This window comes from Actinia tenebrosa, unplaced genomic scaffold (genome assembly GCF_029948245.1).
Source record: "Actinia tenebrosa isolate PJP-AT-01 unplaced genomic scaffold, QUT_ActTen_1.0 PGA_scaffold0__85_contigs__length_37466705, whole genome shotgun sequence".
NCBI lineage: Eukaryota > Metazoa > Cnidaria > Anthozoa > Actiniaria > Actiniidae > Actinia > Actinia tenebrosa.
The window spans coordinates 6,244,819-6,495,726 of NW_028292569.1; the positions used below are offsets into that span (position 1 = coordinate 6,244,819).

A 250,908-nucleotide genomic window follows, 5' to 3' on the forward strand; every position below is an offset into this window, starting at 1 on the left:
AAAGATATTGAGCCCTACCTAACGAAGCAAACAGTCTTCCATGTAAGGAAGAACCATATAAAACCAAAATACTCAAAAATGTTTTATTCCAGCTATCAAGGTTACTTTGACGAATGTGTCTTTAAAGACATAATGCAAAATGAATTATACATGTATTTTCAAAAAAAATCACCTCAAAAAGCGCACCTCAAATTGTTGCAAAAAGCGCCCGTGAACTTGCCAGATTTTTACTAGAATTTAAAAAATTATATATAGTTACTTATGATTGTGAGATGACTTAAGAAATATATCTTATGCATTACTACTCTTAAAACACTCCTTCTGGTGAGATGACTTATCAAACGAGTTTACAGGCTCGTGTCGACTTTTAAAACTCGCTACGCCTCTCTTTTTACATCTGTAAACTGCCATATGATTTCATGACGCACTGTTATTCGAACTTGAAACCCTACTTCCGCGTCTCGAAGATATATTGAACCACTTCCGCTTTCGACTTGCGAACACTCGATGACTTGCGAACACTCAAAAGTCAAATGATATAAGTTACACAAATTTAGTTTTGACCCCCAAAACGCGCCATACCAATAAAACCACGCATTTTACAATCTTGAGTTGTTAAAGTTTTTTCTTTATATTCCAATGAGAAGTATTGTATTTTCACGAATTTCTATAGGTGTCTGTGATGTCATAGACTCAACACTAAACATCGCTCCATACATTTCTTTGTAAATAACTTCATGTTTTACTTTAATTTTATTAAGTCCAAAGGTCCGTTTAGGGACTTTAAAAACTTTAACCAGTGATTATTAGACTTTTAAAGGTTATTCCTGTCAATGAGTTTCAGCTTAATTAAAATTCGGACGATTTTCGTGCTAGTCCCCCTTTAAGGAGTTAGCCTCATCAATATATATTAGCATTATTGCCTTGCAGACTAGACCGCGGCTGTTGTGCGTACAAAAAGATTAGCATAAACAGACAGAATGAATTATTTGTTTTTATGAACTGGAGCTTTGGAAGAGGTCTGCTTCGATGACTCAAACTTAAGTCAAACTTCAACCGATCAGAAGCAAGCAACGAAGCTTCGATTTCTTAGAAAAACTTAGATGCTATCAACGTGACAACCGTGGGAATGAGTGACTGTGCTTGGCTGAGGTCAATATAACACTGATTTTGCTCTCTCCTGATTGGCTAAGGTCTTTTTTATCTTGCGGTTAGTGTGTCTGCAAAGCAAAAGACCTCTAAATAATGTCATCTCAACTTTGCCAGCTGGGGTCAGAAACTATCAACTGTTTTTCTACCGTCGGCTACCTACTTATATTTATTATCATTATGAAGAAGATTGTTTGTCGAACCATGTTTTCTATTACGCATGTTTTCAGACTTAATCATATCCTTTTTGTAATCACTACCAAATCCTGCAATCTGATTGGTTCAAAAGAGTGCGATTAATTCCCAAATCGCATCCTTAGGAGCTCTTAATCGCATCCTAAAAAATATATTTTTTAAACAAAAAATAAAACAAAATAAAACAAAAAATCAACAAAAAAGTTTTTTTTAGATGTTTTTTTTGTTTGTTTGTTTGCATTTAGTTCTTCTACTACATTAAATTGATTTTTCTGCACTCTTTATTGTGTCTTTTTCTTGTTTATGATTACACTACGCGGTCGTGCGATTTTGTAATCGTGCGTTTGATTTCAGACCAAATTGCACTCCACTCAGTTCAATTACCATCATTAAATAAATTACTTATTAATAATACATCGTCACGCGGAAGCCTTAAAAGTATAATATGGACAGTAGAGAGTTTAAGATTCTCGTTTACGGCAAACGTGAAACGTCAGTTGACCATTAAAAAAATTCTTTAAAATTAGTGAAAAGGAATCGCAAAAATCTCCAAGTAGTAGATATACGAAAGAGTACTTGTCTTTGTCGAGAAGGTTTGCAAAAGGTAAAGTGAAATGTAGGGAAACGATGAAAACGTGGTCACGTTTGCCGTTTGCGGGAAGGAAAAGCGGAAATCTTAATCTGCCTAGTGTAGTTTGAAAACCGTCAGAGATATTGATATTTACAGTCGGTATTAATTTCGACATTTTTTTTGGAGATGGGCATTGATTGATCGATGTCACTGGCTTATAAATATTAGCTCAATTTTGAAAGGTTAAATATTTTCCTTCTTTATGTGAATTAGGAAGCTTTATTTTCAGGAGTTTTTAGGTTTTAGTCTACTTGGTAATTGGCTACGGTTTCCGCCCAATTACCTTGAGGTCTGGGCATCCAGAAGTATATACTACCATCATCATCATCATCATCATCATCACCATCATCATCATCACCATCATCATCATCATCACCATCATCATCATCATCACCATCATCACCATCATCATCATCATCATCATCGTCATAATACCTATTTACAAGTTTAAAAATATATTTACATGTTGAGGTTGATTCAGATAAGGAATTATGTATATATATACATGAAAATTAAAATAATTATTTAAAAGTAAAACAAATGTCACTATATATATTGATAATAATAATGATAATAATAATGATAATGAAAATAATAATAATATTAATAATAATAATAATATGTATGTACGATCTAACCGTGTGGACGCGCGTTTCATCGACCACAATAACAAGAAAGTACTCATGGTGGAAATGAGCTGCCCGTGGGTTAACAACCGAGAAAAGAAAGACAAAGAGAAGACGAAGAAGTATGGAGCACTTAGACTTGAGCTCACAAAACAACACCCAGGATACACGATCTTGCAAGTGAACCTCATTTTGGACGCTCTTGGAGGATGGTCTAAAGAGATGGAGCCTGAGATGAAGAATATGTTTGGAGCAAGATACAAAGATGTATTACTTAGAATGCAGAAAGCGGTATTAAGCTGCACAGTGAACATTGCAAGAACATTTAAATTAATCACATCTTAAGACATTTCAAACATTCCAAGTATTTAAACGGCATCTTAAGAACATTAATAATTGGTTTTAAGTGATTGTATATATTATTAATCCTGTCATGCTGGTAGGTTACGAAATTACGCCCTATCTAGCTTACCTAATTAGCATTCAAACGTGTTTACTGCTGATAATAATAATATTAATAATAATAATGATGATGATGATAATGATGGTGATAGTGATGATGATGATGATGGTGATAGTGATGATGAGGATGATGATGATGATGATGATTGATTACGTTTATTACAGAGTTGGCAACAGCCACCAACACTTGTACTTGGGGATTCTATATGTGCGCTAGTAACTCCGTGTGCATATCAAGTAGAGGCAGATGTGACGGTATAACCCAGTGTACTAATCGAGAAGATGAAAGTAACTGCCCGACAAGTAAGTAATGAGATAATAAATAATACTAACATGATATCCATAGATAAGCTTAGACATTTGTATACATTTTATAGAGGTTTTTATGATAAAATGCGTTGGATAGAAAGAACTTGCAGAAATCTATGGCTCAAACTACGTCAGGAACTTGCACTTTTTCATTAGATAAAATGCTCAAAGAAGCACAAACAAATCATTTATCAAAACGTTTATCGCTGACCACTATCTCGGTTTCAGCGGTAAAGTTGTCGTTTGTGCCAAGCCTCCCCAACTGACCATGCAGTGGCATGGGTGGGAAGAGGATCGTGGGCGCAACGAATTTACCACGGCCGGAATTCGAGCCTATAATACAGTTCAGTGGCGCAGCTCAACGGGGTCGAACTAAAAGCAATGAACCAACTCAGCTCTTGTGGCGACTGGAAATCGAATGCTGGACTACATAAGTGAAGCAAGATTTTTTAACCACAATTGTGAATTTTTGCGCCATCCTCAATCCTGTAAACTATGATAAAATTATTAACGTACCATAAGTAATATATTATCAATCGCTTCAACTACTCTTTTTAAGGTTGTTCAGGCTTGTATTCTGGATACTTCAGGTGCAATAATAACAACTGTATAACTAGGAGTTCCTTATACAACGGCAACCTCACTTTTCTAAATAATGATAAAATCATAATCGTATCATAAAGTATTAGGTTATTAACAGTTTACTCTTTTTAAGGGTGTAATGGAAATAGCTTCAGGTGCAGCAATAATAACTGCATATCGAGGAGTTACCTATGCAATGGTTACAATAACTGCCGTGACGGGTCCGATGAATCCACCGCTCTTTGCGGCGGCGCAGGTAAATGATATGTTATAACTACTAATCTAATAATAATAAATAGAGGATATTACATGGGCGCGCGGAGATACGACATTTATCTTCGAGTGTTGAAAAGATCTCTCACAAGTGAGCGCAGCGAACGAGTGAGAGATTTTCAACACGAGAAGATAAATTTCGTATCTCCAAGCGGCCATGTAATATTCTGTTTATTATATAATTATCAATGAAGTATGTTTTGGCTTTTTCAGGCAATTCTTTCCTTGTATTTTTGAATAGCCATCGCAATGGTGTTATTTTCACACGTGAAAATAACATGTTATTTTCACGTGTGAAGATATCAATTTTTCGAAATAGAGAAAAATAGATATTTCATTGGTAATTATATAATAATTATTATTAATAAATAATGATAATAATAATAACAATAATAATAATAATAATAATACTAACAACAGTGATAATGATAAAAGATAAAATAAAGACAATAGTAATCACATTACTTTATATTTACATAACATTAAACAACATGTACATTACACTACACCACATTACACCACACCACACCACACCACACCACACCACATTACACCACACTACATCCCATCATCATATTACACCACACCACATCCCATCATATTACAACCCACACAACATCCCATTATCAATATTACAAACCGACGACCACATCTCATCATCATATTACACCACACCACAATCTCCATCAGCATATTACACATACCCACCATCATCCCATCATCATATTACACACATACCACATCCATACAATCATATTACACACATCCATCATATTACATACACCCACCACATCCCATCATCATTTTACACCACACCAGCATCCATCATCAATATTACAACACACCACATTCTCCATCATCATATTACACCACACACACATTACACATCTCATAGTACCACTACACGCACATTACACACACACTACACCACGCCACATCCAGCATCATAATTAACACCACACCACATCTCCAATCATCATATTACAACACACCAACATCCCATCATCATATTACCACCACAACCACATCTCATCATCAATATTACACACACACCACATTACACTATTACACACAATTACACCACACCACATCCCATCATCACATTACACCACACCACATTAAACCACACCATATTACACCACACCACATCACATCATATTACATCACACTACACCACATCACATCGTATTACACCACGTCACATTACACCACATCACATCATATTACATCACACCACACCACATTACACCACACCACACCACACCACACCACACCACACCACACCACACCACACCACACCACACCACACCACACCACACCACACCACACTACACTACATTGATATATGGTGGTGATGAAATAATGACAATGATAATAATTATAATAAATGATAGCACATTGTCTATCGTACTTACATACAGCATTCCAAGTGAGGCTGGTGGGAGGAAGGTCGTTAAACGAAGGACGCGTGGAAGTTTACTATCCCCCGACACGTACATGGGGTACAGTCTGTGATGACGATTGGGATTTAAACGATGCCATCGTCGTTTGTCGTCAGCTTGGATTACCCCGCGCTACACAGGCTATATCTAGGGCAAGGTTTGGTCAAGGAACAGGCCCTATTCTGCTCGACGATGTACAATGTAGAGGCTCAGAGTTAACATTGCCAAGATGTTCATCTGGAGGGTAGAAAAACCATAATTGTGGTCATAGTGAAGATGCTGGTGTAGTGTGTGGCGGTATGTACTAAGCGTACTTTAAAAAATACAATTGCCTTTCTTATTGTATTTTACTTTCATACCAATGCTCATGTTATGTTTTTCTTTCTATTATAGCAAGTCTACCTTTACCAACAAGTAAGTAATAGTCTAAATGTGTACTGACCGCTTGTACCAACTCCTGAGTTAGGATCACTACAGGGTCGGATCCGTAGGAAATTTAGAAGAGGGTGACTGTTCCTAACGATATACTGAGAAATATGAGCAAAAAGGGGTAACAAGTCACCCTTTTTACCACCCCTGGATATGCCCATGGACCGTGGTACCATGGTTTTTCATTGTCAACCACGGTCATACATATTTTGACTGTACATGGTCTAACCATAGTGGCTGACCATGATCAATGATAATGATGACCATGGTATACAGTCAATATTGAAGGAACATGAAACATGCATCCGAATCATTTTCCAAATATTTCTTAGTCCCCAATAGTTTGATCCCGACATGTGATGAATGTCGTTGAGGAGTGTATATTACTTTCTGACATTCATGTTGATACTCATGTTATGATTTTCTTTTTTTATAGGACGTCCGACAGGTAATTCATACTGATTCACCGAATACTTTAACATTTTGACCAATTTTGACCTCTCTTGATCATTACGTGTCATCCATTATTCATCATCCTCATGTTTCATAATGTATTATCATCATGTATCATCAGCATGTATCATCATCATGTATCATCATTATGTATCATCATCATGTATCATCATGTATCACCATCAAGTGTCTTCATCGTGTATCATCATTTATCATCATCATCATGTATCATCATCATGTATCATCATGTATCCTCATCATGTATCATCATCATGTATCATCATCATGTATCATCATGTATCATCATGTATCATCATCATGTATCATCATCATGTATCATCATCATGCATCATCATCATGTATTATCATCATGTATCATCAGCATGTATCATCATCATGTATTATCATGTATCATCATAATGTATTATCATCCTCATGTATCATCATCATGTATCATCATCATGTATCATCATCATGTATCATCATGTATCATCATGTATCATCATCATGTATCATCATCATCATCATCATCACCCATCATGTATCACCATCATGTATCATCATCATGTATCATCATCATGCATCATCATAATGTATTATCATCATGTATCATCAGCATGTATCATCATCATGTATTATCATGTATCATCATTATGTATCATCATCATAATGTATTATCATCATCATGTATCATCATCATTTATCAACATGTATTATCATCATCATGTATCATCATCATGTATCATCATAATGTATCATCATGTATCATCATGTATCATCATCATGTATCATCATCATGTATCATCATCATGTATCATCATTACCATGACCACCATTATGTATCATCAGTATCATCATCATCATCATCATCATTACTTATTACACACGTGTGATAAAGCCGTGAATAAAAACCATATCGTATCACTTCACGATAAACTGGAAACAGCAAATTTTGTATGTATCATCATCAACATTTCTATCATAAGTGTAATCATTGTAACTTCATCATTACATCAAAATATGGTATTGTAATTCATTTTTAACATTTGGATAATATTAATTTATAGTGAATACAGGACTAAACTCCTGCTCCTGGGGAAACTTCTATTGCTCAATATACGGTTCAGCTTCACGGTGTGTGTCAAGTCAATGGAGATGTGATGGCAAAAGTGACTGCTCTAACGGAGAAGACGAACGACGCTGTCCGACATGTATAAAGCCTTATCCTTTTACATAGTTAATTAATAGAGAGGAATGGTTATGAAACCTATTGTTATAGGTCTTTGTTCACATTTTTCAAGCGTGACCGTGCACAATCCTTTGTATTACCATTGTTTTACCATTGTTGACAATGGCTGAGTGAACAGACAAAAATCTTTCTTTTGGCTGCTAGTTCAAAATACTTAAAGATTTGTAAGAGATATTTGAATATTCCTTACAGTAATCCCATAGACAAAGTTTATGTTTACTTATTTTGCAATTTCGGATGAGCATAAATCAAACATTGTGCACGGTCAAGACCGGTTCAACATCAAAAGCGAACAAAGACCTATAACAATAGATTTCATAACCATTCCCCTCTATTAACTATGTCCAAGACAATATGAACTAAGAGAAGGAATCCCCCCTATATAGCCTTGTAACCATCATGTGCACAGTTTGATGCTATTTTTAGCTTTGAGATATTTTGAGCGAAGAACCTGATTGGTTGATTTCTTGAGGCCGGGTAGGCGGCTTCTAGTCTTGCTGTAAACAAAAGCCTGTGTTATTTTTGTCGCTTTTCGTGTCCTAAAACGAGGCATTAAAGGAAGCATGATTATCGCGCGGGTATGGTAACGAGTTAAAAATAGCATCAATGATTCTAAAAATAGCATCAAAGTGTGCACATGATGGGGCACGGGGATTCCTTCTTTTAGTTCATATTCTCTTGATAAAACCTTATCCTTTTATTATTATCGTTTAGTTATCAAACTCTTATCATCATCATCATCATCATCATCATCATTATCATCATCACACTTTTTTCAAAAAGCCATAGTGATGGAAAACTCTAAACAAATTTCAGGGAGAATTCATCCAAGTGCCCCTTTAAGTTTGATTCCTTTGTTCTTATGTTGTGGTTGGTTAAATGTCTTAAAGTGACAAGTGCTCCTTTACATTGATTTTTCAGTACGTCCCGACCGCACGGGTAATTTCAGGTGCAACAACTACAAGTGCATTACAAGGAGTTATGTTTGCGATGGTGATAATGACTGTGGTGACTATTCTGATGAATCGAATTACCTATGCGGATCACGAAGTAAGTAGTGAAGTCATACTGTATATCAATCACAGGAAAGAGTGCTTCATCCGATTTCCAAACACAGAGAATGATTCAACTTCATCATTTAAAGTGCCTATAACCCTTCTGACAATATTTACAGCATTGATTCTACTTGGGGTAAGATGTGGCTTTTTGAAGTTATGAAGGTTTTTCCATGCCATATGAGGAGTAATCATTGAATATACAAAACATTACTGGCACAGATAAATTGAATTTGAAATACGTCATTGTTTTGCCCATTGCTCTTATAGAAATTATTGCAAGTTATTTTTCACATAGAAGCACAGGGAGCCCGACTTGGTGATGCTAAATCGGTAAAACGATCACGTTCCATATGTTGATGACATTACCTAATAATCGTAACTCAATACACCCATATACAAACGGTCACTACGTAATAGAACACCAGTGTTTGTAACGCGTAACTTAATACCGTGATAAATTCAAATTCAAATACGTAACGCACGCGTTAAGAAGAGAGAAAGGAGAGAAGGGCTGAAACAAGCGAGGTTTATTCGTAGTATGTGCGCCTTAAGTTCTATATTCTTAAGGTGAATTTGATTAACCATATTAACTGACGGTTGAATATTACTGACGTAAGGAGCATCACGCGGTCGCGTTGTTGTTGGTATAGTACAAACAGAGTCAAGTACGGAACAGCCGTTAAAGAAGTAACGCTCGTAGGCTATTCAAACCGTTTGACCTTTGGAATGAAAACGTCTGCACTACAACAGCGAACGAAGACAACGAAGGAACACGGACACAAGATAAGTAAACAAGTATATAACGTTAATTTAATTCAAATAATCGAAAGGGGAAAAAACATATAGAAATCCAACCATATTCGGTGTCCTAGTGCCCTTGGTTTTACCGATTTAGCATCACCAAGCCGGGCTCCCTGTGATAGAAGCCGGTGTTTCGAATTACAAGGAACAACAAATAACCATAAATGCCTCCTCATACGTCAACGCATTAGCATATGGCATGGAAAAACCTTCATAACTTCAAGAAGCTGCACTCAAACTATGATTTTTTTCAGGTTATTCGACATTTTACCCTATGTAGAATCAATACTGTAAATATTGTCAGAAGGGTGATAGGTACTTTAAATGATGAAGTTGATATTTGATTTTTATACGCTCCTAACGTCGAACCTTGTTTTCGTTATGTCTTTTCAAAACTAACGATTACGGGGCTATCGACCCACAACATTAACGTTTTTTTAAATAGGTCAAATAACACTTGATTTCTAATGTTTCTATATATAGCAAATACTGGTGCATTGCGATGTCACAGATGCAGTGCATCATCAGGTAGCTGCTCCACTACTATGACCTGCTCATATTTGTTTGGCCGAGGGGTCTGTTACAAGAAGACCTATGACACTGGTTATGGAGACTCGAAAAGGCGCGTTACAGATGCTGGATGCCGATCAAGTTGTACTTCTTCTTATAGAGCGAGTGCTTGTAGAAACCAAGTAAGTAAATGGTTCGGAGATGAGCTTTTGGAAGCATTATTAGCCTTTTGCTCATTGTGCATGAATTCAGGGGTTCCAGACCCCCCTGTACAACTCGTTGTTTTCCCTTTTTTAACATACGATATATTACAGATAATCTTTACTATTTTCTATTGAAAGTCATGACTCTTATGTAGGTTTATAAATTGAAAGCCATAACACGTTGTTGCGTTATAATAGGTTACTACTAGCATATTCAAAATTGACGTCACTTATTGAGTGTAAATTTTGCCGCCCCCTTCCTCAAAAAAAATTCTGAATCCGCCATTACAATCTATCTATCTAATCTGTTCGTCACCTAAAAACCTAAAAAGATACCAAGCTCCGACCGGTCACATTATTTGCCCTAACGAGGTCGAGGAAAAGCCTGGGTCGAGTTGGCATCGCAGTGCATTTTGGGCCTGTTTTAGGGAACGAAACAGACGCCATCTTGGAAATATGTCTCCTAAAACAAAGGCATAGGTAGTTACGTTTTGCTTCAAACGCTTGGAAACTATTCCTGGACTCGAGATTTTTCATACCAATTAAAGTTGCTGTAAAATCAGGGACGGCGGAACCGGGGGACCGCGTGACGAAATTTTTTTGGGGGGCCTGGACCCCCACAAAACATTGGTTCACATGAAATATAAATGCATAGATTCGATTTTTATTACTGTTATTAAGTTATTGTTGTGATTTTTTGCAGTGCCCCCCAAAGATTTTCAGCTTCCGCCACCCCTGAAAATGCATCTTTAAACTATCTGCAACTTTTATAAACAGCTTTATTTGTTAAATCCAGCTTTATTTGTTAAATCCAGCTTTATTTGTTAAATCCAGCTTTATTTGTTAAATCCAACGTTACATCTTATGAAAGAAAAATACTTATTTAAAACACTTTATCGTTACTGTTTTAAAGAGAAACTGTCAGATGACATGCTGCAGTACTTCCTTGTGCAACAGAGTATCAACTGGGGGAACTAGCTCTCGTAAGTTGTTAATCGTCAGTCTGTCAGTCAGTCAGTCAGTCAGTCAGTCAGTCAGTCAGTCAAATGGTCAGTCAGTCAGTCAGTCAAATGGTCAGTTAGTCAGTCAGTCAGTCAGTCTGTCAGTCAAATGGTCAGTCACTCACTCAGTCAGTCAGTCAGTCAGTCTGTCAGTCAGTCCGTTTGTCAGTCAATCAGTCCGTCATTCAGTCAGTCAGTCCGTTAGTCTGTCAGTCCGTCAGTCCGTCAGTCCGTTAGTCCGTCAGTCAGTCCGTCAGTTAGTCAGTCCGTTAGTCCGTCAGTCCGTTAGTCCGTCAGTCCGTCAGTGAGTCAGTCCGTCAGACAGTCAGTCAGTCCGTCGGTCAGTCCGTCAGTCAGTCAGTCAGTCCGTCAGTCAGTCCGTAGGTCAGTCAGTCAGTCAGCCCGTTAGTCCGTTAGTCCGTCAGTCCGTCAGTCAGTCCGTCGGTCAGATACAGTAACGGTACCGTATTACGCGTCAGTGAATTTTTCACGGTTCAAAATTTGCTCTAACCTTTTTGAATATCCAAATATTTCAACCTATCCCAAGTGTCACACGTGTGAGTCAGGGTTATCGTACAAAGACTGCGAAAAGAGTTCTACTTTAACAAGTTGCAGTTCAACCACATCGTCTTGTTACAAAATGGACTACAAGACGTCCTCGTCATATGGCAACCAGTAGTATAGGGAATGGGGGTTCCAGCGCAATCTCAACACGGGCAAGACCCGTGTCAAAAATCCACCTACGGAAACAACCCACTCCAAGTGTGGTTGGGGGCAACAGCGCAAATATGTTAGTCTATATATGGAGTGCGAAGAATGTAAGAGAACTTTTAAGAAAGAAGCGGATTTGAAAAAGCATTTGAAAATGAAGACGAAGTGTATGAGCAGTTATGATTGTGGATGTGGTAAGAAGTTTGAGACTAAGGTTAAATTGTTTTGGCATTGTCAGGACTGTGAGTACGACTACGACGACTTAAAAAGTGCTTGGTATTAGGTATAAAATATTTCCTATTATATAGATGGAATCCCAAAGCAACTTCAGCACGGTGTCAATACCCGGTAACGGTGAGATTGACGTTAGACAGTTTTGGCGTCAGTCAGAAAGGAAGGTTAAAAGGACTCTCCGAAAAGGTATAGAAGAATTAGGAGCCCTGAAAGCGAGCATAATGGTAGAAGTAAGTTTGTCAAAAGACGAGGTAATGACGACAGCAATGTTGCGATCAAAGTCGTTAGTGATATTAGAATCCACGAATCTGGATAGGTCACTCAGTGAAGCCTTAGAAGCAATAATGGAGTCGCTGTCTAACTACACGAAAGAAGGATCGGGTTGGACAGTAGAGGAGGTTGAAGGAATAGAGATAAGTATAGCCAGGTACGTACCCATACGAGGGGGGAGTTACGTACCGCTACCAACGTGGGTAGAAAGGAAGAAGGCTATTGTAAACGTGAAGAATGAAGACAATCGATGCTTTATGTGGGCAATCAGGTCTGCACTGTATCCAGCAGAGAAGGATCCCTGTAGGACAAGTAAGTATCCCACAGATGATTTAGAGTGGGATGGTGTGGAATTTCCCATGCAGTTGATAGACATCCCCATATTTGAGGAAATAAACGATCTAGCAATTAACGTTTACGGAGTCAGAGAGCAGACGATAGTACCGTTAGTTCTGTCAAAAAGTAAAGGAGAGCGCGTACATTTATTCTACCACGGCGGACACTACTCATGGGTTAAACACATTAGCAGACTATTCTACAGACATACTAAGCACAAAGGCAAAAAGTACTTCTGTGACTGCTGCTTGCTGTCATTTACATCCTTAAATGCCCTAAAGAAACACGATGAGATCTGCCGCGGAGTCGAAGAAGTGGCGCAACGGATCCAGATACCCACCAACAAAGAGCTTTCATACGCAGACCATCAAAAGCAGATGCAAGTGCCTTACGTGATATATGCAGACTTCGAAGCGTTGATAACTAAGGAAGAGCAGAAACGTGGCGCCACGAATAAGGTAGGATTACACGAGATCTGCTCCTTTGGTTACATAGTAGTCAGATCAGATGGTAAAGCAAACCCTCCTGTGATTTACCGAGGCAAGAACGCAGCTAATGAGTTTCTAGAAGCATTGCGAGAAGAGGAGGGGGAGATTAGAGAACAATTAAGACGTCCAAAGAAGATGGAATTTACCAAAGAGAACCAGGAGGCTTTTAACAAGGCAAAAAAATGCCACATTTGCCAACATACGCTTCTTCAGTTTGGAAGACGAGCCAAGAAAGCGTGGGATGAAGATGGAAAGTATCTAGGAGAAGCTCATTTTAAATGCGGGAAGTATGCTAAGAAAGGTGAGAAGCCGGGAAAGCCTTCCACGCACTGCATTCACTGCCACAAAGCATTTGTTGAGGATTTCTATGTGGATAAGGTTAGGGATCACTGCCACATCACGGGTAAATACAGAGGAGCGGCTCATTGGAAATGCAATATAAACTTCGAAGTAAATCCAGACATGGAGATTCCGGTGTTCTTTCACAACCTCCGCGGTTACGACTCCCATTTGCTACTACAAGGAACAGACGGCTCCGACGTCAAATGCATACCCAACAACAAAGAGCGCTACATGTCCGTAACTGTGGGTAAGCTAAAGTTCTTAGATTCGCAGCAGTTTATGGCGGACTCCTTAGCAAACCTCGTAAAGTATAACACCAACTTTCCCATTTCCAGTCAATACGGCGCGGAAAGGAAAGGAGTCTACCCATACGAATACATGGACTCCTGGGATCGATTCAAAGAACCCCTACCACCCAAAGATCGCTTCTACAGCACCCTAAACGAGTCCGGCATAAAGGATGAGGAGTACCAGCATGCGTTAGACGTGTGGGAAAAGTACTCCTGTGAGAACATGGGTGACTACCACGACATCTACCTAAGGTCTGACGTAGTGCTGCTTGCAGATGTTTTCCAAAGCTTCAGAAAGATGGCTATGGAATATTACGGATTGGATCCCGCTAATTTCTACACGGCTCCTGGGCTCAGCTGGAGTGCTTTGTTAAAGAAAACAAATGCGCAGTTGGATCTCCTAACGGAGTACGACATGTATCGGTTTATGGAAGACGGTATTCGTGGCGGCGTATGCGGACCCAGCCGACGTTACGCCCGCGCAAACAACCCCTTTAGTAGAGCACGACCCAGAGAAACCAACCACATACATTTACTACCTGGATGCGAATAACCTTTATGGTTGGGCAATGTCACAGTACCTACCTGTGAGAGACTTCGAATGGGATCCAGTGAAGCCGATAGACTTCTACATGCAGGTAGGAAAGGAGGAAGACAAGGGTTACGTCTTAGAAGTGGATCTGGAGTACCCAGAGCGCCTGCACGACGAACACAATGAGTTCCCCTTAGCACCAGAAGCGATAGAGATACCATTTAAGCAGCTAAGTCCGCTGCAGAGGGAAATGTGCCCTGGTTACAAACCGTACAGGAAACTAACTATGAACCTGATGGATAAGAAGAAGTATGTGGTACATTACCGCAACCTGCAGTTCTACGTGCGACACGGAATGCGCGTAGAGAAGATCCACAGAGTCCTAAAATTCACGCAGGAACCCTGGATGCGTCCCTACATTGACTTTAACACGCAAAAGCGTACCGCAGCGAAAAATGACTTCGAGAAAAACCTCTTCAAACTGATGAACAACAGCGTGTTCGGAAAGACAATGGAGAACATCCGCAAGCGCGTAAGCGTAAAAATAGTCAGCACCAAAGAGGAAGCAGAAGCATACGTGTCACAGCCAGGCTTCGTTAGATACGTAGAAATGCTGAACTTCTACGTGATTCACATGAAAAAGGCAAACCTCTTACTAAACAAGCCCGTTTACACAGGCTTTACGGTGCTGGATCTATCGAAGCTGCTTATGTACGAGTTCTACTACGATAAGCTTAAGCCAAAGTACGGAGACCGCTGTCGCCTCCTGTACACAGACACCGACTCCCTAATTCTAGAAGTGCAAACGGAAGACGTTTACAAAGACTGCCTCCCCGACATAGACGAGTACGACACCAGCGGTTACCCGAAGGAGCACTTCCTTTACTCTGCGAAGAATAAGAAGGTAATTGGGAAGATGAAAGACGAAATGTTAGGAAAACCCATAGTAGAGTACGTGGGTCTGAAACCAAAGATGTACAGCGTGCTAAAGTTAGACGGCGTAGAAAAGAAAGCTAAAGGTGTAAAAAAGTATGTGGTTAAGAAGGACATTACGCACGAGTCCTACCTCAACGTATTACGAACACGCAAGGAACAGCGGCATAAGATGAACAGCCTGCGCAGCTATGGTCATCAGATACATAACGTCACGCAGGAGAAGGTGTCACTGTCTGCATTTGACGGTAAGCGATGGATGTGTGATGACGGAGTGCATACGATAGCATTCGGACATCACACGATAAGCAGTTCTTCCATGACGAACCCACGTGTGGGGCCATCGTGAAGATAATACAAGATGGGCTGACCCTTCTTAGCTATCGCACTTCGGATCTGATAAGTTTCCAAAGACCAATTAGGATCCGTAGCTCTTTTGGATCCTCCTTCTAATTCACCCGGCTCATAGAGATATCGAACCGTGGCATTACCTAATTTCTTTTCATGGGGGAAGACCGCCCTCGAACTTCTGATGAAGGACTTGTGTTCCACGTGTTTCTTTTTTATGGCATCCTTGGGCTTCATTCCCGTAGCCCTGGCCGCCTCGTTGTTCAAAGCCGCGACGACCTGGGGGAGCCTCTGAGTCCATTCCCTATTGCGTTTGGATGGATCTTCCAGCTCTTTCCAATACTGGTATCCAAAGAGACGCTCAGCCAAGGTCTTATTGAATCTTTCGACGATGCTCTGACCCCTGTGGTACTCGGCTTCGGCTCTCCTAATCTTAGTGTCGTGGTCTTTCAGGGTCTTGGTAACCACGCCCATAAACTCCGTCCCCGCATCCACTTGCAGCAGCTTAGGCCATTTCAAGACGCGCTTATAAATCCTACCTAGGGCTTCTGCGACTTCCCCAGAATCCTTGCTGGTTATGGGTTCGGCGTCCTTGTATCTGCTTGCGATATCGACTACGGTCAAAGCGTACCTATAGGTCTTCTTTCTCACCTTATCGTGCGGCAAGAAAAGCAAATCCGCCTGATGAACTTCATTGGGGGTATTTACGGTGAAGCTGGGCCTGGGAATGTACTTAGGCACGGGAAGATAAACCTGCCAGAGGGTTTGTTTTTTCAACCAGTTCTTAGCCGTTTCGTCTGATACCCTGGCCGCGGTCGCGAGTTTCTTGATAGCTGACGCTCCTCTCCAATAGCCTTCAGGCCCATAGTAAATCCTTTTAAGTTTGTCCTCTACGCGGCCCATTATATGAATAGAATCGCGCTTCGCTTGATTCAAGCGAAGGATAAAACAAGATTGATCTTACGTCCGTTAAAATCCACCGTCTTTCCGTCTACTTTAATGGCGATGTTTATGCTTTCTACCAAATGAGATAAGTCATAGCTCAAAGAAATGGGAGTGTATTCTACTGGGTCAAATGGATTACCTTGGGGCAGAAACTTGGACATAAGAGAAGACTTTTCTCCATTGTTGTAACTATGAACCAAGTCGCAATAGACTTCGTAAGAGGATGCGACTTTCCATTTCACATCATATGTACTACCGCTATTTATCGTGGTACTAGTAAGGCCCAGGAGTTCTACCAATGAACTGTCCTTTAGATTGGCGCTCCCATTATTTTTCTTGAATGTCATTTCATGGGGCAATCCTGTGGTAAGAGTATATCCATGCTTTGCTAGCTCCTTAGCCAGTGTTATGGGGGTGTAATGGGAATCTGGTATTTTTGGTTTGGTGCCGGAAGTTCCGACGACAAAGCCATTAATTAAATTATACCAAGAATTGTACAAAGAGCAACTAACCAACCGAACCCTTTCCGCGCGGATGGGAGGATTCAGATAAGTAGTAAAGTTATTCTTGTCGCTTTCCAAAAAGACGATCATTATATTAGATACGCCAAAGCCACGCCTCCGGCCAGCCCTGCGACTCCTACAAAAACCAATTCATTGTCTTTTTGTTTCTTAGAAGGCTGGTAGTAATTCTTGAACTGAGGCTTTTTCATTCTAAAGTCGGGGTGTGCTTGCGCATAAAGTTTAAAGGCGTAGTCTGTGTTTTCGAAGTTCTTATCCGCCTGCATTTTGTCTTGGTAGTTCTTATCCAACCAATCCCTGTAGGCTTGTCTTTTTTTATTCCAAGCCGCCACGTCCCGCTGATATTTCTCCAGCGCTAAGTCGTGCCTTTTTCTTTCGGCGGCACCGCTTTTGTCGCCTCTAACTAATCTATCTAAATATTGACCACCATAATTAGCTCCAGTGAATGCTAAAGCTGCAATGACTCCACCTGCGACTAAGCTAACCATTATACATTAGGTAGGTACTTTTCCTTCCGTAGGTAATCCTTTACCATGATAGCCCCGCCAACGGCAGCGGTCATCTTAGCAAAGTTAGCGAAGCTCTTGCTTGGGTCTTCAGTAAAGTCTTCTTTGAGCACTTTCTTACCTACCCAACCAATACCCGCAACAATGGAAGTAATAATAGCCGCTTCTTCAACAGTTTTCAACAACGCGGTCGACATTATATTACAAAGCGAGAAGGAAAATCTAGGTCGCCGCGGGTGATAAATTTACTCCATTTCAGGGATTTTGCTTTTTCTAACCTCCACAGGTGCGTGATATGTTGGGGCCTCCCACTTTACTTCTGGCTTCATATTCCACCATTGTAAGTAAAGGCTGCCTGCTGCTATAGCAACTCCTAACGCGCCAATGACGTACCCAGGATTAATGGAGGATTTCTTTTCGTCCTCCACCTTTTCCACCTTCTTTGCTTTGTTCTTCTTATTCATCTCCGCGAGCTTCTTTCCCGCGGCAACTCTGCCTGCAGATTTAGGCTTGGTAATCTTGGTATCTTCTACGGGAGCCTTTTCTGGTTGTTCTTCGGTGTCACTCATCTTATATTAAGGGGCTTGAAGGACTTGACAAGTAACTTGATGACGACTTGACAATGACTTGGCAATGACTTGACAACGACTTGACTAAGTACTTGAGAATGACTTAAGGACGACTTGACTAAGTACTTGAGAATGACTTAAGGACGACTTGACTAAGTACTTGAGGCGACTTGATTAAGTACTTGAGAATGACTTAAGGACGACTTGACTAAGTACTTGAGGTGACTTGACAACGACTTGACTAAGTACTTGAGGCGGCTTGATCATCAGCAAGTGCTACCTGGAAGACCTTTTCGACTTCTCTGTCCTTCTTGAAGTCCTTCCAAGATGTTCCTAAGGAACCTAGTACCTCCTTCAAGTCGACATGCTGAGCTACGTGAAGTGCCGCAGAGGCGACTGCCATTAACTTACCGCACTTCAAAGACAACCACCCGCAGGTTATCTTAAGTTCTTGGGATATGACATAGTCATCTCTTATGTCCTTCTGTAGTTGCTCCACGTCGTCTATGGGCAGTGCAAGTCCAAGCAATTTAGTCGCAAGTCGGATAGCGGAGTCTGCTACGGCGTCCGTGGTCTTACTTGCAAGGGCGGCCTCGTACCTCTTATGGAACTTCTTAACCTCCTCTTCCGACAGCTTATTAACCTGCTCATGGGTAAGTTCCTTGCCTATCATTTCTTTGCACTTCCCCGAAGACACAAGGATGTTGAGTTGTTCCTTGAGGTTACTTTCGTCTAGCTGCGTGGGGACTTCATCTATGAGCTGCTCAATGTCCATATACATTAGGAATCATAGATTCCAACCGTGTAGGGAAACCTCAAAGAGAAGATCATCTTGGAATGTTGGTGCGTTTTTAAATGCCGCATGTATTCGTGCAGCTGTTCCTTGCTCATCTCGCCGCCGTAGTCGCTTAAAATGGTTTCCAGGTCAGACTTGCTCGGAGTATAAAATACTACGAGAGAGCCTATGTTTTCCCTAAAGGGCTTAGAGACGCTGGTAAGCTGCTGGGAAAGCAACCAAACGCTGATATTGTCATGCCTACCGCTAAAGGCGAGCTTCACTAATTCGGAGGTGCGCCTTTTTACGTCGTCCCCACAGGCAATGTCATCCAATATGAGGAGCGTCTGTGTATCCTTAGGGAATTGCTTATGCCAGAACTTCAAATGGCTGGATAACTCGTTAGGGTCTAAGATATCTACGAAGAAGTCGTCATCTTTCGCTCCTATACCCGTCCAGGTGCGGTTATTCACGTAGGTGGGGCATAATAGTACTATGTAGTCGAAGCGGTATCTAAAGGGTCCTAATAGCTGCTCCACGATGAACTGGGTCTTTCCGCAGCCGGTGGGTCCTACTATCAGAGCGTTACAAGGCATGTGATCTGGGTTCATTTATATCTAATGAACCCCATTTATATATAGATGGACCCAGTGGAAGCAGTAAGAAGGATTGCCGCCGACGCAAAAGATAAAAGAGACACCATAGAAATGCAACGGGAGGAGATAGACCGGCTAAAAGAGTGCGTGCAGGAATTGTACGACGAAATGCGTGGTCTGAAGCGCGCGGAACGGTTTGGTGCGCTTTTGACGATGGCGACGTGGGCTAAGGAGTCCATTAAGGACTTCATTCGATATCCCCCATAGATATATGGACTGCATTACGTGCGAACTACCTGCTGACTGCATAATCCCTCCCAAAACACCGATACCCAAACCGTGTAAAAAATACACCTGCCGCCACTGTAATAAGGTATTCTCTGAAGAAGACTTCGTTGGACATTGGTGTCCCGCGGATACTAAAGCACAAAGGACTTTAGACGACGCTCGAGAAGAGTAAGAGGTCGCAAAGAAGATCTTACTAAGCCCCGGCAAGGGGAATTAGCATAGGTCTTTCTTTTTTATTGTTATTTTGTTAAATGCTGTAAAGAGGTCTCAAGTAAGGGCCTATTTTTTATTGTTATTTTGTTAAATCGAAGAATGGTTAACATGATTATCTTTTTGCTGGTTTCAACGATGAGAAAGAATGATACCTAATCTCTCAATGGGGGCTTAACAAAATAACAAGAAATAATAGACCTTATCCTAAAACCCTCTTACAGGGTTTAACAATTTAACAATAAAAAATAAGGTATATATAATGAAGTGCGTGCAATGTGATAGAGCTTTTAGTAGCAAGCAGCGACTGCAATACCATCTTTCCAAGAAAGTCTGTCAGAAGACAATCAGCACTGTTTGCGGTGACTGCGGTAAGGAACTGTCCACAGTACAGGCCCTACGATATCACCGCGAGCATAGAGTCTGCCTTAAAGGTCATTGCCGCCGATGCGATGAACCCCTCTTCGAAGAAAACTGGCATAAATACCGCTGCCGACGTTACCACCTCGAAGAAGTCGTCTGTGAAACCCACGGCGATTTAGCAGAGCGATGTTGCCCCCTTGAAACCAGCCGGGCTTTAGTGCAGCGTAAGAAGGAAATAGACCAAGATTTCGTATGCTTTGACGACTACGAAGGAGTAAAATGGGAGAATAGGGAACACTGGGACGGCATCTGCGATAAATGTGGTTGTCAACGCAGCGGTCAACATATTTGGTGTTGCCTGTACGAAGGTCCCAAGCCTTTAGACCATTACCTTGCAATACGAAAAGAATGGTCTAATATATGATGTTACCTTACGTCGCAGCGTTCGCAGGAGGAGCCTTGATTACGATATCGATCGATTTCATGTCGGAAAAAATGAGGTCCGACGTAGCAGACCAATACCTAGAAGCCCATGAGGACGACTAATCACACAATGGATTAGCCTCCGCCTTTCTTTCAACGTCGAACTTCCATCGACCGTTGACTTTACCATAGCTACGTATGTGAGTGTACTCTTCGCCTTGCAGTACGTACCGTACGCAGTCAGGAGCCCATAAACTGTACTCTTGGCTGCCGTCTAAGAGGACCAACCTTAAACGGTTAATGTCCTCGAAGACAACATAATTTTTTATTTTGTATGCGATGCCAGGTATTAATTCGCGCCAGTGAGTTTGTTCAAGAATCATTATATCTATGAAATATCTTTTGGTGCGTTCGTAGCGTCTCCTGTGACTTGAAAGCCTTAACGCAGCCAGGACAAGGTATGCGAATGCCGTCGACGTAACGGTCGATTTCCCTGCAGATCAGATCGTAATCGTTGCAAACCATCGTAAGATAACCATTCATTTCATATTGCGTCAATACCGCTTTTTGTTTGTCAGACAATGCGCCGTTACCCTTTGGCGTCTTCAGTTCCAGACATAACCCATTGTATTTTTTATGTGCATTAAGAACTAAGATGTCGGGTTGACCTGCCTGGTAGCCCTTTTGCCAGCACGTTATCCTTTTACTGGTGGTATCTTGCAATTCCCCGAGTCCAGGCGCTAATATCAGCGTAGGGTGAAACCGACGCATGTAATCTACGACTTTCTTGTGCAGGTCGAACTCGTTCTCGATCTTGAAGACCAACTTATTTGGACCATCCAACGAGTACTTTCCCGTCTTCCTTAACGTAGGTAGGACATCCTCGAAGACCCAATCTTGAAATGCCTCTGCTGTCGGTAGCTTGGAGCTAAATATTAACTGATACAAACCAGATTCCGTCACGTACAGGGATTGTGGGTGTGAACCAGAAGGGAGGCGATTCACCTCCAACTCGTTAAGTCTCTTCTTATGCTTATCCCGCACGTGGACTTTAATAGCATCTTTGGTGTCTGCGTAACCTAATGCCTTTGCTACCTCCTTTGCTTTAAAGTACAGCTTGTCGCTTTGCACTAGGCATTGCAGTTTAGTTTCGTTGTTTTCGAATACGCGGAGCATATTATACGTAAGGGATATTTTTATCCTCAGTCATCCTAGTACGCAACGCTTTTTAGCTGATTCATCTCCACGCTTAGCTGCGCGTCTGAGACTACGAAAACGTATGCATTTATCTTAGTAGTGTCGCTGGCGTCTTTGGTGCGCTTGATCTCCAACGTAATGCCGTCCTGGGTATTTACCAGCCGCAATCCCTGTCCATGTAGGTCTTCGTCGTTCGTCGTGCGCATGTCGATCCACAGCGCGTACTTATCCTTAAAGAATTTCTTTGGGTCAATTTGGTCGCCAAACTTACGTGCGACTTCCCGGTACATATCCGCGGGCTTTATCCCTTGTGAGTAAACCTTATTAGGCACTCCGTTGATGCTAACACCTACGTTGGTAATGTTAGGATTAAAGAACGCCTCGGAGTCACGCAATCCTGCCGTGTATGTCTTTGCGAACAGCAACATTATCCCTGTAAGGCTGCGCCTGGGAAGGTTAATGCTTTGGTTGATGACCTCTTCGACGTTATTTGTAAAGCTGAACGTCTTGTACATCACGACGTGATCGTAAAGGAAAGCCTTCCCGGAGCTGTATTCCATACCGGCGCTACGTGCTAAGTCTTCGCTGTATACCGTTTCATACTGCAGCTCTAAGTTAGTAACGGAGTATGGGTGGACGGCTGAGGAACTTACGTCCTTTCCCTGTAGGATGTTCGTAGTGTCTGCTAGGGTTACTTCGAACTGCAGCTCGCTTAGCTGCCTTGGGTAGTATGCACCGTGGTTCGTGATAACTTCGAAATCTAATGGAACGACATATTTAGTACCATAAGCCGCCTTTATTTCGTCTTCTCCTGAGGCGCTGTCGGTTGCGCTTCTTACCTTGCGTATGGCTTCGCTGGCGATTCCCTGCTCTATCCTTTGCGCGCGGTCAAATGCAGTCAACCATAAGTCTTTGTACGTGGTATACAGATCGTACCTATTTAAGTCCAAGAGGGATTCCCCTGCGAACTTCACCCGCATCTTTGAGACAATGTTGCGGCCAAGGTCGTTGACAACGTGACGCGCGTCCGCAGTGCTTGGTTGTATTGCTAGGTCAAACCTTAGCGCCAGGGTGCCAGGAACTAAGACTAGGTTATCCGTTAGGCGGGGCACGCCTACGTACAGCGTTTCTCCAGGTCTAGCGCTGCTGGGGGTAAAGGTGACACGGTGAAAGGTGCGTTCTGCTTTCAGTCCGCCAACCTGCTTAGGTAATACGTTGGGGTTTAACTTTGAGCTTATCATATATAATGGAAGTAGAAGGAACGGATTTTGACCCCACCACCGAAGAAGGTCAAGTCGACATTAACGACGAAGAATACGACGCATGGACTAAAGGCGCGGAAACCGACCCCCTAATCTACGACATGGCTCTAGAAAACAAGTATGGTAATAGATGGAAAAGCTTCAAGGCGGCCTTGAATCGCATGTGGCAATCGAAAAACCACGGCAGCCCCGTCCCTGAGTACTTGGAGCTTCAAAACATAGAGCGGCCTGAGGCAGCCGCGCGGGAAACTGTAGAGTGGGCAACGCAAGAGCTAACGCAGCGCTATTCCCACTTCGATGCTGACGACGTAAGGCTCACAGAACGCGGAAACAAAGTCCTCATAAGCGTTCAAGACCTGAGATTTCCTGATAAAGACCGCTGGACAAAACCGCAGCCCCTCTTTGACGAAAATGGCGAAGTTAGGGGTGACGTAGCAAGATTAAAAGGCTTCCAGCGTGCCACTAGAAGCATGTTAGAAAGATTGGAAAACATAAATGAAAGGGTTGCGTTAGAAAAACGCGTCGAGGAACTGCAAGAAACGTTGGAAGAAAGGGAGGCAGAATACATGAGGCAAAACCGACTACTTCTCGATGCTCAAAAGAGAGAAGTTGATGACAAAACCCAAAGAATAATAGAAATTAGAGGACAAAGAGACAATGCCCTACGCGATAGAGACCAAGCCCAAAGGGCTTTCGACCTCGCCTTACAGGAGCTAGACCTGACAAAAGAGGAAGCTAAAAACTTGCATATCACCATAACCGGCTCTTTGGAGGAGCGGCGGCAGTTGGTTGCCGAAATCAACACTAAAGAGGAGCAAATCCGGCAAAGAGATCAGGCCATCGAAGACCTGGAGGGGCAAATAGAGCGGCAGCAGGAAATAATCAACGACCAGACTCGTCCCGAAGAGGAAAGGGAGGCAGCTCAAAGGGAATCAGAAACCCTTCAGGTACGCCTTGCGGAATTACAGGCGCAAAAGGAAAACCTGGAAAAGGAGCTGGGGCTTACCACCAAGGAAAAGGTAAAAAGAGCCCTTTTGAAGTATGGTCTTCCGCTGGCATTCGCGATTGCTATTTCGAGCGTAGTAGGAGTTATCCTATCCGCTCTTAAGGCTACAGGCGCGGGCGTAAAGAAATTAGGCAATGGGCTGACGGACTTAGGGAAAAAGATGGCAGCCGGTCTTCCTGGGCTGCTGGGTTCGGTTGTTTCCTTGGCACTTAAAGCCGGCGGCGAACTGTTGAAGTTCGTGGGCAACAACATCTGGATCTTAGTCGTCGCTATTGGGGTGGTACTCCTGAAGAGGATGAAGGGTTAATCTTATCCTTGTGTATTACTGGGGGCTTATCGTCGTCGGGCATCCGAGGCGTCCTCGACTGGGGATAAGTAAAGATAGTATTCGCACCGCCCTGATAATGCGGAACTAGCGGTATAGCCGTCATAGTGCTAATGGTCTTATGATTATAAACGACATTCGGGCCCCAATAGACCCCGTTTATCGAAAAGTATTGGTTGGTACCCGGCACAGAAATATCGTAACTAACCTGAAGCTTCGCATACTCGCAACTCGCTATCACGTGGAAGCTTATCGGCGCCACCGGTTCGCTGGTTTTCACTAATTCCGCCGAAAAGTGCGTTAAGCGCCTGCTGCCGCTACTTACCCCGTAGGGCTGCAGTGGCCGATCGTTCTCGTCGAGAATTCTAAACCCAACGTTAGGGGTATATCTCGTCGATATGCTAATAGTGCATATGATCAACCCTAGACCTCCAACCTTTACCCACAGCCCGGTGTCAACCCATTTATTATCGTCTGTGTAGGTCTTGTCCTCCAAAAAATGTAGAAACCAATCTTCCTTTGCGTGCGGGTTCATATATTTAAAGACTAATCACCGTAAGAGTGCTAATGGTCTTATGATTGTAAATAGTATCTCTTTGATCCTCTATGCTATTCACACAAACACTCCCGGAGTCATCTACGCGTATTTGCAGCTTTACCTTCCCATGGCAATCGGCGGCCATATGAAAAGTCCAAACCGATAAATTCTCAGCGCTGTTAGTGTTCGGCTCTACGGAGAAATGCGCGGGCTCCCTGTTGTTTGTCTTCGCGCGCATAGGCTGTAGTATGCCATTGTCATCCAGGAGCCTGAAGCCGACGTTGGCATGGCTGCTCGTACCAATGCAAATACTACAAAGGATTAACTTCTTCCCTGAGTAGTTCAAATTCACGGACATACCTGTGACATCAACCCAAGATGCCTGGGTGTATTTTTTCTCGCCTGTGTAAGTCGTATAAACGCAATCTACTCCAGTTACGTAGGGGTTGTTCATCGCCATATATAATAACTCAGACCAATGCTTGCAGCTGCTAAGCCGGCCTTTAGTAAGTTATGGTCGTATTCCTCGGGTATCGTAGGCATAACATGGGCCTTCTTCGATGGTTTCTTAACTACGGGTAGCTTCGCTTCGTGTGACTTTTTTGGCTTCTCTACGAAGTGAGGAATGTTCCTAAGAGTGTCAGAGTTCACGTCGTTCACCCCAAACTTCATATCCTTAGTAGCTCGCTGCAGCTTGTTGTTATAACCCACAACGGAATTGGCGTTAATAACTAAATTACTTGGCATCAACCAACAACCAGGTGACAAAGCGTAATCCAGTCGCACTTTAGACTGCTGCACCGCTAATTGATATCTCTGCACCGACTTGGATATGTTGTTCTCTATTATTGCAGACTCAAATAAAGTTAGGAATTCTTGTTGCGTTTCCTGTGAAGCGCCTTGGGATCCAACAATGGGGTTGCGGGTATTTACCTGCGCTCCCAGGATGCAGTACACGAATGCTTCAATGCTACGGTTAATCCTGGCTAGGTTCCTTAAACCTTTTCCTTTCATTAACACGAACGGATCCCAAGTGCCGGGGTAGTTTGTTTGAATTCTAGTAATTAATGAATTATTACCCTTATCGCCGCCCATATCACCGAACTCTAACTCATTACTTGGGTATTCCTGATGTCCGTAGTCAGCCGGCTTCTCACCATTGACACCCCAAACGTAAACTATACCCAGCCCATGCGTCTTACCCTCCTTATAACGAAAATCTTTTTGCTGTGGTTTGAACTCATTAATTAACCTTTCCAGGGCTGCGGCGTCATATCGGTTATTCATTGGATTAAATGCCTTATCTCCCGGTAGGGGTACGTTAAGCTCCTTCAACAGCCTCCTTACCGTAAAGGCAACGTGAAACTGCATAATTGGAATGTGAAACATGTCCGCGGCAACACCACAACCTTTAGTAGCAGCCCAAATAGCAAAGTTTAGCTGCTGTGGCCAATGCCGCATGTTGGGTCCTGCTAACCATTCCCTGGCCTCTTTACCCGACGTATGCTTCAACATCGTATTCTTATAGATATTTCTTAGTATTACGTTAAATGATTGTTTACCCACTGAAATCTTCAGGTGCGTTACCAGCTTTTCGAAGTTGTTTACACCACCTTCAGCATCGTAAAATGGGTAATCTTCCGTGGTTAACAATAAGTTTCTAGGAAAATTAGGTGCTTTATAAACGGGCTTATGAACGGGTGTTTTTGGGTGTAATTTTTCCAATCCCTCTTCCAAATCCTTATTGCTGTAAACTAAGTCATTATACTCTTTGAAGTAAATCCCGTCAGATCTGCTTTCAAACTTCGAGGTTACTGCTTTGGGATACAATTTCTTAAATGCTTCCCAATTCCAGTGGCTGTTATGTGGTTGCTCCTCTATGTTATTTCCAAAAGCGTCGTACATTAGTATATAATGGATGTTATACCATCAGCACCTAAGTTGTACCCAGATGTTCCCTATACTACACCTAACGAACTAAACGCAGAAAACTTTAGGCTCAATAAAGCAAACTTAATCCTGGCTTACTTGGAAGGGCAGACAAAACACTATGAAAAAGTTAGAAAAAAGTACGTCAGAGCCCGGAGTACGCTACATAAGATTTCGATAACTTCAGGGTCCATATCTGTTGTGTTAACGGGCTCCGGCGTTGCTACTTCGCTTACTGGACCCGGAATAGTCGTTGGCGTTCCTTTGGCTGGCGTTGGGGCAGCCTGTGGTATTATTTCAGCTGTTGCTACGGGCATTATGAAACAGTTGTCAAGCAAAATATCAAAACACGACACGACAATAGCTCTGTCAAGGGCTAAAGTAAATACGATCACTGACCTTGTCTCAAAGGCTTTGCGTGACAGAAAGATAGACGACGTAGAATTCTCGCTTATCTTAGCTGAAGAGGAAAAGTACGAGAAACTAAAGTCGGACATAAGGAATAAAAAAACAGTCGTAAAAGATCTTTCCGAGGAATCTCGCAAAAAGATCTACCAGGAGGCAAAAGAAGAGCTTCAAAGAAAGCTTGCTCAGTAAACATCTGCTTCGAAAAGAGCGTGACGGGATTCTATTTACATATTGAACGTCGGTCTAGAAATTACGCGTAATATAAATTCAGTGAATTATTACGCGTAATATAAATTCATCGTATGAATTACGCGTAATATGTTATTGTCGCCTCGGAATCCATCCTAACAGGGGGTGGCTGGGGTCTATTTCATAAAATATTTCGTAAATTACGTCAGGATAATAAGGAATATCCTTATCCAGCCGACAAAACATCCACTCGGCTCTGCTCATATCAGAAACCTCGGGAATAGACTTACCGGTAATTTCAGACAAAAGATAGGGAATAGCTTTGTAATATTTCCCTAGCTTTAATTTTTTCAGCGTTTTCCGTAGGCTTTGCGGGGTTGGCTCTTCTAAGTGGTTTATAATTCTTTCCATTACTTCGTCGTCTAAATATACCGGCCGTTGACCTTGAATGTGACTCATCCAGTCTCTGAAGTATTTTATTCTTTTGTATGGCGTCTTCTTACGACCTCCGTTGGAATAATATTGTTCCCTGGTAGCACAAGGCACGGCATTACGAATATTCTTACCGCACTCGTAACACTGTGCTGACGTGTCGTCTTCTATTTGCATTTTCTTACCACAACAAATATACTTATTTGGTGGTGGGGTAACAAACTTGGGTTTCAAGCACTTTACACAGAAATCATAAGCAAACTCTTTACATTCTTCGCACTCCATATATAGACTAACATATTTGCGCTGTTGCCCCCAACCACACTAGGAGTGGGGATTGTCCGTAGGTGGATTTTTGACACGGGTCTTGCCCGTGTTGAGATTGCGCTGGAACCCCCATTCCCTATACTACTCAACCTTAGTTATTACAGTAAAGGCTGCATAGCTGGTTCAAGTTCCTGCAGGCAAATGCGATCCATGTATTGCAACAGCGATAGCAGAGCAATGGATACGTGCAATGTTTACTGCTGTACTGGTTCCGGCTGTAATGCAGGCTCAGCTCAGAGGTTCAGCGTTGTGGTACTTATGACATGCGCTATTGCGTTTTTCATTTCTCAAAATGTCCATTTCTTGCCGTGAGATACCCAGCTGTTCTTGATAGTCGTCTTTTGGTTAAGTGGACCAGAGGTTCCCATTACATGTTATACTTTTCATTATCAGTTTTATTAGTTATATTCAAAAAGTTAAGAACGGAAATTAATGTATCGTTTGATAAACGAGCATTTCAGTAGAGTAAACTAACGCGATGACGTCACAAAGTTTGATTTCAAATGACGTCACAAGTAATTTTTAGCATTTTAATAACGTTGATAGCACAGTGTGCTTGTATTTTATCTTCAAAAATTAAGTATTAGCGTGGTACTTATATTGGCTCGGATGGCTACGTAAAATTGATTTGAATCAGTTTTTTTTACAGAAATAAATACGGCGCTTTGTTTATCGTGTATAGAGTATCCATGGTGATTGAATGTAATGTCTTTTAATTGAATAAAAAGTCTTGATTAAACTTATTTTTTGTCATACGAGTACAGTTATAATTAGCATGGTACTCATATTGGTTCGGATGGCTACGTAAAATGGCGGTTTCGTTTATCATCATCACCTATCACCATTATCATCATGCATCATCATCATGTATCATCATCATGTATCACCATTATCATCATGCATCATCATCATGTATCATCAACATCCTTTTGTCATCATTCATCATCATGTATCATCAACATCCTTTTGTCATCATTCATCATCATGTATTATCATCATTGTCATTTGTCATCGACGTCTAATTCATCATCATGTATCATCGCTATCATAATAATAATGATAACAATAATAGGAAAACTTAGAAGCGCCACACTGAGTTTCATCATCATCCCATTCATCATCATCACCATCACGTATCATCATCGTCATCATCACCACCATCGTCATAATGTATTATCATCATCATCATCACCATCATTATGATCATGTATGAACATCATCATCATCATTATCATAATCATTCTAATCATTGCAATTCGTATTACTTTGACATAAGGCCGGACACCGTTCCAGCAAGGTAATTCTACTTTGGACCATAGTCATTTTTGATGATGATGATGGTGATGATGATGATGATGGTGGTGATGATGGTGATGATGATGATGAAGCAGCAGTAAGGGGGACTCGCGGTCGATGTCAAAGATTTACGGGTTTTACAGGCGGTTTAAGGAAGGCGCCGGCAGCGGGAATAAGCCGCGCGATAAGTCCTTACTGCTGCTAGTTGTCGAACCGCAAAGGGAGGTTAAAATATCCTTTACATATAGATGGACACCATCACAAGCATTCGAAATAAAACTGTGCGCCGACTGCGAACTCAGGTGTTGGATCGCCTGGATGCTGACTTTGCCTTCACAACATTTATGGAGGGAGATACGGACGAGACGATGACAGAAGAAAGGGCTGAAAGAATAATTAACTTAATACCCGAAGGTAACTACCGGTTGGAGCTAACGTTCATAAAGTATTTAGACGGCGAGTGGATGATAGAAAAGGGGCGCAATCCTATCAGGGCGTCTGGTAAGAAGGACCTGTTTGTCTTAAACGAAAACACACGCCCGGGAGCATTGGTAGGAATAGACATGTTGTTCTACGAGGTTGCTTACCCGGTTACCGTAGTCATTTACGGTGCGTACGAGATAAAGACGCCAGACGTTAAGAAGTTGAAACCGATGCGACATCCCGGTAACTGCGTAGGGAAGTTAGTAAGAGAGTTCTTTGAAGACTCCTCTCGGGGCGGTAAACTGACTTTAAAGAGAAGAGAAGCCATCAGGAAATGGGGAAAAGATACTAATAGGACCGGAGGGTCGATAGATAACATCAAGAAGTTAGAAACGGCGCTGGAGAGGCGAATCTATGTGAAAGATATCACCGACGGCTTTATTTACTCCGGAACGCACAAATATGGGGGCCGCGGTGCGCCTATAGTCATCTACCAGCACAATGGGCACGCCTGGCGCGAACTGCGGTTCCCAAGAAAGAAGGAAACGAAGGTCTATAAGAATTCTCCATTGGCAGAGTTAATCCATGAGAATTCCATTTGGTTGATGGATTCAGAAGGAAGTCAGTTTATGACGCAAGACGGCACTTTGTATCGACCCGAAATGGAACACCTGCGCATTCAAAGCGCCTGTGAGACCTTAGGGGAAGACTTCTCTGACGAGGTCCTTAGCAGTCGCAGCTTGGACTTCTTAGCCGCAAAGAAAAGAAATGGATGGAAACCTGCCCCAAAAGAGTTCGGAGACATAGCCAAAGCCTGTGTAGAGCATGGTCATGGAGGTCTTTGGAACATGGAATACGACGAAGACGAGTATGTCTCGTTAGATATGAAACATTGTTACCCAGCATCTTTCAAGGGCTTAGGAGATTGTAAGGAATATTACGATAGATACGGGCATCCGGACTCTCAATTCTTTCGTGTGTCCTTAGACGGCAGCTACGACGCGCAGGCTACGGGGTTCGTCAGATTAACGTCTTGGAAGTTGGCTAAAGACTTGCACCCCATAATTTACGCATGGTACGGGAAGCATCTACAAGAGAAAGAATGGATACCAGTGCCATTGTTAAAGTTCTTTGAAGAGCGCGAACTCTTAAAATACACAGCGCATGAAGCCATACTTTGCCATAGCGCCTACACGAAGTGGCTCCCAGAGCACAACCCAACCGCCCGAATTGTCATAGGAAAGTTCACCCAGGGCGCTAAGGAGGGAGAGAAGCACATGCAACGGCGTTTAATAACAGACGAAGGAGAGTTAAGCTTCCTCATAAAACGTGCCCACGATCAAGGAACGATGGTGTCTGTAGAGAAATGGGATTACCTCGTAGAAGGTGAGCAGACTCGTAAATGGAATGCTTTATGTTACTACCAAGACCATCGACCACAGTATTACCATCTGCGTGCCAGCATGCTCGTATATGCGCACATTAACCTTCTCGCAATGCTCCTGCGGTTTGACAAAGAAGATATCCCCCGCGTAGCCACGGATTCCTTATACGTGAAACCGCACGTCTTAGAGAAGATGAAAGAATTCTATACAGAAGACGAACTTGCAGAAAGTGGCCAATGGCGTGTCAAAGATGAAGAAATAAAAGCTTGGAGAGAATGCGTAGAATATCACGGGGGCACCTCCGGTGCCTTGCACACCCAGGGCACCGTAGCGCCGACGGAAGGGCCACTGCCCTCAGTTGCGGACCCAATCTCTTACCAACTCTTCTCTTACCTCTACGGTACGGGAGGCAGCGGTAAGACGACGCGTGTGTTAGAACTCTTTCCTAAGATAAAGGTGCTAATTCCAACGCATCGTTTGGAAAGAGAACTCTGCGAAATGGGCCACGACGCTCAAACGTACCACAGCTTCTTTCGTTGGAATGGCCAAAAGTGGGTACCAGAAGCCATCCACGACATACCTCCGGTGATACTTTGGGATGAGATTTGCACCGTTCCTTTAGAAATCCTCAAAGAATTCGTAGACTTCCTCCGTGGAAAGTGTCAAGTAATATTCGCCGGAGATCCCTGCCAGCCTCCTCCAATAGCCGGAGAAATGCCCCACGAATGGCTAAAGGGGTTCGTAGACCATGCGGAGGAAATCAACACAGATTACCGCAGCAAGGATCAAGTAAGGAACCTGAAAGCGGAATTAAGGGGCCTTAGTGACGCCGAGCAATGCAAGACGCTGCGCAAACGTGTACGAGCGAAGTCCTACGAGGACTTCCTTTACGCATGGCATCCAAAGGATCTGGTGCTGAGCAGCAAACGCGCAGCACAGTCTCGCATACAAAAGGATTTGCTAAATATACACCGAGAGCGCTTCCCTACGCATCCCGTACCTGTTTGCTACAAACCCCACGACACCCGCATGCAAAAAAGAGACGTCTGGGTACCTGGTACCGACATCCAACTGCAAAATGCGGTAACGCATGACAAAGCCTGGGTACCCATAGAAAAGGTGGAAAGAATTACCTCCCATCCAGACTGGCGCTTGGGTTATTGCATGACAGTCCACAGCGCGCAAGGGCTTACCATAAAAGAAACCTTATGGATCATAGACCAGCGGCTGTGTTGGAGCAACCTTATCTACACCGCCGTAAGCGGCGTAGAATATGCCAAACAGTTAAAAAGAGCCTGGGGTCCGCAATTGCGCTACGATAAGACGCCAGAAGACATAGCAAAGGAGAACATTGCTAAGAAACTCCTTCGCTACAAGCGGCACGACGAAGAAAAAAATATGACGTTCGACCTATGCGTGGACGACGTCTATAAGAAAGGGGCAAGGTGTGCCAAATGTAACATACCTCTACTATGGAGGTTTGATCCGAATGACGATCAGCAGTTCTCCGTGGATCGTATCAACAACAAGCGCGGGCATTGCAGAGGTAACGTAAGACTGACATGCCTAGAGTGCAATCGGGCGCGCGGTGCTGCGCTACTTTGAAGGGCAGCTAGCATTACTCTGAGTCTTTGGGAACTATGAGCAGCTCTTCCTTGACGAATCCACGACTTGGGCCATCTAGGTAATACAACACGGGTTGCCCTTCCTTGGTGACGGACTTCGAAATCTCATACGTTTCCAGGGACCAGTTAGGATCCGTGGCTCTCTTACTGCCACCTTCGAGTTCCCCCGGCTGATAGAGGTATCTGACCACTATGTTGCGGGGGAGCTTTTTTTCCTTTAGTCCGACCGCCCTCGAACTTCTGACGTAGGACTTGTGCTCCACGTGTTTCTTTTTTATGGCATCCTTGGGTTTCATTCCCGTAGCCCTGGCCGCCTCGTTGTTCAAAGCCGCGACGACCTGGGGGAGCCTCTGGGTCCATTCCCTGTTGCGTTTGGAGGGATCTTCCAGCTCTTTCCAATACTGGTACCCAAAGAGACGCTCAGCCAGGGTTTTATTGAATCTTTCGACGATGCTCTGACCCCTGTGGTACTCTGCTTTGGCTCTCCTAATCTTAGTGTCGTGGTCTTTCAGGGTCTTAGTAACGACGCCCATGAACTCTGTCCCCGCATCCACTTGCAGCAGCTTAGGCCATTTCAAAACGCGCTTATAAATCCTACCTAGGGCTTCTGCGACTTCCCCAGAATCCTTGCTGGTTATGGGTTCGGCGTCCTTGTATCTGCTTGCGATATCGACTACGGTCAAAGCGTACCTATAGGTCTTTTTTCTCACCTTGTCGTGCGGTAAGAAAAGCAAATCCGCCTGATGAACTTCATTAGGGGTATTTACGGTGAAGCTGGGCCTGGGAATGTATTTGGGCACGGGAAGATAAACCTGCCAGAGGGTTTGTTTTCTTAGCCAGTTCTTAGCCGTTTCTTCTGATACCCTGGCCGCGGTCGCGAGTTTCTTGATGGCCGACGCTCCTTTCCAATAGCCTTCAGGCCCATAGTAAATCCTTTTAAGTTTGTCCTCTACGCGGCCCATTATATGAATTCCAGGACGAGATTGATCTTGCGTCCGTTGAAATCCACCGTCTTTCCGTCCACCTTAATGGTGATGTTTATGCTTTCTACCAAATTGGACAAGTCATAGCTCAAAGAAATGGGGGTGTATTCTACCAGGTCAAATGGATTACCTTTGGGCAGAAACTTGGACATAAGAGAAGACTTTTCTCCATTGTTGTAACTATTGACCAAGTCACAATAGACTTCGTAAGAGGATGCGACTTTCCATTTCACGGGTATGGCTGTGTCGGTAATTGTTTTGCCCGAGGCACATAATAAAGATCCCAATGGGTCAGACTTTCCAAAAGTTACTGAATAGTTTGGCATATTATGTTTGAGGGTCATTTCGTGCGGTAATCCCGTGGTGAGAGTATAACCGCGCTTGGCGAGCTCCTTAGCAAGGGTGATTGGCGTGTAATGTCCATCGGGCAGCATTACGCCTTGATAATTGCCGCCGCCTTTATGCTCAGTGACCAAGGCATCGACTAAATTATACCAAGAACTGTACAAAGAGCAACTAACCAACCGAACTTTATGGGCTTTAATGGGGGGATTCAGATAAGTGGTAAAGTCATTCTTGTCGCTTTCCAAAAAGACAATCATATATTTCAGGAAACACAGTTTCCTTCGTTAGAGCAGATACGCCAAAGCTACGCCCCCTGCCAGTCCTGCGACTCCTACAAAGACCAATTCATTGTCTTTTTGTTTCTTAGAAGGCTGGTAGTAATTCTTGAATTGAGGCTTTCTTAACCCCGTTAATGCCGCGGGGTGTGCTTGCGCATAGAGCTTAAAGGCGTAGTCTGTGTTTTCGAAGTTCTTATCCGCCTGCATCTTGTCTTGGTAGTTCTTGTCCAACCAATCCCTGTAAGCTTGTCTTTTTTCATTCCAAGCCGCCACGTCTCGCTGATATTTCTCCAGCGCTAAGTCGTGCCTCTTCCTTTCGGCGGCTAAATCTCCGCTTTTGTCGCCTCTGACTAATCTATCCAAATACTGACCACCATAATTAGCTCCAGTGAATGCTAAAGCTGCGACGACTCCACCTACGACCACGCTAGCCATATATATTACACCGTAGGGAGGTACTTTTCCTTCCGTAGGTAATCCTTTACCATGATAGCCCCGCCTACGGCAGCGGTCATCTTAGCAAAATTAGCGAAGCTCTTGCTTGGGTCTTCAGTAAAGTCTTCTTTGAGCACTTTCTTACCTACCCAACCAATACCCGCAACAATGGAAGTAATGATAGCTGCTTCTTCAACAGTTTTTAACAACGCGGTCGACATTATATTACAAAGCGAGAAGGTTATTACTCCATTTCAGGGATTTTGCTTTTTCTAACGGGCGGCTCCGTAGGCGTGTAATGCGCTGGCTCCAACTTTACTTTTGGCTTTGCTGCCCGCCATTGTAAGTAAAGGCTACCTGCTGCTATGATGACTCCCAACGCGCCAATGACGTAGCCCGGATTAATAAAGGATTCCTCTTCTTTTTCCTCCACCTTTTCCTCTTTCTTTGCTTTGTTCTTCCTGTTCATCTCTGCGAGCTTCTTCCCCGCCGCGACTCTGCCTGGAGATTTAACCTTGGTAATTTTCTGCTCCTCTTGGGGCTGCTCTACCTTCGACTCTGGTTCACTCATTTATATCTAAGGACTTAAAGGACTTGATAAGTACTTGAGAATGACTTAAGGACGACTTGACTAAGTACTTGAGGCGACCTGGGTAATTCCTGAGGACGACTTGACTAAGTGATCAGGTACCTCAGCAAGTGCCGCCTGGAAGACCTTTTCAACGTCCCTGTCCTTCTTGAAGTCCTTCCAAGACGTCGTAAGTTCCTTCAAGTCGACGTGCTGAGCTACGTGAAGTGCCGCAGAGGCGACTGCCATTAACTTACCGCACTTCAAAGACAACCACCCGCAGGTTATCTTAAGTTCTTGGGATATGACATAGTCCTCGCTTATGTCCTTCCGCAGTTGCTCCACGTCGTCTATGGGCAGCGCAAGTCCAAGCAATTTAGTTGCAAGTCGGATAGCGGAGTCTGCTACGGCGTCCGTGGTCTTACTTGCAAGGGCGGCCTCGTACCTCTTATGGAACTTTTTAACTTCCTCTTCTGGCAACTTGTTAACTTGCTCATGGGTAAGTTCCTTACCTATCATTTCTTTACACTTCCCCGAAGACACAAGGATGTTAAGTTGTTCCTTAAGGTTACTTTCGTCTAACTGTGTGGGGACTTCATCTAAGAGCTGCTCAATATCCATATACATTAGGAGTTAAAGGTCGCAGATCTTTATGGAATACGGAAACCTCAAAGAGAAGATCATCTTGGAATGTTGGTGCGTTTTTAGGTGCCGCATGTATTCGTGTAACTGTTCCTTGGATATCTCACCGCCGTAGTCGCTTAAGATGGTTTCCAGATCAGACTTGCTCGGAGTATAAAATACGACAAGCGATCCTATGTTTTCCCTGAAGGGCTTAGAGACGCTGGTAAGCTGCTGGGAAAGCAACCAAACGCTGATATTGTCGTGTCTGCCGCTAAAGGCGAGCTTCACTAATTCTGAGGTGCGTCTTTTTACGTCGTCCCCGCAGGCGATGTCATCCAATATGAGGAGTGTTTGCGTATTCTTGGGGAATTGTTTGTGCCAGAACTTAAGATGGCTGGATAACTCGTTAGGATCCAGTATGTCCACAAAGAAGTCGTCATCTTTCACTCCTATGCCCGTCCAGGTGCGGTTATTCACGTAGGTGGGGCATAATAGCACGATGTAGTCGAAGCGGTATCTAAAGGGTCCTAATAGCTGCTCCACGACGAACTGGGTCTTTCCGCAGCCGGTGGGTCCTACTATCAGAGCGTTACAAGGCATGTGATCTGGGTTCATTATATCCCTTCTTTCGAAGGGAACTTGTTCCCTGATATATATGGAGCCAGTGGAAGCAGTGCAAAGAATTGTCGCCGACGCAAAAGATAAGAGAGACACCATTGAAATGCAAAGGGAGGAAATTGATCGCCTTAAAGAGCGCGTGCAGGAGTTGTACGATGAAATGTGCGGCCTGAAGCGTGCAGAACGGTTTGGCGCGCTGATAACGATGGCAACGTGGGCTAAGGAGTCCGTTAAGGACTTCATGCGATATCCCCTGTAGAATGTTGACGTTTAGGTTAAATCTTTGTTAAGGATGCCTGGAAACTATTTCAAAGAGTGTCTTAGAATGTTGACAATAAGGTTAAATCTTTGTTAAGTCGCCCATAAGCTATTCCAAAAAATGCCTCAGAATGTTGACAATAAGGTTAAATCTTTGTTAAGTATATGTGGAAACTATTTAAAAAGTGTCTCAGAATGTTGACAATAAGGTTAAATCTTTGTTAAGGATGTTAAATGGAGGCTAAGATATTGTTTAGTATATATGGACTGCTTGTTGTGTAAGAAGGTGTTCAGCACCAAACAAAGACTTCAATACCACGTTCGTCGCGGCGTTTGTACAAAGAAACCCCTTAGCCGCGCTTGTAAGGATTGCGGTAAGGAATTCAGCACCGTTCAAAAGATACAACAACATCAGGATAAACGCATTTGTGGGCTTTGTAAGGACTGTAATAAGGAATTCCACAACCCCTTCGAAATGCAGCAGCATCTGAAAAGGGGCGTCTGTAATCGAACCAGACAGTGTAGTTTCTGTAATAAGATACTTAGTAGTCGTCAACGTTTACAGACGCACCGGAGAACGCATGAAGTGAATTATAGGTTTCTCTCCCGCGCTTACGACTTGGAAGGCGTGGATTGCTACCAATGTGCGGATTTGATGTGTCGCTGCCCGCATAAAGAGGATTACTTAAGGAATCGCATAGATTACCATAAGAAGATAGTCCGTACTTTCCCCTCTTTTGAACGCGCCGAAGGCGTTCCGTGGACTAAAAGGGAGTATTGGAGGCAGGAGTGCGATCGTTGTGGTTGTGTTAGAGAAGAGGAACATATCTTCAACTGTCTTAACAAAGATTTAACCTTATTGTCAACATTCTAAGACACTCTTTGAAATAGTTTCCGGGGTGTCTTAACAAAGATTTAACCTTATTGTCAACATTCTAAGACACTCTTTGAAATAGTTTCCGGGGTGTCTTAACAAAGATTTAACCTTATTGTCAACATTCTGAGACACTCTTTGGAATAGTTTCCGGGGTGTCTTAACAAAGATTTAACCTTATTGTCCACATTCTGAGACACTCTTTGAAATATATGATACGCAATAGCATTTCTTGGGGCCTTTAATAGTAAAGCAGGGTTTGCGCAAAGAGTCTCAAATCCTGATCTTATTTTTCTTGCCGTTTGTTAGGGATCAACATTTAACAAAACAACAATAAAAATAAGGACCCCTTTTAAAGGTATATGCTAGCCTACGCAGCCGCATTTCTGGGAGGATTCCTAATCGCCCTTTCAATATATGGACTGTATTACGTGCGAACCACCTGCCGATTGCATTGCGACACCCAAGCCTAAACCGCGTAAAAAATACACCTGCCTTCATTGTGGCAAGGCATTCCCCGAAGGATCCTTTGTGGGGCATTGGTGCTCCGCGGATCCTAAAGCGCAGCGGACTTTAGCAGACGCGCTAGTAAGCTAATTATGCAGAGGACTCTCGGGCTCATACTTGACTACATCAAATACCCACCTGCCATCCTTTTTACCATGACTCATAACATGGGTAACGTCCTGCCCTTCGATGGCGTACCTTATCCTATCGGGCGCCCAAAGGGTGTATGTTCTTTTTTTATTCTTTAAGACCAAACGCAGGCGGTCGATGTCTTCGAAGACCACGTAATTCTTTATCTCGTAAATCTCCCCCACCACCAAATCCCTCCAGTGTGTTTGTATGAACTTTAACTCGTTAAATTTATCCTTATCCATTATACCTATGGAATATTCTCAAATGCGTTGCCAGAGTCTGCGCGCTATTAAAGCGCTTGCAGCACCACCTACATGGCAGGCGAATTCCTCGTGCATACTCCGCGATCTCCCTGCAAATGACGTCGTAGTCGCTGCTAATCATTACCTTATAGCCGTTTTCTTTGTACCTTCGTAAGAGGCGGCGTTGATCCTCGGATAATACCCCGTTGCCTTTTGGAGTCTTCAGCTCGATGCAGAAGCCACGGTATCGCACGTGTGCATTAAGAATTAACAAGTCGGGCTGCCCGCGTTGATATCCTTTCTGCCAGCACTTTATGCGTTTACTGTCGCCGTCCTGCAGTTCGCCTAGACCAGGGGTCACGAGCATTTGGGGGTAAAACCTGCGGATGTAATCAACCACTTTCTTATGCAGGTCGAATTCATTTTCTATTTTGAATACCAACTTGTTTGGACCGTCGAAGCGCCTTTCGATTTCGTATTTACCTGTTTTTCTTAGCGTAGGGAGAACGTCGCCCAACACCCATTTCCTGAACTCCTTGGCTGCGGACTTTTCAGATCCGAATATTAACTCGTAAAGGCCCATTTCTGTTACGTAAACGGAATGCGGTTGCGCATTAAGGGTGTCGGCCAGATTGACACCCTTTATGTGCCTTAAAGTTACCTTGTTTTCCTCTGAGACGTGTGCTCTAGCTGCGTCCCTAGAGTTAACGTAGCCCAACGCCAAAGCCACCTCCTTTGCTTTGAAGTACAGTTTGTCGCCTTGCACTATGCATTGCAGTTTGGTTTCGTTGTTTTGAAATACGCGAAGCATTGTATACGTAAGGGATATTTTTTATCCTTTCGCTTGGCTCAAGGAACGCGAGCCTAGTAGGCAACGCTCTTTAGCTGATTCATTTCTACGCTCAGTTGCGCGTCAGACACGACGAAGACGTAGCAGTTTATCTTATCGCCGTCGCCCGCACTGGCGTTTTTGGTGCGCTTGATCTCCAATGTTATGCCATCCTGCGTATTTACTAGACGTAAACCCTGACCATGCAGGTCTTCGTCGTTCGTTGTGCGCATATCGATCCATAACGCATATTTATCCTTAAAGAATTCCTCAGGGCTAATTTGGTCGCCAAACTTACGCTTTGCCTCTCTGTACACGTCTGCGGGCTTTATTCCCTGGGAGTAAACCTTGTTTGGAACGCCGTTGATATTCACGCCGACGTTAGTAATGTTGGGGTTGTGAAAGGCTTCGGAGTTGCGCTTGCCGGCTTCGTAGGGTTTGGCAAACACCAGCATTAGCCCCGTGAGACTTCTTCGGGGGAGGTTAATGCTTTGGTTGATAACCTCATCCGTCTTATCCAAGAAGCTAAATGTCTTATACATCACTACGTGGTCGTAAAGGAATGCCTTGCCAGAGCTGTACTCCATGCCAGCGCTACGGGCCAGCTCTTCGCTGTACACGGTCTCATACTGCAGCTCTAAGTTGGTGATAGAATAAGGATCAACAGCCCCGCTAATTGCGCTGTCCATTCCTCCTACGACGTTCGTAGTGTCCGCCAAGGTTACTTCAAACTGTAACTCGGATAACTGCCTGGGGTAGTACACACCATGACTCGTAATTACTTCGAAATCCAAAGGGATAACGTACTTGCTACCATAGGCGGTCTTTACCCTTGTTGCGTCTGCTACTGCGGTTGCTCCACTGGAGTCCGTAGGCGCGGGGTTAGTATCGCTGCGAAGCTTACGAAGAATAACGCTTCCAATTCCCTGCTCTATCTTTTGTGCACGGTCAAAGGCTGTTAGCCACAGATCCTTATACGTGGTGTACAGGTCGTACCTATTCAAATCCAAGAGGGATTCCCCTGCGAACTTGATTCTCATCTTAGAAACGAGGTTCCTACCCACGTTATTGACGGTATAAAGCTTGTCCTTGGTGCTTGGTTGTATTGCTAGGTCAAACCTTAAAGCCAAGGTACCAGGAACCAATACTAGGTTATCCGTTAGGCGGGGTACGCCTACATACAGCGTCTCACCAGGTTTAGCGCTAGAAGGCGTGAATGTAACCCGGTGAAAGGTGCGTTCTGCTTTCAACCCGCCAACCTGCTTAGGTAATGCGTTGGGATTTAACTTTGAGCTTATCATATATAATGGAAGTAGAAGGAACGGATTTTGACCCCCTTACCGAAGAAGGTCAAGTCGACATTAACGACGACGAATTCGACGCATGGACTAAAGGCGCGGATACCGACCCCCTGGTTTACGACGCAGCCCTAGAAAACAAGTATGGTAGCAGATGGGAACGCGCCAAAGCCACCTTAAGAGACATGTGGTCATCTAAAAAGCCTAACGAACCCATTCCTGAGTACTTGGAGCTTCAAAACGTGGAGCAGCCAGAGGCAACCGCGCGGGAGACCGTAGAGTGGGCAAAGCAGGAGCTAGAGCTGCGCTACACCCACCTTGATGCTGACGAGGTAAGGCTCACAGAACGCGGAAACAAAGTCCTAATAAGCGTCCAAGACCTGAGATTTCCCGACAAAGACCGCTGGACGAAACCGCAACCCCTCTTTGATGAGAATGGTGACGTTAGGGGCGACGTCTTAAGATTAAAAGGCTTTCAGCAGGCTACTAGAAGCATGCTAGAAAGGTTGAGAGCCCTAACCGAAAGGGTTGAAATTGAAAAGCGTGCCGAGGAGCTGCAAAGGGAGTTAGAAAAAAGAGACGCAGAGTACGCAAAGCAAGGTCAACTACTCGCTGATGCTGAAAAGAAGTCCGCCCATCAAGATGAAAGAATGAAAGAAATGAGAAACCAGTTGGATAAAACCCTGCGCGAAAGAGATAAAGCACAAAGGGACTTAGAAGAAGCTCAAAGCTCTGGCACCTCAACGGAAGCGCTGCGGGAAACGCTGGAAGAAAGGGAGGAAGAATACATGAAGCAAAACCAGCGGCTCGCCGACGCACATAGGAGGGAGGTCGAATTCAAAGATCAAGAAATAAGGGAGCTGGTAGAACAAAGAACCAAAATTCGTCGTGAAAGAAACCAAACCCAAAGGGCTCTTAACCTCGCCCTGCAAGAGTTGGACTTAACAAGAGACGACGCTAAGGACCTACAAACCACCATAGCTGGCTCTTTGGTGGAAAGGCGGCGGTTAATGGCTGAAATCAATACTAAGGAAGAGCAAATCCGGCAAAGAGATCAGGCCATCGAAGACCTGGAGGGGCAAATAGAGCGGCAGCAAGAAGTAATCGAGGACCAAACTCGTACCGAGGAAGAAAGGGAAGCAGCTCAAAAGGAAGTAGATACGCTCGAGGTACGCCTTGCGGAATTGCGGGCTCAAAAGGAAAACCTGGAAAAAGAGCTGGGGCTTACCACCAAGGAAAAGGTAAAAAGAGCTCTGGTGAAGTATGGTATTCCGCTGGCATTTGCGGTTGCTATTAGCACCGTAGTAGGAGTTATCCTATCCACGCTTAAGGCTACAGGCGCGGGCGTAAGCAAGTTAGGTAAGGGACTAACGGACTTGGGAAAAAAGATGGCAGCCGGTCTTCCTGGGCTGCTGGGTTCGGTTGTTTCCTTGGCACTTAGAACCGGCGGAGAACTGTTGAAGTTCGTGGGGAATAACATTTGGATATTAGTCGTAGCTATTGGGGTGGTACTCCTTAAGAAGATTCAGGGTTAATCTTATCCGGGTACGTTACTGGTGGCTTATCGTCGTCGGGCGCCCGAGGCATCCTCGACTGGGGATAAGTAAAGATAGTATTCGCGCCGCCTTGATAATTCGGAACTAGCGGTATGGCGGTCATAGTAGAAATCGTCTTATGGTTCCAGGCAGCATCGACCAGCTTTCCGGCATCTGAAAAAGCGGCATTTATTCCAACGATACTCCAATTGCCGGAGTTTGTGGCGTCGCTTGGGCGAACTTGAAGTTTCGCATGTTGGCAATTAGCTATCATATGAAAAGTTACCGACGTTAGGTTCTCCGTGCTTCTTGTCGTAGGCTCAAACGAGAAATGAACTGGGTGCCTATTGTTATTTTTCTTTCTGTAGGACAGCAATGGGCGGTCGTTTTCGTCAACGATTCTGAACCCAGCATTGCAGCTATTCCACGCGCTAATGTTGATAGTGCATATGATCATTCCTAAGCCTCCAACCTTCACCCACAGGCCGGTGTCGTACCAGTTATCGCCCGAGTATTCCTTCTCCTCCAAATAATAAAGAAACCAATCTTCCTTCGCGTGTGGGTTGTCCATATATTTAAAGGCTCATTACCGTAAGAGTGCTAATGGTCTTGTGATTATAAACCGTATCTCTCTGATTTTCTATACTATTTATGCAAACGCTCCCGGTGTCATCTACGCGCATTTGCAGCTTTACCTTCCCATGGCAATCGGCGACCATGTGGAAAGTCCAAACCGATAGATTTTCGGCGCTCTGGGGGTTGGGCTCTACGGAGAAATGCGCAGGCTCCCTGTTGTTTGTCTTATTTCTCATAGGCTGCAGTACGCCATTCTCATCCAGGAACCTAAAGCCGACGTTGGCGTGGCTGCTTGTGCCAATGCAAATACTACAAAGGATTAACTTCTTTCCTGAGTAGTTCAAATTCACGGACATGCCCGTGACATCAACCCAAGATGCCTGGGTGTATTTTTTCTCGCCTGCGTAAGTCGTATAGACACAATCTACTCCAGCTACGTAGGGGTTGTTCATCGCCATATATAATAGCTCAAACCAATGCTTGCAGCTGCTAAGCCGGCCTTTAGTAGGTTATGGTCATATTCCTCCTCCTTTTTAGGCGCTCGGTATGCTTCTTTTGTTGGCTGCACTTTCTTAGGTGGTCGCATATGGTGCACTTTTTTAGGCTGTTCAACTAAGTGCCTCCTGATGGTGTCAGAGTTCACGTCATTCACCCCAAACTTCATATCCTTAGTAGCTCGTTGAAGTTTGTTGTTGTATCCTACTACAGAACCAGTATTTATAGATAAATTACTGGCCATTAACCAACAACCCGGGGCTACTGCATAGTCCAACCTCGCCTTAGAATTTTGTATAGCTAGTTGGTAACGCTGTACGCCCTTGCTAATGTCACCCTCCAAGATTGAACTTTCGAATAAGATCAAGGCTTCGGCTCGCGTCTCTTCTGCGGCGCCGGTATTTCCAATTATATTTGATCGGGTATTTACCTGAGCTCCAAGAATGGAATACACGTAAGCTTCTATGCTGCGGTTCAAACGGGCAAGGCCGGCTTTGGTTAACCCTTTACCTTCTGGGGGTATGAAATTAAGATATTGCTTCGTTTGCTCGTCGTTGGTAATCTTAATAATCAGTGGATTGGCCCCTGCATACTTACCGCCCTCGTCTTTGAACAAAGGTCCGTCTCTAACTTCTTTAGTGGTCTTGGCATTTGGTTCGAAGAAGGTGCTACTGTCGTGAGTTTCCTTATGATATCCCGTGTTCCACTGTAGCCGCAACGCATGAACTTCCTTATCACTTAGCACATGTCCACCAATCCCCCAATAAGCCCAAATGTGCCCCAAACCATTGTTAGCACCCACGGTACACCTAAAATCCTTCCCTACAACACCAAACTCCTTACAAAGCCGGTCGTAAGCTGGAACGTCGTATTTGTTATCTCTTGGATAGAACGCAGCATCTCCTGGTAATGCAGTAACGCCCATCTCATGCAGTATTCTTCTAACCGTAAAGTGAAAATGAAACATAAACATTGAATTCTTCATCAAGTTTGCACTTACACCACAGCCGCTAGTGGCACACCAAACCGCAAAGTTTAGTTGCTGCGGCCAATAACGCATGTTAGGACCACTTAACCATTCATGAGATTCCTTAGCGGTGGTATGAACAATGGGAACGTTTTTGAAGATATCTCGCACCTTTAACGGAAAGGAATGGTTGTTAGAGATCCGCATGTTCAACGTTAGGTCCAAGCTTGGATGTTCATTAAACGCAACTGCGGGTATCGGATAAGTACTGGTACCAAGCAATAATTCCTTTGACCAACCGGGTTCAACATGCGTTGGCGCTGGCGTTGGCTTATGCATTGGCGAATGCTTCAGTTGATCGTCTATTTGATTAACCAGCGTAGGCTTCAAATCCTCGTTGCTGTACATCCTGGAGCCGTTGAAGTAAATCCCATCAGGCCTCCTTTCGAACTTACTAGCATCCGCGTGCGGAAACATCTTCCTGAAGGCCCTCCAGTTCCAGTAATCCCGGTTGTCGTGATGTGGCTGCTCCTCTATGTTATTCCCAAAAGCGTCGTACATTAGTATATATAATGGATGTTATACCATCAGCACCTAAGTTGTACCCAGATGTTCCCTATACTACACCTAACGAACTAAACGCCGAAAACTTTCGTCTGAATAAAGCAAACTTAATCCTGTCTTACTTGGAAGGGCAGACAAAACACTATGAAAAAGTTAGAAAAAAGTACGTCAGAGCCCGGAGTACGCTACATAAGATTGCGATAACTTCAGGATCCATATCTGTTGTGTTAACGGGCTCCGGCGTTGCTACTTCGCTTACCGGGCCGGGAATAATCGTTGGAGTTCCTTTGGCCGGCGTTGGGGCAGCCTGTGGTATCGTTTCTGCTGTTGCTACGGGCATTATGAAACAGTTGTCAAGCAAAATATCCAAGCATGACACGACAATAGCTCTGTCAAGGGCTAAAGTAAATACAATTACCGATCTTGTCTCAAAGGCTTTGCGTGACAGAAAGATAGACGACGTAGAATTCTCGCTTATTCTGGCCGAAGAAGACAAATACGAAAAACTAAAGACGGACATAAGGAATAAAAAAACAGTCGTAAAAGATCTTTCCGAGGAATCTCGCAAAAAGATCTACCAAGAAGCGAAAGAAGAGCTTCAAAGAAAGCTTGCTCAGTAAATATCGCGACAGGATTCTATTTACATATCGAACGACAGTCTGGAAATTACGCGTAATATTTATGCTAATTTCTCATCTTATGGCATAAGATCCACTATCTTCTTGGAATCCATCCTAACAGTGGGTGGTTGGAGTCAATTTTGTAAAATATTTCGTAAATTACGTCAGGATAATAAGGAATATCCTTATTCAGCCGACAAAACATCCACTCGGCTCTGCTCATATCAGAAACCTCGGGAATAGACTTACCGGTAATTTCAGACAAAAGGTAGGGAATAGCTTTGTAATATTTCCCTAGCTTTAATTTTTTCAATGTCTTCCGTAGACTTTGTGGGGTTGGCTCTTCTAAATGGTCTATGATTTTCTTCTTTACTTCGTTGTTTAAATATACCGGCCGAAGACCTTGGATATGACTCATCCAGTCCCTAAAGTATTTTATTCTCTTATAAGGTGTTTTCTTACGACCTCCGTTGGCGTAATATTGCTCTCTGGTAGCATTTGGTACGGCATTACGAATATTCTTACCACACTCGTAACACTGCGCTGACGTGTCGTCTTCTATTTGCATTTCCTTACCACAACACCAGAAACCCTTGGGCTTGGGTATGTTAACTTTGGATCTTAGGCAAATTATACAGAAGTCATTGGTGAACTTTTTACATTCATGCATATATAAGACAAATATTCCCAACATAGCAGCAACATACAATGGGACACGGCTTATTCCCGCTGCCGGCGCCTTCCTTAAACCGCCTGTAAAACCCGTAAATCTTTGACATCGACCGCGAGTCCCCCTTACTGCTGCCTGATGATGATGGTGATGATGATGGTGATGGTGATGATGATGGTGGTGGTGATGATGGTGGTGATGATAATGGTGATTATAATGATGATGATGATGATGATGATGATGATGATGGTGTAGATGGTGGTGATGATGATGGTGGTGATGTAAATGGTGATGATGGTGATTATAATGACGATGATGATGGTGATGATGATGATGATGATGGTGGTGATGATAATGGTGATGATGGTGATTATAACGATGATGATGGTGACGATGATAATGATGATGATGATGATGATGATGATGATGAAAGTAAGCAGAGTGATTGATTAAAATAAAATACTCGATACTCAAGTCAGTCAAAAAGATGACATAAAATTATCCTTGGGCTTCCTGTGTAGACAGTCGACCACAAACACGCTCAACCAACAGTCTATGTTTACATTGTGGAATGCTTTCCTCACCAAGGAATGGAGAGAAAAGATTATCTGATTTTTGTGTTACTTTTGGCATCGATATTTGGTAAGTAGTATTTAACATGATTTGAACATTCCCTTAGGAAGCCATCAAACTGTCAATTTGACGTCACAACAGCGAATGAAAAGCGCAAAGCAACAATAACTAGCGACGATTTTTGGACTCAATTGGGACATCTTTACGGTTGATTCTCAAACGAAAATTATACAAAAATACTTAATAAATTGTAGGTAAATATTCAAGCAATATTGTCCATGACCCAGAAAAAAACTATCCAATGATCCTTTAATTTAACAACTAACTTTATACAAGCAAAATGTATTAAAATATGCGTCTATAGCTACTGGTGGCGATACTTTCAACGGAAAAATACATTAATTAAAATGAGCTTTCGGTTTTCGGTTCTTAAAGAGTATATGCTTTATGTATGATAAAACTGATGAAGCTAGTCACAAGTAGTGGTCAGAGTTACGAAACTAAACATTTTCACGTTTGGTGAATAATTTTAGCGAAAATCTGACATGTTAATGAAATCAAATCAAGAATGTTTTTGCTGTCAAACCTAAAACAAACATTGACCATAACTAAGAGAGAAATCGATATAGCGTCGGAAAAAGTTTCGGCAAAGTTTCGGCAGCGTTTTGGGAATTAATGATGACGATTGAATATCAGTCGTTACGACCTGGACTAACTTTTGCACAAACGAACAAACAATTAGAGACCGGAAACAAACAAACGACAAAAAGCGCAAAACAAAGGGAAATATAGATAGACAGACAAAAGAAAGACTGAAAGACAGAACGAATTATCCAATAAATGGATTTTTACACGGTACTGACTGTGATGTTTCCGGAGATAACGAATGCTTTTTAAACTCACAAGAAAAAAATTTTTTTTTCACAACTGTAGGAAACACTGTTGGCCTACGATGTTATTCTTGTACTACCGAGGGAAGTAAATGCTCCTATACCATTGGTTGCCATGGTGAATGTTACAAAGCAAGCGCTGAACGTACGTTTACGTATGTACACAACAAATCCGAAACAAGAGTGGTCACTACAACAGGATGTATCACAAACTGCTCGATAGAAGAACAGAAAAGACAGGCGTGCTATGGGAATGTAAGTCTTACCTCATGATGCAAGATGATTATCATCAGCATCTCCTTCATCATCATCATAATATTCTTCTTCTTCATGTTGTAGTCATCCAGCATGACTTATGTCGGGTGATTTTGAAGAGCAGACATTATAAGTGATTTCCTTTTCATCTCAGTTTAAGGATAATTGCGAGCTCGATTGTTGTTCCACTGATTACTGTAATCGTCTGATGTTAAACGACACCGGATTCTCGGGTACGTATAGTCCTTGCACCATTTACTGTGCCTAGCTGAATAGCATTCCTAGTAAAGAAAGAAATAATACTCAAGGGAATGACACATTCTTTGAAGTGGGAAAACATTGTACCATGGCTGAAAAGCAATCCTAGTAAAGAAAGAAATAATACTCAAGGGAATAACAATGGTCTGAAATGGGAAAACATTGCACCATAGCTGAAAAGCATTTCTGGTATAGAAAGAAATAATACTTAAGGGAGTGACAACGTCGCAAAAGAATTCCCCCAAAAAAATGAGCCTTAAGAAACGATAGCCACCATGTTGGATGACATAACAGAAGCCTCCTATGACAATAAATCTCTTTGGGCACATCCAACATGGCGATATGACGTCACCACAAGATAACCAATAATATTTTGTTGTTTATTTAGGAGGTCAAGGCTACCCAAGCTGCCATAGCTGCTCCTCCACTGACTCATACGAGCATTGTCAGGCTAGGTCATCACTCACCACCTGTAGCTATACCACTGGAACGCCCTATTGCTACAAGATGGACTACAAGTCCTTATCAAGAACAAAGAAGCGTATCTATAAGAAGGGTTGTGTTAGGAGCTTTGAAGGATGTGAATCCTTGCGTACAGCTTATTGTGGAGTGGGAAACAGCGCGGATTGTAATGTTTATTGCTGTTCTGGAAAAGCATGTAATGCTGGCAAAGAAAAAATGGTCAGCGTTTTTATGATTCTGACATGCGTGACTGTAGCAATAGGCTTCAGAAAAATTTTGTAAGTTAAATGGAGTGGTTTTTCCAGAGCATAAAGCATGGTAAGGTATGCCATTTAATTTGTGCCCAGTGACGTCATCTTCAATATCAATATCATCTTCTTTTTATCATCATCTTGTTTTTCCTCTTCTTCTTCTTCTTCTTCTTCTTCTTCTTCTTCTTCTTCTTCTTCTTCTTCTTCTTCAGTTCTCTTTTTTTTTCTTCATCACCTTCTGCTTCTTTATGATTGTTATCATCACCATTATTATCTTCTTCTTCATTATGACCATCTTCTTATTGCCCAGTTTGTGACTGGTTCAAAGGATGTCGCATCGTGGTGTTGTATCATCCGTGTCGTTTCATGCTGTTTTACAGCCGTACGAACTTTTCTGTACTATTTTAAAATAGTCAAGCCTCTACTATCGTGGGCTTCAAGTCCAACTGAAGTATACAGCTTCTACTCTGGAATTCTGAATTCAATATAGCAGACCCCTTTACCTTGGGCGTACCGTTTCAGACCACGTGTCAGTTGTACGAATATTTTTATTCTCAAGCCAATTACAAGTGGTCTGGAATGGGAAAACTACGTCCACGGTAAACCAAAGTCTATTAGATTCCGAGTTTTTATCTCTGAGCCCTCCTAATCTCTCATAGTATACAATAGTTTGTTTTACTTCATATTTTTATTTCATATAAAAATCTTTGTCATTCACTCCACCAAGTCGCTCTTACATTTTGTCCGCTTGGGATCCCTGTGGGCCACCGTACTGTGACGCTCCAACATCTTTTTTTTTTTTTCATCCCAAATATGTCGTGACATTTGGAATGCGAAAATATCCTGTTTAACAAAAACTTGATACTTCATTCCAAAAAGGTTTTGCATTCATAAGAATGTCATCAAGTCATTAATCTGACATTTTGCGATAAAACGTCTTCTCAGTGATTGGCTGATTTCTTTATGGCATGGTTCTGTTAAACATCACAGTATGCTGTTACTAATTACATAAAAGAAGCGTCCAAATGGTTGCTGTTTTATGATTGGCCAATTCTTGACAAGAAACTTGAGCCATGAGCAAACATACATGTTAATTGTTGGTCCTGAATCTGTTGCCGAAGGAACTGTTATGATTCCTGTAAATTTCTAACGATTTTAGACGACAAAAATGCATGCAGAACTCGTGGTTGCCTTCGTTTTTCTTTCACTAATATCAGCAGGTAGGATTTAGCCGATTTTTGGTGTTTTATCTGGGTTATAAATGGCTTTTTTTCTGGTCAAATAAGCGTGGTTTTTAGGCGGTAAATCGTAATTCAGTTTTCTATGAGTTCCAAAGCGTTATGTCATAAGTCCTCGCTTTTAGACGGGTTTAAGCACATCCTAAATTGGTTTCAATCGACCAAGCAATACCATTAAAACCACTAAATAATATTGTGGTTGATTTTGCCTGTTACTTCAAAAGATATATCAGGACGAAGTCCTTAGAGACTACATGACTTATTCAGTTACAGCCTCTAAATAACGCTTGTAAATACAATACAAAACAGACATTCAAGCAGTACTCTTGTGTTATGACCGCTTGCAAACTCATGTGTTTGTGGCTCTGTAGATCTTTATAGTTTCAGTTTTGATATTTATTGGGTTTTACTAACTGAGCAATAAAGAACTTGAGTAACAACCATACTCCAATTCAAGATTCTGATTTCAAGGGAATTTTGACCGATACTTATGTTTTTTTTTTAAATCAAGAACTTAAAATGCTCCTCGAACGGCGTTAGAAATCGAAATTTCTTACTTTTTTTTTTTTTTTTGAAATCGAAGATTATTTCTAAAAATTGAATAAGACGGAATAATAAATTCATTGAATCACATTATTATATTGAAGATGATACGACTATGATTATGATGATGATAGTGGTGGTTTATTGTCTCTATTCTTGTAGGATGTTGTTTTGCAATACCGTTATACGACTGGGCCCGGTTGTACAAAGGGTGGATAGCGTATCCGACGGATAAATCCTTATCCAATGGATAAATTGATGCTGTTATCCAATAAATTTATCAACTGGATAAGATTTATCTATCGGATAGCACTATTCTCTCTTGGTACAACCATGCCCTGTAGTCTTCTTCAGCGGTCGTTGTAAGACTCTTTCCATATTCCCCCACGGAAGAATACGACTAAGAACGGCGGCAAACGAGATTAACACAACCACTGCTCTTGTTGTTTTGTTGCTGCTTGTGTTTTGGTAACATCGTATATTTTTCTCTATCTATGACACTTCCTAGTATCATCCCTGGACTGTTACGTGTGTGGTAGCACTGAATCCTGGTCTATGTGCATGAAGAATAGATTCGTTGAAACATGTAAGCCATGGGAAGACCGTTGTTATAAAGCAGTAAGTATCGCATCGTTCTTTCTCTATCTAAATCTGCCTTACTATCATGCTCGAATTGGGCTAATTTGGGTACAATTATAAATTTTTCATCATGCTGCTCGTGTCGTAAGTCCCTTTTCTGAGAGCAAGCATGGTGCATTCTGGTATATTTTGGGTACAAACACGTTGATCAGCATTCCCCTGGTGTTGTAATTGGTCTTTCTTGAGATCGAGCATGGTGCATTCTGGTATAGTTTGGGTACAAACATGTTGATCAGCATTCCCCTGGTGTTGTAATTGGTCTTTCCTGAGATCGAAAATGGTGCATTCTGGTATAGATTTGGTACGACCGCGTGCGCATCATTGTGCATCATGCTTATCAGATGGCGTTGCTTGTACCCACGCTAGACCCCAATGCACCTGGTTCATCGATCTATAAAAGACCCGCGTTGTGGAGGGAGTGAGTGCTCAATGAACCGAGAGGGAAGTTCGACCCCCAAACAAGATTAAATGGAAAAGTTGATACTAATAGCTAAAACTGGGTATTCTTATCGTTTTTTCTATCAGTCAGTAGACACAACCTACGAGGGCAAAAAACTCACCCGTTTTACACGTGGGTGCACATCAGCCAAGCTCTGCTACGACAAATCTATGCCTGATTGCAGGGCAGGCATAAACAAAGATTACTCTTTACCTTGTAATGTCTTCTGTTGTGCTGGACGGATCTGTAATACTGGAGCTCTTCCTGTAGTCAGCGGTATCGTTATCGTGACATGCGCTCTACTTGGTCTCCTGCTTTTCTAGAAAACGTCAGACGCTGATTGGCTTAAATAATAATGAGATGTGAAGAGTGTTAGGAAATTTTGCACTTTTAACACCACTTCAATGGAGTTACCCGGTGAAACGTTTAGCTTAAACTTAATGCTGTACAAGGACACAAGTGTAAAAAGTTTGCTCGTGGTCTACATTTGGATGCAAACTATATTCTTGGCATTTACAGCAACAATACTTGTAATTACAATCACAATATAATCCGCTCTGATACGTATGTTCCCATCCAGTGTCTAATGGACCCTAGGATGCGAGGCTGACATGATAATATGAAAAGAAATTACACTTTTCCTCGATGGAATTTGTGTCTTTTTCTTTTTTTTTTTTTTTTTTTTTTTTTTTTTTTCTTCTTTTTTTTGTTTGTATTTCCATGTTAGCCTCGTATCCACGATACTTACCAGGTGATCTCGTTTTGACAGCCCATCAAAAACCAGCCAATCATCGCGCAGGAAGAAATCTGATCTGTCGGTCCATCGAAAAAACATGGCGACAACATTCTATCTATTCTTATAACGAATACCTATTGGTCTAATGGTGCGTTATGGTTTCAATTCTTTATGAAATTATCGTGAAATGATAGCTCTTTGTTACAACAATCCTTTGCGCGCGTTCCCTGAGATCACCTGGTTTGAGAAGGGTCCATAGCATTAAAAATACAGCCAATCAGAAGGCAGAAAATCCTTTGTACATTCCTTTATCATTCTATTCTTTTTTTCCATCATGCGCTGAAGTTTTCTATAGTATGGGATGTGTTTTCTCGCACACCATACTATTTTCACTTGTATTTTCTTGTATAAAGCTATTTCGAAAAAAAAAGTTTGATGAAGGTGTTTGTTCCATCTTACCCGTTGCAAACCATGCCCGAACGGGATTATGGGCGAACAATGTAAACAGCGAAAGGCCACAACTGAAATTTTCCTACACTTTATCTGCACGTTTTTCTAGCATAATTTCTTCCGTGCTACGACATATGAATATAATAGCGATTTTAAAGTTAGTATAGCACAGGTAGCCCTTGGTTTCTGTGGTGTCATGTTTTAAGAAAATGTATGGCGATAGTTAAGAACAACTCAATAAAATCGTCAAAATGTGAAATAAAGTAAAGAAATCTTAGCTGTCCTTTGAAAAGTAGTACGGATCTCTTTCGCTCTGTGTACTTAGATTTTGGATTTAGGCCCCGTCCACGCTATGCCGGATAAATTTGAATCCGAATATTTATTTATTCGGTTCCATTTCGAAAATTCGTTTTCGGTGAAGAATTGTTCCGGACTAGTGTGGACGGTAGGCCTAACCGAATAAATAAAAATTCGGATTCAAATTAATCCGGCATAGTGTGGAAGGGGCCTTAATCAGTTTTAACGTTTTCCCCCTCCACTTTCCTCCTCTTCTTTCTTAACAGTGGAGGGAAAAAAATTTAAAACCTTTTAAAATCCAAGATAATTTGTACGATTTTGTTACGTTAGTTTACTTTTTCACGGTTATTATTTTGAAGTCTTCGTATTCTCAGAAAGAATAGTAGATTTCAATATTCGAATAATAAAACCATTTATGAAATCTAGGAGGGTATAAATGTAAGCTTGAGTCGTTTTGACTTGAACAATATGGATTTTAGAGGGTCAAGTGCGACTTCCTCTCTGTAAAACGATTCATTGAGAGAAGTCGCGTACTTAAGATGTCGTGACAGTTGGGATTCGAAAACATCCTGCCTAGAAAACGTGATACCCTTCTTCATACCGAAAATGTCTTAGATTCAAAAACGTCAGTTTAATCTGACATTTCAAGATAAAACCACCTTCCTGATTGGCTGATTTATCAGTGGCATGGTTCTGTTAAACGTCACTTTATGGTGTTACAAAGTACATAAAGAAGCGTCCAACTAGTAACCGTTTAATGATTGGTCAATTTCTGACTAGATGAAACTTGAGCTTTGAGCAAACATTCATTATTGTTAACACTGCATCGGTTGCCGAAGAAACTGTAATGATTCCTGAGAACTTCTAAAGATTTTAGACGCCAAAATGTATACTGAACTCGTTTTTGCCTTCGCTTTTCTTTCACTCATTTCAGCAGGTAAGAATAACGCATTTATAAGGATTAGAAATAGGTTTTTTCACCGTTAAATAAGCTTGTTTTTTTGGGCGGCAAATCGTAGTTAATCGTCCAATAGTTTCAAAACGCTAGGTTAAAAATTCTCGCCTTTAGACAAGTTAAAGCACGTTCTAAAATCGCTTTATTCCATCAGGTTTAACCCACTTAATCTACCAAGGTATTTTTGTGGTTGATTATAATATTTATCTTGAAAAATCTGGACAAGACTCCTTTAAAGTTGCTTTAGTATTTACAAAACGAGCTCAATGCAAGACAATACGAAACATAATTAAAATAGTATTCCCGTGTTTGAATATTTGTAAACGCGTGTAATTGGCCACTCGGACATAATGCTTTACATCTCTCCATGTTTTTCCTACAATGTTTTTTCTGCGATACAAAACTTCTGAAGACAAAAGTAATAAAATCTACGGTATTAACGAATTTGTCTCTGGTCTTCACTGATCAGAGTCTGTCTTGACTTGTCATGGCCGACGATTGCCCTGCGAGCAGATCAAGTTATTCTTCCCCTCCGTAGGGACCCTGAACGACAAGCTAGTAGAGTTGTTTGTTGTTTTTCTCGCCGGGGTTTTTCTCCCTCGATTTAAAGCGAGAAAGGATGGCAGAAAAAGACTTCTTCATAGGCATATTTTGTTATATATATTATTATCATTAATTAAAATGTATGGCAACTGAATTTTTCTATATCATTTTTCTTGTGCCTGCTTCAATAAACTTGGAATAAAGGGCGTAAATATGCGGAACCCTGCAAATACCTGTCCATTTTTGTTTGTTTTCTGTTCTGTTCTGTTCTGTTCTGTTCTGTTCTGTTCTGTTCTGTTCTGTTCTGTTCTGTTCTGTTCTGTTCGTTTTGTTGAGGTATTATTTTCTATTATATGGCCTAAAATGTTATGATATCATGTGATGTTAAAAACGTCTATGTTTATTGTTTATGTCCTTTGGTTATATAGGTTCAGCTTTGCAGTGCTACACTTGTGGAAGTACAGAATCATGGGCGATGTGTATGAGAACCAGATACGTACAGACCTGTGAACCATGGGAAGACCGTTGTTATAAAGCAGTAAGTACCACCTCGGTCTGTCTGTCAGTCAGTCAGTCAGTCGGTCAGTCAGTCGGTCAGTCAGTCAAAAAAAATTTTTAAAATTCTTTATTTGTTTCTTGATTTTTTTGTGAGATTTCAGCATGCAATTACTAGTTATAAATATTAGGATAACCACCATAGGATAAAAGTTGCAAATTCGGCGTAAAAAACGTTTTACGATCCACACGATCCAGTTAATCGCAGTCCAGTCCATTCCAGCTATACGCGGTTCCGGATTTTCCAAAATATATAATCTCTCATAATCCAGTATTTAGAAGCACAAATCAAATTTTAGAAATTGGGCATGTTTTTGTTATACATTAACATCATCCATACCCTTTGAAAAGCTAAAAAAATTCTATGAAAAAAATTTCGATTCAAGATCCAGTCCAATAGGCCCTTTTTGCCTTCGTATGCAAATTGCCCATCTCTGACTATGTGAGAATTCCCTTGAGAATTATTCTTTTATGAGAACATGTCAAACTATTTACATATGAAAGAATCAACTCTCTATCATTACAAAATAAAAAATCTCTAAAAATAAAGAATTTAAAAATAAGTATTTTATTTTAAAGTTTGACAATGGACTAATTTTGACTAGGAATATGGATTAGGAATGAGCACAGACACCCAACAGGATGCTGATTAAGATACTGGACTTTATGTGACTGCTGGACTCAATATTCCCAATACATACTCAGACAGAAGTGCCCTAAGGCCAAAAATGCACCAATTGGGAAAAAATGATGATGATGATGATTGAGCATTGTTTTACTATAGGCATAAATTAGTGATATTTAATATCAAAATATCGACATATATATAGATAGTCAAATATAGTAACACAAATCTCAAAAGTACTAAAGTGACTGACTGGCTGACCAACTGAGCGACAAACTGACAACCAACTGACAAACTGACCCATCGACTGAATGAAGGAATGACTGACTGAATGACTAACTGACAGACAGACAGACTGACAAACCGACTGACTGAATGAATGAATGAATGAATGACTGACTGACTGACTGACTGACAGACTGACGAGCCGACTGACTGACTGACAGACAGACTGACTGACAGACAGACAGACTGATGAACCGACTGACTGACTAAGTGACTGACAACAGACAGACTGACAAACCGACTGACTGACTTACAGACAGACAGATAGAACAACTGACTGACTGACGAACCGACTGACTGAATGACTGACATACTTACTTACACTCAAACATCATTTTGTTTAGTCAGTAGACACTTCTTACGAGAGTCGCCGAGTCACTAAATTCACAAGAGGATGTACATCAGCCAAAATGTGCTATGACAAGACAATCCCTGACTGTGGTGGAGGAGAAGGAAAGAATTACCCATTGGCTTGTGATGTTTATTGCTGTTCTGGGTACATCTGTAATACTGGTTCACTTCCTGTTGTCAGCAGTATTGCTATCGTTACATGTGCTTTACTTGGACTATTATTTTTGTAGAATAGAATTCTGAACTTTTGTCATTGAAATGATGCTACTGAGAAGTGGAGTAAACAACAGGCTTTCCAAACATGAGAAGAGAGAGAGAGCAGTTATAAAATACTGAAGCATTGAGCTCCCCTTTAAACTTTACCTGTTTGGGTTGCCTGTGTTTTTATATCTTTTCTAAACTATATATATTAGAGCTTGTTTTGTTTTGAAACCTTGTTTGGGTTGCCTGTGTGCAAACTGCTCCACTACCACTGCTATAACTAAATATAGCTTTAAAAATAACCCGAATTCAAAAACACTTTTTAGATGAAAATATATTAAGGAAACATTAATTATGCAGGAGATATAACATTAAAAGAACGTGCATAGTGATTGACTTATTTCGGTATTAGATTGAAGTACTTTTATATAATAGTAGAGTGATTTTAATAGGCTAAAATCTCACACAAGTGAAAGGTCTTATAAACCGGATTAATATCTTCCGAAAAAGAATTTCAAAAATGTCATAAAAAGGTATTTTTAAACTCAACTTACGTTTCCCGCCGTCTTGTATTCGACTTGGTGTGACTAAGCTTCCCAAGTGTGCTTTGCGGTCCAAATTCGAACCCAGTGCCCTGCTCAAAAAAAAAAAATCAAAGTTGAAAGCTATATGTTGTCCATGATAAAACGATATGTGTATTTGTTGTTGTTGCTGTTGTTTTATGAGATTTGTTGTGTTAATTATAAAATCTTTGAACATAAGTGAATCATATATTTGCAGCTTGAAACATAACGGTATAATATATAATAATAATAATCTTTCATTTGTTAGTGCAGGCTGATTATTTTAGAACACAAGCCCAAACCAACATCTTTTACTTATTGTAGTCAATGCATCTCTTTTGGAATAATTAAACGAAACATTTATCTATCAATTTTTAATATTTCTCCGATTTTCTTCCCTCCGCAAAAACTAACCGCTAAATTCCCAGGGTTGTGGCTAGATGGGATGCTCGCAGTCTGGACTGCGAGTATCCCATCTAGCCACGTACAACCCTCTCTCAATCACCTGGACTGCGAGTATCCCATCTAGCCATAACCCTTGAGAATTAGCCGCTCTCACTTGTCAGTCGACTTAATGGGTGCGCTCCTAGATCACCCTAGAGGTTGTTTTACGTATCGATAATATTTGAATTAAGATTGAAATTCTCGCAGACGTGATTTATATCGGTGGTAGTTCAGAACCCAGGAGGGCCTCACGTCCACACTTATATTGAAGGCCATGAAGGATACATTAAAAGTAAAATGAAAGAACAATGATATACACGTAAATTATGTGGGAAAATGCCATAAGAAGCTTGACATATATAACTCTATCAATATCTGCAGCTGCAGGATCTTATTAATGGTATAAGCCTGAAGCGAGATGACGTTTTACCCCCGACTCTATACCTTAATAGTTTTTAAAATTCTTTCATATTAAAATTTTTGATTCCTTAGAGAATACAGGAACAATAGTCATAATTAAAGAACAAAAGCAATATGAAAAGGATTATGGTCTAGAGACGGGGGTAAAACGTCATCTCGCTTCAGGCTTATTCAACATGTGCTCATCCTGATTTTATTTATGATCACCACTATTACTTTCATTCGTTGTTTCTCAGTTGCGTTGTTTGCAATAATCTTCTTTTATTTAACATCAGTTTCTCGGCTACGCCTCGTGAATCCACACTACTTTGACAATGTGATGACGCAATTTATCGTCAATAAGAGGACAGACACATAAAAAACTGATGTCTATTTGTTTTTTACAATAACAAAAACGATAAAAACGTCTCATTTTTAGCGATCAAAACCACCAACGGAAAGAGCACGCGCTCGTTGACGTCAGCCTTATCTGTCTGTCCTCTTATTGATGACAAAAATTAAATTAGAAATTTGTAAGTTATTGTAAATTTTTTTTTAATGTGTGTGTGATTTATTTTTGTATTTTCAGACACTTAAACGACATTTCTTCGCCCTGAAGTGAACATGCCTCGCGTTCTCAATACGAGTTCGCCTTTGCTCAGTCTTACCCTGGATTGCGTACAAATGTGTTCTTTTCTTTTCTTTTAAAAGGTCCATGTCATATTATCAACTTTTATCAATTATCAATTTTTATATACACCTACTTGCAAGAACGTTGTCATACAAGAATAGGACATTAGTGATTTAGAGAGAAAGGAATACATTAAAAGACAAAAGAAAAAGTTCAGCTTCAGTGATTTTCTTTTGTTTTTTAATACAATTCCTATCCCACTAAATCACTAATGCTCTATTTTCGTATGACAACGTTCTTGCAAGTAGGTGTATACATAGTTTTATATATAGCAAATTAGTTTATAGTATTGATTATATTCTATTTACTATTTATATATATCCCCTTTGTTGTATAAAATGTAATTTAGCCTAAGGCTGCGATGTTTTTGAAATAAAGCTATCTATCTATCTATCTATCTTGTAAAGTAAGGAATGCACGTACTATGGAGCAATACAAGTTGATTAAGAATCCAGGGATTTTAGTTGAATGGCCGAATATGTTAACACATAACTGAGGCTAAGGCCCCGTCCACACGTATCCGGAAATTTTTGTATCCGCAAATTATTTTTTGCGGATACGAAAATGTTTGCGTCCACACGCATCGTATTCGAATCGTTTTCACCGTCCACACGTATCCGTTTTCGTAAAATTTGCGGATACGGACACAAAAATTTGTGGACGCGTGTGGACGCAACCCGTATCCGTAAAAAAAAATATTTGCGGATACGTGTGGACGGGGCCTAAGGCTGAGCAAAAGAGAACTCGAAACTGGAGTGATTGGGACCATTAATAGAATAGCTATTAAGAGATGTAAGAGATGCTAATATAATTAATTAGATAATTAATCAAAACTTTAATTTCATTCGAAACAAGCATATAAAAATGAACGTAACAGTTTTTGATTCACTTACTGCATCTGAAGGGACAAAGGGAAAATTGCAGGTAAATATATTTTAAATATATTTTGTAAATATATTTTTTCATTTTATTTTATTTTATTTTGTTTTGTTTTGTTTTGTTTTGTTTTGTTTTGTTTTGTTTTGTTTTGTTTTGTTTTATTTTATTTTATTTTAAATGTTGATGAATTTTTAAGGGTCAGGATTTTTTAAAATCTATTTTAGCTTCGGCTCCCGTTTTACCTGTTTTTTTCTTTTTTTTTTTTTTTTTTTTTTTTTTTTTTAATAAATTCTTACGGCTCCGTTGCTTTCTTTCCTTATTCTTTTCTTTTTAACGATGTGTAAAACATCTTTTCCCTGACGATATATAAAGGAGAGAGACCCGAAAGCTCGTGAAGCAAAACGATTATTCTCAATACTGTGTTGACAAAATGAGCTTTTAAAACCACAGAATCCTATCTATTTACAGAAGCCAAAATGAAGAACCTCTTTATCTTGGCCATCGTATTGATGTTGGTTGCTGCGGTACAAGCCAAATATTTAAGCAGCTTCATAGAAATGGAAGACATGGAATGCACAAAGGTAATTAAAAGCTATCAAAAGTATCACTTTTTCCTTCTTAAGTGTCTTTGTATACAAAATGCAGAATTGTAACTACCTTTATCTACATTTAGGTTTTCGTATGATTTGAGATAACATGGGCGGATCCAGGAATTGTTCCTAGAGAGGGGTGCACCCTTTGCTCAAAATCAAACTTCAAAAATGCATTAAATTATATCAGCTCATTGGGGGGGGGGGGGGGGGAGGGAGGGGAGGGATGTTGCATTCCCCTTGCACCCCTCTCCTAAATCCGCCCCTGGATGATCGTATAATCACTTTTATCTTTATCGTACTTTTAAACTTTTAATTGCATTTATTAACTCAGGGATGTCTTAGAAAACTTGTAAGTTGTAAGCTAGGGATCTGTGGTTGTCTGTCATGGAAGGTAAGAGCTTGTTTATATTAATATATTACGGTATCATCATTACTATCATCAATATGTTGATTATTATCATCATCATGTGACATCATCATCATGTCATCATCACCATCATCGTGTATCATCATCACTACCATCATTATCATCATCACCATTATCATCTTCAACATCATCTTCATCATCACCGTATCGTCACCATCATCATCATTATGATCAATTGAAATACTCTTATGCTTGATAGACAATAAACATCATCATCATCGGCGTTATAAACCATAACTATTTCTTATATTAGCATTATTATTACGGTCGTGTGCACATACCATCAACAAAAAATCTAATTCATTGATCCAGCTCCATGCAGTCGATCCATCCATCTTCCCATCGATCCTCCTCCAACCACTAGGACTAAATACCCAAAATACTAGCTATACTCTACATTTCAAATCGACCACGTGATGCAAATGGTGTACCACGTGAACAAGTATATGATACCACGTGACCGAAGTGCAGTCAGGTTTTTATCACGTGGTTTAAAAAACTAGTCCACGTGATACAACATTGGCCTCATGTGGACGATTTGAAATTCACTTGTCAGGGTTAGCATAACAGACGCTACGAAAGCGATAAAAAGCACCACTGCCTCGGTCAACTGTCATTAATAACAGTTACATTAACATTGTACTGCGTATTCGCGGACATGCATCACTTTCTTATCGTATTATAAATTGTATGGAATTTTTTCTTGAATACTCTCTAGACCAGTTGCTTCTTGAAGTGTGTCTTAGACAAAGCCAACAAAATTGCATTCAAAGCTTGCGAAAAGAGCAAAAAACAGTGCAACAAAGACGTAAGTACTTATTAATAAATAAATATGACTATTATTGCATATTATTTAATTTATGGTTATACATTAATACTTATATTTTCGCGTAATACATTTCATTATATAATATATATATATTTTTTAAATTTATTTATTTATTTATTTATCTATTTATTTATTTATTCATTCATTCATTCATTCATTTATTTATTTATCTATTTATTTATTTATTTAGTATTAAGGTTTCAATATTGTTCTAAATTATAGATCTGGTTACTGAATTTATTATTGTTATTACTATTATTATTATTAGTAGTAGTAGTAGTATTATTAGTATTAGTATTACTATTATCATTATTAATTTCTAGTGCAAAAATGAAGGAAATGTAGAGCCAGAGGGAAGTGGAGGTTTGTGAAGACTGCCCAACAATGTGCTGAGCTTTCGTTTATGACTGAATATTGGTAATAAAATGTTCATTACTTAATGAAAGTCCAAATAAATAAAAGAGAATACTGCATGAGAATTACTTTAGTGTGATGGCATGTTGTGCGGGTTACTGCTAGGCTATCGTCATGGCTTACATTAAGTCTACCAAGGCAGACAGACAAGCAGAGACAGACAGAGTCTAGACCGAGTTTTGGTAATTGACAGAGTTTTTGTAATTGATCGAGTGTTGGTGATTGACAGAGCTTTTGTAAATCGACCGAATTTTCGCAATTGGACTATTTTTATAAGCAATGATTGACAAAGAAAACATATGAAACGTGCTTATGTAACGCAATGCACTGATAAGTGTACACATTCAAGCCAGTAACGCAATCGACAAACAAATATTCAATTACAATCGAAATGACGATTTTGAACCATTCCGCGCGCCATGCAATACCCAACATTACATATCTGATCAGATTACAGCTTAAGGTGGCTGACTACTTTGCTAAATAATAAACAGAAAATTGAAAATTGGAACTTTTTCGACCTCAAATTTAATGCTGATTTTCAAAAAAGCAAAGAAAAATGAGACAATCACTCCGGAATGACATGCGTTGGTACAATTTTGGAATCTCTATACAAAAATGTTTTTGCAAAATTTGCGGGTTTTGTCTTGAAGTTCAAAACGTGTATGGTTCTTCAATAAAATTGTGAAGATTATCCAGCTGTTTTTGAGCACGCGCGCATCGTGGGCTTAAATCAAATGTTAAAGAAGTAGTCAGCCACCTTAAGTAGCCGTAAACCGCCGATTTCAAACCACAAGAAACCACACTTACCGGAGTTAAGCCATTAAGAATTCTAAAAGAAAAATATATTAGTTCCGAAAGCCTGGTTCCCTGTGGTCACTCTGCCTAATATGGCGACAGACTAAATTACTGTTTGTCGAACTTGCCTTTTTTGGAGAAAGGCGTAACCGCGTCATATGAAATTTGGCTGTGTGAAGAGCGTTGATCGTTAGACGACAAGAAAAAACGCCATCTGATAGACAAAAGCTGATCGCATCCCGAGGGAAAAAACCTGAAGCATGAAGCAAATGGTGATTGGACTATTTTTTGTTGTTTTGTGCTGTGTTGCCAAAGGTGAGCGTTTCCTCGAAACTATAACATGGGTATTACAGTATTACTGTTTTGGTTCTTAATAGCTTCGTGTGAAAGCTGTTCCCTTACTCTACAGACTCGGCCCCTTAGGTTAATTCAATTCCCATTCAATATTCTGCTGGTGAATCGACTAGTCACACTATATTTCATTGTTTTATCATAAAGTGAAGGCATTAAACCCGTGAAATAAAAAATACTAGTCAACGTGTAATAGTCAAATAGACACAAAAGAAAACAATGGAGTTAAGGTCTACTAAAGTGTGTTAGTCTAATATCTATTTCGCGCGTTTAATGACTTCACTCTAGTTAGTAGAGTACTAACTATGGTTTTACCTTCCAAATGAATTGTTTTGGGAACTGATACGAGGCGTTTATACCCAACATTGTGGTGCCAGAGCTGTATGCATACGGAAACAAGTGAATGTTTTGATTTGCGGTGAAATAAATTGACGAATGACACAGCATCACTAAAATATCTGCAAATGGTCAAGACAAGAGTTATGTTATATAGTCAGTATCGAGACCATTGCATCAGCTGTGTTGTATAAACTGACTGGATAACAGTCGTTACGATCCGAAAACGCGTCTATCACCCTCTAAGATGATGCTTTTACTAATGAATACCCGTTTATGAAGTCCTATGACCATCCCTATATATAATTATTTTTGTGTTTGCGACTCGCGGTTTGCGCTAAATATTCCACCATTATAGACTATCCCATTTAATATGCGCACCCCACCTATCGAGGATCCAAAAATCCTCAGGGGTAAGAAGTGTAATATAATCTTCAGGGGTAATCGAATTTCTTTTGTTAATTCTTCAGGGGTGTACAGAGCTAGCCTCCGTTGCAGACATCCTGCGGGGTTCGGTTCGGTTCGGATCTGTCTGCAACGGAGGCTAGTACAGAGCAAGGTAAATAAATTCTTCAGGATTTTTTTTACTTTTGTAAAATTCTTCAGGGGTAAATAGGAAATAAATATCTTCAGGGTGTTCATGTATATATATAAAAAAATCAATCCTCGATAGGGGGTGCTCATATTAAATGGAATAGCCCATTAATCACTTTACATTCGGCGAATATTTTTAGAGTATGTAATTTTGAGTAGCAACGTTAAAAGATACGTTTTTTACGACTTCGGATCTAACTTTGAAAAACACCCAGTCTATGACTACATGTAGCTACTCCTTTGTAGACCAATAATAAAAGCAATTAACAGTACAGTGAGGTAAGATATGATCTGAAAAACATGATCACACCGTGAAAAGATTTTTAAAAATTACTGAAGTTTCGGACGACTGCCAAAAGAATATATCACCTCGGCTCTAGTGTTATCTTTTATCAGCCAATGTCATTAACGTTGTCCACCGAAAAAAGACATTTACACATTTACTAATTTAGACATTTAGACTGAAAGAAATATCGCGTGTTTCATTATGTATTCTTTGCCTCGTGTGCGTCAGCCTGAACTTTAAATGTAAAATTCAACTCGTGAATCGAAAATCCAGAATGCCCCGACCATTTAGTGAGGATTTAAGATGGAGAATTGTATTTCAGCGTTTGTTTTATGCCAGAACGTTCGAGAAAACACGTGATATATCTTTTAGTCTAAATGTCTAAATGACTAAATATGTAAATGTGTAAATGTTTTTTTTCGGTGGACAACATTAATGACATTGACTGTATGACAGAGAGCAATAAATAAATCAACCTTTCAAATACGCCTTTCAGGCAGTGCTACAAAAACAAACGAACCGTAGCTTGTTTTCTTTTTGCCACTAGAGCAGTGAAAACCATGAAATCCGAAATTGATATCGAAAAAAAGATATAGAGGACATAATATGGGCGCGCGGAGATACGAATTTTATCTTCGAGTGTTCAATTGATATCTCACGAGTGAGCGTTGTTTATTATATAGATATCGATGAAACTTGAATAAAACAAAAGCTCAAAAATTATTTATTTCTTTATTCTTTATTGTCAACAGCGATATCTTCACGTGTGAAAGATATGGTATCTTCCACTGGTGAAAGATATCAGGTTTTCGACACTAGAGAAAACCTGGTATTTCATCGATATCTATATAATAAATGTAGTAAACGATGGCCGAGGAAGAGGAGAACGACGACATAATGAAATAGGAACAAATATTTCAGTGGTTCCTCTCAACACTGATTACCTCAACATGAATAGCTTTGCTATACTGAAAAGGATTAAAAATAAAAAAATAACATTACGTTTCTGACTGACTTGGAGTCACTGAATCGGGGCCTGCCCATTATTACGGTAGTCTCCAGCGCAACCTTCATAAGTTTGGACAGAGGAGACTACCTGTCCATTTGCCTACCGAGAAATTCAAACAAATTATAAGATAGATCATGAAAGCACAGCTTAGTAGCAACGTCTCAGCTGCGCCACTGATTTTCAAGGCTTAGCATATTGAACACTTATTTTGAATTCGTTCGCTTGTAAAACAAAAATAGAGCTGAATATATCGGGATTTCAACTTCTGTTCTGCATATCGCGAAAAGGATAACGAAATAGTATTATGCGCGGCATATTTGCAGAACTGTGTAAATAGCAACGGATTAATTTAGTTGAATTGTGTTCTGAATAATGGGGGATTCTTTCTACAATATTCTGCTTTCTACCCCTCTACTTTACTAGCCATGATAAGTTCATTTTAAGCAAAAAAATCTGAGTGTGGCTATATATAATACTGTACAAGTATAGGATTTTGTATTAACCAATAATGATGTCTAGACATATGTGACAGAATCTTATTTATGATACACAGGTAAGGCTTTCATTTGAATAATTTGGCTATTAATTATAAGTAATATTTCAAAGCTGACAATGAGGACTGGATGGGATTTAAAGTGCAAGCAATTAGTTGCAACTAATTGCGCGGACCTGAAATCCCGTCCAGTCCGATATTGGAGGCTTTGAAATGACTTCTCATTATATATATATATATATATATTATATATATATATATATATATGTATTATATGTATATATATATATATATTAACTAGGAGATAGCCGTTATTAGTGTCGTCACGCGTGACGACACTTCCCTGAACGTTGCGTGACGACACTAATAGCGGCTGCGTAGGCACTAAGCCTCAATATCTCCTATTTTTTTAGTTCAAGCTGACAAATGCTACAGCTGTTCTTCAACTGAAAGCTGGGGAAAATGTAACGGAGCCAAAAAAGAAATGACCTGCTCAAGCGCAAAATGTATGAAACTGAAAGTCAGCACCGAAATCAAAGCATCTGGAGCCAACATCACCAAGACGTACAGCTACATCAAGGGTTGTGGATCGGCTGCCGCTTGTGAGATCAATAATAACCCATTGTGCAAGATTTCGTTGCCTGGTAAGTATTTAATGAGTGTTTCAGCTAGTTCCTTAAATTCTTCCAATAGGCATGAAACTGGAGAATTTGGTTGTGATGTCTTTTTTGTTTGCAAATCTTGCGAAAGAACACGATTCCGTTTTCGTTTCTTTCACTTTTTACACTACAAGTTTTAATTTGGGTTTCTTAGATTGTTTGGATATTATCATCATCATCATCATCATCACCGTCACCATCATCACATATCATCATCATCATTACCATCATCATCATCAGCAGTATAATCATCATTATTATTATTATCATTATTATTATTATTATTATTATTATTATTATTATTATTATTATTATACAGCTTCTCATTAATCCCATATAGGTAACTGTCCAATTATTTTCTTAATTGGACAGGTCTTGTTGATATGGGATTAATGAGGCAGCTATATAATTAATAGGTCATGGGATTTCATGCTCCCCAATCAAGAAATAATTAGACTCGAAAAATTCCTCTGACTGCCAAATTGGACTCAGCCTACGGCCTCATCCAATTTTGTCAGTCCTCGGAATTTTCCTCGTCCAATTATTTCTTAATTGGACAGCATGGAGTCCTATTACATATACTTATTATTATTATTATTATTATTATTATTATTATTATTATTATTATTATCATTATTATTATTATTATTAAATTACACATACACTTGAATGATAGTATATTAATGTTAAAATTGTCTTAGGTGCCACCGTTAGCTGCACCGTCAACTGCTGTGAGGGAGATTTGTGCAATGCTAGTACTTTTCCATTGGTCAGCGGTATCGTGATCCTGACATGCGCACTTGTCTCTTTTCTGAGCATGTTTTGATTCATGAGACACCTTGTGACAAGTTGTAACATGTTTTTTAAGTTCCAATAAAAACACATAAAATGTTTCATTATTATGCTTACGCTTCAGGGCAAGATCAAAAAACGGTCGGGTCCCCGGTAGGGACCCGGTACACATGACAATCACCGGCAATTCACTACTGCCCCCCTCCCCCCACCCCCCCCCCCCCCCCCCCCCCTCCCCCGTCCTAATAGGCTTCTTTATCTACTCGGTACTGGTGTCTATAGCGAGAAACGTTATTGATTTTTTGCATTTATGAACAACATTTTGAATTTGAGAGTACAGTTATGTTTGGTTTTCGAGATTACAGCTATTTCAAAAAGGTTGAATGCTGAATACTGCATACTGAATAGAGCATTCCAAGACCAAAGTGCATTGTGGGACATAGTGACATTGTCTAAAGTAGGATTAATTATTATTATTTATTCTATTTTTAGAGTATTCCATCTGAAACAATATACTAACTACATGTAGAGAGCTAATTGCTGTATATTTACTTTTTATTTCAAATTAACGAGACCCACAATGCCCTTTGGTCCTCGGAATGCACTATTCAGTTTGCACAAGAGAAAATGAACTAAGAGAAGGAATCCCCGTGCCCCATCATGTGCACACTTTGATGCTATTTTTAGAATCACTGATGCTATTTTTAACTCGTTACCATGCCTGCGCGATAATCATGCTTCCCTTTAATGCCTCGTTTTAGGACACGAAAAGCGCCATATTTCGCTACGTCCACGACAAAAACACAGGCTTTTGTTTACTGCAAGACTGGATATCGCTCAAAATATCTCCAAGCTAAAAATAGCATCAAACTGTGCACATGATGGTTACAAGGCTATATAGGTAGGATTCCTTCTCTTAGTTCATTTTCTCTTGGTTTGCAGTATTCAACGTTTTTTGAAATAGCTGTATACTCAAGTCTCAGTCCTGTCACTTGATTCCTTTGAACAACTAAACATTCAAATCCCTTAACTAAACGAAGCCTTAGCTTAGACACTTAAAGAAAGGTTTAAAGGACCGCTTTTTCTATCAGAGATACATATTAATTAATGTTTAGTTCAGATTTTAAAAAAATTCATTCAGCGAAAGTTTATATGAGCGGCTTTGCAACGTGTTCATCCAAATTTCTCGAAATTCGCTTGCTTTTCAATGAAAAATTCAATCTCTTCCAAGAAAAAAGTTGCTTAATAATAGCTATGTTCCATATTTGCGATGTTCTTTAGTGCTAAAAGCTGTTTCAGAGTTAGAAAATCGTATTTTTCGTGACTAGAGAAGAAGCACAACTCACCTTTTAGACCGGCGTCTTGCAAACGTGCTATTTAGAAGCCTGTCAACTGCTGACGTCTTATTGGCCAATAGAAAACGAGAATTTTATTTACTATTGTCAATCATTCAAGCCTAAAAAAAACAAAAAAGCTTCGAGCTTACCCCCTATGGCAGTCTGTCCTTCGAGGTTGGCATTGCTGAGACTGGTGTATCGAGTGTTGTCTTTCTCTCGTCAAAATAAGAATGCTTTTCCCCACAAAAATCTATATTTTTACAGATGACCCTCCCTTCTGAAGCCCCACCCCCTCCCCCTCGAACTAAAAAAAGTAACCCGAAATATATGAAAGGATTTTGGACTTACTTGTTATTTTGAGGGCAATTAACTAGAAAGCATAAGCTACTTTAATCATCTAAATGAACTATTTACTTGGTTAATGTCTAATTAGCTCTCTAAATACAAGTAAATGATCATTTTTCTAGCTTGATTGTAGCTTTTCTTACTGCTAACTAAAGAAAACTACCTAAATTTTCTCTTTAAACTCAGTGAATTTGTATGGGAATCCGAGAACGATGTCCGAACTTTTTGGTGACCGTAACACGTGACCGTGAATTCGCTAGAGGCAAATTTTGTTTTCTATTGGATTTGACGATTCTATCCCCCCACATAAACAAGCAGTGACGTCATAGTGAAATAGAGCAGTTCCGCTTTCAAAGTCCTGAAAAATGATAAATCTGTGAATTTCATTCTGCGCTTATATTGTCGGTACCGCCCAGCAAGACAGAATGACGAAGCTAGCATCTGCATTGTGCTTCATAGCTGTTGTATGCATGGGTCTTCACACAGGTAACGTACAATAGTCCCCTTCACTAATGGTATTTGATGTAAGTGAGTTGCATAAGTATCAACCGTCTCGCACTCTTAGGGCCGATTTAGACGGTACGATCTTAGCCTACAACTATCGTATCCACCAGGGTCTGAATGGGGTTAACTGTTAACTGAGAAACGGCTAAAAAATTAACTGTTAACTGAGAATTCCGTATTTTTTTAGCTGATAACTGAGATCCACGAGATTTTTGATTCATAAATTTGAAAAAATATATTGTTTTTTCAGTATTCAAAAGCTATTTGAGGTCATTCACCATAATGACCATAATATTGCCTTGTGTCAGTAGATGATCTGTTACAATAATATTTATTGTTGATGTAATAGAGTTGAGTTGACCTTTGATCATTTTCCGTCGATTTGCTGGACGCTTTGGTCAGTATAAATAGTGGTATCGTTAAAGTTCTTGTTAGCTATTATAGAAAGGACGAGGAAGCTCCGTTCGAGCGCCACCGAAGTCGAGTACCCATTGACTTTGCTTTACGATTCTTTGTGCCAAAATTAAAACAGCATTTAAGCGAATTTCTTGGCCTCAAGGAGCAGGCAACAAGAACAACGCACGGTCTTGTGAGTTTTCACTTACATTTTGTAAGCTCTACCGGCTTTCAAAAGTGTCAGGAAAGATCGAAAACTACGCCATCAATAGTGATAGCATCAGCAAAAGCTATGTCCATACCAATAACATTTGTCAACGACAATAGTGTGGCAGTCTTAATTAAATACTGGGCAAATTGACAAATATGAATTTGACTCAGATGAAGAGACACGCGCTAAAGACGATGAGCTGACTGTTAAACCAGCATGCGTAACCCGTTCAGGCAGGGCTTTACGAGCATTCTTACGAATGGTTAATGATCATGTCCAGAAGGTAAAAAGGTACAGTGAAATGTTAAAATTGACAATAAACGTATAACAAAAGACTCATCTATATTTTCTTAAAATGTAAGGTTCAGTCTTTCCACAATTAAAGCCATACTTAGGATTTTTATTGGCTCTAGCCATTTGTTTATGCACCAGTCATTTGACATCTCCCGAAACCCCCCCCCCCCCCCCCCCCCGAGGCATACCCGGGGACTTTACTTTTTCCCTCAGTGAAAGGTAATGAAAGCCCCGCCCCACGGGGAAGAAAATAAAAGTGAAGTCCCCGCCTCATCTTTTGAGCAGTTTATTTTAATGTCAACTGGATATTTCATATCTTTTCAAGCAGAAATGTGTTCGCCCACAAAGAAATAGATTTAAGTGATCAATATTTATTCCATGTGGTACCAGCTTATTTGCTTCCCTTTTTGTCTGTCTTTTTCTTTTTCCGAACGATGGCTTAGAAAAACATAATTATTAGATGCGATGAAAACCTTCGGTTGGTCTTCACGAATTTGCAACGTCCCCTGTGATTGGTTAGGTTTAGGGGCGTGGTTGGGGAAAGGTCATTGCTTTCTATTGTTCTACACATGTGTGCCCTCCAATAGGATCACATCTTGCAAATTCGTGAAGGACAACCCAAAATCTTACCGTCTTCGTCTCATCCATTATGACTACGTAAACTCACACGAGGAGCTCACTCTGTCCCAGTCCCCAAAACGGAAGAATGCGGTCCCCGGTCAGTCCCTGGGATGCAGCCGAAGCTGTGAATTGAAGCGCTTTCCCTGACCACCAGGGAACCAAATACATGTGAAAATGCGGTATGTAGATGGTATATCCCAAACTTTGCGTAGAGGCCTTCAAGACCATGGTATTCGCACTGTTTTCAGATCCGAAACAACTCGCTGCTGAAACAACTAATAAGACCCAGCTCCACCTTAATACATCAATAGGGATTGCAGTATTAACTTACCGGAAGTGATTGGAGACAAATTAATAAGTCTTCCTTTTACAAACATATTTCGCATGTGAATTTGAGGTAAAAAGTACTTTAAAATAGACTTCACCAGTTGTTTTTTATTTATTAAACATAAGAATTAATCATTAATGTTTGACTTAACTGAGAATCGAAAAATTTAACTGATAACTGAGAAAATTGATAAAATTTAGCTGTTAACTGATACTGCGGGGACCCCCCCCCCCCCCCCCCCCCCATTCAAACCCTGCAACACGCTCGCGTCTGTCGTAGGGGAGTTGTACGATGGCGCGAGCGTGTTGTATTCGATAGTTGTAGGCGAAAATCGTACCGTCTAAACCGGCCTTTAGGTCATCTAATACTGTAAAGGTTTATTTGTTATAAGTAAGCATAAATTATAAACGTATGGATCACGTGCTTTCGCAATCAGTGGTCCAGTTTTGTGGAATAATCTCCCTCATGATATGAGATCATTTGATAGCATTAATATTTTTAAGAAGACTAAAAACATATTTATTTAAAGAAACATATTTATAGTTATTGGAATTTTCTTTTATTTAGTATATATTTTAATTGTAGATTCTAGATTTCTTAGTTGACTTAGTTGTTAATACTTTTTTTTTTTTTTTTTTTTTTTTTTTTTTGTAGATTATTTTTGATAATGTTGTAAAGCACTTTGGAATTCTAATGTAAAGGGCTCAATAAAGTTATTATTTCTGTTCCCTGCGCCATCTTGAAAGGTAGTCGTGCCTTTACATCGAAGCTAGACGAACGGTGAGCTTGCTTGCTTTATCACATGTCTTTGTCATTGCACGCTCACCGTTCGTCTCGCTTCAATGAAAAGGCACGGCTACCTTTCAAGATGGCGCGAGGTACTTCGTAATGTTCCTCATACTTCGTGAGTTCTTTGATAGACCCTTGCACGTTTTTTAACTTTTTACATGGATTAGTTACCAAAAATCCATCGATAATGCTTGGGAAAACCTCAAAATTAGTAAAAAAAAAAATTTCGAGGAACGAAGAGAATGGAACCTTTTGCACAAGAACGCTTAAAGATGGCAGAAATCTGAGCCAGACAATGTTTTGTTTTCTTCAAAAACAAACACTTCAAAACTGAATTGCAAAGTTTAGAATTTTATGATGTCACCTTTGGTTCTCTACAACATATAACATGTCATTTTAGTAAGTTTTTATGATCGGCAGCTCAAGGATTTCGGTGCTATCAATGCGACAGTAGCATAGCATTGGTCAATTGTACCAAGGTCAAGAAAGTGGTGACATGTGACAGCAATGTTCAAGAATGCTGTACTATTGCTGAAGGAGGCACAGTGAGTATATACTTTGATTATTCTTGTATCTGGTGGGTGGGTGGGTGGATGGATGGGAATGGACGGATGGATGGATGGATGGATGGATGGGTGGGTGGGTGGATGGATGGATGGATCGATGGGTGGGTGGGTGGGTGGATGGATGGATTGGAATTGGAATTGGAAAGATGGATATATACTGCTGGTTTTATGGATATATACTGCGGTCATGTTGGATGATATAACAAAAGAGACTAATGAAGAATCTTTTGTTTGATTCATCCAACATGGCGGCTATGAAAACCATCAATTGATTTTTTTGAAAACTTAGAGGCATAAAAAACTCTTATTTCTATTTTTTAGTTCAGCTTTGGCTTTAAGTACAAATACTTTGGAAAAGGCTGTAAAGGAAGAAATCACAAGATACCTGATAAAGTCTTTTTATACAGCTTTAGCACACAATGTTGTGGGCAATCACTTTGTAACACTAGTCAAATCAGCCAAGCAAGCTTTGTTCTCGTTTTCTGCCTGATTCTGGTCTCAAAGATGATTGTAATCTAGTTCTAAATGTCCATGCTTTTGAAAGATCAATGGATGGATCGGTAGTAGTAATAGGAAAGGCAGATTATTATTATTATTATTTGAAATACTTTGATTTAGAAAATTAGGCATATTTTTCTACTTATGTTATTGATCAGGTGAACAAACCTACATGACAGGCTAACACTGCCCGCTATTTCAGTGAATATAGATTTTTATATTACAATAACTTACAAATTTCTCGCACGCTGATTGGATTTTTTATCATCAATAAGAGGACAGACAGATAAAGCTGACGTCAACGAGCGCGCGCTCTTTCCGTTGGTTGTTTTGATCAATAAAAATGAGAAGTTTTTATCTGCTACGCCTTGTGGATCCACACTACTTTGACAATGTGATGACACAATTTATCGTCAATAAAAGGACAGATACATAAAAAACTGATGTCTGTTTGTTAACTGGAGTGAGAAAGACCTATATTTCTGACTACTAAACCTGAGGAGAACGAAACATCTAGTAATGGCAGAAGAACAAACTCATCTGTCTGTCAAGCCCATCACAGAATTCATGTACCCGAAATATATAAAAGGATTTTGGGCTTAGTTGTTATTTAATTCACCTTTTCGGCGCTAGCCGTCACGGGGTATAAATTGTCTTAGATTGTGTTACCTTCACCAAATTAAAAGTTCGGACATTGTTCTCGAATGTCCGTACAAATGTACTGACTCTAAATGAACTATTTACTTGGTTAATGTTGAATTAGTTCTCTAAATACAAGTAAATTATCATTTTTTCTAGCTTGACCAAAATGTGCCAATAGTTGTATCAATAACGTGTAATGTACTTTCATCAACACCACAAGTAACATCATTAGCGCGGATCAACTTTCAATAACGATATTTGAATATACGTGTACATTCGTAGGCATCAATGTACAATCAATAGCGCGTTTGTACATTCATATGCGCGGATTGTATTTTCTTGTGCGCGAAATTCAACTTCAATAACACCAAATGACAAACAATTGCATTTATGGACAATCATTTACCCAAAAGTGAAAATTCATTAGTGCTATTAGCATAATCATTGACAATCTATAATGCGTTTGGACAATCATGAGGGTCAATGTTATATTCTATAGCGTGGTTCGACAAACATTTGCATGATTCGAATGAACAATAAAAGAAATAAAACAATCATTAGCGATTTTTTATCTATTTTAGCCATTTATACATCGTGGCAAATACGTTTGCATATAACTGAATCACTGACCACATTTAGCGATAGTGATAGTTGCCACATTTCTCTGGAGCCCTTCCATTAGCAACTGCGTTCTATAGTGACCTAGAGCAATCCCTTGTCGTCTTGCCTCAGCCCGATCGTTCGTATGTTGTTGGATCTCTGGACGGCTGAGGTCGGCTTTGATTGCTGCTTTAAGTGAGCTAACTGCTACTCTCCTACGCAGCCGCTATTATGGAGGCAGTTACCTGAGTTTTTTTATACGTTTAAAATGATAAACAAAAATCGCTAATGATTGTTTTATTTCTCTTATTGTTCATTCGAATCATGCAAATGTTTGTCGAACCACGCTATAGAATATAACATTGACCCTCATGATTGTCCAAACGCATTATAGATTGTCAATGATTATGCTAATAGCACTAATGAATTTTCACTTTTGGGTAAATGATTGTCCATAAATGCAATTGTTTGTCATTTGGTGTTATTGAAGTTGAATTTCGCGCACAAGAAAATACAATCCGCGCATATGAATGTACAAACGCGCTATTGATTGTCCATTGATGCCTATGAATGTACACGCATATTCAAATATCGTTATTGAAAGTTGATCCGCGCTAATGATGTTACTTGTGGTGTTGATGAAAGTACATTACACGTTATTGATACAACTATTGGCACAAATGAATGTACATTTTCTCTTAATGAACAGCAAAAGGTGTACTTGCATTTAGAGAACTAAAGTAAACATACCAAGTAAATAGTTCATTTACATTACAGTCAGTACATTTGTACGAAAATCCGAGAACGATTTTCGAACTTCTTGGTGACCGTAACACAATCCAACACAATTTATACCACGTAACGGCTTACGCCGAAAAGGTGAATTAGCCGAGTAGTGGACTGAAACCGAGCTGAAGAAAGTAACACGCGATCCGAATAAATTCCGCTTTCAAAGTCCTGAAAGTTGATAAATCTGTGAATTTCATTCTGCGATTATATTGTCGGTACAGGGTACACCCCAGCAAGACAGAATGACGAAGCTGGTATCTGCATTGTGTTTCATAGCTGTTGTATGCATGGGTCTTCACACAGGTAACATACAATAGTCCCCTTTCAGTTCCCTGCGCCATCTTGAAAGGTAGCCGTTCGTCTCGTTTCAATAGGGACCTTAAGCTGCAGGGCGGCAACGCGGGCGACAACGTCGGCTAAATTGAAGCGCTTCAACCTTCTATTGTATTATTATTTCGTGTTTACCTAGTATTTTACTCAATAAGCATCCCCATCCCATCGTTGACGAATCGCGCCTGCATTATTATTTCGTGTTTACCTAGTATTTTACGTTGAGTTTACCAGAGATCCATCTATAAATGCGAGGAAAAACACCTCAAAATTAAAGAAGATATAGCCATGCAAAGTCACGAAATTTTACAGACGATTGTTGCCATTTTCCAACAAATTACCCCCTATTATAATTATAATAAACGTTAAACTTGAGCGTTGACGAATCGCGCCTGTATTATTATTTCGTGTTTACCTAGTATTTTACTCAATAAGCATCCCCGTAAAGAGTAAAATGACGTCTTTTGGGATCCCTTCACTTAAAACGAAAATCAGCAAAGATAAGCATTTGGCGTAGCCGTTCTCTTTAGTACATAAAAATAGGACATTTCGCGTCTTACTTTCAGCATAAGACGGCAATGATGCACAGTATTTCGTACATTCCGAGTATCTATTGAATAGCGCAATTAGTGCTATTGTATGTTCTCCGTCGTCGTCGCCGTCCTGCAGCTTAAGGTCCCTAATGAAAAGGCACGGCTACGTTTCAAGATTGCGCAGGGTACATTGTAATATTCCTCACACTTCGTGAGCTCTTTGATTTTTTTTACTTTTTTCATGGACGAGTTTACCAGAGATCCATCTATAACTGCGAGGAAAAACACCTCAAAATTAAAGAAGATATAGCCATGCAAAGTCACGAAATTTTACAGACGATTGTTGCCATTTTCAAACAAATTACCCCCTATTATAATTATAATAAACGTTAAACTTGAGCGTTGACGAATCGCGCCTCCTTTAACCGACATAAACAAGCATTATAACCCCTTAACTTGAACATGTAAATTTATAAACAACGCATGATTGAGTAGAGTGCTCGCACTAAAGCGAATGCATTTAACCCGTGAAATAAAAAATACTAGTCAATGCGTAATAGTCAATTAGACACAAAAGAAGACAATGGAATTAGGGTCTACTAATGTGTATTAGTCTAACATCTGTTTCACGGGTTTGATGACTTCACTCTAAACCCGTGAAACAAATACTAATTTGTAATACTAAATAGTGATAATCAAACAATAGGAAACAAAGGATTCTGTATGAATTACTACTAATTAGTAGAGTAAATATTATTATTATAGTTACTCACTATTTAGCAGTAAATAGCACTGATTAAACAAAAGAAAAAAATATAATTAGCATAAAAGAACACTATTTAGTGATATTTATCATATAATTATCCATAAAATACCTATATTTCTCCTTTTCGAAAAACTGATATTTTCACATGTTATTTTCACATGTGAAAATATCGTTACCATGTGTGTTTAAGCTATTAGTTAATAAATAAAAACTTTTTATAATAATAAAAAGCTTGGTTAAGTTGATTTTATGGATAATCATATAATAAACAGAATATTACATGGGCGCTTGGAGATACGAAATTTATCTTCTCGTGTTGAAAATCTCGCTACGCTCACTCGTGAGAGATCTTTTCAACACTCGAAGATAAATTTCGTATCTCCGCGTGCCCATGTAATATCCTTTATTTATGTTGCAGAAATCTTAGATAATGTTTCGTTCTCTTAAAAATGAACATTAATTTCAAAACTGAATTGCAAAGTTTAGAAATGTAATGGCATCGCTTTTGGTTCTCTATGACATATAACATATCATTTAAGTAATTTTTTGTGATTGACAGCTCAAGCACTTCAGTGCTATCAATGCGACAGTAACACAGCATTGGTCAATTGTACCAAGGTCCAGAAAGTGGTGACTTGTGACAGCAATGTTCATGAATGCTGTACTATTGCTGAAGCAGGCACAGTGAGTATATACTATGTCCTTTCTTGTATTTGGTGGGTGGGTGGGTGGGTGGATGAATGGGTGGGTGGATGGATGGATGGATTGGAGGGGGATGGATGGATGGATGGACGGACGGACGGACGGACGGACGGACGGACGGACAGATGGATGGATGGATGGATGGATGGGTGGGTGGGTGGGTGGGTGGATGGATGGATTGGAATTGGAATTGGAAAGATGGATATATACTGCTGGTTTTATGGATATATACTGCGGTCATGTTGGATGATATAACAAAAGAGACTAATGAAGAATCTTTTGTTTGATTCATCCAACATGGCGGCTATGAAAACCATCAATTGATTTTTTTGAAAACTTAGAGGCATAAAAAACTCTTATTTCTATTTTTTAGTTCAGCTTTGGCTTTAAGTACAAATACTTTGGAAAAGGCTGTAAAGGAAGAAATCACAAGATACCTGATAAAGTCTTTTTATACAGCTTTAGCACACAATGTTGTGGGCAATCACTTTGTAACACTAGTCAAATCAGCCAAGCAAGCTTTGTTCTCGTTTTCTGCCTGATTCTGGTCTCAAAGATGATTGTAATCTAGTTCTAAATATCCATGCTTTTGAAAGATCAATGGATGGATCGGTAGTAGTAATATGAAAGGCAAATTATTATTATTATTATTTGAAATACTTTGATTTTAAAAATTAGGTATATTTTTCTACTTGTTATTGATCAGGTGAACAAACCTACACGACAGGTTAACACTGCTCATCGTGTGTTATCAACCAGAGAGTATTATGTTGCTTGGTATCAATTAGCTGAATGAAACTCATTACCAGCCTACAATGACAGGCAAACACTGCCCGTCATGTGCTATCAACCAAAGAGTATTCTATTGCTATGTATCAATCAGCTGAATGAATTTCATGAATCTCATTACCAGCCTACAATTACAAGCAAACACTGCCCTTCATGTGCTATCAACCAGAGAGTATTCTATTGCTTGGTACCAAATAAGCTGAATGAATCTCATGAATCTCGTTACCAGCCTACAATGACAGGCAAACACTGCCCGTCATTTAAATTTAAGTATTCTATTGCTTAGTATCAATTGACTTAATAGAGCAATCATGGGAAATAAATTTAATTTTTCTATTAACAAATTATATATTATTTACATGGCCTATACTTTTTTGTGGATTGAAATAAATAAAAATCTTTCAATTAAATGGTTATCGTCCCATTCATACTCCCTTTGTCCAAGCAGTATGGGTGATCGGCGGATGATTTTCAAATGACCTCTAAAAGGTACACAAAAAATTAAAAGAGCTGATAAATCCATGTTGATTTCATCCCCTAAAAAAACTACTTTATATCAGTAATTTCTTCTCTTCATGCTGTGTCTTCTGAAAATAAATAATAAATGATCCTAAAAGATACAGTAAGTGACTTTTCAGCCATAATAAATGATCCTAAAAGATTCACACAGGAAATATTTTCAACCCTAAAAGGAGCACCGATCACCGCTACCAGTTGGACAAGGGAGTACCTCCCCCCACCCCCCCTCCCCATACACACACACACACACTTTCCCAGGAGCTATTTCAGTGAATATGATTTTTTACAATAACTTACAAATTTCTCGTGCGCTGATTAGATTTTTTATCATCAATAAGAGGACAGATACACAAAAAACTGATGTCTATTTGTTAAGTGGAGTGAGAAAGACCTATCTATACTCTAGAGATAACTTCTGACTACTAAACCTGAGAGGGAGAACGAAACATCTAGTAATGGCATAAGAACTAACTCATCTGGCTGTTAAGCCCATCACAGAATTCATATAGGAACCAAAGATGTGGGGATCTCCAGGAGGAAAGGGCACAAGACTGCTAAGATCCTGGTCCTCTAAAACTTCTTGTAAAGAACTGAAAGATAGAGAAAAAAAGAAGTTGATTGAGAAAGAAACTCTTCAAGTCTTAATCAAATCCTGAAATAACCTCTGGGGCTGATCTCAGTCAGGGCACGGCTAAATCACAGATAGAACCCTAAAACAACCTCTGGGCTGATCTAAGTCAGGGCACAGCTAATTCACAGATAGAACCCTGAAACAACCTCTGGGCTGATCTAAGTCAGGGCATGGCTAACTCACAGATTGAACCCTGAAACAACCTCTGGGCTGATCTAAGTCAGGGCATGGCTAACTCACAGATTGAACCCTGAAACCTCTGGGCTGATCTAAGTCAGGGCATGGCTAACTCACAGATTGAACCCTGAAACAACCTCTGGGCTGATCTAAGTCAGGACATGGCTAACTCATAGATTGAATCCTGAAACAACCTCTGGGCTGATCTAAGTTAGGGCATAGCTAACTCACAGATTGAGCCCTGAAACAACCATTGAACAGATCTAAGTCACGGCATGCTTAATTCAGAGATTGAATCCTGAATGAAACTCTGGGCTGATCTAAGTCAGGGCATAGCTAACTCACAATGCCCCTTGGTCTTGGAATGCACTCTTCAGTATGTAGTATTCAGTATTCAACCTTTTTTGAAATAGCTGTATGCTCTTTCACTACTTACTTGCAAGTTGAATAATACAAGCGGTTATCTTGAGCAAGCTGCTTAGCCAGTTCAAATTGGTGGTTCCCCATTAAATCTTCATTGACAACAACGATAAGATGACGGCCTGCCCGAAGAGATTCTAACGTAGAGCCGGCTCCTGCAAAAACAGATTACATAAATAATAATGGGGAAATAATAACGGGAATTAACTATTGATTTCACACAGTGGCTCTTCTTCCACAGAATTCCAATTGGAATTTAGAAGTTAATTTTTACGGAGGGAGGAAAACTGGATAAACCTTCAAAGCACAGGAGAGAACTAACAACTCTATTTATATACGACACTGAGTCCAAAGGAGGTCAAACCCTGGTTGTATTGGTGAGAGACAAGTGCTCTCACTGCTACACCAACTGTGCTTCTGGATAAAAAATATTTACATAACTAAAGGTAATCATCATGATCATCATCAACAACACCATCATCATCATCAATTACATCACCATCACATATCATCAACAACATCATCATCAACATCATCACCACCATCATCACCATCATCATCACCACTATCATCCTAATCATCACATATCAACATCATCATCATCCTCATCATCGCCATCATCATCATCATCATCCTCATCATCACATATCGACAACATCATCATAGCCATCACCATCATCATCATCATCCTCATCATCACATATCATCATCAACAACATCATCGTCATCATCATCATCTTCACCACCACCATCATCATCACCATCACCATCACCACCACCATCATCATCACCATCATCATCACCATCACCACCACCATCATCACCATCATCATCATTACCACCACCATCATCATTACCATCACCATCATCATTACCATCACCATCATCATCACCATCATCATCACCATCATCATCATCACCATCATCACCATCATCATCATCACCATCATTATCATCATTATTATCATCATCTTCATCATCATCATCACCATCATCATCATCACCATCATCACCATCATCACCATCACCATCATCATCATCACCATCATCACCATCATCATTACCATCACCATCATCATCACCATCACCATCACCATCATCATCACCATCATCACCATCATCATTATCACCATCATTATCATCTTCATCATCATCATCTTCATCATCATCATCATCATCATCATCATCATCATCATCACCATCATCATCATCATCATCATCATCATCATCATCATCACCACCATCATCATCACCATCATCATCATCACCATCACCACCACCACCATCATCATCATCATTATTATCATCACCACCACCACCATCATCATCACCATCATCATCACCACCACCATCATCATCACCATCATCATCACCATCATCATCATCATTATCACCACCACCATCATCACCATCATCATCATCATAATAATAATAATAATAATCACCATCACCACCACCACCATCATCATCATCACCATCACCACCACCATCATCATCATCATCATTATCACCCACCACCATCATCATCACCATCATCATCACCATCATCATCATCATTATCACCACCACCATCATCATCACCATCATCATCACCATCATCATCATCATTATCACCACCACCATCATCAACATCATCATCATCACCATCACCACCACCATCATCATCATCATCACCATCAACCACCACCATCATCATCATCATCACCATCACCACCACCATCATCACCATCACCACCACCATCATCATCATCATTATCATCATTTTCATCAAGATGAACACATATCTGACCTGCATGGCTGATTACCAATGAAGCTCTACGAATGTCCTCTGCAATAGAATCCTTATAACGATAAAATTCCAAAGTAAAACGGCTTGTTGAATACGCCTTAGGTTCAAACGTTCCTCTTCCAATCTGTAAGACCATCTTCGTGTATCCGAGTCTTTGGAAAATCTTTATTAACAAATATGTTAACAAACAAAGCAGATTTTTTACAAAATATCTACTCTAGGAAAAATGGAAATGAGAAACCAGAACGTAGGTTTAATATCTAAGCTTTATACCTGGCATATTGAATGGCTCGTAACTGTCTCTATAAGCCGATCAAAACTTGTAGTTCCAACGGTTACGAAAACTATCTTCTCGTCCGCCATCTTGGCGCCCGTAATAAATTGAAACCAGCGGTTGGGAACATTAGATTATGACACAGGGAACCCAACTTGAATATTTGTAGAAATGAAAAAAGATTGTAAATTGTAAAAAAAAAAAAATATATATATATATATATATTTTTTTTCAATAACTCTCTTCTTATTCTTAAAACACATTTTAAAGCTTTTCTTCAAACTAGAATTCTGAAAATCGGAATCGTTTGCAAAAGTATGTGCGGTTTGTTTCGGCAATAAAGTTGTTTGCGCGAATTGTTGAGCGAAACTTTTTCATTGTTTTTAACTCTTTTATTAATTCTCTTTCTTTCTTTTCTTTTTATCTTATTTTAGCAGTACCGTAAAACGCATGTCACTTTGTTTTTTTTACTTCTTCTCTTCTTATACAACCACTGTTTCTGCCTGGCACGGTACGTAGATATTGACGATGTAGATGTGGCGGGAGAGTTCGGGAGTGGTGGATGGCGAGAGAAGTAAAGGATGGCGTTCTGTTTCGGAGTCCTTACGTCATGAAGTACTTCAACTTCTTCCTTTTCCTTTCTGGTCTGCTTCCTTGCCTTTCTTTCTTTCTTTCTTTCCTTCCTTCCTTCCCTCTATCTCCTTCCTTCCTTCCTTCCTTCCTTTCTTCCTTTCTTCCTTCCTTCCTTCCTTCCTTTCTTTCTGATACTAACCATTTCTTGGGTTCCCTGTGTTCTGTAGCCTCGTGTTAATGTTTAATAGCCTCGCTGCCAATATGTAAAATAGTTTCATCATCAGAGAGGAAGGTGGCTGTACCCATTCAGTCAGGCCAAAATAATGGCCGAAAAAAAAGAAATTTCGCCTTCAACTTGTGTTTATACGAGCTGTTATTGGTAAGGTTATAATTTCAATCTAATCCTTAATCCTTCCTCTAAGTATTTTCAAAAAATTAGCGTCCAGAGATGATTTAAAGTTGATTTTTATCCCGTGTTTTTCGTGTGTTCTTTGACGCAAACAACTTTACTCTTCGTAGAAGTTTTTATGATCTTTGACTTAAACTTATCGAGTTTTTTATTTATTTTAGTCCAGAATTTGCCTATCATTAGGAGATAATGTCTTGTCTTATGTGTTTGTGTCTTTTTAGTTAAATTCCAGCTGTATTTTATGTTGTTTTGACGAATTTTAAGTTAGGTTTTTTCCTACTTTGTTTTGGTTTCATTTTGCGGGTTTTTCCTTTGGTCTTCAACTTTAAGCTCAAAAAATAAATACTTTAAACCTCTTTACTAAAGCTTTTAGCATCCTTATTTAATAAAAACCTCTTCCATAGAGCCATAGAGATAATTTTTAAGCTTTTTAAACTAGAAATACGGTCTCAACCTTGTTTTTAATAGCCAAATATTTTAAGCACGTCAGGCACATGTTAGATGGGTACAATATTTGTACATATGGGAAGAAATATTATGGCTAATAATTTTAATGATATCTTAATGAAAATGATATCCCATTACATTGATTTTTTCTAAATTTCAACCAGGTTATATTAGATTAGTATTTTTTAAAACACAATTTTTTTTCTTTTTTTCTCTGTACAGTGAGGAGAATGTATGGAAGTTATGCGAACGAATAAGAGAAGAGAGAGCAAACAACATCAATGAGTATTCGGTAGTGTTTATATCAAATCACGCAAGAAATGTAAGTATATAAGTTTGATGCTCGCCGATTAGCCCATCTCTTGCCGATTAGCAAGGCACGTGTGCCAAGTTAGAAGCTTTGAGACTGTAATCAAGCATATTATTATTATTATATTACATTATTCAATGAATAAGTAAAGATTGAGGAAATTGAACATAATAGAAAAACAACCATTGGACTTCATTGAAATCGTCCAATGACCAGCCGTTATTTTAAGCCCTGTAAGATGTGCAATGCATAGATTATCTGGGTCAGTAGAGAGCTTTAATAAAGTACTGTTAACTCTCATTTTACTTATCAAATAAATAGAGGATATTACATGGGCGCTTGGAGATACGAAATTTATCTTCGAGTGTTGAAAAGATCTCTCATGAGTGAGAGATTTTCAACACGAGAAGATAAATTTCGTATCTCCAAGCGCCCATGTAATATTCTGTTTATTATGTAATTATCAATGAAAGTATGTTTTGGCTTTTTCAGGCAATTCTTTCCGTGTATTTTTGAATAGCCATCGCAATGGTGTTATTTTCACACGTGAAAATATCAATTTTTCAAAATAGAGAAAAATAGATATTTCATTGGTAATTATGCTCTATTCAGTAATATAAAACACAGGAAGTGACATAAGCAAGAAAGAAGTGTGGAGAGAAGCATGAACTGTAGGCCATTGCTTCTCATTTGTTACTTCTTGAGTGCTTTCCTCAAGAAGAAGAAAATCTCCCGGGGGAGGGGGGGGGGTACTCCCATATATATGGACTATACTGGGATGATCCGCTGAACACGGTAGGGTTTTTCGAGCTTCTTGTCATAAACAGGGTATGCAATTTCACTCAAGTTCCAAGTTCTTCCTGAGTTTCCTGTCATATTCAGGGATTCTGCTTTTGTATTGACCGAAACTGGTTATTATGGTCATAGAAAAACGATACACGAGATGACATGATAATTGAAACAGGAACTCAGTGCAACAAATCATATCTTTTGTCATAAACAGGGCCCACAAATTTTGAGGTTTTTTTTATCATAAACAGGTTACCCCATTCAGAATCCCAGCGGAACGACCCTACCCAAATTCTGGCGGAGTAACCCCCCCGGGGGAAAATCTGTTGTGTTTTCGGTGCTGTTTTCTCATATACTAACTTCTTTGCAAAGTTTTCTGTGCAACTGTGGATGTTGTCAGCGACTAGACCAATTAATCAATCATAGGACCAAGCTGGACATGCTATCCTAAGCTTAATATTAAATTGAATTAAGCATTACACACTAGCGAACAAAGAAATAATACTCAAGGGAGAAATTATGCATAGTTTGAAATGGAAAAACATCACCTTGGATAGTACTAATAATAAATAATTCTCGAAATGGGAAATATTAATTGTATTCTTGTTTGCAGATACCAATATGGATGCAAAAATCTGCTAAGGACCCTTTAGCTCCTGTTGTTTGGGTATGTATGGCAAAAACATCAGTGTTAAGATGTTTATCATTATCATTATTACTATCATCATCATTATCACCATCATTGTCAATCACCACTATCATTATCACCACCATCATCATCATTACCACAATCATCATCATCATCAACATCATCATACCCACCACCATCATCATAATCACCATTATATTATTATCACTAACATCAACAACACAACCATCATCATCATCATCATCACCGCCATCGACATAACCACCATCATTATCATCATTATTATTGTTATCATATTTGCCACTATCATCACCATTATCATCATCATCATCACACCATTATCATCACACCGTTATCATCATCATCATCACACCTTTTTCATCACCATAATCAGCACACCATTATCAACATCATAATCATATCACACCATTATCATCATCATCATCACCATCATCATCACACTGTTATCATCAGCATCACCATCATCATCACACCATTATCATCATCATCATCACCATCATCATCACACCATTGTCATCATCATCACCATCATCATCACACCATTATCATCATCATCATCACACCATTATCACCACACCATTATCATCATCATCATCATCATCAAATATTGTCCATTTTACATTCTCTCAACATGTATTTCAGGACTACCATGTAATTTTGATATGGAAAAACAGTAGTGGTACAGTACTGGTGTATGACCTTGACTCTATCCTTCCGTTCCCTTGTCCGTTTGACCAGTTTATTCAACAGGCAATACAGGCAGACAAACAACTAAAGAAACATTTCCACAGGTTTGTACAGAAATAATACTCAAGGGAATGACGTGGTATGAAATGAGGAAACATTGCACTATAGCTGAAAAGTATTCCTAGTAAAGAAAGAAATAATACTCAAGGGAATGACACATGGTCTGGAATGGGAAAACATTGCACCATAGCTGAAAAGTATTCCTAGTAAAGAAAGAAAGAATACTCAAAAGAATGACACATGGTCTGAAATGGGAAAACATTGCACCATAGCTGAAAAGTATAGCTAGTAAATAAAAAAATAATACTCAATTGAACTTTGTAATTACTCATATTTTTACAGAAAATTCCGTGTTATCCCAGCCCTGGAGTTCCTTCAGACGTTTGCATCAGACAGATCCCACATGAAGAAAGCTAACGGAGAATGGATAAAGGATCCCCCACCTTATCCTCCAATCAGAACAGCAGGTATTGACTATATTTTATTGTAAAGTTTTTCTGTGTTGTAATTTAAGATACGCTGTAATTGAAGTGGAGAGTAGATAAGACTGTGAGGGGAGGGGTGGGTAGGATAGGCTGCAGGGGGATAGTGAGTGGAGAGTAGAATAGTGTGGGGGGGGGGTGGGGTTTGAATAGACTGTGAGGGGTGGGGTGGGTAGGATAGGCTGCAGGGGGATAGTGAGTGGAGAGTAGAATAGACTTGGGGGGGGGGGGTGGAGTTTGAATAGACTATGAGGGTAGGGGTGGGTAATATAGGCAGCAGGGGAGACTGAGTGGAAAGTAGAATAGACAATGAGGGGGAGGATAGGATAGCTGCTCGTTGCAGAAATCATGCTTTTCGCTGCTGTCAATCAAAAATATAATCAGTATATTTTACATTATTGACTGGCAGCATATAGAAACAAACTTCCAAACTTGAGTTGCTGCATATAGTAGTATTGTGTAGTTCCAAAAATTATCCATACCCCCCTCACGGAGGAATTTTTTTAAGACACTCCCTACCCCCGGAAATTCCAACTTTCTTTCATACAAACTCTGTAATTTTTGTTCTTTCTCTGACCCCCCTACTCTTTGGAAATTCCAAATTCCTCTGTGGGGTGGGTATGGATGATTTCTGGAACTACACACTGAAATTTGCTATAGCATACAACATCAACACCAGAACTCTTCCTTTCCAGATTGTACAATGAATTTAGATGACTTTATTGACATGACCCCTTTGACAGGCGAAGGAACAGTAATGGACTATAAAACATTCACCAGAACATTTTCCTCCCACAGAACATAGGTATACTTTCCAATAGGTCTCTTCACCTTGGACATAACGTTTTCCCATTCCACGCCATGTGTTATTCCCTTGAGTATCATTTTTTTGTTTAATGGTTGTGACATGAGAAGACATGAATATGGATACAACTCAAACAAAGAATCTTATTGTGTAGTTTCAAAAATTATCCATACCCCCCTCACAGAGGAACTCTTTTAAGACACCCCCCCCCCCCCCCTTCCCAAGAAATTCCAATTTTCTTCCATACAAATTCTGTAATTTTTGTTCTTTCTCTGACCCCCAACTCTTCGGAAATTCCAAATTCCTCTGTGGGGTGGGTATGGATGATTTCTGGAACTACACATTCTCAAGAGAACAACACATTTGATGAACTAGGAAATCTTTACGCCCAAGGTTAAGAGTTCGTTTGTACATTATTGCACATCAGTATTTTTATGTTATTCTGAGTGTCTGTTCCATATGTAATTCAATGTAATGTATTTTCCAAACAAAAGAAAGTGTGCAAAGGATTCTGGTAGTGGTTGTACATGATGCTATAATACCAACTGTCTCAGTTTTTCATTCAATTTAACAATTTTCTAGAATTAGACTTTATATAATCACTAATCAAATATAGACATTAATTTGTAAATGATTTATTAACAACCTTGTAAATAAACTTTGTTACTCAACTAAAAGTACTTCAGAATAGTATCCCCTAATATACACCTATTTCATAAATCGTTGTCGCACCAAAAGCCTCAAGCAACAAGCTAACACCGCAGAGAACGCCGGTACTTTTAGCTGTAATTAGTTTATTCATGGTGCATTTTCATTTATTGATTTTACAAATTGCTCCAAGCAAGGCTGCTTGAGATGATAATTAGTGTAGAGCTATAGCCACTTGCATGAACCATGAATAAATCAATTATAATTAAAAGTACCGACGTTCTCTGGAGCCTTGGCTTGTTACTTGAGGCTCTTGGTGCGACAACGATTTTCGAAATAGGTGTATATAAATGCAGGAATTTATGTTGCATGATATTTATGTTATGTAACAACCCCTGAACGCAACTATCGTATCTGCTCGATATTTCTTTTCTGAAAAGAGAGATTGCGCGATTTTTTATTTTTATTTTTTTTGTAGTCGAAGAGCTTGCTCGATATTTGGGGGGAGTGGGGGCGGATTGACGCACCCCACCCCCTCCCCCCTCAATTATTTAATGGTCCATCTTTAATATTCGTGATTTCAAGTGCGGCAGTAAACAAACCTGATTTGTTGACTGTGAGGACCTTCATCTTGTATCAATAATGTCATCACTCATTGTTAGACCAATGCTGAGTGAAAATGTGTCGTACAACGCACGCGATCGCTTTGATGTCAGAGACCGGTAGATATGCCCAGCTCAATAGACCCTTTTCGAGTTCCAAATTACCGCTGTGTTTCTTGATTACGGACCCATTTACTCAGGCTAAGCCTCGATTTTGTGAAGAATATGCACGTTCTCCTGTCAAGGTCCGTCAAATTTCAAAGAGTTCGTATTGTTGAAGTTGTGCATTCTTTACTTTACCGTTGGTATTTGTGGATATTTAAACACTGATGCGAGGCTAAACCTGAGTAAATGAGTCTGTAATCAAGAAACACAGCGGTAATTTGGAACCGTCGAAAAGGGTCTATTATGCTTTTGGACTTATGAATTCAAACCACATGTCTGTTAAGAGCTTGATATCGTTTTTATTCACGACTTTCCATATGATAATTATATCGAAAACTGATTTAAGTTTGTTGTGCTAAGCTATTGAAAAATATAATGTCAACATATAAAATGCAAAATCCATTCAAAATTTGACGTTTGTAAACAAATTTTACGTCAATGGCTATTCATAAATTATTGTTATTGTCGTAATTCTTCGTCATTGATTGAGTTATAAATGTCTATACTAATTGTATGTATACATATATTCAAGCTTTCGCATTCTTGTTCCAAATCAGTGTCAAATATGTTGATAAGAACAAAATGGAAATTAAGACGCCCTTAAAATAGCTTAAAACAGACTTTTGTCAAAACCGTTGGTCATTGTGGTGTAAAGGACAGTAGCGTAAGTATAAGATTTTGCACGAGAATTACTGAAAATTTACGCGTCAAAAGGGATACAACACGATGCTACATATTTGGACAGTCAAGTCTACAATGAACGTTTTTACACTTATCTTTCTTGCCAGAGCGGTTTTCAGCGGAGCAAATGGTGAGTGTGTTTGGAGTTTAAGTTGCTTCCGTTAAAAACTATTTAAAAAACTTAAAACTTATATTTTACAACCACCACTCCCCATACGGGGCTCTTCCGTGAGGTTCCCTCCACTCACGCTACCACTACATTCTATATTTACAACATACAACACTCAACTCACATGTTGCTTTTTACGGAGTGAGGAAACCGGAGAACCTGGAGAAAACCCTCGTGGCAAGGGAGAGAACAACACATCAAACAAACTCAACTCACATAAGATCCAGTCTGAGCCGGGGCTCGAACCCGGACCACAGTGGTGAGAGGCGAGCAGTAAACCACTACACCACCCATGCTACCCGAAGTTAACTTGCATACGTATGATCGTTGATTCTCACGCTCTCAGTTCGAACCCGTCAAGCTGCGCCACTGCTGTACTTTGGGGTGTTGATTAGCGATGACAAGTTTTTTGTATTCCCCTTTTTAAGATACGTCACAATACTACTAGTACCCTCGGAATCCTTTTCGTAGTTCCTTCTGTTGTCCTAATGAACACTTGTGAATCCCAAATAAGTTAAAGCATTTGAATATGAAAAATAAATCAATGAGGATTCTGGTAGTTGGGGTATCGAGACAGAATAATGGTCGCGAAAGTAGCGAAGAATGTTTCTCAGGCTGAGTCTTTTCTCAGCCTGTGCAAAGTTACTAGATTAAAAATTTAAAAAAAGGTAAAGATAATTTGCATATCTCCCTTAATATAAGTTTCAGTTACTATAGAGCGTTTTCACTCGCGTGAGAAGGCAGCCATAAACAATAGAAACTTTCTGCACAGTATTTGCATAAAAATAGAGTTCAATTCCCAGAGGATAGAAAATCTATTGTTTTGGTACCCCATAATGGCCGCTGTGACGTCACGCGAAAACGCTCTATTGGACATGCATTCCAAGGTATTCAGGGGAAAACTGGGACAAGTTGGCATCGCAATGAATTGTGGGGCTATATTTTAGGGGACTAAACAGACGCCATCTTGGAAATATTTTCGTAAAACCACCCCAAAATGCACTGCAATGTCGACTGGACAAAGTTTTTTCTTAACTTCGTGACGTTTAATGAAGGCTTTGCACCATCATGTGACGGCAGCCATGACAGGAGGCACAACAATAGAGTTTTTCTCCCTGGGAGACTGAACTCTTTCTTGTGTAAATCAGATGAGACCAGATTCAATTGTTCCTGCCTCCTGTCATGGCTGCCATCACGTGTTTATGCGAAGCCTCTATAAGGCGTTCACTCACGTGACAAGGCAGCCATATTGGTGTACCAAACAATAGAAACTGTCTGCCCAGTTTTTGCATAAAAATAGAGTTTAATTCCTCGACGATAGATTGTTCTGGTACATCAACATAGCCGCTGTGGCCGCAGGAAAACGCTCTATGCAGTCGTAAAATTTGAGTTTCAAAGAAATAATTTTGCCCGTATTAATTGATTGATTCTTTAATGTTCCAGAGGTGATATTCAAGTGTTACATGTGTAAAGGCGGAGATCAATCCATCGATAAGTGTGACATCAACAAGGTGCCTCAGCTGTGTTCCACAGAGATGAAACGTTGCGCTACCTTCTCTTACGTCAACACAACTGGATATCGTACGTATGGAAAAAGTTGTACTTATGAAGATTATTGTACTGGAAAATTCTGTAAGATTATGGAGTCTGTAGGTAACCGAGATTGCCGTATTGAGTGCTGTCTTGGAAACCTCTGTAATTATCAGAGAGGATTTGCTTTGACTACAGCACGCGTGGTAACTAACACAACAGTTACTATGACTACCACTACTGGGACGATTATAAGACCTGTCACTACCCCTGATGGGACAACTACAGCACCTGTCACTACCCCTAATGATACTTCTACTGCACCTGTAGCTACCTCTGATGGGACAACTGCAGCACCTGTCACTACCCCTGATGATACTTCTACTGCACCTGTCACTACCCCTGATGGGACAACTACAGCACCTGTAACTACCCCTGATGGGACAACTACAGCACCTGTAACTACCCCTGATGGGACAACTACAGCACCTGTCACTACCCCTGATGGGACAACTACAGCACCTGTAACTACTCCTGATGGGACAACTACAGCACCTGTAACTACCCCTGATGGGACAACTACAGCACCTGTCACTACCCCTGATGGGACAACTACGACACCTGTCACTACTACCCCTGATGGTACAACTACAAAACCTGTCACTACCACTGATGGGACAACTACAGCACCTGTAACTACCCCTGATGGGACAACTACAGCACCTGTAACTACCCCTGATGGGACAACTACAGCACCTGTCACTACCCCTGATGGGACAACTACAGCACCTGTAACTACCCCTGATGGGACAACTACAGCACCTGTAACTACCCCTGATGGGACAACTACAGCACCTGTCACTACCCCTGATGGGACAACTACAGCACCTGTAACTACTCCTGATGGGACAACTACAGCACCTGTAACTACCCCTGATGGGACAACTACAGCACCTGTCACTACCCCTGATGGGACAACTACGACACCTGTCACTACTACCCCTGATGGTACAACTACAAAACCTGTCACTACCACTGATGGTACAACTACAGCACCTATCACTACCCCTGATGGGACAACTACAGCACCTGTAACTACCCCTGATGGGACAACTACAGCACCTGTAACTACCCCTGATGGGACAACTACGACACCTGTCACTACTACCCCTGATGGTACAACTACAGCAACTGTAACTACCACTGATATTACAACTACAGCACCTATCACTACCCCTGATGGGACAACTACAGCACCTGTAACTACTCCTGATGGGACAACTACAGCACCTGTCACTACCCCTGATGGGACAACTACGACACCTGTCACTACTACCACTGATGGTACAACTACGACACCTGTCACTACCCCTGATGGTACTATTACAGCGCCTGTCACTACCCCTGATGGAACAACTACAGCACCTGTCACTACTACCCCTGATGGTACAACTACAGCACCTGTCACTACCCCTGATGGGACAACTACAGCACCTGTCACTACTACCCCTGATGGGACAACTACAGCACCTGTAACTACCACTGATGGTACAACTACAGCACCTATCACTACCCCTGATGGGACAACTACAGCACCTGTAACTACCCCTGATGGGACAACTACAGCACCTGTAACTACCCCTGATGGGACAACTACAGCACCTGTCACTACTACCCCTGATGGGACAACTACAGCACCTGTAACTACCACTGATGGTACAACTACAGCACCTATCACTACCCCTGATGGGACAACTACAGCACCTGTAACTACCCCTGATGGGACAACTACAGCACCTGTAACTACTCCTGATGGTACAACTACAGCACCTGTAACTACCCCTGATGGGACAACTACAGCACCTGTCACTACCCCTGATGGGACAACTACAGCACCTGTCACTACCCCTGATGGTACAACTACGGCACCTGCCACTACCCCTGATAGTACAACTACAGTATATGTCATGACCATAAATGCAGGATTGCCATCTTTACCTACAGTTGATCCTGCAGGAAATATGTGCGAAGCAGATAATGAATATTCAAACCATTTCGTAGAATATTACGGAGAGGAAGACTGCAAGTGGATAGATGAAGCCGCTGACCATATGGTCAGCGTAATAGTTATTATGACATGCGTCTTCTTTAGTATTTTAATCCCACATTGAATATACATGACATTTATAAGAGATCAATATGTATGTAGATGAATATTCACAAATGCGCTTTCTAAGTTACATATGATTAACTACGCTTTCAGTTTCAACGAATTAGCCAATCGGCGACATTTTGTTAAGCCCCGTTTACACTGGCGATTTTTGCGGCGATTTTTGCTGCTATTTTTGTGGCAATTTTCGGAAATATGAAATATTTTGTCTCATCCTTCAAAAGAGACATTCGTGTAGGAAAATCTTGGAATCCTGAAAAAAACTTATACAAATAAATTCTTTACCATTGTTTATTATGGACAAATTCGCAAAAAAATCGCAGCAAAAATCGCCGCAAGAATTACTAGTGTAAACAGGGCTTTAGATTCCATTTTTGACCTATAAAATAAAAACAGCTTTTACTCGAAAATAAAGAAAATAAAACTCATCCGGGATCCGTGGAAACTGATTCAAAAAAATTTTTTTCGGGAATTAAATAACATATATATTTCGTCGTAGTTGGTAGAAAATATTTCTTCATGACAAGACAATAATGGAAATTACTTGAATGAATTTTCCCTTCGTAGACAATGCATTGCGCGTTCAAGATTCCGAATCACCTGGGCCCGGTTGTACGAAGCCTGGATAGCGCTATCCAACGGATAAATCTTATCCAGTGGATAAATTTATTGGATAACAGCATCGACTTATCCACTGGATAAGGATTTATCCGTCGGATAGCGCTATTCATGCTTCGCGTACGACCGAGCCAAGTTGCCTAGTGAGGTTATTGTTTATATTAACCATTAAATGGCTTCATTCTAAGCCTACTATAGTCTATCACAAATTCTGTGCTTTGACTGGCTGAGCTATTAGTGGTCTTTTACAGTAGTGATAGACCACAAGTTGCAAAGAGTGCCGGTTTTGGAAAGCAAAACTATGGTCACATGCAGATGTCTAGTTGTTAATTAACAGTTTTTCTTTTATATAGAATTAGAAAATCATTCTGTTATTTACTTAATTTCTTCAACTTTAATTTTAAAGCAGTTTAAGAAGTCTATCCAATTCTTTCTCCCTAGATTTAGTGTAGAAACACTGCTCCCCTCCCCCTCCCCCCCCCCCCCCCCCCCCCAAACATTCTTATATTTTTACCTTTATCAAAGACACAAACAAATAAACAGATGTCTTTTGCTAATAATAGAGAGTTCTAGAAGAAACATGAAAAGACGTGCCTTGTAATACCATAGCAACAATGTTCTCAGATATTGTGGTATGTAATTATAAGTAAACAGCATCAAACGCCTTCGTAGTAAGAGATATCTCGAGAGCGCTCCGAGGTCAAAAATCATCCTCAACTGACCTAAGAGGGAAGTGAACTATTCGGTGGGGAAAATCTATCGGTTTTTTTGTGTGTGTCTTTTTCTGGTGAGACTGTTTCTTGGAAATGAAACTGCTACTTGGAGCTCTAATCATCGGTGTTACATATTTCGCATATGGTATGTACTCAATCAAAAAATAGTTCAGCTATTTGGATCCACTTGAATTGTTTCCTATGATAATACCTAATGAAAATTACAGCTAATGAAATGTTAACCTTTGTTCTTCCTATTATGGGAGGTAGCTTTTAAATCATTTTGATAAAGCTAGTTTTGGACGGTTTTTTTTAAGGAATGTGAATTCTGAAGCACTTTGTTTGCATTGAACGAGTCGAGAAAGAGAAAGGAGTTTTGTAAAACTTACGAAAAAAAACCTGAAGGACAGATATATAAAATGAAAAAAAGAACTCTGAGAAAATTGTACAGTGCGGTTGATATTACTTGAATGAGACGTAATACCCGCTGTTAAGAGAAAATAGAAAGTGCACACTTTATAAATTAGTTTTGATTGATAGATTCATTAAGTAAATTAAGCTTAAATTATACCTACGACATGTAATTGTACAAGGAATTGAAAGGAGTTTGGTTAAACGTACGGGAAAAAACTTGAAGAAAGAATGATGATGATAGATAGTACGGGGAAAAACCTGAAGAAAGAATGATAAGGTAAAAGTAAGAAAAGCTAAGAGACAAAGTATTTCAGAGAGATGTTCAAATTCATCATGAAGATTTAGCAGTAATTAAATAACAAATATATGACAAAAATAATCAAGGTCATTTTAGTTTTCATTTATCTTTCTCAAGACTGTTTCCCAAATTTTACAAACAGCATAGTTTCTATATACAGTCAATGTCATTAACGTTGTACACCTAAATAAGACATTTACATATTTAGACATTTAGACTAAAAGATATATCACGTGTTTCATTATATATTCTTTGCCTCGTGTGCGTCAGCCAAAACTTTAATTGTAAAATTTAACTCGTGAATCGAAAATCCAGAATGCCCCGACCATTTGGTGAGGATTTAAGATGGAGAATGGTATTTCAGCGTTTGTTTTAAGCCAGAACGTTCGAGAAAACACGTGATATTTCTTTTAGTCTAAATGCCTAAATGTGTAAATATGTAAATGTCTATTTTCGGTGGACAACGTTAATGACATTGGCTGTATATACATAGAAAGAAACTATGCTGTTTGTAAAATTTGGGGAACAGTCTTGAGAAAGATAAATGAAACCTGTTAGTTTCTTTCTTCATCACAGTATATATAATAATCAAAACTGACCGTGTGAAAGTCATTGAACAACAAACCTAACCCGCCGCCATTTTGTTTGCTAAATTTTGTCTATTCAAATCCTCGATTAACAACTAAACCACCACGCTTAGATTAGCTAAATGTTAAATTTAAACCACGATTCACATTTAAAAACAAGTTCTGACAAACAGCAACAACACTTTGTTGTCTTTGTTGTATGATGTAATCCTAGGCCTTTTTTGCATACTTATTAGTAAAGTAAACACATTTTGTTGTTGTTGTACATGTACGTCTTGTCAGATCTAGAATCACTAGAACTGTACTGTGCAAGCTTAAAACTAGAATCTATATTGTTCCTTGAGGGTGACCATGGAGTAACGCAGGCTCCAAATCAGCTATGGTGCAATTAATGTTTTCTCATTTCAGACCATGCGTTATTCTCTTGAGTATTATTTCTTTCATTACTAGGAATGCTTTTCAGCTATGGTGCAATGTTTTCTCATTTCAGACCATGTGTCATTCCCTTGAGTATTATTTCTTTCATTACTAGGAATGCTTTTCAGCTATGGTACAATGTTTTTCAATTTCATAACATGTGTCATTCCCTTGAGTATTATTTCTTTCTTTACTAGGAATGCTTTTCAGCTATGGTACAATGTTTTCCCATTTCAGACCATGTGTCATTCCCTCGAGTATTATTTCTTTCATTACTAGGAATGCTTTTTATCTAAACAAACCACAGGACGCTTGACCAAAATCACATTCAGTTTGTTTGTGCAAGTTTGATCGTGTTATCCAATAATGAGAGGTCGTGTAAGAACGGATATCGCTGAGTGCCAATCAAAATCTATTATTTGTAATCGCGCAATCTCATGGGGGTCTAGAACAAGGTTTGAGCAGGAACTGATTCGCAGACGGACTTTACGAAGAAAATTCCGAATTCAACCCAGGCTATGTTGCAATGTTTTCCTATTTCAGACAATATTTCATTTTCTTGAGTACTATTTCTTTGTTTACTACGAATAATTTTAACTATAAAATTTCTCCTTTTCAGTCTCCTCTCTCAACTGCTGGATGTGTAGGAATGGAGCGGCGTCCTTTGACCTCTGTGATCAAAAGAAAGAAAGGGAAAACTGTGGAGGCATGCTGAGGTGCGGTACATTTTCGTATATACCCGAAACCAAACGCAAGTAGAATCTTCGGGAAAAGTTGTACAACCATCGAGCTGTGTAGTGGGAACAACTCCTTCTGTAAATATATTGGAGAGCAATGCCGAGTTCAGTGTTGTGATACCGAGCTGTGCAATTTCCAGAAGGGATTCGCACCTACCTCCCCACCCCTCCCCCTCACAACGGTAATAACAGCAGCTCCAACTACGAAGCCGACAACTACGAAGCCGACAACTACGAAGCCGACAACTACGAAGCCGACAACTACGAAGCCGACAACTACGGAGCCGACAACTACGACGCCGACGGAAAAACCGACAGTGAAGACAAAGGAACCGACAGAAAAGCCTTTGAATCCTTCAAAAGATCCTCAGAGTGGAGAAGATGATGAAGACTGTAGCTGGGTTGATGGATCTGCAAGTTCTGTCACCAACAACGTCTTCACTAGTAGAATGTGCTTGGTTTTACTTGCTATTTTCCTTTTGGTTTTATAAACACGAAAATCGCATTGTGAATTCACGTGCTGAATATGTGGTGGTACATTGGTCACGTGATCAATCCAGCTCACGTGTTTAGCACGTGATAATGCAAAAGTCACATGATCGACCAAACTTACGTGGTTAACTCACGTGATCGACAAAGTTACTCGTGTTTAGCACGCGATAAATGCAAGTCACAAAAGTTCTACCAATTCAACTTTAATTTTGGTCACTCGCGTGACCTTTGTACTATCACGTGCTAAGAACTTGAATCATCACATGCCATACGCAATATCACTTGCTGAGCACGTGTACTAGTTGATCACGTGACCAATGTACCATCACACCTTGGTGATCACATGATCGGCCAAGTACACTTGTTTAGCACGTGATAATGATCAAATCACGTGATAGACCACATTTCGTGTATATCGCGTGATACTGATATACATAGTGCAGTTTTCGTATGACTGTGAAAAGTTCACGGCACGAACACGGTCGTGACACGGCAAGGGATACGCCAGACAAATCACATTGCACGAGAATTTACTCTCCATCCAATCAAATACCCGGAACACGACATAAACACGGCGCGGACACGGTCACGCCAAAATCACGGCACTTTTAAACCAATCATATTGCGCGTGAAAAAAATCAGCCAATTAAAATTCTAGAAAGTATCACAGTCACGGCACGTCACGCTTACACGGCACTGAGCTTTTCACAGTCATACGAAAACTGCACTAAGTAGTCACATGAATCTGTCAAGCCATATATAGTGAAAGGTTGTATGAAAAATCCTTTAAAAAATGTAAAATGGATGAATGAACTTTATTCCCAGAGGGTAGCACACGACAGTTACAATTTTGTTTTTAAACCATGCTGATAACCCAAATCAAAAATACTTTGCTTATTAATTGGTAAAAAAGTCTTGTACAGTCTTGTACAAGTGCTTATAAGCCTTTGCACAATATTTTCAGAATTGATTCTTTAAATAGTGAATAGTTGATTGTGAAAATAATTCGTCATTTGAATGTCGGTTCTTTGAGATACGAAGGTTTATATTCCCAATATGTTAATGACTATGACGTAACATAAGGGATTTGAGTTATTTTGTGGCAACTTTTAATATTGAACGCTGGACTTTTTTTGAAAACAAATTTGTAAGGACCTTTACATGAGTCACGAGTAAAAGGGTGATGCTGTTAAAATACTGTATTCTAGAACGAGTGCAGTGTTGTATATTAAATGACCCCTTATGTTACATCATAGTCATTAACATATTGGGAATATAAACCTTCGTATCTTAAAGACCCGACATTTAAATGACGAAATATTTTCACAATCAACTATTCACTATCTAAAGAATCAATTCTGAAAATATTGTGCAAAGGCTTATAAGCACTTTAATATCGTTACTAACTAACTATAGTAAAGCAAATTATGTGGCGAAGTTTACAAGTTGTATAATTATATATTACTTAGTTAAAGTAAGACAAAACTAAAAAGTAATAGAATTAGCGTCTAATAACCATGTATTATGCCTTTTTTTTTCACGTGAATTATAAGTCCTAACATATCCCATATGCATGTTTGCTCTCTTTTTGCCAACACTTGTGACTCAGGAAGATTCTATTTACATTCCATTATATCTGCACAAAAACAGAACACGTACTTTGTAAGATCATAAAGAACCGCATTAAGCTCAGCGAAGCTCGAAAAACAAATCTTAATTTTTTGTTGAATTTAACAGAAATATTTTCAGTTGGAAAATGAAGGGCTTTCTTGGAGTTGTTGTTCTTATTTCGTCTGCAGTTCTGGGTAAGTATGTTTCGTTCTTTACCATGATATCAGACGTCACAGATTCAATACGACATGAACCGTAGTTTATAGACCTATGGAGTGAACCTTTTGCAGTTGTTGTACAGAAGAATGATTTTCCTCATACCATGAAATAGCTAGTATACAAATAGAGTCGACCTGGTTCAGTACTTCTTTGGAAAAAGAGGAAAAGTCTCCTTCACAGTTCCCTGCGCCATCTTGAAAGGTAGTCGTGCCTTGGCATCCAAGCGAGACGAACGGTGAGGTTGCAATGATAGAGACCTGTGAATAATTTTCCAAGGTGTTAAAAATAAGGTCTCTATCATTGCAAACTCAACGTTCGTCTCGCTTCGATGCAAAGGCACGGCTATCGTTCAAGATGGCGCAGGGAACTGTGAAGGGGATTATTGTAGAAATTACGTTTGTTTGAAAAGTTTACGGAGCAATAGGCATGTTTTCTAATGACTTCAGGTGATCAAAAATAACTATAAAGAATTCAGTAAAAATGGCTGAGATGAATTATGATAATGAACTTTAAAAATCGGCGAAAACTAAAAACTTCGAATTCCTTGCATTTGATCCGTTCAGTCTGTAGTCATGAGAAATCACAGGCAACCTACGGCATGCAATTGTCTTCTATACAGTGAATGTATGGGTCCAAAATAGCGTAAAATTCGTCGGTAACAAACTTAACTCGAGTACAGTTTTTGATACAAGTATTTACGTAGATCCTGCAGTCTAGATGGTTTTTAGCTGTTTCTTTCTTTCTTGTTTTTTTTTTTTTTTTTTTTTTTTTTTTTTTTTTCCCACTATTAATAGGTAATAACGAATAATAATTATTAGGCGATCAAGTGAGTGCAACAGCTAGCTATAGATAGATAGATAAACTTTATTTACCCTCGGTTTTAAAATGAGACTTGCTAGGCATAGCTGATAATAATCCGAGAAAAAAAAAAGATGAAAATATAACAAGAAAGAAAAAAAAATCGTAGTCATACCACGCTTGATTCCCTTTTTCGGCGAATCCTTAAATCTGTAATTTTTACTGTGAATGCTCGCACGAAATACTTAGCACTGGTGTGCATGAGAGAGTACAGAGAGTGCATGAACCTAATCGTTGGATCATTATCTATTCACAGTTTCTTCACTACAGTGTTGGATGTGTCCGGGTGGTCAGTCGTCGTTTCAGCTCTGTGATGACAATAAAATTAAACAGCCATGTAAAGTTTCTTCTTGGACGAGATGTGCTACATTCTCTTATTTTAAAAATGGAAGTCGGATTTTTGCAAAGAGTTGCACGTCTGAAGCATTATGCAGCAAAAACAGCACCTTCTGTGCAAGCGTGCCCGGTGGAGAAGCAAAATATTGCCGAGTGCAATGCTGTGAAACAAACCTTTGCAATTTTCAAGTAGGTTTTGCAACGACTACTGCTCCATCTACGACAGCAGCCACAACGACACGACGGACTTTCAAGACAACAACGAGTACCTCACTCTCTCCCCGTGAGACGACAGAAGAACCGACAGAGAAGCCTTTGAATCCTTCAAAAAATCCTCAAAGTGGAGAAGATGATGAAGACTGTAGCTGGGTTGATGGATCTGCAAGTTCTGTCACCAACAACGTCTTCACTAGTAGAATGTGCTTGGTTTTACTTGCTATTTTCCTTTTGGTGTTTTAAACACGAAAATCGCGCAATGTGAATATCCCTATTTCAAAAAAGGTTGAATACTGAATACTGCATACAGAATAGTGCATTACAAGACCAAAGGGCATTGTGGGTCATAGTGACAATGTCTAAAGTAGGATTAATAATAATGATCTATTCTATTTTTAGTGTATTCCATCTGAAACAATATACTAACTACATGTAGAGAGTTAATTGCTGTATATTTACTTTTTATTTCAAATTAACGAGACCCACAATGCACTTTGGTCTTGCAATGCACTATTCAGTATTCAACCTTTTTTGAAATAGCTGTATACGTTCTTTATGTTAACATCGAGTCCTTTTAAAGTACTCATCCCTTCTAGCTTGTTTCGCTTCATAGATATGTGTATATGCTATCTATCTGTCAATATTTGAGTCTTTACCGGACATGTAAAAACAACAATTAACTAAAACGTGTCTGCGTTAAAGAAAAAGTTTATCGACTTTTGTAATTATCATTTATAAAAAGAAATATATATATCATTCGTTCTCTAACTTAGCTATTTAATTATGAGTTAACGCTGAAACTCAAGTACTTGACCTTTAAATAGGACGTTTGCATGATGGGGTCATTTGACTCCCACTACCAAGATGCTTCGCGGATTTTCGTTCTTATTTAAATTTGCATTCCCTCATGAGAATAGTAAGACAATTGGTGCTAATTAACTGAACAAGAGAAAGTGTGCAAGGGAGTCTGGTAGTAGAGGTCATTGACGCCATCAGGCAAACGTCCTATTCATAAACTATTCCAAAATTAACGACCGAAATAAATGCTGGGCTGTCTTTATAATTTATTCAAATAAGAATTTGTCATTTAAGACGCGTAACCTACAACGTAATTTGAAAAAATATGTTGCGAGACAAGTTGCAGCAGTTGTTGCAGAATGTAGAATTCGTTTCTACTTTTGGCAATGATTGCGTCTCCCTTGTCGTATAAACTTTCTTGCAACTTGTGTCGTAACGCTAGCTGTTACGAGACAATTTGCAGAGAAAATTGCTCCGTGTAATCGCGCGTTTACAATTAAAAATAGTTTATTCCAAGGTAAATATCAACGGTCTGCAATATCATTTAACATGATTCAACGATTTTAGGAGAAAAGACATTCGGGAAAATATTTTTGCATGCGTACGCATTTTAAAATGTTTCAGTCTAGAATGTTCTGAATGTCAAGGAGGAGGACTGGGACTGCGTATTTCTCCGTCGTTGTCATGGAAACAAGCTAGTGACACTCTTAATAGACTTCGCTTCTAATATCACGTACTAGTAAACAAATTTGACTTTTTCCACGTTCTTAGTTATTAAATAATTTACTATTCTCTTCCCTTCCTCTCCCCCCTAAGAAAACAATGTACATACAAATGAAAAGGCGCATGTCTACTTACATGCGAGTTTATATCAAATTGTTAACTAGTTTTGACTTAACACCATTTTCTACCATTATACTATATATACAAGATAATATGCTTTTACATGTGCAAATTAGACGTAGGAGAGCACTCGAGAACGTCAAGCAACAACAAAAAAATCCTTTCAACTTTATTGACTTTAAAATGTTTCTGTTTACATTCCTCGATATCTATGTGTAGATACGACACGAAGTTTCTTCAAGTTCAAGGAAATTTGTCCTCCTTCTCAAAGAAAGAATTTCTGGTTTCAATCTCTTGAAAATTGGAACACTTTTTCAGTCAAATAATGAAGACATTGTTTCTTGCGGTTCTTCTTGCTATTTTGGCAAGTTCAGGTTAGTAAATTAACAAATTCATTATCCTTATTAATTCAACTCACTGTTCTAATAATTACCGTTCACTAGTTTTGCTAATCAACTTTCAAGTTTAATTATACTTCAAAGTTATTTTCAAGTTAACGTTTCTTTTCGAAAATTCTCTTAACACCAAATTGGGATTCAAAGTTTTAATAAAATAATCTAATAAGCCTGTTTTTTTTTAAAAAGAAAAAATTTGTGCCGGTTCAATTAAATTATTTAACACCATTTCCTCAGTCGTTGTATTGACTTGAAATTTTCGTATTTTTGGCTTTTTTTTCGCTTCAAGTTCTTTTCCAACACCTATATTTCTTACATAATTTTTCAAGGTAAAAATGTTTGATTTAGAATTTAAAAAATTTCTTGTTAGCTTTACAAGAATTTCTGTGAGTTGACAATTGACAATTTGACAATAGCTGTAAAGTTTTTTTTTCGATTTCAAAATTTTATGATCAAAATTATCAAAATATGATCTAATAATCAATGAAAATTAGCCTTAAAATCAACGAAAATCATGTTACTACTTGAACAATTATTGGACATCATTCAAAAATTTAAGGGGTTATTCTGGTCAAAAAATCCAAAAATTTCTCAAAGTGATGTAAATTTATTTTATGATCCTAAAGTTCACTTCAATCTATCTATTTTCGGGATATGATACTTTTTTCCCCGAAAAAAAGAACCATTTTTAGCAAAAAATCCGCATATATAAAGGTCTCTGGTGTTTTGTGTTTCGGTTGCCATGGCAACGAAAGCGAAACCAATCAGAATTTCAGCAAAATTTCAATGGGAAAACAACAACAACAACAAAAACGAGTAAATTGAGTCCGTAGGAGCCAGGAGTCCTGGTCCTTAGTCCAGGGTCGGCGTTTTTCATTTAATATTTTCCTTTCACAATGTCTTTATTTGCTAGCTGTGAAACGCGTTTTGGCTTGTCTGAAATTGTAGTGACCTATTTTCAAAAGTATAAAAATACCTTGAGACCCCAACTAGGTACTAGGCAAGTATAGTCTTACGAGAGCTGCCATCCGTGAGGTGGGACAACAATTAACTTTTGAAGTTAAAACTTTTGCTAACTTTTCTATGGAATTAGAAATTATGCAACGGGTCTCACTGTCTCCCTGGTCGATTGCAGGACTTATAGATCTATGAATTGATGGTTTTCACAGCCACCATGTTGGATGAATTTAACAAAAGATTCGTCTTACTCTCTTTTGTTATATCATCCAACATGGCCGCCGTGTCTTTTGTTATTTCACTCTCTTGGGAATGGTTGAAAGTTTTTCTTCGGGTTCTCTGAGCTTAGTGTTATGTCATTATGCTTTAAGAAAATGAATGTACTAGTATTGCGTATCACTGGAGCGACGACCTCACCGAAGATCCCCTTACGGGGAGTGAAGGCAACGATCTAGAAATCAAGTAGTTGTTCTATAACTGAAAATATGCTACCAATTTTGAGTGTTTGAATTCATTAAAAAAAAACAGAAGATAAAAGATATTGTAATGAAAAATACTATGTGTATGCGGTGGGACACGAACCCTCGTCCGCCAAAAATGAAAAAAAAAAAAAAGAAAAAGAAAAAAAATCGACTCTACTTTGCCATACCCCCGAGACATCCGCAGAGCTGGGGCGTCGTATGGACTTCGGACCTGACGGCGATTAAATCCTTCTGCCCTTGGGTGTACGAATTACGCAAGAAAATGTTCTAGCCGAAGCATCAGGGGAGAGACCAGCCGGCCCCCAGACCATATCGGCTAATCCCTTGTATCTCTGCCACGCACGGAATCGGTTGAAAATTTGATGTTAAAAAGTCTAGTCCATTCGATGCATTGTTTTCAAGGCTATTGTTATGCTAATTCTCTTATAACCGTGGTGCAGTGGAAAAAACTTGAGCCATTCCTAGAGTGTAAGTCAAGCCCGGTTACGGGAGGTCAGTACCTGGATGGGTGACAGAAAACTCATACATACTCAAAGTCATGTTGTTTCCGGTTTTTTTTGTTTTTTTGTTTTTTGTTTTTTTGTTTTTGTTTTTGTTTTGTTTTGTTTTGTTTTTTTTTGTTTTTTTTGTTCTTTGTTTTTTGTTTTTTGTTTTTTGTTTTTGTTTTTTGTCTTTTTTCTTCTTCTTTTTCCTGACTAGCAATGCTTACTTTACTAGGCAATGCTTATTTATCTATGGGGAAATATTTTTTTCATTTAAGAACATCGTCATTCCTTTGAGTATTATTTCTTTCTTTAATATAGGAATTAATGCTTTTTAGCTATTGTGTAATATTATCCCATTTCACACCATGGTCATTCCCTTGAGTATTTTTTCGTTACAAGGAATGCTTTTCGGCTATGGTGCAATGTTTTCTCATTTCAGACCATGTGTCATTCCCTTGAGTATTTTTTCTTTACAAGGAATGCTTTTCAGCTATGGTGCAATGTTTTCCCATTTCAGACCATGTGTCATTCCCTTGAGTATTATTTCTTTCTTTACTAGGTATGCTTTTCAGCTATGGTGCAATGTTTTCCCATTTCAGACCATGTGTCATTCCCTTTAGTATTATTTCTTTCTTTACTAGGTATGCTTTTCAGCTATGGTGCAATGTTTTCCCATTTCAGACCATGTGTCATTCCCTTGAGTATTATTCATTTCTTTACTAGGAATGCTTTTCAGCTATGGTGCAATGTTGTCCCATTTCAGACCATGTGTCATTCTTTTGAGCATTATTTCTTTATTTATAGAATCTAAAGATCTCTTTTGTTGGCTGTGCGCTCAAGGCAGTGGTTCTTCTTTCGAAGATTGTAACACGAGAAACGTAGTTCAGAACTGTTCAAAACCCGAGTATCAAGTAAAAGGAGAAAAACCTCTTGATCGATGTGCTTACTTCTCCTACTATTCCTTGACGGAAAAAAAGAGAATCTACGCCAAAAGCTGCACAGTCTCTTCTTTCTGCACTCCAGACGGAGAGAAATTTTGTAAAAACGTCCGTGGAGGTGCTACGCAATGTCAGGTAACGCCATATAGATTAATACTACAAACCACGATCGCCATCTTTGGTTACCCTTTAGTTATATTGGGTAGCATAGGTGGCGTACGCTGTTAATCCATCGTCATTCAAATCTATGGTTTTAGCCCTGTGGACGCCACATGTAAATTCAGTTTGTTTGATGTGCTGTTAACTCTCTTACCTAAGGTTTTCTTTCGGGTACTCTGATTGAGCTGAGTACCAAGCAGGCGGTCAGCGTTTCACCACCATTTGGAGCAAATGAATGACTGATCAGCTGGCTTAGCATTTTCTTTCTTTCTTTATTCTTTTCTTTAAGGTTGAATGCTGCCCTGACGAAAAGTGTAACGATCAAGAGTAGTTCAAAGAAGTGAAAAATTGGACGGTACCATCTTTGCCTTCCACCCCTGACGACAAACATTGGTGTGACTGGAAAGAGACAAACACCGGGGTTTCTATTGTCAGTGGTGCTATGGCATTTGCAGCATGCGCACTGGCAGGGATACTCATTTACTAGACACGCCGCGCATCCTCGTATAGTCATTCAGTATGCAAAATAGGCTGTCAAAAACGTCTGTAGTATTGTAAAAATAATGAAGATTTAACTTTCAAACTTGTATGACAAATGAACTTATTACAAAATGACAAAACATTAATTAAATCTTAAATTCAACTTCAGGCTAATTCTTTTATGATTATCTTTATTGAATATGGTTTTTACAATCGCCATGTTCCACGAATTTAACAAAAGATTCGTCATTAGTGTATTTTTTTATACATCCAACATGGCCGCCATGTCTTTTATTTCATTCTCTTTGGAATGATTGAAAACCAGCAATTAATACTTGGTTTCACACTTTTCTAAGACGAGCATCTCCTAAATCAGGTTAAGTGATACTCCGCCGTTAACGTCATCCGAAATCCAACGATCAAACAAATAATCTAATGATAGCATCGGATTAGAGTGTTCACGATTGGTTACTGGGATCCCTTCTCTTTTAAGTTGATAAATTTATTGGACAACAGCATGGACTTAACTACAGGATACAATTTATTCGTCGCAGAGCGCTATTACCGTATTTACTTGAATAAGTGCCTCCCCTGAGTAAGCGCCTCCACCGAATAAGCGCCCCTTTGGGCAAAAATAATAATAAGCGCCTCCACCGAATAAGCGCCTCCACCGAATAAGTGCCCCTTTGGGCAAAAATAATAATAAGCGCCTCCACCGAATAAGCGCCTCCACTGAATAAGCGCCTCCCACGACTAAGTGCCCCCTTTGAGCAAAAATAATAATAAGCGCCTCCCCCCCAATAAGCGCCTCGCACCTTAAGGGAAGGCTTATTCGAGAAATTGTGCATAACTAAAAAACATGACAAATCAACTCTAAGACAACACTGCTGATAGACTCAGACCAAGAAGGGGACAGTGACATTGAAAAAAAATGCTACAATCTGACTACATCGCGCACATTTTAATGAATAAAAGTTGATAGAGCACATGTACACCACGTTTGATATATAGAAAATTAACATAAGTGCTTCTTCTCTTTATAGCATACTAATACCAGTACTGTTGTAGTAGTATAACATTGATATTAAAAGTAAAGCATACTTTGACAGTTGTGTACGCGTTTCCTCCCGTTCAATAAGCGCCTCCCTCCCCTTATTCGAGTAGATATGGTATGTTTCACCCTTGTGCAATCAGGCCTAGGAGTGGCTACAGAGAATGTTATTAGCTTGCCGTGGGGTTACCCCAGAATTTACTTTTTTGTCATGACGTCGCCATCAGTTCTACTCAATGAACCTATTTAATTGGCTTTGCCGGCATTATCTGTTACGAATATTTCCGACACAGAACCTTTAAAATCATTTGTTTTATACCAAGACTAAACAAAATAATATTATCCAAACCATGGCGAAGATGCAGAGAATTTTTATCGAGATTATTCTAGCTTGTGCTCTGTTTACATCAGGTAAGCCATGCCAGTGGAACTCCTTCTTTTTCCGCTATTTCTTTCTCTATATGAGAATATATATAGACTATATATTTGTACTGCGGTTATAATGTATCTAATTGAGCTGATCTGCGCAGGTATATCAAGCTACTTATGCAGCTGCTAACTATAAGACTCAGCCAGAAAAAAATGTTTTGTTGCCATTTGGCTGCAGATTTCGTACTTTTTCCCGCTTGAATTTCTCAACCCCTGATATAGAATACTGTCTTATACGAAAGCATTGTCATACGATGAGGTTTAAACTGAGTTGAATTGGGGGTCGAGCGAGTGGCTTCCTTTTTACTACAATATATTTTCATTCAGTCATTCATTTCGATAGCGAACACAATCGCTCATAAACTCGAAGAAATATTTTCAACAAACGAACTGCCTTACTTTTATAGTTTAACATTATCAAAATTGTTTACGGAAACAAATTAATGAGTTTGGTCTTTGATAGGGAAATATAATGGAGCTAAAATACGAATTTGAAGGATATTTTGCCATCAATGTCGTCCGGTAGTCGGAAGAAAGACCTTTTCATTGAATGTCGAGGTCATTATTTTTCGAGAAAGAAATTCTTTTTCTTTTAATACTGCTTGTGGGATGAACTATTTTTTGTGATTTGCATGGTAGCGATTTTAGGCTTGTTTTTATACTTTTAGGTTAACTGCTGATTTAGCCGTTGTAAAAAATAGGAAATTTTGTAGTCGAGATCTTATAGGGCGCTCCAGTAAGAAGAAAGAAAAGCGGTTAAATTCTGAATGTTAAAGACGTATTTTGTACTTGTTTCGTACAATAGTCTTTATCTTACCAGATTAAAAGTGCGTTCCTAAGCTAATCTGTTAATTTGCTCAGTTATAGGCATTATTCTAACCTTCACCGAAGTTGTAGAAGGTTAATTAACAAACTGAAAGATACCCTATGCGATAATAAATCCAATAAAATGCGATATTTTTAGCATAAGAATTCGAAAATTACTATAGCTAGGGACATATAGAGTAGTCAGCTCGATGACGAGATTGTTTATATGACATGACGATGGTGCTTTATCTCTTGTAAGTTTTACATCGTGTGGAAATTAAGCTTTTTATGTTCAATGATAAGCAAAGAAAACTCTTGGATTTAGAAGACAACGTTGAGCAATCTTTTTAAAAATATTATTGGAATATCATAGGAAAGGTTGTGTTTCTTGGAAGCGTTTTAAGAATGAGAATTGGCGGCCAGAATAGTAAGCAGTGTTAAAAATGAAGATGTATCTACAATAGATGTCAAAACATAGTTAGGCATTCATAGTTAGGAAATCTTTTTAAAAATATTATTGGAATATCATAGGAAATGTTATGTTTCTTGGAAGTGTTTTTAGGGTGATGATTCGTGGGCAGAGAATAGAGGGGGGAGCACTTGATAAGAACATGTGAGTCTCAGTATGTCAAAATTGATCTTATTTAAATGAGCTGAGGGAGGAAAGGAGACTACTTCAAATTAGTATGTATCTTTACATACGTCCTTGTATCCATCCAATTTACTCAGGCAAGCAAAGCATCCGTCCATCCGTCCATCCGTCCATCCGTCCATCCGTCCATCCGTCCATCCGTCCATCCGTCCATCCGTCCATCCGTCCCACCTTCCCATTATTAATTCATAACTATTTTCCATCATTCCCCCAGTTTCCTCGCTACAGTGTTACTTCTGCCACAGCTACAGCTCATTCCAAGACTGTGAACGAAACAGCGAGCTCGTACAATGCGGTTTCGAAACTCGCTGTGGAAAGGTCAGCTACGAGCTCCCTCACGCGAATGTATACAAGAAAAGCTGCATCGAGCTGGCCTATTGCAAAGACCACGAAAGATTTTGTCTACAAGCTGCTAATGATGCCAAGGAATGCGAGGTGCTTTGTTGTCAAGGTGACAGTTGTAACGCAGGCTCTAGGATAGTCAGCGGTTTTTTAATCTGGGCATGCGTGGTGACGACTTTGGTCATAGGAAAATTATCATAGTACGGCAAGATATGTTGGAGATTAAAAGTGGAAAAATGGCCAGAAGTATTATTATCTGAGGATGCGTAATAGACTTTGGAAAATTAACGTTTTGAGAGCCCGCGTTTTTTTCGGTAATCCGAATGGGATTCGAGTTTATCGTAACGCCTAATGAACGTCATTATATAGTTGTCATTTGATTGGATAATACGACAATGAAAATGAACCGGAACCGGGTAAAATAGAATCCCGCGTCGAAGTGCAAACTGGGAAATACGGTGTTTTGCGAGCTCAAGTAAATGACCGCGGGCACATACCAATGTAGAGGGATAACGATGTGCGCCCATTCTATCCTAAAATTTTAAAGATATGAAATAAATTTTGAATCAATCTCTCCTATGAATATAATATGCCAACTGTTGTTTATTATTAGTAATTTTGTCTAAATTCATGCGTATCGAGGACCAAAAGTCATAGACTCAAGCGGATAAACGACCTACCTTCCCTCCCTTGGAAAAAATGAGCCTCAGACTGTAAACTCTTATTAACCTGCTTAAGACCCACCCCCTGGGGCACTTTTCTTTGTTTTGCAGCATATGTTTTTGACTGGTGAATGTGACTTGACGTGTTTCGGTTGACAACGTTCACGTGTTTAATCTTTATTGATAAAATCAAGCTCGACTATGGCTGGACTATATATCTGCCTTCTCGCTCTCTTCACTACCTTCAAATTTACAGGTATGTAGTGTTTCATTCATTTTGTACGTGTATTTTTGTGCTTTTTGTGATATTTTTTAAAGCTTCACTTGTCCCAACATATTCTTGTTTTAAACCATTTGTATTAAATACCTCTCGAAAGGTCAATAGTGAAAGATTTCCTCTCAAATTCTAAAGCTATTGATCTCAAAAACATTGATGTAAAAATCTTTAAAAATATAAAGATTAAACACAGCAAACATTTTATATTTCGTGCATAAAACTGAGCTGTAAATAATTAAAATTTTAAACCTAAACAAAAACTTGTTATATAATTTTACTTTGAAGAAATGTAAAGCAACCAGAAAATCTTCAACTTTTATTGAGCAGTATTGTTTTTGAGCATAGTTAATAGAGGGGAAACATTTCTTAAGCTATAACTTCTAATTATTCACCTATATTTTTAGTTTAAGATAAATTTTTCCTCGTTATTTTTTACAAACAAACAAAACTAAATTCGAGAAGGAATAACTTATCACCTGATTTGCAGTCCAACAGTCCAATATCCTGCCGTTCGGGGATCGTAAAACACGAGAAACAATTGCTTTCGATATTGCTAAATTGACTTTGTCTGCTCGATTGTCACTCACAATTCGTCTCTATTCAACTTCACCTACGTAAAATTCTGTTTTAGTATTCTCGGCAATTTGACCAAGACTAATGAGCCAAAATTGGGATATTTACGACTTCATTAATATCAATAGTACAAAGAGCTATAGATTGAGTTGGTTTGAATTTCAGTACATAAATACATAAATGAGTATCCTTAATTATCCAATCAGTACGTATTCATTTTTCGTGTAAACAAAAAGGAATTGTTATATTTATGGCTCAAATTCATAAGGTACAGTTCATTACAAGAACATTCTATCTTAAATATCTTAAATATTCTATTGTTTTTTATCCCAAAGCATATTTTTTAAGGCGTGTTTTTTCTGACATTTTGTGTTATAGTTGGCAAGCTTCTCGAGGTCTTAGATAAAAGGCTGATCTTATCTCTTCGAGTGAGACGATCTTAACCGAGATATTCATCTGATCAGTGACAGTCAGGCTTGAGGTCCTAATCAAATTGCCTGAAAAAAGCCGTCTTTTTCGGTCTTTAACTCGTTAGGGTACAGAATATTAGCAGAAAATTGCAGGTGCGAGTGAGACAATTATTCCCCGAGGGGCAGGAAAAAGATTCAATGAGTTCTCTGTTTTCGCGCGATAAAAAACATATCACTTATGAAAACAAAATTTTTGCACATAAAAATGATTCATTTAGGATTAAAAAGTGATGACTAGGTTACCGAATTTAATACAAAAAGAAGTCATTTTTTATGGAACTTTCCCTGCTAGTAGGGAATATCGAACTCTAACGCAACACCTCTATTCAGCGGACACCCTTCATTAAACGGACAGCTAGTTACACGACCTTCAAATTATTTTCCCATACATTTACTGTGAAATTCTCAAATTCTCTTTTCATAAACAGCTATTTCAAAAAAGGTTGAATACTAAATACTGCATACTGAATAGTGCATTCCAAGACCAAAGTGCATTGTGGGTCATAGTGACATTGTCTGAAGTAGCCGATAAGTAATAATAATTTATTCTATTTTTAGTGTATTCCATCTGAAACAATATATTAACTACACGTAGAGTTAATTGCTGTATATTTACTTTTTATTACAAATTAACGAGACCCACAATGCCCTTTGGTCTTGGAATGCAATAAAAATAGAATAAAAAATTATCATTAATCCTACTTTAGACAATGTCACTATGACAGTATGCATTTTTCAGGATTCAACCTTTTTTGAAACAGTTGTACTTACTATGAAACAAACCTCTATTCAGCGGACAGGCAGCTATATATACATGCATAGGCATATGGGTCTGAAATTATCTTCCCATCATTTACTATTGAAAAAACCGAACATCTTTTATTTAGCGGGTATTTGTGTGTCCACTTAATAGAGGTACCCCTGTATGTACTGTAAAACTAACCTCTCTTAAGGGATGTCTTTTATTTAGCAACCCAGACAAGGCCCTGAATTTTTTGTTGTTGTTTTTTCCCTATCAACCAGAAACTTTAAAATGCCACTCATGTAGCAACATCGACTCCTACGACAGCTGCTTGGAAGAAAAAGTAATCGAGGAATGCCCTGCAAGCTTACTCTGTGCGAAGTTTTCCTACAAGTTACGGAAGGATAATGGCGACCTTCTTCAAGTCTATGGCAGGGCCTGTCAGAATGAGGACAACTGCAAGGACCCTAAGACGCTTTGCCGCACCTCGAATCTTATGAGCGAATGCGATATTTATTGTTGTGACGATAAAGACATGTGTAATGCTGGCTCATATTATCGGGTCAGCGGTCTTCTTTTGCTCGCATGCGTGTTGACCGTTATATTACATAGCCAGCATTGAAGTACTCAATTAACTCAACGTTCATTGTTTAAAGACATGTGTAATGCTGGCTCACATTTATATGAGGTCATTGGCCTTTTTTGGCATGCGTATTGACCGTTATGTTACATAGCCAGCCAGGTAGCCAACATCGAAGTTAACTTTCATCAAAGACATGTGTTATGCTGGCTCACATTATGGGGACAACGGTCTCACTTTCTTTGCATGCTTGTTGACCATTTTATATTGCCATAAATCTCGTACCCAGAACCTGCATTTTTTTCACAGGTATACAAACGTATTACTTGCGTATAGAAATAATCCTACAGACACCGAGAATCGAGCCTTTAAACAGGCCTTGGGGTGGGGTAGGATTTTACGATACCCACGACTTTAATCAGCAAAAACAGATCTCTGTTTTGACCATTACTTTATGACAACATCAAACTAAGTTTCAGTCTCAAAAAGCTATTGTAATTTATGTGACCATCAATTCTATATCAGCATTTGGTAAGCTTACCTTATGTAGAAGTGAACATAGATTTCTTTGTGGTGATTTTCCCATCATTAAAAGCCTCAAAATGTCGAAAATATGAATGAAAACTTGCAGATATTATAGCGAAGAAAGACTTTGGGTTGTCCACCATCTTGAATTTAGCTTATAAAATAAACCTGGCCTTTGACAAAGGAAGCCCAAAATATTTAATACCAAAGGGATCCCACGCGAACAACAATATAAGTTTGAAATGCTTCAGCGATGTAGCATAGGAAATATATGTTATTCGTCAAAACAAATGTAGAAAAACGTAATGTTGCATTTTGGAGTAATGTTGGCGCTACTCGAAACAGTGATGCCCAAAAGAAATTATTGAATTATGTACAACAAGACTCGTATAAACAAGGAGTAGTTAGATCTCTACGTCTGTTTCGACTACTTCTCTCTGATCCGTGAAGCACTTTTGCAAAGAGGTATAAAGTGCGCACCGTCGGCCTCCATTGATAGCAGTTGAATTTTAACTGAAGGAGCTACCAACGGTTAAAAAAAGTACTTTTTAACTAACTTGTATCAATGGAGTATTTTTAAGTGCCTGTTTAATAACCCTCTTCGTATTTTACAGAAGTGAATATAATAAATCGGGTCACAATTTACGTGTTATGCTGTTATATTCAACTATTATTTTTATTATATTCAATCATTACTGCATTATTATTCCTGATACGTCCATCCAGGATATTCCAGGTACATTCTTCTTGCCATAGGAAAAAAAAAAAAAAAAAAAAAAAAAAAGGAAAAAGAGGAGGAGTAGAAGAGAGAGGAGAGAAAACTTACACTTACTTATGGGATCCCTGTGGGAATAGCCTAGGTCCCACAGCATGCCGGGAAGGTCCTGCTCGTCGCCATTTTGTTTCCTGTGTTGGTTCCTCGTCCAGATTTCAACTACAATTTCGTCATGATTAAAGCTATTCTAATCTTCAATAATCATGGGAAACCACGGCTTTCAAAGTTTTACCAACACTATGTAAGTATTTAGTATTTTACTCTGAAAATTGTGGCTGAAATGCCTTTAAAAGATCTTCATTTTGTCTTCGTTCCTTCGGCTTCGTTCAAATTTAACTTCTGTACAAAAAAATATTGTTGAAGAATGAATCCGTATTAAAAACCCCTTTTGTTATACAATATTTCTTAATGAATTTTGCTGCCCGCCGACTCTTAAAAGTGTGAAGCTTTTTTGAATTTTAATTCTTGATAAAATCTCTCATTTTTATGTTAGCTTATAAAGCTTATTTATACAGTATTTCGTAGTTATTTTAGCTATAAATGATTTTGTTTGGTGAGGATAAAGCTTTCTGGAGATTTTTTTTAAAGTACATTTGCTGTTACTGCTGTTGTACTGCTGCTGCTGTAATGTGTCATGTCTTTAAAAAGGCTTAAATTTCACAACTGCCTGTCACAAATTCAGAACATTCTCGAGTCACTCGTCGAAATTTACCCCTAGCAGCACCTCACTCTCTGTAACTCATTAGAGCAGTCTTTCGTTCATCGATAGTTCACGGCTCTCATGTTGTCGTTTCAAGGACATGTCGATTATCAGAATTTACCCATATAACAGGGCTTTATAAGATTAATTTTTTCCCCAGGAAGAAGACATGCAACAGCAAATCATCAGAGAGACATTTCATCTAGTGTCACGGAGAGATGATAACGTCTGTAACTTCTTGGAAGGTGGAACGTAAGTATGCTTGCTGTAAGGCAAAAAATGCTGGTAGTGATGATAACAATGATGATGATGATAACAATAATGATGATGATAACAATGATGGTGATGATAACAATGATGGTGACGGTGATGATGACATAGATGGTGAGGATAACAATGATGGTGACGGTGATGATGACATAGATGGTGATGATAACAATGATGGTGACGGTGATGATGTTGTAGATGGTGATGATAACAATGATGGTGATGATAACAATGATGGTGATGGTGACGTAGATGGAGATGATAATAGACAATTATGAAATAGAATGGCAATGATGATGGTGATGATGATAGATGATAATTATTGTAATGTGCAGATAATGATGATGATGCTGGATATGGCAGGGATGATGGTGATAATGATGGTGATGGTGATGGTAGTGATGATGATGATGATGTTCACTAAGGTTCAAATGTTTCCAGTGTTTCATTTGTCCTGCATCTGGCCTCAGCTCAGTCACAATATAGATTAAATTACATATTTTCTCATTGTTATGTGATGTGTAGACTCATTGGTGGCTCAGACTACAGACTGGTATACAGGCACTATGCAACACTGTACTTTGTATTCTGCGTTGACTCCTCAGAAAGCGAACTTGGTATTTTAGATTTAATACAGGTTAGAACAATCTTAATTATATCACTTTGAAATCTCTAGCTAATCCTTTAATTTGATTGGCTCTCAGCAGTGAAATGTAATCACAAAGAGTTTCAAATCACACTGTTTTGAAGAGCCAGTGAAATTCCAGAAAACATAGCATTTGACCAATCATATCACAGGGTTTGATCTGTTAATTTGCCATTCTCTGACTTAGATCAGCCCAGAAGTTGTTTCAGGGTTTGATCTGCGAGTTAGCAGTTCCCTGACTTACTGTAGATCAACTCAGAGGTTGTTTCAGGGTTTGATCTGTGAGTTCGCAATGCCCTCACTTAGATCAGCCCAGAGGTTGTTTCAGTGTTCAATCTGTGAGTTAGCCATGCCCTGACCTAGATCAGCCCAGAGGTTGTTTCAGGGTTCAATCTGTGAGTTATCCATGATCTGACTTAGATCAGCCCAGAGGTTGTTTCAGGGTTCAATCTGTGAGTTAGCCATGCTCTGACTTAGATCAGCCCAGAGGTTGTTTCAGGGTTCAATCTGTGAGTTATCCATGCTCTGACTTAGATCAGCCCAGAGGTTGTTTCAGGGTTTAATATGTGAGTTATCCATGCCCTAACTTAGAACAGCCCAGAGGTTGTTTCATGATATCAGTAAAACGGAAGGTTATAAAATCAGTTTAAGCTATTTTCTCTATAACACTCTTTAATAGTTAATAATTGTAATATTTTATCATAGGTATTTGTAGAAACACTGGATAAATGTTTTGAGAATGTTTGTGAACTAGACTTGATCTTCCACATGGACAAAGTAAGAGAGGTTATTGATTATAATTTTGAAATATAGAAGCAGTACTTACGATTTGATATTTAAAATTATCCTAATGATAACTTTTATGAATTGAAAGTTTGAAATGCTATTGAGGACTCTTAAAACTCCATTGTATGTTGGCTTAGTTTCACTTCTGAGGTCAGCAAACAAAAACAGAAATTAGAATAACGAAAAAGAAATTGCTGTATTCTAGGCTAAGCTTGCATACAGTAGACTGGAATTTTAAGAGTTGTCAAATGTAGACATGTTATAACTGGCACTTTGCTAATGATTAAGATGGTGATGATGGTGATTGTAATAATGGTGATTGTGATGATGGTGATGACTTTGATGATGATGATGATGATTGTGATGCTGATATTGGTGGTGATGATGATGATGGTGATGATGATGATGATGATGGATGACAGTGATGATCATATATTCATATTTTACAGGTTCATAATATTCTGTCGGAGATAGTCATGGGTGGAATGGTTGGTGGTGATGATGATGATGGTGATGATGATGGTGATGATGATGATGATGGTGATGATGATGGTGATGATGATGATGATGATGGATGACGGTGATGATCATATATTCATATTTTACAGGTTCATAATATTCTGTCGGAGATAGTCATGGGTGGGATGGTTTTAGAAACAAATATGTCAGAAATTTTAACTCACATTGAAGCACAAAATAAACTGGAAAAATCAGAGGTAAGTCCCAAAACTCTGGAGACCAGGGAAAAGATTGAAGATAGAAGGGGTCTGAGATATCCAGGGTGTGATTGTAGTGTATGTCACATTACTGTTATATAAGTCTAAGAATTGATAATGAAAATGTCAAGATTTCTAGGGTTTGAGATATAAATAGGACTCCACTATACAGCTTTTTCAAGAAAGGTTGAATACTGAATACTGCATTCTGAATAGTGCTTTCTAAGAACCAAGTGCAAGTGCATTGTGGGCCATAGTGACATTGTCTAAATGCCCTTTGGTCTTGGAATACACTAAAAATAAAATAAATAATTATTATTAATCCTACTTTAGACAATGTAACTATGACCCACAATGCACTTTGGTCTTGGAATACACTAAAAATAGAATAAATAATTATTATTAATCCTACTTTAGACAATGTCACTATGACCCACAATGCACTTTGGTCTTGGAATGCACTATTCAGTATGCAGTATTCAGTATTCAACCTTTTTTGAAATAGCTGTTTAAGCACATCAATTGGAAAAACCCTAATCTTAACCAACAATTAAATTATGTTAAGCTATTAACTATTAATATTTAGTTGATTTGGTTTTTCCTAAGGTCATTTACACACTTATGCACATTTTCACATGTGCAAGATCCATGTACAGTATAACCAACCGCACTCTCTCTTGTAAAGTTATACTGAAGATGATGTGGGAACGTCTAAACATTTATATTAAAAGTGTCATTTTATTTCTCAAAATATCCTTGTTTCAATAAAGCTAGTAACCTAGACTTTATTAATTTGCATATAAACTACAAAATTTATGATTTAATAATTATTGATTCTTCAGGTTGGAATCAGCGCAGCACCCCAGAAGGCTATGTCGGCAGTAAGGAACTTAAGTCCAAACTTACAAAACTTAACCAAAAGCAACTTAAGTCTTCCCTCCATGCCCTCCCTACCGCGTGGCATTAACTTACCTTCATTATCCAATTTTAAATCATAGATTAATAATAGATTAATATTAAGATTAAAAATATTAATAGTCATCAATGAAATCGAAAATATAGGGGGAAAAGCTATTTTTCAAAAACAATATGTGGAGTGGGATCCCTGTGTAGGCGAATGAACAAGAAAACTGGAAACTAGTAAGTCACAATTACTGGTTACCAGTCTACTTTCTAACACAGCCTACCCAAATCAAAATCTAATTACTAATTAGTATAGTAATGTATGGACATAACAAGGTTCATAAAATATAATAAGGAGCCTGAGAACTATACTTAGAGAATATAGGTGTAGTTGCCAGGCCTTCTCTTTCCTTGAATTACACAGAAGTCCCAATTTACAATTTCATAGTCATGTGATTTTGACATGGAAATAATTATTACTTTTGTGATGTACTAGCTGTAATTAGTTGGGTTTTATATAAAATGGAAAATCATAACTTACTTTTTTTTTTTTTTTTTTTTGCCGCCAAAAAAAGGCTTACTGTAAGTTCCCTATTTTCAATTATCGTAGACTTCGTCAAGTCTGGCAGTGAGTACGTGATGTACGCACAGATTTATGAAGATAACTAATAACAAAGAAATCCATTTACCCTCACCTAAACGGTCTTATATACAAAATCTGATGTTTCTCAATCAAGAATTCATTATTTCCACCCTTTTTGGCAACGACAGAAAAATTCCATTTTGCGATATTTTAAAACAAAGCGCACTTCCGCTTGGCGCGCCATTTTGTCAAAATTATTTCAAAACATATATAATTAACAAAATACAATGCAACACATCCTAAACTATTATGAAGCCCTAATATAAGAATTTTTGTTTTGACTTTTCATGTAATTCAGAGCCAAAAGCCTAAAATCTAGTTGAATTTTAATTTTTATTGCTTCTGGCTTCAAACGGTAGCTCTTAAAGATAAATAAAAATGGTTTATTTACAAAACACTTGATTTTAGAAATCTTTTCGATTAGAGGCAGGTAATAAATTCTTCAAAACGCTCCAAAAAATGCTATTTACTTCCGTTCAACTCCATAATTAATTTTTTTTCCTAAGATAAGCCTTTAAAAAATTGAAAAATATCTCGAATCCAAAGCGACCGCTATCGTTTCATCGAAACTACTTCAGAAACAAAAACAATCTTCTGGTCGTGTCTTTTCTTGTTAGATAACCTAGGCAGCATGAAAAAATACGATATGCCCCCCCCAAAAACATTAATATTCCACTTTATTTCAAGAGCTAGAGAGTTCTGACCACTTGAATAGGTCTCTTCGTTATTTTGTGAACGCGACACAGTTGTCCTCGCAACATTCTGCTCTTCTGGCTTCAAAAAAAGCGGCAAGACTTCAAATAAATTCGTCTAAAATCGCAGAATTTCAAGGTAAGATAGAACAAATGGGAATCCTTTTCGAAAGATGATTTCAAGAAGACATTAACTGGGATTTTTTATGAAATTATCGCTTGACAAATTAATGTGGAAATGCTTTCTTTTATTTCTTTGTCATTAACGACGTTTTTAGATAAATTTTGTCAGCTTGCACTATGAATGGTTATACATTACTTTGATTTTATTTTTGATGGTTTTGAATAGCCTTGTCTTTGGGCATTTGTACATTTGTTGGTAACGTTTAGGTTACACTCGATTTTCCCGCTATTCGTTGTGGGAACATATACGAAAACGGAGGAGGAGAATCTGAAAAAATGTTGAATGGATGAAAGAATTAACGAGCGAATAAATGGACTGTGAATGAAAGAATGTGTGAGTTGGCGTAGACAGGAATGATGGAATGTAAGAAAAATGGGAGAAGGGAAAAGAAAAGGAAAGGAAAGAAGAGATAAGAAAGAAAGGAACGAAGAAAGAAAGAAAGAGAAAATGAACGAAAGAAGAAAGGAAGGTAGGAAAGAAAGAGAAAATGAACGATAGAAGGAAGGTAGGAAAGAAAGAGAACATGAATGAAAGAAGGAAGGAAAAAAAAGAAAGAAAATGAAGGAAGGAAGGAAAGAAAGAAAATGAATGAAAGAAGGAAGCGAAAAAGGAAGTAAGGAAGGTTGGAAGAGCAAAAATGAATGAAGAAGGAGGAAAATGCAAGTCAGGAGGTAGGCAAGAAGGACACACATACGCGGCAGGAAATGGAAGTAGGAAAGCCACCCAGAGAGACACTGATGCACGACGAGGACAAAGGAAGGACGGACAGAAAACCAAGAAACTGCATGAATGACTGAGAAAGCCGACAACAAGAAGCAAAGAAAATGATAGAAAAAAAGAAAGAAAATTACATCAAGCATGTGTCATACCCGACTTACCGACTCTAATACCCTGTCTTCCTGTCTGACCGCAGACTGGCTGCCCCTCACAGATAGTCTTTCATGCTGCATGTCTGACATTGCAAAAATGAACTCTGACAAAGTTAAACCAACAAATGGATTCCATACCTGAGGGGATTCCGGAATTAAAGCAATAGCTTTCAGTCAACACTACAGTTACACCGCGGTTAGGTCATAATTAATTGAGGTTAGATAATAGATTACTCGCGACCGGCAGTTAATTCGAAATATAAAGCGCGCAAACTTTAACTAGCCTGCGTCACATCCGGAATTTTTTTCCAGATGTGAAAGTGAAAGAACGTGGAAAGGGCGAACAAAAAAAAAAAAGAAAAAAACACTTTCCTTAATTGAAATTTTTACCCATTTTCCTAATTCGAAATTTTTGAATGATCCGAAGAAGTTTTTTAATGGGAGAACCAAAGGGAAAGAGAATTAGATCAGTTTATTTGACATAAACACAAAGCAAAGGGTTGATATGATTTAGGCGGGAGAGGAAGGGACCGATGTCTAGCACACTTTTAATAACTTGAGACTTGAGTTTTTTTGTTTCTTTGTTTCTTTGTTTGTTTGTTTGTTGTTGTTGTTTTTTTTTTGTTTGTTTTTGTTTTGTTTTTTGTTGTTTTGTTTTTGTTTTTGTTTTGTTTTGTTTTTGTTTTTGTAGGAAATAGCCTATTCAGCAATGACTGGAAACCACGTTTTTTTTATTAAGAATTTCACTCCGAGCATGAATGCCCCTGGACCTCTTCTGGTTTTGTATTGCATAGACCGCGGAATTTTATTCCCAGCCATTTCAAATTCTATTTCTACGAACCGATGAAACGATGACGTCATTAATAGAATAATAATAATAATTGTCTTTTCCCACATCCTGCTCCATTTATGTTAGGATCCGTTCCTCTAGATTACCTTGCCATCCTCAGTGTAATATTAAATTGGATAATAATGATAATAATTTTTCTCCATTCTGTTCGGTTGTTTTTAGCAGTTTTTCCTTCCTAACTCCCCTTAGGATCCGTTCCTCTAGATCACCCTGTCATCCTCAGTGGTGATCCAGGATTTTAAAAAGCTGGGGGTTCCGCGCAGAAAATAAGCTGGTAAGATTGTCTTCACAAATCTAGCGCAAGCAGGTGCTTGATGACGGCAGTACTCGTCTGCTTATTCTTGCTTTAAAGTAAATGGTTTGAACCCAGGTCATTTGTAAAGTGTGGTCGTCCGTGTGAGTGTAGTCTCCAGGAATGATGTTCGTTGGTGGTGATTGACGTACGTTTCGACAACCTGAGCGGAAGTGGTCATCTTCAGAACCCGTGAGAAAATGAAAGATAGTCGATGTCCGAGCGCTCAGGTCTGTCGAAGCGTCAGTCACCAACAACAACAGTCTTTCTCAAGACTACACTGACCCGGACAATATCGCTCAACAACATACATTCTCGATTCGTTTAAGTCCTGTCGCCCTCATGAAATACTACTTCCGGTCTACATCGATCTTATCGCCCTGATAATCCACTCCAAGTAGTCCATCAATGAAAATATAATTCCACATACAATCTCGAGATAATGGGATTTACTGGGCAAGAAAGATATGAGGTTACTAGCTCCAGCGGTTTTAGGATTTTTGGCTCTCAGAGATTACCGAAATAGTCCGACGCCTGTCAATGGGGCGCGCATTTTAACGTTTTTAAAGCTCATCTGTCTACGCCCCTGATAAAGTAGCTCGCGCACGTCTTTCCGTTTGGTAGTATCGACCTCTAAGCATAAAGATATCAACGGATTATGGCTTTGCAGGGAGCATTTGTTGTGATAGTTGAATAGCCTGAGCTGATACAATAGTCATTATCGGACCACCACGTAAGTTGTGTGTACTCTTAAAATTATGATATTAGAAACAGTGGTGATCATGACGATCTAAAGGAAGCCATTTTGCGGAGCAGAGTTTGGTGAGTGGAATGTGTGGCACATGAAAGTAAAGGAAACGAAAGGAAGGGAAAGGAAAGGAAAGGAAAGGAAAGGAAAGGAAACGAAAGGAAACGAAAGGAAACGAAAGGAAACGAAAGGAAACGAAAGGAAACGAAAGGAAACGAAAGGAAACGAAAGGAAACGAAAGGAAACGAAAGGAAACGAAAGGAAACGAAAGGAAACGAAAGGAAACGAAAGGAAACGAAACGAAAGGAAAGGAAAGGAAAGGAAACGAAAGGAGAGAAAAGGAAAGAAAAGGAAAGGAAAGGAAAGGAAACGAAACGAAACGAAACGAAAGGAAACGAAAGGAAGGAAAGGAAACGAAAGGAAAGGAAAGGAAAGAAAAGGAAAGGAAACGAAAGGAAACGAAAGGAAAGGAAAGGAAACGAAAGGAAAGGAAAGGAAACGAAAGGAAACCATATAGATTCGGGTATTAAGGATACAAATATTGAAGTTATTTTAAATAATTGCAAGAATTGCAACATTTGCAATACTTAATATGTAGCCTAAGAATCGTGTACAGTTGTTATTACCCTTTTTTTTCCTTCCTGCTCGCATCCCCTCTGAAGGATGAAAGCTAAGATGTGACCTGTTTCCTCTGGCTATACTGGGCCCCTATGTATTCCTAATTTCATATATATAGTATATCCCTTTCATATTCCTATTGTATGTAGATAGTATATTTAGCTGGGTCTCCACGATTTTTTTTTTTCTTTCCTCTTTTAATTTTTTCCCCCTGAGAACACAGGTGTCCTTGCTTCCATCCCCTCTGAAGGATGAAAGCTAAGATGTGACCTGTTTCCTCTGGCTATACTGGGCCCTTTTAATCCCCATGTATTCCTAATTTTATATATATAGTATATTCCTTTTACATTATTAATTGTATATAGATAGTATAGTTAGCTGAGTCTCCCCTATTGCACGTGTGCCAAGCTAGACGTTTCTTGAGACTGTAATAAAATTATTATTATTATCATTATTATTATAGATTCTTTCGTTGCATAGTACTAGTGTGCAGCAATTAATTGTAAAAATTATTTGCATTCGAACACTCAGTTATTTATCGCCATATACCATCGCTTGCCTTGTGTCCCTTGTGTATCTCAATCCAAAGGCTAATTGTTTTATCAAGACTAGCGATAGTAGCATTTTAAATTTCTGGGCCAGGAAGGCACCGACCTATCATGCATAGATATGGTTAATAGATGTCTCGCAGGGTTCAGTGTGTTAGACCTTATATAAATATTTAAACGGCCGGCAACAATGGGAGATCCAGGATTTTAAAAGATCAGAGGTGTTTCCAAAATGGCCTCCACGCAAAAAAAAAAAAAAAAAAAAAAAAAAAAATGGCACGCTCGGCTTTATAATTTCCAAAGTGGGGGTCCAATTTCATTCTCCCCAGTGGATCCGCTACCTTCGGCATGTTTGTGTGTTTCACTCCATATAGAGTAAATCGCAATAGATTGATCTTGTCATAGTGACATTCCTGGCCGATTATCCTCTGAGATCAAAACAAAATTTAAGAGTCTAAAAACACGCTTAGGCAAGTCAGGTTTGAATAATGCTGGCATATCGATTAACGTTAGAAGTGAAGGTCAAAAAACAAATGGTCCAAAATTAATAAGGACACCCAATTTTATTGATTTTACTCGGGTAGCAGTAAATAGACTAAATAAACCTTGCAATGGGCCTCTTTCATAGTTTGGGCGAAACATTTCAGACCACGTGTCATACTCCAGCGAATGACACGTGGTCTAATGTTCCAAAGCATGTCATTCCAAGCTCGTTCCCAAAGCCTTCTTTTCTCGCTTTTCTTCAAGATGGCGCCGCTCGAAGGAAAAACGTCTTAGTCCCCTTCCAGCGCTGCCATCTTGAAAAAATAGCGAGAAGAGAAGGCCCTGGGAAGGAGGTTGATGTTATTCTACATGTCGCAAAAAGTAGACTGATTTAAACCCCATGACGTATTTTGCTTCATCGAAAATCAATTTCTCTTTGCAAGATACTGACACACTATAAGACACAAAGGCATGATCACATGTTTGATTTATTATTGAAATAAAAAATTATTGTTCCTTTCACTAATAAGGCATAGTTCTCGACCAATCAGAGCGCGCGTAACTAAGCTAACTATGTATGATGCTCACGGGCACGTAGTCGAAACAGGAACCCCAAAACCCCGATTCTACCTCAAACCCATCAAAAGAACGCCTTTCGCAGGCTACTTAATGGCGATGTATGTCAGGGCGGATTGCAATACATACAGTCAATTCAAAAAACGCTGTCGTCGACCAACTCAAGCCTACGCGACTGAACCGAAAGGAACTCTGGACAGCAATCATTGAAGCCGAGTTGACTGCAGTAATTTTATCTGACTAGTTATGCCTGGTTTACAGCACGAGCCTTTGTAGGCGAGCGGGAAGTGTTGAAAGAGACGTATCTTTATTAATGCCTTCATATTTTTGGAATTGTGAACTGAATCATAACTACTTTGTTTTTCTTTCTCTAAACCCAAACACATGCATTTGATGAATCGTTTCTCGCCAATATTATCTTTACTACTAGCGGGAACAATCAATTCAGAACGAATATTTAACCGCTTCAGTGATTGTTACCCATATTCCTTTCGATCCAGTCGCGTAGGCTTGAGCTGGTCGACGACAACGTTTTTTGAATTGACTGTAAACAAGATCATTAGTAGAGACCGGTAGACTATGAGTGGCTGATAATTCAATTTGACTGTCTGAAAGGAGAAGTGTGATCATTATTACACGTGGTCATCTGTCTGCACGTGAAACCACACTTAGAGAGATCATTTTGATTGATGAAACGCATGATTGAAGGCAGCCGTTGGACTTAATGGTGGATTCTGAGAGGGGTCCGGTGGGGGCCTATAGAAACCAATTGCAAAGGGTACCCAAGTCATTTTTTTCTCAAGATTATTGCGAATCTTCTATTCATTTATTCATATTCCATTCTTTGTATTTCTGTCCTGCTTTACTTTTTTTCTTTCTTTCTTTTATTTGTCTGTCTGTCTGCCTTTTCTTTGTTGCCAACTCGTCAACAAAGTCTATATGTTTCCTTATCAATCAACAGATACAAACAGCATGCATGGAGCGTATACGCGTGGGTGTAATAAGATATTGTCGGGCTTCCTGTGGTATGCAGACATGTAGGCGCATCTTTTAGCTTGGTTGACTGCACTAAATGTATTGGTATCTATCGAACTGAGTGATCTTCTTGTTTAAAAAAGTTTCCCACGCAGAAAACAATGTTATCTATGAACAGTCTTTAGATTGTCGCCGATCAAGCGGAGAGCTTTTAATTGGTGACGTACTTCCGGTTCCTGTGACCTAAAATACATTTATCCGTAGATTTTGGGCTTCCTGTGGTATAACCGTGTTTCGCCTTGTGTTTAATTCCCTTTAAAAACTTGTTTGGTTCTGTTTGCAGGCTGTAAGAATGGATCGTAAGAATAAATTCCGTTTTGACGAAACTTCAAAGTAAAATTCAAATTTTAGATCCGGAAGTAAAGCGTGGAATGACGTCGATACTCGAGAGCCAAAGAAATTTGATAGGAGGGGAGGGGTGCATGAGGTATTTTTAATATTTTCGTGTCTGAAGTTTCAAACAGTCTGAATGCTAGTCCATTTAAAAATAGTTAATAAAAATGTGAATATCTTTATTGAAAAGGCTTCGAAACAGTTAATTACGAAAGCTTTAATTGAATAGAAGAAAAACGAGACAAAATAATGGGAAAAGCAAAAGTGCAAAGGATTATTGACAAGACCTTTACCAATAATCCCAGATAATCCAAGTCAGGTTTTTCAACCAAAACTCGGTAATTAGCCAACGGATATACGATTCCCAAACACTCTTTCACTACTTCAAAATCCTAAAACCACAAATACGACAAATATTCCATTCGAAAAACGCTGCCATTATTGTTCTGCAAAACCGCACTTGAACGAGACAAACTAAACACCGAGTTGAGAGCCGAGTTGAGAGCCGAGTTGAGAGCCGAGTTGAGAGCCGAGTTGGGAGCCGAGTTGGGAGCCGAGTTGGGAGCCGAGTTGGGAGCCGAGTTGTGAGCCGAGTTGGGAGCCGAGTTAGGAGCCGAGTTATTTAAAAATTTAAATTAATTTTTTTGGGAATTATTTAGTATAATCATCATCTTTATTGAAATTAATTTTTGAAAAATTATAATTATAATCTTTTTAGGAACATAAACAAATTATTTGAAAAAAAATGTTTGTTTGCGTTATCACTATGGTTCGGCAACTGCTGCAACTGCTGATCAGTAATTATGCATAGAAAAATACAGTACAGCTAGATGCATGCACAAACATTAACTCGATGTGTATATCTTATAAAACAATAATGTCAATAAAAAACGCGATAAAGTTCTATACAGTAGTAAAGATCACATTATATGACTTTATACGCCTTAAGTGCAGAATTTCGAGAACTTGCTGTCATTATTACTAGTTTATAATGTATAAATTCCGCACTTAAGGAGTATACATGTTGATGTCCATGAGGAACTCCTCTTGAAATGCATCTAACATTAACCCAGGAGCACAGTGTATCATAGATGGAGATATGTAAGGATGACGTGCTCTTACACACTCCCACAGACAGTGGTAGTAGCGGTTGCTTTCTGTGGATATATGCTTCACTCCATTCTTCATATAAACATCCTTCTCCAAGTGTTGGATTACTAATCCAAGAAAAGGTGGTCCCATTGGATCCCGGAAGTAATACGGGCAACCTGCACACTTCTTAACTCGGTTTGTGATGCTGGTTATCATAAAAGGATGGCTATTATGCCATGGCTGACGATAACCACCAGTGCTTTGAAAGCTGGAAACAGGCTGTCCTTGGTTAGAGGTACTGGGACCAAGAGTTCGTGAGACCATGTTGATGCCATGGTTGGAGGAACTGAGTCCATTAGAGGTACTGGGACCAAGAGTTTGTGAGACCATGTTGATGCCATGGTTGGAGGAACTGAGTCCATTAGAGGTACTGGGACCAAGAGTTCGTGAGACCATGTTGATGCCATGGTTGGAGGAGCTGAGTCCATTAGAGGTACTGGGACCAAGAGTTTGTGTGACCATGTTGACGTCATGGTTGGAGGAGCTGAGTCCATCAGAGGTACTGGGACTGTGGGTGGTGGTAGGATTTTGGTTGCTGCACATGTGGTGCAACAATTGTTTAAGACTTGCCTTTGTATGCACCTTTTGATGTAGAGTCGTGTCCTGCTCTTGTACATTCAGTACTTTCAGCATCACCCACACCACATGGTGGCAGATGTCCCCTCCTGCGGCAAAAGAGCAATCACACTCAACAGTTTCTCCGATGTGGACAAGTCTGGTCTTGTGACTTTGCTCAACCTCGAACACTTTATGGTAATCACTAATGTGGTGAACATTCTTTAACATGATATTGGCATATTTTGCCTTCTTAAGCGATTCATGAAATGCTTTACTACGCGTCTTCCTTTTTCGGTGGGTGCTGCGAATATGGGGTGTCTGTCCACCCCCATCATCATTGTCATCATCAGAGCCACTCAGATCGTCAACAATGCTTTGCATACTAACAGCCCTTTGTTTGACTCTATGGGATGACCTTTCTTCAATGTGTGTCCCTGCTTTGTATGCTTCTGTATTCAAATTGTTACTGCCGAGATCCTTGGCGAACTGGCTTGCTCTATCCAATTGCCTTCTCAATGTGGCCATGTCTTTTTGCCTTTGGTTATGGCAATTACCCCCAGAGTAGGACCCTTCCTCAAACCTTTCAAACAAAAACAAAAGCACAACATTATTTACTTACTTCAACTGCATTGAGGTGAGTTGGGATCTTAAAACAAGTAATGTACAATGTTTTACAAAACCTTCAATGTTACGAAGCTCAATTTCATAAAAATTAGATTTTGGTATTTTTCAGTATAAACCAAAGAACCAAAATTTTATCATTGATTTGTTTTGACAGTTATAATATCACATATAATAAGCTCAACAGCCCTCATCTGCCACGCCCACCATACTATCATACATTTTGGAATCTTTTTATGATAAGCTTTAATTTGATATATGATAGCTTTTGTCCCCCATTCCCCCAAGTGATACTAATATGTCCACTGGTTCATGCACTTATAAAACAGTAAATAAAACTCATGGAAACTCATGATCAGTGAGTTTGGCACACTATAGTCACTAGTGCTTATATCACTCAACCACACTTTATTTATGTCCATACCTTTTTAACTTTGCCTTCAAAAGGGCACTCTCAACAATGTGATCCTCTGCTACTCTTGACAGCGAATCCCTCTTGGCTCCACGCACTGCATTGCGTGAATGGCCCACTTCTGCCATGTTGGTATTTGGTGCATCTGGTCCTTTAAATGCTCTGAACACATGGAATCTGCAATAGAAATATTACCAAAGTATTTAACATATATCAAAACATGTGTATATCCACAAAAAATGTGTGCAGTTTGATGACTTTTTCAGATCATTACTCGCTAAGCTTAGCTATGCTCAAGGTGGACATCTCAATTAAAAAAAGCACATTACAGAGACATCAATAAAAGTCTATGTACCTTCTTGCATGCCAGAAGTTGTTAAACCAATTCTTAACATGCTTTCTCTTATCTTTTTCCTTGGCCCAGTCCATCAGAGTGCGGCGCTTCACTTCATATGCAGTTGGTGTTTCTGCACAGTAAATAGCATGAACCATTTCCAGAAATTCCGCTTTTGATCGTGGACTCCAAGTACCCTTAGAAACCTTGTGAGCACAATCATAAAAGTGAACCTCACAAGACTTTGACCTCTCAAGCAATTCTTCCTTGAGCATTATCTGAATACTTGCACGATTTCCACCATGCTCATCGCTGACAATTCCATGCGGATCGAAAATATACTGAGCATTGCCAGTGAATTCTGTTAAGGCCTAAAACAAAGAAAACAAAATCCCTTAATAAACAATCATTTCACAAAAATTATTCTACATTATTAAACTCATCAACAATGCATAAGCTACCAGTCCAAGCAGGATTTCCCAATTTGGTCACATGCATGACCTTTATACCCCGACAATTAATTCCAGATATAAACAGAATGATTAAGGGTCATAGTACTTTAAAGGGTTAGAAGATAATGTGTGGCCTTTCGTGAAGGGGTCCAAATTAGTGTCACTATAAAAACTCAAATTATGCAGGAATGTTTGGGCAGGTTGTATAAGTTTGAAGAAAATGGTAGATTGCGCTGAACAATATGCAGTTTGTGTTAAAAAACTTACACTATTCAGGTGACTCCAAAATTCACAAAGGGTTTCTTTACTTTCTGTGTCGCAATCCATACTTGCAAGAGTTACCATCTCTTTAAGTGTAGGATGTTGCACACTTAGATTGATGGTTTTCATTCCTAACACTTTATCATGCTCTGCATCCAAATAGCAAAACTCCTTAGCAAGGGGATGCATACCATCTCGTTGCATTAATGCAGCAACTTCAATACGCTCCTTGCTAGTGCGAAACACATACGTCAATTTGTTTTTGCTCAATCGGCCATCTTGGACAGCCCACAATAAATATTTATCATGTTTGTCACTTTCTGATTTGATTTTTGCTAGTGCCTCAAATGAATGACCAGCTGGATTAATTTCCTTCATAACTTGCTGCTTTACATTTTGGATATCTTTGAGCTTTGCCATCTTTGATGCATTGTCATACACTTCAGTAACAGACTTGCCCTCTTTTAGCATTTTACGTAGACTTTCATAAGGAAACTGACATGGTTTAGCTGAATTATTTGCTTTGAAGAACTCTGCAGCTTCTTTCCTGATTGATGGGGTTATCTTCTTTGCGATACATGTATGGTTTCCATAATGGTATACATTGACAAAGGCATCATTAAACTCCCAAACCTTCTTGGCAAGACACGGAATTCTATTGGCTACATACCCACAACATGCACAATTCACATTTTCTCCTTGTCTTTCAAAGTTAACTTTGTTGTTCTTTGTAAATGAGTGCTTGTATGGGCATTTCTCGTTGACACATTCATATGTTCCGCTGCATGATGCTATACGACGTACTCCTTGAAAGTTGGATCTGTTAGATGTTATCCAAGAACACCAGGGTCTGCCATCAACTGTGCTTTTCATCATGGCATTTTTGTCGTACTGGAGTTTATAGCAACAAGTCCCATCAATGTCATGTGGCAATGTAGTAACTTCCTGCATATCACAACCTGCCCAAATTTCTGGGGTCAACTTTTTTCGTGTCCTGTAATGTAAATATAAATTATTATTACACTAGCTTTTTATTGATACCAGTTGTATAGACTTTCCTGTGGTTAAATTAAAAACAGTCTTTTCACTCCTACTACAGTAATTTTCCAATTGGCACTACTGTGTATGCACGTCTGTCAAAGAATCAGTTCCAGAAATGTACAAGTCAAAATAGATAATGGTCCAATCACATTGAAGTATCATGTGAAAGTGATTGTAAAGTTAAAAAAAAAAGCTACATGATAGAGTACATAATGTAATATTTATGTAAGATGCAATTGATACTTACATATCCTTAGTTGAAGTGCTTTCGCCAGTATTTCGTTTAGTTGATTTCACTGTTGACATCCTAAATACATATTATTAATAGCTTCATTATACAAGTATATTGTAAACTATGTTTACCATGTAATATTAGTAATATTAGCAAAGTTTATAAGTTTTGTTACAGCTGCAAGTAAATGGCAGTGACCAGCACGCCCGGGGATGGGGGGAAGAGGGGAGGGGGGGGGGCGGGGGTGGAATCCTGTACAAAACTACGAGGGATGCTTGTCATATCTCTTAGGGGTAAAAATTTGTGATTTGGTATCTTTTAGGGTCTTTTAGGGAATTTTTGAAGATCAGCATTTTCTGGTATCTCATAGGGTGCCAGAAAATAAGAGAAAGAGCGCATCCATATTTCTTAACCTGGGGGCTTTTATAAGTAAAATTATTTGATCTGGTAGATCGAAACTTTCGGTATATTTTAGGGGTCTTTTTGAAAATTTTCGACGAGCATCCCTGGTATTTAATATAAGCATATACATACCTTTTTTGTTTAAATTTGCACAGTTTTCTTTTTACATGCCTGTTTCTGTTGCTTATTTTTGAGAAGACAGTTTTACAATCAGGACACTGTTTGGGATCACCTTGAGAAAATAGTAATTTTCACATTAACAATTTTCATCACATTTGCATGGATTGACATTATAACTATTTATATACATGTAATGGATTTTAATGTAACATCTTTACAGCTGTCAAGATAACATTCAATAGCTAAGCTTACTTATATCATCCTCTGAATCAGATTGAGACAACTCCATATACTTTGATTCTGATAATTCTTCTAAATCTGCTAAATAATGTAAACATAAATTAATGGTTTTGTTTTGACAATAAGCATTGTAAGCATTATGTGAACTCTAAAATATATTATTTGTATTTATTTTTATTATTGATAATAATATTATTTTTATTACTAACCTTTATCATCCTCTGAATCAGATTGAGACAACTCCATATACTTTGATTCTGATAATTCTTCTAAATCTGCTAAATAATGTAAATATCAATTTTTGGTTTTTGACAACAAGAACACTTTCATTGTAAGCATTATGCTATATAATTATGTACCATTATACAGTGGATTTAATATATGTATTGTTAAACATCAACTTAAAAACAAAGCAATCAGTAGCTTACCTATATTGTCCTCTGAATCAGATTGAGGCATGCCAATATACTTTGATTCTGCTAATCCTTCTAACACTGCTATAATTATATAAATAAATATATCAATAATATATAAATATCAATTATTGGAAGACCTTATATGCAATCTAAAATATTACATACCTAAAACTTGCTTTGGCTTTTCATCCTCTTTAAATCTGCAATCATCAAGCCAATGGAACCATTTCATCAAATGGAAGTTATAGTTAATAGATCTAAATATTAATTATATCAAATAGAGTGCACAAACTAAATCTTTGAAACCAATAGTCAAAACAAAAGCATTTAGCACAGCTAACTATGTGCTAATTGCTACTAAAGTAGCCTTGACAAGTTTATTGCAAGCACTCTATCTCAATGAAACATTTAATCCACAAAGAGAAGTTCAGAAAGAAGTGAGTCATGAAAGGCATCAATCGAATAATGTTTATATAATAATGCTATAAACAACCTATAAAGTACATCATTTTCTATAATCATTAGTCATATGTAGTATTGCCTTGTATAATAGGATTTTGTTTGAGGTTTAAATTTTGCACTGAGACAACCAACAACAACAATAAAGTGTGTTTTTCTTACCTTTGTGGATAATCTTTGATTGGAGAGTCTAGGGCACAAATTCACAAACCAATTATTAAATATATTAATATGACTCTATTAATATTTGTGCTGGGAGTACTATTATTATCATGAATATAAAAAAGGAAAAGAAAAAAACAAAGGACAAGCAAAAACATGCACGAAACGATATAAACAAAACACTATACCTCATATTATAACACATTAAGAACCTACAATCAACAGCAAAATCAAATAAGAAAGTAAGAGAAGTTATTTATACTTGCCTGATGTTGTGATGTACCGTGTAGATATAGGCGTTTTCACTGGAGAATCTATAAAATGGAATGACAGAATTATAAATAGCAAAATCGAATAAGAAAGTTTTCAGAAGTAGCAAGAGAAGTTATGATTTATTCTTGCCTGATATTGTGATGCACTGTGCAGCTATAGGCGTTTTCACTGGAGAATCTAAATGGAATGACAGTTTCGAGATGACAACGTGGACGCACATGACAAACATAATCAGTAAAAAGAAGGTAAAAAATCAGCAAATACACCACATAAAATAGGTTTAAAATACCTTCGATAATTATGCATTCTTCTTTGCTAAAAAAAAAGAATATAATACATTTCAATATTGTTTTTTATAAACGTTTTATCGTTGAAACATACGTGCCGTCCATGCCGTGAGATTTCGAAGCTTTCCGCTTACGATTCTCTTACACCCGAACATCTTTTTCACGAAAAAGAAATGAGCACTTACAACCTATACAGTCTTGGGACTTATTTGTAAACTTAATATATTCACGATGGCAAGTATTTTGCATGATAAAAGCAGATTCCTGAATAATTTATTTTCTTACCTCACACAGTCGCTGTCCTCCATTTTGAAACTTCGAGCCTGCGGTACACTGATCAGCAGTTAAATAACTCGGCTCCTATCGACTCCTAACTCGACTCCTAACTCGACTCCTAACTCGGCTCCCAACTCGGCTCCAGACTCGGCTCCCGACTCGAAGAATAGCGAACCTCCACTTGAACAGCCGAACAGTTAAAAGAGACCGATATATAACCCCAGATAAAAACACCACACAGTTTACAACATATGCCTCTTGTATAAATGTTGAAAGTCTAACCTTCCTCCGAAAAAATATTGTTTCTCCGCCAACGCGTTGACGGATGCACTATAAAGGGTGATTTTTTTCTTGGCAAAGAGAAAAAGGTCCACAAATTCGATCGCTAATTCGTGTTTTTGAAGACAGTTTTTTAAACACAAAACGCGTGAAGCTATTTCCACACGCCTTCCGGAAACACGTCAAGCAAAAAAGATAGGGTCTTTTGACTTTGAAGTGTAGCTAATTAGAGCTTCATTAACTAACTTCTCTGAAATTATGCTTTGAAGTAGGTAATTAATAATTTTTCTTGGTTTTAAATCATGTTGGTGATGTAATTTGGATGGAATTTTCATTGAAAGCTGTTTTTGAAGTGGTTCTAATGTTGGGGGTTCTGTCGTCGCTTTCGACGTGATAAAACCACAGTTATCATTTTGTGGTGAATGCTCATTATACAGTATTAAAAAGTGATAGGAATTATTATTAAAGAAAGAAAGAAAGAAAGAAAGAAAGAAAGAAAGAAAAGAAAGAAAGAAAGAAAGAAAGAAAGAAAGAAAGAAAGAAAGAAAGAAAGAAAGATAAAAGAACGAAAGACCCCGGGAAGCACCACGGGTGGCACCCCCACCGCAGCCCTCACTCCCCCCTCCTCCCTCCCCCCTCCCTCCCTCAGCCCCGCTCCCCTTTTCGCTCTCCCTTCCCTCCTCCCTCCCTCCCTCCTTCCTCCCCCCTCCTCCCTCCCTGTCTGCCTGTCCCCCTTTCTCACGTGTCTCCCTCCCTCACTCTCCACCCTGACGAAATCACAACCTCACCACACTAGTCCAACAAAACAAATAAGAAAGTGAAAAAAGACCGAGGAAAAAGTATAAAACCAAAGCCAAAAATTAAAAATATAGAAGCAACGGGGAAATACAAATGAAATAGAATCGAAAAAATACATCTGCCAAAATATCTATGCATACATGTGTTTGAAGTTGAAAATCAGCGGGATATATGACTGACTCAAAGTGGGCGGTCAAGTGTTGACAGAAATCTTCCAAGCATATCAAATACTGACTCCGTAATAAGAAACCTTCTTTCCGAGCTCCCATCAATAAACGTTGTCGCCTTCCGGCGATTTCTATAGTGACTTGAGCAGCTTGGAGTGGATTGAAGGGTTTCGTTAATACTAACTTCCCTGGTTGATTTATAGTAATTCTTTCACGTACGATCGAGAGAAACCATTCATTCAGCATTATTCATTAATTTAAGACAAAATATCGTGTTAATCTTTGATCAAAGTGCTTCTCCTCTGTTTGAACAGAGTTGTGTGACTTTTCAAAAGGTAAGCCGATTTTTACAAACTCTTTGAAAATATTTCATATTGTTGGGGAATTCTTGAATAACGTTTTTATCATAAGATCCTATTTGCTAGATAAAGGTCTGAATTTCGTTTAAATCGTATAAAAAATGCCATATTTTGAGGCAGTTTTTCAGCAATAAAGCTGTAAACAAGCTCAAGGCGAGAACAGAATAATAAACAAAGAGCAAGGAGCACATTTTCACAAGTTTATAAATTCCGCTCTCGTGAGCTATTAAACAAAACCTGTTATCTAGTTCAACTAAGTGATTTTCCTTCAGTGTTTATATCGATAATTATTTAGGGCAGATTTTTCTTCCTTAGACGTTGGAAAAATATTTTTTTAACTGGTGCAAAGCAAGTTATGTTGTTGTCTCGAAATCTTCGCCCGACCTTTCGAGAATTTAGTTTTCGTATCATTTTTTCTTTCTAGAAAAAACAGATGTTATCAGAGCTGTTGACTTAGATATTATTACAATAGGGCTTGGCTAGATTCCTTAAGAATTAATCAATCTTAACGCTCAAAATTAAGCTTAATTTTGATGATTTTTTGTTCTGTGTTAATAAATTTCATTTCATCGCACACTTTAATCGCGGGAAATTATTTTAACAGATTATCTAACTTTTTATTTGTCTCATGACTGAGTTCCCCTGTCGACAGCTTTAATTTCTTCTTTCTAAACAAAATATTCATCACATCACATAAGTAGATTTGAATTTCTGATAAACAAATAGTTCAAAGAATACGGTATAAACTTCGAGTTATTATATAATTTTGAAGCTTCGTATCGAAATTGGTTGTGAATTTCGACCTTAAAATTTTTGTGAATTTTGTTTGAATTAAGTTCTTGAATTTAATCTTTGAGAATATTCATCCCACTTAAGACTTATCAACAGGTATGGAAAGTACAATTTATTTAAATCAAGTCCATATGGAAGACTATATAAATTCAAAGAACCATTGTTTCAAACAACATAATTCTTAATAATTATTGCTTATGTTCTTACAGTAGCTGTTTCACTATTGTCACATTTTCAAAACCGCAAAACCCTTAAATAAATGCTTCATAAATTTGATTTAAAGTCTCCTCATGACCTTAATATTACAAATTTCGGAGTTTTCTCAACATACATTCTTTTTTCTATTCTTTACATTCGTCTCTTCATTTCTTAATTTCCACGTTACTGTATAAAATTGCTTCAGTCATTCACCTCTGATCTTCTTGGTTTCTGTACAAACTTTTGCGGAATTTTGTAAGTAATAATGAGGTTATCTTCATATTTTATTTATCTAAATGCAAATTCCTAACTTTTTTCTTTTTGTACTGATCTGTTTGCTATTTCATTTACTTTATTTATTTCAGGAATTTTTCTTTGTTTCACATTTTTTATATAAAACCCAAATTTACAGAAACATAAAACAATGCTTTAGTTTCAAAACGATTTCACTGTGAATTTTTCATTACTTTTCTAAATAATGGTGCATTTTACTATAACACCTAAATTAATGCCTATTTTTAGCTTCTATTTTAAGAATTATTTCCAGAGAACCAACTCTTACTTACCACAATTATTTAAATTCAATTACATAAACTCAACCAAAATTCCATCAGGAAGTTGATTCTAAGGTTTCACTTTGTTTAGATTTTTTACTGTCAATATTATGAATTTCAAACTGTGGAATGAATCTTTAAATCTACTTGCTGTTTCAACAGACATTTAATTTCTTTAAAATATGAGGGATTTAAGTACCAAATGCAAGAAAAAAATACTTCTATAAAATATGACAAAGTCTTATTTAATAATCCTATCTTGAAGAAATAGAAAATGTGCACGCATGCTGTGTGCAGGACTTTATAAAGCACTCAGGGTTTGACAGAACACTAGAGTAAGGAGAAGCAAGGCCCATAGTTTTATATTTCCTTTATAACATACAAATTAGTGTAGTCATTATTTTGAACTCTTATGATGAAATAGAAAGTGAGCGCACATGCTGTTTGCTCTCATAAGGCACATGCTTGTAACCAATCAGAATGCGAGAGTTATAGCAGTTACTTTATGAAAGGTAATTGGGTAATTTTGAATAAACCAAGTTAGACCAAAATGCACCCAATTTTCTATCCCAGATGTAGCTTTATATAACATTATATGAGGCATGGTGAACTACAGGGAATTGTACCCAAGCTAGACCACAATGCACCAGGTTTTGCTATCCTAGGAAAGCTCAAAAACTAATCTAGTAATATTCTTATTTATGTATCCCTGGATGGAAATCTTTTTTTTGTTTTTTCCCTTCCCCTACCCCACCCCTCACCGTAATTTACATCTTTTTCTTGAATTGTGTCAACCTGTTACCCCACTCTTCTGCACTGAAATATATATTTTATTGTCACCAGATTTCAAATAAAATACCATAGAGAAGATAAGAGCACCATCACACTGTGAACATTCAAATTTTTTTGTCAGTCTTCAAAAAATGCATACTGTAATCATCTCTTGAGCCAAACTATTGGAAATAAGATTTATTTTCATCACTTGGTGTATTTAACTCATGTTTTATTTGAGAGGGTTTGAAATAGTAGAAAGTTCTGGAAATTATAACCTGAAAGAAACTTGAAGTGTTAAAGTGTTTTTACTGTACAAAAAATTTTCTTAAAGATAAAATTTCGTTGAAAATAAAATAATGATAAAGTAATGACTCTCTTGACTCAATATTGGCTGTTTCACACAATTATAAGTCTTCTTTTTAAATTTTAATCATGCACTTATCTTTTCATAAACCATTAATATAATGCCAGTTGTCGTGATCTAAGTTACTGTGAAATTCCATTTCCTACAAGTCTGAAAGATCGAGTTCCATATTACTTTAGATACATGTGTATCAAAGTCTGCAAGATTTTGCTGACATGTTGTCATCACTCATGGTGGTCAGGATAAGTTGTGTTCAACTTTCATGGTCTTTAATCTTTCCAATACAAAGTTTTTTCTATTTAAAAAAATAAATGACCCTTTCTTACATATATACTAGTACAAGTATATCAAAAATATATCAAAAATTATGGGATGTCATCCCTGTTTTTTTTTGTCAGGAAGCCCTATTGATAGACAACTCAAAAACAATATCGGGGATGATATTTTTGTTTATGTTATGGTTATTTTTTGTACATCCATTCCAAATTTTAATCATTCTTATAATATTCATTCATGTTTTGCTATATAGTAATTCTGTAGTGCATAATTTGTGCAACTCTTTTCTTTAGTAAAGAGGTTTTTTGTTCAATTAGTAAATAGTAGCAGTTTTTGTGGTTAAGTAAAAGGTGATAATTGTTGAATTAACAGTCACTTTATTGAATAGCTTTCGGGCACAGGAAACATTAATGCTATCTTGTGGATACATATCAGCTCATTTTGGGTATCAATTATGCATATGGCACCTATATCTTATCTCTACCTCTAGAATGTCTGGTTTTAAGATAGTGCACTAGAGCTTTTACATTTCCAAGTACATATAGTATTTCGAAGTTGATGAATCTAGGATGAAGACAATATTGAGGTAATGATCAATACTTTGAAGACCTCTTTTCTCTTTTTTCTTCCCTCATTCCTCCTGATAGTAGTAACAAATATTAAGATTTGTTCAAGAAAGTTTCAGAAATTTTGCAGCTGCACTTTTATATTGTTATAAACTATGAGAAGACCTACTTTATTTTACTTTGTTGTGTATAGTATAAGCTCAATGCACCTTTTTTACCTTTCAAAATTCTAAGCTTGTACAAAATTTCTTCTAACGTTCAGAGTGTTTGCAAGTGCATGCCTTATAAGCAAAGGTTTTCCAGTTCTTGTATAGGATATGTACGCCCAATAGAAATATGGCGAGCAATTTGAATAAATATTGTTGTGGACTGACTAGCTTCTCATACATGTGAAAATTCGTTTATTTTCCCACATAAACACAAGTCATTCTAGAACGATAGTTTTTCAACTTGGCTGCTATATTTTGATTCTGTGTATTGCAAAACGGGTTTAAACAGGGAGTGTCAGTCAGTCCTTGCTTTTGTATCAACACTAAAATACTTACTTATTTAATTACATATTTATTAGAAGCTGTAACAAACCTCTCTCATCATTCTCTCTTTTTCATATTTTGAACAGAGATATAAATTGAAAACTCAAAACAAGGCAGAAGTCCTAAAAGAAGTGTATAACAGTCTAGAAGGAGGTTGAAACCAAGACAAAAATCTGTTTTGAAGAAAGAAATCAGAAATATGGCAATGGATGACCATTATGTGATTGTAACGTCTTGGAATATTCTTTGGTTTCTGCTTTCGGTATCCTCACCCCTAGCAACTGTTGCCGGGATACTGACACCCGAATGGCTTAAAGGATCAATAGAATTGGAAAGGCAAGCAACCAATCAAACGCAAATATCAGATGGAATGAAAATCCCTTCGCTGGGCATAATTAACTGGTGTATTAATATTGCAACATACGTTAACGGGAAAAGGGAATTGCGATGCATGTATTATGGAGACAGTTTTGATGATATTGCCTGCGGCGAGTGGAAGGCATGTATAATTTTCCTGGTCATCGGCACAGCTATTTTAAGCGTCGTGGTATTTATGGCATTTATTGGATTTTGTGTTCAGAGCATTGGTCGTAAATCAATATTCACAATAGGAGGATTAATACAAGCTATTGGAGGTGAGTAGGACATGATGATTCCAACAGTGAGAGCAATGATGATGTTGATGATGAGGATGATGACGGTGATGATGGGGATGATGGGGATGATGATGGGGATGATGATGGTGATGATGATGGTAAATAATGATCTTGAAAATGATGATGACGATGACTCTGGTGGTGATGCTGATAATGATGGTGATTATGATGGTGGCGATAATGATGGTGGCGATGATGATGGTGGTGGTGATAGTGATGGTGGTGGTGATGGGGATGATGATTGTGATGATGATGATAGCGATTGTGATGATGATGGTGATGGTAACAAGGTCATAGTTGTTCGAACAGGTTCGTGCGAAAAGGCAATTGTGAGAAACGACTGGTTACCGTAACAATTATGGTGGTGATGGTGTTGATGATGATGATAATGATGATGATGGTGATGATGATGGTGGCGATGATAATGATGATGGTGATAGTGATGGTGGTGGTGATGGGGGTGATGATGGTGATGCTGGTGATGATGATGATAATGATGATGATGGTGATGATGGTGATGATGATGGTGGCGATGATAATGATGATGGTGATAGTGATGGTGGTGGTGATGGGGGTGATGATGATATTGATGGTGATGATGATGGTGATGATGGGGTTTAATGATGATGATGATAAGAATGGGGATTAGATGAGGATATAGGATGAGGAAGATGCTCATGATGATACCGTTGATTATGATGATGCACAAGGATTAATATTATCTTTTCTCTTTCTAGGTCTTTTTCTGATTGTTGGCCTGGTTTTGTACCCAGCTGGTTGGGGCAATGAACGAGTTGAGCGTCTTTGTGCTAAAAGTTTCCAGACAAGCGGTGCATTTGCAATTAACGAATGTTCTCTTGGCTGGGCTTTTTACGCAGCATTAGGAGGAACCATAGCTGCATTCTTGTGCTCTGCCATTGCAATTCAAGCAGAAAAATCAACATCTAGTGATAAAGTTCAAGACCAAATCCTTGTGGGGAAGACTTGTATTTGTCTTATATAGAACCAAATAAACTTTGGAAAGAATAAAGGAAAAAATCCATGAACTTTTGAATGGATATTTCACATGTATTCTTGCACCAATATAGGAAGCAAACACTGTGATAAACAACTGTTAGGAATGATGAACAACTGGCTGTGAAGTATGGCACTTTACTCATTTGATAGTTCTTACAAAATGCTATTGCAACATTTATTGCCAATTTTGGAGTTGAAACCGATCATGAGTAGCCTGTGTAGCACATGCAGCTGAACATATAACCTGATGCATGAGTGCACTGGCTAGATGAACGTTCGCTACTGGCTCAAAACATGAAAATGACCTGTGAAAATGCTGTGAAATTTCAAAAATTCACATAAATTCTTATCTACAGGTATTTCACATGATTTTCACATGTTCTCATCCAGTAATGATTGACATAGCAACAGTGCTGATAGAGTTATTACACAACATTGGTTTCTTGATGAAGTTCTGTTGAACTAGAACATGGAAGCAACATTTCACTGCAGTAGTGTGCTGCATATATGCACAGACTCTAATGTGTTACTTTATTCAAGTAAAAAGATGTTTACAAGAAATCCCACTTGAGGGACAATAAGTGATAAACAATTACAGTACAGTACTTTAGTTTAAATGACCTCCAAGAGATCTGTAGCTTATTCACCATTGGCTGAGATGCTTTGTGAAGATAAATGTAGATAAAAGAGAATTGCAACCTTCCACAGCACATTTTTGCTGCTATAGGAATGGAGCAATTTAGACCTTTCCTGAATTTACTTCAGTGACCAGGAATCAATGATTCCAAGTTGAGGATAGACTTGATGTGTTCATACATTTACTGTATTTTATCAAGCTCAGTCTCTAATTGCAGCAATACACCTTTCCTGAATTCACTTCAGTGACCAGGAATCAATGGTTCCAAGTTGAGGATAGACTTGATGTGTTCATACATTTACTGTATTTTATCAAGCTCAGCCTCTCGAAACAATTAATTCATGGTTCACTCAAGTGAATTCATAAAAATTATATTGCCATGTAGTTTGAGTTCCACAACTAAAATAGACAAGTCTGCCTTTTATAAATGTGGACACTTTTATGAACAATTAATATACCTTATTGCTACAGATTTAGAATTGTTTTAGTCTTAATACCTAGAGCTGTAGATGAATTGGTTATTTCTTTAGCTTATAACTTAGACTTTTTACTTTGGGCACAATATTTTCCCATTTCAAACCAGAAATTAGAGGTACATCTTCGTGTAGAGGGCACAATATAGGACACTGTACGTAATTCAATAGAAACCTATTGTATTCTTTGTTAGCTTCATTCTTCAGTATACTTGGAGTCTTTTGTTGTGGCTTTCGTTGTGGCTTTCGTTGTGGCTAGACTGTGTCCTCTACATAAAGTAAGAACCAAAATTAGAACCAAAAATGTTTAAGTGTGAGTTTTATTAATAGAGTTATATAATTGGAGAAAGTCATGGTACTCAAGGGCATGGAGTTTTAATGGAAAAGCCATTGTGCTTGCTAATTTTTAACAATAATATTAACGAATTCACAATTTTAACGTGGATGCATGAATATGATTATAAACCAGAACACCAGATTAAAATTTTAAAAATCAATATTGCTGAATTTTTTTAGTACTGGCATTTAGTTTAAGTTTTGAAATTGAATTTTGACATTTAGTCAGCTTTTTATTTCTGTATGGCAAAAGGCATGTCCGATGGAGCTACATAATAATAATTGTGTAATACAAAGATGTAGCAAAAATAAATGACAAATTTTGTAACTGATCTTATTACTACATGCATAGTGAGGGGCTGTAAACAGGTGACTACATGTGAATAAGCAGGGGCAGATTTAGGGGTGGGCCCATACACAGGCCCATGCCCACCTTTATAGTGATGCATTTTCTTTAAATGTAATTGTATTTGCATAGGGTCTTGAAGGTTTTTCTCAGGACAAAGTTTTCTGGCCCACCCTTTTGTTCTGACCCACCCTTTCTATAATTCCTGGATCTGCAACTGATTAGAGTGGGATTCTAATATATTTCAACCCTCCCTCCCCCTCCACCCTAAATGATGACCAGTCTCATGGTATGAATATTATTATTTTCATTATTATCATTATCATCACCATCATCATCATCATCATTATATTTGATTAGCACCTCACTAGAAAAGGAAGTAGTTATTCATTATTGATAATCTTCATGATCATGATTATGATCATAACCATCAGCGTCATTACCACATCATCATCATCATCATCATCATCATTGATAATCTTCATCACCATCGTCATCATCATCATCACCATCAGCTTCATTACCATCATCACCATCATCATCATCATTATTATCATTATTATATTTGATTAGCACCTCACTAGAAAGAAGTTATATTCTAATAGCTTAATGGTACAAAACATCAGATATATAAGACTTGATGTTAGAGAAAAAAAGAGGGTTGGTGACCTTGACCTGTGACCTTGATTGACCTTCAGAAAATCCTAAACCAATCATACATCTTTCGTTTAATATTTTATTTCTAAACAAAAACATGACAAGGAAAAAATAATAAAATGAACGAAATTGTCAAGATTTTTCTTGTATTTGAAACTTTGCTTAAGATTATTTTTTTGGGATTCCTGTGTGCTATGCTAGGAAAGCCTAGTCAATATTTCATATGTAGTGCACGTTTGGCGATAAATTTATCTGGGGGTTAAAACTTCAGGAAAAATTCTTATTCCTACAAAGATATCTGTAAAAAACGATGAATAACCCCATAAGTAATTTCCTATTAAAATCAAAGGTAAGTTTGAGAGTTTAATCTATTGGTTTAGTTCTCTTTCAATATCTCGTTGGTCTGTCTGTCTGTGTGTGCCTTGTCGGCGCGCGTAAATAATTCACAGCCTAATCCTAGCTTAGGAGGTAATTACTTTTAAGTTCTACCAATCTAGACATGAAAACAATAGAAGTTTTCTTCTCTAGAAAACGGGAAACATATCCTCTAAATTAATTTCTGAGTTTTGAACTTGTATGACAAAATTTGCATACCAACATTGGTTTAGCTCAATCTGGTGTCATATTTTTGGGGACATTCGACGTCATAGCTGCCATGTTGAATGAACAAAAGATAAGGTCTTGGTTTCTATTGTCATGTGAACCAACATGGCAGCAATGTCTTTTTTCCTGCTACACGTAAGGTCATAGCTGCCTTTTTGGATGCCATTTCTTTTGTCATGTCAACCAACATGGCAGCCATGTCCTTTGTCCTGATACATATGTGAGTCCATCAAAGCGGCCATGTTGGAGGATTTGAACAAAATATTCAATCTTGGTTTCTTTTTTTATGTCAACCAACATGGCAGCCATCGCCTTTGTCTTTTGCTTTTCTCATGGGAGTGTAAATAACATCTTCTACGAAGTTTATTTTCTTTTCTTCTAGTGTCTGCTGGAGTCTAGTCAGTATTCATCAGTTCATGTAGTTCTTGGGAACGAAGCTTGTGATTTAGACTCAGCTGTGTCTGCCATAGTCTATGCATATAATCTCTTTACGGTAGGTTTGGAAAGTTCTTATACTGTGTTTGCTCTTCTGCTCTAATAAGCAAAATGTTTTCCCATCCAAGACCATAGGTCATTTCCTAGAGAACAAAATTCTCTGTTTTATTCGTATTCATATTCATTTGCATTCTTATGTGCATTGTTAAACAAAGAAATAATATTCTAGGAAATTCTAGACCTACTCAAGCTCCCGGGGGGGGGAGGGGGGTACTCTTACCCGTTTAGGGTAGGGATGTGCCGCTGAGTCCACTGAACCCTGACCCTGTTCCAGAGTAAAATCGCTGAAATTCATACCCTGTTGCAGAGCAAGATCGCTGAAAACTATAACCTTTTCCAGTAGTACGAAAATAGATACCCTGTTCTAGAGCAAGATCCCTGAAATTCATACCCTGTTCCAGAGCAAGATCACTGAAAATCATACCGTGTTCCAGTATTGCGAAAATGGATACCCTGTTCCAGAGAGGAGAGAGCGTGATTTCATATACCCTGTCCCAGAGCGAGCACGGTTTTATATACCCTGTTCCAGAGTAGAATCGCTGAAAACCATACCCCCGTATAGCGAATATAGGGGAGTACCCCCCCCCCCCCCCCCCCAGGCTCAAGCTAAAGAGGACTATCATTGACTTGTTTTTCAAATTCTCCATTGCATGGCTGTCCCATGAAAAATTTGCATCATTTACTACGGACCCTTGCCATTAAGTCAATCAAATGGACTGAGCAGCCAGTTCTCAAATACATATTAGTTGTTATCAGTTTTTCAGAACTTGGTCAAGCTCTGTAGAACAAGGCCAAGTTGTATGAAGCCTGGATAGCGCTATCCGGTGGATAAATCCTTATCCAGTGGATAAGTTGATGCTGTTATGCAATAGATTTATCCACTGGATAAGATTTATCAGTGGGATAGTGCTATCCAGGCTTCGTACAACCGGGCCCTGATGCATAACAATTGAGAACTGGCTGCTGGACTGATCAGTTGAACCCTAGGCCAAACAAAAAAATAAGTGTGTTTCCTGTTGCGCGACCCACCCTAATTTTCTTGCCAATTTTTGCCGACTCTAATATTTTTTTGATTCCCAATTGCACCACAGGGTTGCCAGTAAGCTCATTTCCACTGTTGTATCAGTTAAAAAAAAAAATCCAACCCCTGACCCCAATTATTTTTCTCATGCAAAAGGAAACACACTTATTTTTATGTTTGGCCTAATGGAAAGAGCCCTACCTACCACTACAAGAATCCCTTGTACACATTATTTAGTAACAATCAGCAGAACTTCTCTCACTGACACTAAGGAATGCAAATTTGAAAACTTTGAAGTTTCAAATAAGATAACTTTTAAAGTTAACAGGAAGCATAGGTGGCGTAGTGGTGAGATCGCTAACCTCTCATCAATGCGACCCACGTTTGATTCCCACTGGACTTGGTGTCGTATGTGAGTAGAGTCCTTTGTTGGTTCTTTCCTGTGCTTCTAGCGTTTTTCTCCGAGTCCTACAGTTTTCCTCCCTCCGCAAAATCAACGTCTAAATTCCAATTTGATCAGGGAACAAAGGCCACAGTTTTACTAGCCACTGGCTGCTAAGTGTTACCCTTGTAAAAACAAGAAAGGTTTTTTTGAAGCATTTTTTTAGTGGTAGTGAAATAGCACCATGTTGCAAACAGTCTATTGTTATTTTTTTTTATTTCTAGTTAACATCAATGGAAGGTAGTCCAGAGCACGTCGCAGAAATCATTGTCCCAGTTTTAAATATACCCAGAAAAGAATACCGTTTGCGCACGGAGATAACATTTACCATGGAGAAGTTTGGTATTGATTGTAGACATTTAGTATTCGTTGACGAGATTGACTTGTTGGGTTTGAAAGAGCAAGGAAAGTTGGCTGTTACTTTGGTGGATCATCATGTCTTATCACAAGGTCAAGCTGAGTTGAATGATAATTTGGTCGAAATTATCGGTAGGTGCTTTATTGGTGATGATCACCATGCTCTTAAAATCATCATCATCATGACTGTCATTATCACGACTGTCATCATCATCACCATCATCATTGATCATCATCATCATTATTGATAATCTTCATCATCATCATCACCATCAGCGTCATTACCACATCATCACCATCACCATCATCATTATCGTCACCATCATCATTGATAATCTTCATCACTATCATCATCATCATCATCATCAGCTTCATTACTATCATCATCATCATCATCACCCCAGCTTCATAACCATCATCATTATCATCATCATCACCATCATCGTCAACATCATCACTATCATCACTACCACCATACGTTTCATCACCAACATCATCGTAACCATCATCGCCATAATCATTATCTAATAATCCATAGTTTTCATTTAACGAATTGCTTCAACCAATGATCTGTAGTTTTGTCTTAAATGTGTCTCATCCCATTGACTCACATTGTCCTCCACTTTACAGACCATCGCAAAGACCAAACACCAAGTTCATCATCCTACACTAAAACAATCGAGCTAGTAGGCTCATGCAGTACTCTAGTTGCCGAAAAAATCCTTCAAAATAATCGTCAAGGCCTTGAATATTCACAAGTCAGTTACCTTCTGCTGTCCTCTATCTTGCTTGATACTGTTAATCTTGACCCGAGAGCTGGAAGAAAGACAGATAAGGATGTTGAAATAGTAAAGCAGCTTAAGGATATTTTGAAAACAGATTTGTCCTGTGATGAGTTATATAATGCTGTCAGTGAGGGTAAGTATAAAGTTTTATGATTTTAGTTGCTAACATTAAGGTTTGTTTTTTTGTATTTTATCCTTCCTTTCTTCTTTTTTCGTTCATTCATTCGTTGTTTCCTTCTTTTCTTCATTCATTCCATCTTTCACTCTCTCTCTCATTCATTATTTCTTCCTTCCTTCGTTTCTTCCTTCCTTCGTTCCCTCCCTCCCTTCCTCCGTCCCTCCCTCCCTCCCTCCTTCCTTCCTTCTTCCTTCCTTCCTTCCTTCCTTCCTTCCTTCCTTCCTTCCTTCCTTCCTTCCTTCCTTCCTTCTTTCTTTCTTTCTTCCTTCCTTCCTTCCTTTCTCTCTTCCTTTCCCATTATATTTCTCTGCCTCTGGTCCTCTATTTCTTCAAATAACCAATCTTAAATTCACTTTAGCATTTCACTTTTTCAGCCAAGTTCGACACTTCAGGTCTCACCAATTCCGAAATTCTTCGTAAAGATTACAAAGACGTCCCTCAAAACCCCAAAACACCACTCAAAATAGGAATAAGTTCTGTAACTCTATCACTGGAACAGTTTTTACGTAGAGTAAACATTGAAAGCGACCTTAAAGAATTCGCAAATTTAAAGAAGCTCGACACGTTAGTTGTCATGACATTGTATTTCAAATCCTTGGATGGTCCACCATTTAGGCAAATTGCAGTTTTTAGTGACAACGAAAAAAGAGTCGAGAGGCTCTCAAAATTTCTAAGAGATAAGGAAATACTACAACTTGAAGAACTTGATTTTCATACGTTAAGAAATTGTCTTTGTTTCGACCAACGTAACGTCAAAGCTTCGAGAAAAATTGTCCTTCCTTTAGTAATGGACTTCCTTGATCAGTAGCAGCGTTTTTTGTTGTCGTTTTTTTTTTTTACTTTAATTTTCTTATAACGAAAAGCGAAATATTATATTAGAATTAAATCTGTAATCTGTATTTAGATTTTTAAAAAAAGTGTTTTTGAAAATGAAAATATGTCGTGTTAACTACAAGATCATCATGTTGAAGATTTCTATATCTGAAAAAAGCCCTTATTCGTTCTCTTGTCAAAGATTTTAAATTCAACATGTATTTTGGGATAGATATCACCGGTAATGATTTTTGGAGACCGAAACCTTGACTTTGACAGAATAAACTTTTAAAAATTTGATGAGAGTATGTGGACCGCGTGGCACTAATGAATTAGTAGAAGATAATATATAGGTAAGTTGTAGTGCTAGGGAACGAGGTTATTCCGGGCGAAAACCCTTGGAATTAAATTCGGAAAAATTAATTTCCGACCTCGCTGGGATTCGAACCCACGACCTTCGGAATTGTACTACCGATGCTCTACCAGCTGAGCTAGAGGTCAGACTGAGAGCAGGCCGGGGTGAAATAGATGTTTCACCCCGGCCTGCTCTCAGTCTGACCTCTAGCTCAGCTGGTAGAGCATCGGTAGTACAATTCCGAAGGTCGTGGGTTCGAATCCCAGCGAGGTCGGAAATTAATTTTTCCGAATTTAATTCCAAGGGTTTTCGCCCGGAATAACCTCGTTCCCTAGCACTACAACTTACCTATATATTATCTTCTTTTAAAAATTTGTTTTGTTTGGAAAACAAAGTTAGATTTTTAGATTTTCTGAAAGTTAGATCTAGATTTTTTTTTACTGGAAAATCTTGTTTTGAATTGATGATAAAGTCTAGAGTTCATTAATTCAGAATCCTTTCCGGTCTGAAGCTTTGGTTTGTTGGTTAATAAGTGTGGGTATTGTATATACAAGAACAATGCATATCCCTTTGTCTTCGAAGAACTTAAACAATTGATTTGAAGTAATATTTTTCTCTCATTGGTTAAAAAATTAATTTCCAAAACATTGAGGGATTTTAGCCATTGTTTGACTAAGTGTTACGTTAATGAAAAATTCAAATAATATGAAGAAGCGTTTGCTTTAGATTATAAATCTGACGGCAACGTTTAACATTCACCTAAATTATAGAATTTAGTTAATTTGAATTTAGTTCTTTTTCGCTTCTATTGGTGCTGAAGTTCAAATTTGAACTCGAAATGGTTTCGGCTTATGATATCTTGGCTTCGCTGGTACTTATCTTACTGGCGAATAAAGTGCATGCAGTATCTGTGTTATGCCAGGTAAGTTGAATATTTCTTTTTGCTTCGCAGGGGGACTAAACTTCAGGCCTTTTTGTCATTCAAATCTTTCTTTTTCTTTAGTGATTTTATTCAAACTTTCTGTGATTTCTGTTTGGAATTTTGTCATCAGTTTTGCGTCTGCATTTTTTTTGATTCATTAAGCAAGAAATCAAATATTTCTCGCATTGTTTCTATATTCTTTTTGAGTGAAAAAAAAAGAGATTGAGAATCCTTTATTCACACAGTTATGCGTTTTCAAAAACGAGATTTAAATCATTTAATCCGTTTAAATATTAAAACACCAACTTAACCATTTCCAGATAGTGACTTGTGTACCATTTTCTCGAAAAGACAGGCTAGGTAAACCTTTCACCTGCACGACACCACTTTTTTAATAACTAAATCAAAAATTCACGTTAATTAGTCAAATAGACAGAAGGAAAGCTGGTAATTGAGGCTAGACTTTGTTGATTTTAATTCAAAAGTCTCTACAAAAAATGCTTTAAATACTATCGATACCCTGAAATCACATCTAGGCTGATCTAAGTCGGGGCGCGCGTAACTCACAGATCAAATTGGAAATGCGTGGCTTGGGTTTTTGGAAGGGAGAAAACCAAAGAACCCGAACAAGTAGCCAGAATAAATAGCTTATTCTCCGTCAGCCCTGTCTTTATTTAACTTTATCTATTTTTAACTTGGAATTTATTAAGGGATTATTTTTAGATTTTGAAATTATTTGTTGATAAATTGAATAAAGATTATTATATGATAAATAAAGAACCCGAATCAAGGGGAGATACCTCACAAGCTCTACTCGGCACATTGTGTGATGTCAAAACTGGAATCAAACCCGAGACCCCAGAGGTGAGGCGAGTGTAGTCCGGTTTCGCCAACATTGATTCTCCATGCTTGATTTTACGACTATGATCTATATTAATGATGAATTTCTTTCATCAAATGACCTGTTAGCAACATATATCATCATCACTATCATCATTATCACCATCATCACCACACCATCACCACACCATCATCACCACACCATCACCACTACATCATCACCACACGTCACCATCATCACCACACCATCACCACACCATCATCACCACACGTCACCATCATCACCACACGTCACCATCATCACCAAACCATCATCAAGTTCACAATCATCATCAATATAACCATCATCATAATCATCAATATCACCATCCTAGTCATCATCATCACCATCATTATCACCATCAATCATATTATGATCACTCAAAATCTTCATCATCCCCACACCTCCCTGCATCAATATAACTATCGTCATCAGTCATTATCATTAGTATCATACTCTTATCCGATTTCCAGGTGAGGGACGCGCTTCGCAGTCATCGGGTCGCCGGTGCCGAGTGTAACCTATTGTCCAATGCTGGAATCTTCTTAAAAACAGCAAAAAGCTTGTCTAACTCATACGGCGTAGCAGTGATTGAGAAAGTACAACCGGGGAACTACCGAGTAAGTGCGTGACATTTATTACTTGTGTGACATCTTGACAAATCGTGTTGTGTGACAGTCAGTACGAGATCGGGACTATTTGGATGGTCCAATGACAAAAAGACGAATCATGTGGCCTGGACAGTATTGCGTTACAAATGACGAACTATGTGACATTTGACCTCGATATTATTGCATAATAGGTTACGAAGTGTGTGATATTTGGCCTTGACGGTATTTCATGACACATTTTGTATTTTTTGACATTTGGTCTGGACGGTATTGCGTGACCAGCGACGTATTGTGTGATATATGTGTTGTGTTACCTTCAGGTCCGCGCATCAAGAATCGGCTACTATACCCTAAGTGAATATCTTACAATAGCTCCCGATTCAGAGGAGTCAAAGATGATCCCTCTAGACTTGGTCATCTCTCCTAAACTGTCGTTGCGAGGGAACGTCGACATGTACAGAATCGTACTGACTTGGGGAAAAGTTCCGAGAGATTTGGATTCCTACATTCTGACTCCGTGGCCGACTAGTAGCAAGTGCAAGCACGGAAGGGTAAGGAAATGGAAATCTCTCTCCTAGCCTGTGGTACTTTTCCCTGGTCTCCACCCTCCTCTCCTCTCTTGGCTTCTCCTTCATTGCCCGTTCCTGCTATATCCTCTCCTCACCTAGACTGCTCTCCTTTTGCCTGCCCCCTGCTGTCCTGCCCTCCCCCTTCATCCATGTCCTCTCCTGCTCCGCCCTCCCCCTAGTCTGCCGGTTATCGTCCTCCCTATCATGCCTTTCTCCTCCCCTCCTATATTTACACCGGCTTTAGTTAGTTTGATCGATTCAAAATTAAGAACTTCTAAAAAGCCCAAAAGGTGGTCTCTAAGGCATACCAATTTTCACGAATGCTCTTGTGCGTAAAGGACAAATCCTTAAGGGATCAATGGTTGATCTCTGAGGCACGCCATAGCTTGGAGTATGCTCATTTATTAAGGCGTAGTGCGACTTAATAAAGAAATAGTGTGAAGACCAATAGACCAGTTTCGAATTCCAAATTACCGCTGTGTTCCTTCATTACAGACTCATTTGCACAGGGTTAGCCTCGTATCAGTGTTTAAATATTCACAAATACCAACGGTTAAGTAAAGAATGTACAACTTCAACAATACAAACACTTTGAAACTCGACGGACCTTGACTGGAACACGTGAATATTCTGCACAAACTCGAGGATAACCCTGTGCAAATGAGTCTGTAATCAAGAAACACAGCGGTAATTTGGAATTCGAAACGGGTCTATTATGGTTCTCGGCGGTACGCCGTTATTCAATGGAATTGAAATTGTAGGCACGATTCTAGCAATTCCTTCAATGAGGTAATAAATCAATGAAGCACACCATAATTCGACATTATTTAACCTGTAGCCTTAGGTTTGGCAATTGCTTCAGGGGTCCAAGTATCAAGCCCTGAGGCATCCCATAACTCCTTCATTTTTACGATTTAAGGTATTTTACAACGAAAGAAAGTGCAATCATGGTTCAGAGTCAATAGGACTAGATGTCGACGCTACTGACATGTATGGACCGGAGACAATTACCCTGAGGGGGGTGGAGTCGGGCTCGTTTAGCTACTACGTGCACATATACACGAATGGAGTCTGTTGGGATAAGATTCGAGCCAACGTCAAGGTTTATCAAGCATCTACTGGAGGACTGCTCTACAATATAAATCAGCCTAAGTGCAGTGAATGTAAGTACATTGTACAGGGAACAATGGTATCTACTATTTATTACTCACATGTGTTACTGACTTACAGTACGTACACGGTACGATATGCCATAACATTGAAATGACTTCCCATAAAAATGGTTATGGTATGAGTGGGAAACATACGGTACTGACTTACAGCATGTACACAGTACAACATGCCGTAACATTGAAATGGCTTCCCATAAGAATGGTTATCGTATAAGTGGGAAACATACGGTACTGACTTACAGTAGGTACACGTTAAGACATGCCGTAACATTGAAATGGCTTCCCATAAGAATGGTTATCGTATGAGTGCGAAACATACGGTACTGACTTACAACACGTACATGGTACGACATGCCATAACATTGAAATGGCTTCCCATAAGAATGGTTATGATATGAGTGGGAAACATACGGTACTGACTAACAACACGTACACGGTACGACATGCCATAACATTGAAATGGCTTCCCATAAGAATGGTTATGATATGAGTGGGAAACATACGGTACTGACTTACAACACGTACACGGTACGACATGCCGTAACATTGAAATGGCTTCCCATAAGAATGGTTATCGTATAAGTGGGAAACATACGGTACTGACTTACAGCACGCACACGGTACGACATGCCATAACATTGAAATGGCTTACCATAAGAATGGTTATGATATGAGTGGGAAACATACGGTACTGACTTACAACACGTACACGGTACGACATGCCGTAACATTGAAATGGCTTCCCATAAGAATGGTTATCGTATGAGTGGGAAACGTACGGTACTGACTTACAGCACGCACACGGTACGACATGCCATTACGTTCTAGTAATTCATCCCATCACAATGCGTCGGTTTTCCACTTGTATGAAAACCGATCGCTCTATCACCTAACGGTAAACTGTGAATTGCGTTATTGTATCGACATGGCCACCAAGTCCTTGTCATTATTTATCCTCAGCCGGTAGTGGCTTCTCAAAGTTCAACTGCTCGCGTTACTGGAACGTCCTCACATTCGATGCTTCAACTGCCAAGTTCAAGATTCATGCAGGCAGGTTTACCAACACAGCACCCACTCTGACAGACCATGGACTGGCGAATCCAAATTGTAACTGCACTGGGCGGGCCTTTATCACCGGAAATGACGTCATCCAGGCTGCTACGAGACTCTCAGATGAAGCCGTGAAGCTGAACATAGAGAAACTGTGTATAAAGGAGCTGGAAGAAATATACAACAATGCTGGTAAGGAGGGAGGGGAGGGTGGAGAAAAGAGAAAGCAACAGTGATGGTAAGGAGGAAGGGGAGGATGTAGTACAGAAAAAGTAAGAGTGATTTTAGGGAGGGAGGGGAGGGTGGAGTACAGAGAAAGTAACAGTGATGGTAAGTAGGGAGGGGACGGTGGAGTACAGAGAAAGTAACAGTGATAGTAAGGAGGAAGAGGAGGGTGTAGTACAGAGAAAGTAAGAGTGATTTTAAGGAGGGAGGGGAGGGTGGAGTACAGAGAAAGCAACAGTGATGGTAAGAAGGGAGGGGAGGGTGGAGTACAGAGAAAGTAAGAGATATGGTAAGAAGGGAGGGGAGGGTGGAGTACAGAGAAAGTAACAGTGATGGTCAGGAGGGATGGGAAGGTGGAGTTCCAAGGAAACGTAGAAATGGATAAAGTATGAGTGGAGCATCGTCTCAAGTCATAACGAACCTTTTTTCTGTATAGCTAAAAAGGACATTCGTCTCAACCCGTCGAAATCAATGGCCAAACTAGCGACATTCGTAAGCAATAGAATCGAGGAAAAGCGACGCCTGGCCATCGCGTTGAAAAACCTTATCAAGAACGAGTACGAAAAACATGTCAGGAGTTCTGCGTCCAGTCCCTCGTCAAGCGACACAAACTTAAAAGAGATCGCACAGAAGCAGTGCTGTACGTACGACGGGGACAAGGCGAGCTACTCTACTGCTTTTAATAAATGGGTCGATATGAAGTCGGTAAGTGACTGGTAACGCAATATCGTTGGTCACGATACATTTTTGCATGACACATAAATGATAAATGCATAGCGAGTCTACTAATGATTCAGTACGAAATCCAATCTCGTACCCAGAGCCTGCGTTTCTTCTGTCCTGCGGCGAAGAACGAGGCTCTGGCATAATCCATTTTTTGACGCATGCGAAATTTTCCGGAAGTGAAATATAATAGAGTTCTGTGTTTACTTCCGATCAAAATAAGAATTAGAGATCGGGAACATATTTATTTTTGCATAAGTATTTTAACGCATGCGCTCTTATACCGGAAGTCCAAGAAATCCTGGTCTCAAAAAATGGATTATGCCAGAGCCCTCGTTCTTCGCCGCAGGACAGAAGAAACGCAGGCTCTGGGTACGAGATTGTACGAAATCAGTATATTACTATTATTATTTTAACGCATGCGCACGGCAGCAGATGATAATCGCGCAAGAAAGTGTATTGTAGTAAGTTTTCAACCCGTTTCATTGAATTTCTTTTAATGATATCTTTTAACAGAGCTGTTGGTCTTGGCCCCAGGAAATCAAAGAGGTAAGATTCCTAGTTTCAATTTTGTAGAAAAAATTATGTTCCTTTCACTTATCTCTTTTCTTTCCCTCCTTCCCTCCTTCCCTCCTTCCTTCCTTCCTTCCTTCCTTCCTTCCTTCCTTCCTTCCCTCCTTCCCTCCTTCCTTCCTTCCTTCCTTCCCTCCTTCCCTCCTTCCCTCCTTCCTTCCTTCCTTCCTTCCTTCCTTCCTTCCTTCCCTCCTTCCTTCCTTCCTTCCTTCCTTCCTTCCTTCCTTCCTTCCTTCCTTCCTTCCTTCCTTCCTTCCTTCCTTCCTTCCTTCCTTCCTTCCTTCCTTCCTTCTCGGGGTCCCTGTGTGATAAAAGAGGCATGAGAGGTTTGGGGCGACAAAAATGCCAAATTAATCTACACACCACAGGTAGCCCACCAAATAAAACCCCAGTAAAGAAAGGCGCTTAAAATCTTAGTGATTCTCTCTCATCCTCGTGATTGTAGATGCCGCATGAATTAGTCTCTGTGTACGAGTGGACAGCACCTCTAGAAAAACTGATGATGAACAACTTTGATACAACATCTCAAAAGGTTTGTTAATTGTATCCATATTCATGTGTCTTCTCATGTACAACCGTTAAACAAAGAAATGATACTCTAGGGAATAACACGTGGTCTTGAGAATAAGATTCTTTGTTAGAATTGTATACATATTTATGTGTCTTCTCATGCTCAACCGTTAAACAAAGAAATGATACTCTAGGGAATGACACGTGGTCTTGAGAATAAGACTCTTTGTTTGAGTTGTATCCATATTTATGTGTCTTCTAATGCTCAACCGTTAAACAAAGAAATGATACTCTAGGGAATGACACGTGGTCTTGAGAATAAGATTCTTTGTTAGAATTGTATCCATATTTATGTGTCTTCTCATGCTCAACCATTAAACAAAGAAATGATACTCTAGGGAATGACACATGGTCTTGAGAATAAGATTCTTTGTTAGAGTTGTATACATATTCATGTGTCTTCTAATGCTCAACCGTTAAACAAAGAAATGATACTCTAGGGAATGACACGTGGAGATTAAGATTCTTTGTTTGAGTCGTATCCATAATTATGTGCCTTCTAATGCTCAACCGTTAAAAAAAGAAATGATACTCTAGGGAATGACACGTGGTCTTGAGAATAAGATTCTTTGTTAGAGTTGTATACATATTCATGTGTCTTCTAATGCTCAACCGTTAAACAAAGAAATGATACTCTAGTGGTCCTCTTCCCTTTCATTGTGTAATACGCCCTTACTCATTGTTGTAGTAAAATATTTTTTGTGTTTCCTAGGGAGAGCTCAAGTGGCAGTATTTCACTGACGATAAGACAGGCTTCCATCGAAGGTTCCCTGCTGAGGTACTAGGGAATGCTCAATGTGGTACGTTAAGATCGTCATCATGACATGAAGATACGAATGATGATGATGATTGCTCTACTGGATTGTCCAATAGATGGTTGGCAATTTAAATGACGACCAACTAAAACTAACTTCGTCATCTTAACATGAAGATACGAATGATGATGATGATTGCTCTACTGGATTGTCCAATAGATGGTTGGCAATTTAAATGACGACCAACTAAAACTAACTTCGTCATCTTACGCCAACTTATAAAGGTGATGGACTCAACATCTATTTATCGCTGTTTTTCCAGGCACGAGTGACCAGCGTTTGAAGCCCTGGTATATCGAAGGTGTTCGCGGACCAAAAAACATTATCATCTTGGTTGATATCAGCTACGCCATGAAAGAAGAAAACAAGTTCTTGTTTGCTCGTACGGCTATCGTTCAGGTTCTAAAGGGGATGCTGAATAATGATTTCACTAATGTAAGTCATTTTCTTGAGTATTATTCCCTTTTTTACTAGAAATGCTTTTCAGCTATGGTGCAATGTTTTCCCATTTCAGACCATGTGTCATTCCCTTGAGTATTATTTTAATCTTTACTAGGAATGCTTTTCAGCTATGGTACAATGTTTTCCCATTTCAGACCATGTGTCATTCCCTTGAGTATTATTTCTTTCTTTACTAGGAATGCTTTTCAGCTATGGTACAATGTTTTCCCATTTCAGACCGTGTGTCACTCCCTTGAGTATTATTTCTTTCTTACCAGGTTATCGCGTTTGCTGAAGCAGCCCTCCTACCGGGCATGACACACGGGGGAGAGTCCGATGACACGTATAACAGCTGTCTCAAGTCTCAGCTAGTTCAAGCAAATGAACAAAACCAGAAAGGTCTTGAAAGGTGAGACGGACTGCCCTGATTTTAGACCATCTTCCTGTAACTATTTGCTTGCTCGATGCAAGGGCTTTCAGCGTTGAGTGAAGAATCGCCACCCGGCTAGCTCAGTTGGTAAGAGCGTCGGTCCATTGTGCGGGAGGTCTTGGTTCAAGCCTCGGCCGGACCAACACTCAGGGTCTTAACTGAGGAGAAGGTACTACCTTTGTGATTACATCTGCAAATGGTTAGACCTTCACGTGGCTCGGATGATCACGTTAATGGCGGTCCCGTCCCTAATTAACTAGAGACGTTAACAGAAGACCACAAGTTTATCAGTTGAATTACTGTCAAGTGTTATCTTCCATAAACAAGGTTAACTAATTTATTTTTATCAAATCAATTTATCCGTTTCTCTTTCTTTTCTAATGTGTAGGTTTGTGCAAGATGTGATGCTGGCATCGGAGAAGACTGTCAATTATTACAACGCTATTTCTACTGCGCTAAAACTGGTGACGAACACCATGGCGAATAACAATAGAGATACACACGTGAGTAGCCATCCTGTGTATCGCACGCGTTGATTGGTAGAAATTACACATGTTTTGTTATGTAAATATTACGCGCGCTTTGATTGGTAGAAAGTACGCGCGCTTCACGCGCTTTGATATATTGCTCATGAGACGCATTTTGATATTTTATTGGTAGTTTTATTGGTAATTTGACGCTTTTATTGGTGGGATTACAAGGCACTGATTGGTGGAATTAACACCGCCTTTAATTGGTGGAAATTACGCAGGCTCTAATTGGTAGGAATAACACGCGCTCTGATTGGTGGAAATTAGAACTTAGACTATACTTGATTTGACTTTCTTTTTTTTTTTTTTTCGTTATTTTTGTTTGTTTTTATTTCAGTTAATATTCGTTACCGGTAGTCAGGATACGTCGACAGAGAGTATACCACAGCTCTTGAAGAACGCCAACACGTCGATCAGTGTCCATGTTTATCATCTTGTTGGGAGATCCAACAACAGCTACATCCGGGACAGCAGAGCCAAGCTGGCTGAAATGGCTGCTGTGACGAAGGGAAAGCTAGAGGTAAGAAGCATGGCTGCCACCTGAAGAACGAAAGAAGCAGTTCGAGTGTTTGAAGGATCTATTGAATATACTGATAGATCGTGTTCACGTGACGTCACAGCGGCCATTAATGGGTACCAAAACAATGCATTTTCTATCCTCCGGGAATTGAACTCTATTTTTATGCAAATACTGTGCAGAAAGTTTCTATTGTTTATGACTGCCTTCTCACGTGAGTGAAAACGCTCTATATATTAAATCGACCGACCGACCAACTAACTTTCTGACTGACTGATCGACTGACCGACTAGCCGACTTGACAGAATGACTGCCTAACATGCTAAATGGCTAACTGACTGACTGACTGACTGACTGACTGACTGACTGACTGACTGACTGACTGACTGACTGACTGACTGACTGACTGACTGACTGACTGATAGGTTTGCTGACTGCTAGGTTTGCCGATAAGATCTAGTTATAAAATATTATTCTTTTATCTCTACCTTTGATTTTCACTTCTGCAGACAATCTACGACTACAACGACCTGGCTTTTCGGATGGGAAGATTCTACAAGAACATTTACAACGAACGAATACAATCCTCCGATCCATATGTAAGTAAAATATCTGTCCTCATTTTGCTCGTTATATTTTTTCTCTCTTTCCTTCCTTGTCAACTCTTTTTAATCCCTTGATTTCTAGTTCTAGTTGAGCCTGATGAAGTTTTATACTCTCTTCTAAATAATAATCACCTCCCCACTCGTGCAACAACAATACAAACCGCTCCATTATTGTTTGTCTAGTTCTAGTTGAGTCTGACGATGTTTTCTATTTTTCTCGTAGCTGTCCTCACCTTCTTTTGATGAAAGACTTGGGATGTACGTGACACTAGGAGTACCGTGTTACACTGATAACAAGGTATCAGCATGTATCATCATCATCGTCGTCATCATCATGTATCATCATCATGTATCATCATCATGTATCATCATCATCATGCATCACCATCATCATCATCATGTATCATTATCACCATCAACATGTATCATCACCACGTATCATCATCACGTATCATCATCATAATCATCATCATCTTGTATCATCGTCTTCATCATTACCGCCATCATCAACATCATGTATCATCATGCATCATGTCTTTTTACATGTCTTTAATTCTTTCCCTCTGTTTTTCAAAGGAGCTTATTGGTGTTGTGGGAATCGATATTACTCTAAGTGAACTACTGAAGAACACTGTAGTAAGTCATATTCCTTCCTTCCTTCCTTCCTTCCTTCCTTTCATTATATTTTTTCTTTCCTTCTTAATCTCTTTCATTGTCGTTGTAGGCTTTTGGTCCGGGGGAGTTATCCTACACCTTTGTAATAGAGACAGACACTGGACGAGCATTAGTCCATCCACAGCTGCCCCTCCCTGGATTCATACAGAACGAACCAGTTGTCATCAACATCAAATACTTGGAACAAAGTTCTGGTAATATTAAGATTCTCTTGAGTATTATTTCTTTCTTTACTAGGAATGCTCTTTAGCTATGGTACAATGCTTTCTCATTTCAGACCATGTGCCATTCCCTTGAGTATTATTTCTTTTCTTCACTAGGAATGCTTTTCAGCTATGGTGCAATGTTGTCCCATTTCAGACCATGTGTCATTCCCTTGAGTATTATTAAGTTGTATCCATGTCCTTGTGTGTTGTCATGTGCAACAAACTCTGATACTCTGTATTGCATTTCGACATTTTTAATGTAATACAGTTATGGAGTCAATAGTTGACGTCATAATCACGTCTTTCAGGGTTTTCAACTGTGTTGGCATCGATGATGAGGAGAGAGACTGGTACCAAGGCTCTTCGTTCAGAGAGGGTGTTGTCACGTGGTGATCCAGCTTTCAATGGTAGTTAAACTTGTTTAGCTATTGATCTTTTATTTATCCATCCCATCCATCCACCCACCCATCCATCCATCCATCCATCCATCCATCCATCCATCCACCCACCCATCCATCCATCCATCCATCCATCCATCCATCCATCCATCCATCCATCCATCCATCCATCCATCCATCCATTCATCCATCCATCCATCCATCCATCCACCCATCCATCCATCCATCCATCCATCCATCAATCAATCCATCCCGTTTTTCAGCCATCATATATATTTCACTTCAACTGTCTCTAGGTTATCGCGGCATCAAATCTGACTTCACTTACTCCTGGAGACCAGTCAACAATACCAACTTCGCGGTGTGCGTCGTGGTTGCTAATGACGAACTCGATACTAAGGTAGCAACATATGTAACGTACGTACAGCAAAAACGAAAAAGAAAAAAATAGAAAAAAACTCGCGTACCGCGTACAGTTGTAAAGCACATGTTGACAAAACAAATATATTATTATTGTATATTTATTATTATTTTTCGTAGGCCATGGATATTCCTAACGCCAACCCTCAGCCAGATCTGTACCACCGTTACGACATTGTGAAACATCTTAAAGTTGGTTCAATCATTGAAGACAAACCCATCGCTTTCTTGAACAATATTACCTTCCCTGCGACTTTATCCCGATCAAAGTAAGTATACTTGCCTTGCCTTGCCTTGCCTTGCCTTGCCTTGCCTTGCCTTGCCTTGCCTTGCCTTGCCTTGCCTTGCCTTGCCTTGCCTTGCCCATTTTTCCTTTCATTTTTCAACCCATTCATTCCCATCATTTCCTTTCCACTTCATGCTTTTTCATATTTACCTCACCATTATTTATCCTTTTCCCTAGCTACTTTTTAAGTTCTAGTTGTTTCAACGACCCCTACAGATTCGAAAATACTCCGGTAGGTAAACACGCCCAATTCTGCCAAAATTTTAACTGATTGCTTAGTTGTTATAATTTATTCGGTAAAGAATAAGGTCAAAAAGATTATCATCTCACGGGACCCACTTTAGGGGGGGTGGGGGTGGGGATACCTGGTATCCTTCACCTAAAGGGAGCACGCCAGACTGGGTCTTGTTTACGAGAGTCCGGCTCTCATTCGTCTCTCGACGCCATCTTGGATGTTTCTCAGTGTATCGATGTTTCCGGTTTTTCTCAGTGTATCGAGGGCGCGGATCACGAGCGCGACGTTTTTCCTTATCCGCGCCTTCGATACACTAATGGGAAAAACTGTGTAATCATTCAAGATGGCGTCGCGTAAACAAGACCCCGTCTGGCGTGCTCTCTTGATCACCTCTGAAAGTGAAATTCTTAATTTTGTCCTCAAACATCTTTGTCAGTCAAATCACAGAATTTGAATGTACTGTCTGTTTGCATGTATCGTATTCTAAACAACGTATCTGTGTATAGGAATAATGACTACAAATACCCAGCATCGAACATTCCAACGGGTCTCTAGAGGGGGTAGGGGGAACGGGGTATTTACCAGTATCCACTACAACCCTTGTTTTGAATTTGTTCCTTTATGATGAAAAAAAACCCACATTTTTTAGGAAACACTTGAATTCGTCAAGGAGCTGTCTGACTTCGTGGACGGTAAGCGAAGTGTTCCACCAATGCAGGCGCTAAAGAAAGAAGTGTTGGCGGATATACGACTAACGCGAGAAATCGAACAATGGTAAGTTGGGATTCCTGTGGTAAAATATAAAAAGACTGGGCTACCTGTGGATTATAGTACTTTGTTTGCAAACGTAGAACGTGGTGCATTCTGGTCTACCTTGAGTACAAATATCGTGATTTATGGTGTTCTTTGTACCCAGGCTTGACCACAATGCATCATGTTTATTGAACTTGGCAAAGCGTTTTTCACACTTTGAATAGTGCGCGCAGATGGCGTCAGAACCATAGTCTGTTAAACTAATACAATCCTTTGACTAAACAACGTTTAGTCAAAGGACTGTACAACACAGCTCTCGATCGATCAGAGCGTGCGTTCTATGTAGGTAATTTAAAAAAACGAGGTACAAACACCCGCAGACTCTTCAGTTTTGTGTCTTGGTGCTCTATATTTCAGCTTTGTTTCTATTTATATTTCTTTATTTTCTCTATTTTGTTTCAGTTGGAATCGTAACCCGATGCGAGTGCTAGGCGCAGATGCCGCATGGCGTTACATCGCTACCAACTCTGGTGCCATGAGACAGTATCCAGGAAGACAGACGTACAATAACAGGTAAGGACGTCACGCAATCTACATGTCACGCGATGTACACGTCACGCGATAATAGGGAACGCGTGATTAATTTTTTATACTAAAAATTCTTTAATTTGATTATTTTTTATTTTGCTGTCAAGATACGACCCTACCACCCGACCCTGGTACCACGCTGCCAAGTCGTACCCAGGCAAGCTCACCTTCTCTGTGCCATATTTGGACAATGGTGGCGCAGGCGTTGTCGTGACAACCAGCCAAACGATAAGCAGCGTCTCTATGGTGAGTCTTTGATTGGTTCATTTTATCTGGGCCGTTTAAGAGGGCGTCTCTGTAACAGCGTGCCACTCGATCTTGGCTCGAAAAATAGATTTCTTTCATATTCCTATCATCGAAAGTACTATCTATCCTCACTACAAAATTGCAGTTAGAATTGTTCTAAATTCTTTTTTCCACCCGCTATGCGAATTTTTGTCCATCGACCCCAAATCAGCGAAAGACGCCGATTTTCGAGGTCGGCCGAGGGCTATTTTCAAAGTCTGTTTTCTCGGGTTTCTCTGCACATAAAAGCTAATTTTTCTATCCAGAACTTTAGTCTAGTGTAACTTCTGCATAAAAACAGTAATAGTTTTTTTTTGGAATGCGCGAATTCTGAAAAATAATCCTAACTGATCGAGACTACTGAAAGCGTGACATGGAAAGCTAAGATTATGAGACCTCGAATATTGCATATTTCTCATTTGTGGCACCTAATCCAGCCCTAAAATATCATTCAACCTTGAGATAAGAAGCTCTTTTATAGATGTGTGCAATAAAATTTGCGGCACTTTGCGTTTCTACGAAATAAGCTAAGTTTCAAATTGTTCTATTTTCAGTTATTTCCTTGCGTGACACGACAGGCCGTTGGGTCTGTGATGGCTACTTCTTTGCTCATTATCCTCAATACCAATACCTAAAATATAATATGATGAATTAAAAACCTTAACTTTACAATATTTGTTCCATTATAAAAGATTTCAATGATCTACGGCTTCATTTAATAGTGTTTCAATAAGCTGTTTTGAAATTTCACCGCACAGTAATTGTTTTAATTTGCATATCTCGAGGTCGGGAGGTCAATCGCTATTTGCTTTTTTAATTGTAGTAAAGAAATTCTTGCTTTATCTCGAAACATACTAAAGAGATCCAAAACTGAGAACTGTTTTTGTTCGTAGAGCTGAATATTTCTAGTTTTTTTAGTTGAAGGTAACATATCATTCATATCATTGTAAGTAAAGGATGTACTTGCCCGCGTTAGTAGCGTTATTCACTGTGTTATTGATCAACTCTATACTTATATTAGTAGTACTTGGAATACTGAATATATGTCTTTGTACTAAATACCAGTGAGTTAGACTAGGACGTCTAAATTGAAGACTCTTGCAAAAAAAAAAAAGAAATAAAAGAAAAAAGAAAACAAAATAACAATGCATAATAATTTTTTTTAAATATACATCTTTTAAATATAATACAAATAACCATTATTACAAATAAAAATATATATCTAAGAGCGAAATTCAGTCAGAGAGAAATGAAACTATATACGATGGGCTCCGCCGACAACCAGACGAAGCTTCTTATATATCACTTGTTCAAGAGACACCTTCAACACTTAGCATGAGCTGGGCTCTAAAACCAAGAACCGGATCGAGCTGCTCGTTTTACAGAAAATGTGCGGTCGTATTTGACAGCAAAGTTTAACCTGGGTGAGAGGACTGGTAGAAAAGCAGACCCTGAACAAGTTGCCACGGAAATGCGGTGCGCGAGAAATGAGAACGATGAAAGGCGCTTTGAAAGAGAAGAATGGCTATCGAAGACCCAGATTGCAGGATTCTTTTCACGTCTTTCCACTTCGCGAAAAAAATCCACAGTACGAGATATTACCGTGACCAGTCCTCAGGAAAATGTACGATCTTTGGTAGAAGAGGAAGACATTCAGGATGTAATACCAGAGTCAGAACGTATGAATCTGTTCAAGGGCGGATCCAGGACGGGGGGGGCAAAGGGGGGCTGAAGCCCCCCCTTCAGCAGAAAAAAACGATGCTATTTTATATTGTTTTCCGTTGTGTTGACGGAAGAAACTCAATTACACTCCCCCCCCCCCCCCCCAACTCAATTAGCCCCCCCTTGCTGTTACAAGAAATTGATCATGAGCATAGCATATTGGCCTGCAACACCCCATTATGTCACGTTCGATCCTTGCGCCTACTATATCAAAGAAACAAGATCTCAGCCTTCAATGTTGCAATGCTGAAAAAAATACTTAATCACTTTGAAGTACAGTTTAGATCTAAAGGCCTTAAGGCAGAGCTCGTGCGTTTGGTTGGCGAGGTCATTAAGGAATGCAAGTGTTCTCCGCAGTAGAATCAGTAGTGCTAGCTAGCTATACCGCAAACCGGTTGGCTCAGCTAGTTGGTTGAGCATCGGGACTTTCGTGCGGGAGGTCGTGCCTCGAGTCCCAGCCGGACCAACACTCAGGGTCTTAAAATAACTGAGAAGAAAGTGCTGCCTCTGTAATTACATCTGCAAATGGCTTTCAAGTGGCTCGGATGACCACTTTAAATGGCGGTCTCGTCCCTTCACAATCATCATTACTAACCAACATCGGAGGGACGTAAAAGAACCATTGAGGACGTAAAGAAACCCTGGCAGTGACCACCCTCAGTGCCTACACTTCATACTAACCATCTCTCATGCTTGTAAATTGCACAAAAAGCAATCTGTCATTAACAACTCAATGTAAAGCGCCTTTGATTATATTCATATAGAAAAGGCGCTATATATAAATTCATAAGATCATTGTAAGCATTTAATCTTAGTTCAGTGAGTACGCGACAGGGGCGGCGGAAGCTGAACATTATCCATTGGAGGACTTGGAGGAGCACGTCAAAACAGCCTGTACTGATTGACTGTTTTAAAATCGCCTTGAAAATAATGTAGTTCCGAATTCATGTAGATAACCAAAGAATTTGCTTTTGTAATGAAGATGATGATGATGATGATGATAATGACAATGACAATGACAATGATAATGATAATAATGATTTATTAAATTATAATAAAAATAACATTAATGATATTTATATTAATAATGATAATAATAATAATAATAATAATAATAATAACAACAAAAAAAAACATAAAAAAACATCAATAAGAACAACCTACCAAAGATTTCAGGAATATCAACCATCACAGATTTTGAAAGAATGCTTTAGACGCAACCATAATAGCTTGGCTTCAAAGCAGTTGAACTTAATCGAGTAGAGTGAGAGCTGAATGTTTCTCTAAGAGAAATGAGCAATACATTGATTCATTGATTGAATAATGATAATAATAATAATGGTTTATTTGAAGCATATATCTACAGAGTAGCCCTATGTCTTCAAAATTATTGGAGGAGCCAGTACCCGCAACCCCCACTTCCGAACCGCCGCCCCTGTATGATCATAATTTTCACAATCACTTGTTCTGTAGTTATGAATGACTTCATACGTTTGATTGCACCTGTTGCAAAAATCGTCGTCTCAGCCGAAGAACAGTCAAGACTGCAAAGTATTTTTTCGAAAAAATGATAGTATATGGAGTTCGAAAATATCGGGAGGACGAAATACCTTTTCACAATAGAAAATGATGGATAATTTATAAAGGAAATAAACGTTGAGAATGTTAAATGACTAGTGACAAAGATATCAATGATATATTTACTACAACTTAAAAAAAACTAGAAATATTCAGCTCTACAAACAAGAACAGTTCTCAGTTTTGGATCTTTTTAGGGTGTTTCGAGATATTACTAAGCGAGGATTTCTTTACTAAATTTACTATGATTAAATAAACAAATAACGATTGACCTCCTGACCTCGAGATATGCAAATTAAAAGTCTTACCATAAACCACGAAACGAAACGAAACGAAACGACACAATAAAATGCGAAACGAGGATTTCGCATTTTACAAATCTGTAAAATGCGAAACGACAGACTGTAAAATGCGAAATGTATATTCAGTTTAAAATATATAAATAGATGAAAGTGAAACTGCATATAAACTTAACGATTGTGTTACCTGAGGCTTTGCGATCCCATGTTTAACTGTCCCATGTTTTACTTTGAATGTCTGTGGGAAGAACAATGTAAACTTTCGTTTACAGTTTAACTCAGTTCAACTCGTGTTGTTGTGGCGCCATTTTGAATGCACAGGGACCCCAATCGAATCATAATATATGACTCAAGAGAAAAAAATTTAGCCCCAAAGGTTTTACTTTTGAACTTATTTCAATGAGGTAAGAGAAGTATGGCGTTTAAAATTCTTTGAAGCGTTTTCCTTATGTTTTGCCATCGAGTTATAACAGTCTGGTGCGTCTGGTGCTGAATAACAGCTGTACTAGAAAAATGTCATTAGCATGAATATCACTTTGAGTATCAATTTTGACTTAACCACATGTTTATGTTAGTTATGAAGAAGTATGGCGTTTAAAATTCTTTGAAGCGTTTTCCTTATGTTTTGCCGTCGAGTTATAACAGTCTGGTGCGTCTGGTGCTGAATAACAGCTGTACTAGAAAAATGTCATTCGCATGAATATCACTTTGAGTATCAATTTTGACTTAACCACGTGTTTATGTTAGTTATGCATAGTTTGTGCTGCATGCTTTTCTGAGAAAAAGAAAACTAGAAATAAATTGAATCCTTTTCTCGCTTTTCTTCTTGTGGGCCTCCTTTGTGGTGTCATATATTATGATTCGATTGGGGTCCCTGTGCATTCAAAATGGCGTCACAACAACACGAGTTGAAGTATTTCAATATAGTTTATAAATTTGTGGCTTTTGGTACATGGAAAGTTTACACTGTTCTTCCCACTGAGATTCAAAGTAATCTCTAATTTTCTAAGACATTGAGCTACACAGTTTTCATCTAATTTCGTGAGTAAGCTTACAGTTAAACATGAGATCGCAAAGCCTCAGGTTACAGTCTGTCGTTTCGCATTTTACAGATTTGTAAAATGCGAAATGACGGTTTCGCATTTTAAAGATCTGTAAAATGCGAAATCTTCGTTTCGCATTTTATTGTGTCGTTTCGTTTCGTTTCGTCTCGTTTCGTGGTTTATGGTAAGCCAATTAAAACAATTACTGTGCGGTGAAATTTCAAAACAGCTTATTGAAACACTATTAAATGAAGCCGTAGATCATTGAAATCTTTTATAATGGAACAAATATTGTAAAGTTAAGGTTTTTAATTCATCATATTATATTTTAGGTATTGGTATTGAGGATAATGAGCAAAGAAGTAGCCATCACAGACCCAACGGCCTGTCGTGTCACGCAAGGAAATAACTGAAAATAAAACAATTTGAAACTTAGCTTATTTCGTAGAAAAGCAAAGTGCCGCAAATTTTATTGCACACATCTATAAAAGAGCTTCTTATCTCAAGGTTGAATGATATTTTAGGGCTGGATTAGGTGCCACAAATGAGAAATATGCAATATTCGAGGTCTCATAATCTTAGCTTTCCATGTCACGCTTTCAGTAGTCTCGATCAGTTAGGATTATTTTTCAGAATTCGCGCATTCCAAAAAAAACTATTACTGTTTTTATGCAGAAGTTACACTAGACTAAAGTTCTGGATAGAAAAATTAGCTTTTATGTGCAGAGAAACCCGAGAAAACAGACTTTGAAAATAGCCCTCGGCCGACCTCGAAAATCGGCGTCTTTCATTGATTTGGGGTCGATGGACAAAAATTCGCATAGCGGGTGGAAAAAAGAATTTAGAACAATTCTAACTGCAATTTTGTAGTGAGGATAGATAGTACTTTCGATGATAGGAATATAAAAGAAATCTATTTTTCGAGCCAAGATCGAGTGGCACGCTGTTACAGAGACGCCCTCTTAATAGCTGACGTAATATATCAAACACGTGAAAGAGGGTTTCATCCGATCGTTTCCAAACGCCGAAAAGTGAGTTGAAGAACGAGTTTTTTTTAACCAGCTTCAAGGTGATTGGATAAAGGATGAAACACTCTTTCAAGTGCTTGATATGGCTTCTCAAACTATTAATAATTCTTGGAGAAATTTAAAGCATAAGTTGCCCAAATTCTTTGCTAATTAAGATCTCATTTCCAAACCTCCTTTACGCCAGTGACTTTTTTTGTTTTATCCTCATTAAGTATATATGAATAAGTTTTAGAAGTAAAAGTGGCATATAGACCCTTGCATTGATGTCCTAGAGGAATTGTTCTGGGGGATAAAACAATAGGTCGTCTTTCCTTATGGAAAAAAAAACCATTGTTTTGTCCCCCAGAACAATATTCCTCTCGGGAATCAGTGTAAGGGGTCTATATCCAAGTTTCATTAGGAATTTTGAGATTCAAGATTGCAAAGGCAAATTAATCAAGGATGGGTAGAAGTAGTGCATTCGTGTTTCTCGTCTACGTTCTAGGGTTCTAGAGATATGACTCAACGATTTCTAAGAATGGGGCTCCTGTGCAATCCAGCTAGAGTGATCCTGGAAACGTATGTAATCCTTTTTGTGGCCTGGGTTTCCTGTGGAGTCAGTAAAATATGGCATTTGGTCGGGAAAAAATCAGGAAATTTTATTTCACCAGGAGATTTTCATTTTTCTTGTTTCAGGTACGAGCTGTCATGGGGATAGACTGGAAGATGAAAAAGATTAATGAAATTGTAACCGGAAGTGAAGCCATATGTCAACATTCTTCCGGTAAGAAAATACTTCCGGTTTGATTCAAATTGGTTTGACTCTCGAGCTTTTGTCAAACATCAAAATGAAGATGGTGCATTGTGGTCTAGCCTGGGTGTTTTCTATTAATCTATTTTTTCATTTTCAGTCGCCTGCATATTGATTGACCCAAATGGTTATGTAGTTTACTCCAAGCAGTTTATTTTCAAACCGAGGTGGTTTTACTTTTTCTTCCTTCCTTCATGACTTCTTCAGGAAGAAGGAAGGAGGGAGGGAGGGAGGGAGGGGGGAGGGGGAGGGAGGGGATGGAGGGGGCGGAAGGACGGGAGGAGGGCTGGTGCGGGGCGGGGTTGTCTGATGGAGTTGTTTTGTGTGTAGGCATGGGATCTGGCAGGCAGTCAGTCGGTAAGTGCTTGTCTTGTGCTTCTTTATTTCTTTCTTTCTTTCGTTCTTTCTTTTGTCTTTCTTCTTTCTTTCTTTCTTTCTTTCTTTCTTTCTTTCCTTCTTTCCTTCCTTCCTTCCTTTCTTTCTTTCATCTCAGACCATGTGTCATTCCCTTGAGTATTATTTTTTCTTGTCATACAGCATTACCAAGAAACGTGTCCATTTGGCGTACAAACACCCTGAACTGCTGCGAGATTTGATGAAGAAGGGAGTCATATCGACGAGTCTGGCCTGCAATGATCTGGAGGTAAATAACTCTCTCTCAGGTTCTATCTTTGTTCTGAACGCATACTGAGTGTTCAAATATTCACAAATACCAACGGTAAAGTAGATAATGCACAACCTTAACAAAACAAACACTTGGAAATTCCACTGGAATGCATGAATATTCGAAATAATTCCATACGAAATCCAGGCTAACCCTATAGAACAGGGTCTAGTTGTACGAAGCCTGGATAGCGCTATTCCAACGGATAAATCCTTATCCAGTGGATAAATTTATTGGATAACAACGTCGACTTATCCACTGGATAAGGATTTATCCGCCGGATAGCACTATGCAGGCTTCATACAATCGGGCACTGGAGTATTGAGTCTTCTTATTTGGATCATGCTTTTGTTCTTTTACCTTATATACTGGAAGAGCGAAAGCGTTGCATCCAAAGTATTTCTAACGTGATTGTTTATTTATTTTTTAACTGTCTACAGCTTGGTCAGACTTACATCAACTACAAGATAGCAGATGATATTCCTAGGTATGTGGTGGACTGGATTTGATCTGTTGTAACATTAGATTCCAATTTATTTTGATATTTTTCTCTGTATTTTTTTTCTTGTAACAATGATTAACACAGCAGCTGCATCATGTATCATCATCATCATCATACATCATCGTTATCACTACCATCATTATCATCATTACCATCATCATTATCATCATCATGTATCATCATCATCACTATCATGTATCATCATCACTATCATGTATCATGTATCATCATCATGTATCATCATTATCATCATCATGTATCATCATCATGTATCATCATGTATCATCATCATCATGTATCATCATCATGTATCATCATCATGTATCATCATCATGTATCATCATCATCATCATCATGTATCATCATCATGTATTATTATGTATCATCATCATCATCATGTATCATCATCATCACTATCATGTATCATCATCATGTATCATCATCATGTATCGTCATCATGTATCATCATCATGTATCATCATCACTATCATGTATCATCATCATGTATCATCACCATGTATCATCATCATGTATCATCATCATGTATCATCATCATCATGTATCAACATCATGTATCATCATCACCATCATCATCATCATGATACCATCACTATTACTTTAATATTCATACTCCTTTATATCTCCAGTGGTAAAGTGGAAGGAACCACCCGTTGTGGTAGCTACATCATGGTACCCGTCCCTAACACCAACGTGTACCTTATAGCCCTGGACGGCGGGGACTGCCCTGATACTACCGTCAAATGCCGATCAGTAAGTTGGAATTTGAATATGTTTTTGGCACTTTTCTTATACACGATTTTTTTCACTCTTTAAAGCTGTGCTCGAATGTTTTTTTTTTTTGGTTTTTGCCCAACCCCCCTCCCCCTCAAAAATCTAATGGTCCGTCCCTCATCATATGTTGAATGTGTTTCACAGTGCTCCAAGACCTCGTGTGCAGATGGGATAACAAAAGATCTCTCTACCACCATTCCTATATGTGTGCCATGCGTGTGTAGCGTGCGGTACAACCCATGTGCATTACATTATTATCAGGTCAGTCAAAGCCTCGTCCTGAATAAGGGTATTCCTATATATAGAGCTTTTGCACCATCACGTGCCGACGCTCATAATCCAGCTTGGGCTGCCTGTGGTTAGATGGAAGAACAATAAAATCCATTTGCTCTCGGGAATTGAATGCTTTCACATGTAAAACGATTGTATTGTTCCTGCTATCTAACATGGCTGGCGTCGGCTAATATAGGAAAGCAAAGGCTGCGCCAAAACAAAATATATTGGTTTTTGCCCGATTATTCCATTGTGTTATGAAGGACTATCGCTTGAAAGTGTCTTTTATTACCACTACCAGGATCCCTTGCACACTTTCTTTTGTCCAGTTAACTAGCACCGTTTGTGTTACTATACATTCTCATGAGGGAATACAAATTTAAATAAGAAAGAAAATTCGCAAAGCATTATGGTAGTGGGAGTCAAATGACGACAACATGCAAGTGTCCTAGTCACTAGTATTTATTTATAGCTATTTATATTGGGCTCCCTGTGGCTGTTTACCATTTATGTCACGTGATTACTGATCTACCTTTGTCTGTTAGTCACCCAATGCAGCTGTTGTCTGTCCGTCCATCGCACGCAACAACATCAACACTAAAACAGCCTGCAAGAAGCCAGACACCGACTCTACAGTACTAAAGGGACCCAAGACAATACCAAAGGCAGCGTCTCCTCCCCCTACGGGGAATGGCGAGGTTAAGGGGGCAGCGCCCACCCAAAATAAAGGCAAAGTGGAAACAATTTTTTTTTTTGTTTATTCATATATATTTGGTTCAGATATTTTTGTAAATGAGTCGAATCAAAGAGAAAAAAAGGTTAACGATTTCAAAACGATATATATTTTTCATGGATGGTTGACCCGTAGCTATGGCAACAGAGAAGTACCTTTTCTCCCCGTTACCATGGCGACATCAATCTCATCTGTAAATTTTTATCCAACCGTTTTTTACTTTTTTTGCTTAATTTTCACGTTATCATCGCTATCTTCGAACTAAAACTATACTTTTTCTAGTTTATTTCTAGAATATAAGTTTTTTCCCTAAATTTCCTGTCATTAAGATATAATTGATTAAAGTTTAAAGTAAATATTATCGTTACCATATGTACATCTTAAAAATCATGCATTTCGCCATTTTCGAATTTCCCATAGTGCATTGCGGATCTTGGATTCATCATGTTTTTCTAGACCACGTGATGGGTCACGTGACTAAAACAGATGCGAAATGTACCTTCCAGGCTATGCATAAGTTGAATGGGATGATGGTCAAGACCACGTGAAGGTCACGTGACTTGCGGAATGATATTCTTGACCACAAGATGGTCACATGACTTAGGGACTAATTCTTGATATTCTTGGTTATATAAGCCATTCCGAGGTTGAGGAAAAACTAGGTCGAGTTGGAATTGCAGTACATTGTGGGACTGTATAGGGGACATTTCCAAGGTGGCGTCTCTTTCGTCCCCCAAAACAGCCCCACAATGCACTGCAATGTCAACTCGACCCATTTTTTTTAGGAATAGCTAAATAATAAAGTAATGTTATATATGGCGATTTCTTCTATAACCGTATAGAGAGAGAGAAATCAATCTTTTGGACATGTTTTTAAAAGACATGCTATACGCGCTTATCGGTGTCCTCGGCCAAATGCCACTCGGACGGAAACGAATGGGGTCGGTACTGGGTTCTAATCTACCACTCAGAGGTAGAGTACATATATACAGTCAATTCAAAAAACGTTGTCGTCGACCGACTCAAGCCTACGCGACTGAACCGAAAGGAATATGGGTAAAAATCACTGAAGCGGTTAAATATTCGTTCTGAATTAATTGTTCCCGCTAGTAGTAAAGATAATATTGGCGAGAAACGATTCATCAAATGCATGTGTTTGGGTTTAGGGAAAGAAAAACAAAGTAGTTATGATTCAGTTCACAATTTCGAAAATATGAAAACATTAAAAAAACGTCTCCTTCAACACTTCCCGCTCGCCTACGAAGGTTCGTGATGTAAACCAGGCATAACTAGTCAAGATAAAATTATGGAGTCAACTCGGCTTCAATGATTACTACCCAGAGTTCCTTTCGGACCAGTCGCGTAGGCTTGAGTTGGTCGACGACAACGTTTTTTGAATTGACTGTATTCGTGAAAAACGTTGCACGTGCACGAATTAGTAAGTCCAGTAGACCTCAGTAGACCGTAGACTTAAACCTTTGCTCAAATTTGTACAATTTTGTTAGTTAACTTTCTCACAGATATATGGTATGCACTCTACTGGGAGAAGCGTTTGAGTAGGCAGGACTTGAGTACCCTACTCAACTACTGTCTACCCAAAGGGTCGTTTCCCAGTTCCCGCGCGACCGGTAAGCGCGAATCCCCACTCGCTTCTGTGAAGGACTTTTCTCTCCTGGAGGGATAATACTAGGCGTTCAGTGAATAATGTTTTTTTTAAAGCCGTAACAGCGATGTACGGCACAAGTAAGAGGCGAATGCTTCACGTTTACCAGACTCTACACTTGGTAGACGGGTTCATCTTCGAGTCTTTAGGACAACTAAAAAGTTGGGAAAATCTTTTCATGTTGGATACACTACCAATAGCCCTAGAAAAGCGAAAAAAATGATATAATAATATTATAATAATATCTTAATATTATGAATCAGTGAAAGGTTAAGAAGTCAAATTCGCCTCCAATATTGCAAAGCGTTGCGTAACTGTCACGCAGGACGTGCGTTACCTGAATTCAGGCATGGCGTGACTGTCCATTTGAATTCTTCGTTTGATTCCTGTTGGATTGGCTTTGTAGCAGTAAAGCTGTAGGGAAAAGTCCACACAGAAATTAACAATAAAAAGACATTACGTTATTTATGACGTCACAACCACTAGTACGTCATATATGAGAATACGTCATATATCTGAAAATGGCATGTATTTTATTTCATTACATAAGTCGTGATGTTTTTTAACGTCAATAAAACGTCAATGGAAAAACTGTATCATCTTTGAAAATAACTTTTCAAAATTACTTAATAATTGTTGGTTGCAAGAATTCCCAAGAGAGTCAAAAGACAAAAACATGGCGGCCATTGTGGTGCCGTTAACAATGGATGCTTATGAGAAATCTTTTGTTAAATGGTACCAACATGACCGCGATGACGTACCGTTCAATCGAAGAATTCGTGAGGATAAAACAGAAAATCGCTAGCGTGAAGGAGGTTTGAAAATGTGTTTTTTCATTAGCACTTGGGCAACTTATTCTTTTTGAATTTCTCCAGCAAATATTAATAGCTTGGGAAGCCATATAAAGCACATGAAAGAGTGCTTCATCGCCTATCCGAACACCTCGAAGCTGGTTAAAAAAAACTTGGCTCCACCTCGTTTTTTCAACTCACTTTTCGGTGTTTGGAAATTTGGATAAAACACTCTTTCATGTGTTTGAAATATTACGTCATACATGTTTATGTCGTCATATGTCACGTTGCGAGAACGTCACACTCATACTCACTTGTCCAAAGGAAACGAACAGAAGCTGTTCATTTGTTATTCCCAGTCCAGGGATCTCGTCCTCTTCGCCATGTTCATCCAGCCAGTTCTTGTAGCCCTGAATATGTTTTCAACGACATATTTTCCTATCATAAAATTGATCATGGTGTAGCGGTGGGTACTGCATTTGTCTCTCTTCTCTGGGTTCTCGGGTTTGATTCCTGAACTCAGCATCTTCTCCTTTGATTTGAGGATTTTTTTGTGTTGTCCTATTTTTTATTTTTAGGCCTTCCACAAAAACCCTAGTAGAGCGTTTTCACGTGACGTCACAGCGGCCATTATGGTGTACCAAAACAATACATTTCCTATCCTCCGGGAATTGAACTCTATTTTTATGCAAATACTGTGCAGAAAGTTTCTATTGTCTATGGCTGCCTTCTCACGTGAGTGAAATCGCTGTATATAGGACATTTCATTTTAAACTGTGATATAGTCGTGACATGACTTACTAAGCTAGTCTAGAGGTCGTTTCGTTAATAGTTATTAATATCAGTAGTTGTGGTCATACCCTGTACGCGAGTCGTAGTCCTGCATTATCGGCAATGTTCTCTGACAATGTCTGAGCGCCGTCATTCTACGAAATAACATGTTATATTTCCCAATCAGTCTTATCATAGTGACGTATACTGAAGTGTAAATATATTCCCTGCAGTTCCCTTCAGACATTTTGGTCATAGTTAGGTGCGTATCAATGTATTGACCTTTACACTTTCCAGTTATTATCTTATGACGTAATATATGACGTCATAGTCAAGTGGTTGAACGTATCAATGTACTGACGTTTACACTTTCCAGTTATTATCTTATGATGCAACATATGACGTCTTAGTCACGTGGTTTAACGTATCAATGCGCTGACCTTTACACTTTCCAGTTATCATGTTCGTATGACGTAACATATGACTGACTTCTACATTTCCCAGACTTTATCTCTGACGTTGCATAAGACGTCATAGTCACGTGCTTTAGCGTATGATTGTACTGACCTTCACACTCTCTCCGTTGCCGAGATCAGAGTAGTAGTTATCGTACTGATCGACAAGGCATTTTGAGCTGATTTGGAACTGGTTGAACGAATAGTTACTCATCCATGGCTCTCCAATCTCGCCATATTTGTTGAAGCGACTGCCTGTAATACGACACCAAAATATTTTTTTACAATAACTTACAAATTTCTCGCGCGCTGATTTATTTTGAGTTATTTTTTATTATCAATAAGAGGACAGACAGATAAAGCTGACGTCAACGACCGCGCGCTCTTTCCGTTGGTTGTTTTGATCGCTAAAAATGAGAATTTTTTATCGTTTTTGTTATTATAAAAAACAAATAGACATTAGTAGGTAGTTTACTAGGTAATTTAGGTAATATACTTTTTCTTAATGCGTCTGTCCTCTTATTGACGATAGATTTCGTCATTGGCTACGCCTCGTGGATCAACACTACTTTGACAATGTGATGACGCAAATTATCGTCAATAAGAGGACAGACACATTAAAAAAATGTAAATTACCTCTCTTCTTAATCAATTAGCAAGCACTCATTTTCAGACTATCCAATCACATTATAGTATTTGATTGAGCTAACTCGTATGGAAAACGAGTTCCGAGTTAAAACTTGGGGATTCAAGAAAGAAGTGAGGAAGTGTCGAGAAGCACTCTGCTACGTGTCGATTGTGATTCTTCTGGCACTCCTCTCGTGTTCTGCCAACCCCAGCGTGCTTTATAACTGCACCCAGCAAGCAAGCGCGTTTTCTATTTCTTTAAAAATTATTTCAGATGAAGGTTAAATCATTGTGAACATTTTTCGTTTGATTTTAGCAGCTTTTGTTGTCAGTTGGACCCGTAGAAATGGAAATACGTCACAACTTAATATTTCCATAACTGCTATATGTTTGTTTTCTTACCAAGAGCATCGAATCCGTGTGTTAGCTCGTGTCCAAGAACAGTGCCAATGGCTCCGAAGTTAACTGCTCTACAAGTACATAAACAAACATCCTGTTTTATCGGGTATTTTAAAATAAATAAACACAAAAATCATTGCCGTAGACGGAAAGAGCATGTTAAAAAAATGGTAAAATTGTGAAGTTTGAAGGAAAAAAGTTTTAAAATTGCGGAGATAGAGTGAAAGCATCCAACCCGTGAAATAAAAAAATACTATTAAATAGACACAAAAGAAAACTATGGAATTAGGGTCTAGTAATGTGTATTAGTCTAATATCTATTTCACTGGTTTAATGACTTCACTGTAGATGTTCGGGATTATGTAAATTAATAGTCTCTTTGCAGTTAACGGTCACGTGTCTGTACTGGAGGGCAAAATTTTTGTTTTTATATTAAATTGGTGATTCTTTTTAGCTACTTGTAAAGAACTGAATGAAAATATGTGTAACCAGTTTGTCACGAAATGCAGTTTTATTACGATCTCTCGAAACAGGTTGTAGAAAGTTTGTTTGCTCACCAGTTTATTTCACCCATGGGAATCAAGATGTTCATTTATTTGCTCTCAGTGAATTAATCAGCTTGTGATTACTGAGCTGCAAAGGGCCTATTATGTCAATGAATGCTTTCATACAAAATTTTTGATTCGGTTTTACTTTTGAATTACCGTGGTGCTTGTCGACCATAGTAGAAGGGAGGCTGTAGAATACCAGCATTGATATCTAAATGAATAATAGAAAATAATTAATATCGTTCTCAGAATAACTGGTCGTTCGACCAATCACAGCGCGAGAAACTCTAGTCTAAAAATATTCTAATGAATAATATTCATCTCTGATTGGCTTAAGTGCGGTCACGTGGTATCATTGTAGTTTCTTACTTATTTCATTTTGGCTCATCTTGTAGAAGGCATTGACTATTTGAGGTCCTGAAAACCACCTTAAAGAAGAAAGAAATGATACTCAAGGGAATGACACATGGTCTGAAATGGGAAAACATTGCACTATAGCTGAAAAGCATTTTTAGTAGTGCAAATGAAGTCAGGGTTTTCAAAAGCCTCTGTTTTCGCTGTTCACAGTAAATTTAATGCAATTTTTTCAAGTAATATTGCAAAGCCGACAATGAGGACTGGACGGGATTTCAAGTCCAAGCAATTAGTTGCAGTCCGAGGCGCAGCCGAGAAGAAAAATTGTACTTATAGACAAGATCGACGTGAAGTAAAAGTCAGCAATATTGCTCTAAACGCATTACACGTTTGAACGGGGCCTTATTTCGCAAATTCCAACGATAAAGTAAAGAATGCACAACCTCTGGATAAACAATACAAACACTTTGGAATTCCACGTACGGACCGGCCTTCACTGGAACAAGTGTTTGAATATTCTACACAAAATTGCGAGGCGAACCCTGAGCAACAGAGAGCTTGATACTGGAGCTGAGCATAGTGAAAGCTGAGCCAGTTCTTTTACAGCATTTGGTGTAGAATGATACTTACTCTTCATCGTCAACTGGTTGTCCAACCTTCGAGAAGAACGTGCGACTGTACCATTTGGAAACGTTCAACGCGTTCAAAAGGTAATGATCTTTCGTGTTCACTTCCAGCTGTATATGTAAGAAATTTTAAAGAAATATTGTTTTAGTTTCGGTCGTTTCTCATAATTTGATATTTTTCGTGTGTAAAATGTGCTCGTAAAACAAGAATTCAAAATGAACTTTGCAAAAATAGTTCATAGATACATTTTTCAACTGTTTTGATAAGCACAGCCTTTAAAGACGAAATACTCCTTTATAGTATACACCTACTTGCAAGAACGTTGTCATACAAAATAGAACATTAGTAATTTAGTGGGATAGGACTAATATTAAAAAAACAAAAGAAGATCACTGAAGCTGAACTCTTTCTTTTGTCTTTTAATGTATTCCTTTCTCACTAAATTACTAATGTTCTATTCTTGTATGGCAACCTTCTTTCAAGTAGGGATATATATATATGACCTAATAAGCTTTCTTTAATTTTCATGGCAATAAAGTAACCTGGTTATCAATCTTACGGGATTTGAATGCCCTTATAAAATAAATTTTCATGAACCCGTTCATGTCTTACCTGCATTGGCGTGCTGGGACTGGTTGTACGAAGCCTGGATAGCGCTATCCGGCGGATAAATCCTTATCCAGTGGATAAGTCGATGCTGTTATCCAATAAATTTATCCACTGGATAAGATTTATTCTTCGGGTAGGGCTATCCAGGCTTCGTACAACCGGGCCTGGTGGGATTTTGTGAATTGGAAGTAAAAAAATACTTTTTCCCAACCTGAATTTTTTTTACGTGGTCCCTATTAAAATAGGATAATCAAAAAAAGATATTTTTCTATTTAGGTAATTATTTTGGGGTGGCTCGATAAATGCTATATTATTTTACGAGCCCCCCTAAATCCAACCAGCCCCCCCTCTAAATCCAACCCCCCTACCCCCGCGTCCCCCCCCCCCCCCCCCTCTCCACCATGCCAATAAAAAATGAATGGTGCTTTATTCTTTGTACATACGCCTTTGTAATATTCTGTGAGAAGTGTCATGTTGTTACACAGACCTGGGAAGCCCATTTTGTCCTTCATTAAATCAACCTTCAAATAAAACGTACAAAATTAAGCATATCACGATTCATGCAATCAGATCAACTTCTTCGCGCGGAATTTGGTAGTAATAGGCATACTAAACGCTGATAGCTGCAATCTTGTTCCTCTAAATTCTAATTTCAAAATCTTGTGCGCAACTTGGAAAATATTAATATTCTTGTGTACTGAACAGAAACCTAAAGTAAAACTCTTTGCGTACCGTGGTGTTTTCCACACACTTACCTTCGCAAACACGGCAGTGCGCATGCGTGCCTTGGTGTTTTCCACACAACCTTTGTAAAAAACAGCATTGCGCATGCGTAGCGTGGCGTCTTTCACACAACCTTCGCAACATTGCGCATGCGTAGCGTGGTATCTTTCACACAACCTTTGCAACATTGCGCATGCGTAGCGTGGTGTCTTTCACACAACCTTTGCAACATTGCGCATGCGTACCGTGGTGTTTTTCACACTCCTACCTTCGCAAACACATTTTTCTTGGATTCCTCGTCCAACCAGTCCAGCTCGGCTACTTCGTCTTTAAACGCCTTTTTGATGCTGTCAAGCATTTCTTTTAACTGATGAAAAAAAAGCGAAGGAAACCCTTCTATTAAACTTTGTACGAAAACTAAATCATCAGCTGCTAAAAGTGTCGCGGAATTTATAAATTTGATTGACAAAAGGGTCTTAAATGTCACGCAATAAATATGTCACGCGAGACAAAAAAGAAACCTCACGTTTTATGTAAATGAAAAGTCATATCGAGCGTAAAAGTATACACCGTATAAAACGTTGTCATCACCAGAGGCGATAGGCAATAAGAGATAGGCGAAAAGTGATAGGAGATAGGTCATTCCAAGATCCAGGAATAGCTGGAATGACTTGTGTTTCTGCTTCTTATTCTCGTTAAGAACATCGACCTTAGTGATGAGATTGATTCAGTGTTCTTTGTATTCAACAAAATCATTTACATGTTGTAATGACCTACTGCCTATAGCCTTTGGCGATGATAACGTTAAGTTTATTGTAATAGGTGTATACGAAAATTATATCAAGCATCGCGCAGCCTACCAAAGGGACAATATCTTTATCAAACTCGTTATCAATAAACAGTTTCCCCATAGCCATCGTAATCCCTTGCTGGTCGTTCAGCTGTGTTATACACTCCAACCAGCGAGCTTTGGTGCCAACTGTCCCTTCTGACTTGAGCCTGTATTCGTTGACTGCTTCTTGGAATGGTGACGTCATGTATTCTAGATAACTTCTGACTGCTGACCACATGAAATAATTAAGGAGAGTTCTGAAATAACAGGAAAGGGAATTAAGATGTGGATGGATGGATGGATGGATGGATGGATGGAGGGAGGGAGGGAGGGAGGGAGGGAGGGAGGGATGGAAGGATCAAGGGATGGATGGATGGATGCATGTGTGGATGGATGGATGGATGCATGTGTGGATGGATGGATGGATGCATGGATGGATGGATGGATGGATGGATGGATGGATGGATGGATGGGTGGGTGGGTGGATGGATGGATGGATGGGTGGATGGATGGATGGATACACGGACGGACGGACGGACGGACAGATGGATGGATGAATAATATTCCTTCCTACCTATCCTCAGTTTTCTCAATTATTTTCACCAGGTTCTCGAGGTATCCCAAGTGTGGTATGACAAGTCTCTTCTTCACATCCAGCTTCGTCCCATTTATTTCATCGAGCATTTTGTTAAGGTACCGTAACCATGGAAACTAAAAGAGATTGTAGTAAAACATATATAGAACACGTTCTGTGATTGGTTGAAATATAAAAAATAGTCGACAAATCATTATATTTTTGGAATAGAGGTTTTGCATCATCCTGTGCTGGCAGCCATGTTGGATGACATAAATTCCTTTCTCTCTCAAGAATCGAATTGTTTCTCATGTGAAACGATTGATTAGCTGGAGATTAACTCGTTACCAGTCTCTCATGTATCACCTCCTTACCCCGGTCTTCGCCTCCAGGTATTCTATTGTGTACGTATTATACCAATTGGAGTAAATATCAGCAAACGATGGCACACTCTGAAATCAACCAAAAGAAACACACGGTCAGTAAATTATTCAGACTGCGCCCGCGATTATTGAGGTCTGCGGTTTAGTATTTCTCGAGCATGCGAAAGCAAAAACATGGCGTAAAACAAGGACAAGTTATTTTATTTAAATCGAATAAAAAGTGAATAAACAAGAAATTTGCAGGCAAATGGTTTGCAGTAGATCGATTGACCAAAAAATGAAAAAAAATTCGTTACGTGACGTCTAGCTGATCCGAGAGAAAATATTAGCCAATTAGAATCGAGAAGATTTGCAAACTGCGGTGCCTTTTTTCCTCTTGAAATTATAGATATCCAGGCATGGGCTGCAGGAGAATATTTGGTGTGTGATGGGGAAAATTTACTCAAAGTAGACCATAATGCACCACGATTATACTACGAGAGAAACAAGGTGCATTCTGGTCTATCTTGGGTACGAACATCTTTGTCTACATTTGTCCCTAAACTAGGCCACAATGCATTCTGAGCTCAGAAAAGCTTATTCCGTTCATACAAAAGCATGGCTTTACCTTTGCAATAGCCATTTCAAAGTCAACCACGTCTTTCATTTGTGATCGTGCTCTCTCCTCGTCTCCACCCAGGAGAACTATTACACGAACCATGTAGTCGAGAAGTGCATTCAAAATCTGCAAAAGTCAAGTCAAGTCAAGTCAAGTCAGGTCAAGTTAAGTCAGGTCAGGTCAGGTCAGGTCAAGTCAGGTCAGGTCAGGTCAAGTGAGGTCGATTCGAGTCGAGTCGAGTCGAGTCAAGTTTATTTCACACACAAAAATTACAGTAAAAAATGGAATATTGATATAGATTTTAACAGTTATAAAATTTACATAATAAATATTCACAAAGTGAGATCAAGTTACTGTGTATAGCTGTTGAAAAAGTATAAACTATCGAGTCAACAGCCAATCCTGTTACAGCTAGTATTAAAAGCTTGTCCCAACCGATTTAACGTGCATGCATTCTGATGGAGGTAATAAGTTTTGATATCCTAATAATATTAATAGATAAAGATGTCCATACCTTCATGTCGTTTTTTTCGTAAGCTTCTTTGATTCCGATATCGGGAGGATAGATCTAAAGAATAATATTTAAAAAATAAAGTTTTGGGGTGCAACGTCATGACTCAAAATCTTGAGATATAAACAACGATGAAACAGCCGCCTCGATCTAACAAGAGAAGCTAGTGAGGAATGCATGACATATCTCCATGACAACGCATATAATTTCGCTTTTGTCTGACCGTATGTCTGAGGAAATCTTCCGAGCCCGCAGTACAAGGTTTTGTGGTTAAAAAATGGTTTTGATAAATGTAAATTTAGACCGAACCATTGGCGGTAACTCCTTCAAAATGGGTTGATAAGCTTACGTAATCTCTACTCGACTTCTACCAGTCAACCATGGAATACTTAACAACTATTTGTAATATTCCTTGAATTTAAAGTTGTCTTAAAAAGTACAAAGGTGATGGATATTTCGTTATCCTTTCGCTAATCTACTTAAAGAATTTAGCACTCAATTACTTAAAGAATTAGCGAACTAAATGCTAATTTATTTAAACGCTTAAGGGTTCTTTTCCTGTCCAATATTCGATCGAGTACAAAAATTAGCATTTCTGCAAAACATTACTTTATTTGACGAGACAATGATGATCTTTATCTGATATTAAATGCTTCCATGCGGTTATAAATGACTGAAAATTCGAAACAGCTGTGAGCTTTTGAGGCTTGAGGTTTTGCAAATGTGGTAAAGACCGAGCATTACTTCGATAACGTGCGAAGATTGATTGAAAAATGCCAGCAATATCATTGAAGGGCTCTAGTATTGATCTTATCTATATCTACGAACGAGATTTTATCTTAAATCTCAATTTTGAGAGAGAAAAATAAGAAACTTAAACGATTCACGAACTTTGAAGAAAAAAATCAAAAATTGTACAACAAATAATTATAAAATAAAAATAAAAACTAAAATTTGTAGGGAAACATTATTCTTAACTTCTTGTCCAAAAATACAACTTTAGCGATTTCTCTTTTTTTTTAATATGCTAAGGAACTCGGATACTTTCACAGTTGTCTTATTGTTTACAAAGAGCAAACACACTCAAAATTTAAAAGAATGTATTTTGTACTTACTTGAAATGTGTTTTCTCCAGTATCTTTTGGATTTACCATAACTTCAATCGTGAAAAGAGGGTTTTTGTTCATCAATTTTGCCATTTCGTTTGTCCAATTCCAGTTTGTTGAATTCCAAGTATTGTTCACAAGTGCTGGCCAAGGACCTAGAGATCCCAGTACCTTTTGAAAATCTTGAAAAGCATTTCTTTGGATGCTATCTTCATTCGTGCACGAAGTAAAATAGTTCTTAACCTTTGTATAAGGATGATTGGTATCAAAGCTTCCTAGGCGCTCAATAATAAAGCGTAGTTTTTGATTATTTACGTTTGTAAGAATCATCATGTTTGCTTGTTCATTGACTCCTTCTGGTATAGGATTGGCTTTTACCCAGCCATCACAGGAATATTTCATAAAATTCTCACATGGATTTGCACTCTTATTCATATCTTCCATGATTCTAGCTGCAACTTCAAGACATTTAGAACTATAACAGAACTTTTCACCAGATCTTTTCTCGTCTTTCTTTATCTTCTTCACTTCCAGAGCGTACAGAACGACAAGTACAAGACAGATGACAAGCAGAACGACCACGATGGCTATAAGAATTTTCTGAAACGTTTTCTTCCGTTTTTTAAGACTTTGAGTTGGGGCATTTTCGATGTTTTCGGTGCTATAGGTAACATCTCCGTTCTGTTCCAAATCCTCCGATTTCTTCAGCTCTTTGAATGTACAAGAACCTGACAAAGACATTCCTAGCGATGATGAATTTTGGTTTTGAAAGAAATCCGAGGTAAGAGTCTCAAGAGTGTAAAATGTGCTGCTTGAAGCTGCTCGTCTCTTAATATAGGCAAATGAATATTAGCCGTTAAGTGACTTAAAACAATCATCATCTATAATTCGAATGACATGTGCGAGGCGACGTTAAGTCTATGTGCGGGTTTTGCCTTCAATTATCCGGGGCTTCAGTCACACTAGTCTCGCAATTGCAAAGTAGACCCAAACGGATCTAAACTAATCCCTGTTCTCATCAAATATATAACAACGGAACTCAATAAACACATTTAATACTCTAATGAATTGGGCATTTAGTTGGACAAAAACCAATTATCTAAGCTAAATTTGACGTTAAAAATGACTTTTGGAGAAAATTTTTCTACTGTATGTCTTAAGATTTGAGGTTAAGAATGAATGATGCATTGACTTTCAACACCCTGAAGGGTAAAATGAGTAAATGTTTTCATAACATGTTTGTTTGAAAATCAAAAATGTATTAACAGATTCACAGTCTGGTAATTAACTCTTTCTGGGGAACTCGGTAGGGCAGATATTTTAACGCTCAATTAAAAATATTTTTCCTCCAAATTTTTTTTCAAAATTCCAAAATTGAAGTACTGTATTGCTCAAGAAAAATGAAATTCAGAAGATTTATAAGTTGCAGACGATCGGTATTCTAGATGTTAATCTGATATTTTGTCAACGTAGGGGGGTGGGGAAGGGAGTGAAATGCTTGGCTGAGTTTGGACGTTAGACTCGAGTGCATAATTAGTGACTGTAAATATCGTTGAAGCGGGAAGAACCGAAACAAATGAAACTCTTGAGAAAAAATTTAAAGAATTCCTTGAGAAAATAACACAAACTACAGGTCAAGGATGCCTTTGGAACATTACACCACGATGGGGGGAGGGGGTGGGTAGTAGAAACTTTTTAACTGCGAATTCTTTACCATATTTGGTCTTTCTACTTAACAAATACCGCGTGCACTAAACCATAAGGATATATTCTGATTTTTCACGCATGAAAACAAGTCAGTGTTTCCGTCTGCCATCTGTTTGTCTGTTAGTCGAAACTTCTGTGTCTTGTCCAACGGTCCAGACTTTTGTTTGTCTGTCTGTCGGTCAGTCCACATGTCCATTTGTCCGTCTGTCGGTCAGACCACATGTCTATTTATCCGTCTGTCGGTCAGACCACATCTTCATTTGTCCGTCTGTTGGTCAGTCCACATGTCCATTTGTCCGTGTGTCGGTCAGTCCACATGTCCATTTGTCCGTCTGTTGGTCAGTCCACATGTTCATTTGTCTGTGTGTCGGTCAGTCCACATGTCCATTTGTCTGTGTGTCGGTCAGTCCACATGTCTATTTGTCCGTCTGTCGGTCAGTCCACATGTCCATTTGTCTGTGTGTCGGTCAGTCCACATGTCCATTTGTCCGTGTGTCGGTCAGTCCACATGTCCATTTGTCCGTCTGTCGGTCAGTCCACATGTCCATTACTCGGTCTATTCATTGTTCGGTATACCTAGAGCCCTTGATCCACGAATGGTCAAAAATTAATTACAATACTTTGATTAAATTAGATTATGACTATTTATTTTCATCATAACCAACATTACATCATCTTGTTCGAACTCATAAATAAAACTTGTAACATCTTTCAAATCACGTGACCACATACGTGTCATCTCATAACATCACGTGACCATCACTATGAGCATTGGTTAAAACTAAGCCACTTTGATAGCTTATAATATCAATCCTATACAGGTTGCCATGACATCACCTCGCATTTCCAAGGCAATGCCTTGTGATGGATATTACTTTGTTTCCACAGGAAGCCCATGTGGTGGTTTTAACAAAGCATTCAAAAAGTTCAAAAATTCGGTAAAATATTTATCGTATATTTTAGCAAAGTATGAATATTTGTTTATCTTGTAAGAACATTCTCTAAAACACTTTACAGCAGAGTACAAAAAAGTCCAAGTTAAATAAGTTTATAAATTTCATAAATTTCAAGAAATATATCAGTTGATGTGAAAATTTATTATTAGGCTATTAGAATATATTAATAGGTTTTAATAGTTGATGATAATTCATTATCTTATAGATATGGTAAAACACACGATTTGTAATTTTAGTTTTTGTTCTATAATTCCACTTCCTCAGTTTCATACCTGAAATAATGAATTATTGATTTATTAATAAGATATTATTAATAAATTTATAAGATATTAATAATAATTTAATAACACATTGATAAATCAATAACATATTAAAAAATAACCTAGTATATATAATATATAAATAAATAAATAAATAAAGTATAGCCTATATTTAAAAAATTGTAAGTTAATCATTAATAGATAACAAGAAAATTGGTAATGAGTTGATCATATCTTAATAGTAAATCATGTTATAGGATTTACATTTTAAGCGGGTATTACAGCTAAGAAAATAAAAAGTAACCAGGCCTCTACATCGAACAATACAACTCGTTGCCATAGTAACTCGTTGCCATAGTAACTCGTTGCCATAGTAACTCGTTGCCATAGTAACTCGTTGCCATTGTAACTTACCAAGGTTTTTCTTTGTAGTCTTCAGTCTGTGACATAAAGGTTGGCTGAACATCGTTTACTCTCTGCAGCGAGGAAAAAAAATACTGAGCTTGGAGCGAAAATTGTTCGTACATGAATAAAGCAATGTGGGAAAGCGTACTGCGCAAGCGTAGGTTCATGGCCGCATTCCTTTTTGGTTTCCGGTACTGCTGTATTGGCAGTTTTCCAATGTTATATCGGCCAATCAGAAAACAGAGTCGCTTGGATACGATTTTAGACGTAGACCACTGAAAATTGATTGCGGGCTCGGGAAATAGAATTAAGCCTCATTAAAGGGTATTTTTTAGATGTATTTTACTTACCGTTACTTTGTAAAGGCTCTTCGTTTGTCGTGGAAGAACTTGTCCAATCGTCTTTTCATTCCCCATCACAATACTGCTTCCTATACTAAACCGCCTTTGGATCCTCGGATCTCCCCAAGTAACCTGAGCCTGCCGTTCAGGTGATCTGCAGTTAACCCCTAAAGAGACATGCGCGGGCTTCTGAGGAGATGGAATCTTTCCGACCTTATCAACACCATGCCACGATAACCTCGCTCGCTGATTGGTCGAGGTTTTTGGATTTAGTTCCCGAGCTTCCATAACTCTTTCTATTCGTAGTTTTTTCAGTTCTTCTTTTTCTGACGCCATTTGATTCATATTTCTATTCGGGTTTCTTCTTTCGTACGTGTGTTCGACGTCACTATCCGAACTAAACGGGCTTTCTGAGCTAACACTTCGTTGATTTTCCGTCCCGTCCGCGGTAATACCATTCCCTCTTATAAAATTCTTCATTACACTCGAACCTGCGACTCCTGTATATTTATATCTATTTTCATTCCTTCCAGGTGTTTTTGAATGGTGTTCTGTAGAGGTAGGCACTACGACCGTCTCGGCTGAGCTGGCCGTTGATCGATCAGATCTGTAAGGAGACTGGGACCTAGATGATCTTGTCGAGTTTGTGGAATATTCTGGACAATTGGAAGGGGAAAAAAAGACAAAGGTAAAGAATTCGAAGAGGATTATAGTTGTAGTGATATGAAGACCGAGTAAGGGGAACGAAGGATTCGAAAATATATTGGCAGACAACAGACCCAATCGGTCAGCTCAGCAGAGACGTGTCACTCTCTTGAGAATAAAATAGGGTCTAAAGTCTGGGGAAAATACGCCCAAGGTAAACGCGTCTATTCCAATACCTTTAGATGTCAGTGAGTTAGCATCATTTCCAAGTGGTGTCATGTGATTGGTTGTCATGGAGACTGTTGTCCTTGGTGATTGATGGTCGCCATTATTTCCCTTCTTGGACGTCCAACTGTGGCGTTGCGAGGAAGTATCACGACTAAAGAAAAATTTGTAATATCTATGATATAAAATCCCCTTTGATTGGTTGAAAAGGTAACAAGATATAACCTGTACTTTTATTGGCTAAGCTGAAAATCTACGATATAAACTACTTTCTAACTCGTTGAGACAGCTAACAAGATTTAACCTTTGCTTTTATTGGCTAAGCTGAATATCTACGATGTAAACTACTCTCTGATTCGTTGAGACAGCTAACAAGATTTAACCTTTGCTTTTATTGGCTAAGCTGAATATCTACGATGTAAACTACTCTATGATTCGTTGAGACAGCTAACAAGATTTAACCTTTGCTTTTATTGGCTAAGCTGAATATCTACGATATCAATACAATACATAGTGTAATCTTAATTATTCTCTTGTTTCCCCGGAGCCTCGACTCGGATCGGTTTGTGCTTGATCACTCAACCAGAACAAAGTTGGCCATTCCCTAACTCTAACTCTAAATCTAAATCTACAAAGCTTTCGCTGTTGTATCACAGCGTGGGACAATCACAACAGAGCTAGGCTCCAAACTAAGTGAAAGCCCAAAGATCGAATTAGAATTTAGGAGTTGATTTTTGAGGAGGGAGGAAAACCGGAGAACCCGGAGAAAAACCCTTGAAGCACAGGAGAGAACCAACAAACAACTCTACTCACATACGACATCGAGATCGGCAGGACTCAAGTTCGGGCCGCATTGGTGAGAGGCGGCGCATTAGCAGCGCACGAAGATATAACCTAAGATAATGACGGAATACCTATCTTTTTTCTATAAACAGGGTTTCTTACTTGGTAGCCTTTTGCGTGTCGTCTGTGCTGATCTTTCGTTCCGCGTGCGTGGCCGGGTACGATCCTCTTCGACGCGTCATCTTCGCGGTCAAGTCAGGCTTGGACTGAGCTTCGATATCATACATCGATGAGCGGTGAAGCTTCGAGGTGGGAGATAAGTGACCATTGAGTTGAAACTCATAGAAATTACTGGAAAAATATAAAGAGTGGTTGGTTAGGATTTAGTCTGCCATTTTTTCCTGAATGAAGTTATTCCGTCCGTCCATGCATCCATTACATTCATCTATCCATTCATCTATCTATCCATCCATCCATCCCTCCCTCCCTCCCTCCATCCATCCATTCATCCATCCATGCATGCATGCATGCATGCATCCATCCATCCAACCATCCCTCCCTCCATTCATCCACCCACCCACCCATTCATCCATCCATCTATCCCTCCATCCCTTCACCCATCCATCCATCCATCCATCCATCTCTCCCTCTCTCCCTCCATCAACCTGCTTAAATTAATTCGAAGATTCAGGATATAAATGTTTGAAGATAAATGGGTCAAGGAACAGCTCCACTCTCTTGAGGTATTAAAACGATAGCAGTGTAGTAAACATACCCTTCTTTTTTGGTGCCTTTAGGGCTTTCGCCATCAGGAACACTACTTGAACGTCGTGTGTCTACGAACGGTCCGACCTTACTGCCTGCGTAGATGATGCTGTCCGCAGAGATGTTACTGCTGCTGTCACTCTAGAATGATATTAGTATCATCAATACCATTCTTGTAATCATCATCAACTATGTCATCATCATGTGTTATCATCTTCATCATCATAATGTATCATTACCACTATATCATCATGTATCATAATCATGTACAATCAACATGTATAATCATCATCATCATCATGTATAATAATCTATCATTATCATCATGTATCATCATCATGTATCATCATCATGTATCATCATCATGTATTATCATCATCATGTATCATCATCATGTATCATCATCATGTATCATCAGCATGTATCATCATCATGTATTATCATCATCATGTATCATCATCATGTATTACCATCATGTATCATCATCATGTATCATCAGCATGTATCATCATCATGTATCATCATCATGTATCATCATATATCATAATCTATCATCATCATCATGTATCATAATCCATCATCATCATCATCATGTATCATCATCATCATTACTAATATTATTATTCTCATCATCACCATCACCATAATTACCATCATCATCATCATCACCATAATCACCATCATCACCATAATTACCATCATCATCATTATAATTACTATCATCATCATCATCACCATAATCACCATCATGATCATCATCGCCATCATGATCATCATGATCATCACTACCATCACCATCAAGACCAGCATCATCATGAGTAGGCCCACGACCATCATCGTCGTCATGGTAACATTACCTGGTCACCTCCTACAGCTTCTGGTCGGTCCATCATGTAAACATTTGAGTGACTCTCCAAAAACTAGCAAAATATAAGGTATATTCTGTAATCAATAATGAAAACTCTCCCCCTCTCATTTCTTAATTACTCGGCCTAACCTATAAAACCGAAACTACCATAAGTTTTTTTCCCATTTCGAGTTCTCTGTTGCTCATGGTTAGTATACAGTGAAGTTCCGTGGAATTTCGAGGTGTTTGTATTGTTGAAGTTGTACATTCTTCACTTTACCGTTGGTATTTTTGAATATTTAGACACTGATTCTAGGCTAACCCTGTGCAAATGAGTCTGTAATCAAGTAATAGAGATGTATTGTACGCATTTGCAAATGTTCTATTTCTTGGAACGAAACAATGATAACCAAAGACCACCTCACCTGAATTCGATTCCTCAACTCCTCGTTCTCATGTCTCGCGTGTGCCAAACTTTGACTTAAGCTCTTCACTCTTGATGACAACCCAAAACAGGTTTCCACCAGAACTAAATACCGGCCACAACCGGTTTGGCCGGCTTTGAAAGCATAGTCAGTAGGACTAAGACCCTCTTTGTCTCTTAAGGTGACGTCGTTACTGTAATCGACGAGAGTCTGTAGGCATTCCATGTGACCCTCGCGTGCTGCCAAGTGCGCAGGCGTGATGCCATTGCTGTCCGAGATATCTGAATTTGATAATGTATTAATAATTATTATAGTGAAATATATCACTAATTCTGATTGGTGGACTAAATGTACATCCTTAGCTTCCCATTTCAGACCACGTGTCATTCCCTTGAGTATTATTTTATCTTTACTAGAAATGCTTTACAGCTATGGTGCAATGTTTTCCCATTTCATACCATGTGTCATTCCCTTGAGTATTATTTTTTTCTTATTAGGAATTCTTTTCAGCTATGGTGCAATGTTTTCCCATTTCAGACCATGTGTCATTCCCTTGATTATTATTTTTTCCTTTACTATGAATGCTTTTCAGCTATGGTGCAATGTTTTCCCATTTCAGACCATGTGTCATTCCCTTGAGAATAAGATTCGTTTAAGCTGTATCTATATTCATGTGTTTTCTCATGCGCAATCGTTAAACAAAAAATGCTACTCTAGGGAATGACGTGTGGTTTGTAATGACAAAACATTGTACGTCGACAAATTTCCCCTATTCCCTAACCCTGAAAAAATGTTTAGTTTCTCCTGAATTTTCCAGATCAGTGGGGACCCTGTGTAGCGTGGGCCGTGAATAAGCCTTTTCAAAGTTTAAGAATCGATTCCACTGCGCATGCGATTTTATCCCGAATTTCTACCTTCTTTTGTCTAAACCTTCTTTTGTTCTTAATTAAACAAAAGAAGGTGAGAAATTCGGGATAAAATCGCATGCGCAGTGGAATCGATTCTTAAACTATGAAAAGGCTTATTAGTCCTCGCCAAAGAGACTGTAGTACCTGCAATATCACGTGTTTTGCTGAGGTATGACAGGAGAAACTTCAGACACTCCTCTTGTCCTTCTTTAGCCGCGTAATGGACCAATGTAAACGTTTTCTTTTCAAGTTCTCTCGAGGCTTCAGTGTGTTCAACCAGCCACTCGAGACATTCGCACTGACCAAACTACAAACGTTAAGACAAAAATACCTGAATGTCAAAAAGGCGCGAAAACGCAACGGATACCAGCCGTGATCACCATGGTAATGGAAATGAAAAATCAAGCAGCGCACGCGTGGTTGATTCTACCGCTGGAACAGGGAATCGGTGCCGCCTCTCTTAGTTGTCATTATGGGTTAAATTCCCGAACCAATAAATGTGAGTAGAATTGCTTGATGTTTTCTCCCTGGCTTGGAGGGTTATTCGATTTTTTTCTTTCCGTTAAATTCAACTTTCTAGATTACAATAAACCTTGCCCGAATTCGCTTCAGTGACCAGGAATCAATGGTTTCAAGTTTAGGATAGACTTGATGTGTTCATACATTTACTGTATTTTATCAAGCTCAGCCTCTACTTGCAGCAATAGACCTTTCTTGAATTCACTTCAGTGACCAGGAAACAATGGTTCCAAGTTGAGGATAGACTTGATGTGTTCACATATTTACTGTATTTTATCAAGTTCATCCTCGACTTTTCGTGGTCACTCAACCGATTTCGAGATGATCTTTGAGCCGTCACAGATTTGCAGCCCAGCTTTGATGTGATTGTTAAAACCACTTTTCTTGACAAAGGGGTAGTAAATGAAAACTTTGAAAGTAAAGATGACGATGATAACAAACGACAAAAAAATACATTAACCACACGGTCTAAGAAGCAGCAAGTGTAACAGTATTTTAAGAAATGAAATGACACTCTTAACAAACATATTTCGACGTTATCTTCAATATGAATTAACAAGCGAGAGTGTGGTTGATGAGCCATACCTGTGTTGCTATGGCAGCAGGGGTCACCTCGTCATGGTTACCAATGGTAACAGCTTCTTGAGGAGCTCTCTTTACCAACCATTTTAGACATTGTAGTTTACCGTTCTCTGCGGCTTTGTGAAGTGGTGTGTTCCCTGCTGAGTCTCGTGCTGTGATCAGGGAATCTTTGGTGGCGCCAAGGTGGGAAACTGCATCTTGCTTTGTGGACAGAGAGGAAGTGTGTCATTATCATGGTTATGATTACCATGGTAAGTCAAAGTTATCTTTATCACCTTTATCGTCACCCAACGACATAGTTATCACCATCATTATTATCATCAACACCACCGCATCAACATCAATCATCATCGACACGATTACGTATCATCACTCTCATCATTATCAAACGAATCATCATCACCATCGCTGATTTTGACCACCATCATCATCACCAACAACTTCATTATTATCATCATCTTCAATAATTTAATATTATCTAATAATATCACTTACAATAGTGATCAGATCTCCAGCCACGGAAGCTTGTAGCAAAACTTGTTTCCAATCCTGCGTCTCCCCACTCCTCCCTAGACGGTCCCAGTTTTGTACTCTCGAGATGGACTTCTGGAAGTTCGTGAGTTTATCATTCGAGTTTAACGCGCTGAGACCATTTTTATTTTGATCTTGTACGCCTTTCCATGTGGGACCTGTTTTAGACGTTCGTGATACCGCAGGCGAACTGCCCATGCGCAGTCGGTCTAAGTCACTGAAATCTGAGTTCAAGTTCAGAATTGAGGTTGTGCTGGCAATTGAATTGAAGTCGTCAAAGTCATACTCTTCAGCCTCGCTACCACGTACCTGTTGGCATGACAACAGAGGTTGGTCAAATTTGTGTTCTTTTGGGGAAGTGAGGAACTTAGATAAATGTATCTTCTCAAGCTTTAATTATAAGCAAAGAAATAATACTCAAGGAAATTCCTAGTAAAGAAAGAAATAATACTCAAGGGAATGACACATGGTCTGAAATGGGAAAACATTGCACCATAGCTGAAAAGCATTCCTAGTAAAGAAAGAAATAATACTCAAGGGAAATCGCTTACACAGGGTTTCCAACTTACATCGTCTACACTGCCTCCGACAGAGCGCAGGCATTCATTCATATATTGTTCTTCTTGTTCAAATGTCTTGGGTATATCCTCTGAGCTACCTTCTTCTACGATGTTGGACAAAAAATCTTGTTTGGTTGATGTGCGGCCAGGACTAGAATGAAAAATATAAATTTGATAAATCATTGTTTTATGAGATTAAGCTTGTATACTATACTATCTAATTCAGTAAAAGTAGCCTTTTTCCTTTTGGATACTAGGAATGCTGTTCAGCTATGATGCAATATTTTACCATTTCAGACCATGTGTCATTCCCTTGAGTATTATTTCTTTCTTTACTAGGAATCCTTCTTAGCTATGGTGTAATTCATTTCAAGGGAATGACACATAATATGAAATAGGAAAACATTGCACCATGGCTGAAAAGCATTCCTAGTAAAGAAAGAAATAATACTCAAGGGAATGACACGTGGTCTGAAATGGGAAAACATTACACCATAGCTGAAAAGCATTCCTAGTAAAGAAAGAAATAATACTCAAGGAAATGACACGTGGCCTGAAATGGGAAAATATTGCACCATAGCTGAAAAGTATTCCTAGTAAAGAAAGAAATAATACTCAAGGGAACGACACATGGTCTGAAATGCGATTGCACACATAATCCTAGAGGATCCTATGTCTTACTTTGTAGGTGTCTCATATTGTCTGTTTGCGACAGATTTTCGGCCATAGAACAGATGTCCTCCAGTGAACTTCTGTGACCACTTATTCTTGAACATAGTCGTCACATGGCTCAATGAATGAATGTCTCCCTTGGAACTACATCTATTGTTGAATGAGTATCTGAAGGAAAATGATGAGGAAAAGGTTATTAGGACTCAAGAGGTAATGTAAAAGGTTTACTATCATATTTTTGTCAAGTGTCATCATCTATCACTACCATCGTCATCACCATGATCATCAACCTGACCATTATTATGTACCATGAATTATTATCAGTGTCATCATCATCATTTATCATGTGTCATGTATCATCATCATCTTGTATCATCATCTTGCATCATCATCATCACCATCATCATCACTATGTATCATTGTCATCATCACCATCATGTATCCTCTTCATTATCATCACTATCAACTGACATCACAATATTGTTATCATAATCATTTTATAATATTTATCAAGATATTAAGTAAATAACAAAATATATATATATAATATTTATCAAAATATTAAGTAAATAACAAGATCAGCAGGAACATGAAAGGTCAGTAAGGAAGCCCCAAATAAACAAACACAATGTTATTTAGAATCTCATCTTAAGACTATATAAAAACAGACAAAAGACGATCATATTTGAAAAACAAACAAACGAGAATAGACTAAAGCAAAGCAGCTTTGACAAATAATTTTACAAACGATAATGTAATAAGCAAAAGTAGGCTTTGAAAATGAACCAAATTTTTCGTCTGCAGTCAGTTTAACTTGTCTCACTTCTCGATTGATTTTTAATTGTTTGTTAAATGGAGATCATTTGAAAGAAATATGGTTTTTCACAGCGGTTGAAAACAAGATCACACGTGTGTCCTTTATCTATATCCTGTTCAAACAAAAACGTATTGATGTTGTCTTTGCGGTAAAGTTTTAACAAATATTTATAAATATATAAGCCTCACTTCTATATAAACGGAAAAAAATAGCTTAAAGCTACTTAAAACACAATGAAGATGAGAAAATATCATTTATTTTTAGAAATTTCTGCACCGCTTTTTTAGGAACCATTTCACCTTTTGGGCAATCTATTTTGGTTTCGCTAAGGTTTTTTTTAATCATTCCTCGATTTTACCATCTGAACTATATCTTATCACTAGGATTATATTTTTTTGGCCTAGAATTAAGATAAGGTTTTAGTTTTTAAGAGGTTCCCATTAAAATGCCGTGCAAAAAATCGCTCGAATTAGCGTCGTTTTTATATTAATTATTCATGCATTTTCTGGACAAAACAAAACCAGATAAAGCACACCAAATGCTTTATAAAAAAATAAGTTAGCAATAAAGATTTCAAGCTGTTGTTTAGGATTAAGGATAAATAGACTAAAGATCTCAAAAGAGTTAATAAGAAATCTTCTTATTGATCTTGAACGTCTGTTGATAAGACGAAGGAAAATCTAATTACGAATTCTGTTTGGAAATTTGGTGTTTCGACTTAATTTGTTCGTCAAATAAACGTTAAATCTGTACGTAAAGATATACTTCAAAATTGAACTTAAATATTTAAGATCTTACCTTGAAAACTATGACTACAGTAAGAACAAGTTCAAGAAGATGTTGTTTACTTAGGAATTACTCGTTCAAATTCAAATACAAACAGCTCACAGTTTACTTACTTTGAAGGGTGCTAACTCGAATTCCGGGGAAAATCGTTCATACTTTAGCTGTTTTTAGCCTATTTTAGCGCCACTTATCGTGATTTTTCAAATAATTTTAGCTTAAAGTTGAATAAACGTTTGAGATGCACGTACATACGATGGATTGACTTTAGGAGATTATGGCTTTTAATCAGAAGTATTAAAACAATACAGATTAGTATTGTTAATTGAAATTCAATCTACGAAAAAAAAGTACAAAATTTATTTTAAATTTATTCAAGAAAGATTTATTAATTTATTGAAAATGCCTTGATAAAAATTTTTTTTGTCCAAATGATTTTTTTTGAACGAATTTAGCGAAAAATTTTCTCACTACTTGGAGTTCAAAATTTGCGCGCCCTTTTAATGTCAAATCTAACACAACCTTCAATCAACGATGCTGTAAGAGCAGAGACGAGTAAGGTGAGTGTAGCATATCTTGTTATTTTTTTAAATTAAAGATTTACTTGTTAGACATGTAGCTTATCCGCCATAGCTTCGATAAATCAGGCGGGAAAAAAATGCTTCAAAATATGATAAACTTTAGGTAATTTTTGCAATATTTTTTCGTTCAGGAAATTCTAAAAGCGCAAAGCCTGTATGACACTTAATTGGCTTCCGTACATTACTTTAATGGGTTGGCGGGCGCCTTTGTAAAACTGATTCAAAGAGGAAGCCATTTAAGAGCCATGGAATTGTATGGTTGGAATGAACTACAGTGAATTCTGATTGGATCAAAGAGAAAGGGATTTCAGTCCGGGATATTTTAACTGCATACAAGAGACAGGTATGACGTAAGAGTGTGTGTCAAGTGGCGGGAATGTTCGGAGTCAGACATGACGTCATCACCGCCATGTTGGTGTACGTTAACAAAACATTTCTCGTTAGCTTCTCTTGTTATGTACACCAACATGGCCGCCATGTCTTTGTCATTTGAATCATTCACATCACGTGTCATCCTTCTGAAAATGAGATCGGTTTTGCTAGAGTTGTATGCATATTTTACACGCGGTCTACGAAATGGGAAAACATTATACTACGACGAAATCGAATCTGATCTATAGCAGGATGCCTATAAACATTTAATATAAGACTATAATGATTTTACGTGGGCGTTTGATGCACAGCAGCTATAAAAGATAAAGCGACTCTAGAAAAACGACAAGCAACTCGTGCGTCATACGTAGTATTAGAACTAAAACAACAATGGCGTAATGAACGAGATTAAAGAAATAAAGCCGGCCCTTTTATACTGACGAAGTTGTCTGGTTGAGGAAAAAACTGGGCTCAGTTGAAAAATTTTTCTATGCAATTTCATCCGCGAAAGCCGTCAACAATCCTTAAATAAACCTAGAGGATTGATTTCGTGTCATTTGCGGTATCGCTTACTGATTTAGTAAAAACAAAACTACAAATGACTCTACTTTTGACCGAAACACAGCTAGACGAGGTCAATATCGTTTGTGACAACCACACTGTCCAATTATCATCATTACCACGTCGTTATCACGATACCAGCTAGCATATGTCACTAAAGGGACTAACTACTTAGCTATCTGTTAAATGAAAACGCAAATGAATTTTTTTAAATGGAATTTAGAAGCTGACTTTTGGCAGAGGGACGAGAAAACCGCGAGAAATCCTCGAAGCACAGGAGAGAACCGACGACCAAGTTTAAAAAAGAAAAAAAAAATCATACAAGTTTTATTTTTTTTTAATTTTAGTTTTTAAATTTCTGTAACGACATCGTAAGCAAAGGGTCTTTATCCCCAGAACGTTTTTTTTAATTTATAGGAATTTATTTTTGAAATACCCAAAGATTCGTATTTCCCTTTTGGATTTCTGTCACGCTCAGCACCACCCGGATTTTTGAAATTTGATTTCCATCGGTTTATTTTCTAGCATTTGATTAACTTATTCAGCTTTTAAGTCAGGGGGTTCAAAAATTCAAAGCACAATTTATGGCGATTTCATGCTATATTTTATTTTTAGCAACCTTGATGAACTAAATTAATCTTGACAGCCATTTAGACATCTGCGCCGTACACATGCAAAAACATCTGGGAAACAGATAAAATAGCTTCAAAAACTCGTTTCGCTAGGGTTTTTCTCTGCGTTCAAAAACTGGAAATGCTTCAATAAATGTCCAAAAATTATCCACAAACACAGATTTCTGTTTGTTTTTAGTCCTTTTAGTGTCCTAGTAACAGCAAAGCACAGGAAAACCCAAAATTCAATGAAATAATTACAGCATATTGTTAGTTTTAATCCACTTTCTTCCACGAGTGGTCGAAATAATTTTGTTTACGAGTTACTATGGAAACGGTTATAAATAACACCATTTCGGAACAGCCATATTTACCTTCGTTTCGTGTGTTTATTGCAAACTAAAAAACCCCGGATCGTTGAGTTAAATTACAAGGTTTCTATCTCTCCGATTTAACCAATTTTTTTCTACATTTTTGTCAATTTTTTGAAGTATTTAGAAGTCGGATTTAATTTCTAGTATCTTACAGCTTTAGTTAAAATTCATATATAAAAAACTAGAGTACGCCACGTTCGCATATTTTGGTTTAAATGTACCATATTATCATTACATGAGAGAAAAACTTGAACACTGCTGGGACTGTAATTTACTTTGAGGATCGAAGGCGATCGAAGCGATCAGAAATCATTTGATCTATTTAATAATTTTCCTAATTCGATCCGAAATGTATTGAGAAGCGGTCGTTCGTTCTGTTTACCATATTGTTTTATTGTCTTTTTTTTACCTCAATACGAATTTTTAAGGCTTCATTGGATAAAAATGGGTTGTGGAAGCTCGAAAGAATCAGGGACGCAGCCAAATAACGTTGCCCAGAATGGGAACGTTCAAACATCGAGCCCTAACAACAACAATGGTGTTCCAAAACAGAAAGACGACAAAAACATTTCACGACGTAGCTCTGCCAGCTCTAAACGAAGTAGAAAGAGTAGCTCTAGCAGCTCTAGTAGCTCTAGCAGCTCGAGTAGTTCAAGTAGTTCTGGATCGAAAAGGTCTGTAAAGGACTTTGCGAAGCAAGCAGATCAAGTTGATGGTCATGAGAAGGCGACCGAAGCCCCCGTAGCGACTACATCACCTCCGAAAGAGGAACGACAAAGAGAAAGCGCTAATCCACAGAAGGAACGCGAGAAAGCACCCGAGCAACCCAAAGAAGAATCTCCTCAAGAAACAAAACCAGAAGAAAACCAAGAAGTAAAAGAAACCGCTGAGGTTCAAGAAAAACCTAACTTTGATCAAGAAGTTCTTAAGAGGTTCATTGACTTGGACGCTGAGATAAAAGAACTTTCAAGTAAAGACAGAGAAACCTTAAGATTGGCCGAGTACAACAGACTGGTTGAACTCCATAAGATTCTCACAGCACAAACAGAAAAGGTTGAAGAACTAAGGCAAAAAACGTAAGTACCTTTTTTCAAACATTAGAGAGTTTTAGATTGACTTTTTTCTCTCCCCCCAAACGGCAAACGTGACCACGTTTTCATAGTTTTCCTTTATTTTACTTTACCTTTTACAAACCTTCTCACCAATTGCAAATACTCTTTTGTTTTTCTACTACTTGGACTTTTTTGCGATTCTTTTTCAATAATTTAAAAGAATTTTTTACTGGTCAACTGACGTTTCACGTTTGACTTGAACGTAAATCTAAAACTCTCTATTAACAAATTGTTTACGCTTAAATTATTTAAGTGATAAGCTTGATTGTTTTGATTGCAAGATTTGTCTTGATGTAAAGCTATCAGAAATTGGTTAATAGTCGTAACTGTTGCTAGAACGAAAAAGGTTTTAGCGAGAATTAAATTATTTTTAATCATATAAGCTGCATCATTTAACCTGCAAAACTGAAACGACTTTCCTTGGGAAATATATTTGAAAAAGAGAAAGAGAAAGAATGAAAACAGAATAGAAGAAAAATAGAAAGAAAGTAAAATGAATGTTATTGTACATAGCCCATAACTAGACAATTCCTGGAGTTAGTTATCACTCATTCATTCGTTTTTTCCCCTTTTCATATTACTAAAAGTGATGTTTTTCATTGTGAATAACTTAAGTCATATTGGATTAATTCCCACAAAAAATACTTTAAAATAGTTTTCAGATTATAAGTGTTAATGGTAATTCCTTTTCTAACATGTGATATCTTTAGTATTTAAATAGATTCTTCCATGGTGGAGGTATGGATATTTTCTGGTACTCCACAATATACCCTCCACAGACCCTCCCTACCCCTTGGAAATTCCAATCCCCTCCATGGGGAGGCATGGATATTTTCTGGTACTACACAATATACCCTTCTCAGACCCTCCCCACCTCCGAGATATGCTTCGCTTGTCACGCATAAAGATTTCAATATGAGGCTACATGCTAAATTAAATTTATTCTTATGCCTGTCACGAACGACTGAGCATTTAGCACGTAGCCTCATACTGAAACCTTTGGGCGTGACAAGCAAAGCATATCTCGGAAGTGGGCTAATCCAATCCCATCCTTTGGGAAGGTATGGATATTCACCTCTTGCACTGATTCCTGAGAGGAATTGTTCTGAGGGACAAAACAATGAATTTTTTTTTTTTTTTTTTTGCAAAAGAAAAGACGGGCTATTGTTTTGTCCCCCAGAACAATTCCTCTAGGACATCAATGCCAGGGGTCTATTTTCTGGAACTACACAATATGCCCTCTGACTTTTCTTGTGAAGCATGGATATTTCTTTTGAACTATTTTTTTAGGAGTAATTTATCATATTAGGTGCATGCACTTATTCAACACACATTTTACCACTGTCAACACTATCTGAAATATAACTGTTAATTCCAGTCTGGAATACAATGTAGCTTGTCAGAGTGCCAATATTAGATTAACGTACATACAATATACACCAACTAGTTCATAATAAGAATTCATAACAATAAGGGCCGTTAGGAAACAATGTCAGAATTAGATAAACAGTTAGTAGCAGTCGGTATACATACTTAAACAGTGTTAGGGATTAGTGTCAGGGTTGTGTAAATGAAATAAAGCAGCCAGTCAAAAATATAAAAGGTACCGACTGATCATTTTTGACATATAGCAGCAAAAAACCAAATTTCAGCGTGCAGCTTGTACAGAGATCTTAAAATATCAAAACTTGCAGTCAATAATAATTTGCTGTGACTCAAACATTTGACTCACAATTTTTAAGATTCTAAATTAAATTAAATTAATATTTGTTTCATTTCTATTCTTATTTACTTTTGGTTATTGAAAGGAATTATCACGATTATTAATTTGTTTGAATTCAAGTTTTTAATATTTATTTTTGAGGCCAGTCATGGGTTTATTTGAACCAGCAGGATCTCAGATAGCTAGACCACTTTTGCTAGGGCGTAATGTTTTGCCATTTCAGACCATGTCTCTTAGGAATAAGTTTTTTTGTTTGAATGGTATCCATATTCATGAGTCTTCTCATGCGCAACTGTTAAACAAAGAAATGATACTCTAGGGAATATGACCCATGTTCTGAAATGGGGAAAATTTCCACATCCCAGGCTTAGTAAGTCAACCGCTGGGTTTCAATCAGCTGATCAAAGTCTTTGAATCTCATTATCTGCTATAAATGGTGGTCAAATACTGACTTTTCAAGGCTTTTTTGAGGGGGGGGGGGGGGGGTGGGCAATTTATTTTGTGCAGGAATGGTTTTTTACGCCTCATGGCTGTGCAGGAATTTTTTTGGGACATAATTTGGAATTTTTTTTCCGACACTTTTCTTATGCACAATTTTTTTTCACTTTTTAATTTAAAACTGTGCTGGAAATATTTTTTCGTTTTTGCTCAACCCCCCCCCCCCCCCCCCCCTCAAAAATCTAATGGTCCTTTCCCTAAGATGATTATACCAAGTATTTTTTGCTTAATCTTACTGATTTAAATGTTTTTGGATTTTAATGCAGCAACAAAGAGTACCAAGATGTAGTTCATACTCAACACCCTTCAGTTAAAGCAATGTTTATCAACGAAGGGCAGCATGACGCAGCCCTCGCCAGGGAAATGCAAGAATACATTGACGCCCTCAATCAACAAGAAGTAGCAGAACAAGAGATGGAAAGTACAAAAGAGAAGTACAAGAACATGTACAACGCTTACAGTAGCACAGCCGAAAAGTACAGAGAAGAAGAAAAGCGGCTTCAAGAGCTCCAGCTTGAACAAGAGAAAATACTTGGCCAAGTCTTTAACGACAGTTACGGCAGCGATAAGGAATGGAAGATTGAACTGGAGTTAGATATGTTGGAAGAGAAGAAGGAGAGAATACAGGGGGCCCATTTTAAGTGGACAAACGCTCAGAAGTTTATGCGTACAGCAACTGCACAGATCAATTGGGCTGCAAAACGCTGGGCACAGATTGGAACCCACAATGTACAGGCACCAATGGTAAATACTATAAATAAGTAGCGTATAAAATAATGTGAATTTTATCGAACCCTGAAATGACCTCTGGGCTGATCTAAGTCAGGGCATGGCTAACTCACAGTTTGAACCCTAAAACAACCTCTGGGCTGATCTAAGTCAGGGCATGGCTAACTCACAGTTTGAACCCTAAAACAACCTCTGGGCTGATCTATGTCAGAGCATGGCTAACTCACAGATAATACCCTGAAACAACCTCTGGGCTGATCTAAGTCAGGGCATGGCTAACTCACAGATAGAACCCTGAAACAACCTCTGGGCTGATCTAAGTCAGGGCATGGCTAACTCACAGATTGAATCCTGAAACAACCTCTGGGCTGATCTAAGTCATTGCACGGCTAACTCAAAGATAGAACCCTGAAACAACCTCTGGGCTGATCTAAGTCAGAGCACACCTATCTGATCCCTAATCCAGGAATCAAATCTGAGACCCCAAAGGCTAGAGGGGTGTGCATTACTGCTATGACTCCATCAATCAATTTCTTTTGCAAAGCCTGGTAAGATGAGACTCCCCTAGTACTGCAAGTACATGTGATATCATTATAACTAATTACCAATAATAATATTATTATTAGGGATATTTTTACATATACCTCCCCAAATTCCCAACAAGATGTAAATGAATTAATAAATAACAATAAATATAATAATCGTAAAAGAAAAACTTACAGTAAAGAAAATGTCATGTAACCATGGCGTAGAAGCATAGCAACTTCCTCTCACTGCAGTAGCATTATCGATAAGTTCCTAGCTCCCACTATTCTTGTTTCCACACAACACATATGGTTGGAATTGCTTGTCTGTGGTGAACAATTGTCTTTTATAGTCTGTGTAGCCAGGCGTTGGCTACTCCAATCTTCCCTGACCCCACAAGAAATGGCTATTCTTAGATATGTCTTTCATTTTTCACCATTCTGTAAAACTCATATTCTAAATTCCAACTTCTAAGTCAATCCATTTTGTGGTGGTTTAATCCCATGCTATGAAAAAAAAAAATTGCAAAATAAATTCATTAATGTTAATTTATTATTCTATATTTGACATCGCAGGCAAAGTATCAAATGTCAGCAGAAACAAGAAACCATTTGATTGCAGCTTCCCAGAACATAAAAGCTACGCACAAGTTCCTTGAACCAATACGAGTGCCGTACTACACAATTGAAGATGTCAACGTAAGTATCATAGCCTATCGACAAGTGTGTGAGGTCACTTAGGATCAATCTATATATGGACCTTTTGCTTAGCAAGCAGCACACTAACCAACCAAGCCACACTTGCTTCTTAAAACAAGTGTGTGAGGTCACTGAGGATCAAACTATGGACCTCTTGCTTAGCAGGCAGCACACTGACTAACCAAGCCACACTTGCTTCTTAAAACAAGTGTGTGAGGCAAGTGTGAGGTCACTGAGGATCAAACTATGGACCTCTTGCTTAGCAGGCAGCACACTGACTAACCAAGCCACACTTGCTTCTTAAAACAAGTGTGTGAGGCAAGTGTGAGGTCACTGAGGATCAAACTATGGACCTCTTGCTTAGCAAGCAGCACACTAACCAACCAAGCCACACTTGCTCCTTAAAACAGGTGTGTGAGGCAAGTGTGAGGTCACTGAGGATCAAACCATGGACCTCTTGTTAAGCAGGCAGCACACTAACTAACCAACCAAGCCACAAATTTAAAAAATAAGGCATTTGAATTACAAAACACTCTTCTAGTACTATCAAGCCACTCTTCAAAAACTCAAATCCTACGATAATCTATGGGGATTTATTTGTTTATTTTTAAGTCACTGATTTTGTATTTTCTGTACTCTTTCCATAGCGACTTGATTCCTTGATCAACACAATATTTCATGATGTGCAAGTCTCTAACAGATATCAGAACTCATACTCGTGCTTTGTGAATGACTACAACAAATGCCAAAACCTGTTAAACTGGATTGACCAGGTTCTAACCAACACAATCAACAAAGACTTCACTGACATCAAGAAAACATACCACGAGAAATACTACGAACTCAAGGAGGAGAGAATGATACTGATTCAGGCCAAAATTAAAGAAAAGCTTGGCATCGAGCTGTCTTTGGAGTTCAAGAAAGAGCAATACAAGGATGAGTCGACAGGTGATGAAGGAGGCGAAGCAGTTGTCCAGCCAGGGACTGTCGAAAAGGAGGAAGGTGATAACCAAACACCAGAAGCGGAGGCTGGAAATGACGAGCCTCCTGCGGAACTCCCACAGTCTCTGCCTACAGCTGAAGGAGAAGAAAGCACAGAAACTCCAGCTGCAGAGGGAGAAGGAGAGAAGCCTGAAGCTGAGAACCAGCCTGCGGTGAAAGCGGTGCCGCTATCGGAGCTAGCACTGGCTCCAAACCAAGAAGACTTGTTTGGTGACATTGAACAGTTGAAGAAGAAACACGAAGAAGAGATAGCAGAGTTTGAGAAGGCACAAGAAATGAACAAAGCAAGGGTTGATCAGGGATTGCAGGAGAGGCTACAAGCAAGACGAAGTAGACGACGAAAGATGAAGAAACAAAACGAAGAGGCCTTACAACTAGGAGGTGAATCTGGAAAGAGCTTACCACCTCCCCCTGAATAAGCTCATTATTCCTTGATGTTCAGGGTTGCAGTCATGGCATTCAGTTGCTAATATGCATTAGTTTACTTTAAAAGTAGATTGAGCCTCCATTGATAGATGTTGTTTACAATATATCTTTTAACATTTGGTGTGTATATATTTATAATGATAAATTAGGCCCCGTCCACACTTATCTGGAAATTTTTGTATCCACAAATTATTTTTCCCGGATACGAAAATGTTTGCGTCCACACGCAGCGTATTTGAATCGTTTTCACCGTTCCACATGTGTCCGTTTTCGTGAAATTTGCGGATACGACACAAAAATTACGACATGTGTGATACGACATGTGTGGACGCAACCCGTATCTGTAAAAAAAAATTGCGGATACAAAGATTTCCAGATACGTGTGGACGGGGCCTTAATGAACTGCCATCAGAGTCACGATTCACAGTTCACTAGCTTATAGTTTCGTGTGAGTCTCACTCTCCTTTTGCTCTTAGGGGGCTTTTATTTATAAGCACATGGGGGATTTGCAAAATCAGATGGAAAAAAGCTTCTCAATCTGTGACAACCCCCATAACCCTTTTCTCAAAAAAATGTAACCCCCTACACCCCCCCCCCCTCCCCCATGTGCTAATGAATAAAAAAGCACCCTTTTAATTAGAAACCTTTTATATGCACCCAAATTCAATGGAAGCAGGGTAATCTTAAAACATTTTATTTTCTTTCTTTAACTAATGAAATATTCAGTTGTATACACGTATCAGAATCACTTATCCTTTTTAAATGTGTAGATTCCAGATATCATTATCCATACCCCCTCACTGAAGAATTTTCTTAAGAACTCCCTTACACCCAAAGATTCCAATTTTCTTCCATACAAACTGTGTAATTTTGATTTTTCTTTGACCCCCCTACCCTTTGGAATTTCCAAATTTCTTGCTGGGGGAGAGGGGGAGGTGGGTATGGATAATTTCTGGAACTACACAATGTGAATTGCCCTATTTCACTATGACGTCACTGCTTGTTTATGTGGGGGATAGAATCGCCAAATCCAATAGAAAATTCTACAAAATTTGCTCCTAGCAAAACAGTTTAATCTAAAATGGCCTGGTTCTCAGATATAATATGTGTTAATATGTACTAAAAAATATTCTGAGCGTTTGCTGGCTATTCTACTTCACTTCGTGGATTGATACGGGTTTTAGAACAATTTTCGGTAAATTTGCGTTGATTTGACCCCCTCCGATGACCATGATCCTTTGTGTTTAAACAATAGATTGTTTTGATGTGACTACATAGTGAAATAGGGCAATTAATCATAATTCTTCAAGGACATAAGAAATTAGAATTAAATGAGTGATTCACCACCCTGATCCCCTTACCCTTCGGAAAATTAAAATTCCTCCGTGGGGTGGGTATGGATAATTTCTGGAATTAATGTGAATTAATCAATATAATTTCTTAAGAATATTATTCTTAGAATTAAATGTAATTGATTCACGACTCTGAGGGTGAACAACCCATTAGACCTTAATAGAAATTTGCTTATGTGATCACAAAACAATGACTCCAAGCCTAGTTATAACTTGACAAAATACAGTAAATATATGAGCACATCGAGTCCAACCTTGACTTGAAACCATAATATTGTTTCGTGGTCACTCAAGCGAATTTGGGAAAGGTCTTTTGATAAATAAGAAAGAAATACTGTAAAAATAGATTCCAAAGGTCAATATTAAGCAAAATCAAATCGTTTGGTGCAATTTTGGGACGAAAAATCCAGAGGAAATCCTACAATACAAGAAAGAGACAACTTTGCACATTTGCTCGATGACAAACACATATTTTGAGATGGCACATGAGCAGACAATAGCTATCCATGGCCAAAAGTAATAATTATTAAATTTTGTAGAAAAAATGATCTAATACTTTTCCAAGCTGCGACAAATAAGAAAGTAAAGGTACAAGTTGCGGGTCAACATTTCCTATCAATAATATTTCATGAATACTTGTGTGATTACCAATGAAGTGTAAATTGCAATGATTGTAATTTAGTTTTTAGAAAACAATATGTCTGATTTGCAATAAATGAATATGATAATTTTGAAGTATATTGTTTGCAATAACTTTAGAACATGAACAAATATGCAAAAAGTATGATGCTCAAGGGATCGGAATGACACATGGCCTGAAATGGGAAAACATTGCACCATAGCTGTAAAGGTTTATAGTAAAGAAAGAAATAATAATCAAGGGAATAACACATGGCCTGAAATGGGAAAATATTGCACCATAGATGAAAAGCATTCCTAGTAAAGAAAGAAATAATACTCAAGGGAATGACACATGGTCTGAAATGGGAAAACGTACCATAGCTGAAAAGCATTCCTAGTAAAGAAAGAAATAATACTCAAGGGAATGACATGGTCTAAAATAAGAAAACACTGTATCCAGTCAATCCATAGTTAACTAGGCTGTTTTAAAGCCGAATTTTACACCTAGTAAATAAGATTCTTTACATATTGATGTCTTTTCAAGGAAAAACAAAACGTTCCCTGCTAGCAGAGCCTATTTTCCTTTTGTTTTGGTTGAGAGAGAAAAATAAAATCCCCGCCTGAAAGAAGGGAGAGAAAGAGAAGAGAGACTCTGCTAGCAGGGAAAACAAAACGTTGAGTATATTAACACAGGATAGAATGATCAGAACCAAAGCCATCACGCAAAAATCCAGAAAACAACTACCAATCTAACAACTAAATCCGTGATGGATTCAATAAGACGCAAGCCTATAGAATACATTAAACACTACTAGACCAAACTTACCTTTGAATTCGAGAAAAATTGAATTAATTTCCAAATCTTTGAACATGTAAATCGGAGGTTGTCTAACTTATTTTCGCGCGCTTTCATTCTAAAGCAGGCGTTCCTCGTAAGACTTAACCAGTCTCTCTCGGTGGGGAAACTCCAAGATGGCAGCGAATGTGGAAAACGTACTTCGAGAGAAGGTACATTTGTATCTAAAAACTATCTCTAAAACACATCCTTTTTGCCTCATTTGTTGGAATAGTATAGAATTATAAGTTTTTAGATGACTAATCATTCCAGATTGATAATTCTCTTTAAAAGTCTTAGCAAAAAAAGTGAGATTTTTTAGTGTTGAAAGAAGGGCGTTTGAAAAGTAAGAAAAAAATTTGAATTTTTTTTTTGAAGGTTGAATATTTCTTAACTATCAAATTAAATGGTGACAATTTTGGTGAATGAGATCCTTATTTGTGTCTATATTGGTTTTTCTGGATTGTTTTATAGTGTAAAGTGTATGTTCAAGTAGGAAAAGATGATTTCAAAAGATTGACTTCAGAAGTCAAAGATATTAAGGAAGTCATTCCAAAAGTGAGTAAGAGTCATTGGATTTTGTTCTGTTTTATGGATAAATATTATTTTTTTACTTCACTTATCAAAATGTAGATTCTATTTGTAATTGAGATAGAAATAATACTCAAGGGAATGATACATGGTCTGAAATAATAAAACATTCCATATTAGCTAAAAAGCATTCCTAGTAAAGAAAGAAATAATACTCAAAGGAATGACACATGGTCTGAAAATGGAAAGCATTGCACCATAGCTGTAAAGCATTCCTAGTAAAGAAAGAAATAATACTCAAGGGAATGACACATGGTCTGAAAATGGAAAGCATTGCACTATAGCTGAAAAGCATTCCTAGTAAAGAAAGAAATAATACTCAAGGGAATGACACATGGTCTGAAAATGGAAAGCATTGCACCATAGCTGAAAAGCATTCCTAGTAAAGAAAGAAATAATACTCAAGGGAATGACACATGGTCTGAAATGGAAAAACATTGGTAAAAAGTATTTTAGTTCATTCAACAATTTTCATTCATTTTTCCATCCCATCTGTTGTTCACAGATACTTACCTCAGATCTACTGGATTCATATTCCAAGCTAGAAGCAAGTCAAGAAGGTAAATTGTTGACTACACTATGGGGACTGCAAGTTTGGATTAACTGCCATTCCTTTAGAGCTGATTTGGCATAAGTTATGAGAATGAAATAATAAAAGACATGGCTCCCATTTCGGTTGATATAGTGTGCATTCATTCCCATGAGATTAGATGTCAAAAACTGGCTATCATGTTGGTTGATACATAGGTTATACGTATTCCTTTCTATGAGAATGAAGAACAGAATGATAGACATGGCTGCCATGTTGATTGATATTTAGGTTGTGTGCATCCCATTCTGTTACAAAAGAAACCAAATCTTTAATTTTTGTTGAAGTCAACCAACCTAAAACACCATCCAAAATCTAGATCTTCCCACATAATGCCTATGTTTAAGTTGTATTTACAAGACTTCTGAACAAGTCCTTTTGTGTTATCCTGACAATGAAACTATATTCTTAGGCTGAATTTCTCCTTAAGAAAATATAGTTCGCCAATTCAAAATTGAATTGGGGAAAAAACTTATTTACTTTGGGTTTTCTCAGAACTTCAGCAAGTTCATAGTGAAAATCATAAGCTTAGGACTGAGCTTGATTACCTACAGCAAGAGCACCAGAGGCAAATAGGAGAAGCAGAGAAGAGATATAACAATCTTATTGGGGATTATGACAGAGGTAGAGAGGTGAGTAGTGTTCCCTAGGGAGTGATAGAAAGGTTATCTTGATTTCTGCAGCAAGATCAACAAGGTGATAGTAGAGAAGTGAGTAGTGACCCTAGGGGTTGGTAGAAAGGTTATCTTGATTGCCTGCAGCAAGATCAACAAGGTGATAGAAGAGAAGTGAGTAGTCACCCTAGGGGGTGGTAGAAAGGTAGTATTGATCCATAGGTGTAGGACAAAGGTGAGTAGTGATCTCTATCTCTAAGGGGTATTATAAAGGCCAAGGATCCCTAGGGGGTAGTAGAAAGGTAGTATTGATCCATAGGTGTAGTACAAAGGTGAGTAGTGATCTCTAAGGGGTAGTATAAAGGCCAAGGATCCCTAGGGGGTAGTAGAAAGGTAGTATTGATCTATAGGTGCAGTACAAAGGTGAGTAGTGATCTCTAAGGGGTAGTATAAAGGCCAAGGATCCCTAGGGGGTAGTAGAAAGGTGTTCACCAATATCAGATGTAATTTTTCTCATTCAATTTTTTCTCTTTCTTATTTATTCCATACTTAGGAGAAGTTTGATCTTAAGGTAAGCTATAATGTTTCAAAAAAACTTGAATCCAATTCACAACTAAAAACTTACTTAGAATTAAAATTTTTTTCAGTGTCAACTAGCAGATGTCAATCAACAACTTATTGACCAATCAGATTACTGCGCTAGTTTGGGTGCTTCTGTGTGCACATTGCTGTGGAGGGTTTCTAGGCAACAACAGTCTGTATCGACTCTCCTTGAAGGGGTGAGTGGAACCATGATATTATCATTGTCATGATCATCATAACTATCATCACCATCATCACCACCACCATCATGCATCATCACTATTATCATCATCATCGCCATCATCACCACCATCATCATGTATCATCACCACCATCATCATGTATCATCATCACTATCATCATGTATCATCATTACCATCATCATGTATCATCATCACTATCATCATGTATCATCATCACCACCACCGTCATCATGTATCATCATCATCATCTTGTATCATCATCATCACACTATTATCATGTATCATCATTACCATCACCATCATGTATCATCATCACCATCATCACCACCATCATCATGTATCATCACCACCATCATCATGTATCATCATCACTATCATCATGTATCATCATCACCACCACCGTCATCATGTATCATCATCATCATCTTGTATCATCATCATCACCACTATTATCATGTATCATCATTACCATCACCATCATGCATCATCATCACCATCATCACCACCATCATCATGTATCATCATCATGCATCATCATCATGTATCATCCTCATCAAGTATCATCATCATGTATCATCATCTTGCATCCCCATCTTTCTCATCACAACCATCTTGATTAGTCATCCTTATCATTATGATTGTCATAAGGAAATAAAGTAGTTGATACCATTCATGAACCAATCCCTGACTCATTCTTACCTTTTACTGTGCATTTACCATAGGCAAAAGCAGAAGAGTTCCTCCACCTAACGAGAAAAACCATTATCAGCTACTTCGCCACATGGGGAGAAGACGACCCTCAAGAGAAATCAGAAGAACTAGAATTTGTTCTTGCTTTGTGTGGTATTATAACCAACATAGCGGCTGCCCCATGTGGGAGAGAGTTCTTTACAAGGAAAGAGATTGGTCAAGTCCTGGTAGATTGCTTAGTTACGACACTCGAGAAGACTTCTGTTCAGCATAATGTGAAGATACGAAGCCTGATGTTAATGGCTTTGTACAATATAAGGTGAGAAAATGCTGTCTTACACCACTGTGTTTAGGTAAGAATGTAGCCTATACCCTCCCCCCTTGGGCAGGCATTTTACACTTTACCCCTCCCCCTCAAACTTAGTATCAAAGTATGAGGTTTAAAGCCGACTGACAGCTTTGTTTAATCATAAGATGACAAAATGCTGCCTTACACCTCCATGCTTAGGTATAAATGGAAACTATACCCTCCCCCCCTTGGGTGAAGCAGGCATTTTGCTCCTTACCCCACTCCCTCTGAACAACTTCATCAGACATCAGACAACCTCGAAAAACAAACTATTTAGCTGAAAGCTTTGTACGATTAAAAGGTGAAAAATTGCTGCCTTTTTTGCTCCCCCACACTAAGTTATAAAGTAATGGTTAACGGAAAGACTGGGTCGAGTTGACATTGCAGTGCATTGTGGGTCTGTCTTGGGGGAACGAAATAGACGCCATCTTGGAAATATGCCCCCACAAATAGTCCCACAATGCATTGCAATTCCAGCTCCACCCATATTTCCCTGAACCTCAAATTGCTAATTATTCATTTCAAAAATTAACATGAATTTTTATGGTAATGATTTTTCGTAGTATTAATTTTCGAGGTCTGCAGTATTTGATATCAAAACCTTCACTCCTTCCGCTTATGCTTCGTTTAATACAAGGTACGTTAAACTGAATTGGTTGAGCATCGGACTTTCGTGCGGGAGGTCGTGGTTCGAGTCCCGGCCGGACCAACACTCAGTGTCTTAAAATAACTGAGGAGGAAGTGCTGCCTTTGTAATTACATCTACAAATGGTTAGACTTCCAAGTGGCTCGGATGACTACTTTAATTGGCGGTCCCGTCTCTCCACACTCATCATTACTAACCAACATCGGAGGGACGTAAAAGAACCACTGAGGACGTAAAGAAACCCTGCCAGTGACCACCCTCAGTGCCTACACTTCATACTAACCATCTCTCATGCTTGTAAATTGCATAAAAGCAATCTCTGTCATTCAATCTGTCATTCACTCAATGTAAAGTGCCTTTGATTATATCCATATAAAAAGGGCGCTATAGAAATCATAAATCATTATCATTAATCATGCAATACAATACGTTATCTTTGCACATTTTGTTTTTCAATGTGCAAGTTTTGCAACCATTTTCTCATACCGAGTTTTTAATCTTTTTTTCTTTTTTCTTTCTTTCTTTTTTTTTTTTTTTTTTTTTTTTTTTTTTTTGTTTCATTGGGAGGCACGAGTGGAATAGGCTACCCTAGTTTCGATTCCCATTTATTTATTTATTTTCATTTCTTTATCTTAATTTTTTTACTCACAGAAGAAAGCGACTCTGAAATAAAGCTCAATGCTGCAAGGTAATATAAAAACATTGTCAATAAATCGCTTTTTCTAATAATTAATGTTGGCACGATTTTCTAAGTTTACAGCTATTCGAAGTTTACATGTAGTGGTAGTGCGCAACTCACGGGAGAGCCCACACGGGGGAGTGATTGGAAAATATTATAACATGACAGAGCAGAAAAACGACAAGCCCGCTACTTTCACGATTTTTTTATTTAGCTGAGTTTAATACTCCAAATTTTTAAGCGTTTCATTCGTGTCACTGCTGCCCGAAACTTGTGACGAAATTTTGTCGAATTATTAGAGTAAATCTACTTAGTATTCACGAAAATGTCAGTTTTTCTGCTGATCAAAATATCACCTCTCCCAAAGTACAAGGCTTTATATCTCAAATACGCATTCAATAGATTTTGGCTGCATTTGATTATTTTGCTATTTGGCTCCAAAAGAACGTGTTTACAAAATATTGAGCTTAAATACTTAAAACTGTTCTATTGGCGAAAGACCAAAAACCGTTTTTCTGCCCTGTCTTATAACTTAACGTTATTACGATATTTCAGACTTCTGCAGTCTATTGTCATGGAACCCGAATGTCTATCACATGAGCATCTACAACAGGTGAAAAAACTACGATACACGTTTTACCTACAAACTCAATCTTCCAAGGAACTATTCGCCTCATGCAGGTTGGCTGAAAGCTCCTGGTCTACAACCCATGCGCGCTTGCTAATGAACACAAGCTTCGATTAAATTCCTTCTATTGCGCATCCAATACCTAAGTATTTTAGGAATAAGCTCGTTGTTGCAAGACGAAGTAAATCTATACACTGATTTTTTATGTTCGTTGCAGCTTTCACTAAACACACTTCAGAAGCTGGTCAACACCACCAAAGGGGAGGTAAGTAGGTAACTCATTTAAGATGGCATGTTTAACCTTGATACCCTCCTTATGTGTCCATCGATATCCCTACCTTTACCCGCCAGCACACTCAGTAATCTACTGTCAATATGCAACACAGATCGAGCACCTGAGATGTATAAATAATAGAAGGAGAAACTAGAAACATTAGGGGACCCAAGGTAGACCTCTGTGGAACTCCACATTGAAGAGAACAACTTATGTTATATCATTGCGCAATACGAATTGCGTACTTTAGGTGTATCATTTTAAAAAATGAGAACTAGAAAACCACTAGGGGGCCTAAGGAAGACTCTGTGGAACTCCACATTGAAGAGAACAACTTATCTTATATAATTGCGCAATACAAATTGCGTACTTTAGGTGTATCATTTTTTTTAAATGAGAAACTAGAAATACGAGGGGACCCAAGGAAGACCTTTGTGGAACTTCGCATTGAAGAGTACAACTTATTATATTGGTGCGCGATACAAATTGCGTATTTTAGGATCATTTAAAAAATGAGAAAGCGGAAACATTAGCGGGCCTAAGGTAAACCTATGTGGAACTCCACATTGAAGAGTACCATTAGGTGTATCATTAAACAAAATGGAAACTATAAATATTAGTGGACCCAAGGTAAAACTCCGTGGAACTCCACATTGAAGAGTACCAATGAAAAACTATAAACATTAGGGGACCCAAGGTAAAACTCTGTGGAACTCCACATTGAAGAGTAAAACTGATCGTCAACGATGTAGCTTATGTGCTTCCAAAAAGAAAATTAGTTTTATCTTAATTTCAATTTACATTCATAACCTTTAAGCGTTCTGCTTTAAATTCCAGGTTCAGTACACGCTACAAGAGATAATCGACGACGTGAAGAAATATCCAATTAATCTCGTTTAGTCAGCTCTCGAGTAGATTCGATAGGGCCTGCTGACCATGAGAGATATAGACTCGGGAAGAGCTTTTCATCGTAGCTTCGCAGTAATGACGACCTTAAGCTTTTCAAAATCTACGACGGCGACGTCAACCGGAATTATATATAACTTCTGTAAAGTATGTCTTCCCTCTCTGGATGAGTTTACTTTTATTGACAATGTTTTGAATGAAATCTCCAATGAACAAAACCCCAAAGAGAAATTATTTGCACTTCCGATTGACGTCGCTGTCGCAGATTTTGAAAAGCTTATTAAGGTCACCATTAATGAGAGAATGCGGTTTATTTTTTATTCATAGTGCATGCGGGCGACGTCATATTTAACTTGCGTTATATTATTCTCGTACCCAGATCCATCGAATTCGTTCTTGCATGAGGAGATTTGGGTACTAGAACGGTGTTTTAAAATGGACGTATTTGGTTGTACATTCTAATAAAAAATAAAGTTATTTTTGTGCATATACACGCTTTATTGATCAGGTTTTCTTTCTTCCCCATGTATCTCCAGTATTTCCTACCTCGTGATTGTTCCTCAAGGGAAGAAAGGAAGACACCGCAAATGGTGACTCTTTCGTCGAGCATGCGCAGTAAGGAATAAGGGCTATCCCGGTACAAGATTAGGATTCCGGGCTTTCAATTTCATTCAAAAGTTGATCTGCTAGAGGGAATTCTTTTTTGGGGGTTATTTTTATTGATTGATAGGACCATACTTCCAGACATCGAGTGCTGAACCGTCGTATGGCAGCGCGAAGCATTTACGGCTACGCCGGAGATTTCGACCCCGACACCGCTATCCCTGGACTTACAAACTGATCAGGAAGCTCGGGCGAAACCTAAGGGAGAGGTTAGTCGGCCCCTAGACCGTAGATGATTAACCCCTTGCTATGACCAGCATGCCCGATAAGTCGCTTGTGACTCTGATCACTTAGTACCCGTAGGCGATCGTTTCCATGTGGGACGCGTTTTGGGGAATTTGTCGCGACGTATATACGCAAACTTGGAATATAAATCCAAACTTGGGTCTTTCATCAGCATTTGTTAGCGCGCATAATTTCTAAGAATGAGATTAGTGCGCATGCGCTAATCGAGATGACTTCATTCTAATGTCTTGGTGGACAAAATATCAAGAAAACAACAAGACTGGTCCTGTTTATCTTAAATTCAAAAGCTGATAATGATCTCTTCTTAAAAACCGTCTCGACCTCTTAGATCTGCGAATGCCCAAGTTGGACGAGTTGCTGCAAATAATGTTGCTATGGTAACGACGATTCGCCTAAAATTAAAATATTTGCAAAGTTTAATCAATCCAACTAAAGGCATTTGCATAAATCAAAATCATAATTAAACGGCCAGAAAATAAGTACCAAGAGCCACCTTAAGAAATGGGATCCCTGTGTTTATTTATCATGACGTCACATCGTTAGTTCTCATTCTCCTCGCGATCACGTCTCAAATCAAGATGGCGGTTCAACGTGCGAAGACGCAGCTAAATACGATATGAAATAAAAAGTGGCTCTAACTCCACCAGATCGCTAGCTAGACGTCTCAGATGGTAAAGAGTAAAAGCAGAGACGGTATTTTAAATGGAGATATCGAACAACATGGTGATATAACTCATGGCGAATGGTATTTGAAGGCTGGATCTTCCAAGAGGGTCCCGTCCAAAAAACACCATGTTGAAATCCCTGGACCAATGGATATCATTACTTCTCTTGCTTCTGGCGCGACGGCTGGAGCCCTCGCAAAAACAGCTATTGCTCCCTTAGATAGAACAAAGATTATATTTCAAAGTAAGTATTTTGTCATTTTGATCAAAATTTCAATTAGTTTTGTACAGCAATTGTTTTGTTATTCATGTTTCGTTTGTAAACGTGTTTCTAGAGAGAATGGCTTCATGACTGAAGTGACCCTTTTGACCTCCAACATCATGCAATCCTCCCTACGTTGTAGTCTTAGAAGCGCAAATGTCCAGTTGTTCTAGCCAAGTTATTCTCTTTTACATTATGTAGATCTTACAATTTTTAGAAGTATTATGCAATAATGCTTGTACATTCATTATTTCAATGCAAAGATATGCGATCGACGTAACTTATGCTATTGTCGTGTGCATTACATGTATTTTTCTATAAATATTATGATAATGAATGCTTAAGTTTTCTAATGCTTTTCTTTTAGCATCTAACACAAGATTTACTATTAAGGTAAAATTTGTTATGCAGCTATTTTTTCCCTTGGGATTTGCTGTTGGAAATCAAGAATAGTAATAGTGATAGTGCCTCTCACCTCTTGCATGGGGTTTTAGGTTGAAATCTGTGCCATCAAGATTATAATACAGAATGTCCTATAGCAGCATACAGCTTATTGACACAATATAATAGTAATAAATTATGAGTTCGGTGTGTGTAATGTAATAGAAAGAATTTGATATTTTTCTCTTATTCTCTCTATTTCATTACACACACGGAATGCATAATTTATTACTACTATACTATGTCTATTCTTTGCATACATATTTACGGTGTTCAACTTACCTATAGAGAAAAAATATTGCTCTGGGATCCTCACGAATACCCTACATTTCATATTCCGGTTGCGTTACCAGCGTGGTTGGTCCTTGTAGTGTAGTGGTTAACACATCGGACTGGAATACCAAAGACGTGGGTTTGATTTTCGCCAAGGGCATTTGATATTTTTCTCTTATTCTCTCTATAACGCAATATAAATTGAATTACATCCTTAGATCAATTCTCTGTACATCCAATAAAAATGCTCCAACACTGTTATATGTAGAGCAGTGGACTGTGCATTACGATGACATGTTATGGATATATAACACTGTATCATGTAATAGACCCCTCGTAAAATAATTTCCACTGCTTATAAGCCTCTCACCAAGGCAACCCAGCTCAGTGGATAATGATTATATTTTATAATGAGGTTTTAGGATTATTTTATTTATCTTTTCTCCAATGGTTTTTTCTTCCAAAGCTCCAGCAAGAATCTTTATATTTTCTTGATCTATTTTTAGGGTGTGGGTAAAGTTTTATCACAGACCTTCAAATCCAATGGCTTTATTGGTTTATTCAGAGGGAACAGTGCGACTATGGCACGTGTCATTCCCTATGCTTCTCTTCAGTTTGCCTCTCATGAGCAGTACAAGAAACTTCTGAGACAAGAAGAAGGAAAAGGGTAAGATTATGAGTATTTTATTGTGGTTTCCAACATTTCAATGGCTTGTTGTTAAATTGTTTTTGCTGCCGCCAGTCAAGAATATAAAAGGTATCAACTGATTATTTATGTTTTAAAGCAGCAAAAAAAAGAAACAACAACAAATTTCAGCTTGAAGCTTGCAGCTACGGTGAGAACAACTCATCAAACAAACTCCACTCATGATCTAGCATATGATACTAATATATTTATTTCATGATATTTTGTATTGATCAGCATGAAATTTGTGTCTACTATAGACATGTATATTATCATCATCATCATCATCATCATTATTATTTTGTAATCATATTTATATTATTTATATGTTACCTTTTTAAAGTGCTTATGAAGTGAAAGTGAAGCATCTTTTTTTAAATTCTCTAATCAATCTTTAGCACTTCCTTAGTAAGTTTGTGCAGTTTGAAAGGAATTTGACCACGGGAACATATTTTTTTTGCGCTTTGAAATCCGGTAATATGGCTAAAATTGTGCGACAAGGGACTGGGTCGAGTGACGTCAAGGGGTTGACAAACGCGACCAGGGCACAAGTGACATATGTGAAAATACTTGAAAACACTAGCAAGTTGGGTTTGTTGCTGTTTGGTTTGATCCGGTTCCAACGCTTGCAATGTCTGATACTGATGATTCTGCTTCATCACGAGCCAGTGGGGAATCGGAGGTGGAAAGTGAAGCCGAAAACTTTGTTGATAATATATTTCAACCGTACCAACACGAACCTCTGGCGTCCCAAGATGAGTACGAAAATGACGAAAACGATGAACACGACGAAGATGGGATTCCTTATGCTACGTTAGAAGCCAGAGTTGAGAACAGAGATCCAGTAAGCAATTGGTAGGTTTTATAGTCACGTTTTGGTTTAATGTTAGTATGCATGTAAACATTGCTTTTTATAATTTGAAAATCAAGTTCGATTCATTCATTCATTCATCGTTGCGTCGTCTGCATTCGAAGACGCAAAGATCACACCGAACGTTTTCTTGCCTTTCTTAGTTTAATAAAACTTTAAACTTTCTGAATCACAATTTATTTTCACGCAAGATTAGTAATATTTAATTGTATGTTATCGGTTGTAACTTAGATTTTGATTGTAAATAATCGCGAGACAGGTTATCAGCTGTCAATGCAGATTGTCGCACCATACTTTGCTATGCATGCAGCTGTATCAAAACTATAAACTTACTCGAGTGTCTTGTTTTCAATTGACTTGGATTGTCTTTTGTAGGTGCAAATGTGGACATTGCAATGTGGAAAATGTTCTCGTTTCGCGAGAATTTCGATGCTGCCACGAAGTAAGGCCAGCAATTGGTCTCATGTTATTTGACGCGTCGATCGAGCGTCATTCGTGTATCACGCAGCATGAAGACTTTGCTTCACTTGTGAACAGGACTGTACTGAAACAGGCTGGCCCTTTATTTCGAGAAAAAAATGGCAGAATGTATCGACGTAAAGGAAATCAATCAGAAAACGAGTAAGACAAAAAGTTTATAATTATAACTTTTTTATTCTTGTGCATGACATATCATGGGGAATGTCTTTTCATATGGAAGTCCGTGACAAATGAACTGCAATGTGCTGTGTTTACATAAATCCTTTACACTAAAAATTGTTTGACTTCAGGAGTGGAAAATAAATCTTCTTTCATCAAATAGTAATGATAATATTCCACAATGGTCAGGTTTCTTACAATCCCATATGAATCAATATGTTTATTTCACATTGTAGATACCTCAGAGCAGTGGCATACAGGTGGCTGATACGATGGTTGTGTGGCCACCTTGGATGGGACAACAGCAGACCATTGTCAGCATGTTTGTATCATTATATTAGGACAACATTTCCAAGCACCAACTGCCATGGATATGCAGGATCACGAGAAAGGAGTGACTAGTAATATGCCTCAAGAAGCTGTTAGATTGTTCGTGTTTGCTATAAGACTCATAACTTTCAAAGCCAACGAGATACAAGGTTTACAAACCATAACTACAAAAAATGTCACAGCACTATGGTGTAAAATAGCAAATGTAACCATGTGACATTGTCTTTGACAACATACATGGAGTTTCCTAGAAAAATTTATTAATTACTTATTATTATTATGTATTGCTTGCTATTTATTATCATTAAAAAAATATCATAAATTAGATGCAGTGACCGGTGTTTCATTAGTACTTGTGGCTATAGGACATCTGGAGCGTGAGTGACCTTTCATTGGCTGAGAACATTTCTTGCATGTTCTAGTCTTTCTGTTGGGGTTAGAACTAGAAGGGACTGTGGCATGTTCACTTTCTAGAACTTGTTGTTCTTGGGCTGCAAACAAACAAAAATTACAAAAATGGTAAAGTAAATGTATTTCGGCAAAAAATTACTCACTGATTGCATTTGAAAGGGAGCCTTTTATTGAAGACCAATCGCTTTTTCATTTTCAATCATTCCTTGTGTTGATTGGATTACTTCAAGTTTATCTGAAAAAAAATGTAGGCAGTATTATGTAGCTTACTCATGACTAACCTGAAGGAAAAAGTTCAATCCTTAATGCTTTACGTTGATGGTGTACATGGATTGCTGCTTCTCTTCCTACTCTATCAGCAAAGGACTCAGTAAGGGTTTCTGGTGCTTGCGGCTGGTATTTTCTGAGCATTTCCATTCGCTTTTCAGATTCCAAGGAGAAAAGAAGTTCTCTAATTTCATCAACATATACTGTAAAATAAAAAATAAAATAAAAGAATCTACAATAGCTCAATGGGTAGCATCATTATAGTAGCTTTCTTACCATATGTAGGAGGGATTCCAACTTCACGTACAATCTCTTCACCAAGCTTAAACTTTGGGTACACAACTCTGACATATGGTCTGCCATCTTTTGTTGTCTTGGTTGTTCGCTGGAGGTTTTCATTAAAATGAAGACTAGCCAAAATTGTTCTACAAAGATGATAGTAAAATGACAGTAATAAGAATATATAGTGACAATAATATTTATATCATTATTATCATTAGCAACCAATTCATTTCCACTTATTTGGCCCTGAAAAAACATTGGACCTAACTAGTCAGAAAAGATTTACTTTACTTTTTTACAACCATCACTTGGCTGTATAGTGTGCCCTTCAGTATGTAATAAAATATTATCATTGGTTTCATAAAATACCTGCAATATGTCCCAAGCCAGGAAAAACAAATCATTTTAGGATGCCAGTAATTTAGAGTAGAATGGAACCCCTCTAGGCAGCTTGTTTGGGCCTCAGGTGACATTTTTTTGACATCAGCTAGAACTTGTTTTTTCATGAGAATACTCTCCAGCTTGTCATAGGCCTCTGAACCTGTCAGAAGAAATACATGTTTTGCAATCAGGCAAAAGGTTTACACAATCCCTGCTAAAAAGAACAAATTACAATTCATGAAAAATATAAGTGCATAAGCAAACAAAATTTCTTTGACACTAACATCACTACCAGGTTCACATATTAAAAAGAACCAGGTATGGGGCGTATAAAAAAATCCAATATTGTTTTGGGTCCAATTTTGTACTTCGTTTATGCAGATACTTTTCTTCAAATGCACTAGATAATGGTGTCAGTAACACGAAAACTCTGTTCATGTCTTACCAACTTTCAGCCATTTCCTTGGTTGCAATGTTTCATGTGCACACTTTGTAAATAATTTAGATGGATGATCAGTGTGTCTGTTGCTCACATGCCTCATAAAGGATTCCCACTTGGCAAGAATTAACTCCTGGAAGTTGAGTTTGGTAGTCGTAGCACACCAGTACAAATGGTTTCTTACTGCTTTCATCCAATATTTTATACTCTCAAAGTCATGTTCTTTGCTGGCTTTGAGCATTTTCTTTGTTAGGGATCGAGCAATATGCCAAATGTCATAATAGTGTTGAGTACTTGGCTGACATTCCCTGATCCACTTTGCAATACCTCGATGTCGATCAGATATGAAATTTGTAATGGTAAGTCCAAGGCCATCCATGAAAGCAAAGCATCTCTTAGCTCCCTCCAACTCCATAGCTTGGCTGCTGCCAACTTCATTTGACTAGTATAATAAGAAGTTAGCAATTTTGTCAGATTAACTACTTTACATTTTATATAAAATATACTACATATTTTATAAATGAAGAAAAAGCTTTCTACCATTCAGAAAAAATTTCAAATATTTCCATCTGTAAAATATTTGAGACTTCAAAACTCTGACGCTTGAGATAATCTAAATGTTATCAGCATTTCTCATTTGCATTTTTAGCCAACAGCACTAATGATATTTTAATAATGTCAAGTGACAACAAAGAATATAGCTTCAAAATTCAATAACATGCATAAAAGTACTTACCTGTAACAGCTGGAAATGAACTACTTTGGAAATACTACAGTTGAACATTGTATATATCCCAAACTTTGCAGAATGGCCCATGGAGTCAAATCTTCCATCACCACTCCAAAAGTTGTCCTTCACATTTTTCACTTGATTGACAATTCCCGTTGTTTGATTTTCCCAGTGTTTAAGAATTGTTGGGAATAGTAGGTTCTTCTGATGCGCAAAATATGTCCTAATAGAATACGCAGTAAGACCAAAATGTCTCAGCACCAGTAGAACCCTACTGACAGAAGCACCAGCCATAAGGATGGAAAAACTCAGCAATACATTTCCCATAGGATATTTTCCTAATGAGCATGTTGGCTGACTGTCCCACTGAAAGGACCCTTTACACTCACTGCAACCTTGCTTCACTGTTACCATTGTTCCATTTGTTCTCATTTCTACAGAAGGTTTCCCACCTCGACACTTGAAGCAAAACATAGAGAACAACTTCAAAAGCATACAGTGGAAGACTATAAACTTTGGCTCATTTTGGCTTTTGGTGTTGGGTTCAACTCTGAAAGATATCAAAAATAATAAAATATTATTAATAATATAATATTACTAGCATTATAGGAAGCTTAATATAATATTGTCATGCCCACTCTTTATCATTATTATGATCATCACAGAACTTACTCAATTGATTGTGTGGTTGTCTTGTGGCTTTCTTCCTCTAAATTATTGATATCTTCTTCCATAGCAGCCCAGTCAACATCTTCTGTGTCCATAGGTTCAATTTCGCTCTCGGCATCGTCTAGATCTTCTAGTTCTTGTCGCAGGTGCTCGCCATCACTTTCCTTTCCTTCGTCTATTTCATTCGTGTCACCCTCTCCCTCAACATCGAACCGTGGGTTCTCTCTCATCTGTAAAAGCCCAAATAAGCCAAAATCAATTTTCTATTATTTTAATCACCTTTATCAATAAGAAAGGGGCAGTAAACTTTAATGGAGAATATTGAACGAATAAATAGATCGCCCATAGAAGCCTTTCTCACCGTTATAATTTCTGTTTGTAGACGAGAGATTTTCCCCCGAAGTCGACTGTTCTCCTTTTGAACTCTGTGTACTTTCTTTTTCGTCTCAATACACTTTCCACATGACTCTCGAGGGTTAGGGTCAACATTAACGGTAGCTGTCTGAGGTAAGTAGGAAGAAGTACAAGTGGTAGGGGTTACAAAATTTGACGTATCATCATCTGTGTTCACAATGGCGGCTTCGGAATCAGTTTCGAGATCGACCTCCGGCGATTGAGCAGGCGGTTGATGGGCATTTCGAAGAACCTAGCATTGGAAGAAAAAAATGGATATGGTAAGAAAAAAGCTTTCGACAAATAAGTCATCAATAATTTTTGAAGTCTTTTTATTTTAGTAAAACCAAAACACCGAAACACAGTGTTCATAGTTCATAACAACGAGCTTTCATATGGTCGACTTACTTGTCTTCGTTCTCGAGGCGTTTGTAACTTTGTTGTTTGAGGAGCAACAGAATCCACGGTTGGTATTGCATCCTTCTCCAGCCTTTTCAATGTTGGTATATCCGATTTTGCTTCGACTGAAATGTCTAAGCGTCTCACATAACAAGTAGGCTCAAAGTGAGCAGAGCACAAAGCAGACGTCGATGTTGGGTAGAACTTGGGCCTATGTTTACGAACAAATCTCACCCACTTCGCTTTTTGAGATTCACTAACAGGAAAACGATGCATCGAGATACCTGGTGTGTAAGTTGTATTGGTACAACTGACACTGCCAGGGCCTCCAGCCACACAATATTTACCTCCACGACGAACCAGTTTCGTAGTGTCGTCCGCCATGTTTAGTATAGTTAGTAGAGACATCAAACCCCTTGACGTCACGCATACTAATTAGGCCGCGCGAAATTTGTCGCACAATTTTAGCCATATTACCGGATTTCAAAGCGCAAAAAAAACATGTTCCTTTGGTCAAATTCCTTTCAAACTGCACAGAATTACTAAGGAAGTGCTAAAGATTAATTATATGATTTAAAAAGGGGGGCTCATTTTCGCTTCATAAGCACTTTAAAATATGGAAATAAATAAAAATTAAATTAAAAAATGACAAAAAAAGCCTATAAATTAAAAGATATATATCTTTTTAACAGGGCATTGCCTCCTGTGCGTCGCTTCATTGCTGGATCTCTTGCTGGCATCACAGCAGCATTATTAACATATCCATTGGATATGGTACGAGCAAGATTAGCAATATCTCAAAAACAAAAGTAGGTGGATATTTAGAATGAACCTGAATTTGATTGAGTGAACCCTGAAACAACCTCTGGGCTGATCTAAGTCAGGGCATGGCTAACTCACAGATTGAACCCTGAAACAACCTCTGGGCTGATCTAAGTCAGGGCATGGCTAACTCATAGATAGAACCCTGAAACAACCTCTGGGCTGATCTAAGTCAGAGCAAGGCTAACTCACAGATTGAACCCTGAAACAACCTCTGAGCTAAGTCATAACATGGCTAACTCACAGATCAAACCCTGAAACAAACTCTGGACTGATCTAAGTCAGGGCATGGCCAACTCATAGATCAAACCCTGAAACGAACTCTGGGCTGATCTAAGTCAGGGCATGGCTAACTCACAGATCAAACCCTGAAACAAACTCTGGACTGATCTAAGTCAGGGCATGGCTAACTCACAGATTGAACCCTGAAACAACCTCTGAGCTAAGTCAGGGCATGACTAACTCACAGATCAAACCCTGAAACAACCTCTGGGCTGATCTAAGTCAGGGCATGGCTAACTCCCAGATTGAACCCTGAAACAACCTCTGGGCTGATCTAAGTCAGGGCATGGCTAACTCCCAGATTGAACCCTGAAACAACCTCTGGGCTGATCTAAGTCAGGGCATGGCTAACTCACAGATAGAACCCTGAAACAACCTCTGGGCTGATCTAAGTCGGGGCACAGCTAACTCACAGTTTGAACCCCAGAACACCACCCTTGATAGTATTTAACAATATTCTTATTTCATTTCAGATATACTGGTCTTATCAATGCATTTGTTAGAATATACGAACAAGAAGGAATAAGAACTTTCTATCGAGGTTATGTCCCTACATTAATAGGAATCGTGCCCTACGCTGGAATAAGCTTTTTTACGTATGAAACTTGCAAGAAACTATTTAGTGAACATTTTAATCAACAACACATCACTCCTCTCCATCGTTTAGCATTTGGTGCATGTGCAGGTTTGTTTGGTCAGTCAACAACGTATCCGTTAGACATCATACGACGACGCATGCAAGCCGATGGGATGCATGGCGAAAGACGCAAGGAGTATGCGCATATATGGACTACTGCGAAGTATGTTTACAAGACAGAGGGTTTAAAGAAAGGACTATTTAAAGGATTAAGTATGAATTGGGTTAAAGGACCAATTGCCGTTGGAATTAGTTTTACAGTATTTGATGTAATGCAAGCATTTTTTGATCGGCATGTCCTTCATGACAAGACATAACTGTTAATTCTGGTAATTGTTATAATGCTAAATATAGACAGTACTGTTGTCCATCATGTGTGAGATAACCATTGATGTTATCAATTAAGCTTGCTTTTGAAGGTAACAAAATATTGACACGTGACTGGTAAAATTATTTACCCATTATTAGAAGTTATTTTTTTGAATGAACGTCAATCCGAGTGTCAAAAACATTTAATGAAAATCTTACATTTCGATACTGTAAATCCTGCATGGCACATCAAAGACCAATTAACAATTATTCGCCAAAGGCAAAATGAATATCGGGTAATATTTACCGAGACGTGACTCTGAGCAGCGAGGTAAATATTCTCCGCTATTCACTGAAGGTGAGGCAAATAATTGTCTTGGTATAAATACACAGGCGATTCTTTCAAAAAAAAAAAAAAAGAAAAGAAAAGAAAGAAAGAAAGAAAGAAAAAGAAAAGAAGAAGATAAAAACATTTAAAATTAGGAAAAATTTTAATTGAAGTGACAAACGTGGCTTTCAATTACAACACAGGCAAACTCCGACTTTGAGAATCTCGACCAATCAACGCACGAGATTTTCAATGATTACCTGTGTACTTTACTAAATCTGGATTATTACTTTCATGAGATTTCTGATTGACAGGTGTCTGTCAAAATAATACTAAGAAGAACCAATAGGAGAATCAGAAATTAAAAGGGAATCCTTTCAAATCAGCCAATCAGAAGACAGGATTATGATTGACATATGTCAGTCAAACAGGTTATAATATACAGTATAAAAATGAATAAGATATTATTTAGGAAACGTTGATTTCCTGATATTTAGTTCTGGTCCTATTTTGATTATTTCTGTTGATATAAGAATGTTGACTCAAAATAAAAAAATATTTGAACTATTTTACAGTCAAAGTATTGAAAACATAAAGCCATATTAATTTTTTTATGATACTGTATTTATATTTTTATCTCAAACGTATGTTATCTATATGATCTTTCTTGTAAAATGTGCTAATGATTTTCTTGATCAGAACTCAAGACATTTCTTTACTTCAAAATATTTTATTTAAGAGCTTCAGAGATTTTTGGTACAATTTTTCTTATGACACACAAGTTGTCACTGTTTTCCCATTACTTCTTTATTATCCTTTTTTTAACAACTTTATTGGGATTACTACTAAATTACACGAAGAAAGAAAACCTATAACAAATGAAAAATTCAAGGACTTAACGAGTAGAATGATGCAAAATCAAAAAAATAATCAAGTAACCCAAAAGGTTGGTGTGGGAATGGGACAGGACTACCCATGCGAGGCACTCCCCCCCCCCCCCCCCCCCCCCTCTAGGCAGGATTTTAAATTATAAGTAAAAAATGTACTAAATACTCAAGTCTTTAACAAATTCTTATCCTTGTGGTAAAGACGGTCTCATGTTTGCTGTATTTCTTGATTACAGACTCATTTACTCAGGGTTAGCCTCTGATTCATTTACTGACAGTGTTATTCCCTTGAGCGTACAATTCTTTGTTTTAGTTACTTGTATCCATATTCAAGTGTCTTCTGACAATGTCAGGCTAATATTGAGTAATTAAATCTGTATTCAAGGAACACAGTGATATTTTATAAATTCAAAAGATATCACAGCACCATTTAGAGTGCAGAAAGCCATGTTTTTGGTATGAATTTAACGTATGGAAACCTTAGCTTAAATTGTAATTTTTATCACAATTATAATGTAGCAAATAAATTGTTGAAATAGCTAAGAAATGGCTATCTATCATATGTCTTTCTCCTTGAAAATTGGTTTAACAGGGTTAAGATAATTGTATAGCATTGCTGCAGAAGAAACTGTGCCGAAAAAACCAACCACTGTTTGATTGAAGGTTCCAGACCACAGGAATCCAGGAGGAAGCCAGTGAATTGCATTACAAGCATCAGCAAGGCTTACAACAATTGTTACAATGAGCTGTCGTTCCCTTGCCTTGGTCCAGAATTTTTGTTCTTGGAGATAGCGAGCCTCTTGTAGTTGTCTGTCAATGCCGGGTTGGTTAACAGTTCTTGACTGTGTGTGCTCCTCTAAGCTCGTCCTAAATGCGTGGGAAAGTATATCAAATTGTTGACATAGGACGAAAACGGTTCCAAGTAGGGAGAGCATCGTTATGTAAATGTAAAACAATGTTAAACATGTAAATCCAAATTTTGGACCAAAGACAACGAGATGTAGAACTACAATATTTTGACTTTATTTAAGTCATAATCATGTGTGAAAACAAGACTACAGTAATGATATTTATATCAATGAGCTAACGATAGACCTACTAGAGCAAAAACTATAGAAGAGAAAAGGAGGGAATCTCCCTTGAGGCTTCAAGAGATTAGATTTATTTTAGATTTTAGATTTATTTTAGATTTATTTTAGTGTTAATAGGCCCGAAGCAAGATGATGTTTTACCCCCGTCTCTAGACCATAATCCTTTTCACACTGCTTTTGTTCTTTAATTATGACTATTGTTCCTGTATTCTCTAAGGAATCAAAAAAGTTTAATATGAAAGAATTTTAAAATTCATTATGGTATAGAGTTGGGGGTAAAACGTCATCTTGCTTCAGGCTTATTCCTTCCTTTTCTCTTCTATAGTTTTTGCTCTAGTATGTCTATTGTTAGCTCTTTGATATAAATATCATTGTTTGGAAGGTGTTTTGAATTATCTCGACACACACTGTGCCACACCTACCCTGTTCCTGCTTCTTCTTCCAGCCTTTTTTTTCCTTCTTTTCTCCAGTTTTCAACATCTTTTCTTAAGCGTCTCAGAAGCCATAAACTCTGAATAATGCTGACACACAGGGAGCCCAACCAGAGAAGAATTCCCACTGCCCACAAAAGATTTGTTTTGCCTTGGAGGATTTTGTTGTCTCTTGCCCAGGCAATGTGTTCAACTGGATAGTATGCTTGACCAAGGAAGTTGTCAATTAAAGTCGTTAAACGAAGAAATAGGTCTTCTTCCTGTTATGATGAGAGAAGTTTTATTTTATGAGGATTGCTGTGTTGCAATCATCTGATAAAATGCTTTGAATATTATTATCAGCTCCAAATGGCAGTGAAATAAAGTGCAAACAATTAATCCATGAAACAGTAATTACTAAATAGTACGAAATAGTGCTAATTAAACAATAGAAAACAACGGAATTTGCATGAAATTGTGCTATTTAGTATTACTAAAGTTTCATGGTTATATTGTTTGCACTCTACTACGAGCAAACAAGAAACCCCCAAACCCCCAACATTTGATGACACTAGCGTAGGGAGGATTGCATGTGACCTACCCAAAAGTTTGCTCTCAGCACCAAAATTTAATTAATTAATCGTGGGACTCTTGTTGATTTGGCGGGAAAATGGTAAAATGCCAACCCCCCTCCCCCCTCCCCCCTATAAATCTAGACTTCACTATACCCATGTTTGATGACATGCAATCTAAAAGACCCGAAAAGACTCGAATTACGTTTCAGAACTAAACTACCAAACCCCTTTTCAAAATATCTTTTCATATTCAAAATTAAAACTCCTTTGAGAATAACAAGATAATAGTGAACATTAGCATAACATAAAGAGATACCGAAAAAGATTCTTAAAAGTGTAGGTATAAAACGTCTTCATGGTAAAGATCTATCTTTAAAAGAATCAAACATGTTATGCTCATTTAAATCTTATCCACAAACGACCAGAAGTTTGAAATTCGTAAGCTAAATTATTATTAAACTGGTATAAAATGATACCTTAGATCCAACGCCATAATTCTTGCAATGCACCCACATCGACACATCATCAAATAGTCTCAAAACAGTCCGGGTTTCGTTCAAATTACCCGATAAAATCGTTAGACTTTTAGCTAAAGACCTCAGTTTCGTATTACTAAGGAGTCCTCCTACGAAACCACACGAATAAGCAGTCAATCGGATGATTTTATCGCGTCCACGATAAGTTTCTAAAATCTCTGCCAAACGAGAGTCCATTTTTGTTTTGTTTTGTCACGTAACACAGGGAACCCAACTATGTGATTACAAAGGTCACGACCACAGGGAGCCCAATACATATAAATAATAAATTCAACAACAAAAATCGAAAAATAACTTGTAGTTAGTATTTTATTTATGTATACTTTTTATGCTATCCTTTTCCAAAAAAACGTTGGTCAAGGTTTTTGGCAATATTTGAAGTTTGAAAAATTGAAAAGCTATTACTAGTAAATCCATTTTGAAAAGAACCGATCTCAAAGCTCGCAATGCATTAACGCAAACTTGTGAAATTGTCACCCGAAATATAATTTATTCATATCTCGCCAAGGTCATTCTTTAGAACGTTTGCCGGGGTTGAGGTACCCGGCGCGGGAGAATACACCACCGTTTCGACGTCCAAAACAACACGATATATAAGAGGTTAATATAGAATTGAGGAGTTTAGGAGTCTATAACAAGGATGCCCTGTTTGTTAAGCGAAGGTAAAGTAACTTAACACAAATATATTGTGTAATTATCGAATATCACGTACCCTCTTCTTTATTTAGCAATCAAAAGTTAATCTTTATCCATGTCAATAACGCGCGCTTAGCACCAAAATAACGTCCTAAAAATTAAAAATCCCATCTCTATAGCTGGTAGTTTTCTTCTCTTGGTAATAGGACATTTTGAATTTACGGCTTAAAGGAGATAAAATTCCGATTAGCATTTTTTTAAATGCAAATGAGCTAAGAGAACGTGAAACTGTGAAATAAATAAATACCTCAATTTATTAGTAACGAAGAAAAAAATCGTTCAGCAATTAGTTAATGTCGATATTTGGGTGAATTTTTTTGAACTTTTTTTTGAATATTATTTAAAAAGATTTATTCTGATTTAGGAGATTTATGAAGCATATTATATCTGATAGGTGATATATATTTTTTCTTACCATAATATATTCAAAAACAGGAAACAATACCCCTAAGTTTTCGTTTATATTTCGGTATTTTTTTCAGCAGGAATTACAAACCTTAATAATTTCGATAAACGTATTTAAATTTTTGTCATTTTAGCATTATTTTTAAGTGATCTCAGCCTCTGGTAGAAATGATACGCCATGCTTTTTTGATTTTAGTTTCGATGGCTTTTATTTCCGGTTGGGAAGCCATTTAAATACCTGTCATTTCATTTGACACCTGCCATTGATTGGTTTCGGTCATCTGTAAACGTCATTTCCGGTCTCATGGAGAATTATTAACTAATGCGTTCAATCATTTATAACTGCTCTATTTTTCACCTTTCTTTTCACAAAAGCATCAAAAAATAAAAAGAATAAAATAAAATAAAAATAAATTTAAAAAAGGAAGAAAAAAAAGAAAGAGTACATTTCTGTTTGCGCATGCGCAGTACCACCAATATCTTTAAAGTTGACTGTTTATGACCCACATGGTTCATAGGATTCAGCTTCGTTATTAACACTGAAGAAATTTTATGAATAAGAGATATCCCGCTTCCCAATCGATGCGCAGTCTTTGGTATTTTCGAGAACTTGTTTTAGGCGAAGCGATATTTGTTTGTCAATACTTAGATCTTATTAACCGAGCGGGAGGTCTGTACGGGATAATCTTGACCGCGGTCAAGATTATCCCGTACAGACCGACCAAGCTCGGTTGATAAGAATTTTATCATATGACCACTTTTCATTGAAAAGGACAAAATGTTTTCGCCGTAAGATTTATATGCGATCGGACCGGTTAATACCGGAGAATCTAGACCAGTCCGCGATGCGATCTATCCAATCAGATTGCTCGATTTGCTAGTGTCCAGGCTCTAAGATTCACGGTCATATAATAATCCATTTTACATTTCTATTCAGTGACCACGAATAATAGTTCCTAGCCGAGGATGCCGTTACCGCGCATGATAAACTGTAGTTTTTTCTATGCGCGGAAACTCCAGCCTCGGCTAGGAACTATTATTCGTGGTCACTGAATGGAACTGTAGAATGGAGTATTGCTCATTTTCACTCCATTTTTGTCCTAAACATAAAATGTGATCGATATCGATCGTTTGAAGTTTAGTAATCGATAGTTGATACCGTCTGTAGTTTGTTTTTTTTTTTTTCATACCAGCTAATCGACAGTCGTTCGTTTCTAGTTCCAGTAATCAAAGAGCACCCACAATCCTGTTCGGTACAGCTCGGCAAGGACTGTAAACTGTTTTGTTATGCTGTTGGTAAAAACCTTCGCTATCGATGGTACAAACGATCCAATCCATTGGATGGAGAGGTAGGTGGTGACGGGATGCCTGTGGTACTTTTACCAGATTGGTTAGTAATGCGCGTGTGCCAATCATAGCACGTTTCGTGCCGAGACTTCGACGGTGCAATATCCGAGCATTCTTAGCGGAGCTTTCGCATCACTGTAAAAAGTTCATTGCCTTAACCGTGCCGTGCCTTGGCTAATTTTTTGATCGCAATTTGATTGGTCTGACAGTGCCGTGAACTTGGCGTGACCGTGTCCGCGCCGTGTTTATGCCGTGTTCCTGGTATTTGATTGGATGGAGAGTAAATTCTCAAGCTATGTGATTGGTCTGGCGTATCCTTTGATGTGTCACGACCGTGTTCGTGCCGTGAACTTTTCACAGTCATACGAAAGCTGCTCTATTGAACGAGCAGCATCGCGCATGCTGATTGGTTCGGGTGAAGTCGTAAGATTTTTTATTATTTATATGATACTATAATATTCCACTAATATCTTCTCTTGTTGCCTTGCCAACAGACCACTTCAGTTCTCCATATAAGGAAAGCAGACGTGAATGCCGCTGGGAGGTACTCATGTGTTGTAGCCAATGAAAAGGGTTCTGTCGTTACCTGGGCAACCATTGACGTAGTTTCAATCATATCTTCTCCAAAGATCAGATGACGTATGGCTTAAATCACGTGAGTCGTGCGTGACATTTTAAACTTTGTTTTTGCTTATTGCGTGACTGCGTGATACCAAAAGTTCAATATCGATGACATTTTAAATGGATGGCTTAGCTGACACTCATGAAGTGTTTGCGAGAAATGCGTTGCCCACTGCGTTATACATTCAGCTGACATATTGCGTGACATATGCGGATCCGCTGGCGTGACATTCGCTTAAACAATTCACGCTACCTACTTCTTTTTTATGGAACATTTTGATGTCTTGAACGAATTTTGTCTACAAAAATGTATCGCTTCTAAAACTATTTAAAGGAGCTTATTCATTCATGATTGCTTTGGTTTGTGTTGAACGACTTGACCAGAACTTCATTCAATGGCACGTAGTGTGTGAGAGTTTTCAACGACCAATCGTACACAAGCAATGAAGAACCAAAGACCATACGTCATTGGGACGCGATATCTGATATCATTCACCAATTTTACACTCCGCATAATATTTTGCTTTTAACGGGGTTACCGGTCTAAAAACGGCTATAAAATTAAAGGTTTTTCAACGGACCACTCTCAAAATTATCATGGATATAAGGGTAGCTTGAAAACATTTTCAAAGAAACAGACTTTCTCGATGGAATTTGTGTCATTTTTTTGTATTTCTATGTTACGTTAGCCTCGCATCCAAGATAATTTTGAGAAAGGTATATACTTATTTCAATAAAGTTTGTCACCTGAAAAGCTAAAAACTGAGACCGACAGGGATTATGGGTAGATACATTTTGCATGTTTCAACCGCTTGATACCAGTTACAGTCTCACCTCCTCTGAGCATCCTCAACTGCTGCAGTTTTTGTCAAAAGCTTTACTTATTGAATATGAAATATTTCCCTTGATTCTCAGCGATCACAGCTTCCTAGGTTTTTGGTGACTAACTTTATTGAAATAAGTATATACTGAAAGCACACAATACTTGCTTTTATCTGTGAAATTGTTTATAAGTTAATTACTGAGTTATTTTCCCACGTTCAGAATATCAAGACGTTTTGTGTATTGACCTCCTTAAGAAGTACAAAGCTTTTGAAGAAATCTTCTTCGAAATTCAATCTTTTTGGTTGTTCCTTATCCATCTTTAAAAAACATAAGATGCATTTGCAATTTCAATATGGGTGTGGACTTCACTGCAATAGTGCGATCTTCCAAGTCCTATCAGCGTGCATTCAAGACATCAAAGCCTTTTTCTACTGTTAGATTGCGAAGAATTTGTTAAAACATTGCTGGAAAAGTGAATAATAAAAATACAATGTTTAGACCTGCGTCACTTTATTAAACTTGATGTCATAACTGAAAGACGAAGACATGGCGGCCATGTTGGTGTACATAACAAGAGAAGCTAACGAGAAATCTTTTGTTAACGTACACCAACATGGCGGTGATGACGTCATAACTGAATGATTCAAATGACAAAGACATGGCGGCCATGTTGGTGTATATCACAAGAGAAGCTAACGAGAAATCTTCTGTTAACGTACACCAACATGGCTGTGATGACGTCACATGGAAACAAACTGAATGATTCAAATGACAAAGACCTGGCGGCCATGTTGGTGTACATAACAAGAGAAGATAACGAGAAATCTTTCTGTTAACGTACACCTACATGACAGTGATGACGACGTCCTAACTGAATGGTTCAAATGACAAAGACATGGCTGCCATGTTGGTGTACATCACAAAGATAATCTAACGAGAAATCTTTCTGTTAACGTACACCAACATGGCAGTGATGACGTCATAACTGAATGATTCAAATGACGAAGACATGGCGGCCATGTTGGTGTACATCACAAAGATAATCTAACGAGAAATCTTCTGTTAACGTACACCAACATGGCAGTGATGACGTCATAACTGAATGGTTCAAATGACAAAGACATGGAGGCCATGTTGGTGTACATAACAAGAAAAGCTAACGAGAAATCTTTCTGTTAACGTACACCAACATGGCAATATGACGTCTTAGCTGAACGATCCAAATGATAAAGACATGGTCACCATATATTGGTATGTGTTCACAAACCTTGAGAGGGAGTGGATACGATTCACGTGGTCTACCACGTGACGTACTTCAATATCGATGCATAAATAGTTAACTATGATCGATGTTTGCAAACATACAACACGTGTATTTTTAAATTCCCAGCCAAATTGACGGAGCTCACGAACTTAAATCGTTAACATTCTAGTTTTTGTAACAACTAATATGAGATGAAAATGTTATCATTGGATGGCGTTAGACTACTATGTATACAGCACCTGTCGCAATAATCCGCTAAAATGTTCAGGACACCATAACGACTCCTCGCTAAGGTATACGTAAGTAAATACAGTGTCTATTTTCCTTTGAACTACTTTGTTTACGAAGTCAGAATTAAAAGTTTCTTCCTGTGAGCTTGGTATCTTTAACCCAAATTTTCACTCAAAAATCTTGTAATTCTCTAACTCGATAATTTTTCGACTTTTTGTTGTATCATTGAGTCTAGTATTTTCACTTCGAATTAACTTAGTTAATTACCTCATGCGAGCTTCGTATTTTTAATTAACCCAAACCTTCACTCTTGTAATTCTACCTATAAATTATGACTATTAACTTGTTTAATTGCCTCATATGAGGTTCGTATTTTAAGCCCAAATTTTCACTCAAAAATCTTGTAATTCCAACTCGTTAATTTTGACTTTGTTGTATAATTGAGTAGTTTCATTTAAAGTAATTCGTGAATATTTTTGTTTTCGATTCTATATTTACTTAAGTATATGGCTTTATTTATCTAGTAATATTAAAACTCAGCGTACTAAGTAAATCAAGCGTATGTTCATGAAGTAATTAAAGAAACTTGGCTTTGTTAATGTTTGGGGTTTCTTATAGTATAGCATGCAATTTCGATACAAACCTCGCTTTTGTAGTTTTTTAGACCCAAGCAATTTGGATCGGAGTTCTCGAACTTTGACGAATAAGTGATGATGAGTTTCAGTGGACTGAGAGATAATTATATTTATTTAAAAAAGCTAAATAATGATGTCAAAACGTAAAAATCTTAAAAATAAATGTAACGAATATATATAACAAAAAAATATCAAGAACTCGTCGTTCCATCTCAATACAAAATTATGAAAAAAATATATTCTTATCAATTAAAGGGTAAAATTACTCGATGCTGATTGGCTAGAAGGAGGGCTTTTTTCTGTAATTCGCGGGACCGAATTACCAGGGTATGATTGGTAGTTCAGTTGCCTAGCAACGCTTGCAAACCGTAAACTTTTCTTTTTACAAACCAAAATGGCGTCACATTTTACATAATTTGGAAGGCGAAGAAACCATAAGAAAAATATAAAGTTCAAAAGAAAATGAGAACACTAGAAAGAGTACAGGTGTTTGGATTAATGTTTAACGTAAATGACCTATATTTATTTGTGTTTCTTAGCGAAAAGTTTATTATTGATACCATATTTGTTTGTTTTTAATTTATGCTATTTCTTAATGGGAAGAAGAAGAAAAAATTGACGGCCTAAGTCTAGACAAGAAGTCACCTAGAGTACTTTGAATGACTCAATTATCGATACATCCAGCTTAGCTTTACACCATTGCACCTGGCTAACGATTGTCTTAATATGGAGTTCTTTCTTTCTTTCTGTCCGTCACTTTTATTGAGATGTTGGTGAGATTTTCGATCACTTCCTCAACGCCAGTAACATACTCCTTTGCACACTATTAACACATTAGCTTCGTTTTCGATGCATAACACTGTTTTAGAAGACCACAAGATCACTTCTACGGGTTTATCCTCGTTTATAAATAAGCAGCTATTCGCAGATAATATTTAAAAGTACGTAGGGATTTAGTATTTAGCCATATTTATTTTTACTTTATTTCATTCTTTAGTTACATAACAGTTGACTTTTGCAAATGAACCGCACTGCAATGGAACACACTTCCTGTGAACATTCATTACGCATAAAATCATTAGACTCTTTTAAACAGCTTTTAAAAACATTTATTTTTGTTTGAACATGACGTGAAATTTTGAAAACAATGAACTATTATCTACTTTTTTTTTATGAAGTTAATATTTTTAAATATATATATATTTAACAAATGTATATTTCTATAAGGCCTAGGGCAAACGTCAAACTTTCCATGCACCGAACTCATTAAACACAATGGATATCAGGTGATAATGAGGTGGCATTCTTTGATGTAATTAAGTTCGGTGCATGGAAAGTTTGACGTTTACCCTAGGCCTAAGTTTTTCATTTTTTATCTGTCAGTTCAATATCGCTAATATTGTATTTCTCTTTTATGCTTTGTAAAGCGTGTTGAGATTTGTGGAACACGTGCACGCTATATTAAGAATTATTATTTTATTATTATTATTATTATTATTATTATTATTATTATTATTATTATTAAGTTTCGCCCTTGAAAGATCGATTAGTACGTAGCCTAGCAGAATGCAAGTAGTTATTAGTAGTTGTAACTATTGTAAGTCGGATCCCTGTTAAAAGAACTCATATATTATTATTACGGCTTAAAAAACTCCTGATGTATGTTCTCATACTGTACCGAATTCTTTACGAAATGAACCAAGTTTGATAGAGAAAATCCAAGTTAAAGTTTATGCAAATGAAGACGAATCTATGTACTGTTTAATAAACGAGCAGGAGTGTTTTATCGGGTATAAAACACGAGGCGCAGCCGAGTGGTTTTAGACCCGATAAAACACGATCTGCGAGATTATTGAACGGCTTAGAAAACTCCTGATGTTTGTTCTCATACTGTACCGATTTTTTTACGAAATGAACCAAGTTTGATAGAGAAAATCCAAGTTAAAGTTTATGCAAATGAAGACGAATCTTTATCCGATATAAAATCACCTTCATGGTCATGATTTCTATTGTGTTTTCTTCATGAATTATTAATGAGTTTTCTAAATCAGTTATAAAATCACCTTCATGGTCATGATTTCTATTGTGTTTTCTTCATGAATTATTAATGAGTTTTCTAAATCAGTTATAAAATCACCTTCATGGTCATGATTTCTATTGTGTTTTCTTCATGAATTATTAATGAGTTTTCTAAATATATTTAAAAACTCATTAATAATTCATGAAGAAAACAATAGAAATCATGACCATGAAGGAGGTTTTATATCTGATATAGATTCGTCTTCATTTGCATAAACTTTAACTTGGATTTTCTCTATCAAACTTGGTTCATTTCGTAAAGAATTCGGTACAGTATGAGAACATACATCAGGAGTTTTTTAAGCCGTTTAATAAACTCGCAGATCTTGTCTTATCGGGTCTAAAACCACTCGGCTACGCCTCGTGTTTTATACCCGATAAAACACTCCTGCTCGTTTATTAAACAGTACATATATATTTTTAATTAATGAATGTTTAGTCTAAAACACAGCAGTATTTACCGAATGAGAAAAGAAACTAACAAGAAGCGAATCGTGACTTTGTATGTAAAGAAAGAAGTAGTACTTAAGAGAATGGCACAGAGTGAAAAGTTATTGGTTAACTTAAATTTCCATAGTACGTTAAAAGATTCCTATTACGAAGCCTACTAGTAAAGACAGAAATGATACTCAATGGAATGACACATCCGAAAAATATTGGACCATAGTTGAAAATCATTTCTAGTAAAGAAAGAAGTAATACTCAAGGGAATGACATATGGTCTAGAATGGGAAAATATTGCACCATAGCTGAAAAGCATTCTTAGTAAAGAAAGGAATAATACTCAAGGGAATGACACATGGTCTGAAATGGGAAAACATTGCACCATAGCTGAAAAGCATTCCTAGTAAAGAAAGAAATAATACTCAAGGGAATGACACATTGTCTGAAATGAGAAAACCTTGCACCATAGCTGAAAAGCATACTTAGTAAAGAAAGAAATAATACTCAAGGGAATGACACATGGTCTGAAATGGGAAAACATTGTACCATAGAATAATACGCGATGAAATAGAAATAGGAAATGAAATTGAACGAAAATAACTTTAAGATAATAATGATAGCATTTACGGTCGATATCTTTTACTTTATCAAATAATAAAAAGCTGATTTTCTTGTACAAGAACTTTATGCATGGTAAAGATTTTTATGCATGATTAGATTAGGATTAATATGAGATTAGACATCTTGGATTAGAAAATAATACTTAAAACTTTTATTAGCGCAAATAGAAAATGTTGTTTTGGAAAATTTCAAATTAGTCGAGTCCTAAACTTAAAAGAAAACAAAGAATAACAATGACGAAATAATAGGTCGATATAGCGACTTAAAAAATAGGATAAATTATTGAGAGGGAAAATATTATTGTAAAAAGGAAACAGTCAAGAAAACGTTTTCATATACATTTTTATTTATATTCAAAACGAATTTTCATTTTCAAAAAAAAAAGTCATTTAAAATTTTTTTTCATTTTCTTTTGAAATAAACCATTCATAAATTGATAAAAGAGAATTGAATCCATGCACCCATTAATGCTGAAGTAAGTACACCTAGCTTTGCACAATTGCTCTCCGTCGTATTTTCTTTTCAACTACAATGAACACTTGCCTCTTGCTTGTCTAGTAATTACCTGAAAACCAGATGTCCGAGACAATTGATTAGCAAAGCATAAGTAAAAATGCTCAAAATATAATATATGTAGAGAGCTCATACATCTTAATAAGCTTTTAAAAATGAGATCACTGTCTCACTTTACTTTGAATAATTTTATCTACAGAAAATATCTTTCAAGTAACAGTGTTGTAAAGCCTAAGCTCTCCTCGACGGTCTGGTTTCTTCGCTCGGTTGAAGTTAAAGTTTCAAGGTCGTACGAAAACTGTGAGTATAAAACATACAATTTATTCCTTTGCGCTGCATTTCGGAAACATTTCTTCCTATCCATTAATTTAGATGTCTTATAATGATTTTTTTAGAGCTCTTTTAGCCTTGATTGTAACTCAGGAGTCTGAAATTTTTATCAACTTGTTATCTATGAACTGAACACTAGACCAGATTAATTTAAAACATCGCATTTTTTTTTTCTTTTTTCCATTTTGTATCATCTTGCTTTGATTTTTCTTTCTATCAGAGCACGAAGATCTTGAAAAATAAATAATTTCTCAGAAAAATAATGTTTCTTCTTCTGTTTTTGAAAAGGTTTTCTGTCTTCTGTTTAAATGAGACAATTTGATGATTTTTGGATAGAAATCTAAGCTTCGAATTTAGTCTTTTACTAGCTTGCAAGTCCTTAGCTTTTCCTGAATATTTAATTTAAACATTTGGTCATATGCAGATTAGGGGATATCTTTTTATTATCAAAATACCACTATCTCAACCCTGATGGAATGAGACGCGATAGTTATAAAGGAATATGTCTTCTGAAATTTCGACTGTTCAAAGAGAATGAACGAAGCAAAATATTTCGCAAATAGGGGAGTGTATGCAAAAATAATCTTAATACGATTTTCAAACAACAGGAGAGAAAAAAACTAGAACATTTCAAACGTACTAAAATGAACTAAAGAAAGAAAAATTGAATCAAAGCTTACAATATGTTATTATTTTATTATATTTTCATGTAAAAAGTTTTTTCCTTGTCGATAAAGAAATTTGGCGGGGAATTTTTAGCTAAACATCTGCGTTTTAAAGTATATATGCTCAGTTGAATGAGTTGACATGTTCACAAGTCTTATGTTAAGTTCCAAAAAGTCAAACTCTCTCATTTCTTACAGTATGATTTAAATGTACAAAGTCACTAGCAATAAATCTACGTCTAAATAAATATTGCGCATATATCTTTTTCCCTCAATATATTTTTAATTTTGAAATATCAAAGTCAGGATCACTGTTCAAATTATCTATAAAAAGAAAAACAAAGCAAGCGGTCGCCCAAGTTGATAACTATAAATCATGACGTATCCATCTCCCATTACCATAGCAACTATGAACTTCATAGATTCAAGTGCTGAGCATAATACTCAAGGTACTCGTGTTTTGAACAACTTTAAAGCTTGATATTGGACTTTGTACTTTTTCTATTGCAGTATTCCTTTAAGATTCTAAAAACTAGGAAAAAATACTTTTCCATCCATTTACGACATTTGTTGCCAGGTGTGTGTGTGTGTGTGTGTGTGTGTGTGTGTGTGTGTGTGTGTGTGTGTACACACTCGATTGCAGAAACGTTGTAGTATACATTTATACATTTATACAAATATCTAATGAGATGCATAATGCAAAATAACCATTTTCAACGCTTAAAACCAACTGATTTATAATCTGTACGATCTAATAGACAAGAAAAAAATATTTTGACAGTCATTGAATGAAACAAACAATAAATAAAGCGATTTTTCTGTGTTGCATATCATTAAATATACTGAATAAATTAGATATATGTATAAATGTATACTACAACGTTTCTGCAATCGAGAAAGGTTGTAGCATAGTATACATTTATACATATACCTAATGAGATGCAAGATATAAAATGAGATGTTTTACGTTCTGCATCTCATTAGGTATCTGTGTAAATGTATACTACAACCTTTCTGCAATCAAGTGTATATATATATATATGTATTCTTTTTAAGGGATAGGACGGACCGTACAAATTTTCAGTACAATCGGCTTGGATTTAAGTCTAGTCCTCTTTGTTGAAAAATATATACACAGATTCATCAAATATAAATCCAAACTTCTTGTTTCGAATGGATTTATCGACTACAACGAACAGCTATCTTATTTACGAGAGTAATAAAAGAAATGCCAGGCAGTCATTCCTACTATTCTTGGATCTTGGAATAAGCTATCTCCCATCGCTTATTGCTTAGCCTTTATTACCTATTGCCAATGTTATTCCGGTGGCTTATCTTTTCAGCATCAGTAGGGCAGCTGCCGTAGTAAAGGCTTCCACGTTTACGACAGTTAGTTTTATTGCCCTGTTAAATTGTGACTCAATATAAAAAAAACTTTATTTGAATTTCAAAATCACACCTTTATCCGGAACTAAAAATATATTTCTTTTATGTTTTCTGTTAGTTTTAGACAAATGCAATTTAAAGCGCTCTTTTAATTACAATTTTCGTTTTAGTGTTTTCCCGCCATTTTTAATTCGCGAGCGTCCGCGTTTCATTGACACCATCGTGTGGTGGCACCAGCCTATATAAATTCACTTGGCGAATATTCAATTACGTAAAACTTTATTAAAAGTAAATTGAATATTTTTATTGAACATCGCCAAATGTTTTGCTAGAAAATACACTAGTTGCTCTTTTTGAAATTAATAAGATTTTTATGCTCTTAAAGGGAAAAGAATAGTTTTTTTTAATGAAGAAAATTGAAGCCTTATTCGACTCATACGGTACGAAAAGTGATGAAAAAAATTTGATTTTCTCATTTTTTCTGTTTCTGGAAGGAAGAACTCAAATTTATCATTAAAACGAGAAAACTGACTTAAGACGTATTGGCTCGCCTCAGGCTTCTACGGTTATCATTCAAACTTCGTGACACATTTATTGGTAAAAGAAAGAAAGAAAGTGTCAGTAAAATTGATCTTAGCCCTAAGGCTATTTGACCTTTCAAGTCATTAGGCTACTAGAAGACCTAGAAGGAATCCTTGAAGCCTTTCAACAACTCGGCTGGAGAGCAGTGTCGTAAAAAAACGTATGCGCATGCGCCAAATTGTTCAAAAAAAAAAAAAAACAACAACAAACAAACATGGCCGCTTGAAAAACATTCTAGTACAAAAAAATAGAGAACTTTTACATACGATAAAAACAAAACTTAAGCATTGGTTAATAGGTTTAAAATATTAATTTGTCTTAACTTTAATTCAAGAAAATAAGCTTAAGCTAATTTTGATATTTTTTCGAAACCATTAGAAATTTTTTATCGGAAGAAGGTGAGCCCGCCATTTTACCCACGACCGCTGATTTATCTTTCACTAGCCCTATGTTCTCCTGCATGGAGTATGTTATTGAGAAAAAAATGCAACGATACTTAATTTGGGATATTTCAGTCCTTGGTTCTAAATTTTATAGCCGCCATATGTGTTTGTCGATCATTTGAATCATTCAGTTTGTTTTCATGTGACGTCATCACCGCCATGTTGGTGTACGTTAACAAAGATTTCTCGATAGCTTCTCTTGTTATGTGCACCAACATGGCCGCCATGTCTTTGTCATTTGAATCATTCAGCTATGACGTCATCACCGCCATGTTGGTGTACGTTAACAAAAGATTTCTCGTTCACTTCTCTTGTTATGTACACCAACATGGCCGCCATGTCTTTGTCACCTGTCTCTCTTTTCAGTCATTTCTTGACAGGACAGCTGTAAAACTCTTTTAGTTTACACTCGACCTATTTTCAAGGAGCTTTTTTATGAATTTCTCAGCGTACGTGATCAAGTTTCATGCCCATATTATCTAATCGTAATAGCCCAAAGAGTTTCAGATGAGCCACTTGAAAAGCATTTCCCAGTTTTGAAGGAAAATACACCAAAAAAGGCCTAATTGTTCGCCCTAAGGATTTAATAGTCTCAAAGAAGAATATCTAGAACTCTGCTGTCGTTGCCTCTTAGCTAATTGCCTTTCATTGGCCTGGCTTGACGTCAGACGTACTGAATATCTTTTAGAAAACAATAGTAATATCTATAGTGGATAAATAATCATGAGAGCGGCAAGTTAGTTTTAATTCTACGATTGAAGAAATCTCCGTGGGTTTTCGGGATAATGATGAGCATAAACTAGGCGATATTTGCTTTAAATATTGAGAATCTCCTCGTAAAAGTGTCTTCAAGGTCTTAAATTTGACGTAGTTTATAATGGGTTATGTTTTTCTTGCTTAATTTAAGTGGCTTAGTTGCCACCGCTACTCCTACTACGACTATAACAATAATAATAATAATAATAATAATAATAATTAATATTCATATGATCAAATGCGCATATCAACAATATCAACACAACTACTGCTGCTGTACTACTGGCTGCCGTTGCCCGCCTTCCCCTGCATCGCTACCGCTACCGCTACCGTTACCCATACCGCTTCCACTCGTGCCACTACCACTAGCAATACTACTACAGCTACTACTACTAGAGTAGTTTTCGTATGACTGTGAAAAGCTCAGTGCCGTATAAGCGTGCCATGCCGTGACCGTTATGTTTTCTAGAATTTTAATTGGCTGATTTTTTTCTCGCGCAATGTTATTGGCCTAAAAGTGCCGTGACCTTTGGCGTGACCGTGTCCGCGCCGTGTTTATGTCGTGTTCTGGATATTTGATTTGGATGGAAGGTAAATTCTCAAGCTATGTGATTGGGCTGTTGAATATGCCTTGCTGTGTCATGACCGCGTTCGTGCCATGAGCTTTTCACAGTCATTCGAAAAATGTTCTATAATACTTTATCATATAATTATCCATAAAATACCTATATTTCTCCTTTTCGAAAAACTGATATTTTCACATGTGAAAATGTGAAAATATCGTTACCAATAGAATTTAAGCTATTAGTTTATAAATAAATACTTTTTTATAATAATAAAAAGCTTATTAAGTTGATTTTATGGATAATTATATAATAAACAGAATATTACATAGCCGCTTGGAGATACGAAATTTATCTTCTCGTGTTGAAAATCTCTCACTCGTTCGCTGCGCTCACTCGTGAGAGATCTTTTCAACACTCGGAGATAAATTTCGTATCTCTGCGCGCCCATGTAATATCCTCTATATACACTGCTGCTACTATTAAACAGATAATAGTGATTTTCTTCTATTTATACAAATATTTATATTATTGTAATTAGTAGTATTTAGAGGGCCACAAGTTTATCAGTTAACAAAATTACTGTCACGTGTCACCCTCATTAAATAAAGTCTTCAATATTCAATTCAATTCGATTCAATTTTTCCTCAGACTGTATACCAGTTAGTTGTAGTGTATCGCAAAATAGATGCAAATCCAAAAAAAAAAAAAAGAAAAAGAAAAAGAAAGAAAGAAGATCTGCTATGAACCTCTAATAGTCTCTACTAATAGCGCAGCGCACTGATTCTAAAAATAGCTTAAAGGGACTCTGAGGCGCCAGACACATCATAGCTTAAAATGTACATCAAACATTTTTGATTTTGAAAATCGAAATGAAAATTCCATGAAATGCGTTTTTTGGGGTGATATCGTCCGTCAAAGTTGCGAAATGACTTAAGCTGGGCTCCCTGTGGAATATCGCGGATTTGATGGCTTGGGATGAATGAGGTGTGATGACGTCAGATAGTGGAACATGTTGGATAGCTGGAGCTGAATCAACCAAATTTCGCTATGGAAGTATGGCCGTTCTTTATCAATTTGAGCCGGAAATTGCTTGAGGAGAAGAATATAATACACCCGATGAAAGTGTGAGCGAGGACAGTGAGCTAGAAGAAGTGACGAACGAGGAAAGGCTTCTAGGAATCGATGTGGTGTACGTGTCAGCAACTTCATCTTCACTTCCATCTTCTTTAAAGCCAGTATCTTCCTCATACATTCAGGGAAGGTAGATCTTTAATATCTTAGATACCACACATGCTGATCTTTTTGCTAAGATAACCGTGCATTCACCATGTAATTATAAATTGGCGATATCAGAACTAGCACAACGCAGAGGGCTGAAAAAGCATTTCAGCGAAATGAATATGCATTGAACGTATACGTATATGAAAAAGAAAATACCGAAAAAAGCTCACTTATTTGGAATATAAGAACGTAATAGAAAATACTTTAAAAAACTCACTTATTTGTAATATTTGTTCAATTTGGAATGAGCCTTCTCTGTCATGAAGAGAAACTATTAAATGCAGTCCTAAGCACATCTCGGTTCAGACACAATAGTCGTGATGCATGTCATGTCTAATAATTACGTTGAGTTTAACATCAGAAAATATTGAAATCTTAAGTGAAATAAAATGTTTCATTTACCTCATAATCTTTTACCTAATAAGCTCATTTAACAACATAAACACATATCAGCTAGCTGTTTTCATCACGACACATTGTTGACTTTAAGATCGATTCCTAGAAGCCTTTCCTCGTTCGCCACTTCTTCTAGCTCACTGTCCTCGCTCACACTTTCATCGGGTGTATTATATTCTTCTCCTCAAGCAATTTCCGGCTCAAATTGATAAAGAACAGCCATACTTCCATAGCGAAATTTGGTTGATTCAGCTCCAGCTATCCAACATGTTCCACTATCTGACGTCATCACAGCCCAGGCATCCCAAGCCATCAAATCCGCGATATTCCACAGGGAGCCCAGCTTAAGTCATTTCGCAACTTTGACGGACGATATCACCCCAAAAAACGCATTTCATGGAATTTTCATTTCGATTTTCAAAATCAACAAGGTTTGATGTACATTTTAAGCTATGATGTGTCTGGCACCTCAGAGTCCCTTTAAAGATTCGGACAAACATTGCATTCTGTTTAACCGCTACGAGGATCATACTAAAAACAAAAAAACTAACCGATTTTATTATTTTTACTTAAAGTTACAATAACAACCCATGTAAACTAAGATCAACTGCGATCGGTGTGAAAATTATCTGCTGAAAGTAAACTTGTAAGTTTGTTTGTCCGAATTTCGCCTTTGTCTTCGTTTTTATGACGTCGCGGTTGCGCTGCGCTAGTATTTCCCAATCTGTAGTAAATCACTTTATATACTACGACACTACTACTACTACGACAACGACGACTCAACAAAAATTTGTATTCGATAAAAGTATAAATTTAACTTAATTTAAGACTTTTGATATTTTTATCTCTGTAAGTGAAGTTGATGTAGTTAAAAGAATGCTGCCAATCAGTGGTAGTTTCCTTTTGTTATTTCAAATTCTGTTTCAAAAAGGATGCACGCAAAACATGTGCGTTTAGGAAAAATGCGTCAAACGCTGTTGTGACGGGATGACAAAGACATCAAAGCTCGATTAACGTGGGCAGAGAACGAGCTTAGTGCAATTTAACTACGCGTCGCCAAACGAAAACAATTCCTCAAAGGAACTACGTATACGTTCATAGCATAGTCACTATATTTTATATCAAGCTAGTCTTGCCTTAATTTTCGCTTCTAAACTGACACGGTTAAAAGACACTCCATCGCACTAAAAGCTACACCAGAAATCTCAATAAACAATATCCATGAATAGGTAAGTTTACTCTTAATAACGCAGCGGTTATTGTTATTTTATACTATATTTTGAGTCGAATATTTGAATCCGTTGAAATTTTCTGAAAAGAAAAAGCTGCCATTAATAAATAAGTCTCATTTTTCGGAACTGAAAATACAAATAATTTTTTAAAATATTTACTAACTTTTAGAAATACTATTACTATTAGAAAGCGATATAGTAGCCTTCGAGCTGTGTGTGGTGTGTGTGTCTCTCTCCTCTCGAAAAAGAAACCACTTTACTTTATAATCAACATAAATAAAATTCATTCCTTACCTATATTCCTTCCTTATACTTTTCGTTGAGAAAATATGTATACGTATATTTATTTCAAATTTTAACTTGTTTGAATTACTGGTATACTGAGTTCATTTTCGTTGTTTGTTTGTTTGTTCGTTTGATGGAGTTTCGGTTTTGCTGAAATTTTTGTATCGAAAACAAAGATAGATTAGTACTGATATACAAAAACTATCGCATATATTAAATGTACATTCGTTTGAAATGTTTTTCATTTAAGATTTAATGGAATTTCAAGGCAGAAAATGTGAGAGTGAATAAGTCAATAAAACTAGAAGTTACATCAGAAAAATTATTTCAAGCAATTGAACTTTGCAATATTGTTTTATTATTTTTCATTTGTTTTAATCGAATCGATTTAAAGAAAAAAGAAATTCAAAGTGTAAAAAAATATTATTTTTGAGTTAAAACAAATTTTCTTAAACATAAATAATTGAATTTCTTTTGACACAAAATGCATTAATGAGAAACATTCTTTATATTCAGACTGCTAAAGCGTTTGTGTTATGATAAATGTGTCAGGTTTTAAAAAACGACACTTCGGACCGAACAGGTTTTATTTCGACTTAGGTGCTAAAGTACAGTTTATGACAGCATGGAGTAACTGTACCAAATCTTTATTTACTTAAGATTACAAAAAAATTATTTAGATCAAAGTGCTTCTCTTACTAATCTGCCAAGATTAGGAATTTCTCTTTTCTGGCACTGAAGTTTTTAAATCGCAAATCCACATCCTTCCCAAATTTATATTTATCAGACAGTATTGAATTTACCATTTATTTCCTTGATTCATTCTTAGACTCTTCTTTGTTTTCTAATGAGGTTTTCCATTGAAATTTTAGCTCTTTCAACGTTAATTTAGAATAATGCCAAAGCTGTCGCCTAAGGGAAGTATGGAGATGGTGTCTTTTGTCTTATCTTGGTGCGAGGAATACCGTACTAAGATGGTTTTACGATTACTATACGACCCACTCGCTATAAAGAAAACATCAAAATTTCTTGCAAAGAAATATCTTTAAAACGTCATATTATGAAAAAGTAAATTTATCAAAACAATTTCTTCAACGTTGGATATAAAGACGGTTTGTGTTTTCAAGTATGAAGTGATTTAACTCTATATTAAAACAATATCAATTCCTAGCTCTATTTGCCTGAGCCTGCAGGGGACTTGACCGGCGGGTGACGTGACTTGATCATGCGCAGAGCTTCTGCATTTTCATTTTTCATTCATAGTCTTCTTCTGATTCTTTTTATCATCATCATCATCATCATCATTACTATCACCATCATCATCATAATCATCACAATCATCATCATCATCATTGTTATTATTATTATATTGTCGTCATTTTAGCCAATTAGAAAACAGAGCTTAGATTGTACCATTTTTCCGAGTTCTTAGTTTATCACCGAAGACCAAAATGACAGTGGGCTCAAGAACAGAAGCTCAAGTGATAAAATTCTCAAGTTAATGCTTCTCATTCCACTTAGACCAAGATTAGAGTTAAATCTTAACGCAAACGAATCTTAAGCATTTGTTTTTCAGATGTCGAATGACGGGTGCCAGAAAAATCCTTATAATCCGGCACGTATAAGCTTCTTTAGATCAAATTTTGTCTATTTTCCTGATCAAATTCGTATATTTAACGTCAAAAAGTTTAACGTATTTCGGTAGTCCAGTAGGACTGTTAAGATAGTTTTAAGAAGATATCTTTTCTCTTTCTCTCTTTCTATATCTTATCTATTTTTCTCTTTCGTATTTTTGTCTTTCTAGCTTCCAAATGTAGGTTTTTTGACTTCCTTTTTAATGACTTTCGTTTGTTCCACTTTCTTTCTTTTTTCTCTCTTCCTTCCTTTCTTCCTTTCTTTCTTTATATTTTTCTTTCAGTAATATTTTCTAACTTCAATAGGCCAGGTTCAATATCTTTTGTCCAAGTTCAGCCTTGATTGAGGCTTCAGTCATTTGGTATGATTAGAGAATTTTGGTAGAAATGTTAATTAGTTCACTGTATCCGATACTCAACAACTTAATAATCAAATCTACAGCACCAGGTTAC

At 38.2% G+C, this 250,908-nt stretch overlaps 29 protein-coding genes and 1 long non-coding RNA gene across 42 annotated transcripts in view; 23 read left to right on the plus strand and 7 right to left on the minus strand.

Annotated features, from left to right (window-relative positions):
* The first annotated feature begins 6,067 nt into the window (after positions 1-6,067).
* On the plus strand, positions 6,068-48,506 carry LOC116293453 (uncharacterized). The gene is made up of 8 exons (XM_089027608.1): positions 6,068-6,083; positions 6,535-6,546; positions 7,619-7,762; positions 8,722-8,850; positions 10,143-10,351; positions 11,286-11,355; positions 47,335-47,455; positions 48,320-48,506. The coding sequence occupies exons 5-8, from the start codon at positions 10,205-10,207 to the stop codon at positions 48,366-48,368; spliced, it is 387 nt and encodes a 128-aa protein (XP_088883734.1). The 5' UTR covers positions 6,068-6,083; positions 6,535-6,546; positions 7,619-7,762; positions 8,722-8,850; positions 10,143-10,204; the 3' UTR covers positions 48,369-48,506.
* Positions 48,507-50,462: 1,956 nt separating this feature from the next.
* LOC116293448 (uncharacterized) lies at positions 50,463-53,824 on the plus strand. The gene is made up of 3 exons (XM_031700871.2): positions 50,463-50,722; positions 51,792-51,901; positions 52,448-53,824. The coding sequence occupies exons 1-3, from the start codon at positions 50,671-50,673 to the stop codon at positions 52,682-52,684; spliced, it is 399 nt and encodes a 132-aa protein (XP_031556731.2). The 5' UTR covers positions 50,463-50,670; the 3' UTR covers positions 52,685-53,824.
* An 800-nt stretch (positions 53,825-54,624) lies between these two features.
* Positions 54,625-58,293, plus strand: LOC148913347 (uncharacterized). The gene is made up of 3 exons (XM_089027631.1): positions 54,625-54,781; positions 55,771-55,880; positions 57,152-58,293. Exons 1-3 carry the CDS (start codon positions 54,730-54,732, stop codon positions 57,386-57,388), a joined length of 399 nt encoding a protein of 132 aa, XP_088883757.1. The 5' UTR covers positions 54,625-54,729; the 3' UTR covers positions 57,389-58,293.
* Positions 58,294-60,309: 2,016 nt separating this feature from the next.
* Positions 60,310-62,663, plus strand: LOC148913348 (uncharacterized). The gene is made up of 5 exons (XM_089027642.1): positions 60,310-60,380; positions 60,804-60,916; positions 61,260-61,319; positions 62,074-62,163; positions 62,508-62,663. Exons 2-5 carry the CDS (start codon positions 60,812-60,814, stop codon positions 62,553-62,555), a joined length of 303 nt encoding a protein of 100 aa, XP_088883768.1. The 5' UTR covers positions 60,310-60,380; positions 60,804-60,811; the 3' UTR covers positions 62,556-62,663.
* Positions 62,664-63,539: 876 nt separating this feature from the next.
* Positions 63,540-68,016, plus strand: LOC116293444 (uncharacterized). The gene is made up of 3 exons (XM_089027636.1): positions 63,540-63,711; positions 66,879-67,109; positions 67,826-68,016. Exons 1-3 carry the CDS (start codon positions 63,657-63,659, stop codon positions 67,948-67,950), a joined length of 411 nt encoding a protein of 136 aa, XP_088883762.1. The 5' UTR covers positions 63,540-63,656; the 3' UTR covers positions 67,951-68,016.
* Positions 65,984-69,433, minus strand: LOC148913349 (uncharacterized). Its single transcript, XR_016119311.1, has 3 exons — positions 69,403-69,433; positions 69,263-69,372; positions 65,984-66,071 (listed from the first exon to the last, which is right to left on the minus strand). It is a non-coding gene; the product is annotated as an uncharacterized LOC148913349 (long non-coding RNA).
* Positions 69,434-69,963: 530 nt separating this feature from the next.
* On the plus strand, positions 69,964-74,245 carry LOC116293428 (uncharacterized). Its single transcript, XM_031700848.2, has 3 exons — positions 69,964-70,084; positions 73,162-73,286; positions 73,629-74,245. Exons 1-3 carry the CDS (start codon positions 70,024-70,026, stop codon positions 73,824-73,826), a joined length of 384 nt encoding a protein of 127 aa, XP_031556708.2. The 5' UTR covers positions 69,964-70,023; the 3' UTR covers positions 73,827-74,245.
* Positions 74,246-75,953: 1,708 nt separating this feature from the next.
* LOC116289844 (uncharacterized) lies at positions 75,954-78,811 on the plus strand. The gene is made up of 3 exons (XM_089027662.1): positions 75,954-76,139; positions 78,025-78,149; positions 78,541-78,811. Exons 1-3 carry the CDS (start codon positions 76,079-76,081, stop codon positions 78,736-78,738), a joined length of 384 nt encoding a protein of 127 aa, XP_088883788.1. The 5' UTR covers positions 75,954-76,078; the 3' UTR covers positions 78,739-78,811.
* Positions 78,602-82,855, minus strand: LOC148913350 (UDP-N-acetylglucosamine transferase subunit ALG13-like). Its single transcript, XM_089027658.1, has 4 exons — positions 82,766-82,855; positions 82,493-82,655; positions 80,720-80,858; positions 78,602-80,065 (listed from the first exon to the last, which is right to left on the minus strand). The coding sequence occupies exons 1-4, from the start codon at positions 82,853-82,855 to the stop codon at positions 79,948-79,950; spliced, it is 510 nt and encodes a 169-aa protein (XP_088883784.1). The 3' UTR covers positions 78,602-79,947.
* Positions 82,856-83,616: 761 nt separating this feature from the next.
* Positions 83,617-88,675, plus strand: LOC116293429 (protein N-terminal glutamine amidohydrolase). The gene is made up of 6 exons (XM_089027665.1): positions 83,617-83,718; positions 84,418-84,517; positions 85,908-85,961; positions 86,607-86,755; positions 87,054-87,178; positions 87,889-88,675. Exons 1-6 carry the CDS (start codon positions 83,663-83,665, stop codon positions 87,996-87,998), a joined length of 594 nt encoding a protein of 197 aa, XP_088883791.1. The 5' UTR covers positions 83,617-83,662; the 3' UTR covers positions 87,999-88,675.
* Positions 88,676-95,120: 6,445 nt separating this feature from the next.
* On the plus strand, positions 95,121-99,040 carry LOC116293436 (uncharacterized). Its single transcript, XM_031700858.2, has 2 exons — positions 95,121-95,439; positions 97,630-99,040. The coding sequence occupies exons 1-2, from the start codon at positions 95,388-95,390 to the stop codon at positions 97,767-97,769; spliced, it is 192 nt and encodes a 63-aa protein (XP_031556718.2). The 5' UTR covers positions 95,121-95,387; the 3' UTR covers positions 97,770-99,040.
* An 843-nt stretch (positions 99,041-99,883) lies between these two features.
* On the plus strand, positions 99,884-103,035 carry LOC116293433 (uncharacterized). The gene is made up of 2 exons (XM_031700854.2): positions 99,884-100,044; positions 101,184-103,035. Exons 1-2 carry the CDS (start codon positions 99,996-99,998, stop codon positions 101,720-101,722), a joined length of 588 nt encoding a protein of 195 aa, XP_031556714.2. The 5' UTR covers positions 99,884-99,995; the 3' UTR covers positions 101,723-103,035.
* A 297-nt stretch (positions 103,036-103,332) lies between these two features.
* Positions 103,333-107,179, plus strand: LOC116293454 (uncharacterized). The gene is made up of 3 exons (XM_031700879.2): positions 103,333-103,494; positions 106,244-106,512; positions 106,826-107,179. The coding sequence occupies exons 1-3, from the start codon at positions 103,446-103,448 to the stop codon at positions 106,865-106,867; spliced, it is 360 nt and encodes a 119-aa protein (XP_031556739.2). The 5' UTR covers positions 103,333-103,445; the 3' UTR covers positions 106,868-107,179.
* A 1,107-nt stretch (positions 107,180-108,286) lies between these two features.
* On the plus strand, positions 108,287-110,885 carry LOC116293449 (uncharacterized). The gene is made up of 2 exons (XM_031700874.2): positions 108,287-108,478; positions 110,170-110,885. Exons 1-2 carry the CDS (start codon positions 108,418-108,420, stop codon positions 110,496-110,498), a joined length of 390 nt encoding a protein of 129 aa, XP_031556734.1. The 5' UTR covers positions 108,287-108,417; the 3' UTR covers positions 110,499-110,885.
* Positions 110,886-111,111: 226 nt separating this feature from the next.
* LOC116293438 (uncharacterized) lies at positions 111,112-114,213 on the plus strand. Its single transcript, XM_089029155.1, has 2 exons — positions 111,112-111,215; positions 113,303-114,213. Exons 1-2 carry the CDS (start codon positions 111,161-111,163, stop codon positions 113,641-113,643), a joined length of 396 nt encoding a protein of 131 aa, XP_088885281.1. The 5' UTR covers positions 111,112-111,160; the 3' UTR covers positions 113,644-114,213.
* A 793-nt stretch (positions 114,214-115,006) lies between these two features.
* On the plus strand, positions 115,007-119,619 carry LOC116293441 (AP-3 complex subunit sigma-1). Of its 2 annotated transcripts, XM_089027712.1 has the most exons (6): positions 115,007-115,142; positions 115,762-115,853; positions 116,394-116,505; positions 117,220-117,291; positions 117,909-118,016; positions 118,859-119,619. In XM_089027712.1, the coding sequence occupies exons 1-6, from the start codon at positions 115,074-115,076 to the stop codon at positions 119,012-119,014; spliced, it is 609 nt and encodes a 202-aa protein (XP_088883838.1). In that variant the 5' UTR covers positions 115,007-115,073; the 3' UTR covers positions 119,015-119,619. The 2 variants fall into 2 exon arrangements, with proteins under 2 accessions (XP_088883838.1, XP_088883841.1); XM_089027715.1 differs by lacking the exon at positions 118,859-119,619 and having other exon boundaries at positions 117,750-118,016.
* A 497-nt stretch (positions 119,620-120,116) lies between these two features.
* Positions 120,117-143,428, plus strand: LOC116293440 (LHFPL tetraspan subfamily member 2a protein). Of its 2 annotated transcripts, none has more exons than XM_031700864.2 (3): positions 120,117-120,393; positions 140,235-140,783; positions 141,542-143,428. In XM_031700864.2, exons 2-3 carry the CDS (start codon positions 140,348-140,350, stop codon positions 141,805-141,807), a joined length of 702 nt encoding a protein of 233 aa, XP_031556724.1. In that variant the 5' UTR covers positions 120,117-120,393; positions 140,235-140,347; the 3' UTR covers positions 141,808-143,428. The 2 variants fall into 2 exon arrangements, with proteins under 2 accessions (XP_031556724.1, XP_031556723.1); XM_031700863.2 differs by lacking the exon at positions 120,117-120,393 and adding an exon at positions 135,683-136,067.
* LOC148913351 (uncharacterized) lies at positions 127,445-134,863 on the minus strand. Of its 4 annotated transcripts, none has more exons than XM_089027702.1 (15): positions 134,498-134,863; positions 134,215-134,240; positions 134,055-134,102; positions 133,919-133,966; positions 133,653-133,680; positions 133,197-133,231; positions 133,044-133,112; positions 132,825-132,890; positions 132,628-132,693; positions 132,388-132,487; positions 131,869-131,928; positions 130,587-131,574; positions 129,889-130,238; positions 129,546-129,710; positions 127,445-129,080 (listed from the first exon to the last, which is right to left on the minus strand). In XM_089027702.1, exons 1-15 carry the CDS (start codon positions 134,518-134,520, stop codon positions 127,799-127,801), a joined length of 3,354 nt encoding a protein of 1,117 aa, XP_088883828.1. In that variant the 5' UTR covers positions 134,521-134,863; the 3' UTR covers positions 127,445-127,798. The 4 variants fall into 4 exon arrangements, with proteins under 4 accessions (XP_088883828.1, XP_088883825.1, XP_088883822.1 ...); XM_089027699.1 differs by having other exon boundaries at positions 132,628-132,696; XM_089027696.1 differs by having other exon boundaries at positions 132,825-132,893.
* A 1,065-nt stretch (positions 143,429-144,493) lies between the features above and the next one.
* Positions 144,494-149,328, plus strand: LOC116293450 (exopolyphosphatase PRUNE1). Its single transcript, XM_089025950.1, has 5 exons — positions 144,494-144,619; positions 145,256-145,366; positions 147,056-147,320; positions 147,819-148,106; positions 148,526-149,328. The coding sequence occupies exons 1-5, from the start codon at positions 144,581-144,583 to the stop codon at positions 148,957-148,959; spliced, it is 1,137 nt and encodes a 378-aa protein (XP_088882076.1). The 5' UTR covers positions 144,494-144,580; the 3' UTR covers positions 148,960-149,328.
* Positions 149,329-149,764: 436 nt separating this feature from the next.
* Positions 149,765-173,585, plus strand: LOC116293439 (VWFA and cache domain-containing protein 1). Of its 3 annotated transcripts, none has more exons than XM_089027729.1 (30): positions 149,768-151,741; positions 152,053-152,283; positions 153,221-153,464; positions 154,434-154,715; positions 155,185-155,453; positions 155,988-156,020; positions 156,490-156,576; positions 157,327-157,414; positions 157,692-157,864; positions 158,149-158,279; positions 158,689-158,803; positions 159,168-159,350; positions 159,857-159,946; positions 160,176-160,250; positions 160,529-160,588; positions 160,677-160,821; positions 161,142-161,240; positions 161,528-161,631; positions 161,772-161,920; positions 162,115-162,169; positions 162,822-162,946; positions 163,388-163,498; positions 163,621-163,759; positions 170,144-170,231; positions 170,359-170,425; positions 170,796-170,901; positions 171,372-171,409; positions 172,072-172,195; positions 172,361-172,477; positions 173,035-173,585. In XM_089027729.1, exons 2-30 carry the CDS (start codon positions 152,128-152,130, stop codon positions 173,485-173,487), a joined length of 3,906 nt encoding a protein of 1,301 aa, XP_088883855.1. In that variant the 5' UTR covers positions 149,768-151,741; positions 152,053-152,127; the 3' UTR covers positions 173,488-173,585. The 3 variants fall into 3 exon arrangements, 2 of the variants coding, with proteins under 2 accessions (XP_088883855.1, XP_088883851.1); XM_089027725.1 differs by having other exon boundaries at positions 149,769-151,741; positions 171,363-171,409; XR_016119327.1 differs by lacking the exons at positions 170,796-170,901; positions 171,372-171,409; positions 172,072-172,195; positions 172,361-172,477; positions 173,035-173,585 and adding an exon at positions 169,953-170,026 and having other exon boundaries at positions 149,765-151,741.
* Positions 173,309-185,720, minus strand: LOC116293442 (endothelin-converting enzyme homolog). The gene is made up of 17 exons (XM_089027737.1): positions 184,803-185,720; positions 183,691-183,744; positions 183,186-183,302; positions 182,570-182,647; positions 182,196-182,332; positions 181,650-181,878; positions 181,058-181,156; positions 180,510-180,587; positions 179,461-179,567; positions 178,846-178,904; positions 178,633-178,687; positions 177,932-177,999; positions 177,015-177,157; positions 176,537-176,602; positions 175,991-176,086; positions 175,223-175,299; positions 173,309-175,087 (listed from the first exon to the last, which is right to left on the minus strand). Exons 1-17 carry the CDS (start codon positions 185,532-185,534, stop codon positions 174,988-174,990), a joined length of 2,295 nt encoding a protein of 764 aa, XP_088883863.1. The 5' UTR covers positions 185,535-185,720; the 3' UTR covers positions 173,309-174,987.
* A 1,410-nt stretch (positions 185,721-187,130) lies between these two features.
* On the minus strand, positions 187,131-209,613 carry LOC116293455 (uncharacterized). 2 transcript variants are annotated; one of them, XM_089027744.1, is made up of 15 exons: positions 209,536-209,613; positions 204,806-205,116; positions 195,934-196,092; positions 195,262-195,403; positions 194,657-195,001; positions 194,165-194,362; positions 193,205-193,367; positions 192,153-192,433; positions 191,738-191,800; positions 190,891-191,021; positions 190,278-190,466; positions 189,344-189,486; positions 188,472-189,118; positions 188,131-188,192; positions 187,131-187,728 (listed from the first exon to the last, which is right to left on the minus strand). In XM_089027744.1, exons 2-15 carry the CDS (start codon positions 204,841-204,843, stop codon positions 187,701-187,703), a joined length of 2,589 nt encoding a protein of 862 aa, XP_088883870.1. In that variant the 5' UTR covers positions 204,844-205,116; positions 209,536-209,613; the 3' UTR covers positions 187,131-187,700. The 2 variants fall into 2 exon arrangements, with proteins under 2 accessions (XP_088883870.1, XP_088883871.1); XM_089027745.1 differs by lacking the exons at positions 204,806-205,116; positions 209,536-209,613 and adding an exon at positions 197,641-197,747.
* On the plus strand, positions 198,401-208,823 carry LOC116293447 (uncharacterized). Of its 2 annotated transcripts, XM_089027748.1 has the most exons (5): positions 198,401-198,448; positions 200,452-201,099; positions 203,623-204,100; positions 205,186-205,308; positions 205,956-208,823. In XM_089027748.1, the coding sequence occupies exons 2-5, from the start codon at positions 200,468-200,470 to the stop codon at positions 206,727-206,729; spliced, it is 2,007 nt and encodes a 668-aa protein (XP_088883874.1). In that variant the 5' UTR covers positions 198,401-198,448; positions 200,452-200,467; the 3' UTR covers positions 206,730-208,823. The 2 variants fall into 2 exon arrangements, with proteins under 2 accessions (XP_088883874.1, XP_031556730.2); XM_031700870.2 differs by lacking the exon at positions 198,401-198,448 and having other exon boundaries at positions 200,013-201,099.
* Positions 209,614-209,675: 62 nt separating the features above from the next.
* LOC116293434 (heat shock factor 2-binding protein) lies at positions 209,676-216,784 on the plus strand. 2 transcript variants are annotated; one of them, XM_031700857.1, is made up of 12 exons: positions 209,676-209,717; positions 210,019-210,102; positions 210,641-210,695; positions 211,220-211,356; positions 211,892-211,909; positions 211,986-212,117; positions 212,846-213,132; positions 213,726-213,799; positions 214,460-214,496; positions 215,043-215,168; positions 215,333-215,380; positions 216,227-216,784. In XM_031700857.1, exons 1-11 carry the CDS (start codon positions 209,682-209,684, stop codon positions 215,340-215,342), a joined length of 996 nt encoding a protein of 331 aa, XP_031556717.1. In that variant the 5' UTR covers positions 209,676-209,681; the 3' UTR covers positions 215,343-215,380; positions 216,227-216,784. The 2 variants fall into 2 exon arrangements, with proteins under 2 accessions (XP_031556717.1, XP_031556716.1); XM_031700856.1 differs by having other exon boundaries at positions 215,043-215,100.
* Positions 216,785-217,785: 1,001 nt separating this feature from the next.
* LOC116293451 (mitochondrial coenzyme A transporter SLC25A42) lies at positions 217,786-228,288 on the plus strand. The gene is made up of 5 exons (XM_031700876.1): positions 217,786-218,113; positions 218,499-218,524; positions 219,352-219,512; positions 226,034-226,150; positions 226,919-228,288. Exons 1-5 carry the CDS (start codon positions 217,873-217,875, stop codon positions 227,397-227,399), a joined length of 1,026 nt encoding a protein of 341 aa, XP_031556736.1. The 5' UTR covers positions 217,786-217,872; the 3' UTR covers positions 227,400-228,288.
* On the plus strand, positions 219,969-221,695 carry LOC116286910 (uncharacterized). The gene is made up of 3 exons (XM_031693503.2): positions 219,969-220,385; positions 220,777-221,022; positions 221,277-221,695. The coding sequence occupies exons 1-3, from the start codon at positions 220,162-220,164 to the stop codon at positions 221,440-221,442; spliced, it is 636 nt and encodes a 211-aa protein (XP_031549363.1). The 5' UTR covers positions 219,969-220,161; the 3' UTR covers positions 221,443-221,695.
* On the minus strand, positions 221,036-225,911 carry LOC148913352 (uncharacterized). Its single transcript, XM_089027761.1, has 9 exons — positions 225,351-225,911; positions 224,911-225,195; positions 224,553-224,779; positions 223,887-224,430; positions 223,157-223,592; positions 222,700-222,871; positions 222,325-222,473; positions 222,063-222,251; positions 221,036-221,861 (listed from the first exon to the last, which is right to left on the minus strand). The coding sequence occupies exons 1-9, from the start codon at positions 225,747-225,749 to the stop codon at positions 221,686-221,688; spliced, it is 2,577 nt and encodes an 858-aa protein (XP_088883887.1). The 5' UTR covers positions 225,750-225,911; the 3' UTR covers positions 221,036-221,685.
* A 441-nt stretch (positions 228,289-228,729) lies between the features above and the next one.
* Positions 228,730-231,401, minus strand: LOC116293452 (peroxisomal membrane protein 11C). Its single transcript, XM_031700877.2, has 3 exons — positions 231,159-231,401; positions 230,120-230,388; positions 228,730-229,473 (listed from the first exon to the last, which is right to left on the minus strand). Exons 1-3 carry the CDS (start codon positions 231,393-231,395, stop codon positions 229,164-229,166), a joined length of 816 nt encoding a protein of 271 aa, XP_031556737.1. The 5' UTR covers positions 231,396-231,401; the 3' UTR covers positions 228,730-229,163.
* Positions 231,402-231,731: 330 nt separating this feature from the next.
* LOC116293432 (basement membrane-specific heparan sulfate proteoglycan core protein) lies at positions 231,732-235,615 on the plus strand. Of its 2 annotated transcripts, XM_031700853.1 has the most exons (4): positions 231,732-231,880; positions 233,538-233,668; positions 234,161-234,321; positions 235,332-235,615. In XM_031700853.1, the coding sequence occupies exons 1-3, from the start codon at positions 231,859-231,861 to the stop codon at positions 234,302-234,304; spliced, it is 297 nt and encodes a 98-aa protein (XP_031556713.1). In that variant the 5' UTR covers positions 231,732-231,858; the 3' UTR covers positions 234,305-234,321; positions 235,332-235,615. The 2 variants fall into 2 exon arrangements, with proteins under 2 accessions (XP_031556713.1, XP_088883898.1); XM_089027772.1 differs by having other exon boundaries at positions 234,161-235,615.
* A 5,483-nt stretch (positions 235,616-241,098) lies between these two features.
* Positions 241,099-250,908, plus strand: part of LOC116293456 (uncharacterized) — a 16,789-nt gene continuing 6,979 nt past the window's right edge. Inside the window, exon 1 of one of the 2 annotated variants that reach the window (XM_031700882.2) lies at positions 241,099-241,199. The gene's annotated coding sequence lies outside the window, so the exon portion shown is untranslated. Of the gene's footprint in view, positions 241,200-248,261; positions 248,534-250,908 lie in introns of those variants that run through there. The other variant, XM_031700883.2, reaches the window with a different exon arrangement.

Coding starts and splice junctions, on each gene's coding strand:
- LOC116293453 (XM_089027608.1), top strand. CDS start 10,205: ATGACCTGCTCATATTTGTTTGGCCGAGGGGTCTGTTACAAGAAGACC. Junction 10,352..11,285: donor CGAGTGCTTGTAGAAACCAA/GTAAGTAAATGG, acceptor ACTGTTTTAAAG/AGAAACTGTCAGATGACATG. Junction 11,356..47,334: donor AACTGGGGGAACTAGCTCTC/GTAAGTTGTTAA, acceptor CTTCCTGTGTAG/ACAGTCGACCACAAACACGC.
- LOC116293448 (XM_031700871.2), top strand. CDS start 50,671: ATGCATGCAGAACTCGTGGTTGCCTTCGTTTTTCTTTCACTAATATCA. Junction 50,723..51,791: donor TCTTTCACTAATATCAGCAG/GTAGGATTTAGC, acceptor GACACTTCCTAG/TATCATCCCTGGACTGTTAC. Junction 51,902..52,447: donor AAGACCGTTGTTATAAAGCA/GTAAGTATCGCA, acceptor TTTTTCTATCAG/TCAGTAGACACAACCTACGA.
- LOC148913347 (XM_089027631.1), top strand. CDS start 54,730: ATGTATACTGAACTCGTTTTTGCCTTCGCTTTTCTTTCACTCATTTCA. Junction 54,782..55,770: donor TCTTTCACTCATTTCAGCAG/GTAAGAATAACG, acceptor TTGGTTATATAG/GTTCAGCTTTGCAGTGCTAC. Junction 55,881..57,151: donor AAGACCGTTGTTATAAAGCA/GTAAGTACCACC, acceptor CATTTTGTTTAG/TCAGTAGACACTTCTTACGA.
- LOC148913348 (XM_089027642.1), top strand. CDS start 60,812: ATGAAGAACCTCTTTATCTTGGCCATCGTATTGATGTTGGTTGCTGCG. Junction 61,320..62,073: donor GTGGTTGTCTGTCATGGAAG/GTAAGAGCTTGT, acceptor AATACTCTCTAG/ACCAGTTGCTTCTTGAAGTG. Junction 62,164..62,507: donor AAAAACAGTGCAACAAAGAC/GTAAGTACTTAT, acceptor ATTAATTTCTAG/TGCAAAAATGAAGGAAATGT.
- LOC116293444 (XM_089027636.1), top strand. CDS start 63,657: ATGAAGCAAATGGTGATTGGACTATTTTTTGTTGTTTTGTGCTGTGTT. Junction 63,712..66,878: donor TTTGTGCTGTGTTGCCAAAG/GTGAGCGTTTCC, acceptor CTATTTTTTTAG/TTCAAGCTGACAAATGCTAC. Junction 67,110..67,825: donor GTGCAAGATTTCGTTGCCTG/GTAAGTATTTAA, acceptor AAATTGTCTTAG/GTGCCACCGTTAGCTGCACC.
- LOC116293428 (XM_031700848.2), top strand. CDS start 70,024: ATGACGAAGCTAGCATCTGCATTGTGCTTCATAGCTGTTGTATGCATG. Junction 70,085..73,161: donor ATGCATGGGTCTTCACACAG/GTAACGTACAAT, acceptor TATGATCGGCAG/CTCAAGGATTTCGGTGCTAT. Junction 73,287..73,628: donor CTATTGCTGAAGGAGGCACA/GTGAGTATATAC, acceptor TCTATTTTTTAG/TTCAGCTTTGGCTTTAAGTA.
- LOC116289844 (XM_089027662.1), top strand. CDS start 76,079: ATGACGAAGCTGGTATCTGCATTGTGTTTCATAGCTGTTGTATGCATG. Junction 76,140..78,024: donor ATGCATGGGTCTTCACACAG/GTAACATACAAT, acceptor TGTGATTGACAG/CTCAAGCACTTCAGTGCTAT. Junction 78,150..78,540: donor CTATTGCTGAAGCAGGCACA/GTGAGTATATAC, acceptor TCTATTTTTTAG/TTCAGCTTTGGCTTTAAGTA.
- LOC148913350 (XM_089027658.1), bottom strand. CDS start 82,855: ATGGCGGACGAGAAGATAGTTTTCGTAACCGTTGGAACTACAAGTTTT. Junction 82,656..82,765: donor CGAGCCATTCAATATGCCAG/GTATAAAGCTTA, acceptor TTGTTAATAAAG/ATTTTCCAAAGACTCGGATA. Junction 80,859..82,492: donor ATTGGTAATCAGCCATGCAG/GTCAGATATGTG, acceptor CTGTTTTTGCAG/GAGCCGGCTCTACGTTAGAA.
- LOC116293429 (XM_089027665.1), top strand. CDS start 83,663: ATGGCCGAAAAAAAAGAAATTTCGCCTTCAACTTGTGTTTATACGAGC. Junction 84,518..85,907: donor TATCAAATCACGCAAGAAAT/GTAAGTATATAA, acceptor TCTTGTTTGCAG/ATACCAATATGGATGCAAAA. Junction 85,962..86,606: donor CTTTAGCTCCTGTTGTTTGG/GTATGTATGGCA, acceptor CATGTATTTCAG/GACTACCATGTAATTTTGAT.
- LOC116293436 (XM_031700858.2), top strand. CDS start 95,388: ATGAAACTGCTACTTGGAGCTCTAATCATCGGTGTTACATATTTCGCA. Junction 95,440..97,629: donor TGTTACATATTTCGCATATG/GTATGTACTCAA, acceptor TCTCCTTTTCAG/TCTCCTCTCTCAACTGCTGG.
- LOC116293433 (XM_031700854.2), top strand. CDS start 99,996: ATGAAGGGCTTTCTTGGAGTTGTTGTTCTTATTTCGTCTGCAGTTCTG. Junction 100,045..101,183: donor TATTTCGTCTGCAGTTCTGG/GTAAGTATGTTT, acceptor ATCTATTCACAG/TTTCTTCACTACAGTGTTGG.
- LOC116293454 (XM_031700879.2), top strand. CDS start 103,446: ATGAAGACATTGTTTCTTGCGGTTCTTCTTGCTATTTTGGCAAGTTCA. Junction 103,495..106,243: donor TGCTATTTTGGCAAGTTCAG/GTTAGTAAATTA, acceptor CTTTATTTATAG/AATCTAAAGATCTCTTTTGT. Junction 106,513..106,825: donor GAGGTGCTACGCAATGTCAG/GTAACGCCATAT, acceptor CTTTTCTTTAAG/GTTGAATGCTGCCCTGACGA.
- LOC116293449 (XM_031700874.2), top strand. CDS start 108,418: ATGGCGAAGATGCAGAGAATTTTTATCGAGATTATTCTAGCTTGTGCT. Junction 108,479..110,169: donor TTGTGCTCTGTTTACATCAG/GTAAGCCATGCC, acceptor TCATTCCCCCAG/TTTCCTCGCTACAGTGTTAC.
- LOC116293438 (XM_089029155.1), top strand. CDS start 111,161: ATGGCTGGACTATATATCTGCCTTCTCGCTCTCTTCACTACCTTCAAA. Junction 111,216..113,302: donor CACTACCTTCAAATTTACAG/GTATGTAGTGTT, acceptor CCTATCAACCAG/AAACTTTAAAATGCCACTCA.
- LOC116293441 (XM_089027712.1), top strand. CDS start 115,074: ATGATTAAAGCTATTCTAATCTTCAATAATCATGGGAAACCACGGCTT. Junction 117,292..117,908: donor TGATCTTCCACATGGACAAA/GTAAGAGAGGTT, acceptor CATATTTTACAG/GTTCATAATATTCTGTCGGA. Junction 118,017..118,858: donor ATAAACTGGAAAAATCAGAG/GTAAGTCCCAAA, acceptor TTGATTCTTCAG/GTTGGAATCAGCGCAGCACC.
- LOC148913351 (XM_089027690.1), bottom strand. CDS start 134,520: ATGGAGGACAGCGACTGTGTGAG. Junction 132,697..132,824: donor TGATTCAGAGGATGATAAAG/GTTAGTAATAAA, acceptor TACATTATTTAG/CAGATTTAGAAGAATTATCA. Junction 129,711..129,888: donor AACTTCTGGCATGCAAGAAG/GTACATAGACTT, acceptor TTTCTATTGCAG/ATTCCATGTGTTCAGAGCAT.
- LOC116293440 (XM_031700864.2), top strand. CDS start 140,348: ATGGCAATGGATGACCATTATGTGATTGTAACGTCTTGGAATATTCTT. Junction 140,784..141,541: donor ATTAATACAAGCTATTGGAG/GTGAGTAGGACA, acceptor TTCTCTTTCTAG/GTCTTTTTCTGATTGTTGGC.
- LOC116293450 (XM_089025950.1), top strand. CDS start 144,581: ATGAATAACCCCATAAGTAATTTCCTATTAAAATCAAAG. Junction 144,620..145,255: donor ATTTCCTATTAAAATCAAAG/GTAAGTTTGAGA, acceptor CTTTTCTTCTAG/TGTCTGCTGGAGTCTAGTCA. Junction 148,107..148,525: donor ATATAATGCTGTCAGTGAGG/GTAAGTATAAAG, acceptor TCACTTTTTCAG/CCAAGTTCGACACTTCAGGT.
- LOC116293439 (XM_089027725.1), top strand. CDS start 152,128: ATGATCCCTCTAGACTTGGTCATCTCTCCTAAACTGTCGTTGCGAGGG. Junction 163,760..170,143: donor CGATAAGCAGCGTCTCTATG/GTGAGTCTTTGA, acceptor TTCTTGTTTCAG/GTACGAGCTGTCATGGGGAT. Junction 172,478..173,034: donor GTGCATTACATTATTATCAG/GTCAGTCAAAGC, acceptor TTTGTCTGTTAG/TCACCCAATGCAGCTGTTGT.
- LOC116293442 (XM_089027737.1), bottom strand. CDS start 185,534: ATGTCTTTGTCAGGTTCTTGTACATTCAAAGAGCTGAAGAAATCGGAG. Junction 183,303..183,690: donor ACGAAAAAAACGACATGAAG/GTATGGACATCT, acceptor TGACTTTTGCAG/ATTTTGAATGCACTTCTCGA. Junction 178,905..179,460: donor CAACCAGTTGACGATGAAGA/GTAAGTATCATT, acceptor TTCTTCTTTAAG/GTGGTTTTCAGGACCTCAAA.
- LOC116293447 (XM_089027748.1), top strand. CDS start 200,468: ATGGGTTGTGGAAGCTCGAAAGAATCAGGGACGCAGCCAAATAACGTT. Junction 201,100..203,622: donor GAAGAACTAAGGCAAAAAAC/GTAAGTACCTTT, acceptor ATTTTAATGCAG/CAACAAAGAGTACCAAGATG. Junction 205,309..205,955: donor ACACAATTGAAGATGTCAAC/GTAAGTATCATA, acceptor CTCTTTCCATAG/CGACTTGATTCCTTGATCAA.
- LOC116293455 (XM_089027744.1), bottom strand. CDS start 204,843: ATGCTTCTACGCCATGGTTACATGACATTTTCTTTACT. Junction 189,119..189,343: donor TAACTCACTGACATCTAAAG/GTATTGGAATAG, acceptor CCAATTGTCCAG/AATATTCCACAAACTCGACA. Junction 187,729..188,130: donor GACTACAAAGAAAAACCTTG/GTAAGTTACAAT, acceptor TCATTATTTCAG/GTATGAAACTGAGGAAGTGG.
- LOC116293434 (XM_031700856.1), top strand. CDS start 209,682: ATGGCAGCGAATGTGGAAAACGTACTTCGAGAGAAG. Junction 212,118..212,845: donor TATCGACTCTCCTTGAAGGG/GTGAGTGGAACC, acceptor CATTTACCATAG/GCAAAAGCAGAAGAGTTCCT. Junction 215,101..215,332: donor CACATGAGCATCTACAACAG/GTGAAAAAACTA, acceptor TGTTCGTTGCAG/CTTTCACTAAACACACTTCA.
- LOC116293451 (XM_031700876.1), top strand. CDS start 217,873: ATGGTAAAGAGTAAAAGCAGAGACGGTATTTTAAATGGAGATATCGAA. Junction 219,513..226,033: donor AGACAAGAAGAAGGAAAAGG/GTAAGATTATGA, acceptor TCTTTTTAACAG/GGCATTGCCTCCTGTGCGTC. Junction 226,151..226,918: donor GCAATATCTCAAAAACAAAA/GTAGGTGGATAT, acceptor ATTTCATTTCAG/ATATACTGGTCTTATCAATG.
- LOC116286910 (XM_031693503.2), top strand. CDS start 220,162: ATGTCTGATACTGATGATTCTGCTTCATCACGAGCCAGTGGGGAATCG. Junction 220,386..220,776: donor AGAGATCCAGTAAGCAATTG/GTAGGTTTTATA, acceptor TGTCTTTTGTAG/GTGCAAATGTGGACATTGCA. Junction 221,023..221,276: donor GGAAATCAATCAGAAAACGA/GTAAGACAAAAA, acceptor TTCACATTGTAG/ATACCTCAGAGCAGTGGCAT.
- LOC148913352 (XM_089027761.1), bottom strand. CDS start 225,749: ATGTCTCTACTAACTATACTAAACATGGCGGACGACACTACGAAACTG. Junction 225,196..225,350: donor CGCCTCGAGAACGAAGACAA/GTAAGTCGACCA, acceptor TTCCAATGCTAG/GTTCTTCGAAATGCCCATCA. Junction 222,872..223,156: donor AAGGAAATGGCTGAAAGTTG/GTAAGACATGAA, acceptor TTCTTCTGACAG/GTTCAGAGGCCTATGACAAG.
- LOC116293452 (XM_031700877.2), bottom strand. CDS start 231,395: ATGGACTCTCGTTTGGCAGAGATTTTAGAAACTTATCGTGGACGCGAT. Junction 230,389..231,158: donor ATTATGGCGTTGGATCTAAG/GTATCATTTTAT, acceptor TCATCATAACAG/GAAGAAGACCTATTTCTTCG. Junction 229,474..230,119: donor GAAGAAGAAGCAGGAACAGG/GTAGGTGTGGCA, acceptor CCACGCATTTAG/GACGAGCTTAGAGGAGCACA.
- LOC116293432 (XM_089027772.1), top strand. CDS start 231,859: ATGCCCTGTTTGTTAAGCGAAG. Junction 231,881..233,537: donor GCCCTGTTTGTTAAGCGAAG/GTAAAGTAACTT, acceptor GTTCGTTTCTAG/TTCCAGTAATCAAAGAGCAC. Junction 233,669..234,160: donor CCAATCCATTGGATGGAGAG/GTAGGTGGTGAC, acceptor CCTTGCCAACAG/ACCACTTCAGTTCTCCATAT.